The 250,769-nt window shown below is 39.4% G+C and overlaps 21 protein-coding genes and 2 non-coding genes across 47 annotated transcripts; 9 read left to right on the forward strand and 14 right to left on the reverse strand.

The window, feature by feature from the left end:
• Window positions 1-13,664: 13,664 nt before the first annotated feature.
• On the reverse strand, window positions 13,665-16,755 carry LOC141908356 (uncharacterized). The gene is made up of 4 exons (XM_074798377.1): window positions 16,390-16,755; window positions 15,938-16,050; window positions 15,392-15,469; window positions 13,665-14,360 (listed from the first exon to the last, which is right to left on the reverse strand). Exons 1-4 carry the CDS (start codon window positions 16,661-16,663, stop codon window positions 14,232-14,234), a joined length of 594 nt encoding a protein of 197 aa, XP_074654478.1. The 5' UTR covers window positions 16,664-16,755; the 3' UTR covers window positions 13,665-14,231.
• A 498-nt stretch (window positions 16,756-17,253) lies between these two features.
• LOC141908355 (DENN domain-containing protein 1A-like) lies at window positions 17,254-35,446 on the reverse strand. 5 transcript variants are annotated; one of them, XM_074798371.1, is made up of 22 exons: window positions 35,337-35,446; window positions 34,617-34,681; window positions 34,214-34,257; window positions 34,089-34,138; window positions 33,769-33,876; window positions 33,201-33,369; window positions 32,965-33,018; window positions 32,822-32,883; window positions 32,223-32,418; window positions 31,765-31,866; window positions 31,572-31,689; window positions 31,083-31,216; window positions 30,601-30,738; window positions 30,210-30,269; window positions 29,525-29,581; window positions 26,138-26,170; window positions 25,891-25,953; window positions 23,399-23,518; window positions 22,740-22,757; window positions 21,897-21,976; window positions 21,442-21,586; window positions 17,254-21,099 (listed from the first exon to the last, which is right to left on the reverse strand). In XM_074798371.1, exons 1-22 carry the CDS (start codon window positions 35,351-35,353, stop codon window positions 19,933-19,935), a joined length of 3,000 nt encoding a protein of 999 aa, XP_074654472.1. In that variant the 5' UTR covers window positions 35,354-35,446; the 3' UTR covers window positions 17,254-19,932. The 5 variants fall into 5 exon arrangements, with proteins under 5 accessions (XP_074654472.1, XP_074654475.1, XP_074654474.1 ...); XM_074798374.1 differs by lacking the exon at window positions 29,525-29,581; XM_074798373.1 differs by lacking the exon at window positions 22,740-22,757.
• Window positions 35,447-35,633: 187 nt separating this feature from the next.
• On the forward strand, window positions 35,634-36,827 carry LOC141908836 (ubiquitin-related modifier 1-like). The gene is made up of 5 exons (XM_074799059.1): window positions 35,634-35,740; window positions 35,832-35,902; window positions 35,987-36,068; window positions 36,283-36,331; window positions 36,649-36,827. Exons 1-5 carry the CDS (start codon window positions 35,706-35,708, stop codon window positions 36,715-36,717), a joined length of 306 nt encoding a protein of 101 aa, XP_074655160.1. The 5' UTR covers window positions 35,634-35,705; the 3' UTR covers window positions 36,718-36,827.
• A 135-nt stretch (window positions 36,828-36,962) lies between these two features.
• On the reverse strand, window positions 36,963-38,185 carry LOC141908468 (uncharacterized). The gene is made up of 3 exons (XM_074798530.1): window positions 38,078-38,185; window positions 37,327-37,805; window positions 36,963-37,113 (listed from the first exon to the last, which is right to left on the reverse strand). Exons 1-3 carry the CDS (start codon window positions 38,183-38,185, stop codon window positions 36,963-36,965), a joined length of 738 nt encoding a protein of 245 aa, XP_074654631.1.
• A 1,060-nt stretch (window positions 38,186-39,245) lies between these two features.
• On the forward strand, window positions 39,246-44,665 carry LOC141908120 (prostaglandin G/H synthase 2-like). Of its 4 annotated transcripts, none has more exons than XM_074797974.1 (10): window positions 39,246-39,300; window positions 41,327-41,427; window positions 41,525-41,641; window positions 41,739-41,882; window positions 42,000-42,143; window positions 42,227-42,405; window positions 42,703-43,036; window positions 43,191-43,480; window positions 43,666-43,810; window positions 44,114-44,665. In XM_074797974.1, exons 2-10 carry the CDS (start codon window positions 41,346-41,348, stop codon window positions 44,458-44,460), a joined length of 1,782 nt encoding a protein of 593 aa, XP_074654075.1. In that variant the 5' UTR covers window positions 39,246-39,300; window positions 41,327-41,345; the 3' UTR covers window positions 44,461-44,665. The 4 variants fall into 4 exon arrangements, with proteins under 4 accessions (XP_074654075.1, XP_074654072.1, XP_074654071.1 ...); XM_074797971.1 differs by lacking the exon at window positions 39,246-39,300 and adding an exon at window positions 39,328-39,364; XM_074797970.1 differs by lacking the exon at window positions 39,246-39,300 and adding an exon at window positions 40,133-40,231.
• A 1,489-nt stretch (window positions 44,666-46,154) lies between these two features.
• LOC141908210 (metabotropic glutamate receptor 2-like) lies at window positions 46,155-122,397 on the forward strand. The gene is made up of 10 exons (XM_074798128.1): window positions 46,155-46,993; window positions 101,973-102,115; window positions 108,963-109,133; window positions 110,003-110,144; window positions 111,234-111,376; window positions 115,864-116,151; window positions 116,527-116,635; window positions 116,723-116,859; window positions 117,136-118,252; window positions 121,664-122,397. The coding sequence occupies exons 1-10, from the start codon at window positions 46,552-46,554 to the stop codon at window positions 121,831-121,833; spliced, it is 2,862 nt and encodes a 953-aa protein (XP_074654229.1). The 5' UTR covers window positions 46,155-46,551; the 3' UTR covers window positions 121,834-122,397.
• Trnam-cau (transfer RNA methionine (anticodon CAU)) lies at window positions 63,979-64,050 on the reverse strand. The gene has a single exon. It is a non-coding gene; the product is annotated as a tRNA-Met (tRNA).
• Trnam-cau (transfer RNA methionine (anticodon CAU)) lies at window positions 65,603-65,674 on the reverse strand. The gene has a single exon. It is a non-coding gene; the product is annotated as a tRNA-Met (tRNA).
• Window positions 122,398-127,647: 5,250 nt separating the features above from the next.
• Window positions 127,648-134,583, reverse strand: LOC141908328 (uncharacterized). Its single transcript, XM_074798333.1, has 8 exons — window positions 134,447-134,583; window positions 132,913-133,217; window positions 130,395-132,176; window positions 130,123-130,210; window positions 129,566-129,684; window positions 129,266-129,403; window positions 128,530-129,153; window positions 127,648-128,262 (listed from the first exon to the last, which is right to left on the reverse strand). The coding sequence occupies exons 1-8, from the start codon at window positions 134,481-134,483 to the stop codon at window positions 128,203-128,205; spliced, it is 3,153 nt and encodes a 1,050-aa protein (XP_074654434.1). The 5' UTR covers window positions 134,484-134,583; the 3' UTR covers window positions 127,648-128,202.
• LOC141908329 (uncharacterized) lies at window positions 132,387-139,194 on the forward strand. 4 transcript variants are annotated; one of them, XM_074798334.1, is made up of 6 exons: window positions 132,387-132,557; window positions 134,934-135,022; window positions 135,600-135,940; window positions 136,258-136,377; window positions 136,666-136,790; window positions 137,352-139,194. In XM_074798334.1, exons 2-6 carry the CDS (start codon window positions 134,963-134,965, stop codon window positions 137,906-137,908), a joined length of 1,203 nt encoding a protein of 400 aa, XP_074654435.1. In that variant the 5' UTR covers window positions 132,387-132,557; window positions 134,934-134,962; the 3' UTR covers window positions 137,909-139,194. The 4 variants fall into 4 exon arrangements, with proteins under 4 accessions (XP_074654435.1, XP_074654437.1, XP_074654436.1 ...); XM_074798336.1 differs by lacking the exon at window positions 132,387-132,557 and adding an exon at window positions 135,120-135,247 and having other exon boundaries at window positions 134,593-135,022; XM_074798335.1 differs by lacking the exon at window positions 132,387-132,557 and adding an exon at window positions 135,106-135,247 and having other exon boundaries at window positions 134,928-135,022.
• A 3,440-nt stretch (window positions 139,195-142,634) lies between these two features.
• On the reverse strand, window positions 142,635-148,957 carry LOC141908918 (glutamine synthetase-like). Its single transcript, XM_074799205.1, has 7 exons — window positions 148,402-148,957; window positions 146,372-146,592; window positions 145,963-146,124; window positions 145,723-145,869; window positions 144,884-145,011; window positions 144,150-144,355; window positions 142,635-143,599 (listed from the first exon to the last, which is right to left on the reverse strand). The coding sequence occupies exons 2-7, from the start codon at window positions 146,544-146,546 to the stop codon at window positions 143,311-143,313; spliced, it is 1,107 nt and encodes a 368-aa protein (XP_074655306.1). The 5' UTR covers window positions 146,547-146,592; window positions 148,402-148,957; the 3' UTR covers window positions 142,635-143,310.
• On the forward strand, window positions 148,925-153,435 carry LOC141908919 (prostamide/prostaglandin F synthase-like). Of its 2 annotated transcripts, XM_074799207.1 has the most exons (6): window positions 150,356-150,539; window positions 150,881-151,056; window positions 151,248-151,452; window positions 151,931-151,982; window positions 152,065-152,128; window positions 152,441-153,435. In XM_074799207.1, the coding sequence occupies exons 3-6, from the start codon at window positions 151,386-151,388 to the stop codon at window positions 152,669-152,671; spliced, it is 414 nt and encodes a 137-aa protein (XP_074655308.1). In that variant the 5' UTR covers window positions 150,356-150,539; window positions 150,881-151,056; window positions 151,248-151,385; the 3' UTR covers window positions 152,672-153,435. The 2 variants fall into 2 exon arrangements, with proteins under 2 accessions (XP_074655307.1, XP_074655308.1); XM_074799206.1 differs by lacking the exons at window positions 150,356-150,539; window positions 150,881-151,056 and adding an exon at window positions 148,925-149,043.
• A 7-nt stretch (window positions 153,436-153,442) lies between these two features.
• Window positions 153,443-158,449, reverse strand: LOC141908917 (integrator complex subunit 11-like). Its single transcript, XM_074799204.1, has 18 exons — window positions 158,311-158,449; window positions 158,182-158,193; window positions 157,855-157,940; window positions 157,396-157,469; window positions 157,208-157,319; window positions 157,000-157,116; window positions 156,813-156,911; window positions 156,393-156,566; window positions 156,139-156,258; window positions 155,956-156,051; window positions 155,669-155,791; window positions 155,388-155,477; window positions 154,976-155,138; window positions 154,789-154,899; window positions 154,420-154,484; window positions 154,184-154,332; window positions 153,942-154,068; window positions 153,443-153,704 (listed from the first exon to the last, which is right to left on the reverse strand). Exons 1-18 carry the CDS (start codon window positions 158,336-158,338, stop codon window positions 153,645-153,647), a joined length of 1,806 nt encoding a protein of 601 aa, XP_074655305.1. The 5' UTR covers window positions 158,339-158,449; the 3' UTR covers window positions 153,443-153,644.
• A 90-nt stretch (window positions 158,450-158,539) lies between these two features.
• Window positions 158,540-162,673, forward strand: LOC141908797 (transcriptional adapter 1-like). Of its 2 annotated transcripts, none has more exons than XM_074799005.1 (10): window positions 158,540-158,684; window positions 158,828-158,864; window positions 159,084-159,138; window positions 159,312-159,377; window positions 159,485-159,588; window positions 160,088-160,166; window positions 160,469-160,599; window positions 160,945-161,093; window positions 161,678-161,834; window positions 162,225-162,673. In XM_074799005.1, exons 1-10 carry the CDS (start codon window positions 158,587-158,589, stop codon window positions 162,426-162,428), a joined length of 1,080 nt encoding a protein of 359 aa, XP_074655106.1. In that variant the 5' UTR covers window positions 158,540-158,586; the 3' UTR covers window positions 162,429-162,673. The 2 variants fall into 2 exon arrangements, with proteins under 2 accessions (XP_074655106.1, XP_074655107.1); XM_074799006.1 differs by having other exon boundaries at window positions 158,602-158,684; window positions 158,813-158,864.
• Window positions 162,674-186,795: 24,122 nt separating this feature from the next.
• On the forward strand, window positions 186,796-194,736 carry LOC141908009 (NFX1-type zinc finger-containing protein 1-like). Of its 2 annotated transcripts, none has more exons than XM_074797771.1 (5): window positions 186,796-186,904; window positions 187,467-187,627; window positions 188,717-193,908; window positions 193,997-194,203; window positions 194,281-194,736. In XM_074797771.1, the coding sequence occupies exons 2-4, from the start codon at window positions 187,479-187,481 to the stop codon at window positions 194,185-194,187; spliced, it is 5,532 nt and encodes a 1,843-aa protein (XP_074653872.1). In that variant the 5' UTR covers window positions 186,796-186,904; window positions 187,467-187,478; the 3' UTR covers window positions 194,188-194,203; window positions 194,281-194,736. The 2 variants fall into 2 exon arrangements, with proteins under 2 accessions (XP_074653872.1, XP_074653873.1); XM_074797772.1 differs by having other exon boundaries at window positions 186,898-186,998.
• A 230-nt stretch (window positions 194,737-194,966) lies between these two features.
• LOC141909276 (whirlin-like) lies at window positions 194,967-215,100 on the reverse strand. The gene is made up of 17 exons (XM_074799665.1): window positions 215,009-215,100; window positions 213,555-214,377; window positions 209,830-210,039; window positions 208,420-208,545; window positions 207,905-208,107; window positions 207,253-207,310; window positions 206,781-206,987; window positions 206,326-206,421; window positions 206,128-206,241; window positions 205,530-205,613; window positions 204,277-204,381; window positions 203,563-203,658; window positions 203,283-203,353; window positions 203,172-203,202; window positions 200,471-200,524; window positions 199,927-200,070; window positions 194,967-198,639 (listed from the first exon to the last, which is right to left on the reverse strand). Exons 2-17 carry the CDS (start codon window positions 214,305-214,307, stop codon window positions 198,445-198,447), a joined length of 2,547 nt encoding a protein of 848 aa, XP_074655766.1. The 5' UTR covers window positions 214,308-214,377; window positions 215,009-215,100; the 3' UTR covers window positions 194,967-198,444.
• A 1,341-nt stretch (window positions 215,101-216,441) lies between these two features.
• LOC141908485 (uncharacterized) lies at window positions 216,442-219,585 on the forward strand. Its single transcript, XM_074798567.1, has 12 exons — window positions 216,442-216,860; window positions 216,932-217,112; window positions 217,195-217,305; window positions 217,400-217,489; window positions 217,584-217,650; window positions 217,769-217,831; window positions 217,920-218,000; window positions 218,103-218,183; window positions 218,271-218,336; window positions 218,434-218,540; window positions 218,702-219,491; window positions 219,559-219,585. The coding sequence occupies exons 1-12, from the start codon at window positions 216,854-216,856 to the stop codon at window positions 219,583-219,585; spliced, it is 1,671 nt and encodes a 556-aa protein (XP_074654668.1). The 5' UTR covers window positions 216,442-216,853.
• A 5,823-nt stretch (window positions 219,586-225,408) lies between these two features.
• Window positions 225,409-228,226, reverse strand: LOC141908583 (protein LZIC-like). 4 transcript variants are annotated; one of them, XM_074798679.1, is made up of 6 exons: window positions 228,126-228,226; window positions 227,611-227,807; window positions 227,271-227,406; window positions 227,097-227,195; window positions 226,452-226,629; window positions 225,409-225,801 (listed from the first exon to the last, which is right to left on the reverse strand). In XM_074798679.1, the coding sequence occupies exons 2-6, from the start codon at window positions 227,709-227,711 to the stop codon at window positions 225,743-225,745; spliced, it is 573 nt and encodes a 190-aa protein (XP_074654780.1). In that variant the 5' UTR covers window positions 227,712-227,807; window positions 228,126-228,226; the 3' UTR covers window positions 225,409-225,742. The 4 variants fall into 4 exon arrangements, with proteins under 4 accessions (XP_074654780.1, XP_074654783.1, XP_074654782.1 ...); XM_074798682.1 differs by having other exon boundaries at window positions 227,611-228,021; window positions 228,126-228,194; XM_074798681.1 differs by having other exon boundaries at window positions 228,122-228,194.
• Window positions 228,227-228,428: 202 nt separating this feature from the next.
• Window positions 228,429-236,365, forward strand: LOC141908090 (cyclin-dependent kinase 11B-like). 3 transcript variants are annotated; one of them, XM_074797920.1, is made up of 13 exons: window positions 228,429-228,616; window positions 228,930-229,199; window positions 229,905-230,041; window positions 230,525-230,701; window positions 230,785-231,039; window positions 231,530-231,802; window positions 232,601-232,722; window positions 233,027-233,132; window positions 233,327-233,448; window positions 233,634-233,858; window positions 234,180-234,328; window positions 234,992-235,187; window positions 236,138-236,365. In XM_074797920.1, the coding sequence occupies exons 1-13, from the start codon at window positions 228,492-228,494 to the stop codon at window positions 236,228-236,230; spliced, it is 2,250 nt and encodes a 749-aa protein (XP_074654021.1). In that variant the 5' UTR covers window positions 228,429-228,491; the 3' UTR covers window positions 236,231-236,365. The 3 variants fall into 3 exon arrangements, with proteins under 3 accessions (XP_074654021.1, XP_074654022.1, XP_074654023.1); XM_074797921.1 differs by having other exon boundaries at window positions 230,528-230,701; XM_074797922.1 differs by having other exon boundaries at window positions 229,914-230,041.
• Window positions 236,366-236,853: 488 nt separating this feature from the next.
• LOC141908893 (uncharacterized) lies at window positions 236,854-238,898 on the reverse strand. 7 transcript variants are annotated; one of them, XM_074799159.1, is made up of 3 exons: window positions 238,806-238,898; window positions 237,611-237,661; window positions 236,854-237,527 (listed from the first exon to the last, which is right to left on the reverse strand). In XM_074799159.1, the coding sequence occupies exon 3, from the start codon at window positions 237,518-237,520 to the stop codon at window positions 236,951-236,953; it is 570 nt and encodes a 189-aa protein (XP_074655260.1). In that variant the 5' UTR covers window positions 237,521-237,527; window positions 237,611-237,661; window positions 238,806-238,898; the 3' UTR covers window positions 236,854-236,950. The 7 variants fall into 7 exon arrangements, with proteins under 7 accessions (XP_074655260.1, XP_074655264.1, XP_074655266.1 ...); XM_074799163.1 differs by having other exon boundaries at window positions 237,606-237,661; XM_074799165.1 differs by lacking the exon at window positions 238,806-238,898 and adding an exon at window positions 238,408-238,422 and having other exon boundaries at window positions 237,606-237,661.
• A 596-nt stretch (window positions 238,899-239,494) lies between these two features.
• Window positions 239,495-240,439, reverse strand: LOC141908486 (neuromedin-U receptor 2-like). The gene has a single exon (XM_074798568.1). It carries the CDS (start codon window positions 240,437-240,439, stop codon window positions 239,495-239,497), a length of 945 nt encoding a protein of 314 aa, XP_074654669.1.
• Window positions 240,440-240,972: 533 nt separating this feature from the next.
• Window positions 240,973-241,929, reverse strand: LOC141908488 (FMRFamide peptide receptor frpr-18-like). Its single transcript, XM_074798569.1, has one exon. The coding sequence runs from the start codon at window positions 241,927-241,929 to the stop codon at window positions 240,973-240,975; it is 957 nt and encodes a 318-aa protein (XP_074654670.1).
• Window positions 241,930-247,913: 5,984 nt separating this feature from the next.
• Window positions 247,914-249,014, reverse strand: LOC141908491 (uncharacterized). Its single transcript, XM_074798575.1, has one exon. It carries the CDS (start codon window positions 249,012-249,014, stop codon window positions 247,914-247,916), a length of 1,101 nt encoding a protein of 366 aa, XP_074654676.1.
• Window positions 249,015-250,769: the final 1,755 nt, after the last annotated feature.

Here is a 250,769-nt window from a genome sequence, read left to right on the forward strand (position 1 = left end):
TCGATACCATCAGGTGCGAATTCCTGCCGAGGGAGGATGAGAGCTCTTTAGAATTCGACTACTGTTAACGACAACCGGTCCAAGTTATCGATGACTCAAAAGTCTAAACTGTCACCAGTGAGTCCCACTTTCCGAGAAGTTACAAAAGAAGGCTTGGAAATATTTGAAGTTCGGTATTTTTGCGAAGTATCGATAAGTTTGAATCATCGACAATTTCGAATCGAATTTTAGCGACGATTCGGTACTACCAAGCGAGGTTATCAGGTACACCCTGATCGCCAAGTCGGTATAAACAGCCGAAACAATGTCGCACCAAAAACACTAAATACATTTCCAACTTTCAACTCATATGAGCTCCACGGGTAAAGCTAAAAATCTCATCATGTGGATAAAGTTAGAAGAATTGTTAAATTTACATCATACTTTGTATGAAATAGAAGAAAAATAATAATTTGCTAATTCGGTTTGCCTTCAGCGGTATTGCGATACATAAATGAATGCAATGTTATCAGTAACTGTGGGGATCATTTCGCGTTCAATTTTAGAAAGGTAATTCAATTATTCGAATTAACTCGAATTTATTCCGGACGTCTCCGACACACACACATACGCAACAGCCGTTAATGAGTGATGTATCTAAATCGTTGCTGCGTCCATCACTTCGTCGAGTATTAACAAATCCTTATCCACCGCAACGAAATTGCGTCAAGAATCCCAACAGAGAAGAGACCATTAACGGGTTATAAAGGAGCCCCAGCGTGAACCACGATCGAGATAATTACTGTCGAAGTTAATGGCATACATTAATATCATTGTATCTCTGGTTCCTTTGAGAGAAACGACGCGATTCTCACGAGAATCGATATGTTGAGGGGGGTCTGTATGTAGGAAAGGGTGATATATCATTATCGAAGTGATTACACCAACTCGTCGTGTTTTCAATGCGCGGGAAGTCATGAGATGTCGAAAATGAGATGGCGTTATCGGTAACTTTTTACTCACTATCCATCGATCTAGTTCGCAGGTTTGTAGCCAGGGGGAGTTCGTACATTCGAACGAACGCCATTTTTAGAAAGTGCCCTCCATGATTTCATTGGAATGAATTTTTTATTCAGATTGTGCATGTTCTGGTAAGATGACAAAACGTTTTTTCCTCGTGAAAACACGTTTTAGATGTTTTTTGTCAAGCCGTGTGCGGGGAGGCAAAACACGAGCAAAAAACGTTTTCAGAAGAACGTGTTTTCTGTTTCGGCGAAACAGAAAACACGTTCGCCGTGTGCGTTAGGCTAAAGATATTCAGTAGATGCTTCGGGAAAAGGTTTTAAAAACTATTCTGGGGGAGGCCCCCAGGGACTGGGCGCCGCAACTGTGGTGCTTGCTTTTCGAAGATACAGAACATGTCAAAAGTCTCCTTTTTCTAATTCAAGAACGCCGCTTTCAAAATCCTGGCTACGGGCTTCTGTTCCACAGTGTTTGGTTGAAATTTGATTCCAGGGTTAGAACCCGATATGAATTGATCTTTACGGAAGCGTCCTGGGGACATATCTATTTTAGAAAATTTTTTAAGGGTTAATTCCGAATTTGTAACTCGGAATAAACTAGGTTTCTCAGTTAAATGTGATTTTGGAGGTTGGAGTTTATTCCGAGTTGCAAACTCGGAATTAACCTCGAAAAACTATTTTTAATAGATATATGTCCCCAAGACGCCTCCGTAGATTTTGATGTTAACTCTGGAGAGAAAAATTGTCGAGTGAGATCCAGACCAGAGTCGTGTTATAAACTAACCCATGACTTGATAAACGAGACTATATATGCGCCACAAGCCGCGTTTACTAAAATAGTAATTAAAATACCAGATGACATAACTGTCACCGAAAGATTTTAGGGCAATTTATTATTTGTTTTCGTCCCGTTGGAATAAGTCGTAAACGCGAGAACGCGCGCTATTACGCATTCGCTCATTCTCGACTTTTTTCCGAGTGTCGATAAACGTCGTTAATCGTGTATGACTGCTAGTGATATTTTCTGCTAAGGCGAGTAATGAGTCCCGAGTCGGTGCTAAGCGAATACGTCATGTGCGCAGTCCATATACTGCCAGATCATCAAATTAACCAGATAGAAATTCAAGCTCCGAAAACGTGCGCGTGGGGCTGCGCTTCGTGCTTATTGGCGCCGAAGAATATATTAATACGTGTTCGCACATTGACTCTGGTGGCGGCAAAACTGCACCGAAATTACAGTAAACGTCATTCCTAATATCGAAATCCCCTTGCGTATGTTATATGAACGATCGGATCAAGTATTAATTTTGGCACCCGCAACTCGTCGTTTCGGTCTGTAATTTTTCATTTTAGACGTCGGCAGACGACTGTTTGATTAGATTCTCTGATTTAGATTGATCACTAACAGGACACGTGATCGCACCAGCGTTTCTCGGCTCTTTCGACAAACATCGAGATATAGATCTCACCGAATTATTGAGATATAAATCAACCGGTTCGTTATGGATTTGTGTAAGAATGATAAATCAGAAATGAAATTGTTTCATCTCTTTCTCGATCTGGTGGCGATAATATTTTCACATCCGTGCATCTCATTTTCGATCGAAGGATGATACGCATCTATATAAAGCCCGATGCTTTATTCCCATCTCACGGACCAATGTCCAATGTTGACCGTCAAATCATGACAATCATCCGGTACATTAGGTTCTGCGTGAGTAGATGTGCACTACGTCATCAATATTGGCGTTTCAAAATCACAATCACAATTGTGAATTTTGGCGTTTGTTTTGTAATCAAATAGATTTCATAATTCTTATTTCCCCAATTCATTTTTGATAAATCTTAATAATTGTTTTTGAGAGGATGTGCACTACGTCATTAATACATCGGAGCTAGACTGGAAAATGTTTTTATACCGATTTGTAGCTGAGAGCTCGATGAGGAAATTCCACCCATTTGCCGTAGATTTTTGCCAAATTTATTGCGCATCGCACACTGTCTGGATTTTATGAAATTGTTTACCCCCGGGGACCTCGAGTCTAGGAAAGTAATGGCTTTCAATTGATTCACAGCTGATTCTGAAATATATCACCAGCTTTGCATTATCACTAAGTGTATATATGTATATTATACGCCTCTGGTATTTCTAAATTTCTAAAATGGATTATTTCAGATTCCCGCTTGCCGGATTCATTAAGCATTCGGTTTCTTTACCGTAAGTTACATTAGAACATGGTAATTCGAACGAATCGATCGCTTTCCTGAACAAGACGGCGGAAGAATACACGATTGCTTAAGGGGTGATTTGTCTTCGAGAGCGTTACGAAGAATCAATACGCACACCGAACCATAAGCGCGTAATTGCCCAATGTCTACAGACTCGCTTGCCAGAGGGCACGCCGGGTTTGAAAGACGTAGCCTACGGACTTCCACGCGTAACAAGGGCAATCCAGAGAACAATATACGGCAGACCGTATATTTTATCATCATTGTTGTGTATACGATTGTAACAATATTCAGATCGGATGTGAGAATGGCCTTTACAACCCGCCTATTGTCGATTCGCCGCCTCTACGCCGTGAACCCAAACATATAATGAGCCTGCGTCGCTACGAAGCCAGACAGGAACTTATACAGAAAGCAATCAAACCGACAATTCATCTGTCATTGCCACTGATATATGTACGCATTGATCATCCAATCTAACCAATTGCCATAACTATCCAGGACAGATCAGACGAAAATCGATCGCAAAATCCGTACAGAGCAAATCAACGTTTAAATTGATTCGGAGCGTCGTGTTTTTGCCTGCGCAAACGTCATATATACACGATGTGTCGGTCGTCGTGATCTTTCGTTTTCTGCGGCGAAATCCGCCGCGGAAAAACTACGATCGAAGTGTTAAACCCGAGCCCCAAATACAGCTCGCTTTCATGTCGAATATAAATGACGTTCGGCGGAATTGAAATCGGAGAATTGTGACGGCGAGGCAATTAAAATCGGTACCGGATCGCGTGTGGATACGAGTCCGTGTTAAATATCGCTAGGACATTAAAATCAGTTAAATAATGAGAACGAAGCTCGGAAAGAGCATTACACGATATATCTGAATTTATGAGAAAGTTCGTATCTTAATGACTGGTGTACAAGCAAAGATGACTAAAGCTTTTTAGACTCATTCGTTTTATAACACCATATTCTTGCTTGGTAATTACGCATTTTTTAAATTTTTGGACGACGTAAACTTCATAACTCTTAAGCTTTTTTGATGAAATTTGATAATTGTTTTTCAGAGTACGTGCACTGCATCATCTTTGTATCGGGGCTAGACTGGTTGCCGGTCAATTAGTTTTAAAGAAAAAATGTACCGGGGTATATATTTTGTCAGACTCTGTTGTCTTTGATATATTTTTCTCGGATACGTTCTCTAACATCACATTCTTACTTATCAAAGCATTAATTGTGGATATATTTTTTGAAAGAAAAAAAAAGTATCAATTGTTACGAATTGATTTCCACTGGGATCTGAAATAGTGACACTTAAGACCACCACAAAAAGGCACGCTACGTCGGTAGTTATTCACCCCATAACGGTGTTCGAGTGAACAATTTAAGAGCATTTTTCGATGACTTTGGTTTGCAAAGACACCCATGCTCAAGACGGCTACGGTTTCATCTGCGGCTACACGCTGATAGGAAATAAACGCCAAGAACACTCGCTCGGTTTTGTATCATTCTGCCACGGCCGACAATTCGGCAAATCGGACAAAACATACCGCGACGTAGAGCAATTCAATGCTGTAATCAAGTGCAAAATTCCTTTACGCTACGCGGCGCGATAAATCGGGAAATGTATCCTAGGACAGAAAAAAAGACGCGGAAATTGTAAGCCGCCATAGAAATGAATAAAACATCTATAACTTCATCGTAACTTCATTAAATGAATTAGATTTCTCATAGTGATCATTTCGTTCAAATGTCATCGTGGATTCTTCTCGAATTTCCTACTGAAATCCTTTCAGTCAAATTCGATTATATATTCTTGCATCGAAAGCGTCTCGTATCAGTCGCCGTGTATAGAGAGGCATAATTGAAAAATCGACGTTGAAAATCGTCACGCCGTGATTTCACACGCTGAAGATGCAATTCAGTTTTAATGAGATAAAAGGAATACAACAGAAGTGGAAAAGCCCGATTCGACGACATGTTCAAAAACCATCGTCGCAGCTCTTTTAGAAAATGCTTCACAAAAGGTTTGCAAACTACGCCGAGACAGATTATATCGTAACATAGTCGGGCGTTTAGATTCAGTCGATACGTGCGGAACTCGACGCGAAGATTTGTACAAAACTGCGAGGTAATAAGCCTGCAAACTTCGTTTTCGAATAAAATGAATACCCAAAACGTTCCCGCAATTGATTATTCACGTCGAAGTACCCGGATTAAACGACGGGCAGCCGAGTAATAGAACGCACTTCCGCTTCTGGTTGCTAAACACTAGATAATAAAGGTACTTCCGGAAGTTTGCCGGAGGAGGAATGCTTTAAGACGAGGATATGAACTCGATGCGTTCGAGACACATCGGAATCCTGGCGTAAACATCCGCGAATGTTTTTTTACTCATGCAACTAATTACGTCTAGATTAGCCGTTTAGTGATATCAGGCGTTTATATCAATATTAACGGTCAGTAAGATAAAAAAAAAAACATTCGGTTTCACTTAATTCGCGTATAGTCGAGTAACTCCGATAACCGAAGTTCGCCCTTGGGTTAAGTGTGATTTTACCCATTCACCTGAATATATTGAACCTCAAAGTTGCACGTTTATTCACGGACTCTCAAAACGAAGAGTTTAGAGAAGAATGAAACTAAGAGATTAAGTTTACGAACATTGAAACTTCTTTTTGAGTCCATGTTTTTTAATGGCACGAATATTTTCATTTCCAAATGGCAAATCGATATCAAAAATTGTCTGAGCCATGAATTTTGCTCTATTTTCTTTCTCGCTTATTCAAAATATCGATCAAATAACTGATGACGATGTGTACGGCGTGAATTAGATTAGATTGTTAGAGATTCGGAACGGTGTATAGTTTGATCGACTGATTGGTTGGTGAAACCGGTGACTATCATTTTTCCAAGAGAACATACTTCCCAACACCTCGTGGGAAATCATTGAGCCGCGGCACAGCCGGATAAATAAATAAATATCTCTTTCATCGCAGATGTGACTTCGACGACAGCCACTTGCACCTGTGCCAATAAGAAATATCCTTAGCTTCCCCGGTCTTTCTGCCGCTGACAGTGACGGATTTGTAAAGAGTGCCCTGTTCAATTCAATTTTGATTTGATTCAGGGCTGACTGAGTCGCGTGTGGGTAATGGAAGTGATAATCACTTTGAATCAAATCTAATCTGGGAGGGACCATGGTCCATATAGTTGTGGTCCATATAGTCGAGACAACGAATCAAAGTAAATTTGTAGAATAGGAAACTAGAAAAAGGTGAATCCAAAAATTTATAGTCTCGTGTAAAGGCAATCCTTTTGGGAACGTAAAATTCCCTGCAATAAAACGCTTATTGAAAACCATCTTTCATCGGTCTGAAGTTAGTCTTCGTGATTTTTTTTCTAATCAAACGTATACTGATACTGCGAAACGATATATCCATCAACCAATCCCACGTGTATATGCAAGATATTTGAGAAATCAGATACAGCCACAGCTTTCACTGTGTAAAGTAATATCGTATAACTTCCTAAATCACTGGTGTTATCTAAGCCGAAACGCGATCTGAGACGCGAGCGAATTTCCAATAAAAACAGCCAGAAATATGAAAACGCTAATGAAAATATGATCAATTTACACGAAAGGAAATCTCTCAATCCGCGCGATGATGCGTCTCGTTATTTCCATTAAGATTCAAATAGAATACACGGAATAATTTACAACCATTTTTTCGGTCTTACGCTCTCGATTCCCCGGCGGGTTTTAGCGCACTCTCGTGACGTCACACACGGATGAGACTCAGGTGCGTACTGTATATTTCCGCGTCTACCTCTGCGGTGTTGACATTGATACGCGCGTAAAGGCCATGAATTTTGCATGCTCGGCACATTCATCAATCCCACGTGGACCGTCGCGCAGAGCGAAGCTCGGATATATATACCGAATAATCATATTCCAGGTTGATAGAAAGTTACATTAATATTTGTATTTGTAAATATGATATGCCATGGATTCACGATCGTGGGTGTGTGATTGATGACAGCTGCAGCTGAACACTGCATCAGTAATACGAAGCCATCCTTACATTTTTTCGCACATCTTCATCAGAAATTCTATCAAAATTCAACAAAAGTCACATTTTATAACCCTAACTCCAAACATACGCCACATGCCCCAAACTGTCCCTTTTCTCTCTGATATTGTACGCGAGCGATTGGAATGCGTTTTAGAGTTCAAAGATAAACCAATTAGAAGTTTATCAATCAATCATATGGATAAGTGGGTGTTATATAGATATAACGGGTTCGTTGTAGCGGAACGGGGGCTGCGGTGGCGACGGGCGTTGAAGCAGCTAAACTCATTACACTAATACGCGTAGAGTTGGGGGAAAAGCGTCGGTAATTATCAGATGAAATCTATTGGGTTTTATGAATAATAGATCGACTAAACTTTGTTCAAGTATTGAAGGACGTCATTTAGACCGAAATGTTCGCAAGGCGTTAAAAAGCAACCGTATCACTTCACCCTATGTATATATAGTGTTTGAGTAATTTCAAATATCGAAAATACATATACGCGTTCATATCTAAACCTGCATATCGGTATTACATTGTGTACAAAAAGGTGGTAAAACCGTGAAGAGAATCACAAGGTCGTTAGTTCACTTGGTCGTTAACTGTGACTTTAAAGGGGCGGATCTAGGAAAAGAAATTATTGGTCCAGAAAAAAAGAAAGGGGATTTTTCAGGGATTTCTGATTAATTTGATTACATACGAAAATATGCAATTTCCGAAAATTGAGTGTCAAATTTGCGGGTTTTAACGAACTTTGACGAAAAGGGCAATGTAGGAATTTATCGGTCCGTAGTGCCTTAATCTGCCCGCAATGCTTTAGTATATATGGTTCAGTCACTGTCTTGCTCGGTGGAGGCGACGGACCGGCATCGGTGAACTAAAATGATGGACTCTATTTTAGAGTCCACGCGTTGTACACGAGTTAACGATATTCCGTGTTCTGTTGCCTACGAATTTTCCGAAAATAAAATAATCAATTTTCTTATCCACATTTTGTCCACACGAAAAAAAGATCATGTTATCCCCGTCGAATTAAGGATTCATCGATATTCTATGATTTATCATATCTGAATCTGACTTGCCGAAGTCGGAGAAATATGTTATATGTATCATGATATCCTCTTGCTTACATTTTTTTCTCTCGTGACCTAGGATATTTCGTTTTTAAGCGCTAAAGGTAGGATCCTCTATTATCTGTATCTGTAAAGATGTGTATCTTGTTTCCACTGGTAATCGTGCACTTTCGACATACATCTTTTTTTTAAAGTTGGTGGCGTGTATTATGCGGTTGAATATATTATTTCAGTTTTCGTTTTTTTTTACGAGCGTACATGACGCAAGGAAACAGTGAAACATATTTTATATTTCATAGGAAAAACAAGCATCGTCCGCAACACCGCACTTCAGCTGGCTATCGTCAGCCGGGATGAGTCGTCTGCGACACCGCGGTTCGGCTGGGCCTCGTCAGCCGGGATGAGTCGTCTGCGATACCGCGGTTCGGCTGGGCCTCGTCAGTCGGGATGAGTCGTCTGCGACACCGCGGTTCGGCTGGGCCTCGTCACCCGGGTTGGGTAGTCTGAGCCACCGCAGTTTCGGTTGGGTATCGTCAGCCGGGATGAGTCGTCTGCGATACCGCGGTTCGGCTGGGCCTCGTCAGTCGGGATGAGTCATCTGCGACACCGCGGTTCGGCTGGGCCTCGTCAGCCGGGATGAGTCGTCTGCGATACCGCGGTTCGGCTGGGCCTCGTCAGTCGGGATGAGTCGTCTGCGACACCGCGGTTCGGCTGGGCCTCGTCACCCGGGTTGGGTAGTCTGAGCCACCGCAGGTTCGGTTGGGTATCGTCAGCCGGGATGAGTCGTCTGCGACACCGCGGTTCGGCTGGGCCTCGTCACCCGGGTTGGGTAGTCTGAGCCACCGCAGGTTCGGTTGGGTATCGTCAGCCGGGATGAGTCGTCTGCGACTCTGCGGCTCGGCTGGGCCTCGTCAGCCAGGATGCTAATAGCGATTTCCGATCACGTAAAACCTTTACTGAAAAACGTATATGCGCTCATAATTCTCAGTGGATATCGACGAATTGGATGTCGAATTGCTGGTGGACCTGAATACACAGTATATATATACGCATACATCATCTATACATGATATTTATTTGTATTTCGGTAACTCCACCAGGAATCTGGAACGTTGAACGCACGGCGCGGCTGAACCGCCAGAGAGCTATAAAACCAATGTTCGCTGAACGTCCAACACCGACGCAATTTACATCAATTTAGTGTTTTTAGTGTTTTTAACTCACTGTATTCTATGTATTTCTGATCATGTTAAGCTATATTGTATTAAGTTACTCGAGTCCCCTGACTCGAGTTGGACAATCGTAAAATGAACTGAGTTTTTGTCTCGAGTGTAACGGGGGTCAGGGTCTTTAGTTTCTTCCAACGCGGCCCAAACGCTCGGAAATTGAATAAAATAATTACAGGAATCTGAATTATGTGGGGAAAATATATCTTAATCGTTTATTGGAAGACAAGACGATCGCCAGGTTTGACTTAGGCCAAACGATATGAGGCAATGAAAAGCCCTCGTCTCGATCACGAATTCCGAAATTCAAATTTAGATGATAACAAGGTGTCCGTTAGTTGCTGTCATATTCCGATATGCCGCCGCTGGTGCTGTAAATGATCAAAGCCCGAATCTACCGTACACGACAGCTTAAACGCATGTCATAATGGTCCATCTTTCCACTTAATCAACGAATAAATATATTTAATGCACGAAAATTGCCTTAGTTATTATACGTACGCGCGTAAGACGTTTCGGAATGTCACCTTTATCAGCATTTTATAGGTCTTTCGAATCGAGCAGAATATTGTTTCTGCCTTAAAGATACATAGCAGAATTACGGGGGAACAGTTCGTTATCAAAAATTATCTAATCCAATCAACATGTCGTTGATTATGCGAAAGCAACTCCAAAATATATGAGCAAAAGTTGAGATTATGAAGGAATATATTCTACATCTTATCTTATCCGTTGTCAAAGAAAATCTAACGCTATGATTTACCAATATCATCATTTCAACCTTATTATAACCTTATTTGGTGCCACGTTCATTTAATCAATCACTAACCCTCGCTAACATAAAATGTATGAATCAAAAAAAATGAATTACATTGAAAATAAAAACCAACACTTTAAATTAGCACCAATGTGTATATCTTTTCTCGAACAGCGCGTTTTGGGAGACGTGGCGTGAAGCCGCTCTCTAACGCAGTGTAGGATCCGTATCTGAAACTTGTAAAATTCACGATAAGTCTTCCGAGGATACGCCTCATATTTCATTCATTAGGAAAACTTGTTGCCAGTACGAGTTTGATTGAACTGATAACAGACTAAAACTATAGCGCGCGTATCGTCTATACATCGAAGCCAAAGGCCAAGACGGTCTCGAAGGGGGATTGATGATATTTGCATCGCATAACAAATGCAATGAGGGCCAAGAGAGAGGAAAGAACATCGCGGTCGATCGTTCAAGCATGACGTCACGGCAGAATGACGTCAGCTATGCGCGGCAATCACATGGGATGAATAAAGCACCGCGCAGTGTGCCGGTATGCGCCTGTCTGGTACCAAGCACGAAACATGAATCAACAAGATTATAAACGATAAATCTTGATTAGAACTTCTCTAGATATCGAAGTTTGAGAAAAAGAACAAACGAAGTGTCTAGACATGTGCATATGACGTCATAATGGCCGTCAAGCGTTTGCTCGTCGAAATTTGGCTACCGGTGCATGTTAACACATACTGATTAGATTCTTATTATGAAATTCAACCAATCAAAACTATGAACAATTAAATCTTTTTTAATAAGAAAAGTAATAAAAAGTACCAATCACTTTGTACCAAGCACCTGCACTTTGCACCCAGTTTCCAGTGCCTAATTTTTGTAAGTACAACCTGCTGGCTTGCACCGGATCTCCCGTAACCGTATTATATAAGTAATCAAAAGTATTACTTGTTCATCTGACTGTATGCATTATGGTTTACGAAAAAATATAGGAGTGAGAAAGCTTTAATGGAAACACCGCTGTCACCTAAACCGATATCAAGCACCAAACGAGGCGGACACGAATAGATCTCTAAATATACCAGGCCTCCATCCGTACGAGGTGATGATGATACCTATACGACATCGTTATAACTAGCTAAGTATTTCAGCCAGGAAAACGGTGGAACTAAACTCAGCAGTCAATTAACGAATGCGCCGTTGATATTTCTAATAAGTGACATCCGTCTGACGGAGGAAATAAATGTTGATTTGATACATTCGGTTTGTTCGTCGTCTGGCAAATTATTTATCGGAAAAAATAACTGTGCATCATTCCCTTTCGATGAGCCCTATTCGACAGCGAAATCGATGTCGTCTATAACGAGCATGTGGAGAAAATGAGAGGAGCGAAATTGGGATAGAGGAGTGTGATAGAATATCAGATTCCAGTGTATACCACAGCGTTGTATGCGTTGTCACGACCCACGCACAACTCGAGAGCGGTCCGGACCTCGTTACCTAAGTTTTGATAATCATGCAGCTTCTATCGTATATACATATATTATTTACGTAGATACATCGAAGAAACAGAGCACGGCCGCCATTCACTTAGACTGGTTCCGGGTGTTACTAATTCATGGGTGACGTGAGATTGTTTTTACGACAACCGGTCGAGGCAAACGTCGTAATCAGGGGTACTTGAATAAACTATGCATAGAAATAGCCTCTAACGTAGGCCTACATATTTTTTGTGTTCATCATTACGCAGTAAATCAAGTCCAAGAGCAAGGGCAAGTCTTTCCCAGGGCCAACCGTTTACTATAGTTCCTTATGCGTGAGAAATATCTTTTTTAAGAGAAATATCTTTTTTCTGGTTGAGATCGGGGATTGTGATGGTGCCATGCTTATAAAATCATAAATGCCGCGATGCCTCCACTTTATTTATGGATATAAAAAGATTTTGAAGCTTATATAGAAATGATATGGACATTCATGAAATGTTATGCAATAGAATTGATATTGAAATCTATTAACTACGATCTTGGCGAAAATTAACGATTTTTTATTTGACTTACCGATTAAAACAACACGGTTCATCTTACGGGAATCCTACGTACCACGTTTGTAACATCACCACCAGCAACAGCAGTCCGCTCATAACGTCGCAATACATTTGATTTAACCACGAGAAACAGAAGAATACAAATATCGTAGCTCATTGGCTACTCGACGGGTCACGTGATCATTACCCCTCCAATAAACGAGTAGATAATTGGTTATAGATGGCGCTATTCGTCTGTCTTGGCGGATTCCATCCCGTGCGATATCCCGTTTTCAAACTCTTCCCCTGAAAAAAGTGTTCATATATATATAAACCGGTGTCTAAATCGTACTCGATCATTGGTCGTTCCTCAGTTGTCCGCGTTAGTTTTCAGCCGCTAATCCCAATTTATTGTCCGCAGTATCTATTTGGACATCGTGTATATACATAGAAAATTACTGGGACCGTACACGGTGGATGTATTTTACCGGAGCAATTCGAGCTTCATTAGCTATTCCGAAAGCGCAATTTTCCTGGACATCGTCTCTAATACAAGCCGCTCGGTTGACGGTGGCTGCTGCTGCTGCTGCTGGTTTTCATCTCTCTATTGACTGATATCACCGCCGAAGTGTTAGCTGAAAGAGCTACGGCGGTATCGGCGCCCCCGACGCTAGCAGAACTCTCTCTCTACTCTCGTCATCTACGGCGGAAAATCATAAAAGTCAATACTTGTAATTTGCTATGTAAATCTTATTATTGGCGCAGTGGGTGCAAGTGCGTCCGGAACATAATGAAATTGGGAAGTCAATTGTCTTTTTCGTCGTCAGCTGAGAGTCTTCACGATCAGACATATCATTGCCTGGTAAATTGACATTTTTTTTCTGCTATTAATTCAAGAAACTTTTCTAATTTTGAATGGTACGCTTGAATGCGATTGACAAATCTCTGCACTCGATGATCTGTTTTTCAATCTACTGAATACTTTTCTGTGGAACCGAATTAATTTCTATTGCCCCTACAACATTTACTGGAGTGCCCCTATCGCCGTTAGTTTTTGTAATCCGAAAAGACGCAATTTCCGGGAGTCGGAAATCGAAGTACAAATTTAGCGCAGGTACTGTCTTCACGAAAAGGACAAACTCAATTCGAAGGCAAGCATCCCAACACCTCAAATACCCCACCCCTAGAGCCAGTCCCTATAAAACAAAATCAAGTCGAAAATATTCTAATAATTATTTCCTTTATTATTCATTCATTTAAGAGCTCATCAAGAGAATACGTGTATACATAATATTTATGCACAATTATCAAATCGCGAATAAAATCGGTTACAAGTTAACAGTATACGATTAACTTTGTACACGTACATGACGTAGTATATATATATATATTTACAAGAGAAATGTTTAAAACACTGGACATTACATACACGATAACCATAATTCTATTGTACAAACATTTTCAACTCGAACCAACACGGTAACAAGCTTTAAATAAACACGAACAACAATGACACAATTTGACACAATTTAAGATTCATTTTCGGAGATGCATAAACAAAAAGGTATGTTCGAGGCTCTTACAGATCAGGGAATCCGATATTCCCTGGCTCTTGACCCAAAATTCCCGGATAAAATTATAAGATATTTTCAGTGGGGACTGTTTATTTTCGAGAGCCATTCGTCACCAGCAAGTACAAGAGGCCAAAAATTTAAATTCCCCGATTTTTTAGAAGAGTCAGAATTGCAGGGTTTTCTCTACCGAGAATCCATTATTCATTGATCGTTCCTAATCGCCCCGATCTGTAAGAACTCCGGTTATTTGCTGGTTTAATTCTCAGACGAATTGATACCCGCGCAGTCGGCGCGCTAGTTGTATATCACGCGGATATATTGTGACGCGTTTCGCGTGTAGAGCGCACAGTAACGAGTCTTCGAATAAATGTACCAGGTACGCTTCAGCAGCCTGCGAAATAAATCAACATTCATTACTTCCCGACTCGATACATTTTAACGAATAATTGACTCTGAACATTCTTGGAGTAATCAGTTTGATTAATCCAAGGTACAACGTGGCAGAGTCTCGCGAGGTTCAAATCTTCGCGCAATGCTATCGGGTTCTAATTCCTGCAAAGGATGAGCATGGCAAAGTCTTGGAATGGCTTGCTCTCAGCTTGGAGTAATCATTTGACTCCTCCAAGCTCTCAGGTTCGAATCCCAGACTGAAAGGATGGCGATACAGTCAACTCCCGGTTAACCACCACTACCGGCACCTACGTGATTTAGGCGGATAATCGAGGGTGGCCCATGAGTGAATTAAAAAAATTTTCATTTTCTTCAAGACACCCGAAATTAACTGAAAACATGTTCATTGTTATCATTAATAAGTTTTGTTATATTATTTAAAACATTCATCAATTTCACTCTGACAAGAGTTGAATACTGGTAGTCCTTGTAGTCCTAGTCCGTTCAAGTGGAGAAGGAGTTAAGAGGACAACATCTGGAGGTGATTAACAAACCACATTATTAGTGTTGACCAACTGTTGCTGACAAGTATATTCAATTAGTACTTCAATACTACACGTGGTTAACATATTCGTTCGTGGATAATCCAATGAAAATGAACTAATTCTAATTATTATTATAGCAAAATTGTGTGGTCGATTGCAGATATGGAATTAGGCAGAAAATTGGAAGCTGACAGCATTAGTTAATTCGGAAGTAAGCTTTTACTCGGCGACGGTCAGTAGAGTCGGATAAACGGAGGACGGATAACTGTGAGTCAACCGTATATGGTCGAGACGTTGAACTAATAAGTTATCAGCTCAAAGAAAACATTTCTGACTTTATTTTTCTTCGTTATTGCGGGATTCAGAGAATATAATCAGACTCAATTCACAGCTTAGAAATTTTCGATACAATATTTATAACGAATATCTTCGGCCAACATTATATACCTGACCGAGGATTGATATGTTAGTAGTAATTGTAACTAACCTCTTGTAGCGCAAGAAGGGCAACCGATTGCCACAATAACGGCTGGTGAGAATACAAGTTGTCCGCTATTTCTTTCACCTGCAATTGAATTTACAAAGATCGAGTCGTTTAGAATAGAATGAGATGATTCCAAGGATATCGAAATTGCACAGCGAGCAGGGCGGCCACTTTTATTTGACATGCATTTTCATGCCCATTGTTTTTACCGACTTGATCTGCAAAGAATCCATTCAATTAATGCAGTCAAATATGTAAGACACAGATGGAAACTGTTTGATTTTATGCGTGATCTCAACAAATAATCCGGATTTTTTGTTTAGCCTTTTTTACAAACTCACTAATCCCTGACTTTTTTAAGAAAAGAAAATCCCTGATTTCCAGTTAAGGGGCCACCCTGACGAGGTTTCCAAACATGATCTGATGAATGTCACTTCTCGAGTAAGACGGTAGGACATGCACATTCGCAAATATCACATAATATTTACATCGATTAAGAAAATCAATTCTGATTTAAAATGACCAGTTCAAGCTTCGGTTAAATCTTACCAGACGGGAAAACGGTAATTTACGCAGTAACAAGTCGGTGGATTTCTGAAAATGACGGATTTCCAGAAGAGCTCGTGTACCGGGCCTGTAACGTCGTTTTCTTGGTACCGGGCCTGAAATAAACAATCGTCATCAAAAAAACTACAGACTGTGCAGGCGTTTACAATTCGAAATTCTATTTTAGAACAAATCCCTCTCTCTGGCGTGGGTGACATCAGTAGTTGTAGTGTTACAGTCAACTTCGCTTAACTCATATCTTGGTGATTTTTATAAGGATTTCCTCCTAGTCCTGAGAGTGGCCGGTTCGCAGCTCCAAATAAAGTGGAATCAACTGTAGTCTAAGGATTGGGGTTTAGAAACATCTTAACGGCAGTCACTACAAACTGTTAACCCCCTACCTCCTGCTTACAATCTCCAACTCAACTGACCACTGTCACTGACTGGTGACTTACCCACTGATTTTCTGCTCGGTAATTTGCCTTTTTTCTTTGCTGGGCTTTTTGATGATTGCCGCGATCGAGATGGCTGATCCGGATCAGAGTGGGCTCCGGATGAATGACGAGAACGACGAGGGGGGCTGATACTTCCACTTAACCTATCTCGTCCCCGACCAGCACCGGATTCTCCATCATCTTTCGATGTTGACGCACCCTTGTCCAGGCGTTTTTCGGCCACTTTTTTCTTCATAGACTGCGACAGCGGAGTCTTTGACTTATGCCGCACCATGATTTATAGATCTCAAGGGAATAACGGCCCGAAAAAATATTGGAAATGAAGTAGATTTATGTTGGGAAATGTTTAAAATTTGTATATACGCGTATTCGAAAATCCCGCGATGCGCCACCTAGCGGAAATGCTATTTACCGAAATAGGTGGATTCGCGCTGGGTCGTAACTTAGTCCAGTTTCAGGATGCCAGCACCAAGCGAGCCCGTCGCAATTTTCCGTGCCCTTTTGAAAACACAATGTCGATATTTTTCAGGGAATTTTTCCAACCGCAATTTATGTAGGGCAATATTTAGCTTACATTCTCTAAATGTCCCCCAGTCCCCGCACCTAATTTCAACATGGGCCTTTTTTGGCACTGCGAGTAATAATAATTCGCGGGACGACCAAACCTAATTCAAATTCCTAAGTGCTCCAATTAGGAAATATATATCCAAATTGAATTATAATAGAGATTATTGAATTGTATGTAGGGACGGTGGGTGCTGACGACTCATGTGGCGAAAAAGTCGATCACTGATAAATGGTGATTCCGATCAATCCACAGTCACTGAATAAATTCCGATAAAAATAACGAAAAATTCTGGCATTGATAACATATTTTTAATTATCACAGTTTGAATAATTGATTTCGTATTACAGACGACCCAGTACAAATTTTACTCATCACGGCTTCACACCCGGTTAAACATAAAATACAGATCATATTCAATGATTATCATCAAATCCCACATAGTACGGATAGGCTAGATGCCAAGTTTTTACAAATTAATGATCTATTGCACAATAGTGACCGGATGTTTGATCGCAATTTTATATCGTCACAAATCATGCATGATTCAACACTTACCAGCAAATCATTTTAGACAGCGAACAGCTTCCGTGTCTTCCGCGAACAAAAAATAAAATTGTGTTTAAACCATCGATTTGTTATTCGCGCTTAATTTTGCTTCATCGTAATCAAGTGCAGAATTTTGAAGGCTGTGACCAAAACTTAACAAAACAATCCGATTGAGTGGTCATAATTATTCTAATCTAGAGATTTCAATCACTTTTGTGGAGAAAAATAATTTCTTTCTCCCTCTCTCCTGCTTCCCTGAAGTGAAACGGTTATGGTAACTACTATATACTATTTAAATATGAAATAAAAATCCGATTGCTATTGCGCTGTGTCTGAACGTGTACGCTAGTATTCACTCTTAGCTCAGTCAATGTCCACTGTATTCAAATTTAAAGCTCAACGTGCAATGTTTTATAAGTATTAACGTGAATGCTAACATTTTCATTTGAAGCAACCATTTTGAACTGTTTTGAAGTAATTTTTGAATAATTTCTTTTTAGATATTCTATATTGAAATCCAGGTACCGTATACGTACCTGAATTCGGAAACAATGCATATTCAAAACTTATAATCCCATCCAGATAAAAATGACCCTCATTGTACACCATTAGTGCCGGGTCCAGGGTGTCCACTTTATTTTAGGCCTTTTTCCAAGCCTTGCCACGATTTTGTTGCTCATATCACGCTTAATTTTTCAATTCTATTCTTCATGATAAATATTCATATCATTGAGGGACCTCAAAATTTCAAGGAGGGGTATAAACCCCCATGGACACCCCTTGGATCCAGCAAACACCGGTACGCCCCTAATGGAGGCAGTCATATCTGTAGGTCCATATACAGTAGAGTAATTCATCTAAAGCTATTTATACTGTACAAAGCTACGTACAAGTAGTTGAATATACATTGCTGCACTGGCCACATATATTTGATTATCACAATGTACAATAAGCACCATTAGCATTCACGAAGGGCTGGTTTTATAGACTACTTTTTGCGAAATTTGCCAAGAGATGTGAAAGGAATGGCGGAAATTGACAAAACCGTAAAACCAAGATTTCATCAAATCCAGGACGACATGAATGAAATTTTATATCACTACGGTTAAAGACTTTGACATATTTGATAAAAATGCAAGAAAACCTTAATTCAGTAATAATAAAAATTGAATTTAAGTCAATATATTAAAAATCCAGCCCTATATTTCAATAGTTTACAAATCCTATTGGGAACACTGAATCAATGCTTACATTGAGCGAGTGACAACATTCAGTTAGTTATTTACAATTCTATTTGGCATTTCTAAAAAATTGAATGGAATACGGAGTACCGTTAATCAACTCTCTCATGATGATCTTTTCAACAAATAAACCTATACACAGTCGGTGTAAAATTCATAAATCGAAGAAAAAAATGTCATATTTTTTACAGATAAAATATATATACATACGATTTTCTACATGTTTCTATCATACATATTCATTAAATAAAACATGAACATCGAACAAATCAATGATAACATGGGCATAGCCAGACCCAGGCCTTCACTTTTTTGCCCGAGTTAACACTCATGAGCCCAAATGGGGTCTAAACAGGCAAAACTTGCGATATGATGCAACATGTTGAACATACAATATGTAGACATACTTCATATTTTCGTGCCTGACACTTATAAAATCCTGGCTACGCCACTCGATAAGAACTCGTTAAAATATAGAATTGATAACTGGATGGAGATGGTCATCCGACCTGGTTTGAAAAATTCAAACAATGAAAATCCTAAGATTCAATTCAACTTTTTGCAGTAAACATTGGCAAACTCGGACATCGGGCTGAATTTTTCCAAATCGAGCAAGTTTTTACTGTATATCAATAATTACCTGTCCAGAGAACATTCAGTTGCAGATGGTCTGAATTCTCTACTGGAGCGTTCATTGAGCATATGCCGTACACAAGCTGCATATCAAAAGTATATGATTGGCATATATAGCTAGGTAGCTAATTTCAATTGACTTATTGTCAACATTTCTAATGATGTTGCTGAATGAAAATGAATAAGAAAATTATATGCGATGGTCTTGTCATTCATTTTATGGCATTTCAGATTGTGTGTATGTTTAAAGAGTTCATTAAGACACCAAGAAGCATCTTTAGGTTTTACCCAGATAATCATAAGATTATGCATTCATGAGAAAGGAGGTATTAGTCTCCAAATACTATGTAATGTATACACAGGACCATGTAAATTTTGTTCAGTTTTTTTGTATATGCTACGTATCGAACGGTGCAACCATTCCCTGTGCCGATATCTATGATGTCAAAAACAGATATCCGATAATTCAAAGACTCCGCCTTTAATTCAGACCCACTTTCGTCCGAAGACTTACACAAAGTTTGCCGTATACATCAATAACGACAACGACGTGAATCATTCGAACGTTTCCCATTTAGGAGACGAGCGCGAAGATGTCGTGTTCGACGAGCTCATCGGTATACTACCGAACGGATCTAAAATCGAGTCATTAACGCTGGAAGATTCTAATACAGTAGATCTAGAAGAAGAGACCTGTATAACAGGCGATTGACGAGGTTTCAGAATCGGCGTAGCAGACGGCGATGATTGTATGAATTGTTGCGACGGCGCGAATGGACTAGTACTGAATGGATTGTTGATATTTTGACCCGTTTGACCGCCTGACGCGAACTGCTGCTGACCACCGGGGATCATTGGATAGTTCATTACCGGTCGTCCGGACATACCCGCCGGATAGTTCTGGTAACCCACGGCAGACGGCGCCGCTGCGACGTTTCGCGTAAGACTCGCGTTTTTCAGAGTCGTCGAAAAGTTCAAATTCCAGTCTTTGAGAAGATTCTCTTCGTCTTCGAGTTGTTTCGACTTGTTGCTGTCGGTCGACGACGTTTCCTGTTTGTTGACGAGCAGCGGGTCGAACTCGAAGAAGTCGCTTTCGATCGAAGCTTTACGCGGCGCCGGTCGACTCTCGGCCGGTATTTTAAACGCCGGCGAACGTTTGATGGACGACTGGCGACGATGCAAACAGCCGAGCATCTCAACCTCATCCTCGTCCTCATAACCTAAATAAACCTCTTTTAATTTATGCACGTTGCCGTAGTGATCGTTCTGTTGTTGTTGTTTTGCGGCGATCTCGAGCGATGATTCTAAACTCGAACTCGATTTATCGCGTTCGTCCGAACAACCGGCGAGCGAGAACGCCTCGTTCGCCGAACCTAAGTCGAAGTTATCGAACTGCGTCCATTGTTTCGCGGTGTTTTGATTATTCTCTGAGTTATTCATGAGCGAGGCGTCTGAATCAAATTTTATCAAAGACGCCGCGTCTTTTTGCATTTGAAGCGGTTTATGAGTTCGCGGCTTCGGTAACGGAGGCGGAACTTTCACGCGCAGCTCAACTTTATCGTCTGCCGTTAACACACCCGCTGATGATTCGTTTTTGTCGACTTGCGATAGTTTTTTATGTCGGCGCGGAGGAGCAACCGGTGAAGCCGTGCTCACTACGGCAGCCGCCACTGAGGTAGAGTCTTCGCTACCGAATACACTGCTGCTGTCATCATCGTCTTCCTATAAAAACATCGATAAGACCGTTTAAAACCGTTTCATTCCGATACCCTTAAACGCTGCAGTAAGAATGCCATCAAATTCAGGGCGGCAACTTTCCACCAATTTACAAATTTCTCTTGAGTTTGCCCTGATTTTTCCATGGTATAAAACAAAATTCAAGGAAAAGATGCAACTTCGAAGGGGATGAGCATCAAATGTGAAGGTATCTACAACATCTATTACGGGTATAACAAAAAGGACAACCTCGATGAGTAGGCAGGGGTCTAGACCCCCTAAACCACCCCTGCAGTGTATAATTCCAATCAATCTGGTGCTGTTATAAATAGCTGTTACAGTACTAACCGCATCGAGCATATCCTCCATGCTGTATGATTTTTTTAGCGCTTGTTGTATATCGGGATCGTTCATTAAACCGACGCTGATTCGATTCGAGTCGGCTTTTATATCCATATCATCCATAGATATCAGTTTATACTGACGACTTTTCCTGAAACAAACAAACAAAAGTTCAATGCTGTATTTTCTTATCCCGATCTTTTTGAAATCCATTAAGTTGGATAGAAATTCGTACAATAAACTCCGTTTACCCTGGAGTCGATTGCCTTGGATTTTCGGACCCATCCGTGCACCAACTGCCCAGGAATTTGTGTACCTCAGAGAGAAGTATTGGTCCAATGGCAAGCAGGGTTTGACACACTTGTTGTATATATTCAATGCAGACTGGGGCACTTACGTACAATATCCAGGAAAAAGTGTTTTACAATTGCAAGTTGGGAGTTTGAATTCAAGGAACTTACGCTACAACATTCATAGAAGCTGAAGTCTGTGGCCCGATAAAAGCGGTTCTTGGTCGTTCTTGGGGTGGAGGTCTGGGAGGCTGCAACATAGAGAGAGAGGTACATTTCACTACTGCTACACAATAAGATTTAAGCCATCAAAAAGTCGAACGATCTGAGACCTATTATTAATACATGTTTTAATTACTTCGAATATTTCTCAAACAAATCAACATTTTGTCACGCAAGTTAGAATCTAACCTAGCACAATATCAATCGACAACTTATTTATGGTAATTAGAAATATGATAACAAAGAACGATCAAATATTAATAGGAATAAATATATATGAACGGTTCCTGCAGTGCATGAGAGATTATTGCTGTCATTTAAAAAGTAGGTTAATAGGATTAGCGATGAAATAAAAAGCACTTTTGAGAAAGAGACAATTTTGTCTTATAGATCCATACAACATTTTTGCAATGAAATCATTATGTTAAACACACAAACAAACACAATAAACAAAGACTTTTAAGCGGTGATTAATAATTTCAGAGAGTGCTATGGAGAGTGCAGAGAAAAAATAGTATACCTACGATGAAAAATTCATAAATGGCATAGTTTCTTTTAGAAAGAAAAAATACATGATACAATCATCCATTTATGAACATTTCGGAATGAATATTGAAGGTGGAACAATATGGAGGATGAATAACATATCGTGAATAAATATGATGGAGATAAAACTGCTGTGCACCGAATACAAATATGAAGATTACAGTTGCTATTCAACTACTTGATATGAAAAAGTACCATATTCACGAATACAAAATCGAATAATACTGTTTGAATCGGATGAATTACCTTGAAGAAGTCATCGAACTTAATGAAAACACAGGCATCGATGATGTTAGATAAAAATTTAGCAAAGCGAAAATACCAAGTAAAAACTGCTAATGTATAAATTCATTCACAATGATGATGATGATGAAGACAATGGGGACAATAAAATGAAGCTAAATGTGGTTTCGATATCAAGCACTTACTGCGGTAAGCGAGGAAGTGACACAAATTCAAAAGCAGCAACAGTGCTCGTAATAAGATGTAAATAATTTTGTTTATAAGTACTATGATAAAGTATAAAACATTGTACAAGTAGTAATGTAAAGTATAAAACATTGTGCAAGTACTTATGGTAAAGTATAAAACTTTCAGCAGGTACTTATGGTAAAGTATATAACCTTGTACTACAGTTAAGTATAAAACATCGTACAGGTAATATGGAATAGTGTAAAACTTTGACAAATACTTATAGTAAAGTATGAAATTTTGAACTAATGGTAAGGTATATAACATTGTTTATATGTACTTGTGACGGGTTCTATAATGGAGTTAATGAATTGTGGGTCGATTATAGGGAGGTCTGGGATCTAGAAGTGACATGAATGCAGTTTCGAACGGGACAAAGTGGCAAATATCTGATGAATGAAGTGTTTACTAGCGATGTTCATAGTTAGACTTACTCGTTGCATTTTCAGAGGCTCAGAATAAACCGTAATCGGTCGATCGAGCGTTGAACTGCGACCGAGCGGTTTATGACCGATCGAGCTGCTCGACTGAAACAAGCGAAAGTTGTCATCATCCTTTAGAAGCCATTGTGTAGTAGAAACCGGACCACGAGTGTTAGCAGCGTTAATTCAGACAGATAGAGAGAGAAACAGATAGATGTTAGAACAAGCATACTTTAATGCAACACACATTGTCAGTTTCTTTATCCAGTGGATGGTATGATTAAGCTATGGGTAATTGTTTAATCAACAAAAAATGATTTGCACCACAGATCCCAATATAAAGTATACAGCCCCCATAATGTTTTACAGTTATTTTGGGCAATTCACTGTCCATAGACCTAATCTAGCAAGACTCCACTCCCCTTTAAACCTAACAATCCTTGTGAATTGACCAAATTCAAATGAAGAGATATCAAGAATTCTGACCCTGAAAAAACAAAGTCTCTACCAGGAAAATTGACAATTTCTACAAGCTTTAAAAATTATTCGAAAATCAATTTTTTCCCTGAGAAGCGCGCAGGACAAGTGGTTAGGACACAGAGGTTAGAATAAAGTAACGATATATACGGTTAAATTTCAAATGTTAGTAGCTATCAGTAGCTATAGCTATTAGAGGTCAGGTAGCTATAAGAGGTCACTTACTCTTTCTAAATGTCTGATATGTTCAATAGATAAAGTACGTGTTCGAACTAATGGCGACTTCGGCAAACGTTCCTAGCAGATATATATATATATATATAATATTGTCTTTTAAGAAGCAGATGACGTAGAACAAGTTGAAACCATGTTGCATGAAACTCTTAAAATGCTGCTGTTGTACATCATTATCGCTGCTACCAGACAAGCATTTTTGGCTGGCACTAGATTTGGCCTGACTAAAAACGTCAGACAGGGGCCAGTTGCTCAAAACATGGTTAGAGTTAACCAGTGGATAGATGACATAGTGATTATCAAAAATTCATTGTTACTATGGTAATTATCCACTGGTTATCTTAAACCAAGTTTTGAGCAACTGGGCCCTGGCCCGTGTGGCCCAAATTTCAGTAGGGCACGAACAATGGCACAACGTTTGCCACCGTGATTTAAACAATAGGGCAAAAAATGCTCCAAATGAAATACGATAGTGACTTGGTTACAAAGACGGGAAAAAATTGAACCAGCTCTCTTACTTTGGGGACAGCCAGAAGCAATTATGTGACTTCGCATAGCAATTCATGGAAAATATCCCTCCGTAAACATCAGTTAGATCTACAAAATCTTCTCCAAGATCTTGCACCATGTGTTATTCTATCAAGTATCAAAAATCTAAGGAAATCCTCATTATTAACAAGCTTTTTCGAGTAGCATGCACTTCTAATAAAATCTCAAGTCCAATCCAATCCAAGGGTCAGGCATCAAACAAGGCAGAGCCCTCTACTTTCCGATAAACGAACTAATTCTTTGCAGTGAACAATGCAAGGGTAAAATGCATCAATATAAAAGATTCACCCAAGGTTGACTGATTTCTATGTGGAACGTTGAGTCGACTCCGATGTCCTAATAAATAATAATAGAAGAATGATCTTCATGCATGGATTAGATTACGAGTATCCTCTATTAGCAGGGATTCAAGGGAGGATGTGTTTACTAGGGTAAGGGTTTCTGGCGGAGTCTCATGATTTTAATCGCGATGAGGGAGGATGGGTCTATTAAGGCAGGGGTTCATATTCGAACCCTTTCTGAGGTAAGACAGAATAATAATTATGATATTCATCAGGCAATCCGGATATAACGACGCATGCTTGAAATAATTCATTTATTATACCGTATTCACAGCCGAGGCGTCGCTGATCGCAGGCTCCGACGCCGCTAAGAAATCTACCTATGTATTCACGATAGCACAGCAATATAGATAGAAAAACATCGTTAATGACTAATTAACTCGTTAATAACTAAACGTGTACTATGTAAATATAGCTTCGCGGTACATATTTTTTAATTTTTTTACCCCCGCAAACACATGGTAGAGATATCATTCCCAATCGTAACAATTTCTCCAGATCCATAAAAATATATATAACAAGCACGTTGAATATTTCTACAGTAGGACGTAACAGTCGGCAAAACCCGTTTCTAGTTGAAGCTGTTAAGTTCTTCTGCTCAAAAAGCCAGGATCCAGTTCCACAGTTCCGAGTTAAGATTCGACTTGAGTCAAAACATTGAAAATTTTAACTCAAGAGTTAAATCTAACTCACAACTGTGTTACGGGATCCAGTTCCACAGTTGTGAGTTAGAGTTAACTCTGAATCAAAATCGGTTCATGTTAAATGTGTCAAATCCTAACTTTTTGAACTGCTGAAATGGGTCCAGTTCTACTTAAGTATCCCCTTTAGAATTTGACCGCACAACTGTCTGAATAACTGGAAATGAATTGATACTGGTCCGGGACGGTTGAGATATTTTACCTTGCGCAGATCTTCAATTTTCAAACGCAGTCCTCTCACCGCCTTCTTTCCTTTGCTTTTCACCTTGAAATTACAACAAAAATAAAATCTTTCTATGCCACGAAAAAAAGGAAATCATTGCAGCAATATTGCTCAGTTTTAATGAATAACTAAGAAAACAGAGTCGGCTGGTACATGTGTAGTTAATAATGGCAAGTATAAAATGGGCTGGGAAAATATTAAATGAATAAACTTTGAAAATGCTTACAGTTTTTACAGCTGATTTCACGGCTGGATTCGCCTACAAAAGAGAGAACAATATCGAATGCATGCGTTTATATTTTACTTCTCATTCATTACGGGATTGAGAGAACGATTATGTAATGTTTTAGACGGCCACCAAAAAAAATCTACGATTAAAGAAAAAAATGTCCTGCGAAGATAGAAAATCGAAAATAAGAATGATTTCTAAAAATAATTAAGTATTCAATGAATTAAGTTTGCAAATATCAATTAGGTGAGGTGAGTTTGTTGGTTATTTCGTTTATTGCCCCTTGGGTTCGTTCTAGAATGAAGCCAAATGTTTTAAGTTTGTTCGATTGGTTATAGGACCAAATTGAGCTTAGGTTGGTCACATCTTACCAAGCCCAAACCCCAGCTCAGCTCTTCTTGGTTGTGCGAGACTAAACTCGAAATATAAACTGCGCGACAGGGCCAGTTGCTTGACCGATTCCAAAATGGAATTTAACTTTATCAAAGTTTCCATTCAAACTTGAAGAAATGGTGCTTTCTAAGATTTTTTAAACTCAGAAAAAACTGCAAACTCTTTGTCCCTTCTAATTAATATAGCCTGAATACAGCTTATATTACAGTTAACTCTTAAAATTAAATATTGTATCTGAAATATGCGTGTGTACAGTATAGATATATTATATCTAGGTATTAAGTACGTCTAAATACTATCATTAGTCACTACTTGTGTCTATTTGAATTTGCGAAAAGTTTGCGTATAAGAACATTAGTAGTTTAAGGGTAAATATGGCAAGTACGTTTACTTAATGACGCACAGACAAACACTATTCAAAACCGGGACAAAAATACACCCTTTATACAGATCAAATTTTCTTAAATCAACACCATGGCCGAGGCCTACTACATAACAAATAGTCATATAAAAACCGACTTTGATACAAATTTCAGATGAAGAGAATTTTCTAACAAAAAAAACATATCTAATCATCTTCATAAACTTTCAATTATAAAAAGAAATTCATTTGATTATTACTGGTAGATTAATCATTGATTTCAATACGAAAATTCTTTCATCGTACCGTGTTTCTTTTCTATAGTTGCACATAGAGGGTTTTTATTTTTCGTCTATTTTAACTATAACAACCTTTTCTTTTTATACATAATATATTTTTGGGGTATCAAAACAGAGCTTGTCCAAAACCTGTCGGTAAAACCGGGGATTTCTGATCGGAATAAATGAATGAAGGGAAGGATGATCGGACACAGTAATACAGATTCCTTCAATATAATCCAGGCAGGGAAACGTATCCTCAATAGGCGTCCCCAAGGGCGGTGCAGGGGGTAGCGGACGCACCCCCTTTTCGAGATAGCTAACTTCTCAAGATACTATGTAATCAATGTTCAAGATTTTTCTTGCCAATTTGACCAGACTTTTAACTCTAAAATGATTCATCTAGAGCCTGGAAAACGTCTCTAGCTAAAGCCTCCAATTTTCACAAAGTTTTTTGGGGAAGGCCCACCAAACACCCAACATTGTGGATAGGCCTACTGGATTGATGCTTATTCGAACCCCCTATGAAGATTTCTGGGGACGCCTATGATCCTGAGGCCAGTTTTATAGACTGGTATTGACTTAAACTCAGGGGTCAGTTGCACAGTCATCATGGCATAGATTTATGACTTGTCTTAAACAAACTAATTTCTAAAGTCATAATGACAACTTATGACCAGTCTTAGGAGGACTTTAGCCACAACTGAGCAACTGGGTTCAAGGGCTATTTTCGATTGAAATTGAATCGAGTTAGCCGGAAGTTGAATTAAGTTAACAACCAGTCTATAAAACGTTAAATGGATCCTGATAGGTAACTTGTACATAGAAGATTGGACAAGAGTGTGCTATGAAAATTCAAATTCGTATTTCAAAAGAAGACAAATTTCTAAATACATGCTTCATTTCATCACTGCTGAGACCTATAGATCATCGAAGTTGCTTACAACACGTAGGATTGAGTAACAGAGGAATTGAATTTTTCTTTTGATAATTAATTTCTATTTCTAGTTTGGGGTTTGGGTAAAAAAGAATCCAACGAAACCCTTGTTACCATTGCGAGGCTGTTAAAAGAGCGAGAATATAGAATTTCTAAAATAGTGTAAAATATCTATGAATCGGAACAGAGCAATTTGAAAATAAATCTGATTGATCTATCAAATCTGTGGAATTACTGGGTATAACTCATGCCCTGCAGCTCTTGGAGGATGGAAAGCTATTGGTCTCCTCTGCCCATCGGGTACCCTAGCAAACAGATTCTGATGGGTATGAGGCTTGTGGTTACTCCTGTGACAGGATCCTGGGCAGGGAATCCACAGTGAATCGAGCCAGGTGCTTGGATCTGAACTTTGATCACATAATCGTTTTTGACCCATGCAACATTTGCCATCCTACATCAGACCAAACCCATGCCAAATTCAAGGATTCAAATTATTCCTGTGTGAATGGTAACTGACAAGCCTCACTTGCCACAGAATTGTTTTGAGGTAATGAGTGAGTGAATTTGACTTGGGTCTGATCTGAGTCGGTGTTTGAGCAGGGCCAAAATTGTCTCAGTGTGATAGCAGTACCTTCATCGCAAAATACACCTGAATCAGTAGCAAATCAGAGATGTTTGTCTATCGCTCTGTTCTGTTCATTCTCCAGCCCAAGCTAATCATTTGACAAATGATAAAATACCGTGTTCATACCAACCAGAGGAGAGCCATAAATAACAGGTGGAATACGCATAAGTACAGAGGTATTACAGGCTGCACTGGCGTTATCAGGTTTAATTATCAATTAATGCCACCAGTAACATCTAGAACAATGTTATCAGGCATTGTTATGCATGTATGAAGCATTAGCTAAACGAAGGCAGGTTAGGTTAAGTATTCTAACTAATAACCTCATCAGGACTGGGATAGAATGCATCTAGGATATATACAGTAAATCAGTTCCTGCTGTTACAGTAACTAGAATAACCAGGTTGCGGAATAGGGCCTATATGTCCCCTTGCTGAAATGCAGAGCTCTGTTGCAGGCAAAAACTTTAAGCTAAAAAGTTAAAAGGGGCTTAATTCATAACAGTAGTGTTTAGTCGTTAACTAGACGATAGAAGCAAATGACTGATCTTAAAACTACAGATAAGCCTTCACTGCATGATTGCCTGTACAGCTAGTTGCATTGATTACTGCTGTGTAACTGGCCCCGGGTACAAAGGTCGTAGTTTGTTAGCTGTGGCTATAAAACCAAAAGACCAGTCTCGACCTTCACTGCGCAATGGCTCCGATCGGGGTCAAATCATAATCACAAAATCATCATCGGTCAAATGACCAGCTAGAGCCGGAATAAAATGGTTGCTATAAAAACTCACTACTCTTCGTCGTGGACCTGATGAACAGCCGTACGAACACGTAGCAAAACTCTTCACCTATAGGGGGCGATACATGCATTTTGTAACATTTTTCTCCGTCGAATTGCCGTGAAATGAGTAACTGAATATCTCTTAAACTAATCTACGTATGTGTGTCGAGGTTTTAAACGCAAAAAGCTGAATATTGTTGAAAATTATCGACTAATTTCACGATAAAAATGTCTCATAGAATGAATCTGATAACAAAAAAAGAAAGACATTCGTGCTACTCGAAAACATCATCAATTATGGGCCAGGGACAATTATTGAAATTTGTAGAATCTGAAGTGGCAGTAATTAGAAGGGCTGTAGTTTGTTAATAGGTACATATGTTTATAATTGAAATCATAATGATGGATCATAGAATTGGACGGAGGGGATTGGGGACGCGGAAATGGTAGCTACATGTATAAAAGGGGTGCTTTTAACTGTGATGGAATAACAGAAAAAACACAACATTGAGTAGTCATCAATACATCAAGTCATACAAAAACAAAGACATCATTTCTGAAGTTATATACATTCAGGTATGATCAAGTCATTAAGGAAGTTTAAAAATAATGAAGGAGTTTTTGAAGGCTGCAGGTTTTAAGGTCAATCAGAGATGTAGGCACTATTGATATACACAGTTATATCAGCTTCTTACCTTGCTCGTAAATTCTACCCATTTATCTTTACTTTCTTGCTTGATCTTTTTACCTTGTTTCTAAAATGAAATGTAGCAATGGCTGCTTAGTATTTAGGCCTCTTCTGTGGCATTTTATAACATGATGGCATCGTAAATACTCAAGTCACAGTACACACCCCTGCCATAGTAGACCCACCCTCCCTCAAGAAGAATTCGAATCGGATAGCATCACGAGACTCACAATAGAAAGGCAGCCCGCTGGGATTTAAACATAATGGAATCCCTGTCACACTTAAACGTCCTACCCTAATAGACACAAACCCCTGTCCTAGATGAGCCTTATCATTCATATCGCATTAACTCAAATTAGCTAGTAATCAAATGTATATTTTATATTACTGATACGTACTTTCATGTTAGTATACCAGTCTTTATACAGACTCTGCATGCTGCCACTCTTATCCTGCCACGTGTTAGCCTCGATTTCAAACTCATCTGCCGTGAAACCGTGGCCTGAATTCAGTATCGACAAACGGTCGCTGATGAACTATAAAGAGAGACCAATATTAAACAGTGGTGAATTTTCTTTTTCAATTAATGGAAATGCAAAAGTTGAGAAATCATCTAAGTAAAGATATGAGAAATTGGCTGCAGTTAGGCCTACAGCGCAGAGGAGTAATTCAATGCTGGAAAGAGTAGTTCAAATTATCTTTAGAAAAATATCTGGGGCCAGTTGCTCAAAAGATGGTTAGAGTTTACCAGTGGATAGTTGACGTAGTGACGATCAGAAGTTTATTGTTAATATGGTATTTATCGGCCGGTTATCTTTAACCAACCTTTGAACAATTGCAACCCCTGATATTTAGAACCGACAACCACCCAACTACGTACCTGTTCGAATATTTGAAGGTCGAGAATTTTCTCGAGAAACGGCTGCATACTCGGCGGACGAGATTGTAGAAACGCGTCGCGATCGAACGTGATTTCTTCGCCTTCTCGGAATTTCAACGCGTCTCGATATCCACCTGAAAGACAATAAGATGAATACATGTGCAAATCGATATCTCGAGTTATACGATATCTCGAGTTATACGATATCTCGAGTTATACGATATCTCGAGTTATACGTTATCTCGAGTTATACGATATCTCGAGTTATAAGATATCTCGAGTTATACGTTATCTCGAGTTATATGATATCTCGAGTTATACGATATCTCGAGTTATACGATATCTCGAGTTATACGATATCTCGAGTTATACGATATCTCGAGTTATACGATATCTCGAGTTATACGATATCTCGAGTTATACGATATCTCGAGTTATACGATATCTCGAGTTACACGATATCTCGAATACTAGCTTGAGTAATATTACCGATTAAAGCAACCAAAGCTCGTAGAAATGCCCTGGCAACTCCATCTCCGCACAACGTCGTCTGGTTCTTTATCTTATCGGTTTGTTGTCCTTTCAGTGACTTTTTCAACGCCGAGACCTACAATAAGAAATATAAATGGCTTACAAATTCATTCAGCAGTTAATTTTGAAAGGTTTTCGAAAATCGGCATACAATTTCCGGCGGAAGCGTCTCCAAATCGTCGTATTCAGACGTTACAGTGTTGTTATCAGCATCCAACACGACCGCGTCTCCTAACTCCATTTTACAAGCTTTCTGAAATAATTTCAAGGTAAACTTTGCATAATTTTGATCCAATTCAGACATTGCACTCATACAGGAATCAATCTGCAGCCTGTACCACTTCAATCATCATTTGATGGGAGGAAGTCCGGACGATCTGATTTTCCATATTCGAGGATAGAGTTTCTATGTCTTTGTGGGTTTTGAATAGAAATGCCAGTCCCAATAGAAGTCCCAGTCCAGGGTTCATAGTAGAAAGGCTGAGGCAAAATTAAGCACTTTCTAAGGATGTGACTCCGACAACAGATTGAATAATGTAATGCCAATTCTATAGTCTAAGACAAGTTTAAACGTTTGATCAGAAAGGACAGAAAAATACATAAACCGACCTGCATGAGAGTGGAATGAATACCGATAATGAAAGGCATCGGAGCGCTGACGTAATCAATCAGATGAACGGGAAGAACAGGGATGTATAAATGCTGCCAGTGCATCGGATAAATGAGCGCAGCGCTGCCGTGAACACAGGCCGTCAGACGACTTAATCTCTGAGACGTGATCAGTATTCTTCTCTCATACAACATACTAATAGAAATATACACACACATGAGTTTAATAATAGAGATGATATACATGGAAAACTGTTTATACACATTAAATGAATTTATACGTGAATGAATGAATGAACACGTGAAATAATAAATGCACATGTGAAATAATGAATGAGCATATGAGAATGAACATGTGAAGTAATGAATGAACATGTGAAATAATGAATGCATATGTGAATTAATGAATGAACATGTGAAATAATAAATGAACTTGTGAATCAATGAATATACAGGAAATGAATGAACATGTAGATTGTATGAATTAATGAATGAACAAGTTAATTAATGAATGAACATATGTGAGAATGAACATGTGAATCAATGAATGAACATATGAATGAATGAATGAATGAATGTTGGAAATTCGAGAGATTTACCTAGCGAATATGACCATCATGTTATAAGGGTCGACTGCTGTGTAATATTCCGTGAGATTTCTCTGAAAAATACGATGAATACAAAATTAATTCATGCGACTGATTATAATGTTTACAGTAACAGCGTTTGATCGTAAACTTACGCTATCGGGAATTTTTGGCAACTTTGTAGGATCCGGAGCGGTGAATGAAAAATGCTGAAACGACATCGACAGTTTTGAAATTTAAATCGGACAATAGCACAGGGAAAATCAAATTTCATTCAATTATCTTTCAGAGGTATAGTTTTCACCAGATATAAACCGAGCTCTTTGAGAACATGTGCTCAAATACTAAAGCTGTGTCTAGAAAGCGTCCAAAATTGATAGTTTAACGATACCTGAGTGCAACACGAAGAAATAACTTCCACTTTTCCATCATGCGATGTCGGCACAAAAAGGTCGTGGATACTTTTAAGGAGAGGCGACACGTTGTTGTGGTCGGTTTTATTGAGAATTTCAGCCAATGCGTTCAGCAGCTTGTAGAAGACTTCGTACCACGGTAGAAAACTGTGTGCGGATTAAGAAATGTGATTGATGTTAAATGATTTTACAATAATTGACTCTTATAGGCTTTTTTCACATTTCTTTTTGAAAGCAAAATACAAGGATCTTTCATATAATTTTTTCACATCAAGGTACAATAAGATAAGCGGTCACTGATCACATTCTGGGCAGATTAAAATAAAATATCTTTTTGAAGTGCATTGATTCTGAGCTCGTCTGAATACGGCATGGAAAGGGCACCACAATATTTTGACGGATATTTTTCTAGAATCTTCACACATTTTCATGATTTCTCATGTATTTTTTTTCACAATCATTTCAAGCAGATATCTATTTTTCACATTTTTCACGACATTTACTGGAAACAATAGCAGACAAATTTTGTAATTATAATAATCTTACCTGACAATACAGAGGCAAGTATTCGCACCAGTTGTGTAACGACAAAACCCGAATTTCAATTTGCTTTCGACATCCGTCAGTACGAAAGTGAAATGGTCAACATTTTGGCTGCGAAAAGACAGAATACTTTGATAAAAGTCTGTGATTGTGGGATGTAAGAGCATGACAAGCATAAAACAGGGTATCAGATAATGGTAGTTCAATTCTAATTATGCTGAAAACTTTATAAACTATCATTTGACAAGCATAAAACAAGGAATCAGGCAGTTTAGGTGAAAACCTTTTTTTAGGTAAGACTAGCCCGTGAGATTGAAGCTTACCATTCAAATGCACATGGGAACGTAAATTCCGGGATCGTTTTCAAAACAACCTGAAAAAGAAAGGGAACAATTTCTATTTATATTTAGAACTTTGACAAGGCAAATCATGAAGATAAATTACAAACCTCATCATCATATTCCTCGGGAAACTTCTGCAGAATAAAAGGCTCTGTAAAGATAAATCATACGAAGTTCAGAGATTTAGATCGAATATTGTTAGTCATCGTTTCTAAATTTCACTAACGTTAAAAGACAATCATCTGGAATATGTTTCATTGAACCACTGACCAATCAAACAGAATCATGCTGTCTCTGTAACTCATAAGTGCAATAATTTGCCAAAAAATATCCATAATATATAAAATATATAAGTTTTACATCTGCTTCAAAATCATTTTCATTCATTAAGAGTTTCATGATTAATCAATTTCTAGGATATATATAGTAAATAGCTGTGAGAATGTTTTAATGGTCAAGTGGTTTTAAATGCTGAATTTCAAATGATTTATTCTCGAATTAAGGGCTTACCTCCGTCGGGAACTGAAGGGCGACCAACCTCGGCGAAGACTTCAAAAATCTTGTCAGGATTTTCCCTAAATGAAAAACATGGGTAAGACTGACTGCAGTTGAGGTGGGTTTTCTGCACTAGTGTCATGAAACCAACTTAGTTTAGTGTCTTATTTTACAGATGTGAAGCCCGACATTCATCACACCACAAACTATTTCATTTTTGCGGAGCCCTTATAAACTCCACAAACATTTTCATTCAATGTTCCACAAATCTGCAAATCTTCAACCTCCAAATCACACCTCCCTCAATGACTGTACATGATTTGAATAGGAACAATGATTTTCGAGATTTCAGGGGCAACTTCCTTTCATCCTAATGTTTTGTATTGAACCCGCTCAGGGGATACAAATTAAGGTGTACAAAAAATGTGTCCATTCATTGCCCCAACCCTGGACCCAACCCAATTCCTTCTCTACTTAGTTAGCACCCTATTCGTGTTATTGGATACAAGAATAACAGTAATTGAAAATGAACTAATGTCTAACTATGAAGCGTTAATCCAAGGACATTAATCATATCTAACTGGTATAGACCTATCTGCTGGTGCCTGGGCGGTGGTGTTGTGTGGACTGGCTGGTTTTTTGACAGTTGTCAGTTGGTTGTCAATTACAACAGATTTCCGCAGTCAAACGACAAAAAATGTAAACGAAAATGTAACTGAATCATGCGCTAATTACTTGATTCGTGATCCCATCGTAAATCGTTAGCCCATCGTCGACGGCAGCTCCTTAATCGTCATTTAATTACCACAAAAATGTACTGACTTTTGGAGTAGGAGGAATAAATACTTCCTGCTCCACAGCCATTGGTTGTGGCTATAATGCGGAATTGGATTTAGATTCGGATACCCTCAGGGTTAGTCATGAGGAACCAGCGATCTACTGGTGAATGGATTTACACTTTTCTTCATTAAAGAAATAAGCGCCTATGTTATAAGATTTTTTTTAGAAAAAGCTTTATGTATTTTTTTGTAGAGATTTGATGATTTTCTCCGCTAAAGTTTGATTTCAAGTGTGACAGATGATTCGTAGGTGCGTTACTTCAACATGTCTGCGCCCATGGATATCACACTTGAATTCAGGTTTGCTCCTTTTTATTTGTTTTTCCTCGTTTATTATCGACGCTGAAAACCGAATAGAGTCTTTCATGAATTTATATATGCTCTTTTACAGCGGTGGAGCTGAACTATTATTTAATAAAATCAAAAAGCACGACGTTACACTTCCTTCGTCGCTAGAAAAATGTAGGTCTCAACATGAGAATTTGACAAATTAGACCTGAAGTGGAATAAACCTATTTTTCTACTGACGAATGTTTTGATTTACAGGGACAATTAAATCCTTGCTCGTGTGGATGAGAGATAACATGTTAACTGAACGACCAGAGTTGTTTATGCAAGGAGAAACTGTGTAAGTTGACCAACCAATTCTAATAGTCAGTGTCATACAGTCGTCTCTTCATTGACTTCATGCACACAGACGCCGTCTATCCGTTGGTAGTGGCATATTTAAAAGGCTCGCGCTAATCATAGCACGTTCGCTTATAGTTCTATGCGCTAATCGAGGTTAGAATTGTCTCGGATTTAGAATTTGCTAATTTCGTGAATAATTTTCTATTTTTCAGGAGACCTGGTATTCTAGTGTTAGTGAACGACGCTGACTGGGAATTAGTGGTACGTGCTTCCATTACTAATTGAAATCCAACTAATTCGAAGTATTAAATTATAGTAAAAATCAACTCCTGTTGATATCTGAAACATCGTTTCTTATGTAATCGCGATGATGAACAAATTTCGATTCCAAACTCTTAAATTTATGTAGAATGGGTTTTTATTCTATTGTCCGCTCTCCATGTTTGAGTGTGGTAATTATACAAGGCCTGTAGATCTATCTATGCACTTGTATGTTTTAAATACGTCTTGGATTTTCAAAACATGCAATATATAGATTGTGACGCTTTGACTAATTCCTTTCCAATTTTCTCTGACAGGGTGAACTGGAATACGAAATCGAAAACAAGGATAAAATCATTTTCATTTCGACCCTACACGGGGGATGAGCTGGACACCCGGGAAATCCTAAGAAAAATCATTGTCTAAATATCAATATGATGTTTATGTAAATCCTTTTATTTTATGCATTTGTACACTATTATCGTGATAAATAAATTTAAATGCAATTTTCTACAAAAATTAAAATTTCTTTGTCTGTCACACTGGGGCATATTGTAGTTGAAGTTTGAGGTGAACTGTAGCTTAGTGCTAAGCGCCCACAGTTGACCACTAACAAGTCGTCTGTCGATCTTCATCGGAAAATGCATCCGGCTGCGTTTTCACACTGCGCCGGCAAACTGAAGTCGTATTCGTCGGCTTTCATATAATCGAACGAATTGAAATCTTGGTGTCCCCAGCCTTCGTTTCCTCGGAACCAGAACGCAGCCGGTATCGACTCGCCCCTGGAAAATAGAAAATCAGACCCGATAAAAGTGATACAGTAAACCTCTCACGTTGCTCGGACTGGCCCAACTCGTATCTGTGAGTAATTCGGACAAAAATGAAAGCAAAGATGAAATCGGAATTCGCTTAAACCTCTGACTGATTTAGCCGGCCCCAGTTTGTCTGAGTTGGACGCAGGTTTGCTGTATTTACGTAAATTCGACGGAGCTTACTGTGATAGTTTTTGCCGATAGAAACCGTACCCAAACGGGGCCGGGTATCTACCACCGAGCACGAACCAGTCGACTATCTTCTCGTGGAATACCTCCGTTCTGTTGAAGGGCACGACGTGAATGAAATTCGGTCGCGGCGTATGCCACGGGTTGCCGAAAATACAACACGGCCCTAGAGGAGCCCAGTCCGGCGAGATCAGGTAAGCCGTCGTGCCGCGATTCAGGAACGTGCAAGGCCAGTGATTACGAACGGGGAAGATGGGCAGACATTCGTCGAAAAATACTTCGGCCATCGCCGGTAGAAAGTTATCGTACACCGAATATCCCCGACCCATCGAATGCGGCGCAGGCGGAGCAGTCTGGTACGGAGGCCATGGATCCTCCATCGGGTAATAATAGATAGTCCAGTTGGTCTTGAATCTGTTTGGTAATATCGGTTCATGTTGGCACGGGGCGTGATGTCTACTCCGACGTGAAATCTACAAATTCAAAATATTGTTCGTTATTTTGGCTATTTTGTTTATACACAGCAGCAAAATAATGTGCGGGTTCCCGTAAAACTCCTAACGTAGACATGTTTGGATAATGCGTGTCACCGGATCTTCGGAATTTCTCTGCGTATCATAAATCTCAATGTGATGGCATATTTTCCCTCAATAAATTTCACGTGCAGCATTTTTATGGTGGAACTTCTTGCGGTGGCATACTTTATCCTATACTTTCCCTCGATGTTGTCACCTCTAACACTTACCGTTGAATTTGAATTTGAAAATAACGTCCCGGTGATGGTCAGCAACGACGCGTAATTAGGAATAATCCATAGCGTAATGATAACTAATATAGAAGAGAAATTCAGCATTTTGCGAAATACAAGAAACATCTATCGCTGTATATATAAAAAGTCTCTAATACCATTCGATCTCATATCGGACACAGATCTATGGTCAATGGTTGGCGCTTGCACAGTCTTTCCTTATCCATCCCCGTATCTAATCTACATATTTGTTTATCGAATAAAGCAATCATTAAAGGCACAAAGGCTACTTTTTATTTTGGAGTATGTTTGAGTAGTGGTCAATGCTATCTGCATTGGTTTTTACGCCGTAATATCGCCATTTGGATGAATAACGCCATATTTTCTTGGTCAATTTACATAAGATAAAACGGGTACAGCCTTTAAAGGCATTAGAACAGACTGTACCGAGAGCGTAATAGATAAACAAACAAGTTGAGCAATTTTCACATTTCCAATGCAACGTCTCGGCGTAGGCCAATAAGGGTTGTCTCCACAAATGACATTAAAGAGATGAGAGACAGACACTGACGACTTATCCTTATAATTAAGGAGTAGAATTTATTGAAAAAAATCCTTATAGGGCACTGTTCGCGAATCTAATAGGCTCGCTGATATTTTGGGGCTCGTCGCCGACTGCCCGAAAATGTCTTTCGCCGTGCAAAAACATGATGTATTGTATCCATAGTGAACAGAATTGTACATTTTTAATTTCTGCAGGTGTTCAATGTTTCAACTTGTCTACATTATGTCTACATTATACATGCAATTTACATGAATTGATCAAACGGAGAAACTTGTTAAATTGTCATTCGATTTACATGTAGCAAGAGTTATTTTTGGACACCACAACGTTTCAGATGCCAAGTAGCAGCCGCGGTGATGATGATATAGAAACGACTGTACGACTTCCGCATTCCTTACAGGCGCCAGAATGGCGTTCTACATGTATATCACAATGAATCAAAGCTTGCTATCACGCCATGGACACCTACAATAGATGCCAATGGGTTTATCAAGTGTGGAACAATTGATCGAGTAAAAAATATCTCATTTCCTCTCACAGAAATAGACCGAAAAGCTATACATATCGCAGACGATTCACTTCCGCCGTCTGTCGTGTGTGTGCGTGTCTCGTAACAAGTTCACCCGGCCTAGGAATAGGACGTTTTTAGATCAAGGTGAGTGAAGGGCATCAAATGCTTGGAGTATAGTTCAATAGTATATAGACCTGGCAAATGAAAGGTAATCGAACATTTTTAACATCCAGGGCAAAATATTTTCCAGTGGATGAATATTTTTACTATTTCAACTGGACGATCCACAGCATCGTTCACATCGCTAGTTAAAGCCAATGTAAGATGATTCGGTAACCAATGAGATGGTTCTCCGAGTGCACTTTGATTGAACTCCCAGTTTCATCAGAACATTCAAAGATTGCTCAATAGAAGAAAAGTCCGGCTATTTTATAATCGCTCGCGGCTTCTTTAAAAACACATTGCGGTTTTACATTATTCCATTCTTCCAAAAGAAGTACATTCATAACAACGCTTCGATGTCTTGGAAAATTTCAAGGAAGCGATATTTCGTCGGTTTAATTGCGGTGTTCCGTCGTATTTTGATTGTATTTACACATAAAGGATGACTTCGTGGCCGCATATCTTGTATCTTTTGTCAGTGTTTCAAGTAGGCCATGTTCTCTGTGATGAATCACACGCGCTCATTTTTGCCTCTCCTCCCTGTGATGATAATTGTATTCACATGGCCAAATATATCCTATGCAATAATATATCGAGCTTCCCGCTTCATAAATAAAGTTTGTTTTCACGCGAGCAAGTGTGGGCGCGATCGACTCGACCGGGGTTTATATATACAACGAGGTAGTTTTTTAAGTTAACGTATTTGGCAATGAATTTTTACGACTTTTCATGTAAGAACAAAGTTTCATGGAAGAATGACTTTCAAATAAAAGCTAATGTTGAATAACAGCTCTGTATATAAGTATCTATACAGTTTACAGGTCTACACACAGTGTTATATGGTATTTATCTACCCGCCTCGGTAGTTCGGGAATTTCAAAAGTCATAGTTCCGTCTCAGATTGCAGGTGCGGGTAAGTTTCTTTGCTTGGAGAAGGAAGTATACATTTCAAAACTAGGTCGAATCTTTTACCTATATAGTATCGACTACAGATATAATTGCTTTTTTCTAATAATGGTGATTTCACCGGTAGTGCAGGCTAAAATAAATTTTATCTAATGATTACCGGGGGTATTGAAATATCATGGAACATTGTTGTTACAAGTGCCCGTGCGAATTCTACAGCGATGAAATCTCATACGCCTCGTAGCATTTCTCTCGTCATAGCCGATATTTCGACACATTCTCTTAATCGTATTACCGAAATTTGTTATTTACGAGCGAAAATTGCTGTATGAAATTGGCCGTAATTTGGATAAACAGAAAACAAGCCACGCTATATAATTTGCCTTAGCCTTTATCTCTATATGCACATATATATAAAGCTCTGCTGTGACGCTACCTTTTTTTTACTCAATGAAACATTTATCAAAAGTGTCTCGTCTAAACAAAAAAAACGAACAACGAGACGAGAATTTTTGAAACTGGTCTAGATCATGAATAACTAAGTCGCGCATGATTTCTCTACGAGAGTTCTGGCCGTCACATATGTATTGTTCGCTGATTTGTCATATTGGCCGTCAATTGGATTTTTGAACTACTGTAAACCACTTGCACTGGACGGTCAATATGACGCGCTGTGACCACCCCACGTTTATAGCGTCATTATCGCCGCCACGGTTTAGTTTGGGTCGGTTTGATAGGTTACTGCAAGAGACGACTGTGGTTACCCGGGCGTTCCGCGGAAGTCGTGCGGTTTTTGATGTACTCGGAAACTATGTCGAAAGGAACGCCCCCGAGCACCACGCCTTGTGTTCAAAGTCTAACCCAGACAAGGCCTGCCGTTTGATGTGGGAGCAGCCAGGGGTTCTAGAACCGACGATGGACGTGGATCATGGCTACCTGCGAAATATGTAAACTTTACTCGCTGCCTGACTCGGACGTGTCCACCTCGGGATTTTTGACAAACTCGGACAAAAAACTAAATCATTCTGCCGATCCCAGTTTGTCCGTGGTAGGCAAAGTTTACTGAAGATCTAAGTCAACATTGGTCTTTAAAACTTTTCAGAAAAGAGTAGAAAACAACTATGTTGGTCCGCATTGGTTTGATATTGGTTTCGCTCGTGTTAATCGAAGCATCTAATAGCGAGAAAAATGTCAAACAACAAAGTAAGTAAACCGCACCTAGCTGACTGAAAGTACAAGTTTTTAGAACTTTCGTAGAATTAGAAAAAGCTATGAATTTCGATTTTGATGTAATTTCTAGTAAATCCTTGTTGTTCGAATCCGTGTCAGAATGGTGGAATCTGCATGACGAAAGGGTTCGCGGATTATACCTGTGACTGTGGCGCTTTGCCATACTACGGAAAACATTGCGAAACTCGTAAGTGTAAATTCGGTTTTTGCGAACTGTCCTCACATCGGAATTGAGAGGTTTTAGATATTGGTCGCTATGATGCGAATGAACCTTTTCATTTTAGCCACTTGGGCTCGATGGTTAGCTTCTAAGATCCGACCTTCGCCTGATGTGATGCATCGCATCACTACGAGTTATGAGCCGCTGTGGAGATTAGTAAACGGTTGGACCTGGTTGCACGATGGTTTCATGCGATTCGTCCTAATCGGTAGGTGCTGTTTTGATAGTCGCGGGGAACTAGCTGGAAATGAAAATAATCGAAATTTGACTATCGATGCAACCTTTCTTAATTCATGTTAATTCTTAATTCTGTCCATAATTTTAGATCGATTCGGCAAAGTAGATTTACCAGCTCCGTTTTCTGCCGACAAGGCCTATACAACCGTCGACACTTATTTCAACCAATCTACATTCACCAGGGCATTGCCGCCCGTGCCCGTAAACTGCCCGACTCCTATGGGCACAAAAGGTATGTATCGGAATACTTTGATTGATGATATTTGAGTATCGTATCGACTGAGATGAGAATCTTCACCTTTCTCATGAATCCAGGTAAAGCTGTTCTGCCCGATCCTGATGAAATTGCCCGAGAGTTATTCACCAGGAAGAAATTCATTCCCGATTCGATCAATACGAACGTATTTTTCGGATTCTTCGCTCAACATTTCACGCACATGTTCTTTAAGACGGACGCGAGTAAAGGACCGGCCTATACCTGGGGTCGTCACGGGGTAAGTGATGTATCAAAATGTTCCGTCGCCTGGCGTTTGTTATACAGTCGTCTCGTCGTTCTTATTTACGTTTCATCCTATAGTTATCATATTCCGAATTAAGTACCTGTAGTTGAGATTATTGAGAATTAACATTTTTGAACTCATTTGTCAACGTTAAATAACAGATGGAACATTTAGAAATGAATCCTTGCTTTCAAAAGCTTACACGACGTTAAGGGTGAACGTTTTTTTTTTCGATTTTACCAAGATATCTTTAGTATCATATGCACTTGTATAAAATTCTATTTCTTTTAGGTGGATGTATCGAACATTTACGGACCGAATCTGGAGACGGAGAAGTTACTGCGATCGTCGGTAGGTGGCAAGTTAAAGATGCAAGAAATCAAAGGTGAAATGTGGCCTATGTTTACCAAGGATATACCCGGTATCAAAATGACCAAATGGCCGGGTCTCGAGTCGAAGTTGGACTTCGCGTTGGGACACAGTTTCTTCTCGATATTACCGGGAATGACGCTGATCAGCACGATCTGGATGCGAGAGCATAATCGAGTTGCCGGTATTCTAGAACAAGAACATCCAGAATGGGACGACGAGCAAATCTTCCAAACTGCTAAACTTATCATATTAGGTAAGACAGCGAAAAATGTTGAACCAACCTGGCTATACAAATTGGTAATTAGGCATAAAAACATATACATAGCCTGCAGTTGCAACTGCCTTTTTATTTCACATTCGTCGTATCCTCCTTCGACATAATGATCTTGCATACTCTTTCACCCTAGGCGAGACCATCAAAATCGTCATCGAAGATTACGTACAGCACCTGAGCTCTTACAAGTTCAAACTGACCTACGACCCTGCGCTGTTACACGGAGAACCGCTCCAATATCAGAATAGAATATTCGTCGAGTTCAACCATTTATACCGCTGGCATCCGCTTACTCCTGACACCTTCAAAATTACCAATACCGAATACACGATTCAAGAACTTATCAGTGATGGTACCGAGTTACTGCTGAAATACGGTCTGGCATCTTTCCTGAAATCGTTGATTGCCCAACCTGCTGGCCAGGTAAGAATATTTCATCGTAGCTTTGCTATTTCTTCAAAGCGTATTTACGTCGGTTGTATATAGGTACTGTCCACATAAACTACGCTTTTGTTCTCAAAGCAAAACCATGTTCTGTAAAATAATTAATATTACGAGTTTATTGGGAAATTTGGAAATTTTCACACCATGATTGAATGATATTTTAGATCGGTCCAAGGAACCACGGCGTGTATACTCTGGGTGTGGTGAAGTCAGTACTACACGAAGGCAGGGAACTTCGTCTGCAATCGTTCAATGAATACAGGAAGAAATATCTATTGAAACCGTATGAATCATTCCAGGAATTAACAGGTGAGGGAATTTCGAGAAATTAGCGAAACCATCAACGTAGGATATTGAGTGAGTAACTATGGCGAAACGTGTATGTCATAGCCTACTTATCTCGACCCTATGGTTACAGTATAAACTCTTTTTTTTAAAAAAAACTTAATAAGCATAATCAATTCATTTCCAGTTGCCTTACGTCGTTCTAAGAAATTCAAACTGTATAACTAGCTTTTGATCAAATACCTATGGGCAGCCAACCTTAAGTGTGGACCAGTAGTGCGTGTATAGTTGCACATTTGTACATGTGATTTATGGTATGTTTTGTAGGTGATAGTGAACTTGCCGCTAAACTAGAGCGGATGTACGGAGACATAGACGCCGTGGAATACTTCACCGGTATCATGCTAGAAAAACAGCGACCGTCAGCCCTGTTCGGCGGCACGGCCGTTGAAATGGGCGGCCCTTACTCGCTACAGGGACTGTACGCGAATCCGATAGGCTCGCCGAAATACTGGCGCCCGTCTACTTTCGGAGGTGACGTAGGATTCGATATAGTGAAAACTGCGTCGTTGGAAAAACTATTCTGTGCGAATATAAAGAAAGGCGACTGTCCGAAAATGTCTTTCGCCGTGCAGAAAGACGATGCAGCTAGTTCCGTGAAAGAAGAACTATGATTGAAGTTAAAGCACATTATCTCTTTCTGTGTCCAATGTTCGTTAATTTTCTTTCGAAAATCTTTAGATCTTTAGCAATAATAGTTCTTCTAACCTTCTAAATAGGCTTCTAACCAATCAATGCTATTCGCATTAATAATCCGAATGACAAAAACTTAATACGACGCACATTTTATATTTTTGTATTTTTTATACTTTTGAAATAAAATTCATTCCGTCAATAGAAATATAGTCATTAACATTTGGATTGCTTATTTCTTTATCTTGATAGCGGTTCTTTCAAAAATAGGAAACTCGATATAAGTCTCGTTCCGTACAACATGTTGCAAATATCCGAATAATTTGAAACCTCTAGCGAGGAATAGAAAAGATTTAAAAAAAACGTGATAAATCTATACCTTGACCGTTGAGCGATGGTTGCCTATTCTGACCACAGTAAGACGGATAGCTGTTTAGTATGCATAAAGTTACCGCCACGAATGAAACTGTGTAGATGAGCTCCGGTAATTTATTATACCATTTGACGAGCGGGTTTCCGCTGATTGTCTTCAAAGCGAAAATGCTAAAACGCGGACTCTCCTTGCATCCACAATGGCCTAGCCGTCCTCTTCGTAATGTTTTTTTTTTGCGCAGTGTATTAGTGATAGGATACGTGGATCTTGGCTTCCGGACTTTAGTTTTGTCCATTAAACGGGACTTGTAAATCTTTTAGAAAAGGGAATACAAGAATGTGTCCATATTTTAGATTAACTGAATACATAGTGAATGAATAACGTATTACTTTTTATGTTTCTATAATAAAACGGAAGGTAACGTAATGCGATGATTCTCCACAACGGGGCGCTAGCGTCGCAAAATACAAAAGAAATAATCATTCGATTTACTGGTGAACGTCAGTCTGTCAGTAGTACTACCGCTCCGGGGATGCCAGCAGTTTCAGAATCGCTAGAAAAAAATTCCGGCCAAATCCGGTGTTAAAAACGACTAGTGACAACTTCTTATTGATTAGCGGCTCACCGAGTCGAGGTGAAGAAAAACCTACGCAGCAAAGATAAAAAATAGTGGAAAAAATGACGTTGTTTAGTGTCGTGTTAACCTATCGGAAAAGTAGAGTGTGGTCGAAAGATGGTCAAACCGTCACGGTAAGGTAAACAAACGAACCTTCGCGCATATTTTTTCTCAGGACAAAAAAACGATTGAAATATCTTTAACACTGCGCACTCTTCTCCACTGGAAACCACGAGATAAAACATATGTTTTCTCGGGGTGGATTTTAAAGCGAAAATATTTCGTTCGCGCTCTCGTTCCCGGGACTCGCTATATCTGTGTATTGGTTAATCGCGTGTGAAATGTTCGGCGAAAGTTGCGCAAAAGAATGGGATTTTGTGTTAAAACTTTTCTCACGAATATGGCGTTTTTTCAAGATTGAAAATATGGAAATTCGTGTCGAGTCGAGTACATCGAACGGCGAAATCTTTCGTCGAAGATAAATTCTAGTTGTCGGTTTCGCTCTGGTTTCAGGAGATTCCGGTTGTAGGTGTTAAATGTTATTCAAGCGTTGAAGAGAGGCTTTTATTAATGATTACAGAAAAGTACGAAACTTCTTCGGTTTTCGTATTGTACACCACGTAACGTTATCATCGCCTGCGAAAATTTACGACCGTTTTTTCGTTGGCGCTGCGTCACATCGCTGCAGAAGCGAAGCTCTACGCGGATCGCGAGATTATAAAGCGGCACCGGGCGCTATTACACGGTAGATAGCGGAGAAAACTATTTCGCAACAAGATTTTTTAATCAGTCAGAGTTTCAGAAATTGCATACAGTGATCGTTGTTGAAATCGATCTATTACAACAACGGGATTCGGTTGACTATCGGGAAATTGAATAAGAACTATTATACGATTCAACCGAACAAACATGCCAATACGAATTGCGAAGGAATTCCATTCTGGCAAAACTAAAAAAATCGCTACAATAATTCTTGATACAGATAAACAGATTATTAAGCGGATGGTGAAACAGTGAGGCACGATGGCGCATTAAACGAGGGTGATATATAAACATCCCGCGTACTCGGATAAACGTCTTGAAATGGCGTACAAACTTCTCGCCGTGTTTGTTTATATTATAACTCAAGTTCTAACGGGTATAATCGGCGACGAAGCCGTCTTACAAACCGCGGTACCGGCGAAAAACGACACCACGGTGGGATTCTCCGTCGAAAAGGAGGTCCTCACTTACCAAGTAAAGTCCGGCGAGAATATCACCTGGCCCGACCGGTCTCTAGTCACCCGGCTCGAAGGTGACGTCATACTCGGCGGACTGATGATGGTCCACGAGCGAAGCCCGAAACTGATCTGCGGCCCGATCATGGCTCAAGGCGGTTTACAAGCTTTAGAAATGATGCTGTACACGATTGATTACGTTAACAGCATTCCCGGATTTTTACCCGGTATAAAACTGGGAGCCCATATCAAAGATGATTGTGATCGCGACACATATGGCTTAGAACAATCCGTCGACTTCATTAGAGGTAAGAGATACTTTTCTCTGATTATTTTTTTTCGTTTCCAGCCAGCATCAGTTCGACGTTTCTATTCGCACCTCGATGACGTATTGGGTCGATTAAGAATTCATACGACGATATTTCCCGAATACACGAAACCTTTCTCTTCTGGGAATTTCGATATGGTATATTCCTCAGGTTCCCCAAAAAGAGTTATATTTTGTTCAACAAGTAGATATCATAAGACTATAGATCCCCCTCGCAATATATCATTTGATAACACGATCGAACATATTCTCCAATGGGGCGCTTCGAATTGTTTATTCATTTTTCATTTATTAATGGAGAAAGTGTCCTACGGCTGATATAATTCTTAAGTATTCTAATTAGCTTTATAGATGTATAAACAAATACATAACGCGACTGGAGATGAGCGATTTCTGCGGTGTAGATGAAGGGCCCGACGGCGTTCTGTCGTCTGGGATTCGATGAAATTAAAATCGCCTCGAGTCGAAAATTATTGAAACCATTAAAAATCCAATTAAACTCGCGAATTATTCGGCGGTATAATATCGTAATAATTTAAATCAGCTGTAGATTGAGAGAATCGTTATGGATCGTCTGCCATTGAAATAAGCCGCGCAGTTCTCGTCTTATCAATTTGAACAGTTTGTAGCCGGCAGGGGATTTTCAGAATCATTAATACATTCGTCCTCGCGCGTCTCGTCGTCACAGTTTTCCACCGACGCCTCTATACGAGATTGTAAATATTAGTTTTAGGACATAAAATATCGATAAATAACGGCGCTATCATTATTAGCAGAGACATTATCCACAGAATCGCGTCGATAGAAAAGTTGACTTTGAACTTCATGTCGGGCGATCACACACGACTGTTCTATTCGCATTTTGTGTATAAATGATCCAGATTTAGACAGGTATTACGTACTCGATTCTTGACAGCCTCCCTGCACGGTTTCTCTGCGATTAGCTCATTAGAAGCGAGGGCAGACTTCGTTTCATAGTTGTTGACTTTGGGGTTAAATAGATTGGAAAAACTAATTTTCACTGTACGTACGTATTCAAGATTTATGGTTTGCATTCGTGTATTTAGCTTTAATTCCGATCCAGCCATTAATCTGAAACAGTCCGAGGGAGGGGGTTATCTGTTATATTTGATTTACGATAATTTCAAGAGATTCTCAATATCTCATCTTTCACCTTTTCAAGCAGAGAGGACAAAATCACACATCGCCTACGTGAAGCCGTGGTAGGTTTAACGGTCCGAATAAAACCCGCGCATTTAGGACGGATTTCTCGTCTTTACTTATGATAAATTAATTGTTTTATATCGTTAAGTACTAATTTGTCACTTATAAATACGCGCAGTCCGGATAAAGAGAAGATAGCGTGATGCCGTACCGCCGGTAACATCCTCTGACCGAGTATCAATTTATCCCTATTGACCGACCGTTTTCACGGAACATTAACCGCTCTTCGGTCAGCTTACCTCGCCGTCTATCGAACTTCCATTGTCCGCGTCTAACGTACAAGAACCGCTTCGAACGCTAGGGTCGAATTCGGTTCAATGTACCACGATGATAAATCGTCCGCGACAAAAAACAACATTAATTTCCGACAGACGTATATTATATGCATATCGTTTCAGTTCGCGATGTGCACAAATATTAGTTTTTCCTGATAGAGAACAAGATTTATGATTTCGAATACGTCGCCATAAAACAACAAAAAAAAATCATCTTTCATTCATATTCATCGCCATTTCCATTTCCGCCTTTCAAATAGGAATACTTTTTATTGATTTTCTAAAATGCTCAGGATCAAGTTCAAGAAAAATGTTTAAGACGCTTTAGTTGGAAAACTTGGCCTCATGAAGCAACATATATAGCAATTAAACCAGAAATGTGGGTTTAACTTCTTTCTGGAATTGGGCCCTGGGTGAGGTGACTTTTAATCAACAAGACAATCTTCGAATACTAATTCATAACACAATAGCAAGGCGAGCTTTTAATAATCCTGACCGTGTTGAAATCAAAGTTAATTACAATCTTGTTAGTTTCAATATTTCGACGAATGTCTCCTTTTCAATCGCAGCGGATGACAGTTCGAATCTCCGGGATGAAATTCCGACCAATCTAAATGCAGTCAAATATTGCGACGTTACTAATTAAAAAGCAATCCCGGCTTGTAACGCATTCAGGGAACACTCAAAAGTCATTCTTATTGAAATTCACGGAAATCTAATAAAATTGTATTATGAATAAAGATAAGTGAATTTGATATTATTTCCATCGTGAACGGTATAGAAAATTGGATTGCGCGCTCAGACGTACAGTACTGGGAGTTGAAAGGTTAGAAGGGCACTAAGCCTACGGCTGGTGTCGGGAGAGACTGCAAAATAACTTATGTCCTATGTTTTTCTTGTACAACGTGGTCATACGATATGAGACTTTCGTTCTACGTCTTTCGTCTCTAATGGAGCCCGTGATCAAATTGTTTTACGACTGAAATACGACTGTGAAGTATTCAAGCATAACTTCGTCGTGATTCGTTCATTTGAAGGGAAAAATTTCCATGAAAACCGGACGACTCTATAAATTTTTCAATGACGCGCAGCTGTCTGTAAATAAAAACCTTCCCATTGTAGTTATCTCTACGTATTTGCTCAGCTGCGGGCATTTTTAACTGAGGGTTTTGTTATTTTGCCGCAGCCATTGGAATTATTAAATCATGTTTATATAAAAGCGGCAGCAGCAGCAAGAGGTTAAATCTATTGCGCAAAATTTAGCACAAAACAGGTAACTTTGGGTATACACAACATTCCAGGACGACTACTCAGAAATCGAGGGCTATAGATGCACATCGTTTACATTTCATGTATCCCTGGTTTTAGAAGATCCCGAAAAGGATCCCGAATCTCATCTCTGATTATACGCCATCTTTTGAATATTAGGTTAATCTCAGTTGATAAAACCCACAGTAAGAAGAAGAGATAGTCTGACGTATCGACTCCATTCTTTGAGCCATTTCAAAAACAGATTTATTGTACAGTTATATTGGTTAATCTTTTTGACCACTTAATAGATCATACCATTTGCTTTGGAGTATTTCTTACTCAGTAAAGGCCAGTGAACTACGCTTTGCTTGTTGCGTGTTGATAAAGCTCCGTTAAGGCACCGACCTTCTTTATTTTGACGCCGTTTGATATTTTCCTCTGATGCCTTTCTTTTCTCGCATTGCCCGTTAAAAAAAGAAACCTTTAACTGAAACCTCTCTCGGCCAGCGCGTTCACGCTAATGAAACATTCTGTTTGATTCTTTGTGAAAAGTGATTGATTTATGCCCCGTGTTGTTGTGCAACTACTTCACTTCAAGGCACTTGACGCAAGCGGCAAATGATACTTTAATAATGGCTTTCAACATTCCTGACGCTAAACCACTATTGGCTTATTGACGGTGTAATGTTGTAATTAGTTCTTTATCAACTCGAAGTTGCTGCTCTGAGTGCTCGATTCGACGTTGAAAGCCATTTTTCCGGCGTGTAGTTTCGAGAAACATTGTTTAAGTCTACGACGTAACGAACAAGTACATCTTATGCGAGGGGTTGAAAACCAATGAGTAACTCTCCATTCTTAAGTCGTTCCAACCCTAACAAATTCCAGTGCGTAATTCTAGAAAAGTAATGCCTTGTTCTCGTAGCAGAAATTAATATTCTAATTGACCAAAAATGAAACAGTTCTAGACCTCAGCGCAGCTGTCGTATATTCGCATGAAAATATCAGTGGTGACGACAGCGATAGGCAAATAAGACCGCTTTGAAAACACAGCCCTAGAAGGTAGCTAGCGAGTCAAGAATGAAAACAAAAATGTGACGCAGCTGATCATACGAGGAACGTCGCCTGAAGTCGTCATTATTCTACGAATCTGCTGTAAAGGGAGATAATTATCATGCTCGTAAAATGCAGTAGGTTGTTTACACGCTCTGTTGAATTCATATATACATATATTCGACGACAGATCAATAAACTGCGTATGAACGTCACAACGTGTTTATTTCGCATGCGCCATGTCGGCCTGCCTCAATTCTGTGACTTTTTACTTCAATTAAAACTGCTCGCACTTGACGTCCAGTATTACGCAGTGGGACGTGATTCCGTTTCGACACACACACACACAGCGATCGAAACGAAAGGAAATTGGTTTTCTATTCGAAGGCGTCACTGCCCGAAGGGCCACCTTTTCTGAAAGGTGGAAATGGCGAACTGTTTGTAAAAATGATCTAAAAACCTTTTAAAGTTTCGCGCGTGAATTCTAGATTCTAATTTCTGTTTGCTTTTGATGTATAACGTTTCACACCGATTAAAATGTAGTCACAGTGGTCGACCACGGCTGCAGCTAGAAGCGGCCACAAATGATATTTTCACATCGGTTCTACAATATTTCCTATCTTATCAAAATACCCTACTTTAAATAGAATATCAGCGTTGTTATGTGCTCATTGAAAAGATTTCGCCAACTCGCCAACGAGTCTTCCCGAGGGAGGGAACTGTTCGTTAATTTCAAAGAGAAAAGCGAACATGAAACGAACGAAGTTTGTTTTTATCTGTTATTCATAAAGATGAATATCTACTTGTAAGGAAATCGCCCACGAAAGAAAGTTACGTTCGGTTTCTATAATGTTAGTTTTCGTCAGAGCGTATTCTATTCACCACATTAAGCAGTTATTATCAGAAGAACAAAAAAAAAAAATCGCCAGAGTTTAGATTATTTGCGATGCTGTCGAACGCACCTGGTACTGGTGAATTTTAAAATAATCGAATATCACAAGATGAAATACGTGTAATGTAATGATGCACGCAGTTATACGTCGACGCGTCCTTTCCGGATCGAAATTTGTAAAAGGCGTTTTGCAACATTTTTTGACGAAAAAAAAAAATGAATGAAAGTTTTCGCGCGATGGTCGAGAAACAGGCAATATCATTAGGTTATAGTAAACGTAGCGAGAATAATTCGATTAGTATTTAGTAACTCAATTGAAGCGACGGTTCGTGATTCAAGAGAAAATCTGGCATTTTCGGTAAATCTATTTCATACATGCCTACAATCAGTTTATCGACGGTGCAGTTTTGCTCGCTGTGGTGGCGCCTCGGGACAAAATGTTATCAAACCACCAGTCATTTCATTGCGTCCGTAGTAGGTACCGATATATCGTTAAAGAAGCGATGGAAAGAAGACAGCGAAGACTTTTAACCACGTCACTGGCTTATGACGACCTGCGACACCTACCGACGCAACCGATTTTATCGGTGAATGGCGGCAACTGGCGGCTTACGGTAGGGAGACATAGGCCGGCTGTTTACCACGTCAATCTAAATTCAACCCCCCGGCTCACATTGCGAGCAAATTCACTAGTACACGTATTTTGTCTGAAATTAGCATCATCGACCTTGGGAGCTAAATAAAGCAGCGCTTCATTTTAGCGACCTTGGGCTACACATCATAGAAGACTTGATCGGATTTATGAAAGATGCAGATATACCGCGTCTTATATCAATCGTCAGTTCATTAGGCTGAAAATCGTGGTATTCGTCCACGCGAAAACACAATTGCCGAAGTAGGATGCGTATCTGTGCGTTCACATAAAGACGTTCCTGGACAGTTTTCAACGGGATCAAATTTCCATCCGGTGTATACCGTTACCTCATTATCTGGCTAGGGACCTACTGCGGCCATTTCGTGTGACATCTGCCATACGATGAAACAATACAGGCCTATTCGTTTCCAATCAAGATACAGAATTAACGTATGATAGCCTCACCGGTTAGACTTTATAGCGCAAAAAGTCGGAAATCCATTATACGAAGACCCGGTTTTAAAAACAACACAATCCGACAATCCGGAGACATCTCTCCCAATTTTGCGAAACGTAATGGATACATGTTGATATGAACAGTTATCGAAAGGCTTCCACCAGAAATATAGTGATCAAAGACATCGTGTGTCTGGAGTGTTTTGGAGATTGAGATGATTCGATACGGCGAAAGTCTCTCGATGATTTTTTCACTTCATTTAAACGTTGAACATAATGCGGCCTCTGTAGGCCAGTGGGATATAAGGTGTGTCTGTCTGTCGGTACTGTAGTGAGAGTCTATCGGTACTGTAGTGAAAGCAGGTTCGAGTCCTGCTCGTTGCTTACAGTGTGTGGGCAACACTTCGAGGCTGTGGTCCCGTCGCGAGGAATCCTAAAGGTTTAGTCCTGGTCTAGACGTGAAAGCAAGATAAAGCAAAACAACCAATAGATACATGATTTTCGCATGCTTAGATAGCCTTCTATGAAGGAATTCGTATTTTGTGTCATCATGACGCAGGCCTGCAGATCAAAGCATCACTTTGATGCTGTTGATTAAATTATAATCAAAGCTATGACAAACATGTGAGGAAAAATACAAATATTCTAACAAACGCGACTTGAATAAACTTTCCATTTCCACCGAACAGAAAACTTGATTCTATTTGATTTGAAAGCGGACGCTGAAGAACGTCTCGGGACATTAAATCCATTTTCGATATATAAACTATTTGGTTATTCATCTATAGTAATGTTGTCCAAGTTCCATCAGAATACAGAAAACCGAGCGTCTTTTTTTCGTCTGGCAGCAAGAAAAAAATACATTCATCAGAAAGTCAAAACCAATAGTTTGATACTGAAAACCATCAATTTCAACTCAGATGCTGCTTCCTAGAAAAATATTTAAAAATACCCCTAATGATCCACCATTTTGAGACAAGAAAGTAGTTATATTCCGTTTTTATGGTATCTCGTTCATTCACGGCGTGGTTTGAAATAACTAGTCACAGCCACAGCCAGTGACACGTGCATACCGTTTCATAAATCAGATAGAAATCTGAATTCGTGACCGCACGTTTCCTCGTTACTGAATCTGCATGTAATAATTTATCACCAACAACAACTTGTACGACTACATCGTCACTTTCCTCATACACGACGATGGCGATATTTTATCGTAGGTTGAAAAACTGATAACTCCACACAGAGCAAGGAATCTACAATATTCGGTGACATTCGCGTCGAAGATGAAAATGCGCCAAAAGATGAATATTTCAGTTACGCTGACAATATATCCTGTTTGCGGCAAAAATATCGAAAGAGAAAGAACGGACAAGATAACGAGACAATTTAGTAATGTAACGATGACCTTTTCCTGTCAGTATCTTCGATTCCTCTAATAAAGAATAAAGAATGTCAACAAGATTGTTCTGGCCATAGAAAAAGTTTCGTATATCCAATTCTTTACACGTCATAATTTAGTGTAACCGGAGAATTTCGTCTGGCAACTATGCTCTTCTAAATCCTCGTGGTCGATCGACTCAATGTCACGATGTCTCATCTCTCCCACGAGAATCTACTTTCGAACGGATTTTTATTTCACGCGGAATCCTGTTCGTTCATCTGCGCCCCGATTTCATTTTAACTCGGCGTAATCTAATTAAGTCTCTTCTATAGAGTGACGGCGCGACTACTTTTACGTTTCACTGAAAACATGTCCACATGACGAGAGGCACGCGACTGCGTGACAATCGTTAAGGTATCGATTTTGGGCAGGAAGTACGTACTCGGCTTGTTCTAAATGTAACAGCCACTCCGATTGGCTGGCGTACGAGAGATCTAACGCCCTGCTCTCTAATTTTTCATCTATAAAAGTAGCTTCACTTCAATCGACACCAGAAACGAATCGTGTGACTTTTTTCCCTTCTAGACAAGTTACAAGGGCATCACTGTAAACCTATATATGGTTTTTATGTTTAAACGATGTACAAAAATACGAGCGTTTTTATGGCGGATTTATGTTACGATAAAAGATCATGAGAATCACAACCACATAAAAGCAAAATTCAAATGACAACATTTTATGGTGTTTTTATCGCGTTTTTATGTGTCTGCTATATTCATTTCTTCAAGCGGCTCGGCTTGCCTCGCCAGACGATCATTTGACATGGGGGAAAAACGAGAAAAAGATCACATTTTCAAAACGACACTGTCAAAACCTGCGATAACTTCTTACAAATTAATCCCCGTAGAAGAAGCCCGCACAAACATCTTAGCTGGCAAGAAGGATGTATTCGGTGACGTTCGTTCGTCGTTAGTATCGGGGCATTGTTTGCTAACACGACCGAGTTTAGCCAGCTTCGCCGAGACATTGTCGATTAAAATACCCAATCCAGTCGTCATAACCTGTCACATTTTATTGCGTTATCATGAAATATTAGTGCGTTCTTTGATATATTTGCCTCGATATGTTCACCCGGTGCACGATCTCACTAACAACGACGACCATCTTAACGCCTTCCCAACGGTTTCATTCCTCTATAACTATACCCGCCCGATCAAAGGAATCTACGATGTTACGGGTGGCTCAGCATCTTTGTCCTATTTCCTTATTTCTACGAGAACAATTTGGATTTCTGTTTGCATAAAAGTCATTTATTCATTATATAGGAGATGTTTACAGATATTTACATATTTACATATATACATAATTCAATATAATTTCACAACACTTCAATATCAATATTTCATGCAAATTGTATGCTGTAATGACTATCAAATGTCAATTAATTATTTACTCCCTAAGATGTTGTCCTTTTTAACAGTCTAAACCCTCAATATCTTGCAAGCTCGGTAGCATCTGACATGTACCATATCTTTAATGGCAAACACGATATTCACTGAATCTATATTCGGCATTTGGTGCGAACTCGATTCTACCACACGTCCCCTTAGATCGCAAAAAAATCACTGAGGCGGATATACTGAAATTAGTACCATAAATTGGTACTTTTGAAGTGATAGTAATCAGTAAGCCTGTATATACACAGATCTCGCTAGAAGATGATATGCCGATCAGTTGTCATTAAAAAACCAGTGCGAGCGGTGCATTACACGATGACAGACGACAGGTTTCAGTCATCTACTCTTATTTACTAAATGGATCACCAGTGTCGTCTGACGACGGAACCCAAAGCTTTTATCAATGATATTTCTTCTTCCTGATTAGTTTTTGATCGCAAAGATTTTTGTAACGTTTCATCTAGAGGTCCATCGCCCTGAAGGTGGTTTTTACCTTAAAAGGAGTCGAGGCTCGGAATTCAGCAGATGAAATGGTTTTGCATCTTGACATGTCATTTCCGGGATGGAATTGATTTCTGCAGGGCAAGGCCGAATGAAGGTCACACATCCGAGTCGGAAACTGTGAAAATGGACTTTGAAGGAGAGCGTAACTGCAAAATATTAGCAGACAGTTGCAAATTCGAATGGCGTAAGAGTTGATTATTTCTAGCATCTTTTCTAGCCATAACACCAGTTGATACAGCTATCTTTTTATCTAAAGATAGGGATTGACCTAGTTATTTATCAAATTGATATAGATTTCGTTTGATTTTTGTATTAGTTTTTGCTGTCCGTTACAAACCCACCAAACCTGCCGGGAACGAAACAGCGTGCAAAATCATCGGTGACATTCACGGTCTTTATTTGTTTTTTGTTTTTTTAGATATGATTTAGAATATTTGTGTTTTATATTGAATGCTGGATGTTTTGGACATGGCCAGAATCATAATATCTGGCTGGTTTCTACTTCCGGTGACGAGTAGATATCGTTTTATATATATTTAGTGTAAAGAAATAAACGATGAAATTGCTGCAGTATACTATCGACCGGAAGTGAGCGGCTAGTCGAGATAGAATCTGACACCACTTTTCCATACGATCGATTGGGGTATCATTCGGCACTGATCCGTATCCAACGCCGAGTGTCGTACCAATGGCCCCACCAATAATCTGTAATAGTTTGAATATCGAAAACGGTGCCACAAGTACAAGAAATACACTGACGACAGCGTGCAGTGTTTTATTAGATCTGACATAGTGTTTTGTGGTACTTAAATCAGCAGTTTTACCGCCGTTTGCCGCAATAACGGTTAACAATGAGAAAATGAGGATTAGAAACACTGGAATAATGTCACATACAGAAATAGTTTTAGAACGTAAAGTTTGATTTATTTTATGTAGATCGCGTAACTTAAAGCCAGGAAGCAAAAATATGGACATTGATGAGCTGGAACACGGTATTGTGGTGGAGGTTAAATAGACATATCTCTCACCACGTGTTCTATTACCCCAGGGACCAGTCCATTTATGGTCATAAAAAATAGAAGGTGTACTCTGAGAAGAAACTGTCAGAAAGTCCGGTAGTGAAATCAATACGGCCGCTAGTACTGCGGCTAAAACTACATATTTTCGGGCTTTGACAGTCACGTGTTTCATGTGGAAAAATGGCGCTCTAACGGCGACGAAGCGTTCTATAGAGATAATTACAACCGACCAGTTACACAAAAAATTAGTGGATACCTTGATTACGTGAGATAGATAACAAAACGAATAGTGCCATTGAACGATATCGAAATAACGAATATAAAACAATAGAATCCGATTAGAACAGCGCGTGGTATATTTACAGTCATCTGCCAGCAACTTCTGTATGTGTATCGGATATCTGAATATACCAGCAAACAGTACATAGATCTGATCTGAGAACGCTAGCGTTATCAAATACACGAACGTCGCCCGGATCGTAACACTGCGTCGATATTTCAACAGGAAAATTATAGTGAACGTGTTCAAAACTACTCCTATCGGGTAGATAATCGTCGGGAAATAGCGGTCGAACTCTTTGCGGAACGCTACCAAACGCAGGTAATGATACCCTGTGAGTTCTTTGTTCGCCATGGTAGTTTTCGCTCGGTTCGCCCATTATGTTTCACATGAACTTTAAAACGTTTTTAGAGTTGACGATTTCGCCCCACATCATGATTCTTCTGAACGAATTGATATACATGTATACATATGAAGCACCGTTGAAACTTAAGACATAAATTGCTTGATCGATGACTTCAAAAATGATGATGATAGAAGTTTCACTCCAACAAGCTACTTAAAGTATTGTCAAAACAAAATGCATACTTTTTTATGCCAAATAGAAATTAAGTAGAAATGCAAATATCAATATCTCTTTTCGTGGAGTTTTGGGACTCGTGATGTCGTCGTCAATAAACTATATAGTAATCAATAAGCCCCTTCCCGCCACCACCTATGTATATACACAGATCTCGCTAGAAGATTATATGCAGATCAGTTGTCATTAAAAAACCAGTGCGAGCGGTGCATTACACGATGACAGACGACAGGTTTCAGTCATCTACTCTTATTTACTAAATGGATCACCAGTGTCGTCTGACGACGGAACCCAAAGCTTTTATCAATGATATTTCTTCTTCCTGATTAGTTTTTGATCGCAAAGATTTTTGTAACGTTTCATCTAGAGGTCCATCGCCCTGAAGGTGGTTTTTACCTTAAAAGGAGTCGAGGCTCGGAATTCAGCAGATGAAATGGTTTTGCATCTTGACATGTCATTTCCGGGATGGAATTGATTTCTGCAGGGCAAGGCCGAATGAAGGTCATACATCCGACTCGGAAACTGTGAAAATTGACTTTGAAGGGGAGCGCAACTGCAAAATGTTAGCGGACAGTTGCAAATTCGAATGGCGTAAGAGTTGATTATTTCTAGCATCTTTTCTAGCCGTAACACCAGTTAATACAGCTATCTTTTTATCTTAAGATAGGGATTGACCTAGTTATTTATCAAATTGGTATAGATTTCGTTTGAATTTTGTATTAGTTTTTGCTGTCTCTTACAAACCCACAAAACCTGCCGGGAACGAAACAGCGTGCAAAATCATCGGTGACATACACGGTCTTTATTTGTTTTTTGTTTTTTTAGATATGATTTAGAATAATTGTGTTTTATATTGAATGCTGAATGTTTTGGACATGGCCAGAATCATAATATCTGGCTGGTTTCTACTTCCGGTGACGAGTAGATATCGTTTTATATATTTTTAGCGTAAAGAAATAAACGATGAAATTGCTGCAGTATACTATCGACCGGAAGTGAGCGGCGATTTGAGAGAAAATCTCACACCACTTTTCCAAACGATCCATTAGGGTATCATTCGGCACTGATCCGTATCCAACCCCGGTCGACGTACCAAAGGCCCCACCAATAATCTGTAATAGTTTGAATATCGAAAACGGTGCCACAAGTACAAGAAATACACTGACGACAGCGTGCAATGTTTTATTAGATCTGACACAGTGTTTTGTGGTACTTAAATCAGCAGTTTTACCGCCGTTTGCCGCAATAACGGTTAACAATGAGAAAATGAGGATTAGAAACACTGGAATAATGTCACATACAGAAATAGTTTTAAAACGTATACTTTGAGTCATTTTAAATATATCGCGAAACGTAAAGCCAGGAAGCCGAAAATAGGACACTGCTGCGCTTAAACACGGTATTGTGGTGGAGGTTAAATAGACATATCTCTCACCACGTGTTCTATTACCCCGGGAACCAGTCCATTTATAATGATACAAAATAAAAGGTGTACTCTGAGAAGAAACTGTCAGAAAGTCCGGTAGTGATATCAACACGGCCGCTAGTACTGCGGCTAAAACTACATATTTTCGGGCTTTGACAGTCACGTGTTTCATGTGGACAAATGGCGCTCTAACGGCGACGAAGCGTTCTATAGAGATAATTACAACCAACCAGTTACACAAAAAATTAGTGGATACCTTGATTACGTGAGATAGATAACAAAACGAATAGTGCCATTGAACGATATCGAAATAACGAATATAAAACAATAGAATCCGATTAGAGCAGCGCGTGGTATATTTACAGTCATCTGCCAGCAACTTCTGTATGTGTATCGGATATCTGAATATACCCGCAAACAGTACATAGATCTGATCTGAGAACGCTAGCGTTATCAAATACACGAACGTCGCCCGGATCGTAACACTGCGTCGATATTTCAACAGGAAAATTATAGTGAACGTATTCAAAACTACTCCTATCGGGTAGATAATCGTCGGGAAATAGCGGTCGAACTCTTTGCGGAACGCTACCAAACGCAGGTAATGATACCCTGTGAGTTCTTTGTTCGCCATGGTAGTTTTCGCTCAGTTCGCCCATTATGTTTCACATGAACTTTAAAACGTTTTTAGAGTTGACGATTTCGCCCCACATCATGATTCTTCTGAACGAATTGATATACATGTATACATATGAAGCACCGTTGAAACTTAAGACATAAATTGCTTGATCGATGACTTCAAAAATGATGATGATAGAAGTTTCACTCCAACAAGCTACTTAAAGTATTGTCAAAACAAAATGCATACTTTTTTATTTTATGCCAAATAGAAATTAAGTAGAAATGCAAATATCAATATCTCTTTTCGTGGAGTTTTGGGACTCGTGATGTCGTCGTCAATAAACTATATAGTAATCAATAAGCCCCTTCCCGCCACCACCTATGTATATACACAGATCTCGCTAGAAGATTATATGCAGATCAGTTGTCATTAAAAAACCAGTGCGAGCGGTGCATTACACGATGACAGACGACAGGTTTCAGTCATCTACTCTTATTTACTAAATGGATCACCAGTGTCGTCTGACGACGGAACCCAAAGCTTTTATCAATGATATTTCTTCTTCCTGATTAGTTTTTGATCGCAAAGATTTTTGTAACGTTTCATCTAGAGGTCCATCGCCCTGAAGGTGGTTTTTACCTTAAAAGGAGTCGAGGCTCGGAATTCAGCAGATGAAATGGTTTTGCATCTTGACATGTCATTTCCGGGATGGAATTGATTTCTGCAGGGCTAGGCCGAATGAAGGTCATACATCCGACTCGGAAACTGTGAAAATTGACTTTGAAGGGGAGCGCAACTGCAAAATGTTAGCGGACAGTTGCAAATTCGAATGGCGTAAGAGTTGATTATTTCTAGCATCTTTTCTAGCCGTAACACCAGTTAATACAGCTATCTTTTTATCTTAAGATAGGGATTGACCTAGTTATTTATCAAATTGGTATAGATTTCGTTTGAATTTTGTATTAGTTTTTGCTGTCCGTTACAAACCCACCAAACCTGCCGGGAACGAAACAGCGTGCAAAATCATCGGTGACATTCACGGTCTTTATTTGTTTTTTGTTTTTTTTAGATATGATTTAGAATAATTGTGTTTTATATTGAATGCTGAATGTTTTGGACATGACCAGAATCAAAATATCTTACTGGTTTCTACTTCCGGTGACGAGTAGATATCGTTTTATATATTTTTAGCGTAAAGAAATAAACGATGAAATTGCTGCAGTATACTATCGACCGGAAGTGAGCGGCGATTTGAGAGAAAATCTCACACCACTTTTCCAAACGATCCATTAGGGTATCATTCGGCACTGATCCGTATCCAACCCCGGTCGACGTACCAAAGGCCCCACCAATAATCTGTAATAGTTTGAATATCGAAAACGGTGCCACAAGTACAAGAAATACACTGACGACAGCGTGCAATGTTTTATTAGATCTGACACAGTGTTTTGTGGTACTTAAATCAGCAGTTTTACCGCCGTTTGCCGCAATAACGGTTAACAATGAGAAAATGAGGATTAGAAACACTGGAATAATGTCACATACAGAAATAGTTTTAAAACGTATACTTTGAGTCATTTTAAATATATCGCGAAACGTAAAGCCAGGAAGCCGAAAATAGGACACTGCTGCGCTTAAACACGGTATTGTGGTGGAGGTTAAATAGACATATCTCTCACCACGTGTTCTATTACCCCGGGAACCAGTCCATTTATAATGATACAAAATAAAAGGTGTACTCTGAGAAGAAACTGTCAGAAAGTCCGGTAGTGAAATCAACACGGCCGCTAGTACTGCGGCTAAAACTACATATTTTCGGGCTTTGACAGTCACGTGTTTCATGTGGAAAAATGGCGCTCTAACGGCGACGAAGCGTTCTATAGAGATAATTACAACCGACCAGTTACACAAAAAATTAGTGGATACCTTGATTACGTGAGATAGATAACAAAACGAATAGTGCCATTGAACGATATCGAAATAACGAATATAAAACAATAGAATCCGATTAGAGCAGCGCGTGGTGTATTGACAGTCATCTGCCAGCAACTTCTGTATGTGTATCGGATATCTGAATATACCCGCAAACAGTACATAGATCTGATCAGAGAACGCTAGCGTTATCAAATACACGAACGTCGCCCGGATCGTAACACTGCGTCGATATTTCAACAGGAAAATTATAGTGAACGTATTCAAAACTACTCCTATCGGGTAGATAATCGTCGGGAAATAATGGTCGAACTCTTTGCGGAACGCTACCAAACGCAGGTAATGATACCCTGTGATTTCGTTCGACATGGTAGTTTTTGCTCGGGTAGTTTTTGCTGAGTGCGCCCATTATATTTCACACGAACTCTAAAACGTTTTTGGAGTTGTTTAGAATTGACTGTTTCACCTCATTTATATATATATATATATATATATTGTGTATAGCCTGATTGATAACTCCAAAAGTGATGATGGTATTGGCAAACAAAATGCATACTTTTTCATCCCGAATAAAAACTAAGTAGAAATGGAAATATGAATATCTCTTTTTGTGCAGTTTTGGGACTCGGGATGTCGTCGTCAAAATACTATATTTTGTTGATTATTGAAATCATTTAGATTTGTGAGAAATAAAGATTCTTCATTCATTGGTTTGAAAAGATTTACAACAATTTGAAACTAATGTTGCGCCACTGTACGCTTCGATATAGCCAGACTAGAATCACTGACTCATCGTGAAATCTATACCAGATTTATAAACACCACGGTAAAGAAACTTTCTAAGATGCGTAAAGTCAATGTTACCACAATCATCTGGATAAACAGCTCACGTGCCGTGGTGTATTTGAATACGGGATTGTAAAACATGCAAACTTTTCACTTTATCTGCATGCAAGTCACGTAGCCAACTCGCAACTTGTCGAAGAAAGTGACATATTCAAGTCGAAACAATACGCGCGATCGGCTCTTGATCGTGGCTCTTCTAGACCTCCACGGACAAGTTGGTCTTAGCATTGTCTTGCTCGAACAAGTTGTCTAGAGTTGTCTTACTCGATACAAGTCAAACTCCCGATTTACTTTCGTGGATGAAACGTTTTTCTATTAGCAACGCGTGGTGCGTATATTTACAATGTTAGTCTAGATAATTGGATAGTGATTTAACTTCTCATACCACACGTGCCTCCCGTTGGTAAACACAAGAATAATGTATTTCTTCTTGCTCGTCGGATGAACGTAGAAAATCTCTGAACAACATAACGCGAGTTATCAACAACCAACGTTTTCGTCCCCCGTGTAATTAATTTACTGAATGTTTTCATCGGAACCTGACGTATCATTTTGCGCGGATCTCCCACATGTGCAGAACAAGCGAAAACAAAAAGTAATCTATACCTCTACAAGGTCGCGACACATCGCATTATAAACAAGTTAAGAATCGTCGGCGATCATAAGGCGTGAAAAAGATCAACATTTGTTGGCCTGTGCGCGGTTTATTTTTCTCGCGTGAGAGGAGACTGGCACCTTGAGTAAACGGTATAAGTTTATGAAGCCTATTGTAAATGGCTTTCTAATGTTTTATCGTCGCTAAAACGCGAAGCAACAGGAAATGAATGAACGACGGAGGGAAATGACACTGAGTGATTGACAACCCGTTTGTACATCATGTATATGTATTTCTATATCACAGCGCCAGGCTTTATCTCTAGCCAAACCCCTATAGGATGAGCGGCTGATTTGGCCCGTATTAACAATGTCTTTTTGCTTGAATGTATATTTAAGATAAGTTTGGACTAAGATAACACAAACTGTGACTATCGATAGTCGATATGATGATTGATATGTATCAGTTTTGGATCATTTATTCATGATCAGTCGCAAGAATATGAAGGTAAAAAAAGGTTGACAATTGAAAAAAAATTTAGCAGAGCGTAGTTTCGATCTACGGACCTCTGGGTTATGGGCCCAGCACGCTTCCACTGCGCCACTCTGCTACATGTACGAACGAACGAACGAACGAACGAACGAACGAACGAACGAACGAACGAACGAACGAACGAACGAACGAACGAACGAACGAACGAACGAACGAACGAACGAACGAACGAACGAACGAACGAACGAACGAACGAACGAACGAACGAACGAACGAACGAACGAACGAACGAACGAACGAACGAACGAACGAACGAACGAACGAACGAACGAACGAACGAACGAACGAACGAACGAACGAACGAACGAACGAACGAACGAACGAACGAACGAACGAACGAACGAACGAACGAACGAACGAACGAACGAACGAACGAACGAACGAACGAACGAACGAACGAACGAACGAACGAACGAACGAACGAACGAACGAACGAACGAACGAACGAACGAACGAACGAACGAACGAACGAACGAACGAACGAACGAACGAACGAACGAACGAACGAACGAAGTTGCAGAATTTCAACAATTCCGTTTGTAACTATACGATCGCTAATCCTCGAATCTGAGTGGCAAAACTGATCCCTAAATCAATCAGATGAATCTTGTTTTTTCGTTAACAAGAAAATATTATCGAGTCGTTCTTGGAAATCGACTGCGCGTTAACGAAACGATAAAAAACCTAATTGTATATAAGCTTTAAAGCAATCTCATTATGGAGACGATGAAATGCAGCATTTCGTTAAACCGATGAAATTAACCAACGCCTCGGAGGTAAAACAGACGCGAACCTCGCGTTTTCTTTTTGAAGATAATGAAATTAACCGCTTCATAGAGTTTCGAACGCGCCGACCGACGGTGACATTTTGTTTGAAACTTTCATAGTACAAACGCCTTTAGTTCAATTCGATCACCAGACATAAAAAAGCCGCCAAGATTAGATATTCTAGGCGGGTATTGAATTGCAAGAGAATTCCTTAATTACACCGAGGTAGGGTTTACCTACGTAGTGAATACCGTTAGTTCATAAAGAGAACGCTTTGTTCGAAATGGCGAAAACGCGCTGCGATTAGTTACTGCGGGGAATTAGACGTAAACTTTACTTATTCAATACAGTTGACTTTGATCGTCGTAGTAAATGTCGGCGAGGTACGTGTATAGGTGAATAAAGTCGAAATGTCTCAACTTCATCAGTTATGAGGAACGACGAGAATCGTAGCGCGTAACGGGAATAACGCTATATTCTGCATGAGTGTCTGATTTCACGCGTTGAACGAAGATTAAGATTATATCATTATAATCTCCAAAAAGTACATATTTATAAGCTGATTACGACGATTTGATACAAACAATACCGTAAAAAAGTTGGATTAAGCAATTAAAAATATGGCCTTGGTGGCAACCTTTGCGTACTGAACTAGATCATAATGTTATTTTTCTATCTACTGACACAACACCACGCGAAGCCAGTCATGACTACGTTTTCTTTTAAAAATGTATTTTCTAGAAATATAAATGTTTCATTTCAATTCGTCGGCGATGTGTAATTCTCTTCGAACAACTCGTTTAACTGGGAATTAAAAGTATTTGATTCAGGGCGAAAAATGTTAGCAGAGCGTAGTTTCGATCTACGGACCTCTGGGTTATGGGCCCAGCACGCTTCCACTGCGCCACTCTGCTTGATATATTCAATACATGCCAGTACTAAATAATAAATTCGTACTAGTACTTTTGAATTATCATAATCCATACAATTCCAGAGTTGAATAAGTGATGCGCATGACGTCACAGCGTCAAGCGTTAGCGGATAACCGAGTGACAGGTGATTGTCAATATGGCGCATTTTGCACGTAACATCCGAAATGTATATGCTCAAAACTGCGATGAGGTTAGAGGTCAAACCAATTCTTGCAAACAAATGAAAGCCGGTGTCTTAGAATGAAATGCCTTCCCTTAGTCATACCCCAACTCCCTTATAGTGTAGATCTCAGGATTAATGGTCAAGGTTAGGGTAGCGCCATTATGACCCTCCATCAATCTTTAGTTGGGGGCATCTGATTCTTTGACACCTGTGAAAGTTGACAACGTCTATATTTCGGTATTCTAGTCTTTGGGATTGGTTCCTCTAGCTGCGCAGGTTTAAGTATAGAAACGTATACATTTGTCATGAGAACAGTAATAGGGATTATTGTTCTAGCGATGTCGAAGGCGTCACGACACAGATATTCCACGCACGTTCCAGCGATGTAGTAATTTTCAGAATATTTCGCGGATAATCAGATGATATTCATTTCAGATACGATGTGCTGATTATCTTATTGAATCAATTTTGCACAAGATCGTACACTTCCAATTACACCACACACTTTTACGGGAACTGGAAACGACGGGAGTAAAAATCTATGATATGTTCACGATTGATTTTTGTGTGCGAGGAACGGATTTTTGGAAACTGCCGCGATAAATACGTGATAAAAATCTCGATTATTTTCCGTATGTCAGTCACGGAACCGACGGAAAATAAGGCGATGATATCGAAATGTACGTAACGCGTCTATTTAAAAATTCGAATAAACTTCGATCGTGGAAAATATCATAAGATTCGACCCGGTACTCAGGTGCTATATGTACATAGCTGCCGGAGTTGTTTTGTGGCAAGAAAATCATTTTACGACATTTTAGCATTAGTTTGCTACAGACAGCGATTTGGGCGATTGACGCACTAGTTACGAAAGGAAGTATTTGCACCCTGTTAGACCAAAGGCATAGCTTTTTCTATGTTGAAATAGTGTCTGTTTACATGATTATTTTCTTTGTGTTTAGTTATTTGGTGTACCCCTTACAAACCGACTGCACTGCTGGAAATGAAAAAGGGAAACCATGTAGTTTTAGCCAACTGATCATATTTTCTTTAATTTCTAGAATAATCTGTAATACGCGCGAATATGATCCGCGTTTTGATAACTGGAGCTGCTATTATTTCAAATATCCCACGAGATTATTGCAAACGAGAGAATATTAAACGCTACTACTACACGATTTAAAAACACCGATGATGCATTGGTTGAAATTATTGTCTGATAGTGAGGTATGTACAGCGCTGATTGGAATTTAAGAAAAAGAATAAATTTGACGCGAATATTCAGAACTTGAAATATATTACGCGTACTGCGTGGGCCTACTGTACTAGGGGATCGAGTTTCATTCTATTGAATATCGGTTGATAAAACGGCTATGATCTCTTCGTAATCACCGACTGAATGTGAGGACGTTTATACTAAATCGAAACAGAACACAACAACATAGCAGAACTCACTCGCTCTTCAGACATTATGCTTCAGTATGTGTTCAATATGTAGACAATTTGCTGATGGTCACAGAATGATAATCAATGTTTCTAATATTTTATGTATTAGAGCCCGATTGATTCTCCGAGGAATGACGAGGTGTTAAGTGTTACCCTGTTGCTACTTGTAAAGAGAAAAATCATTAAGGCTTTCACGTGAAATCTGAACCTTCGCCATGATCTCCTCGTCTGTCTAGACTACTGGTAATACGACCAGTGACGGGTCCTCTGGAATATTACATATCTCGTTAGACGAGTGGCTTATGAAGATTTTACGGGGGAAAAAAAACGCATTCTCAAATGTTTAGAGATTTGCTCAGTTGACATGGTACACATTTTGTTCTTTTTAAGTCCTTGAAAATGATAAACTTACAGCCTAAAATTGAAAAAAGTGTACTGAGAAGGTACAACAGGACAAGTTTGTGAAGTTAGTTTGGGCTTTAAAGAACGTAGTGCCATATCACACACAGTGTCCTATCATCTTTAAGATGGTAAGACTTGCGTATATAAACTATAGGCCTATCATTGTAGTATTTCGCAAAGCTGGACCAAGGACTAAGATAAGTTAGTTAAGAAAGCAGAAAGCCCAGTCAGGTCAGTGTCTTAGGTGACGCCGCGGCTCATTTCCACCCCCCCCCCTCGATTTCGGTTAATACATCTGATATTCATAGATCTATAAAATCATATACAACAGACTTATCGAAAGCCGGATGCATCGCATACGACGTAGGAATATCCAGCGCGTATGTGATTTCCCTGCGGATCGGCGACGACCTTTTTCTAGCTTGTCTCACTTGCTATTGCAGTAATACTTGCTTCGTATCGAACGAATTAATCTGACGGTCGAGGTAATAAAAATTCTCTCCACCTGGCGATTGGTTGATGCCTTTACACGCTGCTCTAACGATGGTAATATTGAAACTACGGATCTGGCCGATATTAGGTTCATTCGAGTGAGACCAAGGCCAAAGATGAGGAAATGTTGTCCATTGTGACGGTATCTCAAAACGGTCTTGCTGTGGTATGGTAGTTTGTAATGGTTATAGTATAGCCGGATTTGTCGTTTTGACATTTGACAGAGCATCATTTTACCTCATCTAATTGATTGATTACCGCGATATATTCGATTCGAGAAAATCTGAAATCGAAGTCTCGTATCGAAACGAATAGCTCAGCCGATCGATCACTTCCAGAAAATGACGTCCATTGACGCTTCTCAAAAATTTGAAAAATCCCATTATATTGACGGGAGAATGTGACAATTATTCCAGCTTATAAGATCGTGAAATTAGAAAAATTCCATCGTATCACGAATAAGCCCTAATTAGCTAAAGGATGAGTTACTTTTAGTCGAGGCAAGGCTCGAGTGACCGCTCGGAGATGACCAGATGAATGTTAGGTCTATAATCTTAATTTCCAATTAGGACTTCAGTATTGTATAACGTATTTTATATATATTAACATTATTTTTCATAAAATAAAACTTCTGTAATGAGAAAAAAAGGAAGATGAATGTTAGGAGGGCCGGCGCAGTGAAGTCCACTTCGGGCTACGAACCTTGATTTTCAAGATTCGTCGAAGTTCACGATCTTGTAAATTGCGGACCACCTTCAATAGTTACCGGTCGATGAAACGTTGCCCGAGAGAACTCATCTACGAGTAATTAGGTTAATCCTTTTTTAGCCATTTAGGCAACGCGTATATTCGCGCAGTTTTCGTGTGTTTGAGTATTTTTAAAGATGTTTTATACGTACACGGTAATTGATGGTTCGTCTCGGGGAGAAATGACACCAGGTGTTTCCGGGTGAATTAACGAACGTCCCCGCATTCGTCTCAAATCTCGCATCAATTATGTATGATTACAAGATGTCAACATTATACTGATCGCGAGTTATAGCTCTCGTGTCCGAGACAACAGAAAGCAAACAGATAAGTAAATCAGATCTTATTCGCGTCGAATAATGATTTGCTGAAGAAAGGCAGCGACGAATAAAATGCAGTCGGTTATGATTTGATTATTCGACTCGACCGCACGGATCAAGGGTTCGTGAGAAAATGAATTCAACCGACTGGCAACTATTGCATAATAATCTGATTTCGAGACTTCAAATTCGACGGATAGATACAACCAGGGATTCTTCACGATAACAACTCCGAACAGTTCCGTGTTGTTAGCTCATTTCACGATATCGTACCCCGCAGTCAGATCTTAACCCCACGGAAGCCTCTTGGTGACATACGAGATAATCTTTTCACAATTACGACTTTCGAATTTCGTCATAATAATTCGAAATTGTGAAAAGATTATCTCGTATGTCACCTAGGGGCTTCCGTAGGCTCCCGTATAACCTTCATCTGTGTTCACGATATCTTATTGAATACAACGACATGACGCTGATCTCTAGCGAGAGTTCGAAAACGTCGTGTATTTTGAATTGAATTCTTTATAACTTTAAACTTTAGTTTTAAACTTATTGTCGAGTTGAGAAGATACACAATATCCGGGTAAGATGAATGGCGAGAGAAATCCCACGATGATTCAGTCAAAGTTGAAAGAAAAAATACTTGAATAGAAGAGAATTTATTTTTAGCAACGTTTCGGCTTTACACTATTAGAGCCATCATCTGAGTAGTGTTTAGCCGAAACGTTGCTCAAAATAAATTCTCTTCTATTCAAGAATTTTCAATCTTTGACTGAATCATCGTGGGATTTCTCTCGCCAAACTTATTGTCTGTTTTCACAGCGTCAGCCAGAGTGTGGCTATTCTACGATAACAACCTGGGATTTAGATTCATTTCCAGGCGAGGATGCGGAGATTTCTGAACGCAGACACTGCGCTTGTCCGAGCGTATTCATTTTCGTGTGAATCTCCCCGGAAGTCGCAGCGCTCCGGATTTTGACATCGCTCGTCCAGACGTGATCAAACAAAAACGATCAAATGATATATTCGCAGATAAAGACCGCTTCGCACTGATAGAACCGATCAGAGCACGAGTCTGAATTCACCGCCATCTTAAGAACCTTTATAGACTAGCTCCGTGACGCGCAAAGAATCGTCAGAAAAAAGCCGTGAAAAAATACACGTAACAAAATTTACGCCACTGAAGGGTACAGTTTTTTTCAAGACAAATACAATAAATCACGATCAGTCCATCTATAATGACCAGCAGTGTTCTAGCTACACTTCTTCCCTGTGAAATGGACCGATTGATGATTGATTAGATTTCGGTGCCGGCAAGCCAAATACAGATTGCATTTCCCTTACTGAAGCAAGTGACGATGGGCGGAAACGGAAGGTATTCACACGCAGGCGACGCCGTTGTGTTGTGTACGTCATCAACTCGTGATGAAAGTACACAGTATTTAGGTGTTTACGTTTAACTTCCCATCCAACTTGGGAAAAATGTTACGAGGTATTCTGTTGGAAATTTCGTCGTTTTGTGCGAATATCTAAGAAAATTGAGGTCAGTATATTGGGAATTTGATTGGGTGGTGAGGCCTTGGTGAAACTCGAATGCCGAGGTGGCATAAATTCTTAGACGCTTTGCTTCACGTTCTCCGACGTGGCTTCATATAGCAGATTGCGGTGGTGTTATCGAAACAATGCACCCGCCTTATTGTCTGCAATTCTTCTCATTCTAAGGACGATACGCCACTACATTGTCAGATTTCTTTCCCTCAAGAGTTTGGACCAGAACACTTTATCATCAATCATATTCAGTTCATTCATCCGTCGAATGAAGGAAAACTGTCGTCTGTATGCATTGCGTATATATCATAAAGCATTGTATACTTGCTGATTTGCGTGCATTCGTCGCTGGAATCAAAGAGTTAAAAAGCCATCCTCTCGTCATCATCGTATAAAACAGGTTGAAATACACCGACGTGTTTTAAGGACGCCAGCTGTGATTTAAGTACCTTGTGTTGCCATCATTTCGTGGAATCGAAAAATAGGTGAATTCGTAATCCAGCAATCCGAGATGGGGGGGGGGGGGTTAATCTGAGCAGATAAAGTTCGAGAGCGAATTAGCCGTGCAAGTTAAACGGCTTGTGGTGTGCATCAACCAGTGCCGTCATTTAACACGGGGCGTAATTTGCATCACAACGTTACAATATAGACATCGGCAATTGCGATATTCCTCGCGGACGTTCTACCCTAGATACATCACCTCTTAAATCAATGAAGAGAACTTATTCACAAAAGATCGGTTTCGTATCTACAAGTATGCTATTTTTCTGGTACCTGAGGCTAAAACCGTGTTAGCAAATTTACGTCTTTGCTCGGGAATGTGCCCAAATAGATCATGATATTATATATCATAATTTGAATATAATTCAAATGGAATAATACAACCGTAGCGTGTGCTAAATTACGAATTCAATACTACAACGATAAAATTAGCCCCTGCGGGTTTTTTTAAAAACTTTACCATGAAGAAAAAAAACGTCGACGTCTTTGGCCCCTTCGACCCTCAGCTACATCCTTTCATCTCGCTCGGTGTACTAGATGTTGGTAGTTAGCGAGTGAGCGAGTGTGCGAGACAAGCTTCGTCATAGCGAGAACTGAAATTATACCAAATTACCCTGTGATGTTCCAGATCCTAATAAAAGGCGACCGAATGGAAAAATACAATTTGTTAACGCAATCCGCGATATCGAAATCATTAGACATCCAGAGCCACCGTCGGTAATCTGAGTTAGATAGAAAATCAAGCGCATTCGGTTATTAGTTCCGACCACTATAGTCGACTAGATACGAAAACCGAATTTGGCCCATTATGTACTGGTAAAGATAAATAATACTTGTGTTAATATAATGTGAAATGATTCGGCATTGACGCGGTTAGATCCATTGCTTTAGCCCAATGTAAACGGCGCATGGAAACACGGAAATACGGATGCAAACGTGTTTTGAAAATTTTGTTCCCGAAACCGCGTTTCTCATTTCTCGTGTTTCCCTGTGTCGTTTCTCGTAAACGCAGACGTAAATGTGTTTCTCCGTGTCGTGTGCGTTTATGAGAAACACGTTCCTGTTTCCTGCTTCCCGTACCCCCTGCGTCATCTGCGTTGGGCTTCACAAGATATAGTACACTTTCCCGGCATTTGATTATTTTCGGTATACGATCGCTGGTTACACAATCATCACTAACGTAAAATCGTTTTTTTTCTTCGGTTTTGATCGAATACATCGATCTGAGATGGCATCGTGTGCGTCGACAACATCGGGATATCATCGACACCAGAACGGCCGTTTATTTCACCGGTCTGGTCCCACACTGGAGACCATTGTTCGTCGAGGATAAGAGGAGATATTGGTAATATTCAACAGCTTGTACATCGCCTACGACCACTCGGGTCGTTATCATGCGAAATAACGTCGATACTCTGTGAAGAAACGCTAAACGCTTGGAGTCGAATACTGTTTTTCTATTTGTTGCTGTCAGTTGCGCATCAATCAATCAATAGTTATTAAATTCAGCTTTATTCCGTTTTGATCGCTAAACTTAAATTGCAAATTTTTTTTTGAATATTGTCCTATCACCGCTATCTCGCCTTATCCGACCAGATAAAATGGGGATTATTCAAATCATCGGCCGTAGATGGAATATTTTGTTCTAAAAGCCTAAAACAGCTTCGCAAAATCTGACAAAGGATTGAATATTCTATTTCGAATCCAATTCTAAACTTGATTTACAATTTTCATCAATTATCGGTAGTAGCTACAATCGGGCAATACGTCAATGTTTTCGGACTAAAATAGTCTCGGATTGGGCTTAAGGCCTTTTTAAATTACTTGAAGTACGGAAATTCTGCCGAGAATATCATACCAGAAATTTTCTTTATATTGGTCCACCATATTTTCTTTTCATATTTTCCTTCTTACTTGTTTACTCTCAGTCACTCCAAATGAGATTCAACTTACATCGCTAGAAACTAACCGAAAGTTCATCGGTTGAAACTATGAAAGAAACCGAAAATACCAACGAACAGAGAAAATGAAAACGCCTACAAACAGTGATAGGAAAATGGAAATATCAATCTCCTAATGGTGGCACTATATAAAAATCGTATATGCCGCTGAAATCCCCGAGATAAAAAATGCAAATCTATCCATCCCCCTTTCATGACAGCAACGCTATTCAATTGAAACATGTAGACAGGATATTTCCGTACAGAATTTACCGGATATCAAATACAATTCGCGCGCGAGAGCTTAAGATTTGAATACCGATGAAGATTTGACGGTTATACGGCACCAGATGGGAATTGCTTCCGATTGAAATAACGTCATTTTTCCGCAACGAAACCTCGACTGTGAATCGACGGGAATCGAATCAGTTCGATATTTACTTGTAAATTGTCAATAAACCCATCGCGCTAGTGTTGTATTACAACTGAAAATGGCGAACGAATGGCAGCCAATCAACGAAGCAAATATTACGTTTGTTTTCCGACGAAGCGTTCGATTTGTTTATTTTTTCTGAAGAGGTTTTTCTTTTACGCCGTTCTTAGCGCAAACGTAAGATGATTCTTCAACGATTATGCAACGACCGGAACACCGGAGTAATGACCGTAAAGTCAAGATATTAATTCCCTTTGAAACTTTAAAACTTTGCTCATGACCTTTCTGTAAAGTCGTTTGCCGCCCTAGAAAATGACTAAATGATTATACACTCTCCCGACTCGTTCATTTAGCTGCTTGCTATTGGCTGCCAACTTTTCGATGTTAGTGGACCAGTGGCCCCGGTCGCAATCAGGTTCGATGAGATCTCACGGTGGCCACCATCTTGGAACTAGGCAACCGTGCTCAGTTCCGTCGTTCGCTATTTTCGGACAAATAGTTCGGACTGAATGACATTAAGCTTCACGAATATTCATATAGTTCGCGAATATTTCACATCCGGCCAAAACCGGAAAAAAATATGCTCTGCATTTCTGCTTACGTAGCACTGCGTCACAACTAAATGGCATCGTTGCGGGTATGTGACGTCATATCCTGTGACGTCATATCATAAACGCTACGAACTATCGACGGAGAAAGTTCTGAATTTATAGCTTTGAAAAGTAGAATGTTAGCGCAACAGGAAAACAACGAGAGCAAAAACGCGCGACGACAGCAGATGAAATATAGCCGGCATTTAATCTGGTAAGGAACACGCGGATTGATACGGTAACCAGCGAAGCAATGTCTTGGCAAAACAATGCCTGCTTTTGGGCAGATAATAGAGCGCTATATGAACGCGCAATTAGCTCGTCGTCGCTACATCTATCAACGACAATTTCATCCGTGAATTTTGGAAAGGTCAATAGTTGCGCCATCAATCCTCGAATTAAAGGGGTCTAAATTACCAGCTTCGTTCGGTAATCGTTCGCTTTTAATTCGACGCTCGAATTATGATAAATGCGACTCTCAATTAGGATCGTCGGGAACTTTACACCGCCTCAACGCCACCACCGCCGAGTTACACGATGAAAAATTAGTCGTGTTTTTGTTGGAAATGAAAAAAAATGTCCTTCAGCCCTCAGTTAAAAAAGGAACTAACCATAATTCTACAATGTCATTAGATAGAATTGGAAATCAAAAACAAAAACACTTGAAATAATCATTGGCGAAAGATGTCCGTGTTGTGGTGAATCACACACTGATATAATGAGATAGATGAAGTCTGAAAAGTTTCCCTAAAGCTAACACGCCGAATCAATTGATCATTTTGCTTTTCGGACTTCATTTTTCTCGTTATTCTCATACTTTAAAATACTTTAAATATTTCAAATATTTCCAATACGGAACTGCATAATTGGCTACCTCTCTCCGCTCTTCAGTTTTTACTCCCACCTCTCACTTTCTTCCTCGCTCACTTGCTATCCTCCCTTACACTCACCCCCTTCATCCTCCCTACGCCCCCTCCTTTAACTCTCTAGATTGAAAGATGCTCTCAAACCCACTCGCGTCACTAATTTCGAGCAATGCAACCTCACCGACAAAACCACCCAAGAAACGACGACATCTCAGGAATTCGACGGCGGCGGCGCGTGCCATGTTTATTTCATGAATGCATTCATTCATGAAGCTAAGGCGAGTTAAAAGGGGAGGCTTCGCTGTTTGCTTTGATGTCGACGATGCGTCAAACTACTTTTATCTAATTCGCGAGCGAAACAGCGAATACACAGTTTAAAAGCTATAATATACTTCATATTCGCGAAAGAACGGATTTTCGTCGCGCTAACAACTCGAGCCCCGTTTTGTTTCCGATTTAATCCTAATTCCCTCAGGATTTTGACGATCGCAAATTCTAATTTGCTTTCGTTTCTTTTGACGATGACGAATCTACATCATTAAAAGGTATTCTTCGCTCGTCGACGAGCGCTAGGGATTAAACCTATACACGTACGTACGTTTACGCGATAATTTTCCCAATTATAGCAATTTCATCCATCATAAAATGTCATCCGGGTGAAGGAGCATAAAAATAATGTATCTGCGTTTGAAAGTTCTCGTGAAGTCATCGTTATAACGCGTCATCATTTCACGGAACATCTCTTTTCTAAAAATATATCTTGTATGTGAGATTTTTCTAATGATTTTTAAGATAATATTTTTCTTCCTTACCTATAATTCAAAACTTTCAATCCCCTAGTTCATATTTGCTTCTGCTCTTTCGTCAGTGGATACCTAGTATTACTTCCGTCTCATTCATAAAACATCTTTGCCTATATGAGAATAGATAATCTTAATCCAGAATTTCATTCAAGCGTTGATTAGGTGAAAATAAACTGATTAAAAATGAAAATGTAACGCACAAACGTGGAGCGGGTTTTCAAAACATTTTTCCAAACGGCCGGGTTTGAGATGCACCATCAACTGGAATGCATTTCGAATGCATTTTTGTAATTCACGCCCTTATCGCATTTGAATCGTCAAACACTTGAAAGAACGGCATCTTTCAAACGCGAATACCGAGCGAATTAAGTCGTTCACGCGAAGATGATCATTCGTTTTTCTAAAATGATTTACCAATCTATTTTACTCGGGCAAACATCATAAATGTCAGCGATATTAGAATAATGGGGCGAATCATTGGACCTAGTGATTTCAAGTCGAAGAGATAAAAATGTAATTGCGCTTGACGATATTACAAAATCCATTAGTGCTCGTTCTTGGATTACAGCACCGTCGACGAATTCAATCTCTCATCGATGTCGACGAGTCGCTGTATTGCAGTCAAACAAATTATACGAGATCAATTTCATTAAAAACGACCGAAAGAAACCGTCCATTTACTTCGTCGCTCTCCCACGGTTTAACGACCATTTTAAATCCTTCGTCTAAGAAGAACCTATTGCGGCTTGTATGGTACAGCGTAAAGCTCGAGGGTATGAGAAGAGTCGCTGCATAATCTTGTTACTATCTTAAAATTGGGATTGACCCGTTTATTTACTTCTATTAGTAGATTCAATTGATTCGTTTTGTTTTGTTTCCCCTTACAAACCCCCACACCTACTGGGAGCGAAACAGTCTAGAACTAGTCTAGAAGCAACTATTTTTTGGTTAATCGGTCCAGATTTTTATGAGGTCGTTAGTTCTCTGTATAATTTCCGGTCGCGAATCATCTACAGGGAGGAATAGAAGTGATATCGAATTATTTTTTAATGCTATCACCCTGGGATTCACGGGGGTGTGCGGGAATGTCTTATTCAAAGAAACACTGGCGCGTAAAATAGACACCGCTGACAATCCCCACTGGCGTCTGAGCTTAACTGGTAGACATGAATTCAGATAGATTATAGCTGCGTGACCAGTCTATCAATTGACGATTTTAGGAAATTTTATTTTTTTGCAATAAAGAGCAGGATGCAGATTTTAGGTTGATACGTCATTAAAGCTTATAGCTCGTAGTTTTCTATCGATTATTCAGGGAAAGCGTTTAATAAATCTAATAATTGTGACTTCCGTTTTTTAATGTAGTCTATAGCCTAAAGATAGAACTAAAACATCCTTAAACTGACCTCCGGCAATCGGATAACTACACAAGCTCATTTCGAGCTATTTTGCTTGGATTTATAAAACCGATGGATCTAAAATGTTTTCATATATTTACATGTAATGTCAATCTCTTTAGCTGGCTACTATTAAACTGCGATGACATTTTGAAACTAGCCTCCTAAATAGACAGGGATGGTCCTAATGGAAAATCCAAATATGAAGTACCTGTTTTACTGACTAAACTTCGAGTATCAGCAACGAGGTCCGCGAAGGAATTGTTCGCTGATAGAATTTGTCAAGCTTTTATACCAGCAAAAACATCTACAATTCGACCTCATATTCAAATGACACCAATCTTTCACAACCATCTAACTTTCAGCTTTAATTTAATTAAGAAAACTTTCACTGCTTTTGTGAAGATGGAGAAGATTAAGTTCGCTTCTTCACATCGGCTTCGTGTTGAATCAATTCATAAGAAAAGATGGCTGAAAAAGCGTCTTGGGAAATGAATTCTGTGGAATTCTTCATTTTACTCGGTTCATTCTCTTTCCCTGGTGTAACTTTGTATGTTTAATTAAGGTTCACGTGTCATAAAAAGAACGACTCAAGTGTTAACAAGTTTTCGCTCGTTAGCGGAGATGATTCTGTTTCATTCAACGCAACGCAATGTCTGGAATATGATACGTACGCGGTCCGGGAAAAAATAGGGGAGTCGTCTGTCAGGTCTCTTATAGATGCTTGAATCCATAAAAGACAAGAAAATCACTCGTTACGATGAACTGTGTCTTCGCAATACGAAATAGTTTCATTAGTGATAGTAACTCGATCGTCCTTGACGCTTTTTCAGTGCTACACATTTCCCTCAACCTTCAATAAATGCGAGCACTCGCGCCGTGAGCGGCTTCGACTGCGAAATACCTCACTAATTTCAAAGAATGAAGGTTTCACGCAATTTTACGACGATGGTTCGCGGCACCACTTCAAAATCCGCCAAGAGGTTCAAGGTGCTTTGAATTTATTCCGATTTGACGATTGACTTGAAGGAAATACCGCTATTTCTGACTAAGACTCAAACCTAGATTTATCGTGTGTGTGTAGATCAAGTGAAAGAAAAATTGAAAGTGCATCAAGACATAGCAGCTTAATAGATCATACTGAAATCAAGATGGCGGTATGAAGGTAAATCGTTTAAATACCATTCAAACGCCTCAATTGACAATTCATCGAACTGACCTACTTGATTTCATCGACTCTTCGAAAAGCCCTTGAACAGGTCAAATAGGTGATACGTAAACGCTATAGAAGGAACCAAGAGGCAAACATCTTACCTGGATTGGTCTATTAGAATTACATTGATAGATCGGGTCTTGTGCTCATTTTAGCGAAATGACAAAAGAAAAGTGGATGAAACTCATATCAGCTTAACTATTGAATTACATATATTCTTAACTGCAACATTGAAAAACCTGCAATATCGCACTAACATACGGAAAGCTCGATTCATCAAGTTAATCTCTAGACCAAAAATAGATTCAGATAATTAGATCGTGATTAGATTTTTTTTAGAGTCGAGAAAATTGATCGTATCATCCTATTGAAACTGTGTCACGCATGGCGTATTGTCTTCAATTGATTGTACGGTAAGCGTCGAGTCGATCGTGGATTCTATATTCATACAAATACCCAACAGACATGAAGATGAAATAACTGTTGTAAAAGGCTTAAAATCCTGTACCCGATGACCGCATTTACTACTGATAATCTTACTATAATGCACAGAAAGTCAGATTATCCTTCTCGAATCTGCTTTAATGATGTAAACTAACGACGAATTGTTCAATTTTCAAGTTGCACTTGACGAACCGATACGAATCTTCGCGTAGAATATTTGAGTTGACACCATAGAAAATGTTTTTAAGCATTGCTTACTAGTTTCTTATTCATTCAAGGGGTAATGTGTTAGTCTGTGTGCACAACGTCATCGATATTGGCGTTTCATAATAACAATCATGAATATAGGCGTTTTTTCAAATGAAATAAATTGGCTTCTATTTTTCTTATGTAATGGATTTTCATTTCTTTTTAATCGTTGAAATCCTAATGGCAATGAGGAGCTGCGTGAGTGGATGTGCACTACGTCATCGATATTGGGGCTAAGTCTAGTTGCCGTTTAATTCAGTTGTTGATACATTCAAATTAAAAATAACTCAATATTATATCATTCACATTCATCGTCGACAATATTAAGCAGTTATCTTTAGAGGTGTCAAAAAACTCTCTAGAACCGCTTGGCAAGGTTTCCGTATCGATGCAAGTTATAGGAGATTTAGAAATGCTAGGTCCGAATCAACTCCATCTCATTTTCTACAGCATATTCAATCAACTGGTATCGATCAATATTTGGGGAAAATCGAGTAAAAATCCCTCATCGATTCCTCTGACGTATCTACAAACGTGTGGGGAAAATTGCCGCAGGAAATTAATTAATAAAGCTAATGAGTTGATTATGTATCTTCTTTTCTATCAATTTGTCCGATGGGGGAACCTTGAATTGTAACCGGCACTCGATTAATACGCATGACGTCACAGCTATAGCGCACGTATACATGCGCGCGCGGCGAAACTGATAGAAAATATTCCGAATCGAAAAATATCTGCATAAATAAATAAATCTATCTCGGGAATGTAGGCGGAAATCGCGTTTTACCGGTGGGTTTAATGTACTCTTGCTGCTGCGATCAAATGAGAGGAAGAAAAAAGTCATTTCTCTTCCACACACAACGCCTATCCGGTACGGTAATACGCGTGTTATAAATTCTATTTGGCTTTGAAGGTTGTTACACGGCCTAATACGGTGTGTAATTAGACGACATGGATCCTACACCGGCAGTCGACTCATCGGGGGGTTCCGGTGTCCGCGCGTTGCTCAACAGCGTAACGCCGCGGTTGAGCGTATAGAGAAAATCCCTGAGGTTTTTTCGACTGACAGTACGCGTGATGATAACCCGCTAACGGCGCAACCTATCAAATACGTTGTTCTTCGCAATGACCTTTTTTTCTAAGATCAATGCCATCTTGAGACTAGACATCTATCTTTTGTCTAATGTCGTTGAAATTAGAATTCTACTAAGCAATAGTCGTGTCGTAACCAGTGTTTGCGGATTCATATTAGCCGCGATGAAACTCCGCAATTCTTTAATTCAATTTTGTACCGGTTTGCAACATGTTTGTTGTACTTGTAAATGTCAATGCGTAGTGTAAGCCTTATCATAAGCTGGCTTGTTTATCGAGATGACACGTAAATTAAGATATGCAAATTACCCAAATTACTCGATTACCGCTTCTCGGCGTTCATCTCATCATGCACGCAAGTCAAGCGTTCATGTCAGGTCCATAATCCTTGTAAAAAACAAGTATGTCTATAGTTATTTCAGCTCGAATCAATTTCGTCGAACAGGTGCGCAAATAGAGAACTGTATTCTGCCGAAGTTTTCGATACGAATTGTGATCTAGCTTCAGGGTGCATTTCACCGAGTTGACCGAGTATCGAACGAGTTTAATGAGCAGGGAAATGCCTCGAAAATGTTTTCAAATTCACCAGCTTGAGGGCTATGGCCGGAACCAAGTTGCTGATCGGCAAGGAATGCATTTTTATTTCTAGGTAGTCTGAGTGACTTCAGTTCATTTAAGTCGTCAGGCAGACATGTCACGTGGTTTATCCGCTGATAGCGGGCTATCAATCCATCGAGTGGACAATGTCGGTATCTATACTCTGCTGACCACTTCATCCGTATTTCCGTATTTTCGTTGCTAAAAGGTTAAGAATAAAATAACGACAAAAGAAGTGCGATCAGTGTCACTTTTTGTAACGATGCCGCTATAAGAAAAGGGCTCCTTTCGGGATTGAGAGTGTCCGAAATGCTTGACAACTAAATAACAGTCGAGAACACTTGTAGGTTACCGAATAAGCTCCTCCAGTGCAAGATATGCATGGCTTAATCTCAGCCACGAGAGCACTGTCTGAATACCTCTTAACGATGGTTAATCATCTTCTTATTATACCCAGATTCCGGGAATGGCGGATGCGATCGAGCCATTAGTACGCAGGACCTCCGTTAGTGCTGATACCAGCGTTACGACCTGTTAGAACTATTATAGATTTAGGCTGATGATGATATAACGGGGAAAATAATTTCGAAAATAGTTTTCTGCGCTGATTCATTATTTAGTGAAAAAAAAAATCCATTTAGTTGAAGCCAAAGCAAATAGAGTTGAGTAGTTTTGGGATGACTCCATCGGAAAATGACGGTGTATCATAAATTGGCATGTACAGTCGCTATTTGTTTTGTGAAAGCGTCTGTTTGCTGGCGAATTCACTCACTAAAACCATATCATAAGTTCGGTTAAAAAACGTTCGTGACCATTAGTACTTTCACAAAATTTGACGATATTAGACGCTTCTTTTGTCGCCTCGGTCTCTTGGCAAAGTTAGTGTTGCGCGAGAACGTTATTTTTGGAATTAGCATTATGACCGCCATGCCATGCAACATCAAGGATTATTCTTAAAGCGATAGAAAAACTTTTTGCCAACCGTTGATGCATTGAGAAAATACATATTTCACGTGATAATCCAGTTTGCAAAGTCATACATCATACATCAAATCTTCGCCCACGGGATTTTAGGAAATAATATGCGCGTAAGGAAAGAAAACGTCTGCCATCTTCTACTAGATAATTCAACACGAAAAGCGAACGACGGCGCTTCGAATAACGAAGTCAAAGCGAACTAGATTGAATTTGCATAACATCCTAACGGAGGTCTTTAATCTCGAAGCCCTGGCGTTATAGTTCGGTGTATTCAGGTCCCGGTCTTATCCACTGCCCCGCGGAAATCAACGAATGAAATGGCAACCGCGCAGAAGAAAACCTGTAAATCCGTATAACGTCTTGTTTCTTTACTCTCGTAATACTATCTTAGAATATATCATAAATAACGAGACGAGTTGTACTATTTAAGTTAAGTATTTATTTGGCTTTTGCTATTTATGTGTAGTGAATAGTAACCCATTCACCTGATGAAGCTGCTGTGCGTCAAATAAATATAGTTAACCTATAAAGTACAACTCGTCTCGGTATCTATTCTACACTCGGTTAACACCTCTCCTAATCTTAGAATATATCAGTAATCGAAGACACTTACATCGACGGTAAGTCGTACGCGATATACGACATACGGACAATCGACATTAGGCTCGGAAGAAGCTAGTTCCGTTGCTGCCGTCCCTCTGCCAGCATTCAGCGGATGTCAACGGGATTTGTGAACGTGACGTGGCCGTAATCCGTGACTGAATGGAATCCGTTGGAAGTTTCCGATTAATCGGTTATGTTCAGCGACCTGTAGTAATTGATGACCAATGATGGACGATACTCGTCTAGAAATCGACTGAGAACCATTCATATAGAAACTTCATGAAGGCGCCTCGAATAAGAACAGCCGTATTATATACAAACGCGTGATGAATATGGAAATGTAAAGAAAGTGATGGTTATTTTACTCGTTCTCATCTCGCATTGTTATTTCGCTTAGAATTCGGCTCGAGAGTTAAAACATCTTGGAAAAATTTTATTTTTTTCTTGACTATGTCACCACAGTTATCATAACCGTAACTAAATAAGGACGCTAAATGTTGCATTGAATGGGGATTTTCGAAGGGATTTAGCTGCAGTGCATTTGTACATGAATGAAGCGGCATGTTGAGGGTATTATCAACATCTTCAAAAGGATTCATTCAGCTCATCCATCCCATGTTCCATACACCGCCCTACGATGTGAATTGTCCATTTCACGATGAAATGAAAGGTTAGAAGTTGACGACGTAATTTTTTCAAATGTAAGGTACGTCGAGATGTCGGCCACGACGATGCTGATTAAATGTACGAAACTTCACTTTCAACCGTCTTCCATGCGCGGCATATAAATAGAGATCGCTGCGTCTAATTTTCTCTCGTGAACGATTTACTTCTTATCATTCTCCGCGATGATAAGATGACGAGCGATACGCCAGATATTTGTCGTTTCTGGTCGGATTCCACGCACTCGGCGCTGAATTACAATAGACTATCGAATTGATGATGAAAGCCGGCTATATTTTTCGTTCGGAAATTGTATCGACCCGAAAACGACTCGCCGCATCACGTATAGGTATCACACAGCACTCGGTGATCAATCGTTTTTTTTTGCCCGTTGCTGAGATAAAGCAGACCTTCACACGGCGGAATGGATACCCGCAAACCGACGGTATTCGCTAAATCATGGCATTCACGGTCCCTGTGGTTCTGTTCTCAGATTTCTGATAAGAAAAAAGGACGCGTGTAGCCTAATAATACATTCGCTTTGAGAATTCCTATCGGTATCGTCTGCCCCGAACAATCGAATGATATGAAAGCCCAATAAGTGATTCGCCGATCTTTAGAAATCGTACATTTTTAACATTAACCTTTCACTGCGCATTTGTAGCCTTTTTTATTGACCACACGTCACTCTGAAGCCATCCATGTGCTTGCTTATCGCTTCGTCTATATTTTATTGCTGTTGTATTTTTACAGGTAACAATAACGGTGACTTTTCAGGCTTCCTATGCATTCATATCTATTCATTCATTCTGTCATATTCCTGTAATGCTGAAACGGGCTAGAAAATAATTCAGAAAATCCCGTTAGAATGAAAAAAAACATATATGTGCCCAAAAATGAGAGAAAGTTTCGCTCGGTCTTGTAATAAAATGCGAGGACGAAACTCCGTAAAGTCAGTGAGGTTTGAGCTCGTGTTCGTATATGACAAATGAGAGTCGATACACCGCGTGTCATTTCTCTATCGAGATAAACGATTGAACAGTTGAGTTATTGGACCGTATTGACAGCCAGTACCATCCCCTGTGACCCAGGCAATCTAAGCCAAGTGCGAAGGATTCAGCGCCAATTGATGCATTAAACAGCTCTAGTAAAGCCAATGACATGCTCGTTATAAACGCCGCCTAACGTACGCCATTTTTTCGTCTGTCCGCTTTGAATGAGAAGTCTGTAAAAATAGCGCAGTTTCTAATGAACGATGATATCGTAACGGGCAAAAATCAAATGAAATCTAACAATCAAATAGATAACAAGATAACAGGGTCAATCCCTATATCAAGATTTCAATATTTAAAAAAGTAGAAACCTTCCGACCTAAAACTATACACTGAACATGACTAACCGACGTGTCAATGGAAATACGATATTCGACGCCTGATACAACACGGTCGCTGTGGTGACATTTCCAATTAATTACCGACGATTCGTCGAAACGTCTGATAATTAGTGTTTATCTTATCCGACAGTAGCGCGAAGTTTGCGATGTCGTCGTTACGTTAGGTGTCAGTCATTGTAACGAACGAGCATTTGATTGAAAACGATTTGGAATCGTCGGTAAAACCTCACGATCAATAAGAGGTCGTATTTAAACCTCAACAAACACGCTAATGGCAATGTTAGTTCAGCTAAGTCCATCACTAAAACAATACGCTAGGACTTATCAGGTTGGAGCCGATCAAATTGACTACCGTATTCTGGTCGATTATAGCTGGATATCGACATTCAACTTGGGATTTCATCTGAGAGGATGCAAATTTCAACCTGGAAAAGCGATAGCATACGTCAACACACGGTCAATGTCGCCTAAAAAACTGTTATCAATAGAATTCCCGGAATGCGACAATATCGTTTGGGAGAGCGACATCTGTGCCTCATGTTTGACCAAAGACGTAATCGGAATCTTTCCCTGTTACGTGGACAAAAACGGAAATTGACTTCTTTTGTTTCCTTGTAGCAATGTAAAAAACCAGGGTGAAGGTTTTCGATGTTATAGGCAAAACAACGCGGTTCGGAGATCAGCTGCGTCTGGATTTCGAGAATAACACATTACACGAATCCAGGGTTTTTTCGTCAAGAAATGTATGATATACAAGACAGGAGACAATGACAGTTACGTAACAGTTCGTTCGATGTTAACCGGCGTTTTATGTACCGTGTCAAGATCAGCCGAACGATGTTCATTGCGTCATAAAAAAAACATCAAACGAGCTTCGATTACTGACCGCTAAAGAGGAAAAAGTGACAATCGGCGAAGGTCATAGCGGATGAAATGAATCGGTTTTTCCTTCAATAGTTTAGACGTGATGTGTAAAAATTGATCCAATCAATTTCCAACCGCAATTAGCCAAAGCTCGCTAGCGTTTGATCCTTCGATATTTTTCGACCCGGCTCAAAGATCATACATATTAACGCATCGCGTAGGTCTCATAAATCACCAGCAATTCAGCGTTGCTCTGGTGTTAGATGGCTTCAGTCGTTGACGTTGACGAGGCAATTTTGGACAATTTTCGCGCAGTGCGGATGTGTGTACTGAGGTTTATTATTGATGAATGGATGATGACGAACTTCATTTGACTTGTAAACGATGCAGGAGTCAATCACGAAACGCGTCTCATGTTTCATCAAAGAAAAGCTCAATCAATCGCGCCCGGTATTATTTAAAGCGATTCAAATTCACTTTTCAAATGTAGTCTTGAAATTGCTGGATCAGTAAAGTCCTGGTTACGCATTGTAGTGCTCGCTTCACCGGACATGAGGCCAGTTTCACAGTTATCGTCTTAGATCATTAGTCCAAAAGTCAATCTAACTAGGTCGGTCTAATGATTTAAGGCCACACTTTTGAACTTAATTCTTGCAACTGGGCCCTGGCGTGGCTGGTTCGTAGGCCAAACTATTGTATACTCGCTTATCCGTGTCTAGGGATTCGATAGCGATTACACTTAACTCCAATTAGTGTAAAATCTAACGTAATCGAAGAATAGTGTCATTCTCTTTAACGACATAATTGTAAATAAACAAATTACGAGAACAGATCTTACGAGAAATCGTTCGCGTTAAGAAAATCTGTAATGCGAAAAGAATTCACGGAAGACTGCCTTCGTTCTAGGTCTTGATGACATTTCATGAGTCATTTGTTACAGTGTCTGCGCAAAAACTATAACGAAAAAAAAGCTCTATACACGAATTGCAAATGGCGACTTATCCCTTTACCGCAGCTGCCCGGATTTTAGGCGGCATTAGTTCCTCTTGACACGGCAAAGAATCCGAGCGTGCGAATTGATGAGAAATGATAGACCCATATACCTATATGAATGAAAGGTTTCTTCCATCTAGCCGACAGAGCAATAATCAAAAACTGGCTGGTGGAAAGATAAAAGGACATCACACTGGCAAACATTATCCCGGCGAAATATCGGGTGATTGGGCAATCTGGTGGAGCGATCAGAAAGCTTGATTAGAGCCGGAAACCTTTAGCTACAGCCACCGGCAAACTAAGGTTTCTGTTAACGCGTTACAAACGATCATTTTGCCTCGTAATCAGTTCTCGTGCATGCCGGTGTTGTCGCAGCCGCCAGACAAAAGTCGATCTAATTACGAGGCTATTTCTTTTGTTATGTCTGCTTGTAGCCCAGGTAAAAAGTGAGACAACGCGGTTATGATAAACGCGATGATTTTCTATTTTGCTGCTGACGTTGCGGAGATCGTATCGCGTATACGGCGTTTCGTACGTACGTAGTTATTATTTTACGGGAAATTGTGAATATAATTAAGTTTCGCGATCGAATATTTGCGACCCCGGGCTGAAATTTCCCCCGCGAATCAGTAACATCGTTTGACTTAATGAAATCAGTTAGTTGGAATCGGTTTCAAATTTGAAATGGCAAAACGCGTTGATTGAACCAGTGCCTATCTTTCCATTCGTTAATCACGATGGCCCCAGTTACAGCCGACGGTATGGGTCGTTTCACATGCATACAGTCCGTATATAGAAAACGTCATCCTCGCATGGCAGGGTTTAGTTGCCTCCCATTGGACCTCACGCAAATACAAACCCTGGCCGCAGTGTCTTCATTTTCCTCTATTCGAGGCATGGAAGGGTGAGAGAACGTACAGGCAACCGATGTTCTGTATTTTTTCCAGGATGATTTACGTAGTTAGAACTAAAAGAAAAGAAAGCTTAAGTCTGATTATTTTACAGCCTGATTATGTAAGACAGCCTGGGATTCGAACCCAAACACATATATATGCGCGATACCATTAGACTGGTTGCCTGCCCAATTTTGCACCACCTGCATGGGTTCGCAGTCAAGGCCCAATTCGGTTTTCGTATTTTGTCGACTAGTGGTCGGAACTAATAACCGAACGCGCTTTATTTTCGAACTATTTTCGGAATATAGTTCTGACTAACGGACATTCGGTTTCGTTTAGTTCGACTATAGTCGGCTACCTAAGGTGGCAAAGGGTAGAGACCGGCAACCAGTCTATATAATACCAGATTATCATGTACAAGGATTCGAACCCGGACAAGGACAAGTCGCTTTGCTACCGAATCAGGTGCACGCGACTTATAATGCGGAGAGAGCAATACGAGAACCGATTTCAAAGCAGATTGGCATCGATTTAGGTATTGCCTTCATAGTCTAGAGTAAAAAATCAATAGGGGTTGATTTCATGTACGACGCGCAGACGACTACGGGATTTTACTTTATTTACCAACTCGCGTTATATTACATCTCGTTTCTCGATCGTGTAAACATTAATTCCGCAAGCCATCAGTGTTCAACGACCGAAAATAACAACCGAAAAACCAACCGCGCGTTGTATATTACTTACTAACCGTCGCTTTTTGAGAGTTTTACACGAAGTTCGTCTCTCCTTAAAACATTCGTTCTTGATTAGATAAAATGAACGCAATTAAAGCTTACAGTTACTTATCGAATGATGAAGATCGCCCGAGGAGTTCATTCGAGTAGGTTTAAACGTACGCCGTATTCGTGAAACTCTTGGTAACTGTTAACCCTTTCTCTACGCATATTCCTAACGTACGTCAAACTTTCGGACTCACGAAAAATACAGAAATGAACAATACATGATCTCAAACTTTTATAGTTATTTTCAAATCTCGACGTATTGCAAGTAGCCAAAATTTATCCCAATCAGTCGCTTTCCGGTTCAGGCTAGGCGTGACATTGTTACATGCACCGGGAGCGAAATCCTCAATTATTATTATTATTATTATTATTATTATAATTATTATTATTATTATAATTATTATAATTATTATAATTATAATTATTATTATTATAATTATTATTATTATTATTATTATTATTATTATTATTATTATTATTATTATTATTATTATTATTATTATTATTATTATTATTATTATTATTATTATTATTATTATTATTATTATTATTATTATTATTATTATTATTATTATTATTATTATTATTATTATTATTATTATTATTATTATTATTATTATTATTATTATTATTATTATTATTATTATTATTATTATTATTATTATTATTATTATTATTATTATTATTATTATTAGCATTACTATTGTTATCATTACCATCAATCTTCTTTTTTTCTCTAGGGGGCCTGAACGTCCTAGTGATTGTACAGCCTTTAGGCTCTGTTCAGGTCCCTCATCATCAATCTACTTATTTGTTATACATTTTATTTGTAATTATAATTGATGATGAAATAAATTACATTACATTACATTACAATTATGGACTACAATTTAAGAAAAAAAATACATTTGTATATTGTGCCGAAAATACAAGTATTTCTGTAATTTGATTTCCGAATCAAAATCGAACCGGTTGTTTCGTTCCTGGCAGGTGTGGTGGGTTTGTGAGGGATGAAATCAATTTAAATCAAACTCGATCAATCCGTCAACTTCACACGAGGGATGATTTTCATTACCAAAAATTGGAAGTGATTTAATCATCGTTGGGGGTCGTGGCCGTTGATCTTCACGATCTTGTTCATCGCTCAGCTACTCTCCGCCTAGCTTACGAGTTATTACTGAAAAGCAATCCAAACAGACACTCGAGTGTGTCGAGAGAGAGAGCGAGAGAATGAACGGACGATAATTTAGTATTCAGATGCCACCGCGGCCGCGACCGTGATTTCTCGAAAACTCTTCTCGTCGTTTCTTCGATATCGATCGAATGGAAACATTCGTCGTCGACGTGGTATCGGAATGATGGCGACCTTTTCGCACGCGAAAACACATCAACATCGACCTTTTTATCGAGTCCTCGCCGACGGCGATAAGTCGAAAAAGTCGATGTTATTTTCCCAAACCTGATCGGAAGAGATGTTTGCGGAAAGAAAACAACATTCAGTCAGTATCATTGGCTGATCCACCGTCTGTGAATGAAAATGCCCAATAATCATTTTCAATCAGGTTTTCTTTCGAGTAGGTGTTTCCCAAGGCTGTTATTTACAGCGGTAATGACCTCAACGGACCATAAGCGTCATTACTACACAGTTAATGACGTCATTATTGACTGCTCCGTCGAAAAACCGACTTTTTGTCCATCGTATTTCGTCGTCTCAATTAGATTGACTTTGACCCCTCGAGTAACTGAGAGTCACTTCTTTAATAGATCCATCTATTTTTCCCTCGTATCTCTGTCTTTCCCTATCATTATCTATACGGGTAATATCATCACCGCGATACCGATCGACAGTTAATAACGAATATATATATATATATATATATATATATATATATATATATATATATATATATATATATATATATATATATATATATATATATATATATATATATATATATATATATATATATATCAAGATACGCGCGGTTTTACGTATACCGGTCGTATCGCCGTTAACGCCGCCCGAGCCACAAAACCAAGAGCCGTTCGCCTTCATTTTCCGACATAATGAAGCGCGAATAACGTCTAATGAGCCACTTTCGCGTGTTCTGATGAAATCCATTCATAAAAAATCCAACTCGATTTACGTCGCTGTTTGTAGCGTGATTATGAATATATAAAAATAGCGGCGGATATCGCGGCGAACTCGGCGCTAATTCACGTTATTAGCTTCATACCGTTTGCGCGTTTCCGCAAAATTGTAAGCGATATTATTTTGCTTCTACTCAGTCGAGAAAAAAATGCGCAGCTATCCAAACTTCGCGTGCTCGCGCTATTTCGGTAATTTCTTTTTCGGCAAATCCCCATCGCGCTATAGTTAACTGTATCATATCAACTCGCGTGCTGGGAATTAAGGGGGAATTTATCGGCATGACTTCTGAAACACAAGTTCGTAGTAAAATCACAAAAACTCAGACCGCGCGGACATTGATATCCTCAGCACATGCTATGTGGGCGGTTGGAGATAGGACACTTACGTTGACTTCCCACTCCTGTTTCCCTCTATCTTCATAGTTTCATCGCATCATGTGTCATTGACACCGATATTTTTCTTTTTACTTATGGCCGCACAGTAATGGAATTATTACACGGGCAAAAAGCGCCGTATCCATTATTATCTCTGACTTATACCGCCGACAATTTGCATTCGAGATGGCATGACTCCATCTCTCTGTGCGTTGGCAATACTATCTAGACGTGTATCTTTTCTTAAGTTCAATTAGAAATGGATGTTGCGCGTAGGAGGTTTATCAACGTTTCATCGCAATGCCCATCACCGAGACTTCCTCCTCGACTATTATTGAGATGGCGATGAACTACCGGAATCGCATCAGGAAAAAGGGACTTCTCGGCTAAACCGTAACGCCGAGCTCATTAATCAAATACAACTGCTATATATTAAAGTCAACGAACATGTTGACTTACATCGGAAAACATTACACGCATACGACAACGTTCTCCCAACTGAATTAACCACTTCCTTCGTATCGGTTTCCCGAACGCGGCCGCCGACAAAAGACTACGAAATTTCTATGACTTCTCGATGAGTTAATAACTCACATCAAATACAGAGATAATTCTACTGCCATAAGTTTACCAACCGATGACGTCCAGCTCTACACGTATCATCGTGTATTCCTAGTACGGCTGAGAGCTTTCAAACGGGGGTATTAATTTAAAGCGTCTTGTTCGACTATCGGTGGTCTTCGGTGGTATAATTGAAACTCTTTGTGTCGTATTCATCTCGTAGACAGGGGATCAATGAGCTAGCTGTGCTCTCATTTTTTCTGCCCGTAAAATGATGGACACTTTACAGACAGTCGGCGTCGTGACGTGTACACAGATAACGAGTAGACCCAGACGGTTCGTAGTTAAAGCAACAGCACGCACGCAAACTCGACCTATTCAGGCTCGTCCGTGTCTTCTGTGAGGCTTAATTGAAAAGGATGTGTTCACCGTTAATTGCAATAGGGACGAAGAAGACAATACTTCAAAGACAGGACTCGACGTTGACGGCGCAAACACGCGAAGTAGCTTCGATTGGGAACGATTGCGCGTAGGCCCTGCTGTCGAGTGGCTCCGTGTGCATGCCACGAAGACAAACGCTCACCAGAAAACGATTTCGCAACATTCGAAAACACGGTCGAGTTCGTGATTGGACGGAGTTTCCAAATGACATAAACAAATCGAAGACGTAGAGTTGCGGCGAAGATCAAAGACGAAACCACGAATACCTCAGCTCGGTTCATCTCCCGTCATAGTGGAGTTTACTCGAGCGCAGATTACGAAGAGTTGATGTAAATATAAAAACTAGAAACTACATCACTGACGGATAATCATCACTGTGAAATCGTGTGGTTTTTCATTGATTCAACAAAATATTTTGCTTCGATGTTTCTTTTAGTAGTTGCACGGCGGTGGAAAATATTAAGATGGGGAGACTAGAAACTAGAAACTATAAAAACTAGAAACTACATCACTGACGGATAATCATCACTGTGAAATCGTGTGGTTTTTCATTGATTCAACAAAATATTTTGCTTCGATGTTTCTTTTAGTAGTTGCACGGCGGTGGAAAATATTAAGATGGGGAGACTAGAAACTAGAAACTATAAAAACTAGAAACTACATCACTGACGGATAATCATCACTGTGAAATCGTGTGGTTTTTCATTGATTCAACAAAATATTTTGCTTCGATGTTTCTTTTAGTAGTTGCACGGCGGTGGAAAATATTAAGATGGGGAGACATCTTCGGGTCTTCCAACAGCACCACCTGGTGGGCTTCGATTGATAAAAAAACAAACTGTGACTCCTGAAACCACGATTGCAATTATGACTACAAAGTATGAAAAAACGTATCTTATGCGTCTTTATATTGACTTCGAAATATCATTCAGTATATCAAAAGAAACCTTTCGATTTTCATTTTCAATATGATTATCATTGGCGTCTATAGTTCCCGAATGCAATGTTTCTTAGATCCGTCAAAAACAACTTTTTAGAAATATATACAATTAGTTCAGATCGCATTTATAGCCCACACACACAGCAGTCGATTTCTGTAGGCATTATTTCTGCAGCACGCTCGGTGACCACATTCGCCGTTGTTCTGATATTATATTACATCATCAACTTTCATAAATACCGAATCAATTCCATAAAACAATTCACTGTCACATCTCATTCTTCACCGAGCTACTAAACTCGCAACTGCGGGATATACGACGACTTACTCTATTCATAAACCACATCAGAGCCGCCTGTACCTATACATGCACTTTATGACGAGCTACGATTTATTACGTGTTTCTTAACGGTTTCTTCTGTGCCCATAGTAAGCTACTTAATGACTACAAAAATCCTCGGAGGTGTATTTTAGCGCGGCAGTGTTACTGCGTATCAGTCAGCCCGGCTCATTATCGTTTATTTATGTAATAATAGGAAGAATCGCTGAAATGCCGACGGACTGTTTTCTTTATGATGGTCTACGGGTAGTAAAAAAAGTTATGAAAGGAATCTGATAGGGTATATTGTTATGGCTCAGACAGAAATGACCAGCACAGATCCACGGTAGAAAATACCAAAGACTGAGCTGAGCATAGTATAACAGACATTCGTGCGCAAGTTACGGAAATTGGGAGAAAATGAAAACAAGAAAAACGACTTTTTTGACATGAATAATACGTGTCGTTTTCTCTTCGTTGATAATCGATCATTGTCTGTGACCTTGAAGTATGGACGTTAAGACGGGTCGTTGTGATCTAGATAATGGTCTCAATATCGATCCACTTTTATTAAAAACTGTGTTCTCGTCTACAAGTGAAAGTGGACGACTTTGCGGCGGAGGTTTTATAGATGACCCTTATTCCTACGTCAAGGACGGCTTTATCGTTAAAAGCGTTGGAGAAAAATCGCTATTTTCTAACTGAAGCGAACGTGAAAAACACAAAGCATCGACCGAACTGAAGGACATACCCGCGTGCTTTACTTATATATATATATTTCATCTCAGCCGAAAAATAGATATATATCGAATATTCATACGGCTCGAAACGAGACGAAAATCGCTGAGATGAAGCTCCACGTATAAACTAGGTTAAACGAGTCGCGAGAAGAAGAAAATACCCGGGGGTACCGGGTAACGATCAGACTGCGGAACTCATCACGAATTAGTCTTATATCTCTCTGCAACAACGGGTTGCAGGCAAAACTCTGTCTACTGATGTCACTAGAGCGTAGAAAATCAAATTGTCCGTCTGTCTGTTTGACTTTTTCATCGCCATTCGAAGCTATAAATAGATATTGAATCCTCCGTGAGAATTGGTCATATGGTGTTTATACGTTCGACGACAGCGCCCATTGTGTAGCGTAATTTTGGTTTCCTATTAATGATGTCATAGGGGGATTTAGGCGGGGATTGCCGTGATCGAGTTAGTCGCCGATTTGCGAACTAAGTAAAACCGAATGTCAGTTAGTGAGAACTACATTCGCCGAAAATAGTGAACCACGGATTGAGTACGGTCGCTGTAGTTCGGAACTAGTTCCAAGATGGCCGACAAGGTGAAATGCGTTACGACAGAACAATAGTGCGTTCGGTTAGTATAATTCCGACCACTAGTCGACTAACTACGAAAACCGAAGTAGCCAGCGATACTTGTACCGACAGACTTGTCTTTGAAGGTTTTTGTCATGATTCCCACCGCCGATGAATAGAGATATTGAATGCGAATTTTGGAATTGATTTTCGCGCGGTGTGAAATGCGAAACAATCGGATGTGGTATATTGTAGCCCTATCCGATTCTGAAGCTTTTATATTTTTATCGGTGTCGGTTTTTCGTAACGTTAGTAATTGAAGTGGGCATAAAAGAACCCAAAGAACGGGTGGCTGTTTGTGGGAATACGAAACTATTACAAGGATACGATCGTGTTATTTTGTTTTATCGATTGTTGTATGAGAGAGGATATAAATGACGACAATTTCGACACGTTCGGAAATGATATAAACAATTATTTTATGCACTTGATTGGATCGTTAAAATAAGGAACGACCCGAAGAGCGGCTTTGTACGTGGTTTCTGAAACTAACAGTGAATCTATTATTACTAGTTGATTTAGAGGTTATATAATCATTAGCGGTATTATCTTAAGGCAATAAGTTATGCCATAAAGCTAGGGATAAATCTGTCATAACCGGAGTTCGTTTACACGCGCGGGGCGCTTATGAATTCGTCTGCTCTTGTGATAATAAAGGGATCGATGAACACTGAAAGGTGATTCGGTACGAACGCTCGAAATCTCGTCATAATCTTAGACAAAACGTGATTTTTGGCGACGTTTCTACAAAGGTGGCGTGGTCCAGTCGGAAATGATTCTATTCCATGTTCGTGATTCTAACAATCGCTCCCAGCGGTATACAGCTCCATAAACATTTTTACCGCGCACTTACTGTGTGAAAAGAAGTTTTGTACCGTTCTTTGTCATGAAAGAATCATCATTTTTCCTGTCGTCTTTCATTTCAGAGATCCAGTTCCTATAGTAGCTGATTTGGGTCGTAACGTTAAGTTCCTGCAAATCAAGATGCCAAGACGTTATAGGATGCTAACAGATAAAATAAAAGTTTAATCCCCCTCCCAAAAAAATCCATTGAAACGAAGAGTTTTCCGTTTTTCTTTGGTTCTGGTGTTCTGGCGCTTTCATCTGCAAATTTGTAAGGAATTTCACGTTCATGTCCCGAATCAGCCACATACGAATCAGCCACCATAAGTTCAATGGTTCTCTTGGGTGAAAAAAATGCCCGAGGTTTTTATCACATTGAGCGAATTCTATCTGAATTCAGCCAAACTTTACCCCGACATCAACCTGTTTGCCGGGAAGCCGTCTGATGACGCATCATCGGTAATCATTTCAGCCGATTTGAACTGGGATATTGAGTTGTACTTTCAGAACCCCCTCGAGGTTAAACAAACGCGAGAAAATTAGTTTTCATTTCTTATTAAAAGTAATTTACAGCTCGATAGCGCAAACAGAGAATGACTGTTTAACCGAAATAAACGAACCGGTGAAGGTCGTAGCGTCAGACGTCGGTTCATCTGATTTCAATATCCGGTTTAAGAGTCGGCCTCGAATCGTATATTATCATAAGCAAACGCGGCGGAGAATTGAATCCGAGCTGAAATCATCGAATCGTTAAAGAAACGGAGATTCGAAATTAAAACTGGTTTCACGCATTGATAGCTATATACAAACAACCTATGAAATTCAATAAAAATCAGCCAGCGGCAGAGCGTTGTAGGGATTGTCTGTAACACCGCTCTGAAGGGCTGATCGAGGGCCTAGAATTTTCGTAAAATCTTCGGCGTGAAATTACAGCGCAAATTGATTTCAGCGCGGTTCACTACTCGAGACAGGAATGTAGCCCGCTATCAATAGTTTACTGGTTATTAGAAGCCCCCAGAGCGCAGTCGATCAACCCACACTTACACAACACACGAATCAGCCATGAAATGCACCAATTCGGAGCTTCATAAATTGGATTTAGGAATCCGATTCAAATTTCATAAACAGGAATTGAGTTAGACGACAAAAAACCGTGACTGTCAGTAATCCGACGTTCGTTCGATGTACCCAGTTTTGAAAAAAATGTGTATAAAGCATCAGCAATAGTCGAATAAAACACTCCGATCCGTGTAAACTGTACAGGAATGAAGAAGTACCGCGAAAGGATTCTATATGATCGGGTTTATTAAAACGAAACCACAACATTCCCTTCGGCTGTTGACTAACATGTAGGTAAAATAACCAGAAACATAAGTACCGGTAACCATTCCATGCGGTAACATAGCATATAAGTGAGGCCTGTCAGTTTATATGCTATGTTACTTCAACGTCTCGTGGTTAATTCTATCGTATGGAATTTTTAATTTTGGGACCTCTTCATTTCAATACATATATTTATTTAGATTCTGGAGTCAAAAGGAGCTAATTTTTGATTACTCAACATCTAGGGCTAATTCCGAACTCATAGTTGTTGAGCTGGGTCCAGGGGCCAGTTGCATAGTCATGACTTAGACTTAAGACCAACTTAGTTCTATAGCCGATCTAACAAGTTAAGACCAGTCTTAAGATTTAAGACCACTTTTGGACTTAAGTCACGACTGTGCAACTGGGCCCAGGGTTTTTATGTACTATGACGCGAACGCGGTCGAATACAGTTCGTACTCGGTGCGCAAGAAACTTGTCATAATCGACGCGCACAATTTGCGCCGGGAACGCACGCCGCCGTCGGTGCATCGAACATTCTACATCCGTCAGAAATCAGATTTTCTGACTCGATTACGAAAGCCACGAGAAGATGGACGTTTATGATATTATCCAATCTTGTCGTAGAAAGATGCGTCGTTCCCGACAGCAGCTGCGGGAGAGTATACGCCACGGCGTTGTATTTGACAAATGACAATCACTCGCGTGTCGCGTTCCTTTGATGATTTTCCTCGAATATTCAGCAATAACCTGCGCATCATATATTCGAATAAAAGGATGTGTCGTCACGTCGTTAAGGCCACGACAATTTACGATTTCGTGCCCCCATTTATATCCAACTAGCATCGCATAGCAAATCATTCCTAATAAGTGATCGCCTCTCGAGATTGCCTGTAGCCATGTGAGGTCAGACCAGAATACAAAAATCCTTTATCTTATAGAAGGAATAAAAAGATTGAGAGTCAAATCCATATACAGTCGCGTTTTTCCGGAGATCCTGCTTTTGGCTGTAAGGCCAACATCTTCCCTGTAATACAGTGGTTATCGCCCCACTATCCGATAAACCTGTTGAAATTACCAAACCTTTAGAAGGAGGGTTACCCCCAGTACAGGCATATACCAATACTGCAGGGGATCCCCACCATGTTTGGTGCTCAACTCCAGGAAAAAGTGTTTAGTTCGAGTGTATTCTCTATTTCATTATCGATTTGATATGGCGACTCATTTGGGGGCCCTCTTTTTCACTAAGTATTATTTCATTATAAGTATTGTTATGATAAGTTTGTAGCCCTGTCCTTCGCATTTTGAGGCCTACTCGTCTAATTGTGGCCTCGTGCTATAACTTTGTTACTGCGATGATATTTTGCTTACATGAGGACGCCGAAGATGGACGTCGGGCACTCAATCAATGATTTGCATGGTAGTTCCCAGCAGTTTCTACATCCCCATTCCGGGTGTTCACATCTATCGCATCCAACATGTTCTAACTGCATTCGGATACGAGCTTCGAAATCTGATAAAATCCAAAAAAGCTTCGGTCGTGTTTATGTAGGGATTTTCATTAGCACGAATGATGAATTACGTCACTTGCGAGAGTTTTTCGTCGCAGCGTGCAAACAGCTGAAATACATCGGTGAAGTTCAGTAGCTCGCTGACGCAAGATTATAGGCGCAGATTTAAAATGATTGTATTTTCTCTTTGCGCAGAAAGTTTGCTGATGAGTTTAGCGAAAGCCGATAAAAGCAAAAAGGGGGAAGGAGACGGAGAGACAGATTCCGAGAACCCAGTTATTCGCCACGGTTCACACCCTAATTAAGCAATTTCCAGGGCATTACGAAATGAAAGGGATTTATCTTTTATACAATTGGCTGCGATGAAGATGTAAACCAAGTAATCTTTTCTATCATCAGAGCAAGTAGTCTGTCTACACGACATCAAAGCGTAATACGAGTGTAGCCAGATTTGACTTCAAACGCTGCTGGGTTGAGCCGTTTGACTCGACGTGGATTACACGAATTGTAGAAATAAACCTCGTTTTATTCGAACTAGAGCCGTTTGTAGCGAATACTTCTGTTTCGTTTATTTGACGCCGATTGAAAATTGATCGTATTAATCTATTTTTCCTACGGTTAATTTCACTTGATTCTGACTTCAATTTCTGAATAGAAACCCATTTCAATTTGAAATCATATCGAACACAATTATTAGGATCATTGTGTTGAAGGATATGAACCCTGAAAAAATAAGTTATAAGTTTTGATTATTAACGAATTTAGGCCTTTGTCGATCAACGATTTTAAGGGAACCATCCTTTATACCGTGTTATTCTGGCTATAATATCAGCAATAAACGCAGGAAACCTTTTTTTGACGGGAATATTTCATTTACTTGACTATTGAAGAATTGCATTCCCTAGAAATATTCAACCTGTACCTGACAAACCGAACGTACCCTCCCAACCATCCCCGCAATATCTACTTCAAAACTAAGATGGTCGATTTGATGTAAGTTCAAGTGTAGAATTTACGCTACATATCGAAAATTTCATGTCCATATATAGAGAATCTCACACTGATAAAAACGAAAGATGAAGTTCGTAAAGTTTCCTTTAATAACTGATAATTTAACAACACTAAATATCACTGATAATTGTTATACATATTTCATCTATATTTCGTATTTCTTTAATTGTTTTATGTCTCCATCTTATTACTCATTGTCCTCTGAGACTGTTTGTCTGTGTCAGAATGTGTTAATTGTTGTTTGTCTCACTGTCATGTCACTACTTGTCACCTTTGTTTTTGTATCATTTTCCATGTCTCAACCTGTCTGAATCTGTGTTATAAAAATAACTATGTGTAAAAATAAAGTAAGTCCAGTTTTCGTATTCCAAGCTGATAGTTCGCTCGTTACTCTTTCGCTCTGTTCCGGATTTCCGACGTCGACCATTCTTCGAGAATAGGACACAGAATAGCTTTGCTAAAATAATTCATTGATTCGACCCTTTCGACTGTAATAGTCAGCTTCAGCAATACTGAGTTGATAACAATATAAAGGTGACTATAAGGTTCTAGTTGAAAGTTTTCGGACTTCATCTGTCTCATTATATCAGTGTGGCATCTGCCACGACACGGACATGGTGTTTTGCCAATAATAATCCCAAGTTCATATTGAAAACATGGAAAAAATCCAGTCTCAAATTATACGACTTCGCGGTCAACATGCTTATCGGTAATGACCTTGACATTTCTAAATCTAATTCACAGGATGTATTTTTTTCATATTTTTCTCGATGAAAACCTAATCAACTCGAGATAGTGACAGTCGAAGTGAAACTGACTGGTTCTGTCGGTGTTTGTTGTGCTGTTATCTTTCTCTTCTCTTCACGATTAATTGGAAAACGCTGTTGATTCCGCGACTAATGCGTAATAGGTTTAAATTTCGTTCCCGTCGAGACTTCTCGCAACTCAAACCGGGATGGCGGATCAAAATATATGCGATTTAACACACAAGAAAGGATCGACGACGACAGAAACTTAATGTTGATTTCACTTCCCCCCGGCCTGTATTAATCAAACGCGCCATGATCCAGTTTAAAAAGTTGTCAGTTTATTTTTACTTTTATAACATGCTTTACTGAACAATAGTCCAATGCATTCCCTAAAAATATTCAACCTTCTGGCCTATCAATGGTTGACAGACAGCAGCAAGAAAGATAAACACTAGAATATAAGCGCTGAGCTAAAAATTTGATTGTTTCAGACATTTAAAAAATGTCGATAGTCCAAGGTACAAATCAGAATCTATAAATCTAGATATTTAAAACTGAACACGATCATATCTCTTAACTATGAAACAGTGAGCAGAATAGAACTATTCATTGATAGATCGTGTTTTCTGCATTGATTGTTTTGCAGATGCGTGAAATGGCTAATGGTTTCGGATCTCAAAATCGTTTACCATTATGAGCAGTTTTGGAGGCCACTGCGACTCTTGTCGACGGTAACATAATCGAAATCCGAAACACTGCGAATAAGATACTTATGAAGCATTTGGATGACCTTGTACTGAGTTTCCAGCATTTGAACGAAGATGATTCGTTCCCGAGACGTCTGGAAGATTGCGAGCGTGTGCCGATTTAAAGGAGATGAATGAAGTTTAATCTGCTTTTAGGTTTTTAACCGGCAGCCGATGGCGAGTTGTTCAATGAATCTTAATTAATCAAACGAATCTTACATTAAACTCTCAATCATTAATCGGGTTGAACACTATCGATTAGTGACTGACTATACGCGAGACATATAATGTGTTATCACCTACTTATCTCAAAACTGAAAACCAAAATTGCTAGATTTCAAATAAGATGTATATCTAGATTTTTATTTCGCAATCGAACTACATTTTCAAGAACAAAGGATTCTGCCGGAGTTCTTAAGACAACCACGGGGTTCTTTATGAAATTTTAAGGTTTCTCGGCAATATGGAATGTAGATTGGGATTCTTCAAACTTTTGAGGATTCATTACATAGAACCATAAACTATTACGATTGCCAAGTTATGAATCTGGTCGGTGTGGATTTGACGTTACTATACGGCACATAAAAATGTTATCGAAAATCTGAACTTGTCGAATAGGACTCGATTTGAGCTTAAATTGAATTAAAGATTCGATCAACTTAATTGATAATGTCTTGAAAGATGATATTGACGAAGATTTAAAGATTTTAGGGACGTTATTTCAGAGCCCGGAGAAAATCTGCTGGTTTCTAAATCGATGTAGATACGGCAACAAAAATATAGACATGACGCTTGTTGCAAGGTTTCATTTTTCGAGCAATTCGATGAAGATTTTCTATCCGGAATTGGGTGCAGCAAATGACTGAAAGTGTGTAGAGTTATAGTGTTCAAATAATCTCTGTAGCGCATATAGCCCTTGACGACAGAACAAAATAGATCTCGATAGTGGAATGTTTGCATCGCAGATGACTAGATTCACACACTGATCACGTTGTTATTTTCCAGCAGAGAATAACTCGTATAATTACAGAGATAATAGCGGAAAAAGATATCATCATGGGTTACGACGAAAAATGTCCTTCACCTTCTATAGCTGAGGATAGTTGAGGAGGAGCCGTGTTAACTGGGTGTCGAATCAGTAAACGATCACCAAAACTTGTAGTATCATCAAAAGACAAATAGTTCTTTTAGGTTAACTGATCTTATTAGAAATTACAAGCTTTTGCTCATAGTAGCTTCATCTAGTAAAAAAAAATAACAGTCAGAAATAAGCACTATTTGTCTTAAAGTTTACAAGCTAAGAAATGCTATATTTCATTTGACGCCTAAGAAAAACGTTGTAGACGATCGAAACAGTAAAAATAATGAAACTATCCCGCAAAGTATGATCTTCAAAGTCTACCGTTTGTTGCAGACATGAAATACGATGTTCGCTTTTCAGTTAGTGTTCGAGGTATTTTGCCGAGAACACAACGCTTCAGACAAGACATCAACTTCATCTCTGTTTTTCCGTCATATTTTTCAGGATCAATATCAAATATCGGAGGACAAGCGGATTGTAGCGACGCCGCGCAGGTTTATAAAAACATCGTAGGAGTCGTGGCTGCTGCTTCCAGCGTGACGTCAATACAAGTAGCTAATTTACTCAAATTATTCCACATACCTCAGGTAAATAATCGTTGACGTTATTTGTTTCAGCTCTAATCAAATCAAATCGAATAGAATTTGAATGAATTAAATCGACTTCAAATGAATTGATTCAGATTGAATCAAATTTTAGATAAAACTTAATTATTCTTAAAAATAGAAAATGTCTTGTGGAATGAATAGCCTATTGCGTGTTATTTGGTATGATTTAGTCATTACGATCTAACTAATCTAATTCAAGCTACAAGAACTACATATAGTAATGTAGTGTCTAGCAAAGATGTCCCATCAGCGCCTGATCTAGGGAAATTGGAAGGCGGGGTCTAAACGAAAAGAAAGGACATTCCTCGGGTAAAGCAGCCACGCCTAAGGCCACAAGCGGAGTTTTATCATCGGGGTTTGATATCGTTGACGCATTTCACCGGAAAGAATACAATTTCTAAGGGTTTGAGTGTCGGGTTTAACAATCTAGGGCAAACTCGGTGTTTGAAATTGGATGTTATATCAAAATGCTTATCGAATAAGTTATATTATAAGCTGACTGCTATAATATGAAGAGAATCCCTAACGAAAAACAAAGCCAGAAATGTTTTCCTGAGTGAAGATGGCTATTTAAATATAGTCGAAACGTCGAATTAACTATACAAGCTCTGGAAAACATTTTGGAAATTCTTTTTTCTCGTTATTATTGTGGGATTCCTTTACATTATCGTCACAACACGGATACAGTGTGGTGATACGATTTATCATTACAGCTTCATTCATTTTTCGATTCGATTTTTCTCTCCGACAATTGCGATCAACTCACAATCTCTGAGAGGAGTGTTACATTGTACAAACACTGAGACGTATATCATCTGGAGTAACACACACGCTGTGCGATAATTACTATCGTCACTATTGCATCATTTTTCGTTGTCAGTAAGTGACGCTAACTCGAAAATCGAATTTCGCTATCTCTTCTCGCTAATGGTATTTCAATGTCGACTTATAGATAGGAAAAAGTATATTACGCATTGCTCTGTCGAAATAACGACGGACAGGGAACGGTCTAATCGGCTTCTCTCCACCACCAGCGAGCGAGACATTCGTCGATAAAATAGCAGGTTAACGAGTATATAATGGCTGAATTTTTTGTCCAGTGACTCCGACGCCAGGAATGAGCAATCCAACTAACGGTTGTCATGATGGCTAAGCTAAAGCTCGCCTGCAAAATCTAACTGATTCATTGATCCAAAATTGTCTCTGATATCCGATTCTTTCTCGGACTATACGGGGTCACGGGGTCATTTGCACAGTGGCGTATGTCCAGAAGTGGTCTTAAATCTTAAGACTGGTCTTTTTGGCCATCATCTAGGCCTACAAAACAACTTAACGATAATCATGTAGAGAGCCTACGAAATATCATATTACAATCTACATTCGGAATCAACAATTTGGTGCGAACGTCTGAAAATGGCCATTTCGGACAGGAAATTACAGAAGTGTTTCGTGCCGGAGAAATACCGACAGAACAAGTAAGAACGCTTAATGTCCCCGAGATCCTGCAGCTAAATTACTGACCAGAAAACTGTTAAGGAACGATCTAACATTTTGCCGCGGGATACATTTTATATCAAGCCATGTGTAAACGGGGTATCACGTTTGTCTTGGCGCACTACTTTAGTCTTCCTTCCGGCGACCCGAGGCTGTTTCCACGTGACCCGAGAGGATGTTTGCCCTCTGTGTCATCGAGCGCGCAGATATTAAGTCGCTTGTTCCCCCCGTAATTGTTTGCTCACGAAATGGAGAAACTATTGACACGAATACCGACTACTAATCGACCATAATATCATCCGCTCCACCCGAAATAATAAAAAGAAAATCGCTGAGCGTGCTCGGCCTTGAACCGGACAAGTATCCTCGTCACCGAAAACGGGATTCAGTCCAACAGTTTATCAGTGTGAAAATGTGGCTTTTGCTTAATAATCGTTGAATGAACCAACGTGCAACATTGGACAGAGAACCAGATAGAACCCTTATTCACTAAATCCCGAAACGCAATTTCGAAATATGTATAAATCTCCTCATTACTAATCCCTCAAATCCTTTGGAAATACTGCAAAAAAAAATATTTCATGTCTCAATGTTTCTAGATTAAGTTATGTATTCCTGATTGACTCAATGTAATGTACCAAATGTCATGGAACTATTATACTTTCAATTTTAAATGTTTTGTCATGTAACTTGTCGGTATGAATGGCGTATGAATGTGAGTGAATGTGAGAGTGTGGGCGACTGGGCCCTTCAGGTGATAAGTTTATCTTAACTTCACCAGTCGTCCAGCGTCTTAAGTTATTATTATTTTGTATCTATTCCTGCTACTTCATATTGTAATTTAAATCGCGAATAAAACATACATACATACTAAAATCCTCGCAAAGATTTTTCCGACAAACTCGCCAAAATTTACACGCAATATCCGCGTGAGCTAAAGGGCACCTTCAAACTCGCATTTTCAAGCAAATCACATCAAATTTCATAATTAGGGTTTTCTGACTTTCGTCGAAAACCCTCTTGAAATTCTGTTGATTATTATTATTATATATTTTCCGCCGATTTCGTCAAATAAAATTCATCTTCATTCAGATTCGGCAACTGACAGCTTCGAAACGAAATGTATAAATTGATACTGTAATAACGGTCTCTCTGAACCAACAGATTGTCTGAATGTACTTTCCATCCTATTTGAAACTTAAAATTACTTATTAGGTTACTGTAAATAAAGAATTGAATTGAATTGTTAGACAACAAGCACCGGCGAAATAACAGTTTGTGACGTCATTTAGTAAGTAAATAAAGGAGGGCTCCGAGAATTTCCAAATCACGGGGACTTTACTGGGGTTAGACTATTCAACCAAAAAGAGGATTGCTCCGATAATATCCAAATCATCTTATTATATTTTTTCCATCGAATACCCGGTAATTAATTTTTCCTTTCGATCACATGCATCCAGAAAACCCGTTATCGCTGCTTTGCTATATTTAGATTTATTGATTAATATTTATCAAGGCGTCGAATTATTATTTGAAGAATGGTACCGTACAAACCTTTACTGGGGGCTAACTTGGATTCATTATTAGTGAATGCCGATTTAGTCGCGTACGTTCAATGGACTGAATTTAGAAGTGAAATAGGGTTACACCTAGGCCAACTCCTAAAATCAACCGAGCCACGTTCACAAACCCCCAACAGGCCGAATTCATAGTGACTGATGCCTGAACTGTATCCAAGTTGCACAAGTGTTAGCGAATCAGAATCACCCAAAATCAATGTTATAGTTTATTGCTTTGTTTGCGAGATGCTCATCCGTGTTGTTTCGAAATTCGGCTAAACGATCATAAATCAAAGCCACGCTACAACGGAGACGCTTAATACCACTATTCACTTCACAGTCTGCACTGTATATATAGCGGTAGATCCTGGGATTCGACGGTTGGTGATACACGGGGGCGTCGGCTGAAACCCGCGGGTAATCTACAGCGAGCACTCTAACCGACCAAATAGACATCATTCCGACTGCATGAAATCGTCTGACGGCGGCGCGTGTCTCATCCCGAAAAATGATTGATGGCGAATCAAGATTACTGTAATCACCGATTTGTTACTTTCGACTCGCCGTCCACACGTTCCTTATTCGGTTAAACTTTAAAGAATGAATTCGATCGAAAAATCCGGCACAATCAGCAAAGCTCCCAGGGTCAATCGAGTTCTTAAATGTTTTTCGGTGTCTAGGGTTTAGGTCTAGACACACGAAGAAAACGATATGTCGTCTTGCAGCGCAGCCTTGGATTCATAGATTTAGTAAAACAGATACATCATTTCACTTAAGGAAAGTTCAGATTGCACCAGATAGCGTGACGAGCACTCAGCCATGCGTTGTGAATATTCTTTCATTTTCAATGAACTTTGAACTGAAGTTTTAGGCTCTCGAATCACAGGACACACCAGATATTCAATGAATTAATCTTCCTCTCAGATGTCGGTATAGTTTTCATGATTAATTAATCAATTTAAGAGAGGTTCATTCGGTTTTAATCGAAATGTTGAAGAAATCGAACGCGGAAGACCGAATAACTACTAGCGACCCTGGTGGATCCTCACCTGTCATAAGTGAATTCCTCGATTGCCACAGAAGGTCGTAGGTTCCCCATCGTTGAAGATGATTATGACTTTGTTTTTGTCGATGGTTAATGAATTTTTTCATCAGCTTTGTGCCGCTAAACTTCAGATTAACTGTCTGTATTCGTCCATGTCGAGCTTAGCTAATAAAAGCAACAGTCGTTCGTTTGTTCAAGTTCTTTTAATACCTGCCTAGACAGATTGTTTCGAAAATTAAAGCTGCTTGATCAAGTCTTTATAATTTCAGTATTAATCGTTGTCTGGGGATTCATAAGCCGGAGCTAAAAACACGGCGCGAAGCATCCTGATTATCCGTTTTCAGTTCAAGCATTTCGGCGATCTAAAAGCCCGCCGTGAATAAACGAAACGAATGTAGTAGTTAAACAGTCTTTGAATATACGTTCCAGCAACTGTAAAATGCTTTATTCATAATCATATACAATTAACTAAATATAACACAATATTGATATCGTTATCATAACTGATTATCAATTATGATTATCTTGATAATTATTATTATCTTCATCATTCTCATTTCTTTATTGTTAATATCATCACTGTCATCATCATTTTTGTTAATAACGTTTCTAAGGGCAATAGACCTCCACCTAGACCTTCTAGAAAAGGAGCTGCATTAAGAAATATGATCAGTGGTTAGTGAAGCCGAGGAGGTGCGAGTGAAGTGAATCCCTGATGAAGTCAATGACGAAGCCCATGGATTTATATCATAGCTCGTCATTCCTAACATCGTCGATCTGACGCAGTTTATGAAAGCCAATAAAAATTACGGCTATCATTAATCAACGCACATCAAGTGTTTGATTGTGTTTGCTCAATGATTTGTAACATTTTCTGTCTAATCGTCCGGCTTGCTCGATAGTGCAGGGCGCCTGGGAGTAAGTGCATCGTGGATATAGCTATATCGAACGATGGTTCGAAAAAGTGTATACGGGACCAAGCTCATCCGCTATCGAGGCAGGGATTCGAACCTGATGATATCGCAGACTGCCACGGCTGAATCTAGCGATGCCATCGGGTTCGATTCAAATTCGTGCCGAGAGAGAGGATGGACCAATTTGGATGCGTAAGTTATAAACTAGAGCTTGCAAAAATCATCACATCACGTGAACGTGAAAAGCTGCAAAAATAGTCGTAAAAACCGTCTGCATTAATGAGCCGAGATGAAACGATCTCATGAAAAACGATGATTTTCTGAGCGTTACATGAGAGAGGGTCCAAAGGGTTAGAATTTATCGGCAATATATCCCACTCAAAGCAATTACAAGGTATCGCCTGCGATAGTAATTTTTGAAAAGCAGAAAGTGAAGGCAGTCGTTTGGAAAATGCGAAGAAAGTTTTGGAAACTTGGGAAAAAAATCTAGAAACTGACGTTTTTGGATGACGGCTTCTACTCATCTTCGAAGATTTATTCGAAATGAATGATAACTCACCGATATCATTGACTATCGTGCAGACAATTCATCGAAATTTCAGTAGCGCCGGAATTAAGTTAATCGTGAGATTGCGATGATCTCTGCGTTAATAGATTCGCGGAAATTGATAGCTGCCAATTTTGATCGCAATATCAATATCGAAATGACTTCTCCGGGAGCAGGTCGTGTGTGGGATGGAACGGTTTATACGAAACGTCGAAATGAAAGACAAAGAACGCAATAAGATGACATAGATAACATATACCATGTAAGCTTACACGAAAATTCAAAACCCACAATATTGATGAAATTATGACTATAAATAATTATTGTGTTGTTTTTTTTTCATAAACGTAAAGGACTTTTAGTCTATAGTCTACAGGTCACACGGATAGATTCTGGGTCAAATTGGCCAACACAAAAACCCGATTCAAATGTGGCGCGTGCTTAACTAGAGAGCGTGGCACCCTAGCACACCTCGATTGCCGCGGTACCGTCGTGTCGGGTGTCCACAGGAATCTTACCCTACGATCGAGTCATCAAAACTGTCTTCAGACTGAAGGGAAATAACTCTCCTTCATATCATCAACAACCCCTACTGTTAGATTGCTTGTTTAATTTTGTAAGAATGTAATCAGTTGGGTAGATTGAATACCTAGCGCGAGCACCTGCCCGTTTATTAGTCGCCGGAATACCACAGAGCGTAACGCGGCGTCTAAATCCAATGACGAACGTTCCTTTGTAGCGGGGAAATCACTAATACGTTTCCATTCGACGACAATTGCTTACGAAAAGTCACGTTTCCTGGTCGGCAACTCTTTATCGGTCGCGCGGGTCCCTTAACAAATCAAACCCGCGGAGAATCGATTGATAAGCAATAAAGTTTGTCGACGGTTTGGTAATCGTGGAAATGAGCTCGCAGCGGGGTTCATTCGACGGTGCATCTTTCCTGTCAGTGGCGCGCGCGGCGCTTATCGACTCAACCCACGGCTCTTTAATGGGCTTGTTATTTGTTATAATACTCAACATTCGGTGGTTTATCGCACGGAATAATTTGATATTAATGGCAATTTTCAGCAGAACGCGCGTTCTCGTGTCGAGAATAACTTCTGCTTGACTTTCACCGCCCGTACATCGTTTTATTTTTCTTCCATTATCGCTCGTTTATATTTCTTCAACGAAACTGAAATCCACATCATTGTGGCAGTCGTCTCCTTCCCATCGATTTGGCCATCGATTTTATCAAAGTTTTCATTTCGTTCGATCGTTTCAGGTTAGTTTTTTCTCGACGAGTGCAGAGTTGAGCAGTATCGAGAGGTATCCGTACTTTATGAGAACAATTCCGTCCGATGATTCGCAGGCTCGAGCGATGGTGAAATTGGTGAAACTATTCGGCTGGACGTACGTGTCGTTACTGTACGAGGAATCCAGCTACGGCGTCAAGGTACGTGGTCACACATTTTAGGCCCGATCGATAAACACGATAAAAATGATTGTCACAGGTACCCCGAACAGATACGACTTCTCTAACGCAGTTGTACAGTCAAGACTAAGATAAAATACCATCTTAGATCTATAGCCAATCTAACGGCGTAAAAGCTGTCTTAAAATTTGAGATCACTATTGGACTCAAGTCGCGACTGTGGAACTGAGTCCAGAGATGTATGATTGACAGATACTGTGCTAAAATACTCCTAAGAAGAAAGGCAAGTCGAGGATTTTTACAAATAATGTAGAAAACCCGCTCCCAAGCCGTTCCATCAGACTTGGGGTAATAAGACATAATTACTCAGATATGGCGTAGGTTCGTGGCTTGTTTGATCGGACTCTGAACCTCCACGTATAAACGCGGTAATTTCATAAGAGACGGTTTTTGTGGACGGCATCGCTAAACCCACCCTCCCCGGCAGGGATTCGAACCTGATGGCATCGAGATTGCCACGGCACGAAACCCTGCCATAATCGACCGTGTGCGCAGATACATGCGCAGTTCAGATGATGTGATTTTTAGCCAATCAGAAATCCCGTTTTATTTTAGCCCGGGTTTTCCCATTTATAGTTCTTCCTTGAAATTTGCCTCAACGATTATACAACGAGCAATCTGATTGGTGCCGCAAGTTTCGTTCGGAAAGCTGCGCATGTACCTGCGCACCCGGTCTACTGATGCAGGGGTTCGTGCCGTGGCTGAGTGTAGCGATGCCATCAGGTTCGAGTCCCTGCAGAGGGAGGATGCGCTAAACCGAGTGCATTGTGACTATTTTTCCTGATCAACAGGCTATAACGCAATAACTATACGTATAAGAATAATTGCAGGGGATACAAACGGTGGAAGAACATCTGAAGAGTAACGGTGTATGCGTAGCGGTCAGAGATGTATTGATTAAAGACTCAGGTGTGGCCGGGAAAGGAAGATACGATAAAACAGTAAAAAGTCTCCTAGAAAAACGTGCTAGAGGTAATGTATGCGTCAATACCCACTCATTCGCGGTCACTGATGATTGGTCTTTGAAGAACCCTCAAAGAACCATTTTGTTCTAAGAGTGTATAACTGGTAACGTCTATTAATTCCATAAGCTTGGAATCCTTGTGTGATGGTCGACCAGGGTAGGGTTTTGTATCGTGATAGAATCTCATGATGCCATTAGATTCAAATCCCGCATGCTGGGGAAGGCTTCATTGAGGCCGCAGTTTTGACGGATCGACGGCAGCTGCGGATGCCACTTCCCTACTTGAAAAGCGTTCGGTAAATTACACTTTGATCACGCGTTTGATATTCACTTCGACATCAAACGCGCAAAAAAATACATCCGTCGTGCCACACCGTGTCATAACGACAGCAGAAAAAAAAATTGTCGAGCCGATCGCGTTCTGATGATAACTTCACTGCAACTGGTAAAAAACTGTCAAGCATTTCGACTTTCGTTTTATCTTTCGGCATCGATTAAAAGCTTTGCATTCACTATGAACGTGAACAATTACAATGAAAAAAGCCGCTAATGGGTTTTCGTCTGCCCGTCTGCGTAATTTTGTCACAAATGCTGTAATCCGTATCCTGTATTGGAAGGTAAATCACATTATGATATCAATAGGGAACCGTAACATCAGCTATCCCGCGAGATGGCGTGACGAGCATTCAGTCTTGGAAACACTTTTTGGCAGAACGCGTAAAAATTTAGGCTGCTCCAATTTGAAGTTCGTTATTTTCAAAATAGATTTTAAATCCATCGCGATTATTAGCACTGATTCCTCGTGGAATTGAAAATGTTTCCTGCCCAGTATAAACCGTAGTTTCACGGTGTTTTCCCTCGTGAGAAGAACATTTTCATATCGAATGACATCAGAATCTAAAAACAAGAAAAAACATTCAAACATCGGCTGAATTCACAAATAGACGCAAAAAATGATTCGGTTCTGTTGACTGTGTTTTCGCGCTCTGTTTCTAGACGACTACGCGATATACCCGCGGGCTATAAACTCACCGAGTTCATACAGGTTTTCGAAAGTTGCCGATTTCACGCCATTCTCTCTCTTTCTCTCATTTCAGGTGTCATCGTCTTCGGATCAGACCAGGAGGTCGGTCAACTGATGCAAGCGATAAGAAGAAACAACGCCAGCGGCCAATTTTCATGGATCGGCTCGGATGGCTGGGGAGCACGGGAGTTGGCTTATAAAGGCAACGAGTACGCTGTGAGTATCAAATTACCAATCAAAATGTCAGGAAATCTTGAAAACTATCTCACTGTGAGACACAGGAATAAGAAAAACATTTATTTAAAGTCTCGGGTCTCCGAATATGCTATGTCGAACGGCAAATTGCCACCATTTCTAAGAAAACCAGTTATGATCATTCGAAAATGGGAATAGAATATCGAATTTATTGGAGAATTCATCTTAGAAATATGGAGACGTTTTCTTGGGTGGTCACGTTACGATTTGAGGTTCAGTGCCGCCACTCCTAATGACTCTTAGTTCTAATGTATCTTGAGACGGAGATCTGTAAATTACCCGTCTGACAGTGCGCAGCAGACGATTACCCATAATGCATTTCCCGACGGCGGATGAAAATTACGGTTTGTAAAAAAAAAAACACGTTGCGTCACGTAAAAGACAAGACGGTTTGACAAGATACGGCGTTGTTTTATAAATAGATGTCTGTCATGCTTTACGCAAGGTCACACTCGAACGACATGAATGAATGGATGATTTCATAAATTTATGAATAGATATGACATAAAAGATGACATGTTATTATGACGATAGAGGTGAGATTGTGAGAAAATGTAAAAATTCCAAATGTTAAAATTTCGATGTAACATAGCGAAAAAACGGCACAATATAGAAATGACCAGAAATGTATAACCAATGTCTACGAACGATTCCTTTTTTAGAATCAGAATTAGAGTTTCCAAACTTCGAACGGAATAGTAACTGATTTTTAATCAAACCTCTATATCTGCTGATTGGACGAAAGAATGCGACGGGAGAAATCAGGCCCAGGAATAAAAAGCCGAACGGTAAAAAAAATCACAGACTGTGATAGAAAAAAAAAAGATATTAATCGGGCTTTGAATATGATGGATTGGAAACGACCTCATTCTGGTGGTAGTGTCAAATTATGTATGAATAAACGGTTCCGTCGTGAGGTTCCAGGGCATAAAAAATGGCCGTTATTTATCACTCGTCCGGGACTGAAAAATGGTCCCTTGGCGCCGCGTATTTCATCGAAACATACAGATTAACAATTAGACACTCGTTAATGGAGACATTTAATCCCGCAGTGAGCCGAGTGACGGGCATCGTCTTATATAGAGCAACAACGCCTCGGGTTACTGCAGATTCCGTATAAATTCCCGATATCAACGTCTGGCGATGGAATGGCTCGGTATCATCTGTGATTAGTTGTCAATGATACCGCGATGCGTTTTTGCAGTCGTCGGACCGCTGATTAAGCGTTAAGAATACCGATGGTAGTTAGCTCATTACGGTGACTGCGTGTCGACGACGGTCAGGCCAGATTGATGGCAAAACGTCTGTGCATTCACAATTTATCACAGATACGTGTCCTTCGTTATGACGGCAGCATTTCACCCACATAAATAAAGATATGTCTGCTGACTCTCATGTGTCTTCATCATTCGAGAAATTCGTAATCGTCCATCTATTCAGGGATCGTGGCTTAGATTTAAGGCCAGTATCTGAGACAATCTTTCCACGCGGTAAATCTAACAACTTGAGATCAGTCTCAACAGCATTAAGAACAATGACCACTTTTGTTCATAAGTCTAAACTATGGAAACGGTCGCTGGGCCCAGTTCTATCCTGACTAGTTCGTTGTCAAACTCTAGAATCATAGTCCAACGCATAACTTTGGACTTCGATGACATTAAGGCCTATTCCACTAATATCGGTCAGTCAAGTTCAAAGGAAAGTTCATAAAGGTTCGTGATCTTGGCACTAGAACCAGACCCAGTTATATTCGTAAACAATGTTACAAGAAGTGGAAGCAAAAATAAAGACAAGAAGTCAAAACAAGTTATGGAAAACGATGCAGTCATGATTTATAGTTCCGACACGAATTTGTAGAATGAATTAGAAAACAAAACGATGGCTTTTTAAACTAAAAAAAACTTGGATTTAACAGCATAGATTTAGGGTAGGGTTAGGATCTAGATTGCCGAAGGGGTTAAGGTCTAGGTGGTCTAGAGGGCTGAGTCCAATGAAGACGACCTTGAAAACTTTCGAAATCGATATCCACGGGATTAATCTAGCGGAATAACTGTCTACAAAAATGAGCCGTGTTGTTCTCGGTGTTACCAGTTATTTCAGTTGTCGCACGTTTCAGAAAGTGCAAACCTAAAGAAGTATTCCGTGATAAACTCCGCGTAAGAGGATTTCAATCAAAGCATCTTACTGCAATAGGTTTTTCTTTCTTCTCCCTTCACGTTCTTCATGAATATTCTGTATTTTGTGTTTGCGAAAGTTGTTATCGTCGAGCGTTTTCGTAGCAAAAACGAATCACCGATATACGGGAAAGGGGAAGCGAGTCGGGGAAATCCGTTTAAATCGCATTTATCTTTTTAAAAAATCAGTGATAAACAACGTTTTTACGATGACGCGAATCAATTTCAAAGGAGTGTGTGTCCTCGCCCGATAAACCAGAATAACAGCACGATTCTGTCGTGAAATATTCACATTATTCTCATTGATAAATATGGACTCGATAATCCCAGTTCGATAAGCTATTTATGAAATTTCCGATGCCGGTATGTTCCCGAAGCCAAACGCACACGACGCAGGGAAACACGAAAAGAAACATGTTCGATCTCGGAAACATTTTCTGTGTTTCTCGTTGTTTCATCGTTAATTCACTCGACAAAGGGAAACGCTCAGAAACATCTGTGTCCCGTTTCCTTGTTTCCCTGCGTCGTGTGCGTAACGTTTACATAAAAGCGAAGCCTAATCTTTACCGTTACTCAAATACAGGTCTTTTCGTAAATGGAAAAGAAATGATACGGTTTTATATGTTGTGCATTAAATGGGTCTCTTAACAGCTCTAACGCATCGATCACATTTTCATTTCCTGTTGCACGGGTTTCAATATCGGTGAAGAATTGGTTGTGTTTTCGTTGTTGAAATTCACGGCGACGCGCGTCGTGTTTCTATTAACGGCGAGTCACATTTTCCCGTGTAGTGTAACAACAATCGATCGCTATATTGTCTAAATGTATTTGTCATGAAAAATGTTGTAGATTCGAGTTTGTCCTGATTAGAATTAATTTCCTATTTTTATCGGCGCTGTAACAATATTTTGACGGTAATCTGGCCGCCGACTTTCTGGCCATTTTTCCATTTATTCTTAGTATTTTGCGCACATTTTGCCAATTATCTTTCGCGGCGCAGATAAGAAGCCAATCAAGATCTGTGGCCATAAAAATTCGATCGTGCATTAATCACACGGTGCTAGGGCATTATCCCACGGGATGTCATGTCATTGCTGCACCGTCGTCGTTGAGAAGTTTCTCCAAAATCTGAGGTCAACGCGAACCTATTTCAGCTACCTATTGGTGAACTCCGGAATTCTTAGATATAGTCGACTGGATCTGATAACCGTGCGCACTATAGATGGATCTTACGTATTTCGCAGTGTCGGCCATCTGGGAGCTACATCCGAACTACAGCGCCCGTGCTTAGTAGCGTGGTTCAATATTTCTGGGGCCGGTTTTATAGACTGGTATTAACCTCTAACCCCGGGGCTAGCTCAGTTCATTTTCAATTGAGTTAACCCCCGGGCTAAAGATAACACCAGTTTATAAAACCGGGCCCTTGACTATAGTTCTGTCTAACTGACATTCGGTTTCACTTAGTTCGCGAATAGTCGACTAACCCCCGTAACCGAAGTTCGCCCATGTAGTCTCTGATATTCACTAAAATGGCTGGTGGTCACGTATCCCCCCATCTGCTGGCCCCCTCCCCCTCCTGTGTCTCTACAATAAAAGGGAAATCACGGACTATTCGTTGTAGCAACACCAGATTGTTTTTGCGACGCTTCATTCCTGGGGGGCGTTTCCACCCCCGCTGCGAGAGTAGGGGGAAGATTTAGTTATAGTCGCTCTACGCAGTCACATCAACCTTGAGGGAAGTCTGACACGTTCGCGCGTCGTTTCGTATTTCCATCGTCGGCAAGAAAAGAACTCACGCCGCGCTGCCGTTAGGGCTAATGGCGGTATCTTACCACGATACTGCAATCCACGAGTTCTTCTCTCGGTCGGAAGACGATTTCTTAATCATCGCAACGTTTGAGGCTGTTGCATTAGTAATTTTTACTGTGATCTACGAAGAGTTCGGAGAAAGTTTCATCGGTGCTGTTTTTTAATAAACCTCTATTGCAAGTGAATAGCAAAATAGGCAGTGTGGTGGTGTGGTGGTAGATCAGCCGATAACGAGCTGAAATGAATTTTAATGAATGAACTAATGAGTCCATTTTGCATATAAAAAAATGTATAGGGTTTTAGGAACATATCGTAAGCATGAATTTGCTTACAAGTGTAATAATGAAATACATGAACCCCAGAGAGGTCGAGGCAGTGACTAATGCAGGTCGAACTTCTTAACAGAGTTATATACTCCGTTACATGTTATTGAGAGGTATTTGAAATTGTCTGATATTTTCGCAGGTGGAAGGCGCCGTGACTGTACAACCACTAGCCCAACCGGTGCAAGGTTTCGACGAATACTTTCTGGCACTGAGGCCAGAAAATAACAGCAGAAACCCGTGGTTTATCGAATACTGGGAAGACTACTTCCAATGCAAATACCCGAATACGAGTTTCACACCTTATAACGATCGTTACACGAAACCATGCACGCCTAACATGACACAAACACTAGAAAACGGCTACAGTCCAGAACTACAACTTCAGTTCGTCAGTGACGCCGTAATGGCTTTTGCACACGCGATTCGGGTAAGATTCAGAATCCATTTCTAGACGGCCTTTTGTAGTAAAATGCGGTTAAGGTTGTTCGTAGTACAGCATCTAGCTAGCTTTTTCCAGCTGCCGCGTGGAACCGCTCGTGAAAACAAGGCTTAAGCACTTCTTCCCTTGTATTGCAATATGAGAATCATATCATGGACGTATAGACTAGAAAACTCATGTTTATCCATGATCATACTTAAACTGGTATCGTTTTGTTGTCTTATTATCATTAGCATTATCATCATAAGGTCATTGCGCAATAAGCGCACAGAGGTGCAGTTCTACAGTGGTGTACCATAAGTCGAAAATTTCCAAATGATTACGGGTGTCTGTAAGTCAATGGTGTAATCGTAATATTTGTAGAATATGCATAAAGACGCTTGTGGACGTGACTATCACGGACTATGCCCAACTATGCAACCGGTTGCTGGTAACGTTCTGAGGAATTATCTGCTCGATGTAAAATTCAAAGGTATATCTTCATTCTATCGGTAAGAGTCTTTAATTAACGTACAACCCGTACAATTAATTAGGCTAATGGTTTTCTCTTCACGCGCAGGTCTTTCAAATATGGAGTTCCGCTTTGACAAGAACGGCGACGGGCCGTCGCGATATCGGATATTGAACTTCAAACAAACGAGCCAAGGTCATTTCGAATGGCAGGAAGTTGGAAGATTCCAGGATTCGACGTTGAAGGTCACTATTAATAGGTGTCGCTTTTGCATGACGTCGACCTTGAATAACATTTTTATTGCTTATAAATAATAATATGCTTCCGTATAATCTATAACCGTAACGTACTTAAAGTTGAATCTCATTAACCAAATTATGTAAAGCTGTGTGGACCAAGAAAATAAAAATTCATCTATTCTATCTAGAACAAGCCTAATATTTGAAGTTTAAATTTTTTCCAGATTTATGTTACAAAGTCGACTTGAAACCGAGGTATTTTTTATAATCTATGTTTTGTAGGTCGATAAGAATAAGCTTCAATTTCGCGCTCTAGAACCGGTGCACCCTACATCTGTGTGCAGCACGCCTTGTCATTTCGGTCAGGCTAGAGTCTACCTGACCGGCGACGAATGTTGCTGGACGTGCGTCAACTGTAGTCGATACCAGTACCTGGCTTCAGAGGACAAATGCGTGTACTGCCAGCCCGGATCATTACCCGATAAACTGAAACAACACTGCGTGCCGATACCGGAGGAGTATATGAGGAGGGATAGCCCGATAGCGATAGCGGCGATGATTTACGCAGCTGCTGGGATTATTGTGACATTGTTCGTAATCGCCGTGTTTACGCGCCATCGCGACACCCCCGTCGTGAAAGCGTCAGGAAGAGAGCTTAGTTTCGTCCTATTAGCCGGAATTCTGATGTGTTTCGGCATGACATTCGTCATCACGACCAAGCCGAACGATTACGTTTGCGGCGCGCAGAAGTTCGGCGTAGGATTTTGTTTTTCTGTCTGCTACGCGGCTTTATTGACCAAAACGAACCGGATCGCGCGCATATTCCGCGCCGGTAAACGAACGGCTCGCAGACCGCGGTTTATCAGTCCTTTATCCCAAATGATAATATGTGTATGGATAGTAATGCTCCAGATAGTGATTGGCGTCGTTTGGCTGATATTCAGTCCTCCACAAGCCGGTCCTCACTACCCGACGCGCGACGAGCACCAACTAGTGTGTTTATCGGCCGTCGGGCCTTCCTACATGATCGGATTCTCGTATCCAATATTACTCATCGTCATCTGTACAATATACGCCATACTCACGCGAAAAATACCAGAAGCATTTAACGAATCTAAACATATAGGCTTCGCCATGTATACGACATGTATTATATGGCTGGCTTTCGTTCCTATATATTTCAGTACGGCTAATAACATCGGTATAAGACTCGGGACGATGTGTTTTTCGATCAGTCTCAGCGCCACCGTGTCGTTAGTCTGTTTATTCACGCCGAAACTGTACATAATACTATTGCACCCGGAGAGAAACGTCCGACAATCGATGATGTCATCGAAAAGCCTTTCCAAACAGAACTCGACGTCGCATAGTCGCGTAGACTCAGGTACCCAATCAGATGGTGAGAATAATGTGTTTTTAATGTGTTCTTGCACGCCGGTTTCATCGACATGTACAGCATGCCCGTCACGTAGTTAAATTCGTCCCTTCCGTTCTTTTATAGGCCTTTCCATGGCAAACGGCTGCCTCCTTAAATCACGCTGTGACATCATCAAATCACCTACTTCACTGGTTCAATCTATTCAGCTATGTTTTCTGGGAGTATCATATTCGGCCCGGATCAAACAGGCACGGGCACGCTTGGCAATCGTGTGAACGGTTGGCCCTGGCCTTATCTGGTTCGGATCAAATTTGGCCCGAGCCATAAGCGCTCGTGTGGTCGTGGCTTAGAGCAAACGAAAGTAGGTGATATGATGATGTCATAGGGTGATATAGGGGCACCCATCTTTTGGGAAAGGTTCATTCACGTCATAGTTTTGCCATCCGGTCAGCGATGATTTTGGTGTTAGCATCCTCCAGATATAGTACATTCCTTATCATCATTTTTACTGAGGAGTTAAAATGGATTTCCTAATATGTAATAGAGCTATGCATTCCCCAAAGTCGAGTAAAGGGCTGTATGTATTCGGTATACATTTGCATGGAATTTGTTTAATAAATCCATTGAATTTAGTTCATTTTGTTCATGATTAGATTAATGTGGTTGTTGTTGTTTTCATCCGTTGTTATTTTGTGTATATATTGCAGAAATTGTACTGCTTGGACCCGACACCAGACGTCGACTAGGAGTTATTGTAGACCTAAACACCTAGTGGGTATTAATGTAGCTTTCGATTTCTTAAGTTCTGCCAAAGTTGCTCGGCTTTCTCTAGGCTTTAATCGTTCCCTTGTACCGGCGCTTGTTTGTGGAGAATATTAAAGGCGAAAGACTGTCAAACTCATCCGATTCAGAACCTTCTGCGATAGATCTTAGCATTAGAAAAAATGTTACAGCGAAATTATGATTCCCTCACTGTCAGGGTATATTATATATTCATTGAATTCATCGAAATAAAGAAGCTTCAAGACGTGTTTGAATAATAGAGTGTAAAAATGTACCAGTACCACCGATTTTTGATTATCTCTCAATTCTCTTTTCATATCTAGCCTACTTTATTCCTCAGGTAGAGTGCTAGCCTCTCTCCCGGCGATCACTCGAATTTTCAAATACACGTAGTATCAGTTTGTTTGTTCTTAAGTATTGAATTGATTACCAGCCCCAGTTCCAAAGTTCTGTGTTGGTCGAAGCATTGAAAATAAACTGATCATGATTTTAGGATCAAACTAACTGATCATAATTTTAGGATCAAACTATAAACTGTATAACTGGTTCCACAGGACCCAGCTTAACAGTATCGGATCTGACCAAATGAATATGAAGTAATTTCTATGGAACTGGTAACAAAGCTGTACGTAACATGATAATGCCCACTCCATAGGCTGAACCGATATCATTTATTATGTTCAGGTATTTTGAAATGTGTATTATCGGTGGATTAACTAGATTTGTTAGCTTCCCTAAACAAGTGACTATCTGTAGATTCAATCGAAGAAAAAAACCACAATTATGAAGAAAAACAAAGAGAGTAACAACTTTTCGACTCAATTCTATGAGCCATTTTCAAACTCGAAAAAAGGAACAGTTTGGAAAATAGCTCATAGAATTTAGCTGAATTATCAATACTCTCTTAATTTCTCTCTTTACTGTTGGTTGTTTCTTTAAGCTGAAATTGCTTTGAAACACGTTGTCCTGCTTTCCAATAACCGATGTTGCTGTTAGTCGTTGGATTTAGTCAAACGAATGTCTGTCCGATCGCCATATTGCTGTAAATACCATCGCACGTGACTCGGAACATTTCCCACTCGTCACCTCAGAAAAAAAGCGCCGTTTATTCGATATATTTCATCAATCCCGTCATGATTTCAATTCACTTTGTTTTTCAAACGGCCTCGACGACGGCGTCGCGTCGACGGTCTCTCATTTTTCATCTCTCGTCTAAGAACATGACTTCCTGGCGGAAAGTGATCCGCTAGAAAATAATTTCCGTAAAGACTTAGCACGATCGCAACGGGTATGAATTCTTACATCCCAATTTGCAAATTGACAAGATCTGATGGAGTAGGAACTAATATGAAAATCAATTTCTGGTTAGAAATTGTCGAACGGACGAACGATCAACCTGCGTCGTGGCCGAACGATGCTCGGTTTTCGACGCGGAAAATGAAATATTTACATTAACGCAATCCTAGCCGCCGAATGTACAACCTATGATTATAAATTACATGTTAAGATAAACAATGAATTAATTTTCTGTAGTTTGCGTGGTTTTCAACGCGTCGGAATCAATTACCCAAGCAACAGCTTCGTGAAATATGATAAATCATTGTAGGATCAATATTAGCTCTTTGTATTCGTCGCCGAGACTACGTAGCCATTTTCAATTATATGCCCCGGTCTGGTACTATAAAGCCGCTCGAATTTGCCGAAAAAATGTTTCTGTCTGGAAGCCAATTGCTCAAGGCCAGCTTGTGACAGACAGATAAGGCGTTTTATCCCGTCTTTGCACCGAATTCACCTAATGTGTCAACCTTGGTCTCCCCGGCGAATTCAATCACAGAAAATTTACCTGATCTGTCACGGGCGTTAGAAATCTCCGAACTGCCTTTTTAAGCTACCATAGAATTACCATCGATTGCGATATTTGGAAAAAAAGTTCTTCGAAACACGAAATGAGTCGTTTGCGGCTTTCGTGTGTCTGCGGGTCTCGTCTGCGATTGCTCGGTGAGAATTGAATCCCGACAGACGATACACATCCTACGTCTACCTCCATTAAACATGTATGACTTCAATCAGTCACCTTCAAGCTGTAGAAAAAACCGGTCGGGGGTTTGACGCCGTCGTCGCTGCATGCACGACGCGTTTGAACTGCGAAATTGGTGAAATGTAATTTACTGAAAAATTTCTATTGAAACTGGAGACGAGAACGCGTGGAATTGTTCTATTAACCACACTGTGTTATACGTTTTAACTGTAACTTTATTCCGTTTCGGTTAATCATTTGATACCCTGTGTTGTCTATTTACATCTACGTTTCTCTAACAAACCTATTCTGATTACACGGAGACCTGGCGGGGGAGGGAGCCATAGCGTGTAAAATATGTATCTACTTATTCACGGTTAAAGACGAAACACAATCTAATCGTCATTAGCAACTAGACAAATCCAAGTGTGGGCTTTTCTGAGAAAGTATTTGAAAGGTTTTATCGTACTTGGTGCTGGGGTCTTCCTTGGTTATTCAAATTACAGTAAGATCTAATATCGTTCTCCGATAATAAGAGCAATTCAGTAATTCACTTAGATATTTTCCAACACACCTAATACAGTCTGGATCGTACCGGCGGATAAAATGTATCGACAATTCTATTATTTCAGCGGAAATGGAACTGCACCAAAGACTAAAGCCGTCGACTTCGATGAGCAGCGGGCTGAGTCGTTCTACATCAGTAACAGGGACACAGACTTATAGTAACGGTACAAGCATTAGTACGCAGACTCTAGACAGCGTCGGTCGTGTGTTCGACGACATGGATGTGGCTTTATAGCGTCTCCCCAGTGACGTGTCAGTCGGTGTAAAAATAAATTCAATTTCATTCGATGTGTAATAATAACGTACTGATATTCCATAGAGATTTCACAAAGATGATTAGTTTTTTACCTGTAACTATATATATATACATACATATGACAAAAATATGGTGTTCAAAACTTGAGAGAGTGTTGTTGAATAGCGGGAACTCGTAGAATCTTTATATCACTTCATTAACTCAATTAATTATGAAATAAATTATGGAATTCTTGATTCAGAACGTAAAGACTGTGGTACAGGGTTATGTAGGTTTTGCGCGTAACGTTATATTTTGTTTGCCGGTCAGTGCGGGAGATCAATATGATAATCAGGATCCAATTCCGGACCACAATGAGATGTGGGTTAAGATTCGACTCAGAGTTAGGTCATCGACTATTCCTAGTTACGAGACGTGTGTCTAAACATACCTGGGGCTAGACCAAAATTGGTCACAAATCTTAAGTCTGGTATTAAGTTGTAATATTAGCTATACAACTGAAAAAATCTTAGACCGGTCTTAAGTCCGAGCCATTGACTATATGGAACTGGCTCTTGGCTTGTTATACTTCACAGAAAGTTGGCAAAATTTGTCGTTTTCCAGTATTACAAAGTTGGAAAAGACCAGCTAGATGAGAATACAGGTCGTGGTGAACACGATCAGCCAATATATATATATAGATAGACGATATATATGTATATATATACATATATACATAGCTACTGACTTCTATAAAAGACGAGCAGAAAGAAATAAATGAATTTAATCAGAGCAGCGGCTGCAATGACGGTTATTACGAGACCACCAGATGTCGATAACGCTATCACCGCAGACGCCGATAAACTGATCAAGCGATTCGCGGCCAAACTGAACAGACGAGATCCTCCGCGAGGAGAGAAAAAAACGAATTACCGAACGATCTTAACGTATAGGAAACGTGAATAGGCGTCTGTCAGGTGCCCACGCGCTGAGATTTAATCAGTACTGTCATTCAGACCACGGCACGGCGTTCAGACCGTCGTGGGGCATAAAATAAGATATCCTTTAAAGAAATCCTTCAATCATACTTGAAAAGAATTGAAAGATTCATTCGGTAAAATCTGTCGCAATATACTCTGGAAAATTTGTATGAATAAAAGTACCGTTTGTTTGAATTTCAAATCCAACCGTATACGCCGCATAGGCCAAGTGCGCGCTTATCAAATAAACTCGGTTTTGTGAATTGTTTTTGACATCAATCTCACCCAAAGGGCAAAATCCGTGCTTTTAACGCCGTCGCGAAACCACATCGACACTAAGTAGTTCCAGAGTAAAGTAATCGTGGCGATCCTTTGGGCGATATATTTTCTCCGCGCGAACGTTGTAAAGGCTGATATAGTTAAAGCCAACCGCGTTCATTTTGTATTGAATCCCACAGCCAAAATCATTGTCTATACAAAGGTTGAACTATGATCATGAGTGTTGAGTGTAAAAGTGATATCGGATGGTGTTGAAGTTGTTAAAACAATTATCTTAACGTTAGAAAAATCACAGATTACCTTAACCAGATTTTAGCATTTCGTACCGTATTTTGGTGTTATGGGTTAATGTCCTGTTTTGATAATTATGTAAAAATTTCACGTGTACTCTCTAACCTGTAAACTGTATATATCGAAACCTTGTAGATCTTTTTATTATAAAACGACTGAATAAAATATTCAATTATTTCATTTGAAGTTTTCGCCTCGCTTTATTTGTACTGCTTCTAGTCAAGAATCTGATCTCTTCGGAAGCCCCACCTGAACAGAATACGGTTTAAAGTGACGAAACGAAGATTAATTTCGGGATGATTTTATTGTTTTTGTTCCTGGCAAATTCAAAATAAGTACAGAAAGTTTGCGAACTGGCGCAGAAATGTGATATTTCTCTAGATAGAAAGTTTCTAAAACTCGTGTATTTTAATCAGTTCTTGTCAACGAAATGTCACTATCAAAGCTCATGAGATTTCATGAGACCAACTTGTTATTGTAATCGGAAAACCAATATATAGGGCATTGGAAATTTGAGGCGTTGTTTTCAAAATTGAAAAATGACTTTCAAAATCATCTTCTGCATTCGTAGCCTGTCCGTGATATCGTCGTGGACGCAAAAGAAGACGAAAATTCTATCAGCCACATTATCGTTATTGACTGTAGAGGGAAAAACGAAGCAAGTCAAATATTTAGACTCAACTGACGTTATGTCGCTAGAACAACCCGAAAGTAATCATATCGCAGATCGAGTTTCCAGCGCGAGTAAACGAAAAATCATATTTCAAGGTAAGCAATCCGAAAACGGTTATAGTTCTCCGCGAAGAAAGGCCTCAAGGCAGACGAAAAAAGCGATATGTAAACTATTGATGTCTTCTCGGTAATAAACACCACACTAGATGAAGCTTTTGATGAATAAAGTATACACGATTATTCGACAATACATCAGCGCAACGTTGTTTGCTTTCTGCAGGTAAGAACCAAGTGTCATTGGCCTTTTAAGTGGAAAAAGCAAACGAGGAGGTTTCACTAGCAAAGGCTCACTAGCATGACTTAAATAACTCACTGATTGTATTACTGATGTCATGTTTCTTTTAAGAGAATGGGGTCGTGGATTCAGGATTGTCAGCATCCGAATTCATTCTCCTTTTTTCACACGTCTGCCTCATGACGTAATCAATATCAGACATTTCGTTCCTAACTCTTTAGAAGCTAGTAATAAAACTGCCCACCACTGGTTGCTATTTCTGGCCCCATGTCCGAAAGCCTGGTTCGATAACCGTATGGATAAAGAATGCTCCCTTATCCGATATATACTGGACAAACACGATGTTTCTCATGCCAGATGAAGGAGGCATCACATTTCCCGATAGAAACAGAATAACGCTTAGGTATGGCACTTAAATATTTGAGTGTATCGGTAGGCGAATGTCTGTACATTTTTTATTGCAGATAATGCTGTTATATCTCAGTTTTCGGTATCAGAATACGCGGGTGGGGTTATTCAATTCCAGTTTCCCCTCATGGGACTGAACGACAGATCTCTGTATTCCTGTCTTTCCCGTGTGATTTTCTGTAGTTTGTAAGCGATAATCGACGCCAGACTCAAAGTAACGACCGTCATGAGCAAAGTAGCGCCGATCAGATACCTCGACTTGGATTCTTGTTCTAATTCCAGTTTCGGGTTTAAAGCGTCAGCTGAAAGAAAATGAAAGTTTTTCCTGTCACAGGTTGTACCATTGCCCGCAGTGTCTAGACACGGGGACTGAAACATCACTAAATAAGGCTTTGTTTCTATACCGTAAGACTGGCAAAACGTACCCATTCTTTCTAACACCGATTCCAGGCAAACGCGATCGTGACCAAAACATTTCGCTATATCAGTGTCTGCGGGGTCGCAAGGTTGCGCAATTTTTGTATCATTTCGACAGTCTCGAGCCCGGGTCATAAGGCCTACTCCACATCTGTTTGAGCACTGCGTCCAGGGTCCCCAGTATCCGTGTCGCCGGTATAGTTCTGAAATAACATATTTTCATTAGGGCGTCATAGTGGCCGTACAACCCATATCTCAGTTTCAGGAATACGTACCGAGCGTTTCGAAGGTCGGGGTTCTGTTAACGGCTGGGATTGGTACGAACTCGGCCGCTAAATCTTTCGATAAACTAACATTGAATTCGTCGGTACTGTTCTCTACGCCATGAATTGTAATTTTCGTATCGGAAAAGCCGCGCAGTTGTAGTTGGTCAGTTGTGCTATTTTCGACGGCGTCATTTTTATTGGACAGGGATATATTGAATTCAGTGCGTAACTGCATGGCGTCTCCCATGCGCCGACTGTTGCCTGATTGCTGCGATGAAGAGTTAGTTATTCTGATTCGGGATTCAGCGTACAGATTATCATCAGCCAACGATGATTTTGCATTCAACACGTCGAATTCAACGTCTGCGCTGGACGTCGGTTCAGTTACCGCTGTACCGATCATTACCGTTTGGTCGTAGACCTCCGACATGCCATGATGCGGGGATGTATTCAATGGTGTCGTTGATTCGGTTCGGGGTGAAATGGTCGTCCCTTTGGCTTTTAAACTTAATTTAGCAAGCTTCGCTCTGGTTTGTGTTGTAGGATACGTTTGCATTGTAGGCACGACACTCTGGGAAAAAGTGCTTGACCTTTTTGAATTTAATTCTACAAATGTTTCTAAAGTATCACTAAACGTGACATCGTAATGGTCTTCATCAGGTATTGACGTTGAATCAACGAGTAGATCGTTGGCATAGGATGAACCCTCGTCGTGGAAATCTTCAGAACTATATTCGTCATTTCTTGATAAGTCATTTTCAGATGCGTCCGAAGTCATTTCTTCTGTGACTTCCGCGTAAGCCGTAACAGTCTCGCTGTCATCTTCCAAGGCTTGCATCAAGTTGATGAATTTATTGTGTTTTTCGACCGTTTCTTTCAGGCGGTTTTCGAGCTTCGTTACGCGGTCATGGTCGCGTAACTTCTTCGTTTTCTCGGGACAACTCCGCCGGCGACAAACCTCGAACTGAACGCGACTCGACTCGTCCGTGAAACAGGCGGAGTGCTCCGTAGACGGGCAGACGCGTGAACGCGCCTTGATGCCTTCGCCGCAACTTTTGGAGCATTCTGTCCAGCGCGACCAATGCGGCCTGATATCCGGTGCTGACAAAAAGTAAAAATAATGACTTATTGAAATCGTTAATTGTCGGTTAATTCAAAATGGGATCGCTTACCGTGTTTTCCAAATACAATGCAAAGAAGGTTAATGACCACCAAATAAACGCAACAGCTGCTTAAATTCGTCATGATAGAAAAAGATCTAGGTTTCCTCGGGTTGGATATTTTGAATTGTTTTCAGACAGAAGGGCGGCCCAAATTCGTTGACCGTGATAGGCGAGGATTAAAGCGTATATAAAGAGCAAAATGACTTGATGCGTGATGCCCTGTTCATCGCATAAAGTTATCAACTGCCATAGTAAAACAGGTACCATGATTTATCAGTTTCAAACTTGAAACAGTTCACGCGTTGCTGCGCATGTCGCATAGGAACGTCCACGTGATAAAAGGTCACTAACACTCTGAAGATGGGTATAAATAGGCCACCACCAGGCCTCCTTCCGTCCGTGAATTTGATGATGATAAAGCTTTTTGAAAATGGCTGCTCATAGACTTGAATCGAAACGATAACATCCTCTTACAATTTTTCTTCAATTGTCGGCTTTATTCGTCGACTGAATTAGACAGAGATTTATCTATGAAAAACCAAAATGGGCAGCAGAAGTACTCTGCCCGAAACGTTAGAACCATTACTTTCTTGCTGTTTCTTTTCTAATTGTTGCTTTTATCCTACTGCCGGTGCTTAATCAAAATGCTTAATGATACTATGATGCGGGATATCATGGTATGGGAGTTACTTGGAATAATACCTCTCAGGATGGGTAGACGTACTCCATGCCCGTAAACATCGGAACCATATAACATGCTTGCCGTTTGTTCTACAACCTTGAGCTTCTTCATTCTACTACCGGCTTAAGACTGATACAATCTCTTCAATTACATGGTTGAAGTAGGCTTTGGCCGAGTTACAAGAGTAAATCCTCAACCTACCCAGTCTTTCCGAAGCCTATATGTAGATGTTCCAGAGTGGTAGGAATTTATTGAATCATCCGTTCTGTAGATATTCCAATAAGTTTCGTATCGCTATACTGTTGTTAATGGGGAAAAAAATAAATACAAGAAAACATTATTTTCTGATTTAAATACGCGTTTTATAAATAATTTTATTCGCAATAGAATTCGTATATTTAAAATAACTAATGATACTCTTTACGATATTTAAATTATATCAGTTATGTACAAACATATGATATCTTTTAGATACATGTATATATAAAGCTAAATAGATCATAAATAGATAAATGATAAGCAGATAATCTCTTTTTGGAAGAGATCTAATTCGTTGAAATGAAACAGTCGAAAACGCCCTTCTTCGTTCTAAATAACCAAGAAGAAGGACCTGATGCAATTTTCATTTTACGTAATATTTCATTTTTTCAACGCTGAATGAAACTGAATGAATTAGAAGTATTTTAGGAGAGTGCCTTCCTCGAAAACTATGGATTATAGCGAAACGAAATCTTAACCAAAAGAGAAAGTTTAAGGCGTTTTGAATGTTTTATGATTGAATGAAATATTTGAGGGCGAACAATCCCTTTTCATTGGAAAGCTATATAACCCATAGTTTAGTGAAAGGTAAACGAAAAGTTATAGTCGAAAGCGTTTGACCATCGACGGCAAAAGTTCGAGCGATGGGATCTACGATTTAAACCATCACGGCGTCTCTGTGACCGGCTAACATCGACCGAGACATTTCTTCAAAATCCTGAAATATGAATTCAGATCATAATAAGAAAAAGGTGAAGAATGAATATATGAGCCGGGACTCAGTTCCACAGTTATCGGCTAAGGCTAAACGCACACGACGATGCAGGGAAACGCTCGTAGTTTCAGTGTCCTGTTTCCGCGTTTCCTGTGTCTGGTTTCCGTGATCAAACATGTTTGATTCCATGTTTATGTGTTTCCCTATGTGTCGTGTGCATTGGGCTTTGGTCTATATATGAAACCGTCCCTAAGATACGAGAATAATTACCGCTATTTGCTGTAATGTTTCAGGATTCACTGATGACGATCGTTTCTGTTTGTTAAAGTCGCTGGAGCTACGAGGCCTCGAATCAACTTTCATAGGACTAGCAGCAGCTTCGGAGCTACCGAGCGTGGCGGCGCGGCGCCGGACCGGGGTACTACTCGGTTTCTCATCTGACACCCTGTTTATATCCCGTAGACGCCTAAGGTTGGTTTCTGATAGGCTCAGTCTCAGATCTGGGGCCGTTTTAAGATGTTCGATCGTTAACCGAACTGCACCTCCATCTCCCGAGCCAGTACTGCCGATGCTTCCCTGGGATTTCCGTCGGCTTTTCACACTCGACGACGTCTTGCGGTTATGTAACGCTTCCGTGCTGGCCGACATTTCGTCCGATTTTTTCCTTATCGACTTCATATTTTCGGTTTTCTTGCATAGTTTCTCCTCGATAGAATCCAATTCTTCGGTCAGTTCTTTCAAATGCGACGCGATGTGCGTTTTCTCTTCGGCAGTTTCCTCTTTCAGACTGGGCGCTGAGACGGACGAACCTCGGGTGGCTCCGAAACGAAGAAGGTTGTTCAATTTGAACGGTTTATTTTCGGGTTTCTTTAACTTTTTATTCAACACGTCAACCTGTAATTCAAACACATATTCAACACATTTCAATGAATTAGAAATGCAAATAATCCATGGGCCCGAGCTTCTGTCGAAGCCGAACAGATATTTGAAAATTCGGTTTTCGTACCTTCAGTTGGGTGGATATACGTCGTTGTTTTAGTTGCGTTATGTCCTTCACAATCGTAGTTTCCGATTCATCGTCGGGAATTCTACCATTGAAAACTTCTTGCTCAGGATTCAGTGATAATCGATTGGAAACTTTCAACTAAAACGAACAGAGAAAAGTAACTGATAATGTTTCAGAATTAGAAATGTTTCAACTGAACGAATTTTGATATCTTTGTTTAGGTTATCGCGATTTTGCTAGATTCATTCTGTTACAATACATGAGGATTAATCAGTCAGAATTCAACTTGACCCAATATACCTTTTTCTGCAATTCCTGTTTTTGCATCAATAGTTCGTTTAGGAGTTGCTGTTTCTTTAAATGCACTAGTTCTTGTTGCCACCTTGCGTCCTGTGAACGCCGTGCATTTTCGGCGTGTTCTACAAGACAAAAAAAAATGTCAGTAATCTTACAGTCGTTTCTTCAAATTAACGCGTCGTCGGTTATCTTTTGTTTTGTGGGCTCAGGTTTGTATGCGCAATAGTTCAAATTGAATGTAGGTAAACTGACCACCAGCAAACATCCGGACAATCGATGCGAACGAACCGAAATGAACCGAAACATTACGTGGGATAAACAAAAGAACTGTAAATAAATGTACATTCACGTCCCACGTTAACCTAATAAATAGTGGCCTGTTAAAAGCAAATAAAACCATGAGAATATTGCCGATTGAAAAACCAGGTTATGTTACTAATAAAACGACAATAACTGTATATGAAAGAGTGACTCAACCAGTGGGAAGGTTACTTTACACGAATTCGATACATTTATACGTAATTGGTATTTTCTGCAGTTTATGCCCCTATGTCGGATACCTTGAGATCGGTCAAATTCCTTACTGCCGCCGTCCTCTAAATCCAGACCTTCCAAGGAAATATTACCATTTTCTCGCGGACAGTCGTCCTAGAAAAAAATGACGCAAAGTATTTCGTAATTATTATTAGTTTTAGAGATAAGCTGGCCGGACCTGGGTTCCCCGATTCTAGGGTATCCATCCACTCGTTAAGATAATGTGACGCCAAGATTTAAGTTGAGAAACCATGAATTTACAAGATTTCGATATTTAGGGTTAAGCTTATATATTCACCTCTACCCGAGCCCCGAAGTGCCCGGTCCCGAAGTGAGCTCCGAGCAGATTTGGAGTCGACGCTGAAAGCGCGTCACCGTCAATCTCGTCTGCCGTGCTTTCGGTCGATGTTTTCTTCTGCGATCGGTGACGCGGACTCAAGGTCGGTTCGTTGTCGGAAGCATCCGACCCATCGCTGCTCAGATAAATCTTCATCACCGGTCTGACGGGGGTCTCCAGTTGTTCCCCGTGTTTCGTAACGCCACCTAGCGGTAGATCGATCCCGGAATCGTGTAGAATAGCGCTCTCTGGTGGTTCGCTGGCAGAACTAGATATGCTGGAACGGTTATCCGACGGTTGGCGTTCGACTGGTTTATGCAACTGTTCATCGCCGTCTGTTTTTACCGAAATCCTCAACACGGGTGACTCGTTTGAAGGCAGTTGTTTCTGGTGAATTGAAACGTAGCCGGGGTCTGGCACGAAATCGGGCTTCAATTCTTTCAGCCATCGATTGAAATCGTATCGATCGAGAGCCGCTAACGTGAAACTGATGCTAGATCGGTCGGTTATCGTAAACTCGAATCCATGTTTATCAGTAACTTCAACTTTGGCATCAACTGTCGATATCGATTCTATATTTCCTTCATTTCCCGCCTTTGATTTGTATATATAGATGCATTTCTCATGCAGAATGCACCACAATTTCGAGTATTTACTTTTCAAGTCTTGAACACGAAGGTACGATTTAATTGTAGGCGATTTTAAAGACTCTAGTTTGACTTTGGGTTTGTCTTTAGTCTTGCGTCTGTTCGTAGACGTTCGGCCAAACGTGAGATTGAATTTTGATTTCGATTTATGTTCTTTGGCGGCGACTGATTCTAAATGTTCGAGTAAACTGTTATCGATCGAGATTTGAGATGATTTCCGTCGCGCCGTCTTCGTCATATCGTCCGTATGGTCGGTCGCCAGGACGTACGAGACGCGCCTGCGCGATAACAACATCTGTAAGTCCGGATCGATTTTCTTCTTCGATGACGTCACGGCCGTAGTAGCGGATGTGACGTCACATTCATCCGAGTGCGAATGTCGGCGGTGCTCGGTGACCAGGCCCGTCTTGCTGAAGAACGGTTTCGGATGCAGTTCTAGTGCGCTGGGAGTTTGTAATTTCAACTCGACGCGGGATGATCGTCTGTTGCTCGAGGTCGGTTCATATCCGCCGTCGATTCCGTCCAAGTCCTCCTCGCTCGTATCCGAATCTGAGTTGTCCGCGGGGTCGGGACTGAGAGCGGTAGCTCGCTGCAGTAATCGCACCCAGTGATGGTGATCTCCCAGCGAAGACGCCGTAAACGTGCGCTTTGAACCGTCTATTTTACTGGTGAGAACGACGTGGAACCGATTAACCGTCATCTTCCCTTCGTCGTCCAGAACTCGCATGCCGGTCGTATCCTCGCGACTTATCGATCGGAAACAAACCTCGTTAACGCTAAAAGTCGGCAGCACGAGAACGTGTGACGTAGTAAGCGCGTTTTGAGAACCGAAAACGCACAGAACCATATCACTCAGAACGCACCATTTTCGTTTGCCATCGCCTTGATCGACTAACCAACCGGTCTTATCTGGATTGGATATTTCATCGGCTGTAACCTGTAGAGGTCGGGTGATATCCATATTCTGAGTGTATATCCGACATCGGGTACGCAAACCGGGGGCCAGCTTCAGTCGTCGATCGCTTATAGATGGCGCTGTATAGGATTTATCTCCTGGCTCCCCGAACTCGCACCGGATGGCTTCACTTGCGGCTACCTGTAAAAATAAGGATGAGTTCAAGATATTTTTGTTTATATAATAAAACCAATTGCGGTTTGAGAGTGTTATATCCCGTGACTAAAAACAAATGTTGTGAATAAGAAAATACACGATAACAAATATGAATCATTCGATCTTATCAAACGGTTTAACAAGTTTTCATATGTACGAGTGAAATAGATTTCGATTACCGTTCAAAAACCTGTGCGAATGTCTCGGACACGAATTGGCAGCGCGACAGCGTAAATATCAATACGAACTCAGTATTGTGTACAACAACTGCGGAAATCAGTACTGGTCACGCGATTTATACAGATTTACAGAAATGAGCACCAGTTATTTCACCCCTAAAAGACGCGACGACACCACCATATCGCGGTAAAGACGTCTTTATTCTTTGGGTTAATTGATCGTGTTAAGTGCAGTGTTAAACGCACTATAAGAACGCACTCCTCTCGCGGTCAGCTCTTCCTATTTGATCATTTATTAAACTTAATCATTTTATGGAGCAACATAATAGATCCATGTTTCTACCTTTAAATTGTATGGTCATAATAATGACATTGATAAAAGTTATACATCTAATTTGAGGTCAAACGCGTGCGTGGTAATAAATAAAAGTTGAAAAATTGAGAAAAAAAGATAAGAATTTTAAGCGTCTAAAGCGATATGGTCCAGAAAAAAAATGCAATAAGCTAGATATGAATATCCTTTTGTTATTATTAATTCTCACCGTAGATTTTGTGTATTGATTCAGTTTTCTTGCCTCCAAATCGATTGATGATTTAGGCGCCATCCTAACCTCGCTAATGTAGCGCACTTCGCTCCGCTCTCGTCTTATTCCTGAACTATAGACCGTACTTTCACGGCATTCTGTTCTTTCATAAGCGTTCAGTTTTTTCGAGGCATTTAAACGCGATTCTAACGACGTAATCCACAGTTTTACATCCCATGTTAAATCTCTAGATTTCTTCGATAAATCTTCAGCTTCCAGCGAAGCCATCAGTTCGTTCACTTTAGTAACCGTCTCTTCTGCAACTGCAAGAACACATAATATATACTCGATTATTAAGAAATTAAAAATGTCTTTCGGAGTTTCTCTAACGTTCTCCTGTTATAAACGCTAAGAAAACGTCCGCTCTTGACGAATTGTGTGAATAAAATGAAATAGAATGGTTCTCAATAAACGACCGGACAAAGCCATTTGGACAAACGGGTAAAATCATTTGAACTGGCCGATTGACGTCAAAACAATTTGATATTGACAGTATTTCGGTCCGAGGGAAACTACAACTCATATATATATACAGTGTTTAAGCTATTCAAACATCGATGGGAGATCTAATCAATTCAATGAAATCCGTATTGATAGAAAAATCGTCGTAGAAATGAAAAAATATGACAATAATCACACTACCACTCATGCATGGAATATACATCAATGCAACCCTATACCCTACATCTTCAAATATACACACGAAATTATGCAGATTTGCTGATTTTCTTGTGCTGAATGAATTAGGATTAAGCCTACCTATATTAACGAGTACTAAGTCCATCGATGACTCCGTTCATGGCCAATTTATACTCAATTAGACCCCATACATTGACTATAGTAAAAGCAGCTATCCACACCGGTTCAACCGTATATTACGTCGAAAATGTAACTGAACGTTTTGGCGTGGCTCAATGTTTGAGTTCGTGGGCACGTTTCAAACGGCATTGGTGCTCGTTCAACCGTGTGGCCTGATCTTTCAAATCATTACTGGAATTTAGTTTTAATTATAACGCCTTTCACTGCGTTAAAAAGAATCGTTAATTGGACCCGTCTTTGATGTGGTATGAACAATAAAAGCCGCGGGCGTGACGGCGAGTCTCACAGTGCTCTGCGTTAACACTTTATTGCTTTCAATTTCCTCTCGTAAAAATTCCTCTAATTATCGAACACAATTCGTCGCCTCAATAGAAATTGTATTTTCAGCCTGTATTTTATTTCGTAATAGCCGGGTCTCCCCCATTTTGTCATCACCAGTTATAATACGACGGACCAAAGTTCCTCTCCGAAGTCCAGTTTCGCAGTAAGGTTTCTTTTACTCACTGGGCTTAAATCTTATTACTATAAACTGGTCTTGATATTTGAGATGGGATACGGATGTTTTTCGGATGTTATCAACTCAAAACTAAAGTCATCTGACTTGGAACTGGTCGGAAATAAATATGCGGCCGAATGTCAAAGTGTTCATCACCCAAACCCTGTAGTTTCTTACCTTTCAGCGCTGATATATCCATCTGTTTGGATTCCATGTCTAGCCGATTCGAAAGATAATTCAATAAGTGTCACTATGTGTGGGCCAAAATAGACTGTACACATCCTATAAACAAACTGTTCATCGACTGGGTTTTAATCGTCTGATTCCGGGTAGTTGTAATGTCAGCTATGAGTGGTTTCGCCGAGATTATCGACCTATTTAAGACAAAACGTTCCCTATTGTTTTTCTAGAGAAACTACATATTTCCAAGACTCGAGCTCGTAGTAAAATTAGTCTTGCGCCTGAAACAAATGTTTGTCGGTAAATGAGTCGATTGTGTACACTGAGAAGTTGTGTAAGGTTGTATCTATATATCTCGGAAAAGCCCATAAAATTAGTTTGTTACTATCGCATTAATCACTTTATGTCAAATATTGATCAACGGAATAACCTCGTGCGATAACGATCGAACAAATACCTAAATATTATTTTATGCTATTTTGAGGAGCGCGAGGACTCACTTCATCCGAAAGGATGTGCTCCAAAAATGGTCGTTTATGGATATTGGAACAAAACCATTCTAAGTATCTACATGTAAGTATCTATATGTCAGTGCGCCAGTCAGTGCCGCTTGTCGCGTCAACGGAACCAGTCAATATCCCGAATCCTCATTATAGTGTTATGAAAATAGGCCGATAAACTCGAAATTGTGTAGACCACGCTTGCCACAGCGAGAATCACATAAATTGAATTGAATTGATTTGTAAACAATATGGTGGACAACATCGACAAATTGTACGGAAATGATCGGAAATAAAGGTATTTAAGTCATTTTGATCACTAGTTCTTCGATATACGTGACTTCTTCGTTTGTCCGAATTAATTAAGTTCACATTTCACTTATTATGCATTATTCATGCTGAGTGAAGAGTGAGGCTTAAAATCTTCCGTCCGGATCGAATCAATCAAGAAATGTCAATATTGAAAAGCAAAGAAATCGAATATATATAATAGCATTGATAAGTACCGGGTTTTACTCCCAACTTGGTCCTTGCTCATGATATTCAAGTCTGATTGGGCTTTTAAGAATAAGGTGGGAGTGTCCAGAAAGTATATAGTAGGCCTAGATATTTTTGATAGCTTGATTGGTTTCATTTCCAACACGTTGTAGATATTATTGAATTTGGCCGTGAATGAATTGAGAGATATGTCTCAGATATCGACGAGCGACCGCCCGAAGACCGGCCACGGACGACGCCACCACGGAATAGAGGCGCCCCAGACGGCCCGTGATTCGTACACGCCGCATCAGCGAATAACGCCGGATAGGATCGAACCGTGGACTGAGAATGATCAGTTCATCGACTGGGGAACGATGGAGACTAATATCGATATAACGGGATGCGACGTTTTAGATTTGGACACCGGTTTCGAGTTACACACCAACAGAAACAGAGAGAATTCATCGGAAATAGACGGCCGTCCGAAAACAAGCAGAAGCATGAGAAACAGGTATTTAGAACAAACTCGCTCTGGGGCCATATATCTGAGCATCTAAATTTCAAAAGTTTTCTTCGATTTCAACCTGCTTTATAATGAACCAACCTCATACTAAGAGCCACTATATCTGACAAGGATGGATCCCAGAATGGATTCAGAGGCAAGGTCCCTGAAGCTCCTTGATTCCTTATAAACTCCTAAACGGAGTGCTTGAAACTTCTTAAATTTGACCAAAATGCCTGTAACCTGTTTTTGTCGCTTTGCATCATTCTCTATTTATTACATTGTTCTGTGATTTCCCTTGTCTATATCATACCTTATATTTCCAGAAGAAACAGTCACAATCAGCAAGGAGAAAAACAACATCAGCCGATGAAAACAGCTCGATCGATGTCAGTCGATATCAATGAACTCGGAGACCGGCCTAAAACTGGTCGCAGCAAAGAAAGGTAAAAATGAACACCAGCATACATCGTCTATATTGAACAACTAGATAGGTGTGCCACGATGATAGAACATGAATATTTGAAACATTTTTGAATATCGAATTTTCGGTTTTCAATTAAAAACCTTAATAAAGGAGCGTAATAAACTTGAATCATCAACTTATACAAAAAAACTGGTTTGAATTGATTTCAGTCAGGATAAGACTACTGTAGGCCCTACTATCATTGTATCTTCTGCTTCTTCTATTTTCCTGTGAAATTTTAGAAAAGAATTTCTTTTCATGTAATCAGGAGGTCTTATCACGAGCCACAAGTGAATCCGTCTCCTCCCCCGCATCCAGCTCCGCCGTCAACTTCGAGGACAACTTCAGCCAAAAGACGAACGGCTAAACGTCGAACGTCTCAAGAAAATACAGGTAAGCAGGTATTCAATAACCCGTAGTGGTCTGATGAATGAATCTGTGGTTCTGTGCATTTGATTCACTTGTGTTTCACCTGATGAATGGAAATCATCCTGAAAACATTTGTAACAAGCTCATTAGAAAATGAGATTTGTGTTGTTATCGCTTCTATAAATATTCAGTGTCCTGAACTCTCATCCTCCCCCGACAGGGATTCAAACCTGATGGCATCGAGATTGCCACGGTACGAAACCCTGCCACACTAGACCTAGCGCGCAGAATCATCAGCCAATCAGAAATCCCGTTTTATTTTAGCCGTGTTTTCACGTTTATAGAAAATTTACCTCGTTCCTTGGAATTTACCTCAGCGATTATACAACAAGCAATCTGATTGGTGCCGCAAGTTTTCAAGCGCCAAAGCTGCGCATGTACCTGCGCGCCCGGTCTAGTGTGGCAGGGGTTCGTGCCGTGGCTGACTGTAGCGATGCCATCAGGTTCGAATCCCTGCCGTGGGAGGATGGATGTGAACTCTTAAGATTTATTCAAAATTTCTTCATGCAATGTTTCTTCTTGCAGAGGCGAACATTATTTTCTCCGAAAACCCCGAAATTCGACCGACATCCGTGACGCTATCACGATACCGACCGCTCCCGGCTATCGGTAAATCTCAAAACCTCTCCGACGATCTCCCGGAACGCGAACCACCGACGTTCGAACGTCGCGACGACGATTTAATCAAAATCCACGACGTCCAAACTATCGAAAATCAACTCGCCGATTGCGCGATTACCGACGCCGAATTCATCGAGCGTTCGTACTCGGAGATCGCTCTGTCGAAAACCGACGCGTTGTTCTCGGAGCCGCACGTTCTTCCCGCCGAACCGGAGGGCAACGAAAACCGCGTTTTACTCGCGATCAAACTGCCGAACAGGAAACGCGTGCAACGTTTCTTCCGGCCGTACGAAAAACTGAAACTGGTGCTACAGACGGCGGAGAACGCGATGTCGCAGGATTTATCCGATTACGTGTTGGCGTGTCCGATGCCAGTGATCGAATTTAAAGACATGAATATGTTGATCGGCGAGGCCGGTTTACAAAATAGAACAATGCTGCATTTGGTTCTTCCCGATTAGTTGAAACGTATAGAGATTATTTTGAAATGTATAGAGTTTATTGGTTTCTGTAGACGTGTGACTGTTAGATTCAGTTGAAGAAAATAACTCACAATTATGAAGTAAAACTAATGGCGGATTCTTCGAGATACACAATATCCGCGTAAAATCCTAAATAGGTTCAGAAAAAGATGAAAAGTTCTGGTAGTAAATGTACAGGGCCCAGTTTTTTTACAAAAAGGTTTAACTCTTAAATCGATTTAATTTCTTCAATAATTCAGTTTACCTTAAATCGATTTAGGCCTTAATCCTTTTTGTGAAACTGGGTCCAGAGCAACATTTCAGCTGAATTACTAACAACCACGATCAGACATGAAGAGAGGATTGATGTTTCGCCTCAAATGCTATGAGCCATTTTCACAAAATTTAGAAAACGGCTCTTAGCTTTAGAATCGAAACATTAATCCTCTGTTAGTTTTTTACAATGGACCCTAAAGGTTTTACTTTGTTATTGTGGGTTTTTTCTTCACTTGAGGATTTTCTTGTTGAATCCGTCCGAACCAGGCAGGGTAGAAAATGCTTTTTTACATGCTTGACTTGACGAGTGTTTGTTAAGTTGCTCAAGATATTTTTCAGCGATAAATTGATATAAATCCGTCCAATTTTATTATTGTTATTTTATTGATAGATAAATTTTTTACCATAATGAAGAAAAATACCAACATATCATTGATTAGAGGTCGTTGTAATGAGGGTCCACGATATTCATCGTTTTGTGATAGGAAACGGATTATTTTATTAATCATAAATCTGTGATTAGAAATGTCTTTGATTTTTCTGAAATGACAACTTTGGTTAAAATTGCTGAATTATTTGAGTTTGGTGTGAAAAACTGTTACCCTAAAATGCTAGTAAAAGCTGCTCTCCAGATATTGTACATTGCTATTGAGTAGTTTGTATAAGCTTGAAATAGTTGAACATTCCCAATTTGAACACACAGCGACCAGATTTAGATGGTCGTGATTTGAAATCCAGACGTTAAGGCAATGCTACATGGACATGTACCTTAGAAATGATCAGTTACGAGGCTGCTGTTTTGTATCAGCCATTTTCAATGCTTGCATCAATGATTTGGTCACTAACTTGTTTCATGCCAGTTTATGTACAAGCCAATGCTATCATCTTCTGTGAAGGTGTTGAAATGTTGTTATTTGCGTTGTGAAAAAATGCATACTTATTTATCATTTTATTTTTTCTATTTTAACTGCCAGCGTTGACAACTCTGTGTAACAATTATATCAATAAAATTAGTCGTTTTTCTGTCATTCTTGGTTTCCGTCTCATATTTATTATTCTGTTGTTGAGAGTTTTTATTATCATACGAAATGTGTAAAAAACTGAAAAGCCGCGCTGGAAATAAGAACTACATGTATGATAGTTATGATGCAGTGATTTAGGACAGAATATTCGGTAAGACATGAATCCAGGCACAGACGCAAACTTGAATATATCGATCATATGGGACTGATTCCATTCTTTCTGATCCCCAACCGTTTTAAGATGTTCAACACCGAATAGTAAAATGTGACCGACCATGATTTCAGGCACGCGTTTTGAAGGCAATCCGTTAGATTTGAATATTCTCGATGACTTCGTTATCTTATTTTTTTATATCGGACTGGATGATATTTCTTTTATTGCGTTGAAAGGCTCGTCGGATTGGAATTGTTCAACTCTAAACCGCATGCGCGCGTGGTAAACCGTTTAGCGATAACTGATCGGTGTATAAAGGAATTATACGGGGAATCCTATGACGGGAACTCCGTGATACAAAGCATCTGCGGCCTGGCTGTCTGCTTCATTTTGTATTCACTAATTATAGTAAACAGTACTGAAATACATTCAGCAAACAAATCGGTTCTTATCTTTTCACTATTCGGAGCAGCTCTTCGCGAAATGACTTCAAATTCACGATATATATGAAAAAATTTACAGCGCTGTTTGTGATCATTAGAACGCCCCCAATAAGACGCATTAAATGTCTTATTTGATTTGGTAAATGTCTCATATAGTCGCCCGATTTGTCAACCAAATCGTATATCATATTGGGTGCGTTCAATACGAAAAAAGCTATGATTATGCAAATTAGATTGCGTACGCATCTGCGTTCCTGTTCGGAAGTGTTCATATTTTTGAAGTGGACATCTCGTCTGGCGAACTGAATGGCGATCAAAATTGTAGAAAATATAAAACCGATCCAAGGAATAATAGTCATCATTATGTACGAATAGATTATGATTAGTTGCGCTATCATTTCTGAACTTGTGCTTGTTTGGCAGTTCTTTAAGCCATGTCCGATGGTTTTGATTTGGAAAGTGACGCCCTGCGCGCTTTCTGTGATGGCGTAATAAACGAGAACTGATATAACGACATTCCGGCGTCGAGTCCGAGTTACCAGTCTCCCGACATCCAAAGGAACCAGTACCGCCATACTACGCTCCATGGCGAAACATAACAGAATCCACGAAGAGCTTTTGATTCCGAAATTGATGAGCACCATGCCCAGTTTGCACGTGACTTCATTCACGGCGTAGAACACGTAACGGCCATGGGCGTCGCCGGCCACGATGTAAATTCGTTCCAGGGACTTCAACGAAAAACTAATGACGAAAATCGAATCAGAGAAAGCTAGCGGTATGAGATACTGGAAGGTGCACGCGTCTAACGTGTGACGCAAACGAAATAGAATGACAATAGACAGTAAACTCCCCGTAACACCAGTCACCATACAGGAATAGATGTAAATATTGAACGCGTACCAAACACCATTCTGCCACACTGGATTAGCCGTGACGTTGTCATCTGTCGAGTTTCTATCAGTCATCTCCCTGAGTGTATATGAACTGCGATTCCAGTTTACGTAATTATCACTAACAGGAATTTATTTAAACCTACTACAAAAAATCCGCATTTCTTAAAATTCAGATCTAATTAGTAACCAAACCAGTTTGCATTCGAATCCGAAGCTGTGCATTCAAATTGCCGTTATAGCGCATGTAGAAATTGTAAGATATTCTAACATGTATTTCACAATCAGTTCATTACAAATTGTTTCACCTGAGGAAAAACTCTCTGTGGACACTCAGATTCCACTATGTCCACCATTTTGAACCCGTTATCGCTGCTTCGCGTCATTCTCTGTTTATTATATTGTTAATTCGGGCATGAAAGTGGAGATTTCTAACGACCAACATCATTGGTTAGAGGTCGTTATAACGAGGTTCCAATATATTAATAATTGTTTTGTGAAAGGAAAATGTAATTTAATGGACTTAGGTTAAATTTGCTGAATTATTTGAGTTTGTTTGACGTGAAAAACTGTTACTCTAAAACGCTAGTAAAAGCTGCTCTCTATAGATTGTAAATTGCTATAGAGCAGTTTGTATTAGCTTGAAATAGTTGAATATTTCCTATTTGAAAACAGGGATGGCCAGATCCGAAGGTCCAGTTCCACAGTTCTGAGTTAAGATTTGACCCTGGGTTAAAACATTGAAAATGAACTAACTTTATCTCAGAGTTAACTCTAACTCACAACTGTGGAACTGGGTCCTGAGCATTTACTTTCGTGGTAAACTGTTTAGTGTTGTAAAAACTGATCGGTTTACAAGGGAAATCCTATATGACGAGGCGCGATAGTATAAAAAAGAGTTCTATCTAATTAGCTCTCCAGGCCACCAGAAATATACCTTCTACCGCTGTGTGACTTGGGTGACATTATTCGTGTTATTTACCTAAAGTTATTACAACATCAGTTTTTAAAATACTTCACAGTATTTCTTGATATGAACTTCGCAGCATGAAGAAACCCACGAAAGATCATTCACAATCTTTTAATTCGCTGTTTCCAATTCAGACGATAACAAAGAATTTGAAAGAATTTGCTGACGATTCTTCTGCGAGACGAAAACTCAAATACTAGTACTGGGAGGTGCTGTTAACTATATTCAACGTAGAGAACTACAACATATATGCGTACGACCCTGTCGCCTGTGGGAAAAACAAGTGTTTGTGTTCACGTGATCGCAGAATGTTGTTAATCCGGTAAATGTTTTTCCATGAATCGTCACTCACGGTACATTTATCATTTAGCGTCGTCTGCAATCTGGTGCGTCTCGCTTCTGCGTTATAGTAAATCGATTCATGAAAAAATCGTTTCATGAAAAACAATTCCGTGATCATCACGCGCAATGCGTCATTGTCCATCAATGTGACCTTTACTTCAGTTAGCCTCTTAGAGCTCGAGGTCATTCATGGACGTATCTAGTTTATACGTCCATGCTACGACGCACTGGTCATAGAAAGCAGGGAAGTCTCCCTGTAGAAAGAATGCATTTGTTTCCAGTTTGTTACGTAATATGTTTACAGAACACACTATATCGCATTTTCAACGCAATTTGTGTAGGAAATAACAAAAATCGGCAATTGACCGCGGCAATCAAAAATTACTTCCAACGCGGCTGGTCAATTACTATAATCAATTCACATAATACATATAATTGTGTGAAAATGCTGGGCCTCTTTTCCAGGGTCCGTGCTGAATCAACTGGAGGTAACCAAACCCTGGAGGATGAGTAACTGACAAGGCTTACACAATATTTGGCGGTGCCTAACCTTGAAGTAGGGAATTCCACGATGAAGCGCCTCCTCTGATATAGATCAATAATTCCAGAAAAAATGAAGATTGGTATCGTTCATACTTTATTCATCTGTTAACGAGATTGTCGTATATAATATATTTCGTTAGAACCAACGACGACATATTTTGCCATCGTCCGCGTTTAACTCCGGTTAAACCAAAAATATCGAAACGAACTTCGAGGATTAAATACATTATATAAATACTATTTTTCATTTTAATTCAAACACGTTACACTGATACACGCACACAGACTTTCGAGAGAGACGATTAAACAAACAATTTAATTAAAAGAAACATTCTTCACACTTTACCATTTAGCAGATCAATTTCCGCGCAGGAATAAAGAGTATATACTTAGTATATTAACATTTCATGTAATTATATCACGTGGTTATATCCGCGATTAACTATAGCGGATTGAGCGAGAAAGAAGTAAAATAAGTACCGGTTTTTATGAAATATATGTACAATATGTAAACGTTATTTTCAAAAATAAAACTCGAATTTCAATATTTTTTCGTTAAAGGATTCAGCATTAGTGAGAAACAACGGAAAACGTGTATAAGGACGAACGCGCTATGTAGTGTGGCAAAATATAGTTTATGATCAGCCCACTAGGGGGTGCTTGTGTCAATTATTGCCATCACCCCTATCGTCACTGAAACATGACTGTTTTATCTATATTCTCGGGATGGAAGTTTAAATGCTTCGTTTTAGTTTTAGTTCACTCGTTGAGAACGCACGTTCGAACCAGCGCCTCGGTGACCGAGTACGGATCGCAGTTTGAAGACGGTCGTCTGTCCTCGAAGTATCCGAAGCCGTCTGCCATCACTTGACGCGGGATTCTGATGCTGGCTCCGCGGTTAGCGACGCCGGCCGAGAAATCGTGTATACTCGATGTTTCGTGGGCGCCAGTAAGACGACGTTCATTGTCTTTACCCTCGTTCGGGTCGTAAGCTTTTATGTGGCGCATGTGTTGCCTCGACAGGCGATCAATGGCAGTTTCGATGACACTGAAATAAATCAAAATCAACCAGCTCTATCAGTCTACAAATTCGATTTAAATGTTTTCTTTTCATAAATAAAACTTTCCGTCAAAACGAACAATCCATTCTGCTAACGTCGGAAACAAACTAAGTTTATAACTTTGATAGCCCTGGATCAGTCGTCCACGAAAGAAAGGAATATGTGTCACTGAATTACGATCAAGTGTCGATGAAGTACATAATTTTCAGGGACCGGGCTCGCGTAACGACCGAACCTTGACCCACGCTTTCATATCCAGGGTCGACCAACCCACGTAGCTAAACCCTGGAGTGCTCCCGGAACTCGTGATAATGACGAAGCCTTCCGGGAAGCAGCTAAATGATTAATTAAGTACGTACTGGGTCAAGGGTTTGTGTGTAATATCACACATGTAAGTAACAAATACACGTGTAGATAATAGATCCAGGGTCGGGTTGTGTGGGTTTATTGTGTTTACGTCACGCGGAAAGAGCGGTATATTTACGATATTTAACCATCCAGGACCCACATACGATAAATCAACGTTTCAATAATCACCTGATGCCACCGGCTTCTTTCGACCTCATTTCCAGCGTCGAGAAGTTAGTGTGAGCTCCGGCGCCGTTCCAATCACCTTCCATCGGTTTCGGGTCCAACGTGGCGCAGACGCCGAAATCTTCGGTGACTCGGTGTAACAGGAATCGTGACATCCACAGATGATCGCCCATCTCGATACCTTCGCATGGCCCAACTTGGAACTCCCACTAAACAGATAACAACAACGCATTATTTTCATTTCTTTCTCTCTTCATATGACAGATTCTTTTTTGTCTTCGGCCAACACAATATGCGTAGACCCCAAGATGTGCCCTCCCCCGCAGAGCATTCAGTTGACGCAATCCCTAGTCTCACCAGGACTGTCGTGACAGCTGTAGGGAGTGTATTCAGCACCTGGTGCAGAGCAAGTTGAATGGGTTTTTATTGCGACCAAAATTCATTCATTATTTGCAGCGGTCTATCGACCTAATTTCGTATCGCGCTCGCTAACGAAATTGTCGATCTGGGGCCAGGTGCTCTAAGCTCGTTTTAAAATGTCTAATGTTTTTAAATGATAAAATATCATTGTTTGTAATTAAATGCTTATGTTATAGCTAGGAATAACAGATGGGTCGTTAGGGCATCACGCATAGCTACGTTGAAATAGCTATATTGAAATCTTCTCAACCAAAACAATAAAAGGGGTTGCTACGTATGGGAAATATTGCAAGACGCGGATTTTTTCTCGAAATTACCTGCGCTGGCATTACTTCTGCATTAGTACCGGCGATTTTAATACCGGCGTATAAACACGCCCGGTAGTGCGCCTCGACGATGTCCCTTCCGTGCACCTTTCCAGTACCGACAGCGCAATAATAAGGCCCTGCAAATGGCAAATAAACACGATTAATTATAAATGTTTATAAATAGATGCGAATTATTGAGTGGTTACTTGTAAACGGTTGAGCACAAAGGATTGCGGAATATAAATTATTCAATTCGGGTTAATCTATATAAGTACATCCAGCATTGTTCTTGTGACAAATATAGAAATATCCCAAATTTATGAAACAGACATAATGTGACCTATGTGAAAGACCTTTCCAGGCACCAGTTACCATAAATATTCACGTTAACTACACGAATTTCGAAATGAAGTATTGTAATATCGTTCGTCGGTCCGTTTTTAAATCGGAACCAGTTTGAACGAGGTACGAACACAAAAACCAACCCCGATCACAGTTTATTTTGTTCAAAATAATGAGAAATGGACGTCGACCCAGAAACTCTATTTACAGAGTACAAAGGATAAGAGTTTATGGCACACAAAAATGTCATAAATCTTACGCACGAACAATACTAAACGTTTCTGATATTTTTGTACATGATGTTACATCATGTTAATTTATTACTGTAATACTAAGCGTCATGGATATAAACCAAGCGATTTTTTCTCAAAGGTAGGTCAAGGTCACGCGAATGACAGGAAATCGTATATCAAACTATCAACAACGAGGCCTTCAGAAGCGTATGGAATAGGAACGGTGATGGAAAAAATCTTAGTAAATCTTATTATCAAATTTCTCTGCATTACCTTGTGGCCCTGGGAAGCCATTTTTGGGCCAACCGAACGGGTGCCCATCGACGTCCATCAACGTGTATTCTTGTTCAATACCGAACCAAGGTATCGACGCCGAAGCGCGGTCCATAACCTGCTTACAGTTTCTCCTTTTATTAGTGTCTACGGAAAAAAATTAGAGAACATTATTAATAGGTTCACTTGGCGTTACATTGGCGCCAGTAAAAATACAGAGTATAAGAACACGTAGTTCACCTGTTGGTTGCCCGTTATATTTGAATGTTTCGCAGAGAATCAGTTTATTTTTGCCGCGACGGAACGGATCTTTAAATTCGGCTACAGGATGCAAGTAGACGTCCGAGTTAGAACCTTCGGCTTGGTACGTACTCGATCCATCGAAATTCCAGATGGGATAGTCTGAAAATAATCAGAACCAAGGGGTTGGCCATTGCAGGATCATTCTGTTTATGAAACAGTCACAAATTTTCGTCATTGATTGCATGATGCTTTCTCGTGCATCGCGTATGGTGAAGTAAAAGCTTTACAAAAGAAGTTTTCAAAATTAATTTTTGATCAAAAGATTTCCCCGCGTAAACCAAAATGTATATTACACCGATAGCATCTCATTTACGAAAATGCAATTACAGGGTGTTTTTGTTCTTACCGGATATCGATTTAGGTTCAAAATCTAATGTTTTCGTTTTACATCGAAGTCCTTCTCCAGTTCCGTCGATCCACACGTACATAGCCTGGATGATGTCATCGGGCTGATCTAACGTGTAATAGTGGTTCAGCGTGCTTTTATCCAATAAGGATGCTGGTCGTATTTGCAGACTCATTTTTGCGAATGTCGTCTGGCGTGTTGTTGTCAACTGTCGTTTATATCTAGCAATGAAGAACAATAGCCGACGCTTGGCTTTATATATATACGAAAAGAATCGATATTCGTGGAATAAACTGTCAACTAGAAGGAACTGGTACCACTCTGACTCAGTCGTTCAAGGTTCTAATTTACTCAGTGCCGATCGAGGGACGCAGCTCTCGTGTTTTATGATAGTAGTAAACAATGAACGGGTTATCGCGAGGTAAACTTTCACATGATGTTGTTACGGAGGGGTAGCGCGTCCTTATAGCGAAATTAGAATTGGCCGTTCGCCAACGTTGGAAAGTAAAACCATCGGGATGACTGTGTGCGCACGTGGTTTTACGATGCTAGGTCGTTTACACTATGATAATGGAGTTGGATATGTCCCTTAAAAACAATTCCACAGTTGTGTGTTAACTCAAGTAGTTCATTTTCAATGAGCTAGCAGCTCAAAACTGCGTAACTGGTCCAGGTTAAGAAGGCAGTCCGTAGAACCGGCCCGTAGATTATATTAGCAGATTTGAATAGCGTTGCTACGTCGAAAGCAATACGAGGGCCCACTTTCACAAAAAGTTAAAATGGATCGTTGACTTGTCCTCGTTGAAAACATGAAGTAACCAATAGCAATTACACCAAAAATTTTAGTTAAACTTTTCGTGAAACTGGGCCCTGGAGTCAGGTTCAGACAATGCATGACTCTCGTTTAGTTCGCGATCATGCGATGGATCGGCGTCTAGCTTTTGCAAAAAATGCACACAGTTCGGCGAGGTCCCTTCGGAAAAAGAATGACTGGGACATGAATCGATGACTCATGAGTTCCGAAATCGAGTCGCGCATATCTTATACAGGTTTCCATTGTAAAGAAAATACAATTTTGTGTAACTGATTTTTTTTTCAAAAAGAATCTAACGTATGTAACGTAGGAAGAATTATTTTTACAACGAGTTTAGGCTTAGGGAAATACAATATCCTACGCGTGCAATATAATCGTCATTTTCACCGTATTTCTATAACATTGTTCTAAGTGCACTTGAAAATGAAAAATCCATTATCGACTCAGACTGTTAGTTCACCTTTTTCGTCACGCATATGAAATATTACACAACAATATTCTAGGTACATTGCGCGAATGTGTAGGGAAAATGTCGGTTTCTTGGCATCTGCATAAACAACGATTCAGCAATGATAACACACATTAATAATATACGTTCAGAATTATTATTATCTAAATAAAACGTTCATTACATAACGAATTGTACCGGTACGCCAGACAGAACACTCAGACAGAATTTGTGCATTGTGGGATTTCCGCGGGCGGGTATCGACCGACGATTAGGTAGTTTGGAGAAATATCATATTTTGTACCTGACCGACCTCATTAGAATGCCACCTTATCAGAACGGTTTTACTGTATATGTTAGAAATAAATTCAAAAGCTATTTTGAGTCGAGAAGATACACAATATCTATAGAAAAAGCTATCATTGATTTTCTCCCTCTGACTTTCATTGTGTGATTGGGAAATCTATCGAGTCGGAGACGCAACCTGTTACAAATTTCTTGGAAAAAGAAGAATATATCTTTCATAACACGAGTTTGAAGTTGTTCATTCAATATTTCTATATCACATCTACATCCTCATCATCCGACCTCTCAAGAGGAAAACAAGATATTTAATTCAAGAATATAATTAACACTTTAATTAACTAGATCGACTCACTTGGATTGTCAATAAAAAGCACGTGTTTTATAGATTATTACAAAATAGAAATCATCTAATACGAAACAAATTAAGTTAACGAATTTGAAGGGAAGAAAATGATAGCTTACCAATCTTAGAACCGGTCCGTTGTGTTACTTGTTATCAAGTGGCACCACAGTTGTTTTCCACGCTCACAACAGCTGCAGAGTCGCCGTGTTTACGATTTGTCAAGGCCGTTCGCTAGCGATTCTGTAATTGGTTGAACACTGGTGATCATGTGCGCAGTGCGACTGACTTCGTGGAATCATTTTTAATGATTCACGTGTGCGCGTCGTTGTCAAGTGGAATGGCGTCATAAGCGGAGAATGGCATGATGATGCAATAACCCGAAGGATCGGGGTCTGTTCGTGAGAGAGGAGCCAGAGATCTTCCTCAACGAGTGATCATTGTTAGCCTTGGTACTCGGGCTCTTTGGTACCTCTATGTGGGATGTATATGACAAAAAAAGAAATAATCATTATTTGGCCATCGTCTACGCGGATGCTATCCATATCCGGCTTTTAGTGTTGCTATATCCCTATCCAGCTTTTAGTTATCTACTTTCATAAGTCCAAATCCAGATTTTACCCACTTTCATAACCGCGATTTAGTCGCAACTGTTTTGTTTACTTCCTGGTTCCGAGAAGTGTGCGTTACGTAAAGAATAGAATCTAAGAATGGAGCTGGCGGCGATCGCTAAGAGTTTACTGAGAAGTGTAGCCACTAATGAGGTGCGTATGATCGAGGGGCCATAGTATCTAGCATCCGCTGTATGACACCTTTTAAGTGTAATCTGTAGAGAATTAGAAGAGAAGCAACAAGGGAGGGAGGGTGTCAATTAGATGTTACCTAATCGTTATAGTGGTAAGCTTTTATAGTCGAATGAGCTTCTGCGATCGTTAAACTAAACCACAGACAGTTTATTGACTAATAAGGGTGTCGCTGTCGGCTTTTCTGAATCCTGTCCTGCTGCGCTGGTGTAGCCCCACCCTCTAAATTTTGTGAGGGTGTGGCCGACTTGGTCGTAATCAGTAGCCTGTTATATTTTCACAAATCACACTTTATGCACACACGTAATGTTGGTATCACAGCCCAGTATCACCATCTGATTGCTTGCTTAAACTACGACTAGGTAAAAAATATCCCTACTGTCTGTCACACATGCTCTTCGTGCGACGTTTTGGTCCGTAATTCCGTTAATAATCGGTTGATCTGTAAATATTATGCATCAATTTGTTCAGTAAGGAATTTGCATTCAGAAATAAATCATGAACTGGCAGAAATTTGTTTGTGTTTTCTTCTATCAGCGATAGTTTACCTAGCATACGCTCGCGTAATGCTGAAAAACGGCTTTTATGGCCCGTCACGTGGCGCCACCTACTGTATTTTGATATGCTAATGAGCAGGTGATGACATCACTGTAACGTTTCCGAGCGTCCGCGGAGCGGATTTTTCAGCATTACGCGAGCGTATGCTGAGCACAGGGGCTCGTCACGATAGCTGGGGGTCCAAAATCAAAGATTTGACCCAGTATCCTAGGTACCACCTATAAAAAAAGAAAAGGGAGCTAACATTTTGACATACTAGAATTGACCTTCTCATTTCAATCGCTCATAACTTCGTAACCCATCGACCGATTCGCTCGAAATTGGTTTCGTTTCATTCCTAAGAGGTTACTTTTTCGTTTGAGACCTTCCGCGACAAAATCGGATAAGAGACACCCGAGAAATCACGACTCAAATCCGAAAAAACGAGTCAAAATAGCCAAAGCCGGAATTACTAGGACGTCTCGGAGTAGTCGATTCCCGACGAAAAACGATGAGTTGACGCGGTTCCCGGACGTTAATCTTCACATATCATACATCGCTGGAAAGCTTATGAACTGACCTTATTGAAAAATGCGTTTATTTGATAATCCGTTCCGAAACCGGCGACAAGCGAGGTGAAAATACGCACCGAACCGATAAATACGCACTTTAAGCGTCACTGAACCGCCATTGAGGGTGTGACGTCACGGGCTCTGAGGACTGATAAATTCGCGATACGTGATTGGTCGACTGAATATGTCAATTATCTAGCGTTGCATGCTGGGATTTCTCATGACGTCACGCAGTTAATGGCGGCCGGAATACACTTGGAAATCGTATTTATCGCATCAATCTGGATTATCAGCTCGCCAGTCGCGGGTATCGGAACGGATTATCAAATAAACGCATCTGTCAATAAGGTCAGTTCATAAGCTTTCCAGCGATGTATGATATGTGGCGATTAACGTCCGGGAACCGCGTCAAATCATCGTTTTTCGTTGGAAATTGAGCACTTCAAGCCGTCCTAGTAATTCCGGCTTTGGATATTTTGACCCGTTTTTTCGGATTTGAGTCGTGATTTCTCGGCCGTCTCCGGTCCGATTTCATCGGGGAAGGTCTCAAACGAAAAAGTCACCTCTTGGGAATGAAACGAATCTAATTTTGTGTAAATCGGTCGATCGGTTACGAAGTTATGAGGGGTTGAAATGAGAAGGTCAATTCTAGTATGTCAAAATGTTAGCTCCCTTTTCTTTTTTTATAGGTGGTACCTAGGATACTGGGTCAAATCTTTGATTTTGGACCCCCAGCTATCGTGACGAGCCCCTGTGATGCTGAGTAAACTATCGCTCATAAATGAAAACAAAAACAACTTCAGTGAAAATTGTTGTTTATTTCTGAATGCAAATTCCTCGCTGAACAAATTGATGCATAATAAAGGTAGATAAACCGATTATTAACGAAATCACGGACCAAAACGTCGCACGGAGAGTAGGTGTGACAGACAGTAGATTGATTAGCCCTGCTGCGTTCCTGATTGACCCTGTTACAGGCTGTGACTGAATCTTTTTTCATGAAACCGTATCATACTAATTAGTATAATTGCTTTATTTCTATTTATTGAATCGCAGACTGTGGCTTTAGAATCGTTGTGGCAGAATGAAACATGCGTGATCACGTTTCTGCGGAGATTCGGGTGACAGTTGTGTCGTAACTACTCGAGGAAACTGAGCGCTCTCCGACCTCAGCTCGACGCTAACAATGTTAAAATGATCGGCGTCGGCTTAGAGGAGGAGGGCGTTCAGGAATTCGTCGATGGAAAGTTTTTCGACGGTGGTAAGTTTTAGCATTTTAAACCCTACTACAGTCAGCGGTTGTTTGTTTCCCCAAACAAACCGTATTTGTTTGCCTGGGTCCCTACGACTCATTGATTCCTTTTAGATAGAAAATGCTTTTAAAGGTGCTTGTAACTCCTTTGATTTGAGCAAAATGCTGGAACCTCCTTTAAAACTCCTTGACCTTCTTTAGAATTAGAAGTTTTTTCTGGTTAGCAGTTTTCCTGTAGACTAATCTTTTACCCAATCACATGGTTACCAAATTAGTAACCGAGTTTTTGGAGTAGGAATGATAAAGAGATTTGTAACTCCTTGAAAACTCATTATATCCTAGAATGACTGATCTGTAAGGATCGTGATCGTTCATCTATTTTCATGACAGGACCACAGCCTTTTAAGTGTTGCCTGCACACTGCATCAGGACTCAAATCCGCTTGTCACTCGGGGGCGCTGCTGATAAGATGACTCTCTAATTTCAGAACTGTATATCGACACGAAGAAAGAATGCTATAAGAAAATGGGTTTCAAAAGGTACATTGTCTACAAATGAAATTCACTAGTTACTGTGAGCGGGGAAAAGTATTCAATACTGACTTTCCTGGTTTCGTTGCAGGTTCAACTTTTTCAATGTGTTTCCTGCTGTCTTTTCAAAAAATGCAAGAGATTCAGCTAATCAGGTCGGAACAAAATCTTAAGTTTACTCGTTTCTTAAAAGGGAAAATCCACAATTATGAAGTAACACTGATAAAGGAGTTTGTTGTTTAAACTCAATGCTATAAGCCGTTTCCAAAAACTTCTTTCGAAAATGGCTCATAACATTTGAGTTGAAAGGTGAAGATTCAACCCAAATAAGTTTTACCTCCTAATTGTGGCTTTTTTCCTCAATTCAATCAGAAAATCATTGTCTCGGAAAACCTACTTGTTTCTTGATAAATAAAATTCATGGTCAGGACGCTCCGTAACAAATCCTATTCTTATCGATGTTTCAGGCGAAGGAACAAAATATATCGGGAAATTTCAAAGGCGACGGAATGCAAAATGGCGGCACGTTAGTCGTGAAGAAAGGCGGCGAATTGTTGTTGCGATGGAACCAGGAAAACCCGGCCGATCACGTGCCGTTACAAGACGTATTAAACGCATTGAATATTAAAGAATCGATTCCGACAAGCGAAAACGAGCCGGAACTCGTGTGCGATGATAATAGTTGCGAAATAGAATAGACTCGAGTCACCGAAACCGTGCATCCGTTTCCTCGATTACAGTTTAACTGTTAACATTTTTGGTGTAATTGCTTCTATATTGGTTACTTCAACCTCAGGATCCTCTTCAACTGTTTGTTAAATTTGACGCTACATGTATTATTGAAAATTAATTTCCTACCTCTATTAGTTAAATCTAGCTTTTAACTAATAAATAAATATTTGAGAGCTAGATTTCCAAGGATGAAGTTCTAGAGTTACTATGGAGCTTTATCCTTGAAAATTTGGCCAAGTAGTTCATTATTCTATTTATTGCGGTCATCCAAATATGGTTTAAATGCACGAGGTCAAGGGTCCAGAAATCAAGCAATTTCCTTCAATAGTGATAATGCTCAAGTGTGCAAGTAGATTTTGAATGCGATATGTCTAAGACCCATGAATTATTTTGACTTTCGAAGGTCATCTCATTAAATCAAAACGATTTTTCACCGGTCAATTGTTTTTTCATGACATTATATTTTGTTACTAAAGCCTGTTCTTTAATATCCTTCTCTCATACTGCCTTACTGATATGAATTGAGCCTGTTATTTAATTATTATGACGATTGAATGCGTCTTTGTGTCGGTACGTATTGTATGTTTCTACTGAATGACCGAATGACGTTCGTTAGATGCAAATCTGAAATCGACGATAATCTATCGACTGATACTTGTGAGAAATCACACGTCACGTCAGAATTAACTTACAACACGGAAGAAACAGAGCTGTTAAATGTATTTTCTATTTATATTTATAATTTACACATTTCGAATAAATGTCTAATGCACTATTTGCATATGTGAACTTCCATTCGTTTTTCAAAGACATTTTTCATATTCTTCAAGCCAGTTGTGTAGGCTGAAGTCATCACTGATACATGGATTATCGCTGACTTGTCAGTATAATTAAATGCACAGTTTGGTTTGACATCTCTCTCAAATTGACGGATTTCTTTCACGTTTGTTCACAAGACGGCTTCAACATTCTCAATAGATAGCTGCCCAGTTCTTCATCCTAAACGCAAGGAAAATAACCAGTTAGCAGAGAACCAGCTAATCCTAATCACATTTGGTACGAACATAGTATAGGTTAGGGGCTAAGAAAATAATGCGGAGATTTTTGGGAATGTAGTTTTGACCGCTCTCTTAGAGTAAGTCATCAACATATAATGTTCCTTCTACCTATGTTAAACTGTAAGAATGTTCCGTATCCCACTGTGTTGAATTCAGTGAGTTTTCCTTTTCTACGAACCTGATAAGACCACGAGACGAGAACTTCCTTTTCGTCGTCCTCGTCGCCGGAAACTTTCACCAGAACCGATTCTGAAATCGTTATCGATCCGTCGGTTGAATACTGAATATTCACATCGGGTAATTTACTGAAATATACACAATATTGTCAAACGCTCACGCTATCAGATCAAAAGGGAAAATTAGTGACAAAAACCCCATTTTGCCTTTTTCAGCGTTTAGGCAGACATTTCCTATACTCACGATTTGATAAGCTGATAAAGTTGTTCGGAGAATTTCGCCGGTGTCGTACTCGCTGGATCGTCTAAAGTCAATGTAGATGTGAACCGTATTGTGTGTTCCTGTGAGCCTAGCGTTTCTAACGCCTGCAGCGGATCAATCAACTTCATCGTCTGCGAATAAGAAATATCCGGAGATCGTTTCAAAACGTCGTCAAAATTGATTTCATTCGCTTGAATAGTTGATTTAGATATACTGACATTATCTTGTAGTAACAAAGCTCCATTCATGACTTTCGCCGATTTCGGATTAGAACCAATAGCTCCTGAAAAATTGAATAAAAATCCCTGCATGGTCGCTATAAACCAGTTAATAGAATCTCAAACTTTAAAACTCTCACCTCAAGGAAAACAAAAAATAAATGGACAAGTTTTAAAATGATCATCTAAAATACAAACTGCAGGGTGGCCACTTTTATTTATCAAAATTCGCTGACTTTTCTCAAGAAAAATTCCCTGACTCTTCCCTGATTTCCAGGTTAGTGGCCACCTTGATGTGTATCCTTAATGAAGTAGACTGCGCCTTAAAGAGGTCAGATGCATCAAGATTAAAATGGCACCCAATCTCACCTGCCAGAGATGCCTCTCTCTTGAGTAGTTTCAGAGACACATCGACCGGTATGTTTGGCGTACAGGGTATGATCACTGTTTCTCCATTCGCCGGTTTAAAACAATTTATATCTGAAACAGTGAATTTACAAATTATCTCCAAGAATTTGTGCCTATACTCAAAGACTTTTTAAGTCCTTAAACATACTGAATTCTTGCTGTATTTTTTTCTTAAGGAATTCCATCTTGACGTTTTCGCCGTGTACGAGCATCACGTTCTGCGGCTCGCATTGTCTGATCAGCTGCATTATTCCTTTAGCATCGGCGTGTGCGCTGAATGACATGTATTCCACCGCTAATTTCACCTCCAACTGTTAAAACATTCAAAACAATCACGATTTAATCAATAGAAATCTGATATCATAGAAAAAATGTTTCTATAATGATACACAGTAGACTCCACTTTAAATTAAGACATCATTCACCAGGCATCTACACATTGAATGACGTTTTAAATCTGGACTTCTCCTAATCCAGAAAAATTGCACAAGTGTCCCATGTCCGAATTAAGCAGGGACTTACGTACATCATGTTTGGAGATTTAAACTGAAATTCATTACCGTTTGTCTGTTTTCCAGTTCCAATTTTCGGACGCCACCGAGAATTTTGTGTCCCACCGTTCCAGCAACGCAATAACCGGGCATTATCACCTGAAATAAGCAACAAGCGTTTACTTCAACAGATCAAGTCCATCAATCGATGTTTATAAACTAAATCTTAAAACCTATTTGTTCGTCAAACTAGTTCCCTGTTCTGTTTGTATCACGCAAAGCTAATGCGCATATGGATTTTAGGCTCAATGAATTATTATTATCATTATTTGTGTGCATTCGGCGTTTACCATGTTGTTTTCGTTGGGCGCCCATCGTTTGAATATCTGCAGCGAGAGTCCAGCGTGCAGCATCCCCGGCGTGGCGAATACGACCATCGGTCCGGGATTATCAATAAACGAACGATCAAATGGCTGAAGTATACAAACACACACGATATCACTGAGACCTGTCCTCTCGCGGGGTTCTGAACCCGATAGCTTCACGAGTCTCTTATCCGCAGAATCGCGACGCCATCGGCTTCGAATCCGATCATGAACAACATAACAAAAGATCAATGTATAATTGATTCATTTACCTTAATGTGTTTGAAATCGAACATATTTCTTTGCACGAATGTTTTTCGTATTTTCTGATTCGTCCAAGTAATAAACAGTTTATAATAATGGTTCGCCTGAAGAATATTGGAATTCAAAAACAATAAATCTATGACACTGACGAAGATAGAGGGAGGTTTTTACGTATGTTGCGATGAAAGCACCTTTTCAGTGAGTCCCAGCGAGAAGAAAATCGGAACTTTCAGATTCATTCGATCCCAGTATGTTTCCAGTAGAATGCACAATTCTTGAGCTCTTCCCAACGCGAATACAGGAATCAACACCTAACAGTTCGAAAATGATATTTCATGAACGATTTCCGACCATGTGTCATTCAGAATAAGGATGTTGTAATAATGAAATTCATCCCTACATACAGACATCGGTCAATTCAATAAACCGTTTAACTGTAACCTACCTTACCACCTTTATCGACGCAGTCGTGAACTTTCTTTAGGAAATCGTGTTCTCGAGCTCGTTTTGAATCTCGTATCGTCGTCGCGTACGTCGATTCCGTGATCAGCAGATTCGGACGACATTTATCGATCCAAGCCGCGCCGAGATGCCGGTCCGGTGTCATATTATAGTCACCCTGAAAAGTTTTGCACAATTTTTGAGTCAAAATAAGTAGATTTCCATGAGTCACAAACCCCACAAATACTACCAAAGTCTACTTAAGACACATTAGGGCTATATCATCTCTTTGAAGTTTTGAAATCATCATCAAAAACATTTTTCTTGAAATTTGTCACTTGAGAAACAAATTATTTTATCATTATTATCATTTCAGCTTGGATACCAATCTAACAATTATGGTTAAAACTAGATCCTGACTTACCGTGTATACAACTGATTCAGAGCCTACTTTCACGTGAAACATCGCGGCTCCCAGAACATGTCCGGCATAATACGCCTTGATTTCCAATTCATCATCAACCTAGAAAACATGTTCACAAACATTCGAAAAAAACAATCTTAAGAGAAAGGACACAAAGATCTATAACATTCTTGACTCAATGAGTTACCTGTATTGTTTGGTGTAAGTTGACGGCTATTACTTTCTTCATGCAAGATTTAATCATTTCCGAAGTGAAGAAATTCTGTTCGCCTTTTCTATCGACAGTGATTTTACGATAATCCTCCTGCAAATTGATTAGAGACGATTAGAAAACGAGGTCTACTTGATTATTAGTGAATTAAGACTGATAATTATGCGTATCATTTTACACATACCAACAATATCGGACAAATAGCTTTTGTCGGATGCGTCATGTAAATCGGACCATCGAAACCGACCATTTCTGACATGTAAGGTAAAGCCCCGCAGTGATCCAAGTGGAAATGACTGAAATAAGTTCAAGAACCATTTTGAACGAAGCAGTTTAATTATCTTATTGAAAGTTAATTCTAAAGGGTCTTACGTGATGATAACGCAGTCGAGATGTTCTGTAAGTCGGCCGGTTCGAGTAATGAACGTGAAATCGGGAAACCTTCGCTGAAATTATAGAAAAATGGACCCAGTTTCACACCTTGAATTCAGTTTGAATCTATGGAATTATGAATAGTTCGTTGTCCATTGATAATGAACGATCTCGCAATTGATGACTTCTTAAGTTTTTGATTCATTAACATTTTCTTTCATTTCCATATGTTTGAATCTAGAGTCTGTTTAATCCTTACAACCCAAGAGGGTCCTGGGACCGTTTATCAGTTCAGTTACAGTCAAAATCGCATATTGGACACATCTCATACATCATTTAATGGATACAGTTTCTAGACAGTTCCCACTCGATGAGAGGATAATTGATGTCTTTATAGAGTCATGACTTCCACCTAACATTATAGAAAATGGAGTCAACCGATCTGATTTTGTTGCTCACCTCATCGTTGTAGCCCATGTGCATTCCACAATCCATCATTATATTCTTACCACCGACCGTTATCAACACACAACTGCGACCAACGTCTTTAAAACAACAGTCAACATATCAGATGAATTTAAAAGTAAGTAAAAATCAACCGGTCGAAAATAGAACGAATTTGTAGATGGTGGAAAATATAGAAATGCTTGTATTATTAGGCCTATAAGCAAACTGAATTTTTGCCAAAGTTCCAATACAAGCCAAGGGAATCTGGTATCTAGACTTGTCGAATTATTTAACATCAGCGACTAAAGTAGGCATGCAATAAACTTTTGGAAGGCTTACCTTGACCAGCACCTGAAAATGAAAAAAAAGTATAGGGTTAAAAACTCAAAAAATCAAAAGAAAAAGATCGAAAAAAGATAGCAAATTCGATGGAAACGGAGACTTCAAAATCAAATATACTGATCTTACCTAATGGTACGACACTTATTTCTGACATAGTTCAGTTTCTAGTTGATATCCTCATTCAAACCTGTGGAAAAGTGGGTTTAAAACATAAAATTTGGGCCCAAAATTTTGCGGGTCCGTCTTTCGCTCAACGACCTTGAAAACTGGAGATATCTCGAGAACGCGATGCCGCCACCGAATAACACTACAAACCGGGCCTAGACTAACAGAAATCTCCGGATTCGGACCGAAATCTGGATTGATACAGCTCTGAATTTCGCGATAAAAGAAGACAGAATTATGGCTTCTGGGTCGAGTTTCCAGCCTAATCGAGGCCCAACCGGGTTAAATGTAGCTAAGAAGAACCTACAGGATGTACTGGGAGATGACATGAAAATGTAAGTTTTATTCAGAACGAATTTTCATCATATTTTGATAATGAATCTGGCCACGGCATAAGAAGGTGTATTCACTTCCTATTTTCAATTCTCCGACCTGTCAAAAATCTGTAAATGAACCAAGATAGTCATTGATGTTTCAGGTATTTACAGTTACTGAAAGCCTGGTTCAAACAGAAGGTAAGAATCCAAATCATTTAAACTTTTAAAAAGCCAGGCATTCTCTTCCCTAGTTAGTTACCTAAATCGTTGGTGGTAAGGTTTTTATTATCGGATGGGCTTGTGAAACTATCTGATCGTGAAACTAAACCACAGACAGGTTACTGACTATCTCTTCTTGATATGCGGGTTGCACTCTCTCTCACTCTCCTCTTAAACTTTGTCTTCATATTATTTCAGTTATCAAGAACAGAATTTGATTATAAAGCGAGAAAAATGCTTCCAATGCAATCAAGTAAGTAATAGATAAATAATCATTAATCTTCTGTTCGCAAATCCTTCGAAGACTTGGTTAAAATAAGTTCATTTCAATTATTTCAACTCTTAGAATCAAATAGGCCTACTAACAGATAACTGTCATTGTCATTGTTTAACCAGGTTCTGTAGTTTTGTAATTGCAAATTTCAGTGAATCTGCACAATGAATTTCTGTTGGCTATTTTGGGAAAATGTCAAAGTCTTGGTTCTGTGGTCGGTAGGTTATCAAACAATCCTTGTACCGTACTGTGTATAATGATTTCGTTGTGAATTCTAAGAAATTCTAACTTTTGCTAAACTTTCATTTTCTTTTCTCGAACACAGCGTCGAAAGATTCTCACATGCCAGCTCACAGTATCGCTAGTCAAAGATTGTTAAAACGCGCGAAAATGAAACGAAAAACTGGAATCCCGAAAACCAGTTACCAGGTAGGAGCAACACTTCAGTAAACAGCAATACTGAAACTTCATAGCCTCAGATCCCTAGATCTTTAATACAGTTAACCTCCCCTATTATTGGACAAACTGGTGCAGGCAAAATTGTTCCGAGTTAAGAAGCAATGTCTGTATTATGTAATAATTTCGTTTGTTGAGTTAATTGAAAATTCTAAGTCGAAAAGTCAAAGTTTGCCATGTTCGATTTAGGTGAGGTTTACTGTATTCATAGATCTATTTTATAATAGATCTACTGCACTGCTCAATTCATGTCTATGATACAATTTTTCTTAGTTAACCAGGGGCCGGTTCCATAGTCGGGCTTAGACTTAAGACTGGTCTAAGACAAACTTAGCTCTATAGCCAATCTAACAACTTATGACCGGTCTTAAGGTTTAAGACCACCTTTGGTCTTAAGTCTTGACTATGGAACCGACCCCAGAATTTTCCGATAAATAATAATTTGTTGGGGGCATTGTTCTTGTTTTCGTAGCATCGTTTCGTTCCGTACGATCCTTTGAAACACGTTCCACAAGTCGCGTCGAAATCTCCCGAAGAAGAATGCGGTCTAGGTAAGCTTCTAGAATGTCTCGTCTCGATCAGGGAGTTGAAGGGTCGGCTCCATTCTTCTAGGTTCATTTTGCCTATCCTTTGGATCATCCGACACTGTTTCGACTGATGTCTTGATGGTTGGTTACTTCAATTTTTGTGACCAGGAATTCACAATTTGATCAGAAACCCAAATGTGGGATAATCGAGGGTTGGCTGTGGTTCATATTCAGTGAAATGTTCACTTATAAGTGAAAATAGATCCAGTAATTTGACTTTTTTTAAAGTTATAGTGTGAGTTATATTTGTACTTTTCGTTTCCTAGTTTTTGCGAGTCGTGAAATGACGCTTCCCGACTTATCGATCATTCACGGCAGAATGCTCGTCGCTGTTTGGGAAAACGGTATGGACGATGTACAAGACAACGCTATCAGACTGGTATCGCTTGCTATGGAGGTAAGCCTTAAAATATTCTGTCAATCACTGTATGGTAGACTCCGCCCACCAGTAACTGGGTTAGGAGATATTCAGAAAGTAAGCGTGTATCATGAAAGGGGGTCAAAATTTGGCATTTCTCCCTTTAACTATTATGCTAAAGTTTTGTCAAAATTACGTGGCCAATACAATACATTGAGTGAAATAGATTCGAAGCACAGAAACTGAAATTCTCAAGCAAGACTAGAAGTGATGTTACTGACATACTGAAACAGAATCGGAATGATTGTCCCGAAAGAAATAGAATCCGAATTATGAAATCGGTCGGTATCACTATGACTAAATATTTCTCTCTCCTTATTTTAGAATTTGTTGAAGAATATTCTAACTGTTGTTTTATCGCGGCGAAACTCGTATAAAACTCGAGAGAATCGATTTCGTTACGCTATGGGCTGTCCGCTGCCGTCTGTGTTCCTACGTAATTCCACCCTCAGCCATGATTATTCCATGGAAAGGTTAGTGTAAAGTTATTCACCCGAGTGCTGGGAATGTGAAGTCTTGCTCCAGGGGCTAGTTGTGTATGGCTTAGATTTGAAACCAGTCGAAGTTGCTACAGATCAGTCGTTCCTGGATATAAGGAGTTCTAAAGGAAATTTCAAATTTCGTGGAAGCATTTGCGCCACTTTCATATCCTTATTACTGTAGACTCCTCCTAAATCGGTACTTTTTGATTAGGTCTATGTGGTTTCATAAGCAAATTTTTATCCTTTACACTACCTAAACTCTGTTTCTAATTTGGTAAATACAAAACCTGGTCCCAACTGTATCATTTTAGGAGTAGTTTACTGTACAACTGCCAACTAGACAAAAATTTCTAATTGCCTATTTCTCAAAATTCAAGCATTTTCAAGCATTTGCTGTTTTGGAAGGAGTTTTCAAGGAGTTGTAGGGACCCTGACTATTGTTGTATAACCTATCTAACAAATAAGACAACTTGGACTTTTAAGCCATGACTTCGCTAGTGGGCAAGGTTTCAGATTGACCTCACAATCTAATCAAATACCGTTAACCCGGTCCGGTCATCAAATCGTTGTTTCAGCGAAGAGACGTCTGTCACGAGTCAAGGTCAAGTGATCCCGTCGATTAAACCGTCTGCCGAAGTGGCCGAAATAGACGCGATCACTCAAATATCCAGCCATAATAAACAACAATGTAAATATCCGGTCTCGCTGTTCGATGTGTATAAAGGCTTACAGGTACGATTTATAACGCTATTCAGGATCCAATTCCATAGTTGTGAGTTCAGATTTGACTCATTGAAAATAAACTAAATTAACTCAAAGGTTAACTCCAACTCACAGCCATTGGAAATTGTATATGCTTCTGTTATGATTCCACCATGTTGACAAAAATTGTCTGAAGGCCATGACTTGGTCACAATTTATATCAATAGGATATTGATTGTTCAATGCATCTTTACCCGCATTTCGACGACCTGACAGATTTCAAGCTAAAATTGGCACAATTATTTTGCACGTACCCGCTTAGTTTGACTCGGATAATATCCACGTCCTGGCTGATTGGAGTTGGTTTCGGCGTGCATCTTCGAAATTGCTCCGATTGTAGACATCGTTTGTATTTTGTAGGTATATAAAAGTGCTATACCGTCTCATACGGTTTACACGATGGCGATGGAGAACATCATCAGTAAAATGTGGCATCCAAGCAACGAGGACCTCGAACAGGAGACGTTGTATCATCGAGAACGTCAGATTAGAGATCAGAAAAAATACGATAACTCTTGTTTTACGAATCTCAATCAGAAGGACAAGTTATATAATACGACTTGAAGATCGCTAAAGCATTTCAGCGTTTTACGCAAGACTTTCTGTTTTCGTACTTTGATTCACAGCTGGTTTCGAAGCGGTGGGTTCAAATGGCAGCTGAAGTAGCCTGTGGTGTTTAATTCATATCTGATTCGAAGAAACCTAACTCTGCGTGGAGTTTCCGTGTAACTGCCCTGAACTGTCATGAAATAACTACCCTGAACTGTTTGATAACTGAGTTATCGAAATGAATGAAGTTAATGCATTTTTGTAGCAAAATAAATTAAGAATTCTACAATAAAATAGCTGACTCGTTTTGTCTTTGATGTGGACTTTGGACCAGGAGCTTGTTTCACAGTTTTGTAGAAATTTGACCCTTGGGTAAAATGAAATGAGAGCCATGGAACCGACGCCTGGATTTCAGTCGGTCAAACATCGGAAGTATATTGACATGACTCCATCAAAGTTGAATACAACTATTTATTAAAAAATATCTTTCCTTCAATTTTTCTGATTCTGAACTGTATCAAATTGGGTGAAATATTTTGTCCCGTCACTAGATATGTAGAACCTTAACTTCCAATCGATAGACAAAGGAATTTCTATTCACATTCTGTTAAAATGGTCCTTAGATTTGTGCTTGAGTTAAATAGATAATTCAACTTGAAAAGTATTCAAGCTAAGAAGAGCCACCTCTATACACAGGTAAGTGTACTACCCTGATATTAAGGGGGGGTCGACTCAATCTGAAATGAGCGAATCTTATACTGAAAGCAAACCCATGAAATAAACACCAAAAAGCATCCGTGTACAATATACGTAAAAAATTGTATTTTCAAATAACTAAAAACCGCGTCAAATTTTGGACGAAACACACTCTAATGAAATACTATTTTTTTCTCTTTTTACACACAAACACTTTACCGTATTACACAACAATAAAAAAATGAAACGACTTAAAAAATGCGGAACAAAAAAAAAACATCTTTTTCGATAAATCCTTATATGAAATACAATAACAACTATATCGCTTAACATGAGATAAAACACGGTTGTTTTTGTATACGTTTCTTAATTAAATGCTGAATAAAATCGCAAGAAGATTCAGATAAACATTTATGTATAGACGAACAACAATCATATAATATAGTTATTACACTTATGAAAAATATACGCGCGAACTACAGTAGAACCCGGATCACTAGGGACCATGCTCATATCAGTATTTACGAGTTTTTGTGATAAGAAGTAACAGTTTTAATGTATTTAATCTCAAATCAAATGGACTAAACTTTTTGTCTGAATTAAGCGAAAATCGAAAAAGCGAAATATAAACGTGTTAACTGGGATTGCCTGCATTTATCTGAATCGAAAGATAGATTTCCTCGAAAAATGAGATAAACCGTGGATATCAAAGGTATAAATATTCGTGCAGTTGGAGAAAATATAACCACTGAATGGTTAAACAGATCATTATTTCTTGAACCTCTCGAAATACATTTCGGCAGCATGTACGCAATATGTAATAGGTTCCAGTAAGAAAATTGACCAGGCCATAACAATATTGAAACTGGTATCCAAACAAGCCACTTATCCATGGACTATATAAAGGCTTCATCGTCTGGAAGTTAGGGTTTTTTGGTTTAAAAAGCCCTCAAGACAACATCGAGTAATAAAAGCTACTTCAATCTACCCAAAGATAGAAACCCTCGCGCGCATTCCGAAATCATTGTTTTGTATATATCAAGTTGATTATATAATAATACTATGTACAGTGAGCAAATTTTCAAAATAACTACAGAACCCAGTTCCACAGTTGCAGCTTGACATGTATAATCAACTAATCTACTGTAACCTCGCGACAGTTAGAGTACAAATTTGACTGGTAATGATTGATTAGGAACTTATTAAGACTTGAACTCACAGCTGTGGAACCGGTCCCTCTGATTTAAGTACTGAACATCGTGTTATGTTTTATCCTAATAGTTTTCTGATGTCACCGCAAACTTTTACAGGAGCCTCTGTATCGGGGGACACTTTCATTCTCTGAGGAGAACCGCTGATATCTGAAAGTATGAAAGATAAGTATATGTATAAACAGTGTAATTCAAACCCTAGGGCCAGCCAGTATCAAAGACCTAGTGAATCGAATTGAATGAAATTCAAACATTTACCGCTAAAATCCATTTCAGGGAAAGTTAATTTCAGAAGACGTTCGAATCTTGTTTGTACGAAGTTACAATTCCGAACCAGTTCAGTTTCAGGCTGAAAAAATTGATATGCACAAATAATTGAACAGTTTTCATCAAAATTATTAACTATAATTTCATTTTTGTAAAGTATCGAGAGTTGTACCTTGTTGTAAATTCGACAATTTCGGAAAATTCGCCGGAAATCGCTGACGAATTGTTGAATGAACTCGTATTTACGCTGGCGTAGTTTACCCGCTATCCAGTCCAACCACATCGGATATTTCACAACCGCGTAATAATCCACTGGAAGCTGCAATAAATAACAACAATTACCTTAATACCTAGAATTCTAATGAATGCTTAATGACATTTACGATATGTCCATTACCTCATCTTCTGACCATTCCGTTCGAAAATCTGAACTTTCTTTCAAATTCCACATATCGTCCAATATCTTCATACATTCCTGGAAAAATACAGACAGAAAATATAGAAACACAGACAAAGTTCTTCGATTGCGTTGGAAAAACCTACAGCAATTTTCAAAAACGTATATCGACAAAAATGAATTATATATAGATTTTAAGGTTTTCTATCTCAGGAAATCTTGAATTTTCCATAAGGGCATTGCTGGATCCCGCTATTTCAGCACAGTCAACTTAGCTCATCCTGTATCAACATATAATTGAATACTCTTCATGCCACTTAGTTCTTGTTCTAAATGGGAGAAGATTCTGAATATGAAGGTGCCAAGTGGTAACAATTCAAGAACAAGTTAGTTCTTAAGTTTTCAAAATTCCCTTAAGTCTCACTTACAGAAGTGTACTGGAAACCACGCTTATTCATAGGTGAAATATTCTCGGTGGTCACTCTAGGCGTCACATGTCTATGCGGAGTATTCGAACCAGATCTAAGCCGGGTAGGAGTTAATACCGGTCTCGGGGTCAGTTTTTCGAGCACATCCAGTTTAAGATCAAGATGTCCTTCTGAGAGACTGCAAAAAAAATTTCCAATTTGTTAGTTAGATAATGATCTCTTAAAGAATGCTAAGTTTATACCATACAGCAAAAATCAAGCACTTTCAACACCCCCCCAAATCAAATGGAATATATCTTTTAAGAAACTTACTGATGCAAATCGGGTGAATCAACTGACGCAGGAATTAATGGTTCATCATCTGAAGGCTGAGAGGCAGCACCATTTACTGAAAATCATTATGAATAGATGCTTAATGCTAGCAATTAGAATTTGAAAATACATGTACTCAGAATTTCAAATTCTGAGGCCAGTTGTAGGTTAGTTACAACCATCTACGCCGAATATGAGTTGAATTTACAGCGAAATATATGATTAATGCACCTAAACGTACCATCATTCGATTTCTCATTACTGTATGAATCAGACAGACATCGTTTGACTGACGTCGATAGAATCTTCGTAGAATTCTCGACCGGTGTTCGGTGCTGCCAAGGTAGAAAATAACCGATTACAACGGTCTAACCCATACTGAGAATAAATCTAATTCAGATCAACAGCACTGAAGGTTCTTCTTACCTTTACGCAGTTATTGTTATCATCCATGCGTTGTTTTACGTGCAGTCGATGGTGACCCATGCTTTTACGCGCCGTCCTTTTCCCGAACCATTTACTTCTAATCTTGTCCAAATCTTTACCGCCATTCGCGGCGTTTCTGGTCGACGAATTTTTATTTGTAGCGCTGCTGCCCCGGGATGGATTTTCACTTTGCATCGACTTTCCATTGTAATTCAGTTCAGTCGGCGCGGAAGTTTTATCGGTTATTTTCGTCTTGAACTTCTGCAACAATGTTGACCACTTTTCCTTATTGAAACTACGGTTCTGAGCTGCATCATCACTCAATGCCGAGAGAGTACCATTACCTTCAGGTACGATAGCATCGGCTCTTTTTATTGTGTTCCCAAATTTTAGTTCGTAATCCAATGCATTCAACATCTTTTCTGTAAATCTTCCACCTTCAATATCAGAATTCAGCAAATTTTGGTGAAATGAATGTATTTCTTTATAAATATCACCCATCTCATGATGTTCTTTTCTGACACTCTTTGCTTTCTCTTCATGAATCGGTTCATCGCATTGCACTCTACTTTTTGCAGACACTTCCACAGTGTTACTGCTTATTTTCACTTTCTGCGATGAACACTGATTCCTATGACTGTGAGGTTGGTTAACCTCTTTAGAAACTTTCTTCGGATGAAAGCTTTTCGTCTCGTGAGTTTCAATTAGTGCATTCTGATGGGGATTTTCATGGTTTTCCTTTTTCGTTTTGTCTCTTTCAAGATTTTTGGTGACTTCTTCAACGTCATTTCTTTTTTCCAGTAGCATAACATCTGCAAAACTTGGATCTGTCTCCCTCTGCTGAGGAAGAGTTGGTTTCGTAATAAGCTTCTTCGCTTTTGTCGTGGTTGACAAGGCCACATTACTCAATACCTGGATCGGACCGCTTGAAATGGAAAGAATTTTTGGAAAGTCGGGCGGCACCGTCCCATTAGGATGAACTTCATTGCAGATCATTAGATCAGACTGCTTATCATGGACTTTTACGATATTTTTCACCATTTTATCAACAATCTTTTTAATGACTTCATATCTGAGAGCATTCACATCAGTCTTAACTGCTTCGTCTCCTACAGAAGTAGATCTCTTGCTTTCGACATTCACCTCTATTACCGGTATGACATTTCTCTTCTCAGCATCGAAGTCGTACAATACAGATTTGCTCAACCTATCACCAGCATTAGTATTAGTCTCAGACGGTTTGCAATCATTGAAAACTCGTTCCACGTCTCCAGTATTATTTCCAGACAAACCCTTCTCAACATTTATATTTGCAGGATGTATATCATTATTTGTCGAGCACACTTCCATATTCGTATCCATCTGTTTGCCTTTCTGTGCAGCTGATTTCACAGGTGTACTAGTCAATAAAGCCTCTTTGAAAAATGATCCATTTGACGCGGATTTCAACTCTTCGGTGTTTTTAGCACCGTCTGATTTTACTCTTTTAGTAGAAGTGCTGCTAGTGACGGTATCTTCATTCATTCTGCGTTTCAAACCAGAAGGCGTGCTGACATCGATTAAAGACTGTTCTCCAAGATTTTGCGCGAGTCGTTCTGACGGTTCGTTTGTCGGCGAACCGTTCCGAGGAAGAGCCTCGACATTTTGACGTAATTTCGTAACGACCTGGATCACCGACGGCAGTGAATTTTGCACGAATAGTAGCAACGTTTGTTGTAAAGTTTCGACGTCATGAAGGCTGCCTGGTGCCGAAACCAACTGACGAGATTGTTCCAGTATCAAAGTCATCGTTTGGAATAAATGAGCGACTTGACGAAAATATTGAAGTTTTTGACCGCACGCTTCTCGACGTTCATTCAACTGCAGCAGAGCGTTGTTCAAATCACGACGTAATAAGTAAACGACATCCATCCACACGCCAGACGTCGACTGATTCGCTTGATTCGTCGTTACGTCTGCCTGTTTGTTATTATTGTTATCATGGTTAGAAACGGAAGCGATAACATCGAACGGTAAAGTCGAACCGAGCGAAGAACTGTTCCCAACCGCTTCGATAGTCGCGTCGGAATCTTGACTTTCTTGAGGAGATTTCAAAAGCGGTCGTAAATCTGAAAGCAAGTTTTCAAACCCATTTTAAAAATCTAATTCCTGTATGTCGTATCATTTAAAATGAGGACTTCATTTTCCAATAAATACCTTCATCAACGTTTTTTCCAGGTAGAAACAGTTCATCTTCGTTTACACTTACGGTTGACACGTCACTGCTGCTACCCGAATGTGCATGTTCTTTGTAATTCACATCTGTTTTAGATCCTTCAAAGAACAAGAAATCATCTAAATAGTGATAGTCATCAAGACGAAAGGACCATTTATGATATACAAGATAAATGAATATTCTGCACCACTGCCTACGTGTTGCAGTAGGCCGTATTACCGGTATATGCATTAAATAGTGCAGAAACCTGGACAGACTTTTGGCCTTTACACCTCCTTGCATACGTCCACTCATAGTCTTGGCAAAATATAGATTAATAACCACTGATACAACTCTATATCGTGTTGAGACGATGATATGTAAATAAAATATATATCGTTAAAATAAAATATAGGATTGAACTAACCTGATGAAGCATCATTTGAGTTCAGATCATCAACTTCCATCTCCGTTACTTTCTGATCTTCATCTGCAGCATCACCATCACCATCGATATCATCATTAATTGGCAGTTTTTTCTTGGCATCTTCATCGCAGTGAAAGTTAGGGATATCCGAGACTCTTTCGTTTCCGTCTGCGTCGCAATCGCAATCTTTACCGGGCCGACTTTCCCAGAATATGTAATCGTTATCGTCGTATCCATAATCGATCGGAGTGAAACCGACCGCGTTGCTGGCACTTTTTTTGGTTTCGATTAATTGTAAACCGCTGACCGATGACAAAGCGTTCAAACTCGTCGACGGGGTTACATCCAATCCAGCGAGAAGATCTTCACTTCTCGATACACTGCGCGTATGCAACGTGTAGCCTTTCAAGAAATGGTTGCCTACTGGTGCAGATAGTACCTCAGATGTACCCGAATTGCTGCAGCTGCTGCTGCAAGAGCTGATAGAGTGCGTAGATGGAGCGACTACAACTGGGATATCGGAATTGGTTAAAACTTCAGAAGCCTTCGCGTCTTTCTTTTTATCTTCGCTATCATCATCGTCCGTATCTGTAAATTTTAGCTTTCTAATTCTCGATAAAGACGGGGTGATCTCCTCGCGTGACTGCTTCGCTATACGAGGGCTTCGCCGCGGACGCCCGAATTTACGTACGAAACGAGGACTTCGTCGCGGGATATGAACATTCGTCGCGGTCGGATAAACGACGTCGCTGCTCGAGGACGGCGAAGCCGACGAAGCAGACGCCTTCCATTCGGGATCTTCTTCGTATCGATGATGAACCTCTTTAGTCATCGACGACGGTTTTTTCTCGTGGCGTTTACTATGAATTATACGTATTCTAGGAATTCCTCCCGTAGCGACGGGCACTAACTCGGCGTGCATACTGCTTTCGCGTTCTTCCAATGAAAGATTAGTCGAAACGTTATTTTGTTCTTCGACGGACTTCGTCGTCATAGTTGTAGTCGACACCTGATCGACTTCATCAGTTCGTCGAGTATCACTGCATTGAGCACTTAGGCTTTGAACCATAGAATTCGAAGGTTGAATTGGAACTGAAACTGTCTGTTTGCATTCAACTTGTCGGTTTGTCGGCGCTTTTTGGAGCCGATCTTTGTTGATTCTAGCTCCGAGTCTTTTTTTCAAAGGTTTCCGACTTAAGGTGACATTGTCAGGTATAGGTGTTTCTGGTTCAGACATTGCTACTATACCATCTCGGGACGTGGTACTTTTACAAGAAGTTTGTTGGCTGTCTTCATATTTTGGAACTATAACAACAGGCGCATTAGCTGCAGGTTGATGATATATTGCGCAAGACGGTATTGCCAGCGGGAATGCAGCTACTGAATGTGGTAGTACACAGGCCTGCTGTACCGCTGCAGAGCCGTAAACTGTACTAGGCCATCTAATTTCTTCGGATAAAGATGCACCTGACATACCATGTCCAATGATACAAACATTTGAATTTGTATCAGTAGCCGTTGACTGATCGAGCAGGGACCAATGCATTTGATCCTGGACCCAATCGGGTGTAATAGCTGATTCTATACTCGATCGATTCCTTAACGTAATCGTCGGAGTACTAGACGCGCATTCGGTAGGTACGACCACCGGTGTTTTCAACACTTCACTCTGCTTCGCCGTATGAATTTCTACACCTTCATTTGCTTGATTCGTCGATGCCGCGACCGAGGGTATGACTAAAACAGGGTCATTACCGGCGTTCTTTTGGCAGTTATTGCGACACATTTGGAAAGTATACAGCGGAGGATCACGAGAATTCAACGCGGAATTGGTGTTAGTAGCGCTGCTCGAGCTCAACATCGATAAACTTGAATTCAGCTCGAAATTCAGTTTTGGAGATACCCATCGATTTCCGGTCTCAGTTGAAGACTGATTGTTCATCATCGGAGTTGTACGTTCTTTATCAAGACTATTTGCTGTTAGTTTGACATTCTTTACACGATTCTTTCTTACATCGATGTCCTTATTGCCTTGACGTGGAACAACATCCGAAGCGCTAGTTTGATTAATTTCATTGCTTTTCACAGTAGTCGGCAGTCGAGAGCAGCCCTGGCCTGGAATCGACAACTGTTTATTCGTATTATTAGGCTCGACCAATGCTGCGTTACTCCTCGGTATAGTACCCGAGTCCATTACATTTCTAGTCGAATTCAACCGCGTGTTTAGAACGCCTTGGTGCGAAACCTTCGCATTATCTAAATTGGGAGCTAAACGTTGTATCGATTCCTTATTATTTCCGTTATCGTTATAACTCTGCATCATCATCGTAGCGTCTACGAGCGTGCCGTCCTGCGTGTTGATGTAACCGTACACGGACGGCGTCATCTTCAGGTGGAACGTTTTTTGTTTCGGCCCGACCGCGACGGGAATCGACTGGCCGTCAATCGCGCCGCAGTACAACATCAACTCGGCCAAATTCGGCTTGTAAACGTAACAACGATCGAGACACATGCAGAAACACGGCATGAACGGAATGTTATGTTTACGGTAGTAGTAGTACGAGTTGAGCATCAGAGTGCTCAGCACCGGCGGTAAAGACGATAGAATATAGTTCGGCATCGACGCGATCGGAATGTGATATTTATAGACCAATAACGGCGGGTAAATATGATCACTTGAGGCTACCTGAAATAAATTTCAGATCATTCAAATGATACCAATCGATTCAACCCTTTCAGTGCTTCTACACCGCAGTGCGGTGTATGTAATGGACTATGTAATCAGTTATGGTCTTTGCTACTAGTACACCGCTCTTCGGTGTACTAGTAATGAGTTTTTTTATCTAGTCTTTTGAAAGATGGCAGCACCTATCAAGCATAGTGAAATAGTGGTAATTAACAATACACCGCACTATAGCGGTATGCCTGTCATTCAACACACTGGGGTGGAATTTTTGAAAATTTTCAAATAACTTCCAGCACTTTTGGGTATCAATTAGTCAGCGTTTAAATATAATCCACAGAGTACCTCTAAGGCGTATAGCACACAACCAAGGAGCCAGAATCCTTACTTAGATTAAGGCCAATGAGTTGAAATCTTTTCATTTCAGTTCGCCAAATCTGGCTTTTACTGTAATTCATACAAATTAAGTTTTCTTACCTTATCAACTGAGTACGGAGCCATGTAGATCGGTTTACTATGATTCACTGAGCTGATGATTGCGTTGCTGCTGATACTCGGGGTGGTGCTGGTGCTGCTGCTATTCAGGGTGGTGCTGCTGTTACTGGTACTGATATTCGTCGTCAAACGTTTCGATGATGACATGTGACACTTTCGAATTGTTAAATCCAGCGGTTGTTCACTTTCACCGCAGCGAACACTTTCATTCGAGGGTCGTCCTTTAACGGGGTCATTTTGAGGAACGCGAAGATTGCTGCTCTCAGCAGACGACAATTTCGAAATATTGTTTCCAAGTTGCAATTGTTGCGCGATGGATTTATTTGAATTTTGCCGAATCGTAGCAGGAACTGTATCCCTGATCAAAGGTGCTGTCAATGCGGAAAGTCGAGAAATTTCACAATTTGTGTCCTTGAAACTCTGAGGTCGATGGGCATCAGTCCTGCCCTTTTGATATCTACGGGCTTCAATAATTGCACTTCTCTGAGCTTCACGGGCATAGCCACTCTGAGATCCACGGGCATCAGTTCTGCCATTCTGAGATCCACGGGTATCAGTTCTGCCATTCTGAGATCCACGGGTATCAGTTCTGCCATTCTGAGATCCACCAGCATCAGTTCTGCCACTCTGAAGTCCACCAGCATCAGTTCTGCCATTCTGAGGTCGACCAGCATCAGTTCTCTCACTGGCATGCATATAAACCGTTTTTGAGGTTAGCGGTTTATCTAATACAGCAGTAACTGTAGCGGAGGCTGCCGAAGTTTGTCGTACTGACGGTGAATACGTCGGTGGTGGCGCCACAGGTATATGCCTCCAGGTCTGCGAGGTAGACAACTTTGACGAAAGAACAATGATTTTCTTATTATCCACAAATGGCTTCTTTTCATCCTGAAAATTTGAAACGTAAAATTGAGAGGCAAACAAATAGAAATAGAAATATTTAAAATCTAGGCCCTAGCTTGCAGACCTACGTAACTGTAGTGTAGGCCTATCTAATTTTAATCATCATGCCAAGGGAAGAGAAATGGAAAGCCTAGAACATATAGAATAGGCCTACACGTAGGCTATTTGTAGTTCAACTTTTTGCCTAGCCTTTACTGAACAGTGAGGGTCAGATGGTCAGAACAGAACGACAAAACATTAGGCCTACCAAAAAAGTCAAGGTCGAAGCTGTGGACGGATGGAGTTGTTTCAGTGTGGAATGGAAGTAGAAAATGGTGCCCGGTGGGACCCGGTGGAAATTGGTCCACAGATTGTTTTTTTATTGTCCCACCACGGTCCACGGACACGGTCTTGTGTAGCTGTAGCCTGTGTAGTTAGTGTTGGGCAGTTGAAGTTGGGTTGGGGAAACTCACCATTCTACTACTATCTATGTCTCCCTCCTCATATCAATTAGCTGATCACAGATCAGTACCGGGCAGAACAGAGTGCTTGAATATCGGTATCACAAATGAATTATTCAGTATCAGATATAATAACACGAGTTTATCAACAAACAACAGCACGTGACGAAAAATCTCCAAATCGGAAAATCCAGCAATTCAAATTTTTTCGTATTTCCGGGTTAGGTGGCAGCACTGTACGGTACACTGTTTAAACTGGTGAAGCGTAGCGGCCTGCAAAAACCGAAATGTTTCCAATGTCTCCGTTTTTAACGCATGCGCATTATAGTGATTTTACAGTTCACCCCAAACTTCAAATACGAGCCCCTGTGATAAGGTCATTACTCGAGGATCGCAGCTATATCGTCATGGCACTGCGTCGTACACCCCTCCAAGTAATTAAAAATGCCTCATATATCTCCCCTCAATTGAATCGAGGAGTTTTTTGTAATGAAAATCTGTCTATTGACGGGATTCTGTGATAACAGTATGAATGATGAATAATCGTGAATACATGGTATTATGCTAGGTTCACACACACGATTTTTCGTCGAGGAATCGAGCAACTCACAGTCGAGGACAACTATTTTGAAGTGAGTCATGTGTGTGAACGAAAAAGTTGCTCGATTTTCCTCGACACAACTCTAGTCTCGACTAGTTGAGAGAAATAGAACATGTTCTATTTCTCTCAACTCAGTCGAGGAGTTGAGAGAAATCTAACCAATCAACATGCAGTATATTCGCGCGCATTTTAATAGTCTTCCTTTCTGGTAAGAGAGGGCAATATATTTCTACAATTTCTACAATAAAAGAATAAACCTTTTAAATCTCATCAATCGCATGTCTATCAGATAATTGATATATGAGACTCATGAATTCTCTTTAAAATTTCTGGAGTCAGGCGGTACCAGGATCCCCTAACACCGGGCATGATATATCCATATGGATGCTGGATAGGCCAAAGTCGTTTTATCACAATTATCTTTTTGATTTCTGCTTAAATTGCGATTTCTTGTTCATCCTTCTATGCCTTCTATGCACTGCTGCATCTACGCCCAGCTGGAGTTGTGTGAATTATGCTGTGTGTGTGAACACACATTTTGACACAACTTTGTTTATTTATCTAACCGGGTCAGAAGTTTAGAAATCGAGAAGTTGAGACAACTTCTCAATTTTCTCTTCAAAAAGTCGTGTGTGTGAACCCAGCATTAGTGGGTTTTCCCCCAGACTCAAATAGACCGCTTACTCGTGCATGTGAGGTAGTTATCTCGGGGTGCATGAACTGTCCGTGACTAATAAACTAATTTCATTAGTAAATGTTTACGCGGTTTCTATGATAGGAAGACCTGTGTTGGTGTGAATCTGAACTGGAAGTGCTATCGGTCGGTATAATTTATAAATTATTCTAGAATTTAAGAAAAATAAAACAGGCGTATGCTTATAAATTCGGAAGTAGCTGTTGGGAATCAAGTAATTTATTTCATGGCCTTATTAAAGTTCCTCCACTATATTGTTCAGCTGACTACTGGCGCGTATTCAACCCGGCGGTGGAACCTCATAATGTAAATCCAATCAACAATAGAGACACAATTGCGGGTTTTCAGAGTTGTTGATATCATTCTGACACGCGCTATTGAATACGTCACCGCTGACCACGGTGTACACAAGCATAGACCATTCACCTCAGCTTACTCACACTGTGAACATGCTACCGTGGATTCTCCTCCTGGCGATTTTCGCTGCGCTCCCGCTCCTGCTCCTGTTCCTGCTTCCTGAGGAACGACGTCTTCATGTTTTATGTGTTACTGTTCGTCTCTGTGCTGTCCTGTACTGTTCCGTGTTCATTAATCCGTTCTATTTTTCAGCAATTAACCCGTTTTGTTTTTCAGGGCCGATTTCTCTGTCGAATTTCAACGTTTGCTGGAACAAAACTAATGTCCGAAAGCGTCAGCTCTCCTTCGCCGGTCATGTGTCGAGGATGTCAGACAAAGAGTCGGTCAGGAAATTCTGCCCTCTACACGCCCTCATACGGAACACGAAAACCAGGATGACGAGGCCTCACTGCCCCCACCTATCTACAAAGTGTGCTGAGTGATGTCAATGACGGGCATATCTGCGGGATTGCGCGGGATACAAATGGAGCGGTTATACTGGATTGTCACGCTACTAGCATTCATTGTGTCCTTGTGACCGCCCGGATGAGGGATGATTCTACTGTCACGCTCTTTGTTTCTGGTATTCTGAGTCGGCTGAGGGATGATTCTACTGTCACGCTCTTTGATTTCTAGTTTGAGTGCTAGTTTTCATTGTGTCCTTGTGACAACCCCGGTCAGTGGATGAAGTCTCTTGTCGGCTTGTGAGTGCTAGTTTCATTGTGTCCTTGTGACAACCTCGGTCAGTGGATGAAGTCTCTTGTCACGCTTTTGAGTGCTAGTTGAGATCCTGAATCTCAACCCGGTCAAGCTGGTTGTACTGCGCCATTTGTGTTTCGTGCAATTTAACAGGTGTGTCAGTTACTGACGTCGCCCAGTACATCCTGCAGTTAGATGGGGAATGTAAGGCGTTGTCATTCTGGTTTCCGCGTTCAGTGTGAGGGCGTGTAGAGGGCAGTATATTCCTGGCTGGCTCATTGTCTGGTGTTCTCGGCATGTGACCAGCGACGGAGAGCTGATAGCTTTCGAACATTAGTTTTGTTCCGTACCAGGTTTTCATCGCTCTTCTCTTTTTTTTCATTTCAGGACTCCCAAGAAGTTGAAGAAGATGCTGAAGGTGACTACAACGAAGACGATGCCAAAAAAGAACACTGAACTCAGCAATATTAAAAGTTAAGTTGATACACATGTAAATTACGATGCGTGATACGGAAAGGATTGTGTAACTACAGAATATCGTTCTTTTACTCATTTCAGGTTAATCCGGAAAGGCCCATCTAAAATCTGCCCACCAGAAGTGCCCACAAAAGACTCCACCTTGAAGTACCACCAAACACCTGTCGCAAAGACCTGTTGCAACCGAACCTGGCAGTCTTGCATGGCTCATCCCGCATGGCAACAGGAATACATACATACATAAAGCTAAGTTGATTTTTCATATCTGGGGTAGAATGCATAGGCGCTGGTCAAGCTCTCCATCTCCGCACTACTTTATTGAGGCTCTGTGGCCGGTAGTAAATTGAAATATAGCTAGGCAATGATTGCTTGAATATTTACAATATTAGACGAAATGATTGAGTGAGGTCCTTGAAATATTCTTTGGTCTGATAATTAAAATGTAGATTGGTCAGTTATTGATTAAAAGATTTTGTAAGTACGTACAATTAAGGTAAATTCAATATCTTATGTGACATTTGAAATTATTCGAATGTACCGTAGATATTTCAGGCCTCATATGACTATTGTTTAACTGACAATCAAGATCTAGATAGGACAATTTTTACTAAAAGATATATCAATTAAACTTTATCGTTGGTTGATAGATATTTCTTTACAAATAATATATTGATAAATCTATTAAGATTGAGGCCATACTTTACAATATATACTGTGTGCTGCCTCACACATAACAGTTATGAATTTCATAAGATAGTGTCTAGGGCTCTATCGAGGTCTGGTGTTATATGGGGAAAACTATGGACTACAGGTCTTTATGAAACAGTGATTTGGTCTCAACACTTGATAAATCCAGAATAAACCAAAGCTTTAATTGATTTAATTCATTCCTGAAACACTGCGTCCTGTTTTGGGCGACGCATGATAATTGTTGTTCGACTGACAATTAGCATACAGCCAGGAAAAATGGCTTAGATATTCACAATTAAGATGAATTCATTATTTGATGTTAGATCAAAAACTTTTTATATCATAAATATTTATTGAAATATAGCTGAAATATACAATATATTTGAGCACATCTATAAGTGAATCAGTCTCATTGACTGATCAGTTCTGTAACGCCAACTGCCGCGCTTACGACGACTAGCCATGCTTTTCATAATTGGCAAAATTTACTCAAACCTAACTGATTCAATTAATATCTAAAAGCCATACTGTGTGTCAAGTGACGCATATTAGATATAGTTTAACTGAAAATTAGAATCTAAGATGAATTACTCATTAACGTATTACTTAGATCGATTAAGGTTAATTCAATTGTTATGTGAAATTATTTCTAATTCCATGGACATTTAAAATGTAGCTGATACATGTGTATCTAAGCACATTTATTTATCTGTATCTAAGTGAACCTAGGGTGTCTTCACACAGCTGTATTAGTTTTGATACATATTGCCAAAATCATCTAACGCAGATTTACTTCCGATCGAATCTGTGCACAAATACATTCCTGGATTTGGAAGGGGGAATATTTCAATTTCACTGTGTATATCAGATTGAAAGCCTTATTGTGACAGGATATCCTAAACTTAGGTCTTATTCCTCTTGCTAATAGCTCTCTTTTACTAACCCCTCTCCTTCAAACTATTTTCTAGCATCATGACTCGCACCGCACCAGGGAGGTCCGGTCATAACAAGGTCTTTTGGTCCTTATACACAGTGAACTATATAATAGCCATTCGGCTAAGGGAATTTCTAATTTACCACTAAAGATATGCTTTTTTATCTTTAATTTCTGATGAATTCAAATAGTGACGAATTCACCACATCTGAAATTCTACTCATGTAGATTTTCAGGCTCCATATGAATATTGTTCAACTGACTATTAAAATATAGCTAGTATGATTACTAATTAATGGTTCGCTTAGATACCTAGAATTTAATTAAAATTAATTCAATGTAATGAATATAAGTGAAACTTATTCAAAATTGCACAGTGGATGAGACGACTGTATCGCGCAATGTCATCTGCGTCTATTTGGGCCACATGTGTGTGTGGGATCTGTTGAATCAGTTAGGTTTTGGGGGATTCTAGGTTAGTTAAGCTAGGTATCAAAAGCTCTGATGCAAAATTAGCAGTTTAAATAGTGATTAATTCTTCTCGTGTAGAAATTTAAAGCCCCATATGAAATATTGTCCGAGACAATTTCAATTATAGCTAGGACATTTTCAATTAACTTATAGATTAGGTATCTAATTCAGCATCTTCATATAAGGTAAAAGTGCTCAAATCTAAACCATAGGGGTTGATAAGTATAATTCAATATTGGTTGATATATAAAGAATACTGGGTATGTTTTAACTCTGTCTCTTGTGCGTGGGATTTATTGAATCTTTAAGGCTTTGCAGAATTCTGGATTTGTCGAGTTGTGGGAATGATTCGAGGTTTCTTAAATCTGTAGAACCATGTTACTTATAGGATCAGTGTGCTCAATGCTGGCAGCGCACTCACTCTTCAGTTAGTTATATTATCATAATTACAAAATCATTGTATATATTAGGAGCAATATTTAGAATTAATGAAATGGATTAGAATACCATTCACTGGGTACAGATGTCGCCATCTGTGGGTAGAAAACATCTCTTAAGTTTATTAACTGACGATGAAGTAAATTTGATAATACGAACATGGTTTAGCTGACAATCGAAATATGTATAGGCCAATATTACTAGCAGGTTTGCACTGTATGATGGGCCTGGGTTTCAATAAAAGACACATCAAGAATTTCAAGAAGATAGAAGAGAAAACAGTTCAAAAACGATTTGATAAGATTGATTTTGCATTACTAAATTTGTTGTAACTCTGGTATTCCTAGAGATGACTATAGATGCTTTAGTTGAATTGTTGTTAAACTATAATAATCAACCATTGCTTAGATATTTAGAATATAGATGAATTACTATATGAGTTGAATTTCATAAATATCATTTAAGACTATTATTAAAATCTACGTATCGATCCACGTTGCTGATCTTATATATGAATTGACATGATAATTATGATCAGTGATATTCCAAAGGATTTTCTGCTCAAAAGGTTCTGCTCTTTTCTTCAGCTTGCCGTTTCAGACTGATTGGAAGATAGTTTGAATGAACCGGAATCAAATTTCCCAATTATGTACTTCGATTTCAGACATACTCGAGAAAAACTACAATAAACTTTTAAATATTAGACAAATTTAAACGGTGAAAATGACAAAAAAATTAAACTTAGACAAAATTCTCCCACCTTGTAAACTTTCGGACTAGTTACATGAAAAAAAGACCAAATATTGTAAAATATAGTTATTTCCAAAGTCTCGATGTATTAAATTAGGCAGAAAAAAAATAGATAAAATTATTCAACCTTGTAAACTTTCGGACTAGTTACATGAGAAAAAGACCAAATATTGTAAAATATAGTTATTTCCTAAATCTCGATGTTTTCAATTAGGCAGAAAAAAATAGATAAAATTATTCAACCTTGTAAACTTTCGGACTAGTTACATAAAAAAAAAGACCAAATATTGTAAAATATAGTTATTTCCAAAATCTCGATGTATTAAATAAGGCAGAAAAAAAATAGATAAAATTATTCAACCTTGTAAACTTTCGGACTAGTTACATGAAAACAAGACCAAATATTGAAATATATAGTTATTTCCAAAATCTCGATGTATTAAATTAGGCAGAAAAAAAGTTAACCCCAATCAGTCACTTAATATGTGCTTTGACTATTTAAACGGTGAAAACGACCAAAAAAATTGAAGTTAGACAAAATTATTAAACATTGTAAACTTTCGGACTAGTTACATTAAAAAAGACCAAATATTGTAAAATTATCTTCAACAATATAGTTATTTCCAAAATCAGAATTAGGCAGAATAAAAGATTGTTTGAATGAACCGGAACCGAATTACCAATTATGTTCTTGGACTTAAAAAAAAAGATCTGTAAGAACGACCGCCGATCACGCAACTATATCTGTACTTCGATTTCCGATTTTGAAAAAAACCGCCGTATCGCTCCCGCCAGGTGTGGTAGGTTTGTAAGGGACACCAACTCGAAAAGTCAAACGAGAGCTTGAGGTCAACAACTCATCAAAAATCTGCCAATTAGAGAAAACAGTGCACAGAAGCCAACCGACTTAGGAGATCCTCGTCGATGATGAAACCAGCAATCATAAAAGGTAACTTGATATACATGGAGTTATTACGATGATTTCTAAATATCGTGATTACAGGATATATTTATTTACTCATTGCAGCTAAGTTTCAACTATAAGAAAGAGACTAGCTTAAAATCGACTACTCATCTGAAATCTACGGATTTGAACAACCCACAGAAGAATCAAACTCATTAGATGGAAATTACCGGTATATAGAAATTTCAGGCCTCATATGAATATCATTTGATAAGTGATTATCATCGAAATCTATTTACCTGTCCACATGGCTGATCTTGGAACTTTTATCTTTACTAGTCTTGCACCTTGGAGTAATAAATTTTTCAAATGATTACTCCAAGCTTAAACATTAATGAAATAGTCCTACTACTGCAATTATTTATTGGGGTTTAAATCGGCAATTGACGTCAATGAACCTAATTCTGATTTTGGAAATAACTATATTAACTAAGTGAAAAACACGGTGGCTTGTAATTTGAAATGACATGTAAGTTATGATAAATCTGTCTAAAATGTTTTGCTTTCTTCACTTTGTTTCAGTCAAACTACATCCCGGAAATAATGGCCTGAAGAAGACACAAGTAGACAAATACCCATTGACCCATTTGCTGATGAAAACTGCAGAAGCCCAGATGAGAAGTTTAGGAGCCAGCGACGGATTAATTACTCAATGATGGAATCTTCTACAATTGGTGGTTGATGTCTATAAAACATTTTATCAGGAGCAGCAGAGATGATAGTGCATCTTATAAACACTGATTCGCGCAGCAAAGACAATGGATTATCTTATAAAATCTGATTCAGGATAAACACCGAAGCAGCAAAGACAATGGTTTATCTCATGAACACTGAGATCTAGCAGCGGCAAAGACCTCTGTAGTAAAGTTTTGATTTTTTTACTAATATCACCCTTTTTCAGACCAGTCTGATAGGTAACATAGTTTTAAAAATTTACCTGATAGCGTGGAATGGAGTATGAAAATAGTTGTTGAGTCGAATATTGAAAATAGTTAGATAATTAGTTAGATAATTAGGTTCCTTTGGCCTGAGAAAGGAACTCTACGTTTGAATATTTCAATATAGAGAAAACTATTTTATAATGAGTTTGTAAAAAGATGTGTCATGTGTTTTGCAATGTGACAGAAATATCCTTCTTAGAGTCTAATAAAAGCTAAGCTCCATTTATTCACGATATTGGTCTTTGATCTTAGGTTGATAGATAAGTCGAGTTGGTTAGTCACTAGGAGTAAATGGTCGCGTCAAGCGCCTAGTTTTGAGTCGTAGGTCTGTTGAGTTAACGCCTAAACTGAGATATAGTTTCAACATGATATTGTAAGTTTTATTGTGCTTACCATAGTTAAACAGAGTCAACACAGTGGCTTTGCCCTGTAGATAAACTTAAGTTATTGATGTTATCGATTAGTTACCGATTGTATAATTATGTTGATGTTTTCGAAAGTGGAAGAAAGAACGTCAGAATAGTTAGTATTTAATGCCAAGGTGCTTGAAAGTCGGGGCAAAGTTGGCAAAATTCTAGTTTTCAAGTCAAAGTAATGTTAACGAAAAAGAAATTAAGAATGATAAATTGATACTCCAAGATTTCTGGTGTGAATCAGTATGTTTCATCTGTAGTTTTAACGCTTTATGTTAGAGACTGTTATTGTAATACAGTTCACGTGTTTGTAAATTAGGAACTTACATGATGATTCCTCGATTAAGATATTATTGTTGTGTGAATAAAACAATGTACATTTTCATCATTCATGTTGAACCTTTTCAGTTGTTAAGTTTTATAGCAACAATTTCACTTTTATGCTTATCAGTCGTTCATAAAATACTGATTTAATTAAGGCCCTGTTGAAAATAGAGGATAACTTGTGGATGCAGTGCTAATTGGTCAATCGTCCAAGCTTTGTTTTGATTATCGGTTTAACCGCGTCTGTGTGGGGCCTGTAATGTCTGGACAAGAAGAATTTCCTTTATAATAGTTTGCAGGGTTTGATCTAAGGAATAAATGCCATTCGACCGCAGGGCAAGCATAATATGTAATATCGCCCCCTCAACGTGCCCTACATGAGCAGTCCGATTGTGACACAATCATCCCTTGCATCGAGTGGGATAAAAGCTTTGAGATATAGAATTACACAAGCCCGGTGGATGAGCGATAATGATTACCTACTTGCCCTAATGAAAATATACTTGTCCCGGGCAATTGAACTAGTGCTTAGATCAGACCCTGCTTTATTTCAAATGTAACATTTGTGAAATAAGCTAGTTGATAATGTTTGAAGAAATCTCTTAAAGACAAGGAAAATTTGGCAATGTTTTTAGTTTTCTTGTAATAAGTAAGATTAATTAGTTAACCTTACGCTCTCCAGAGTGTGAGTGAATTTGTAGGTGTAATGTATTCATGTTTTTATTCTGAACTGTTTTTAAATAACTCATTAAAAAAACGACATACATGTTCGTCATTCATGTTAAAACTTTTCAATTGTTCAGTTACGTGTATTGCAACTTTTTCACTGTGGTGCTTTTCAGTGGTTCATAAAATACTATTTTTATTAAGGTCCTTATGGAAAATGGAGGAGCAAAATAGAGGAGCATTCTCTTGATTAATGAGGATATATGAACAGTATTAATCAGTAAATTGTGCTAGCTATATATGGACTCTAAAACCATGGCTTAAATATGTCTATATGGGTCCTGAAATATCTGCACGAGAGCACCTCAAAAAATTATTGAATCTAACTTAATTGTAGATATCTAAGCAATGAGTTATTACATGTAGTAATTGACCTAGCTGTGTTAAAATTGACAGTTGAACAATATTTATATACTCGATTTATCTCGCTGAATGCATAGAAGAGAATGCCTCCAAAATACTTTGCATTAAATGTAACATTTGAGAAAATAACCAATTTGATCATGTCTGAAAATCTCTTAAAGACAAGGCAAAGGTGGCAAAACTCTAGTTATCTTTTAAAATAATGTTATTGAAAATTAAATCAAAGACTGTTTAAAATCAAAAACGAAATGTTCATGTCAATTGTTCTTCAAACGCGCTGAATTAAGGTCGTGTCGATTCTAGTTGAGCTTTTTCTTGATAATTAAATGTCATTTGAAAAGTTGACACGGTAGATTCATATTTCATGAAATATAACAAAGTGTCGGTTATATTGACCTCATGAATTGTCAAATTCATAATCTTAGACTTTCAGACTAGTCCAATTTTCTGTGTTTTATGGATAAAAGTTTATAATTCTTTGTGTATTTTTGTTATTTTCCTATTGATGCAAATTGTATAAAATCAGTAGTAGTGGAGATGTATTGTATATTAAAACTTCGAAATACTTTACATGTTACTTTTGTGGTTTAGAGTTATTACAATTTCATTCATAGTAATAGAAATAAAATTACTATTAAAATTTGAGAAAATAAGCTAAAAGTTAATAATATGATATGTGAAAATAAAATGATGTAAAAATGTAAATCAGATTGATTACTTAATCCTACGCTTTCAAGAGTATTTGGCCAGGTTTATCTCTGGTTTTAGTGCGGGGAGCCATGGACTCGAGAGTCCATGGTTGTAGGCCATAGACGTTTCTGTTTTAGATTCTATGGTTGGACCATGGATGTATAAACTCTAGTTTATAGTTTATACATCCATGGTTGTACTGTTTTTGAAATACAGTCCACGTGTTTGAGGAGCTTACGTTATAATTCCTCGAGCACAAACCTGGCATTTTGTATGATTGTTGTACACTGTATGAGAATAAATATGATTGAAATTCTTTATCTGTTTAGCTACTCTGTCTGCACTTTGTTAGTTCACCAGTCAGTGGTTTTTTGTTATCTTGCAATCCACCTCTTTTTTCAAACCAATATTCCCACCAACATTGTGCGGAGACGAGGATGTCCGGAAAACATGATAATCGAATATTGGCAATACAGCTTACCTTCAACCCGGACACACTAACACTTGTTGACCGGTTAGAAGCGAGTGTTGAGCTGCCGAAGAGTAATTACGAAATAAGCAATCTTTTTGATTGTCACTAAAGCCATCGGGGGCGGATCCAGACCGTATTGCCCAATACATTGTTCGTACGGTCTAAAATTTAAGTGCCCTTCGGCAATATTTTGTGACGGCATATATATTTCACCACCCGCTAATTTGATATTTCCACTGATGATCGGTTTGATTTTTATATACAGAAGCAGAGTCCTGAATAGTTAACTTTGCCTTTAAAAGTGGCACCCAGTATCCTTCTTTTGGTGTTAACATTACATGATTAATTACATGAGATTTGTGTTTCTCTTGTAAAAATCATTGTTTTTATTTTCTTCATGCTTTCGGTAAATATAGCCGATGACCTCCTGATCGTCTCTAAGGTTCGAACCCAGTAATTAATTTTACTGATACTGATTCAGAGTGGTCCTGATGCTGAATAGAGGATGTACAGGGATGTCCCGGGTTCAAACCCATCAATTACTGTGATTCAGAGTTGTCGTGATGGATAAAGGATGAACAGGGGTGTCCCAGGTTCGAACACAGTAATTAATGATACTGATTCAGAGTTGTCCTGACGTTGAATAGAGGATGTACAGGGGTGTCCAGACCGTACAGTGCTGCCGCTATGCTCATCGTTAGCGGGATTTTCATACACTAACTAAAGTCAACTCTGGCAATCGACGTGCTGTCTCCGTGACCTTAGCTTGCCAGAGTTGACTAACGTTAGTGTATAAAAATCCCGCTAACGATGAGCGTAGAGACAGCACCGTACGGTAAAATGTTGATATCTTAACAAAAGTAATTACTGATAACTGATTCAGGACACCCCTGTACAACCTCTATATATTCAGCATCAGGACCACTCTGAATCAGCATCAGTAATTACTGGGTTCGAACCCGGGACACCCCTGTACATCCTCAATTCAGCATCAGGACCACTCTGAATCAGTATCAGTAATTACTGGGTTTGAACCCGGGACACCCCTGTACATTCTCTATTCAGCATCAGGACCACTCTGGGTCAGTATCAGCAATTACTGGGTTTGAACGAGTGGCCCTGATGCTTAATGGAGGATGTACCGGGGTGTCCCGGGTTCGAACCCAGTAATTACTGATGCTGATTCAGAGTGGTCCTGATGCTGAATATACAGAAGATGTACAGGGGTGTCCTGATGGCGAATCCTTTCTAGTTTGACACCGTAACGTGGTACATGTATATTGTTCTCATATTCGAGAAGCATGAATTGGTCAGTGGTGGTCAGTGATGGTCAATTTATGAATTCTCAATATTTATGGCGAATCCTTTCTAGTTTGACACCATAACGCGGTATATAGTTTTCAAATTCAAGGAGTTTGAATTTGTCGGTGGTGGTCAGTGATGGTCAGTTTATGAATTTGCAATGATTCTTCAGTAGTTTGAAAACAAACATGACTTGAAAAATTTCCGAAATTCGAAGTCAAGTGGTCAGACTCGGGGATATCTCAATTGGTCAGTTTCTGACCATCATGGTGTCACCATTGTGGTCTATAGCTCAAATGAAACATGTGGAACCGACGAATGGGCCCAAAAGCGTAAGTCATTTCCTGAGTTATGTGATCCAAAAATGCCCTAACTGGAAAAGGCAGTCTCTCAATTGGACGAAACCAAATCGGACAGGACAATTAAAATTTGGGAAGGCCACAGGCAGTGGTCTTTCTACGAAGCCCACGCGGTGAGCGTATTATTATGAAATCTTTTTTAAACCACCATGTACCACGAAGTAATAAGCATCGTTGTAAGCACTTGAAACAGCCATTAACCACTTGAAACTGTCAGATCAAACATCATACCGCATCCCCGCAAAGAGGGGTAGTTCAGCAAACCGGGGTTTTCATTGGCCTCTCTAGACTACCCCGCCAGTACGGGTAGCCGGAGAGCAAACCGGAAAACTCATAATGCATCAGAGTCGTGAGCCTCGGGGTGCCCCAGAAACATAGGAAAAGTGCCCATTTTGTAAATGCCAAGCCTTTTTCTGCCTCCAATTCAAACGCTAACCTGGCCCTGCGCCTTTTGGCAGATGCGGGCGCTGTTATGCCTTGGTCTCGTCACACGTTAGTCTTGAAAACCAGTCCGCTTGTTACGGGTTCCCTACCGCTTTTTGGGGAACGACGGCTAAAAAAGCCTAGTATTGAAATGAATAATGAACTTAATGTGTTGCCCTTTGCACCGCACGTAAGAGATTGGACGAAAAAACAGCTTAAATGACATTTATCTCACTACACACGATAACCAGCCACGATTCAATCATTTTTAAAATTTGACCTAAAATCTGCGAACATTGCACAACGATTTAGAGGTTGAATGTGTAGCAATGATCTATAAATACAACACGGCTAAAATAAACAATACGCCGATGTTATGCTATACCGGGTAGCGGGAAAATCCCGACGATCGATTCAATGCACTGACTAATAGAACTACACAGTCGCTAAAAAATACTGAAAGGTTTAACGCTTGTGATCTGAATGTGAGTAAAATAAGCCTTGAATATTGTGTTCATTTGCTGTTTTGTAATAGGTAAAATAGATTGACTTATTGCGTAGAGGTAGATCGAGATTGAGGTAGGCTACTTTCCTTTTTGAAAACGTAGTTCTTTTCCCTTTTTCAGTTAACGCCTTGTAACGAAATGAATAAATTATGTATATTCGTAATACGATGTAGCTGAAACGAGGTCTAATTAGGAGCTCTTCATTTAAAATGCCCATCCTGTATTTTCAGATTGAAAGCTAATAATATTTTTGACACCCGTCTTATCAAAATCAAATTTAGAAGCCAGGCCTAGAGGGGAGAATGTTTGTTGACCATTTCCTCTTTGACTTTTTGTCCAGATCTTCGCCTAAGGCATTCTTTAATCACAAATTTACTTGTGTTTACTTACAAATGTAATTCTGGACTAACAAACACGGGGCATTGATTTGAAATTTCAAAAATGATCGTCTTGCCTTCACGTTGGTGAAAATGAAAATGGAAAATCGATCCTGATGATTGATACCTGATGACTGAATCTCTTGGTATTTCATACTTTAAAGGAGCGTGAACCAATGAATCAAAGGAGAAATGATAGGGGTAACCGAAGGGGAGGTGGAGCGAGGCCTAGGGTGAGAGACAATGGAGATGATCTACAAAGAGACCACGGAATGAGAGGCAGAAGACAAGACCAAGGCCGTGGAGGAAGAGGTGGCAGGCAAAAGTACGTGATAACCATCAGGCTCAATTTCACACAGTTAAAACCTAATGAAAATTAACTTATTCTAGATATCTCAGTTGTATGTTGGCTGATAAGGGCCACGAAAATGTTTCTTAATAGAAAATAATTTGTCGATTTGAAAAAATGAAATTCCATCAAATTCAAAGCGAAAATAATTTCGTCTAAACTGAATTTTTCGAAAAATGTTCAGAAATGAAAATAACTCCGCCATTAAGAATAAATCACATTCAAAAATATATGTACCTATAGATATAATTTCGTTATGTTAAATAATCGCCTTCGAAATATATTTGTGAGTAAAAACAATTCCATCTCAATCGAGATATTTACCCGTCTGAGATATGTTTGCTGTAAAAATAGTTTCGGGGTTTCCCATTTATGCGCGCTTATTGATTGTGCTACAACTGGGGCAGGTCTGTTTGTAGCATATATCATAAGGTACAATTGATGCAAAATACAATTAAACTGCACAATATTTTGTGAAGGGAGACACTACCAAAAATAGTTTCAACTATTATATTGATGTAAACTGCAATGGAAAATTCCAGGAGGATTTTTTTAAATCAATGGGAGCAGCTTCATTCACAGTGGTTTAAGCAATAGTTTGGGCTTTAAATCAATTAAAGAAGGGAGGGCTAATTTGGAATTCCTTGATATTCGTGTCTTGGAGCAGAACCAGATGGGAGCACAAGGAGTATGTGTTGCGTCACAATTGTTTCCCTTTTCACGAAAAAATGTCACCTTTCTGCAGCTAAAGAGAGTTTTGGCCCAATATCCTCTTCAACTATTTCTGTGTCACTCAGGTAAGTGGAAATATCACTGATATTTCGCAATTTTCCAGACCCCAATTTAAGCTTAGCGCCTACAGCACTTGCTTGGTGTGGATACTTGCCCTTTTTAACAGTATGCTCTTTTCATTTCTTTGTGCTCCTGTCAAAGTCTGCCTCTGGACCCGCCCCTTTTTTGAACAACATTGTCTGGCTATACAGCAGGCAGGCTGTACTTAGGACATCGGTAGCACACTGCGTTGTCCAGATCTAATTTCTCTTTATAAATGACCTGTTGTTTCAGTGTTAGAAGACGTGATGATGTGCAGGATGATGAGGATGTGATCGACTTGGATCAGCGCGAGCCTGCTTTTCATCAACCGCCACTGAATAAACAATCAAGATTTCGAATTGGATGGAAGAAACTTATGGAATTGAAAGTAGCCGACCCTCAAGAGATTGTTATTTATTTGAATGGCAATAAAAAAGTATTCACCGAAGATGTTTTAAAGAAAGAGTTGTATAAAGATAAGCCGGACTGGATACCATTGGTGTTGTCGATTTCACTTAGAGTGTGTGAGGCAACAGCAATACCTGAGAGTGTAATCGAATATCTGACCACTTTGGCCAACTCTGATTTCATCAGCAAGAATATGGGCATGCATCTGATGAATATGACAATGGAGAAAAGTGTCGATAGACAAGAAAAGAACAAAGAGACATTGATACTGGCCATCAGACTCTTTCAGGAGTTGTTAACACGCGTACCGACCCAAGCTTTTCAAGCTATGTTTGCGATGTCTGCTATGCTCAGTCACATCCTGACATTTCTGCGTATGAAAACGAATATAGTCGATGAGGAAATTGAATCAGGCGTTGAGCTAGTGCAGAAAATGGTCGAAGATCTTCACCAGAAGGAAGCCGAAGTTGTAAATGAAAATATGAGCAAATGCCGAGTCAGTAATCAACAAAGTGACACTCCACCCGATGACTTTCGCACGGTTTCATTGATTCCACAGCCAAAAGACCTAGATCTGTATGAAAAACCATTCCTAAGGGCAAATATAGCCCGTGGTCGTTACGATGACGTGGATCATTATCTCGATGTCAACTTTCGTTTATTACGTGAAGATTTTGTCCGGCCGTTACGTGAAGGTATAAACGATTATTTGAACCCGAGAAGAAATCGTCGCCAGCAACACATCAGAATTTATGAAAATGTACAAATTCTTAATCCAGTCTGTGGTACTTCTGGATTGAATTATAATATTCGCTTCAAGGCTGACCGATACAAAAATGTAAAATGGGAAACGAGCAAGCGGCTGTTATTTGGCTCATTAGTTTGTTTGTCGAGGGATAGATTCAAGACTATCGTCTTTGGAACTATTTCAAATCGGGATGTCAAAAAAGGTTTGCCGAAAGGAGAAATTGAGGTTCGATTTGAGGATTTTCATGATGAAATAACAAAGGCCATTCGGAATGCGGAGTACATATACACCATGGTGGAAACGTCAGCATACTATGAGGCCTACCGCCATGTCCTAATGGGACTTCAACGTATTGAGAATCTGCCTTTCGAAAAGCATATTGTAAGATGTGAGCCCGATATTAAGCCACCGAGGTACATGAATAGAAATACCGAATATGACATGACAAGTCTATTGACGGAAGATAATAAAGCTCATATGGTTTCTATGTATACTGGGCAGTATAACATTAGACCTCTTGATGATAGAAATTGGCCTACACCTGAAAAGATTGGATTAGATCAGTCTCAATGGGATGCCTTGAAGCTTGCACTTACAAAGGAGATTGCAATTATACAAGGCCCACCTGGTACTGGAAAAACATACATTGGCTTAGAACTGGTTAAAGTTTTACTTGATAATGCAAACGTGTGGCGGAACAACGTCGAGAATGAAACCATAAAACATCCAATACTTATTGTGTGTTACACAAACCACGCACTAGATCAGTTCCTTGAAGGAATTCAAAAATTCAACAACACGGGTATAGTGCGTGTTGGTGGACGGTGCAACAGTCCTTCATTGGAAAAATATTTGCTGAAGAACTTGAAACACCGTCTCCGCGAAAATAGAGAGGTTCCCCGTGCTGTTTTTGTTGGACAGCAACAGGTTGTTGAAGACATGCGTTTTCTAGAAGATGAAATTGCAGATGCTGCTAAGAAAATAGCGCTAGTTGAGGAAGGAATACTTCACGAAAAGGTGCTTGAACACTGTGTACCTCCAATGTTGTACGAGCAGTTACTAGATGGGCCTGATAACGACGTTGACCTAGAGGCCTGCATGATGAAAGAATGGCTAGGCTATGGGACAGTGCCAATCTTTGACCAAAGGAGAGATGGTGTGGTTGAAATGGAAGTTGACGAAGAACAAATTGATGATAACGAGGAGGAAGGTGTAGATATTGATGATGAAGCTAATATGCTCGAGAGACAACGGATTATAGACGAACTTAGAGCTGAAGACTTTTTCCCCGTCCAAGAGAGACATACAGAAAGAACAGTCGACACAAGTATCCTGGGTCTGAAAATGGATGAAATCCAGAATCAGCAACGAGCCGACAATGGGTGGCAAGTCCAAGGTAAATCAAGATCGCAAATTCAACATCATTTGAAACGACAGTTGCAATCACAGGATATTATGACTGATGCTCAAGTAAATCGTGTTCGATCTCTCTGGCGGCTCCCAATCGCAGAAAGGTGGAGGATGTATCGGTCATTTGTGCAGAAATTCATTAAAGCAAGCAATGATCAATCCAATGAATTACAACTGAAGTACAGCCAAGCGGCAGAGAGAATGAAAGAAATTACATCTAGAACAGACTTGATGATCCTTCAAAATTCTAAGATTATTGGTATGACAACGACTGGCGCTGCTCGTTGTCAAAGACTTCTTCAAGAGATAAAGCCAAAAATTGTTATCGTTGAAGAAGCTGCAGAGGTTCTGGAGTCACACATCATAACGTCGTTAAGTGAGGGCTGTGAGCACCTAGTATTGATAGGCGATCATAAACAGCTTCGTCCATCTGCAACTGTTTTTAAACTTGCAAAGAACTACAACCTTGAGATATCGTTCTTCGAACGAATGATCAACAACGAAGTTGAATATAAATGTCTGTCATATCAGCATCGAATGCGACCTTCCATAGCAGCGATGATGTCGTTCATCTACCCAGAGCTACGCAATCACATTGAAGTTCAATCCTATGAAAATATAAAAGGCATTGTTTCAAACGTGTTCTTTATAAATCATAAACAACTTGAGGCTACTGAAGATGAACTTCAAAGTCACTACAATGTCCACGAAGCTGAATATATCTCCAAGCTATGTCGGTACCTGATAATGCAAGGATACAATAGTAATCAAATAACAGTGTTAACTCCATACAGCGGTCAGCTTCACCAACTCAAACGATTCATGCCCAAACGAGAATTCGAGGGCGTACGAGTTACATTGGTTGACAATTACCAAGGCGAAGAAAACGACATTATTCTTTTGTCGCTGGTAAGATCAAACAAAAATGGCTCGATCGGATTTTTGAAAATAGAGAATCGAGTCTGTGTTGCACTGTCTCGTGCGAAAAAAGGATTGTACGTCATCGGAAATATTGACCATCTGGCACTTCACAGTGAACTATGGAGTAAGATATATAACCATGTTCAAAAAGAGCGCATATGTGGGCCGGCATTGGAATTATATTGTCAAGTCCATCCGGAAGAAGCCCACATCATGGCTAAAGATCCAAGTGACTTCTTTAAGGCACCTGAAGGTGGATGTATGAGGCCTTGTGACTTTCGTTTACAGTGTGGTCACCAATGCCCAAAGCCATGCCACATAAGGGACAAAGACCACACAAAATATATTTGTCGAAAACCTTGCCAGAAGGTCATATGCGACAGAGGTCACAGGTGTACAGGAACTTGTGCTGAAAACTGTAAACCATGCAAGAAACCTGTGGAAAAACAACTTCTGTGTGGCCACAAAAAAGTTGCTGAATGCAATCTAGAACCGAAATTTGTAAAATGCTCAGAATTCTGTAGAAGAAAACTCGATTGTGGGCATGAATGCCAGAAATTCTGTAGTCAACCATGTTCAGATACTAGAGAATGTACAAAAAAAGTTGCTAAAACATGGCCATGTGGACACAAACACAGCGTACCATGTAATACGAATGTGCTCAACAAACCTTGTCCTACAAAATGCAAAGCTGGTCTTCAGTGCGAACACCAATGCGATGGAACCTGTGGCACTTGTTGGCAAAGTAGAATCCATATCCCCTGTAAGAGTAAATGCCAACGGTCACTTGTATGCGGACATTTATGCAAGGTTTCCTGTACAAAGCATTGTCCTCCTTGTACTGATAAATGCAGAAACAGGTGTATGCATAGCAAGTGTCAGAAGTTATGTGGAGCCAAATGCGTGCCATGTAATGAACCATGTACCTGGTTTTGCAAGCATTACAAATGTACAAAATTGTGCCACGAATTGTGCAATAGACCGCAGTGCAACGAACCTTGCAAGAAGCGGTTGAGAAAGTGCGGCCATCCGTGCATTGGACTATGCGGAGAGCCATGTCCAAAGCTCTGCAGGATTTGTAATAAGGATGAAGTGCAGGAGATTTTCTTTGGCTCAGAAGATGAACCGGATACAAGATTCGTTCAACTGGATGATTGCGGTCATGTATTGGAAGTGGAAGGATTGGATAGGTGGATCAGTCAAGGTGGCTCAACTGAGGCTAACAGCCGAGTAATTCAATTACCATCGTGCCCAAAATGTAAAACTCCCATACAGCAACACCTTAGGTATGGAAATATCATCAAGGAAAAGGTTTCTCTGATTGAACGAGTGAAGGAAAGGATTTTGGGTGCAGAGGCCGAGAAACAACAAACTGTTAATCGATTGCTCCGTGAATTGAATACAGTTGACTTCAAAAGGTTTGCCGATCGAGAAAACATGAAGGACGTTTTGAATGGTGAGATGATTACCTTGCATCAAATCAATGTTATTCACAACCAATTGAACATAATGAAAGCGCTGAAGAAAATGACAAAGCAAGTGACTGACAATCTGAAAGCTTCACGGAATGAATCGGCAGACATTATATCCAACTTATCGACTATAGAAGAAAAGCTTCTTCAAGTTCGTGATCAAATAAGTGATCAACAATTGGAAGATTTTAGCATCGAAACAACTCGTTGGCAGTTGTACATACGTGTTTGTGAGTTGGCGCAGAAGAAAAACGAATTGAGGTTCCAGTTAAGCGTTGAACTGGGTGACGAATTAGTTAGAACTGAAAATACTTTGACCGGTAACAGAAGAATAACCGAACAGGAGGAAACAGACATAGAGACATTCTTGAAGAAATTGAAGAAAGCGATTCCGAATAGTGGTCTTGGAATAAGTGAAGCTGAACGGGTTCAAATTGTTCAGGCAATCGGTTTGGCAAGAGGACACTGGTACGCGTGTCCAAACGGTAACTATATTGAATGTAAAATTTTGCATAAAAACAGTATACATGTGTATAATGTGAGCTTTTTTCGCTCCTTTATTTACTCAAACAGGCCATGTGTATGCTATTGGTGAATGTGGTGGTGCCTCACAACTCGGTAAATGCCCAGAGTGTGGCTCTGCAATTGGAGGTACTCGACACACGTTAACTGCTGGAAATCGACATTATGGTCTAATGGATGGTTCTAGTTACGCCGCATGGTCTGATCAGGCTAACATGGCGAATTATGAATTGAATTTCTAACATGAAGCTTGAATAGGTAGGTCCATATTCATTCGTTTTTTCCAAACACTTTCGAAATTAAAAAAATTAAGTGTATGTCCTTTTTATATTTAGCTGTTCGGGGGAACGTAATTCAACAAGGTGATTGAATATTCTGTCGTGTGTAGCTCACTGGAGGATCATGATTCTACGCGTTTTAAAAGAACTTGAGCTAGTGTTCGACATTTCGATGATTTTAAATAGAATACATGATATTGGTTCTTCTCTATTTATTCAATTAGTATTATATGTTAATCTTATTATTATCATTATGCTTAATCAAATAAATATACGGTGGAACCTCGTTATATCGACCTCAGATATAACATCGGTTATTACCAACCTAGAATGTTGTCCCAAATAGGACAATTATTATTCGCACTGCACATATAACGAGCAGATTTTCTGGTCTCCTGAAGTTCGTTGTAACGAGGTTTCACTGTATATCCATGTACGTGTACTTTATTGGAATAAATGTGGATTGTGATCAGTGTGAGATTTTTATTCTTATGTACATGGTTTGGGAATTTTCACATTGTCCTTTGGTTTTGGGGCCGATTGCATTCGGTAAGCATTTATTTTAGAAAATGAAGAAGCGCATAACACGAACAGTTTGAGGGGTCCTTGGAGCTCGGCTACATGTAGTCCCATTGATCGTCGGTGTGTAATGATAATGATTTCAATCTATTCTCGGGATCGTTATGCCAGTTTGTGAAGGAAAAATAAACGCACACCAAGCATAATTATGAAATATCGTTTATTGCAACAAGACTGACCATCAATAGTGAATAATAAAATATACACGACAGGTACATAGTTTATCATGGCAACTGGTGGTCAATATGGCCGAATATACTTGAGGCAAAAAAACGAGTCAACATATTACAATAAACTCTTAAATATAGAGAGCAAAACAGATCTATAGTTCCCAAACATTAACAAAATGAATTATTCACTGGTTCGTAAAAATGTACATGATCCAAGTTAAATCGTGGATAAGATTATTTCATAGCTCCGAATAACTATTGTTTCCTTTCATAAATACATGTCAGAAATACAACAATTCCTATGATAAACTTCGGACTACATGTAATTCAAAATGTGTGCAATTTAAACTATGTAACAGCAGAGTGCAGATGGATTTTCTGATATCCCAGATTCCATTAGGTTTAAAAGATTGAGGATAGGACTATACGGTTATGTACGTCGGCGCAGAAAAGAAATATCATTGTAATCTTCGGTATATTCAATGGTTATAGGCTACCTTAATTTTTTTCTGGATCAGATCTTATTGACAAACGAAGGGTAATCATTTATCGGATATACTGAGGTTGTAAAGATAAGCTTGACTAGTCAAATTAAGACTGGGAAAATTTCCATTTACTGCTTTCATGGATGTATTTTATATTCTAACGTCCGTGAATTCATAAATGCGCGGGAAACAGTGACAAAATTAACAATTAAACAGGTGACTAGTGAATACCTCAGTGACTAAAGAATAACGAACACATATATATCTAGTGAACAGCTTTTCGTAAATGCTTGCAAGTAGTAAAGATACCGATAACGTATAGTACACGTAACGTACATATACTGTATATGCAATTTAACCCGGGTATATTATTATTATTATTATACATGTACGATGGAAAAAATATTGAAAACTATTTTCGCGACAGTTGGAGAAAACGAATGCATACGAGTTTTAAGCACGGGACGGATATACATGTATAGTATCACAAAGTTTGGCGATGTTTATATAGTTTCATGGGTGTTACTGAAGCGATGCTGGCCCCCAGTCCAGCGAAAGATAGCTTCACATAGTTCGGTACCGTTGGTCCCCATTCAGTGCATTGCTTCTCAACGTTAGGCGTAACTAGTCTCACTAGTTACCGAAGGATGGCAAAGCGGGTAGCACAGGCCCCACCCAGTCCAACCATGGACTCTTCGTTTTAGACCTCAAGGTCCAACGAAGGATGGCTTTGGAAAATCCAAACAGATAATTCACTAATTCTCTAGGTATTGAGTACCCATTGAAAGATTTGGAATGGTAAAATATCGACCAATTTTGTTTAGAGAACTGCGGTTTTAATACATGTATACTTATAAGTGGCAGCAGCTAAATTCAAACATGGTTTTAGTAATTCTTTCTCGATATTTCTCTCCTGGAAAAATGACTAGGACCGATAAATATATATATATATATATATATTAAATCGTATAAGAAAAATATACAACAATTCTAACAATATCGATTGCTTGCAGTAAATGAATCATCGAGAAAAACTGAGTTTGATAAATACTGCGTATTATATATATGTGTATATAAAACCTTATCATTCACGTAGATATACAAGTCTTATTGTAAGGACAGAGTTCCTATAATTCGTATTTCGAGATCAAATTATGATATCAACCGGTTTTATGGATTGGTTTTTAATAGATAAGAATTATAGGACACAGGACGTCTAGACATACACGCAAGAACACTGAAAATAAAGTCGTCTGCTTAATGTATAGACTTCGTATATGTTTACACAGATTTCCGAGGTCGTTCAGGTACCCCAACCATTAACCTGAGTGACCGACTAGACCCAGGAGATTGATTTTAATTCCCCATGATAAGCTTGACACGATCTAGACCGCTCTATTCTTTACACATTACCGATCATTTTGGCTGAAATTTCGGTTCCTTGTCGGTTTCACTAGCTACGACACCAACCACCCCGTAGCAAATAATGAAATGACTGATCGTCTTCCTGAACATCGACAATGAACTTAATTTTGGCTTTTGGTAATTCAAAATTTTGGCGGAAACTGAGTTTGGCAGATAATTGACGGTCGACATGTAGGGCCTAGTCTATTTCACAGTTAACTTGGCAACAAACAACAATTCTGAATCGGGTTTGAGTTAAATCTATCTCACTTGAATACAATTATTTACACGAATTCTGATATATCATTGACAATGGTACATTTTTAGAAATTGGAAAGTACAAACTTTACAAAGACATTCAAATCACGTAGATAAACACATGCATTTACATTCAAACGTAGGAGTCAATTCTGCAGCTGTTAGTTAAGAATTCACTGTTTACAAAAAATATTCAATCATCATTCAGTTTAAACGTAAATACAATGCTCGTTACACGTATTTGAACATGTATACTTGAAATTCGAACTGAAAATAACCTCACAACTGCGGAACTCTTACATAGAAACCGATAGTCTGTCCTAGACGATCTCACAGACGAATCAAGTTTCCTATTTGGGATGATAAAAAGCTGACTGGAAGAAGAAAATTACTTTTTATAAACCCTTCAACCGCGAGTTACAAAATGTTGTCGGAATCTACGGGTTTTTAGACTGCGAATAATTATGATGATGAACGTGTGTTTTAATTTACAAATGAACGATGAAAATAATAATGAGTCACCAGGTTTACGCAGATCGGCAGAAAAGTACAAACCAGACGACCCGGTTCAAAAGTTCCGACACTCAAGATTCTTAAATTCGACTCTTAAGAGAGTTAACTTATTGAAATGGACTCAGTTGTGTGATTTGCCCACGGAAATGAACCACAGTCGAACTCGCTTAAGTTGTCATAGGGTAGAACCTCGTTATAACAATTATGGATATAGCGATTTATCGGTTATTACAAACCTAGGTCCGGTTTTATAGACTGGTATTACCTTTAACCCGGGGGCTAACTCAGTTGAATATGAATTGAGTTAGCCCCAGGATTAAAGGTAATATCCGACTATAGAACCAGCCCCTAGAATTTTGTCCCGAAATATCACAATTTCAGTTAATCCATACTGGATATAACGAACTATCAGGTAAAACAAATAGTTTTTTAGTCCCCTGAAGTTCGTTGTAACGAGGTTCCGCTGTAGTTGGGAAGATTATTATGATTTCGACTTATCCAAATTCCGACGTACACTTATAGTCGATTGAATTGAAAATAAAAATTAAGACTCATAAATCAGCCATGTGACGACTTTAAAGCAAGTTTTGCTGTAATATCAAATGTAGTGTCTTTACAAAAACTGTTGAACTGGGGCCTGGAGCCCGTTCTAGAGTCATGGCTTTGTCTTAAGACATCAACTTAGTATTATAGTCGATTTAACAACTTCAGATTTAAGACCACTTTGGTAAGTCTTGACTGGAACAGGCCCCTGGGTCGTTGTTTAGCTGCTCGGATGACTGTTGTATAATATACGGTGTAGAAGGCTTGTTTTATTTAACGACTGCTAGCGATGATTTCGCGTCGGCGACGAGAAGTTCCATGCTGTCGGTGTCTCGACGTTTGAACGCTTCCGCGATCACTCGAGCCGCGTCGCGATGTTCGAGGTTCTTCAACGATTTACCGTTGACCTCCAGAAGAACGTGGCCGACTTTCAATCCGCCGGACTCGTGCGCCGATCCGCCGGGCTACAAGAGAAAAATAGATTACTCGGTTTAAAATGAAATCTCGGTAATCGCGATATCGTTTAACTAAACACTACCATTTTCACTTCATGTTTTACATCCAATATTTACGTCCAAAGTAAATCTACCTCCAAAAATATTACACCAAAGATAACGTTCCAAAATTGTTGTGCTTTGAAATTTTATTTTAATTTTTGAATATCGACAAATTTTGAATTACAATTTTTTTTATAAAATCTCCTCACTCGACGCTACGATTTAAATCTCAAAAACCTGTCCAAGGTGTACCTTTAACCATAAGAAGATAAGTATGTCGAGAGAAGATGAAAGAAACTGAAAACAAGATGTACGTAGAACAACCGAGGAACATCGTGGGGACACAATACGTAACATTAAAGGAAAGCTATAACGCCCCAGAGAACACGAAAAGCTCTTCCCAGTAAAAACACATCATCAATAAAAGGAGGTCATTCATTTGAAACGATTGATCATGGATTGATCATGGATTGATCATGGATTGATCATGGATTGATCATGGATGCAGGAATGTTATACTTGAATGGTGGGTTTTGCCATCCCCTCCTAAATTCATGATCCACTCTGTTTTTGCCTCATAAATGAATGACCTCGAGTTAGGAATGACTTTCGAAGGAATCTTTTCCAGAAGGGGTCGACATGAACCATTCACCAAAACGAAGCAGCCTGTTGTCACCTGAACACTATACGTATACCGGCACCGCAGTTTATTAGCGTGCGAATATATACCTCGATTTCGACCACTTTAGGAATGGGCTCGCGAGATTTAGCACCTCCGGTTATCGCGATGCCCAACGTCGTTCGACATTTTTTAATGATAACTTTCTGCGAAATAAATATATATTTCATAATTCAAAGAAGAACAGAAATCAACTTTTTTCGGCGCAGTGGAAAGTAATGATTGATATAAATAGAGTTGCTGAGAGATGCGAATGTCTGAATCGGAGATGCATAGAAGAACGTACATAGAGGAGGAGGTCCCAAATGCTTTTACTAATAGGCAACAACTGACTAATATCAAGAGGAACTAAGCAATATAATGTTTCATGGACCTTGATGATAATTTCTAACGTCATGAGAAATAATCAGGGTCTGAGATTCTGACTTTCCATATCAGACTTCGCGTACGAACAATCAGCAACTCTGGATTCAGTTTTTTATATAATATACCGAGTCTTGTCAGAACAAGCCAGACAGATATACTACTAGAGAATAGAGAATGCGCCCGTGGCGTCTGCGCGAGTTTAATGTTACCTGTATGTTGATAATTCTGGGAAGCGGTTGACGAGTGTTAGCTCCACCTTCGATCGCGATTCCCAGCGTCGGCTTAGTTTTATACACGTTGACGATGCTACCCTCGTCCGTCTGACAGCTATCATCCACCGTGTTTAATGGTTGCTGCAATAATCATTGTTAGTAATGATAATAATAATAATAATAATAATAATAATAATAATAATAGTAATAGTAATAGATTTCATTATATAGTGCAGATTTAGTAAGATAATCGCTGCACTTCACCTTCACAATAAAAAACAGTATAGAGAAAATGTTAAAATTACCAATCAGGCATTATGAAATATTCTAAAAGTAGGTTTGGCTAAAAAGATATGTCTTAAGATAACGTTTGAAAATATGAATGGATGTTCTCTTAGAGATTATGGCAGTTTGTTCTAGAGGATTGGACTAAAAAAATATTTTGCTAACAATCAATCAATTAGCTCAGACTTGATCCCAATGAAGTTTAATGGCTTGTACAGTGTTGATTCAGTACTATCAGGATTGAAACATATTTTACCTGTGACGCCTGTTGTTTTTTCTCCTCTTCAGGAATAATAGGATTGAAATTTGGCTGAAAATAGAGAACGAAATGTTACATAAAGCATAGTAATACTATCTTAACTTACGAGACAATGTTCATAATGTAAGGGGCGGCAAAACACATTATTAAATCAGACAATAAATCCAAACTAAATTTGGAAAAAAAATAACGTCTGCGTTTAACCCATCCCTGTGCTAGGTAACTTCAGATTCTAATGCGCTCAATAAAACTGACTCAGTTCTTAATGATTAACGAATCCATTGATGACAATCCCAGTTTTGATAACTTAATTCAGATAAATTTCAATCGAAAAGATTTAACACTATATATACAACACTAGCAACAAATAAACGAGTTGAACAACACTTATTCTGATTCTATTCGGAGAGATAAGATACGGCGCCGCTTTCTCTGAGAGTCTAACATTTCAGAATTATTAAAAATGACAGAATCGAGGACAGAAACAACTCAAGTGCTCATATGGAATATTCATCGGAAAGACACAGAAATAGAGACAGATTTCCAATAAAAGTCTGAGAGGTTTTGTTTTTGCTTTATGAGTGTTCGATTGCGCTGAATAACTTCATCATCTGCGTAGAGAAATATTGCGTAATATGAATCATGACCACGTGTTGATTCAGATTGTAGATTCTTACAGATCAGAGAATCCATAATTCCCTGACATTTCCCTGATTTGTCCTGACCTTTGACCAAAAATCCCTCCGATTAAATTTGAAAATATCCTCAGTGGGGACTGTTTCTATTCAAGAAGTTCCTTGTGCTACTCGTCACCAGCAAGAACAACAAAACTACAAAATTCAATTTCCCTGACTTTTTCTTGATTCTCAAGAAACTGATTCCCTGATTTTCCTACACAGGTAAAAAATAAAATCTGAAATTCCATGAATTCCCCTGATCTGTAAGAACCCTGGACACAAGACGATGAAAAGTGATTTTCACAAGAATTCTAGAGCGACACGTTTGTGCATATTTACACCAAATACTCTGACGGGAGACAAACCTACATCGGTCTCACGGATAACCGATATTTCGCCGTCGGGGTACACCAGGGGGCGTGGTATTCGAAACGGAGTGTTCGATAAAACGCTATCCATCGCCTCGGCGGAAGAGCTATGAACGATGAGGAAATAAAATAGAAATTTTACCCGAAAACCAAAAAAAAGGTGATCTAAAACACAACAATTTGAATTTACATAAACGATCTTCAAAAAAAAATCGCACTCTAGTGAAAAAGTTTGAAATAAATTCTTTTCATGAAATCGCTACCAAACATACGTGTTTGACATGCTGGTACCCTAACGAAAATTTTACAAGAAAAAATTTCGTAAATTTCAAAATTCAACTGAAAATTTCATCACCAATAAGATAACTGCTATTATGTTCCTAGAAATTTCGAGTCTAAATGTTTTGAAAAATATTGCAATGAAAATATTCCGAGTAAACTTCGAGGTTAACAACTGAAAACGAATGTCAAATATTCAACATAGACAAAATGAATAAAAGTAAAAAAAACGCACAATTAGGAAACTGTACAAACTATGAACACACAGAGTCGACAAATCCTCTTATATCTCTGTCTCTCGTATGATTTGAAGTGTTTGACATCAATTGCCGATGATAATACGCTGCAAGTTTTATAGGTTACAGCAACTGATGAGAGAGGGTGGAGTACCATGTTGCTAGGCAACGTATGTAAGTTAATGGATGCTTCGATTGCATTCTCTAACGTAGATCAGTAGAGCTATTCGCGCGACTAATGCAAGGCTCGATTTATTTCATTTGTAGAAAGTATCCTTCATTTTCGGTTTGAAATTATGTTTCTAATCGAGGAAACGCGGGAAACAACTGAATCAAACATCTTTTAATTGTGAAACCAGAAATTTCTTTTATCAGAGTGCCGCCACTTTCTGCCCATTTACAAATTCCCATGATTTTTCCATGTTACAACAAAAATTTCCCTGAGTGAATCAGAGGAATTTGTAGGTTTAAAATATTACTATTTATTCAATTTTTATGAATCCTGTATTACTGAAGAGATAAGTGGTCGATAACGTTATCTCTGAAAAATTCCCGGTTAAATTCCCTGAATTTTCCCTGATTTTTTAGGTTTTCTAATTGCCAGAGTTTTCCAGGTTTTCTAGGTCAGTGATCAACCTGTCTATCGTGTCAAGATATTTTCATTCCAATTATCGGTATCCCAACAAGAAATCGACAACCCTCAGGATACAGAAATTACGCCAAAATTGAGTTATGATACAGAAAACTCACTCAGCTAAGCGCGTTCATGTACATGCATTCTCAATTCAATTACCAGGGTAGTAACTAATTAGTAACAAATATAGTATAGTTAATAATTAACAAATGGGTTTAATTTACCATAATTGATATTGGATATTTGATGATAACTGAGTGGATCGTCAATAGCGCTGGGAATACAACAACTTAAAAGTTTCATTAGCATAATTGCAAACGATGAAATGGAAACAGACTTGACGAGGGAAGAACCTGGTTATAGTAAGAATGGTTAAGTTGAAAGGATCCAAGTTGAGTGGAGTCTTCTGTACTTACAAGTACAGGGCTTAGGGTATGTTTTGTCAGTGAGTTCAATAGTCATCCTACAATATTATAACTTTGGAAAGAAATTCATATCTCTTACCTGGACCTTGTTGTAGTTACGAATTTCATTGCTGAAAAAAAAGGAGAAAAGTTATGAAATCGAAATTGAAAACGAGAATTTTCATTGAAACGCTTGAATGCGATGTTTTACCTCGGTAAATGTTTATCAGAGTTACCGTTTAACTCAACCCCACTATCTTCACTCGGGCTCCTACCCTGACCCTACAAATAAAACATACATATACGATGTTCAATTTGGAGCCGGGCTTATAGCGCATCAAATACAGTCGACTCTGATAGGCCACTCCTGTACACCGAGACAGTCATGTTGAGAATCACGGAAAGAGTAGTTTATCTTTTCAAGTTGACTGGTACAAAGTCAAGGAGATATTCATCAGTTAACTCAGGTAACACATTTAATCGTTATTTACCTTCGGTTGAGCCTGTGATTGAGAATGCACCTCAGCAGCGACCAACACATTTTCGCCGGGTTGACTTTTTCTACCCGCGCCACCGTTTATGTGTCGCTGAAACAGTTAGTAACAATCTAATGTACTAGATGTCGATCAAGGGGCAATCCTTTAGTAAGTAGCCGGCCTTGAAGGGTCGGAATGCTGGCTTCAAATAAGGGATAAATTAGACAGATAATCTGATGTATACCCAGTGTGGAAGATAATGAATGATCTTACAAATGATGATATCAAAAGTTTATTTTTCTGACAGTTAGTGTTTCTATGAAAACCGTCAGTTTAATAAACTCAGGTTTTGTACCATTTGTAGTCATCGATTTTCAATACCTTTTCCAGTGGTAAATATCTAAATACCCATAGCTACTGAATGTGATATGAGTTTATATTTACTACGACAGAATTGAAAGTTTACGTAGACAAATACTAGAACCACAGTTAATTGAATCCACAAGAAAATTAATCCAAACCAAATCCCGAGCCTTGAAAAAATAACTTCTAATATCCATAACTGTTCCAGGATTATAAGGACTCGCGCGAACCCGTAAAGTTTTATGATCATCGTTCTTAGGGGTTTTTCATTAACTGATGAATTTGTCTGTTAATGCGCGAGAAAAATATACATCGGATTCCTCGGCAAATTGATCTGGATCATTAGGACGAGCAGTTTTGACTTACCATCGGTTCACCACCGAAATAATCGGGTACCCCGTCTGTATCGTCGTATATATGATCAATAGCTACCTTCAACGGGTCAGATCTAACATTATGATGACGAGGACCCTGCAAAATATACACGTACACCCATTAGACAGTTCGCTGATATTATTGGATTACCACGTCGCCTAACTTAGAAACGCTCGGGTGAAAATAGCGTAAGCAACCACGCCTCAGACAGGATCAAGGTCGAGTGGACACTTTCTAACTGAAATATTGATCGTAAATAATTTGTATTCGGGTCAACTTTCCTTATATGCGTCAGCTGCGATGATAAATATATTGAGTATTGTCTGTACGTGCTGCAATTTGACAATTAGCGTAAATACATTCACGACACAGGCTACATATTTATGATCAGGCTAGGTATTTATGATCAGCCTACGTATCTATGACCAGGCTATGTATTTATGACCAGGCTATGTATTTATGACCAGGCTATGTATTTATGACCAGGCTATGTATTTATGACCAGGCTACGTATTTATGATCAGGCTACGTATCTATGACCAGGCTATGTATTTATGACCAGGCTATGTATTTATGACCAGGCTATGTATTTATGACCAGGCTATGTATTTATGATCAGCCTACGTATCTATGACCAGGCTATGTATTTATGACCAGGCTATGTATCTATAATCAGGCAAATTATTGTCATTCGGAAGATGCGTCAGTATCAATGGGATAATGAAATGTGAATCATAAAACTCAACTACCAACACCCTGATCCAAGTCTAATCCTGCACCCAGTGTTCTCTGCCTTCTGCCAAATCGAGCTTAATTCAATAGAATTTATTACTTAAGAACCACAGGGACCAGTGCACATTTACCAGCGACATTCAGTGCCTATGCCGATAACTGATCTAACTTCGATTTCGGAACTTGTCGGGTGACTGAGTTTACAAACAGTAACTGTGGAATCGGTGGCCCAATATCTGATCGTGTAATATTGAATAATTTCGCTGAAAAGGAATGACCTGTCAACAAGTGACCAAAAACCTGAAAATCAAGCCACCACAATCTGTGCAAAAACTAAATCAGAATCCAGTTCCAACGAGTTAGATTAAATTCCTAAGTCGAATTAAGTGCATTTTCAAATACATCCAACTACAGACTGGAACCGGCTCTTTCGTGTTCAGAAATCTATCGAAAAACCTTTCACCCTCGTGGCTAAAACAAACTATGAATCCGTGAGAGGAGCCGAAACTAACCTTCTTCGAATGCGGGGGTAATGACTGATTCATATTAGTCATCATATTGAATTTCAGATTGAAATCATCGAGAGACTCAGAATCCTGTAAGTATGTAAACAGATTCTGCAGTCACCTAAATCACTTCTTCATTACAATTGTACTGTCAAAACCTCGTGCCTAACATGACATTTATGAGATTACTGGGGTCAAATTGATGAATTCAGGTATTAAACATCTTTGTAACATCCTTACAATGGCTTCTTTTCACATTTTTTACAACAAAATACCAAGATTTTTCTAGATTATTCACATTTTTCTACATCAAGGTACAATATCATAAGTCATAAGTGACCACGATCTGGAGGGATTAAAATATAATTTCTTTAACCTTAACACAGCTTGTGCATACATTTTGAGCTCCACAGTTAAAGGTACAAAAAGAGGATCAAAATATTCGGACAGACATTTTTCTTGAATTTTTCACACATTTTCATGATTTTTCACTGATTTTTCAATTTTTCATTTTGCAAGCAGACATCCATTTTTTAACAATTTTTCACATCAGTCTCACCCCCTGACTGATTAACATTTTCATAGAAGTGGTTGTATACGGTACCTGATCGTGTGAACTGCCGCTGCCGGTAGCGCGACTAGCCGCCGAACCGTGACTGTCAAACGATAAATCAGAAATATTGTCCGGAAAATAGGTCACATACTGCGTCTGCCTGGCCTGTAAATATAACAACAACGATGACAATGAAGCAATTCGCGACCGATATCGAGAAATTTAATCCGAACAAATCGTTAATCGTACCTTCATAGTTTCCACGTCACGTTTCAAAACGAGAGAATCGAATTTATCCAGATCTTTCGGCATGATAACAGTACGAACTTCTGAGAACAACGACGACTTTAATCATAAAACAAACAGAGAATCTGAACTCATAACTGTGAAATAGGTCCTGAATATTAGATTATTAGTCAAATATTTTTTGACTTGAGTGGGTACCGGTAAGTGCATTCCGGACTGAGCTCAAATCGGATCTTTTGGTACCGTCAAAATTTGTCGTAATAGAGACTGTGAGAACCGAGTTTCATGGTAAGTAGACTCCATTCGGAGTAGCTGATCGTTTATTTTATTCACTGTTGGATATTTGCACTCTGGCAATTGGAACTGACTTCATAATAACTCTATATTTGCCAACTACTGATAGTAGCAACTGGGAAGAAACATGTCAACCCCTGATTGAAAACTGTTTGAATATTTACCTTCGCGTGTGTATTTAAAAGTTCGAACAGCGCTAACATTAACGAATCAATTGTAACGTGTTCTCTTTGATATTCGGTTAAATAGTAACGCAGCGTATCGCGTTCCGTCTCGTTCAGAAGCTGCTGAGCCTGCGCGTCGATCATCGCCCATTGGCTACTCTTCGCGTTGTACACCAACTGGGAACCGGCCCCTTTGGTAAATACGGGCTGGAAATATACGAAGCACGAATGAAATAATGTCCCCCAATTAAAAATGAACAAAATCCTGGTTTTGGAAACTTTAAATCTGTGAATAATATTTCATTCATCTGTAAATTGAGACTGCAATGTCTTGTCAGCAATTACTAGTATTGGTTATTTACTATTTCCTAAGTCCCTCAGTCATAAATATTAGGACCTTGTTCAACTTCCATCGGGCTACTACGAACAGATACATCTATTATTCATAACCAGAAACGAAACTCTGTCTCACCTCAGGAGCCATACTCTTTACATGATTCCTATCCAGGGAGCTATAACCATTCAGCCACCTATAAAACAGCCAACACATTTCATTTATTACCACTAAATTACTGACATCTCAGAACTTACTACCATGAACCCTGGTAGCCCCAGTAGTAAGGCCAAGGCAAAGTCAGCACTTTAATGTACTTGAAGATGACTATTAGGATATACATGTAGTTGAAACGTCGAATTGATAAATTATTAGCTTGAAGGAAACTTTTCGGACTTCATCTTTCTCGTTTTATTAGTGTGGGATTCTCTATATATTCTAAAGCACTTTTTGATAGTAATAGTAAACACTTTTTAAGCACTTATGTAAGGCAAAAGTGACACTTTTCTCATCATTTAAGACCATGGTGGTCCTGGTCCTAATTGACCTCGTCCATAGCGCATTTGTTTTGAGCAGGACTCAAACCCACTTGCCACTCAGCACTGATAGTGGATGCTACAGCATCACACTATATCTCACTGAACTACGGCGGCATTAAGCACTTCAGAAACTCACTATGAACCCTGTTGGGGTAATTATCTTGGCAATTACCCCAAGTTATTGGTAAACTCAATGAGTCGCAAGAAAAAGTAAGATGCTCTATTTCTCAAACCTTAGCTCTCCGACTTACATAGCTTTGCCGGCAGTTTTCACGGGTAGCTGCTCTTTCGGAATCCACTGAGTTTGATCGTACGTCGTACGAGCGTATGGCAGACGACCGACGTCTTTAATCGTCAGCATCATGTGTTTCGACGATTTGAGAACTTGCACGGCTTCGCTGTGGGAAATATCGAGAAAACTGCGACCGTTTACATCCAATATCTGATCACCGACCTACAACAAATGCAAATATATACCATTATCCAGCATTTATAAAAGTACAGGGTACGGAATAAGTACAGTGAAATATTAAGGGACTCAAATTTTTTTGTTTAAATGAAATTTCTAGATTCAACAACATTTCTCGATTTTCAAATTTTTCAAATTTCGTTTGAAATCACAAGATCAAAAAGTAAAATTCCAACAAAAAGTTTTCCTCACAAAATTTATAATCTTTCTTTTTTAATTGGTGCAATTTTCATGTCAAAATTACAAGAAAATTTTTTTCTGGATATTGGATCAGATTTTCTGGGATTTTCAACTAACCTTTAATCCGGCATTTTCCGTCACCGAAAACGGATCAACGCCGGTGATGTAAACGCCTAAACCAAACTCATTACCGCCTCGGATCATCAGACCCAAACTATACCCATCTTTAACTACCACATTCACCTAGAAACGATATCGAAATATCACGCTACGATTTTCAGACACACGCAGAGACCGAAAAAGAACGAGATAATCAGGAATTTGTCACGAAAAAATCAACCATTTAAAAAACGATCGCAGACATTTCGCAGATGTTGCTGATATGAATGAAAGATCGATTACCCTGGATATGAGTGGACAGGTAATCAATACACAGATAGCTATAAACTGTATCTCAATTATATCTCAATATACCATCAGTAAGGTGAAGCAAGTTTCATTTTCAAAATCTGACATTCTAAGATCTTCATTATTCGCACTCATGGGTCGTTATAACGTAATTCTTAATGAAACCAACGTTTTCCTGGGAAAATACATCATTAAAACACCGTGTTGTCTATTCTTGGGAACCCAACAGCGGTGATATCAGACTTGGAGTTTGACTGTACATAGAACCTTGCAGGGGCAGATTTAGGGTCTGCTTTAGGGAGGGGTGCATCCCCAAATAAAAAAGGGCCTTTCATATAATTAAAAGGGCACCAGGAAAAAAAAACTCAGCAGAATACATTTTTTGGAAATATAGAGAACAAAGAATTTAAACTTTTTTGGTATCAGTTTGATATTTCTTACTTTTCCCGTAAAATTTCTGGGCAACTTGACATTTCTAGGAGGTGCACATCCCCTGCACTGTCCCTTGGATACACGCCTGCCTTACATAGGCTACTTAAAGGTTTCAAAAGTCACCTAAATATTAGTTGTTTTAGTAGCTCTTCATAGCAACCGCCATGAATAGAACAAGTAAGAGATATCAGGACTCAAGAGCCAACTTGAATAGTGGGCAATTGGGGTCTACCCAGATTATGAATTTTCCATACCCCTAAGTTACACTTATCGCAAATCTAGAACAGGCCAATGTAGGCCTGTTCAAAGTAAGTAAATGCCTATTATCAAAAGTTTCCAGGGTCTGCAAAAAATATTCCCATTTTCAAAGACTTTCCCAAGACCCACAAGAACCCTGTTATCCCGATTGTAACTGACTGCGGCAGATATAGGGTCTGATTTTGGGAGGGGTGCATCCTCAAAAATAGGGCATATATAATATATAAAAACAACTCATTTTCACAACACATTAATCGCAATTAAACACATCGCAAACTTTGAACAGGCCAATGTAGGCCCATTCAAAGTAAAGTAAATGCCTATTCAATAGCTTTTCCAGTACGGGCAAAAAATGTTCACATTTTCAAAAACTTTCCCAAGACCCACAAGAACCCTGTTATCCTGATCTGTAACTGACCGCGGCGTTACCTTTCGTTCGTCGCTGTCTTTCAGCAGCATTAAACCACTTTTACGTTCGCCCTTCGATTCGTATCGCGACGTCTTATCGATTTCGGGCGGCGGCGGCACCGCGCGACCTTGAGGGTCGACCCACGTGTACGTCTGGTGTACGGTGAACGAACCGGGAATTCGACCGACGCTTTTCACGACCAAATCCAAACGATTCGCCGATTTTATTATCTGTGTAGAAAAATGAGAAATATGATTCGCTTCAGCGGGCGAATTTCACGAAGTTTTAGCCTCGGATCTCGAAGCGGTGCTTGAAGGGGCTGCATTCATTGTGAAGTATATGACATATGACATCGTTGCTGCTGAAGTGCTTATATAAGAGTATATTTTGGTGTTATCTTCTATTGCTACATTAGCTCGATATATTTCAAAGCAATTATCGGCATTCATAGAATAGCCACACCGGTAGGGGGAGATTTTTTATAAGGGGTGGTTGATTTTCTGAGGGCGTGGACATAAAAATGAAAGGGGTAGTAGCCCCTCGAAAACCCCTCGTGGAGAACACTGACTTGAACCCGTAAATTTTCCTGGAAGGAAGCCTTGATTCTGGGGCAGATAGAGGCCTGATCATGGCAGTATCTCAGTATTCTGAATTTGGTCGATTTTTTGCCGAGATAGGCCTATCAAAAATTGAAAAATGAAACTATCCCCGATTTATGAAAGAAATTGTTTAATTCATTTCTTTCTTGATGTTTCTTGATTAGAAACTTAAATCAAAGGTAAACTAATCGACGAACAACTGTTCAGTCGATAGAATGGATATCAGTACACAATACAAAAATCACTTGAAATGAAATCTATTGTTTATCGGTAAAATATACCGCGATAATTCACAATGATATTTCCTTGTTCTTGTTTCTTTTTAATTGCACGCGGCAGCACTTTAAATAATTCATCCTAATTCAAATAGCTATGAATTCAATTCTTTCGAATATGTACCGGTAATTGCATCGCACGGAAGTAGCGTGTCACAGGCTAAAACCAGTTCTCATCAATTATTCATTAATGTATTATAACTCATGAAATAGCTTGAGATATATGTACATATATATGTTCGTATTTCGTATTTCCAAGGCCGCAGATATAGTGTTCAGCGAAAAAATAATATTAACAAAAAAAAATCTTTTGAAAAAATGTATCATAAACAGAAACGAAACCCCCCAAAAAATAATTTTAACACATGAAAACTATGATTTAACTTCATTCTATAAAATTTTTCCCAAACTTCTCCCCGACTTTTTATTTAGCTTGTTTTACAAAATTCACCGCCTTTTAAATAAAAAGAAGAGAAATTCTCTGATTTTCACCCTGGCTAGTGTCACGGAGAGCGGTTTAGAAATTGAATTTAATCAGAAATTCAAACATATGAATATAATCATAATCACAGGCAAAGGTATCAGCTGGTGTCTTTGACCTATCAGCCTAAATTCATCGCTCAATTCAAATTGATTTATCGCAGCACCGGTTTAGACCTCTCTATATCGGATCAAACCAGGTGGCAATTTAAACTGCATTTATACCGAACAAATTACTCAATAAAAAGGAATTTTAATTTGTAATTTAAATTTTTCAAGAGTGCACCATATTTTTAGCTTATATCATCAAAGTGTACGTGATTTATTTAGCATATATATGATTTTAGAAATGAATTTCAAATACTCTAATATGCTAAACTATGACATACTTCATAAGATGGCCTCAGGCCTATGCAAAATTCCTATTCATTTATTCTATCTATTTTAACTACTGCCACACTGCTATAGTTTTAACGCCTTTCGCGACTGAAATAATGTTGACAAATTTTCAAGGACGTTTACGTAGAGCTTCGAAATATTTCCGAGGAGCCATCTATAACCGGACTGCCGTTCAAATAAATGTGTCGATAACAATTGATTCGTAATTGACTCCGTATAAAAATGTGGCTCAAACTACGACAACAAGGTATACACAGAGAATCCCTAGTGCGTGCCTGTGTATCACATCTGCTCCACGCGAAAATATGCCAGAGAGATCGATACAAGATATATTATAAATATATGTGTCGAGGCAGATGGTGAAATATTTTGCTTTGTGCGCGGAGTCGTGAGAATAATTCATTTTTCGAAAACAAAATATACATAAAACACGCGTTAGGAATTGGGAGTTAGCATTCGACGAAGGAACCAAAAAAAATAGAAAATTGCTTTTCAGTTTCACTGTCCCAATATTCAATATGGTGAAAATTAAAATAACTTAAAAACTGCCTTTCACTTTCACTGTCCCAATATTCAATAACGTGAAAATCAAAATAACTTTAAAATTGCCTTTCACTTTCACTGTCCCTATATTCAATATCGCGAAAATCAAAATATCTTTGTGATATGGTGTCTTTTGTTTATAGTTTTTATTGTACGTTTTATTGAAACGCAGTGAATTGCAGTATCAAGAATGAAACGTGTTTAAGCGAAACTCTAAATTCAGATAACACCAAAATCAAAATAACTTTCCTCTAAACACGGCATCTAAATGCAGTCCAGTTTCATAAGAATGGGCCAATATTGTTCATCATCATCAGAGTAGCTACTTTTCCTGACTATTTCCTGACATGCACACGTTGTTTTCCCCGACTTGACCTGCTAAGAATCCAATCAATTACCACTAGTCAAATACGTAAGACAGACGGATACTGTCTGATTTTATGCACGATCTTATCTAGCAACTCAACAAATTTCCCTGACTTTACAGCTTTACAACAGCTTTTGCCTGAATTGACAAAATTCCCTGGCTATTTCCTGACTTTTTTTAAGAAAAGAAAATCCAACACTTTTCCCTGATTTCTAGGTATTAGTGGCCACCCTGGTCATTATTATGATTAGTTTGACATCGATCTGAAAATATTTCAAATCGAATTATCAATTCATCCGCTGATGACAGTTAATCTCTATAGATGTAGAATCCACTGGCTAACTGCCAATTACTGTGAAGTGTGTGAACTGGGCGTTGGAGGCATTATTGCGTATTATAGTATGAACAATATTTAATCAGAAGTAAACACAGAGAGAATGGAAATTAAATTGTCGAGTGTGGATTTTATATCATTTGCACCTGTTATCATCGCACAGTACATCTAGCATTCGTTAACGCAATCGTATTCATATATATCCTAGACCTATAGGCCTTTACATAGGCAACAAGAACATCTTCATTCTACAAGTGAACATTCGAAAATATGCCAAAATATGCCAAACGCCCTTAAAACATTTTGTCATCTCAATGATTATTTTTTTTTGAAGTTCGTTCTTCAATATTTCTTCTAGAATTCTAACGTTGAAAATGAATTATTTTCACAGCTCGATCGGCCGAACATTTTTTCAACATAAGTTTTCCTTTTTTTTCTACAGTAGACTCCTCCTAAATCGGTAATGTTTTAAACCATCGATTCAGTGGTTTTGTTTAAACGAATTTTTATCGTTTACGAAACCAAATGCGGATTCGAATTCGAAAACCACCAAAATTTAAAGGAAAAACCTGGTCCCAACTGTATTGATTTAGGTGTCGTGTACTGTACAACTAAAAACTGCCTATTTCTCATTGAAAGAGTTTGAAAGGAGTTTTGGGCATTTTGCTAAAATCAAAGGGAATTTCATTCATTTTGAAGGAGTTTTTAAGGAATGAAGGAGTCGTAGGGACTCCGTAGATTGACTCACCTTAGCGGCTTCATCATGCGTGATATTATCGAATGGAATATCGTTTAAAACGATAATTTGATCACCGGACGCGAGTCCTTGTCGATACGCTAAACCGTCCGTATCGACGATTGATACGTAGATACCGATACCGTGTTCGGCGCCGCCGCGGATACTGAACCCTAACGACTCTGACTTTTTCGGTCGAATTTCGACGCACTTGATTTCGGCGTCCTCGGCGCCCTGTAAACTGGGTGGGTGTTGTTTCGGTTTTTGTCGCGCGCGGTATTTCGACGGCAGCGTGCGCGAGTGGTTGTTCGGCGCGGGTCGCGCGCGCCCGCGCGTCGGTAACGTCGACGCACCGCCGCCGCGAGGTGGCGCCGCCTGCTTGCGCGGTAACGACTGGTATAAATCGTCGTATAAATCCTCATCGACGACGTGTTTATCGAACGAGGCGATGTCGCCGGTCGGGATGACTTTCCTCAATAACGCGATCAGACGTTTTTTCGCCGGCGTGTCCAGTAAAATCTTCAACATTTGCACGAACTCGTAAACGTTGCGTCGCGCGCGATACTCGTTTAACGAATCGATGAAATCCAATCGATCGCGTTCGTTGAATAGATTATTAACGGCTTCCTGTAGCTGTTGGACGTTCGACGACAGACCACGCGGCGATGATTTCTGTCCCGCGCTGCGAGAACCGCTAGTCCCCGCGCCGCCGGAGTTACTCCCGCCGTAAGATGAAGATAGATGAGACATTTCTATCCGATCCATATTATCATTCTGAGCGTTGGATGAAAATGTCCTGGCATTCTTTAAGCGGCCGTCCTAAATACTTATACACCTAAAATAATAAGAAAACTTCTTTTAGTTTCAGCAGGCAAAGCTCATAACCTGGCTGTCTACAATAGAACTAGTTCTCTGAATCCCGCATCATAGCTTAAGACTTATTATCCTGGTTTTTATATAGGCCTACCAATCCTATGGCGTGGTTCGTGAAAATACTGGTTATTTAAATCTGGTCATTATTGTCTAATGTCTATTTCACCTTTGCTCGGTTAAAAAATCAATGCGTTAGCTCAACTGCCCATCTGTACTGGTCCTTTTTAGACGGAACCTATTTAGGTACGTACTAATACTAAGACTGAGGAGCCAGCGTCCAGGGAGGCCACCCGATGTCCTCTCAAAAGCATTGTTGAAATAAACATCAGTCGTTAGTACTAAAAGTACCATATAAGATCATCTAGCTCATCTTGAATTCAAATAACCTTGGATTAAAGCAACTGAAAATATAGGATCGCTAAAAATCCAATCAGGTCAGCGGTTACATCGTTTTCTTTCGGTACTTAGTACAATCGAGAGAAATGTCAAGTTGAGTTGTTCTCAGTTTGAGACCCGATTCACTCGTATCTCAATGGTTTTAAATCGTGATCCTAAATATATCGGATAGAAAATAACACGAATCTTACACTCACTCGTAGAAACAGTTCGAATAGGTGAATTCCGGGTCGTAAAAACGATTCCACAAATAATGCTGTCATTGCAAAAGGTTGAAAGCCTGTTTTGGTCGATGGCTAGTGACGTCATCAAGATCGCCTTTTTGTTACTCCCACAGCTAAACAACTCACTTTTAACGGTTAACCGCTGAATTTGAATTTGCTGTCAAGTGTATTCTTGCTGGCTGTCGATTAAAAGATTGTGAATCATGTTTTCCGAACGTGTTAAGCTTGTCTCCGGACCAGTTGGTGGGAATATTGGTTTGAAAAAAGAGGTAGATTGCAAGATTATAAAAAACTCACTGGGTAACACTGGTGAACGCCGCGAGCATCGTGCACGGTGGTGCAGGCGAGGCGTCGCGACCGCGCGGCGGCAGGGCTTTTTAATTTTGGCTTTTGCCAGTTTTGGAGTCTTGTTATTGCCACCACGGCCACGTTACCACCACACTCACATTGTCGCTAGGCCTACTGTACTGCCACTACTTTACTTGCTACTTACTCGGCTAAATTAATTTGTCTTCATCCACGCTTACTTCCCCCCTCCCCCCCCCCATGTTAACAAGTAATTTCTGCCAACCGAACCACCAGTCGCAGTAGCCGTAGGCAGTATACTATAGTGCAGTAGTGGGTACCCAGTGGCATGCCATTGCCATGCCACTGGGTATAGGCCTATGTTGCCCGTACACAGTCACCACCTAGTACTAGGCCTTAAATATTCCAACAACCATTCCAAATCCAGCAACAAAAAATAAACAATAAATTTTAAGGCCTCGAAACAGAAGAATGGTAGTTCCCTGTATTCAGAGTCAATGAAAATGTATTTCTTGTTGCAGATAGATAGCCTAACCAATTTCAGGATAAGTACTTTTCATTCCTTTATTTATATACGTAGCCTAACTGTTTAATCCTGGCCCTGGCCACTGAGGGTGTATGCATTAGGTCTGGTCCCAGTTTCACTGAGCTAGTTAGCCAACAATTAAGCTGAGAAATTTTGTTAAGTGGCAATTCAGGGGCAGATCAGGAGAGTATACAGGGGTGTACACCCCTTAAAACTTTTAAGTTGCACTGAAATTTAAAGGGAAAATTAAAAATATCAACAAGTATTTTTAAAAAGCTTATATTCCAAAACATGTTCTCTGTAGGCCTACTTCCAAAATATAGGTATTATGTTTTCTGATGATCTGGTGCCCTTTTGATTTTTAATTATATATGATACTGATACCTATGCCCTATTTTGGGCTGCACCCCTCCCTGAATCAGTCTGCCTGCAATTAAGAGGATGTTTATAGATAATTTGATTTAGAGGAATCTTTTAATTTAGTGCCTGATGTTAGGCCTTCCACAGCCTGGTAGAGGTGGTTTAGGTGAACAAGTTAGTCTTTACACTGCAGGACTTTTAGGTGAAGGTGAAACTGGCCCTTGTTTATGCATAGGCTACTGTGTGTGCACGCTTATCTTTATGCTTATTCAATTAGAATACCCATGTAGCTACCAAATAAGCACCGCTTCAGAGGATTTTAGAAATTTTCACTTCAATAACACTGTGTTCTATTTTTGGGCACTAGCTACTATTATGCACAATTTTTTCAATCAATTCTATCACATTGATATACATATATGTGTCACTTCTTTTGCATATAGTAGGGTCTTACCAGTGTGCTCTCTCACACCTCCCTGTGATATTGGCCTGAGACTGACAAATAATCTTTTTTGTAGCGTATTGGTCTCGTAGCAGACAGCATTTTAAAGTATGCTGGGCTAGATGGTGTAGGCTTATTTGAATGGACAAGGATCGTGTGCCCCGGAGGAACCATTGAAACATTGATGGAAGGTAATTTCTCGGTTCAGTACTGATTTATATTGTTCATTTTCATTGGGTTACTGATTAGTTGTATATTACAGAATTGAAAAAGGTGAAGATGCTGAATGTGGAACAACTAATCGTCCATGTTGGAACAAATAATATGACGCGTGATGTCCCGCTTGAGATTGTTCTGCGAAGACACGTTGAATTAATTCGATTGTTGCTCTATAAATGTACTGGGACCATCATTGTACCAGCTCTTTTTCCTCGATGTGATGAGTAAGTATCAAGAATAGATTTTTCTTGAAGTACTATATTTATGATCGATGTAATGATTTTTAAATTTCTTTCTTTTTTAAAGTTTCGATGCTGACACAAAGATATTTCATTACAATGAAATGCTGCACCGCGAATGCTTTACACTTGGTGTAAAGTTCGTTGATTTTCACTTCTCAAGAGATCTCCTTTCACCGTAAGTAATCGTTTAATTTTAATAAGCCCAGTAGGTTATGTGCATTTTTTCGCGATTTAAACTAACTTGTTTTTTTCTAAATTTTGTGATCTAGGACTGACTTGTTACACCCCAGCCGTAAGGGAAATCAGTTCATAAATAACAGGATAATGGAACTACTGCTATTGAAAAATGAAGATGAAATGTACGTAGAATTGCATTATTTTATCCAATTACCAGGTATGCAAACTACATAAATTTTATGATTGTACTGGAAATAATGAATGATTCTTAATCAGGTGCCCTCAATACTTTCCATATGAGATTGAAAAGATGCAAAGAAGTAGAGCAGTCCATCGACGAAAGGTAATCATTTAGCATTGATATCCTAGAAAATGAATGATTTGCAATTAGTTTTTATAACTTGAATACGAAACCACTTTATTCAAAATCCTTGCATTGAATTAATGAATCATATTGATAGCTGATAGCAAAAAACAAATTGAAGGATGATCAAGCAAGAGCATGGGATGATTCAACAATAGTGGTAAAGTTGTTTTCCTAAGTGATTTGTACGTGATTTATCTTTATAAAGTTAGATATATTTTAACAGTTTTTTGTATCCTTCAATCCAGTATAGCAGTTTTGACGTTGCACATCATACGAGGAAACAATTCTGTTGTGAAGATCAAAGAGCCTTTTTCACATTCGACCAGGTACATATCATCTCAAGAACTTATGATTTAATATTAGTTTGGTCACTTTTATTTCACAATTACCTAAAGGCTGTGCATGCACAAATCTGTCTTTTTTTCCAGTACATGACTAAAATTGATGTGGCTGGTGTTGCTATTTGTTTAAAGCCTAAATTATTTACTCCTTTTTATCAGACTAAGAACGTGAGTAATATGTTTCTCGAAATGAAATTATAGAAATTCATTGGTATTGGTATGATTTATGCTGTAAAGCTTTGTTTTTATATTCAGGGATGCTACAATAGAAGTTGTCACAATACTAAAAGATTTAACAGAAAAAGGAAGTCAGTGGAACATGTAAGTTTGATGCCCTTTCTGCGAGACGCGGGTTCATTTTTGTTATTTTTGCTTAGATGTTGAAGCAAAAACAGATTAATGTGCTCTTCCACATTAGGTTATTCATCCACAGACGGATCCTGCTGACTCGACATGTTTTTGCGGAGTTGAATTCACCAATTGGAAAGATCTTCTAGACCATGTTAGTTTAAACCATACTGAAATGTAAGTACAACATAATTCAATTATTTTAGTACCTACAAATCTAAATGACTTAATGCAAATGACTCAGAGATACCCATGTTTTATGTTAGGCCTATATGGGTAATTTCATACTCTATCTATTGATATGTCTAAAAAAAGTGAGTTGATAATGTGTATTTCAGGCGGACAATGGAGGAAGAAGGAAAGGACGCGGCTTGTGACAATTTCTCGGAAGGAACGATAGAGGAAGCAGAAAAGATGCAGGAAGATAGTTCGAAAGAAAGGATAGAAAGATTAAAGATGCAGGAAGATAGCTGGATGGAAAACAAAAAACAGCTAAGTATCACAGGTGGTGGAGGTATCGAACCAATCATAATTGATGATAGTGATGAGAATGATTCTGATGATGAACATGTATGTAGAAGAAATTTTAGTTACAATCCAACAGAAATGTGCCTCAATGACTATCAGTTTTTGAAAATTCCTCCTGTTATGCCATCAAAGGTCACGTCATTCAGAATTTGTGACATGTCTAATTCATGTCATTTGGCTGATGATGCCCCCACTATGCCCCACAAAAATCAGTTGGAGGACATAAAAGCACAGATGCAGTCAAGGATTGTCCGTGACCCTTCCATTAATATCCATGTGAGACTCGATACAGGCTGCTATTCTATTGATCAGATTAATAGGTTTCTTTTCTTACATTATGCTAAAACCAAACAACAAGATCTTTTTGCCATGAATCTTTGGGTAAATAGTAAGCCTTTAAGCCCCACTGATTCAGTCGATTGGGAACAGATTCAAGCATTTTCAAATATGCTCTTTTCCTTAAAACCCTCTCAACAATTTCCAGTTGGTAATAATAATAGCGTATCTGTATCAGAACTTCAGACGATGACTAATCAAAAATGGTTTGAAGGATCTGTGTTAAATGCTTTTGCATCTATGATAAATGATCCAATACACCATGTAAAGACGAAAAATGTAATCATCCATCTGAATTCTATATATTTAATGATGGCAATGGTTTTTTCAGAATCAAGCCATGTTCATCAACATCTAGATTTTGTCCTTTTGTACAACATGATAAAGATGCAAGTCTAAAGCAAGGAGCATCTGACAATAATCTTAAATCAGTACTATGTAATTTTCATGTCCTGCAGTGTATTCGTCGCTTCATGAATGAAAATCAAGAACTTCGCTTATTTTGCAAGCCTCTAGAAACTGGTTTCAAATGCATTATGAGATCATGGGATGCTTCCTCTAGAACTGATATAGCCAATTCATTTATTAGTTTTATTGAGAATGATATTTCTTTGGACCTTATGTCGCAAGATACAAAAACATTATTTATTGATTACCTAAAGAAGAATTGGTTTAATTCCCAAATTTGGTCTGATGCATTCAATGCTGAATCAATTTATCAGTCAGACCAATCTAACAGAAATAACCCTTTGCTATTAACTGATAATATTACTGAGCGCAAATTCAAACAAATAGATGATGTCTACTTAAGTGGACACCTAAATAAACTGATATCATCTTTTGTACGATTACTGTTTGAAAATGTTTTTAATGATGAGATCAAAGCGACAAATATGAACAATCTCCAATTTAAGCAACTTGACCAACGAGTTAAGAATATACGTCACCTTGAAAAGATAGAAAAGTGTTGCAAAAGAGCCTTTGATTTATTACAGAATAATGAGATTTTAAAATATGATGAAGAAACTAATTGGTTTGTTGTGAAGAGTTCTTCACGAAAGAACTTAAATAGGTTAGAAGATAATGATAATTTTTTCAATGGTGATACTCAATATACATTCAATCAGCTTGATGTTTTAGAAGAAAGATTCCCCGATAAAGTATCAATATCCGAGGAACATTCATATGACATTTCAAAAAAATGCCGAAGGTACATAGGAAATTTAGATTCAATATCCAGTCGTATCTTATTCAATTACGTTATTACAATCGTTCCTGAAAATTGTCTTTCATACGTAGATGGTAATTGCCATTTAATCAATTTGAAACTAGGTATATGTACTTGTGAAGCTTTTATAATGATTGGACAACCATATTTTTGCAAACATCTTTTTGCCTGTTTTGCCCAAAAAAACAATATAACCACAACGAAGGCTTTAATTGATGCATATAAATTCCACATTGTGGAGCCTCTGCCAACTTACAATTTTACTCGACAAAATAGTTCTGTTTCATCTACCCTCATTGATAAGTTAAAAGATCATTCCCACATTGCTAGCTCGAATGATATCAATGCTGCTCGGAAAGGGCACATTCTAAGTATTTTACATAATGAAAGCCACTGTGGAATTAAGTTAATAAGCGGACGACCTGCCAAACGACAACCTCACAATATGGCTCATAGGCGTGCTGAGGGTCCAATCAAGGACAATCAGGTTGCCATAAACCTTCCTGAACTTGAAGTGATAGACCCTTACTGCCCTAAGGTTACAATGCCTAAAGATGCTGAGAATGCAAGACACGGAGGGCGAAAGATAATTAGACCTGCTAACAGAGGTGTATCCTTTTCTGCTATGGTTGAAAATGCTGCTATCAAACTAGGTAAACAAGCTAAAATATCAGAAATTGAAACCATAGACTCCACTGATCCAGATCCTGGCAATGATATCGAATTTTCAGCAGATATTTTAAGTCAGAATAAATCATCCTTACCGAAAAAATCAAAAGATACCAAACCAAAAGATATTAAGTCAATACCAGTTGTTAAAAATGACTCGAAGTCTGTTTTATTTGAAAAAAGTATTGTCTGTTCCTTTTGTATTAAAGACAAAATAAATCCTCCATATCTTTGTTCATGTCGCAGGGAACTAGATAGGCACATATCCACTTCTCATTCATCTTTGAAACCTATCTCATGTGCTATTTGTTGGGCAGATGGGGTTATTAATTCATATGCAAGTGAAACATTCCTTCAAAAGCACATTCGTATTGAACATAATCATCATAAGAAAAAATCTATTGTAATCGATTATAATAATAGAGATGATTATCTCAACAGTTCTCCTATTACAGAAATCAATAATTCCAAATCTGAAAAAGAATTAGAAATTCTTATAGATCAACCTGGAAATGCAGGCCTCCAAAACCTAGCAAAATTGAAACTAGATAATCTTTTGCCATCAAAAGTTGAAAAAACCCCTTCTCAGTTAGTTGCTGAAACCTGCCCTGTCTGCCACAAAAACTGCAATGCTAATCCTAAGAAAAAGTCCACATTCTCAATTGAATGTGATAATTGCCATAGATGGTATCATTGGAAATGTGCTCCAATCAATGAGGCTCCTCCTGAACATATCAGGTGGTTTTGTTTTCATTGTGACCCGATTTCCTAAATAGTTTGTATTGAATATTATTGATCGGGTTTCGAATGAATCCCTGACGTTAGAAATATTTTCATTTCCCATGGTGAACGTAGAAGCCTATAATGACCGTCACTTAGTCACCTATATATTTACTCGATTATATATAAGGTTAAGAAGCGATGTATATGCACTGGTGTTTATAGTGCTCTATTTCAGGTTTTTTCTTTCAGGAAAATATATTTTGTGAATAGATTACCGCTTGATTTTTTATGTTACAGGTTACTGCAAAATCATCAGTTATTGTGATGCGTGCCGATGTCTCTGGATGATTCTGACCATGTCTAGAACTTCAACATCCTTGACTTATCATCAATTGGCAGCAGTATACATACATGCATGTTCAGAGAGTGTATGAAGAGAGTGTATGGACACATCAACCTCGGTTCAAGGCTGTCCCTGATTAAATTGTATAATCCATATATAATATATATAGATTGGTCCCATTTTAACTTACTCAACTGCTTGAATGTCTTGTTTGTTATTCGTAAATTTTCACTTATTCATTGATTGTTTCTGTAGAATTTTATATGTGATATATAAACGTGGAAACCAGGGCCCATTGCACTATGAAAGACACTTGACATTTTTTTGGGACAGATCTTTCTATATGTTTATGTCCTCGAGGCATCTGAACTTAAGAAAATTCCCTTTGAAAACTGGAAATGACATAATGAAATAAGTTGTGGAATGTTTAAATTCGACAAAATGAATGTATTTTGCATTCCTAAGGCCCTATATATTTACTGCAGTTAGTCCTGTATGTCTTTTTTATCGCAATTTACTGTGGTTTATTCCTGTTTGTCCTGTATGTCTTTGTGATCGCGATCGCAATTCATTGGTTGCATTGTTTACTGTTAATTCTGTATGTCTATCGCAATTAAGTTAGTCCTGTATGTCCTGTATGTCTTAGTTAATCGCAATTCATTGGTTGAATTGTCTACTGTTGGTCCTGTATGTCCTGTATGTCTTAGTTAATCGCAATTCATTGATTGAATTGTCTACTGTTAGTCCTGTATGTCTATCGCAATTAAGTTAGTCCTGTATGTCCTGTATGTCTTAGTTAATCGCAATTCATTGGTTGAATTGTCTACTGTTAGTCCTGTATGTCTATCGCAATTAAGTTAGTCCTGTATGTCCTGTATGTCTTAGTTAATCGCAATTCATTGGTTGAATTGTCTACTGTTAGTCCTGTATATTCTGTATGTCTATCGCAATTAAGTTAGTCCTGTATGTCCTGTGGTTTAGTCCTGTATGTCTTAGTTAATCGCAATTCATCGGTTGAATTGTCTACTGTTAGTCCTGTATGTCCTGTGGTTTTATCCTGTATGTCTTTGTGATCGCGATCGCAATTCATTGGTTGCACTGTTTACTGTTAGTCCTGTATGTCTATCGCAATTAAGTTAGTCCTGTATGTCCTGTATGTCTTAGTTAATCGCAATTCATTGGTTGTTGAATTGTCTACTGTTAGTCCTGTATGTCCTGTGGTTTAGTCCTGTATGTCTTAGTTAATCGCAATTCGTTGGTTGAATTGTCTACTGTTAATCCTGTATGTCCTGTATGTCTATCGCAATTAAGTTAGTCCTGTTTGTCCTGTATGTCTTAGCTACGAGCAATTATCAAACTTGATAATTGCCTTGTAGGTCTTAGTTAATCGCAATTCATTGGTTGCATTGTTTACTGTTAAAGCTGTATGTTCTGTATCTCTATCGCAATTTCATTGGTTGCATTGTTTACTGTTAAAGCTGTATGTTCTGTATCTCTATCGCAATTTCATTGGTTGAATTGTTAACAGTCCTCTGTATGTACATGTAAAAATAAATAAGGTTCTGACAACAGGTTTGTAAAGTAATCAGCTATCTGTTTTGTCTATCGTTGCTTAAATTGTTAACTGTTGTTTTAGAGTTCTGTATGTCTTTGTCGATCATTTTGTCTGCACTCAGGGGCGGATCCAGCATTTTGAAGGGGGGGGGGGGGCAAATGAAAGCAACAACAGATGGCTGTAAGCCATTCCAGAGCAAGCACCGATAACGCGAAGACCCTCCCTAAAAGATTTTTGGAAAAATAGATGCAAGCAGGTGCATTCTGAGCATTACTTAATAGAAAGATTTCATTCGGTTTTTACTCAGTAACGCATAGATTTGCGGCTACATCGGTAAAAATAGAGGGGTGGATCCGCCACTGAATAGCTATTGTTTTGTGTAGGATTGTATCTGTGAATTAAGTAAAGTTACTTACTCCAGTCTGATGTTATGACTTATTGCTCGTATTTTATTGTTTTAAGTGTGCGAATACTTTTCTTAGATTTATGGAGATCAGGATGACGAGGGTTCGATTTGAACCAACAAATAAACAAAAACATTCAAACCTCAAATTAATCCGTTTACTTGTCTTTATTTTTGGGGAACATTTTTTTACCTAGTTCAGATTTGATAACACAGTAGTCGCTTGTTCCAAAGCGATGTGCCGTTGAAGACAGACCTGAAGGTCTTTGCCGATAGCGATGCTATCCAGGATTTCAAAGGATGTGAAGAAGGTGCATCTTCGACAACCATAGTTTGCAGTTTTAACAATTTAAAACAATAATAGTTTCATTAAACAACTTAAAATTTAAAGATTTAGTGGACTTACTGTTTAACCAGGGCAGGGATTTCTCGCAACCGTACATGATATATACATACACTAGCAGTAAATACAATGTACTTCTAACCCTTATAAAACTTAAACTATTATTAGTTATTTTACAATTATTGAACGGCAACGTTGAAATGCGATGTGCGCTCAGAGCGGCCGTAGTGATTTTGGCGTATTGTGGGATTCGAACCGCTCGGAATTTGTACTAGTGACGTCACTCGCCATCGACCAAAACAGGCTTTCAACCTTTTGCGCTGTCATTGGCAGCTGCAATAACTTCCGCGTTTATCCTGCTAATTACCAAAATAACCTCACTTGCCAGTGGAAGTGTAAACTAACTATTATCGGTAAAATCACATCCTCGTTTGCCCGTTTGCCAGGGGTCCGGTATCACTCCCGAACTAGCTTTAGCGTAGTGGGTTCGAATCCCTTGACGGGTGAAGATGGTAAAATCATAGCGGACCTTAAGATTTATAGTGAAATATACGAAAAGCCGTGAAAATAATTTTAAATAAGAAGGTTTATAGATAAGACATTATAATATAATCTGTGTCGTGTCCCAGTACTTATGACTATTTCATTTCAACCGTGCAGTTTCAGTGGCCTAGGCTACTCGAAGGGACCAGCACAGATTTTTGATCCATGGAATTGAAGGAGAGCCAAAAAACCTTCTTTGAATGAGGTTGAATTAGAGAAAAACCAAGTTAAACAGTAATAATTGTGAAATCATTTGACCTATATGATGTCATTTTTCAGAACAGAAAACCTTGTCTTTCCATTTTCACTATAAAAACATTTGCATCGTGAATTAATGAATGAAAGATTATTTAGATGTATTTTTTCATTTATTGGCACATATATTACATTGATCTCTTCTTTAAATCATAAAAATCATTTATTACTAGGCCTCCAATTCTAGGAAGCTATTATTACATGATATTATAACATATAATAGTTCAAGACTTATAAATAAATCATTCTTTGCATTTATAGTAAACATAACATCAGTTTGGAATTCACAATTCCGAGGGCCATCCTTAGCTATCAGACTAAATCTCTTGATAATTGATATCAATTAGACATCAGCAGCTGATAAACCCTCAATTTTGGATGCATTCAAAATCAACCGCAATCATCACAGTTTCTTAATTTCTATTATCCGTCTTCGGTAAGTAAACCGCTTTCTCATTTACTGGCTTCCTGGACCTGTGAACTAGCCATAGCTAAAACATTGTCAGTTGATTCTGAAAATAAGATAAAAAGTTATATGATCAAATCATCGAACCATTTACTATGGTAAAAGGATCAAATAGCAAAGACTAACAAATTTCTTTCCCTAAAGATCAGGACCCATTCTATTTGACTATAGGATCGAAGAAATAGGTTCGCAATCTGTATTTGTAATTCAATTTACTAAGCAACATAATGATTGTCGCTACTACGACGACCCAAGCCAGTTTGAATGTACCAGAATATCGGTGAACTGTTAACCTGGATCCAAGGAAATTAAAAAATATTTTTCATACTTTTATAAAAATCAATCATTCACAGCATTGATGGTGTTTCCAAAAAAAGTAAAATCTAAATCATGAGATTGACAAGAAATAGATATATCTAACAAATATAACAAGTCTCTTGCTCTGGACCTGGTTTCAAAAGTGCTGATTGAATTCAGCTGAAATAAGTACATTTTCAAACTTTTAACCCTGGGCCCAGTGTCACAAAAAAGTTGAACTCAAATTTTTGGTCTAGAGGCTGTAGTATTGGTTACTTCAAATCTACAATGATGACAACAATTTAAACTTAACCATTCTGAGCTTAAACTTTTTCATGAAAGCAGACCCTCTAGTAAAATTGTTACTATTCAACCGGGTCGAGGGCTGCATGGACTCACTTAAATCTTTCGTGACTCTTTCGAATTGTTTCAGACTCGTGTTCGAATTCGATTGTAGGAATTCCTGTTCCGCCGGCGTCAGTTTTTCATCAAGTTTTTTCAACGCGGTCAATATCTCGACCATTTGTTGTGTAGCGAGCTCCGATGCTAATTTACCCACTTTGACGTCTCGGTTTACCTGAAAAAAGCAGGGTGGCAACTTTGCTTTGAATAAATGTTGTTTTCCCTGACTTGATCTGCTAAGATTCCAAGGGATCATTCATTTATTACGTTCGTATAAAATTCGAATTTTTCAACCCCCCTGTAAGCAAAATCGGCCATTTTTTCATATACATTAAGCATTACAGTACGCAATTGCACTTACCCCTCCCCCTCCCCTAATGCATACGTAATAAATGAATGACCCCCAACAGTCAAATACGTAAAATACATTGTAGACGGAAACTGCTTGATTTTACATGTGATATAGTGATTTCAACAAATATCCCTGACTTTTCCTGATTTTTAGGGTTGTACAGTCATGGCACAGATTTAAGACCAGTCTAACACCATCTTAATTCTATAGCTAATACAACAACTTAAGACTGGTCTAACCAAGATCAGTTAAAATTCAACTATTGCATCAAACTGGTCCCCGATACTTACCTCGGCTAATCTCTGTCGTAATTGACCGGGCTGTTTTTTTGCGAATAATCGAATAACTTCTGGTGTTTTGAAAGCATCACTAATCGCAGCTTGGATTGCCTGAAATAGAATTCCTTAGAAACCTCAGAAAAATTAAACGACTAAAGAACCTGCATTTTCAAGAGACCTACATACCAGTTGCATCGCATTCAAGTTGTCAATCAAACTCAAGTCTCCGCCCTTCATTCGATTTAACGAATCACTGAATTCTTTCAGTTGTTCCATTGTGTCTTTTTTAGTTTCTTCATATTCATCTTCATCCAAGTCTTCTCTGAACCAGAGAACAAAATATCGTTACTACGTTTTGTATTTCAAAGCCTTCAATGTTTACACTTAATTTACGTATATATTAATTTAAATTGTAGATTTCAAATTGGGAAATTTTTAACACGTGCTTATCTTGAATTTTTGAGAATTGGGCCAAATGCAAAATTAGCTATTAAAAGTTTTACAATTACCCTACTACACAGTTTACCTGCATTCTTCTAAGTCCGTTAACTGTTGCATAAGTCTATCCAGTTGTTCGCCCAGGTTCTGCTGTAATTTGCTCGTCTCGGATTGCCCCCTTGATGCCATTTTATCTTTTAGTCTTAATTCGCTGTTGCCGTTGGAACTGCTGTCAAATCGCTGATTGCTGTCAAATCGTTATGCTGCTGTCAAATTACTATAGGCCTAAATGTTGGATGACTTTAGTACACACTATACACTTGAACTCCCTACTTGTTTCTTCTGGCGGGGAGGTAGCTTATATAGCAGAAGCATAGACAGTTATCTCTAGCTACCGGCTCTCTCTCTCTGAGCCGAGGAAATTGTCACAACAGGGGCTTGTCACCACAATTTGATGGAGGATGGATGATACCAGTAGCCCTATTCTTTTACTGGGACGCTGTGGATATTGTAAATGGGTTAATTATTTGTGTCAAGGAATTATATTACGAGTTCGCAAATTAGTTTTTTTCATTTAAATCAAGTCAATCTCTAATTACCTACCACCTTCCAAACTTTTTCGATTTTGTATGCGATATTCACAAAAAGCACCGCCTAGTGCCCAAAAAAATGGGATTCGAACCCGGTGACCTTTATCCAAAACATTGTCGTGTTATTGTTATTCGCATTTAAGTCTTCCTACTCTTTAATTTATCATGAAATGTACGAAAAGATGTTATTTCGTTAAAATATCTGTTTGAATCTTTTGCCATTCTGCAAAATGACGAGTTGAAATTATCGAAAATATTAGCATTGAATTGAATTGAAATTCAAGCAATATACGCCATTTAGCATTTACGACTTCCGGGCGATGTTTCCGATTTTTTGATCGAGAATAGAATAGTATTTTTGTTAAAGATTACGACTGTAATGTCAGATTATGACGGATCAAGTCAATCCCCGATGGAGCATGGAGAATTAGACCCCAGTCCGCGTCGTTTTATCAATGATGTTGAAGAAGACCCGATCACAATAGACGACAGCAGCCCAGAAAAGTAAGTTCACTTTTGCATCCCTTCTTTCCTCTTGCTTTGATCATGATCTCATCGCTTCTCATTCATTCAATCCAGTACATAATCACTCTGGAAAGTAGGCTACTTCTTTCTGAGTCCAAAAGACCCGCCTTTTGGGTCTAAAATTTGCCGAAAAGTCCTTAGTACTTCTTTTAACCCTGCTGGGCTGGCGCTTACACCATTGCAAAAATTCCAATAAGATTTAAAATCTATAATTTTTGGATAATAAACATTTATCTATAGATGAAACGAGCGTTTTTATTTGATAACTATTATTTTATGTTTTTTTTTCCAGAATCGAAGACGCTTTGAATATTCAGCCGCCTCCGGCCGGTCACACGAGTCGCAAAGATAAAAAACATAAACGCCATCGAGACAACGAGCGCCACCGCGCGGGAGTAATAATGGAGGCGGGCGGGCGTTACCACGACGACCACCGAGGCGAAAACCACCGCGGCGCGAATAAACGAGACGCTCGCGAGGTGATACGCGAGAGGGAACGCGAACGCAGAATGAGAGACGAGGATCGCGAGGCGAAGAGAAGAGAACAGTCTCGTATGGAGAGGTATGAAAATCACTCGAGTCTGTCGGTCTGTTTTACAGCGTGGCCATTGACCTGGAAAATTCAGGGAATCAGAAAAGTCGGGCAGAAATCAGGGAAAACTTTAAGATTTTGACTGATAGATTTCACCCAAAACCTGGAAAACTCTGGATACTGCTATCGACCACGCGTTTCTTTTACAAGTTTCAATGAAAAATGAATGAATTGTAACATTTTAAACCTAGAAATTTCTTATGATTCACTTCATTTTGTGTAATCACATGGAAAAATCAAGAGCCAGTTCAACGGTTGTGAGTTAGGGTTAACTCTTGAGTTAAAATCCGTTCATTTTCAATTAGTTAACTTTGAGTCAAATCTTAACACAGAACTGTGGAATAGGGTCCAGGGGATTTATAATTGGGTGGAAAGTTGTCACCCTGCCGACGCCCCCGGCCATGACCTGACCAATGGTTTCCCCGTTATCATTTCTGGGATGAATGTGCTGAGTAAACTGTGACGATTCTCAAATACAGTCAACCCCCGCTGTACAACCCTCCCATATACCGTCATCCCTGCCCGGTTTTCTGAATGTACACCTAAATACAAATACATAGTAAAACACCACCGATAAACCGCCATACTCTCTGCACGGATGTGGGTGATATATCAGGGGTTGACTATTTCAGTAATTTCAATCTATTGGTAACAGAGTATACTGAGTTTTGGTAGTGTTTTTAGGGAGAGACTCGAACGTCTGGAAAGAGAAACTCATAAAGAACGATATTCACAACAACACGACGATCAATCGACGAGACATAAACAAAAACAGGACGAACGCAAACGACGCGTCGAAAATTGGAGAGCAAGTACGTGATACCCCCCTGTCAATCTCGGAAAGTCTAGTCAGAGAATTTGAATTTATTCACATTTTTTCCTATTGTAATGTGTGTAGCACAAGGGATCTCTTGATAAGAGAAGTTGATATCTAATGATATAATCGGGAAATTTCGAATTCTTTGAAATCTATTAGAACCCTTAGTTACCTGCGTGGTATCGTCTTAACCTCTTCGCTACCATGCGCGATGTATATTTACTTCGCAAATATATTCATTTACTACAATTGCTGGTGTGGTGAGTCACTACGCCGCTAGTGTATAGACGTACTAAATGATCATCTGTTTCAATTTAATTACACTATTTACTCATAGATGGCGAATCAGTGCCTCAAATACTGAAAATATATATGAATATGGGAAAATGCTCTGGTGCGGGGCGTTACATTACATATGGTAGCGAAGAGATTAACAGTAACAGATTTAATGCGCTGATAATTTATTTGTGTTTTTAAGCAGCTCATGAACCGGCTCCGAAAAGAGAACGGTTCGACGTCGACGGTGGCGAAAGTTCGCAGCGACGCAGAAGCGCGAGTCCTCGTCACCAGGCGGCGCCGCACAGCAATGGTCGCGATCGTAAACGAAGGCACAGGAGGTCGCCAGCCGGTCCGAAGACTCCGCCTTCTCCTAAAAGTATGAACGATTCTGCGATGATATTCGTTTATGATGGTTGCATATTTTTCGGTTTAGTGTGATTTCCGTTGATTTTGATGTAGGTGAAGTAAAATTGCCGCAAACGCCCCCTGGTGAGCCTATTGAACATCACTCCGATGATGAACACGAGGAGGAAGAGAAGGAGAACGTATACGTGGATGATCGTCATAGCGACTCGGCCTCGGAGGCGGATGACGCTAGCGAGGCGAGTGAGGAAGGCTCCGGTACGAGTAGTGAGGATAGTGATAGCGATTCCGAGTCGGAGTCCGGAAGCAGCAGCGCCGGTTCGGCTGAAGGGAACACTGATCAGAAACAAGGTAATTATGCCATCTTGTCTCGGCACGGATTGCAATTTAAACATGATGGCATCATGAGACTGTCACTCACTGGATTAACCCCTATCCTAGTAAACCCCAGCCCTAGTAGACCATTCATACTCAACACGGATAGCACTCTGTCATGATACAAATCCCCGCCCTAGTAGACACATCTCTCTCAGTAGCGATTTTGTAACCTGATGGCGCCAAGAGACTCTGTCATGGTACAAACCCCTGCGCTAGTAGACAGTGACTAAAATCATGGGACTCCTAAACCCCTGCCCTGATAAACGATCAAGCGCACATTTGCTCTTGCAGCTTTTCCATATTGCAAAATGTGTAGATCCAACCAGATTTCAGGTTATATAGGCCCACTTACTCTGCTGTAGAAAAGTCGTGCAATTTCTGTCTGTCATTATGATCAGTGAATTCAATAATTAAGACTCGTCTATCGTCAAATCGTTTGTTCATGAATCGCCTTCTATTTCAGCGCATAAAGTGAAATCTAAATTCGACGATCAAAGCGAAAACGAATCGCTTCACGAAGGTGAAATAGTCGCGACGCCGGAACAAAGCGACGACGATCACAACGAGTACGACGTTCAGGAAACTCCGCCGCAATCACCCGTCGAACTCGAGGATCAACTGCCTCCGTATTTCCCGGCTATACAGGGCTGTCGCAGCGTCGAAGAGTTTCACTGTTTGAATCGAATCGAAGAGGGAACGTACGGCGTTGTTTACCGAGCCAGGGATAAAAAAACAGGTACTCTGTTATTACATGTTCCGTGTAACTTTTTAATTCCTTAAAAATTCCTTCTAAACAGAAAATATTTATAGACGAGGCGCTTGAAATTTTTTTGATTTTAGCAAAATACCCAAAACTCCTTTAAAACTTCTTGAATTTTAAGAAATAGGCAATTAGAAATTGGAAATTTGTCTAGTTAGTAGTTGTATAGTAGACTACACCTAAATCGGTAAAGTTGGGACCTGGATTTTTTTTTAAAACAAATTAGGCGGTTATTGAATTATAAATCCAAGTCTAGATAGTCACTACACTACTAGTGTAAGGATGATTTGTTAACAATACAACTGATTGGGATAAACCGTACCAATTTACGCGGACGGGGAGTCTAAAATAATTGGGATATGAAAGCGATGCTTACACTTTCTCGAAATTTGAAATTCTCTCCTTGAAATCTCCTTATATCCAGGAATGACTGATCAGTGGGAACCTCGTATTAATTCTGATGGATAATATTTATCAGACTGCACTTGAGTCAAATATATATTAAACCATTAAGATTTAATAGCTTGAAAGTGAAATTTAGAATTGATTGAAATTGACTGTTTCGATAGAATATTCAGTGATCCTTGAAATGTGTAGGCGGTACCGGTATTTTCATTTAGAATTAATCGACAAATTTTTTCCAAAACTTCTGGCTTTGTCCGACACTCGTTGACTCATTCTGATTATTTCCCATTTGAGCGACATTTAAAAAATAGATGTGGTTGAACATTGCTATGAGTGATATTAAAGCATTGAGATTGTATGCGTTTGCAGATGAAATAGTCGCGCTGAAAAGGTTAAAGATGGAAAAAGAGAAAGAAGGTTTTCCGATTACGTCTCTTCGAGAAATCAACACGCTTTTAAAAGCCCAACATCCGAATATAGTCACTGTCAGGGTACGACTATAAATATTTGTTAACTGTCTGTGTATTTCAATGGATAGGGTTAGATATTTAGTGCCAGGACAATTCGAAAATATATCATTACTACTATAATATTTATCTTTCAACAGAAAAAGTTTTACGTGTATTTCATGTAAAAATGTATTACATGAACTTACTGAAAAATTAATGAAAAATTTGAAGGTTCCAAAATTGTTTAGCTTCAAATGTTCACCAATTTTGATGCAGTCTCAAGTGAATTCGAGAAGATTTTTCAATGATAACCGGATTTTAAATCTAAACATTTTTTCCGTTGCAGGAAATTGTTGTTGGTAGTAACATGGATAAGATATATATCGTAATGGACTATGTTGAACACGATTTGAAAGCTTTAATGGAGACGATGAAACAACCGTTTTTAGTCGGTAAAGTAGTATAACATGTGTTTCATTTCACAATTCATTCTTCGCGTTTAAAACCTGGGCTCATTCGAAGCCTAAAAATTAATTATTGAATTGTACCTTAAAAAATGGCTTAAAATCGTTTTGAAAAACCTAAACTGTACATTCTATTTAGGCAGATTTTGTGTTGGTTTTTTGATATTGTCTGTTTTTCCCAGGTGAAGTAAAAACGTTAATGATTCAGTTGGTTCGCGCGGTTCAACACCTTCACGATAACTGGATTTTACACCGCGACTTAAAAACATCGAATCTGCTTCTCAGCCATAAAGGAATATTGAAGGCAAGTTTTGATTTCATGTTTTCATTTGTTCAGCGATCATTCCTTCATTATTCATTGCTGGTACAGCTGAAATGCGACCCCAACGTGATCGAGTAATAAGGAATATACTGTTCATGTATGGAGCACGTAAATTTGCATGGCACGTCGTAATTCTTGATATCTTTTTTTAAAAATGCCAAACGAAGGTGGGAGATTTCGGACTAGCGCGTGAGTACGGGTCACCGTTGAAGCACTATACGCCGGTAGTCGTCACGTTGTGGTACAGAGCGCCGGAACTCCTGCTCGGAACGAAGGAATACTCGACACCCGTCGATCTCTGGTCGGTCGGTTGTATATTCGCCGAGTTCCTCACGATGAAACCGCTGTTCCCCGGACAATCGGAAATCGACGAGCTCAATCGCATTTTTAAGGTAATGGCAATATTTGTAGGATCTCGTGAGGAAATGATCAAACCTCAACAGTAAGGGATTTAAGGGTCATTTTGATAGCCTATGGAGGGGCAGGCTATTCATTTACTCTACTTACCATCCCTGGATTGTTTTTTGGAACAATTTCCCTGTCGACTTAGTTACCTAATCGTTGCTGGTTAGCTTTCATGATCGAATGGTTTAAACTATGAAAATTTCTTGTTGTGTGGTAGCGAACTTTCTGAAATCATCTGAAGCAGATTCTACGTCACTCATTTTTCACGTCTCTTTCATTCTATTTGATTTCTCGCGACTGTATTGTAGGATCTCGGCACGCCGAGCGAGAAGATCTGGCCCGGAGTGACAGAATTATCCGGCTGGAAGAAATGCACGTTCACGGAATATCCGTACAACACGCTGCGAAACAGATTCGGTCCCTATCTGACCGACGCCGGATTCGAAATGCTGAATAGGTAAATAACAAGCAGCCACTCACTGTCATCTTCACCCGTCAAGGGATTCGAACCCACTACGCTAAAGCTGTTCCCCGAACCCCTTGACCTCACGAGTCGTTGGAGTCGTTACTAGCCGACCAGAATCCGGTCGTACCAATCACAGCGCTTGTAACAAACCGACAGTAGACTTCTGTTGGTTTTCCCGTTAAATGGACCAATCAGCGAACGTTTTACCGAACAAGGAAGTATTTCGCAAATCGATATATGACGTCACGCGCAACAGCGCCAGTAATGAAATCACGCTTCGTGAGGCCAGGGGGCTGGTGGAAGCGAGTTCGGGAGTGATACTGGACCCCTGGCAAGCGAGGATGCTCACTGTAGGCTAATAACTGTATACCTTGAAACTGCGAAGTCTTTATGATGCAAATTTAGATGATGCAAAGTTTGGCCGATTTATGTACCTATGGAGAAGTGGCCCTTTCCGTTTTCCTGAGCAAAACTAAGAAACTCTGCAGCCACTAGGATTCAAACTCATACCAGAAAGATATTCTAAGTTTCTATTATACCTGCAGGAAGGGATTTAGGGGGTGGTCTCAGGGGTCCGGACTGCCTTCCGATTTTTCTGCAAATTTGATACTCATCATCTGGTAAATTATGAGCTATTCTTTTGCGTGTTCGCAGGTTTTTGACGTACAACCCTAAAAAGCGTATCACAAGCGAGGAAGCGTTGAAACACGAGTATTTCACCGAGGCTCCGCTGCCCGTCGACCCGTCGATGTTCCCGACGTGGCCCGCGAAAAGTGAGATGTCATCGACGCGAAAACACATCAGCAGTCCGAAACCGCCATCTGGTGGCAAAGCATATGCAAAATTACTGGTGAGTCTTTAGTTTATCTGATCACGGAAGGTTTTATAAACCGTAGATGGATATCAGTTTGATCCCGGATGTACCAGCACCCACATTGTAGACATCGTGCATCTCTCGTGTTGAAAATTCTTGTTTCAGCCATACCTGCTTAATCCGCCTGATTATGATCTTATCCGGGCATTATTCATAGTCTACCTATAAAAAAATCTATGTGAACGCTGTTATGTCTAGAATTCTCTAAAACTGGGTTAAGTACAATTTTGAAGCTAGTCTACCTAACTACGTTCATGAGTTACCATTGCCTATTACGAGATACCTGCTGTGTCATGTTTCTTGTGTCTGCTATCATTGCCACTATGAGATACCCGCTGTCTCATGTTTCTTGCGTCTGCTATCATTGCCACTATGAGATACCCGCTGTCTCATGTTTCTTGTGTCTGCTATCATTGCCACTACGAGATACCCGCTGTCTCATGTTTCTTGCGTCTGCTATCATTGCCACTACGAGATACCCGCTGTCTCATGTTTCTTGCGTCTGCTATCATTGCCACTATGAGATACCCGCTATCTCATGTTTCTTGCGTCTGCTATCATTGCCACTATGAGATACCCGCTATCTCATGTTTCTTGCGTCTGCTATCATTACCGCTATGAGATATCTCGTAGTTCCAGTTCTGCCGTCAGTTTTCTCATAGCCGATCCTTCTTATTCACTGTTTGATATTTGCTCTCACTCTCGCAATTTGAATGACACAGTTCCTGATACCCATCGCTTAGTCGGTTCATTTTGAACAATGGCTATAGCTCCAATGCCAACTTAGGATATAACTCGTAGTAGCTGCCGGGGACAGCACTGTTTTATCATGGTTGCATCAAACGTGTCAAAGCATGTATAGAATTTGCTATTTTTCTAATTCTGTTGGAAATTAAACGGCAGATTTCATTTTGATCTATTTTTAGGGAGATGATGATGTTTTCGGTGGTTTCCACATGAGTAACGCTGCTCGTCAGGGCGTGTCTGCATCCGGTCCGGGATTTAGTTTGAAGTTCTAGGCTGCTCATAAACGAATAATTTTTCTGAACTTTCTTGTACCATACGTTAGAAATTCCCACAGCAAAGTAGAAGTGCGTTCTACGTATATTATGTACAATGGCTTTGTATTATTTGTATGAAAAAATCATGTGAAAACTGCATTTCTGTAAATAAAAAATATGTATTATATTTTAATCATGCAATCTCTGGTTTTTCTGGATGATCTTTGAATTGAAAAATTCTATTGGCACAGTTTGTGGTTCTTTTCTTTAACGTATCACTCGTTTCGCGCGTCACGTCTAAAACACTGTTATTTACGCTTGGAGAAGATTAGGTCATCCATGGACGAGATAAATTGCTCGCTACGTCGTAAGATCGGTCGACTGTGACGTTTTTCAGGTAGCCGCTCGATGACGACATAACATATCGCAGCGGTCTCCTCTCGATCAAAGCCACCATTTCGACCAAGCCCCCTGGGGCTTAGATATTTAGAATATGTAAGAAAATATACCATTATATTTATCATTCTTCGAGGATTTTGTACGCGTTCAAGTTAATATCGAATTCTAAGAAATATTCTGATTTTGAAACACAGCAAAATTAATGCTGAAATCGAGTAATGAGTTCCGCGAGATAATTTTGGACGAAAAGTTCATTTTATTTATCAATATTTTTACAAGAAATGGTCTTTATGACTAAATGCTATTTTTCACTTGGATGCATTTAGTCTGAGGACTTCCCTACACGTAACATTCAATGCAGCCCTTGTCCTGACAGGACCGCACCGCGCTTTGTCGCAATACGTCTGCCGGATTGACCGTGTGTTGACCTTGGAAACACAATCCCGCGTAGTAAGAATTCACGTTTTCGTCGTAGAAAAACATTTGTGGCAGTTTGAATTTCGTATTGCACGCTTCGCACATGAAAATCGCCTCGGAATCGGTGGATAGAACTTTAACGACTTTTTCATTCGGGTGCATCAGAACGCAATTCGATTTCAGTTTCGGGTTGAACTGTTTATGACAGCGGACGCAATGAGCGGCATCGTCTGCCGGGAACTTCTGTCTGGGAAGGATTGTGCTCATGGCCACGATCAGTTTCGGATCTTTCGTCTGTAAACGCAGAAGTAACGTCTCTTTCAACGCACCGGCGTCGAAGGTTTCTAAAATGCGCAATAGTCTGACGAATTCATTGCTCAAATGCGCGAATTTGATGAAGTTCCTCTCCTCGGATTGTCCACCGAAAGTTGCCGCGAGAGAACTTTGACTGGTGCCGCTGCTTTGACTGCTCAGATCCGACGAAGCCGACATGCTTAAACTAGAAAATTGAGATATTGCATTAATGGATAGACAGAAATTGGAATTTTTTTATTATTATAAACTAACCGGTACTTACCGTACCTAACTTTGAATGATCCTTTTCCGCGGACTCAGACACCCGTTTGATAAACCCTAGAGAAGAATGCGCATTGAATACGTAACTAATAAGTGAAATTTACATATAATGAATGGAAGGTTATCGCTTAATCGAGGCCTGCCACTAGTTTGTCAATTATATAGGACTAATTGGTAGCTTGGTAATCTTTATCCGAAAAATGGCAGTTATACATTTTACATCTAAGTTTCTAGATATCATAATGGTATATGATATGTATGTAGGCTGCGCAGGACACTTAGAAACCCACAGCAATACAATTTGAGCATTGAACCCGATCTTTTCTTCTACCTGGAGTCACATTCAATATATACATGAAAACGTTTTGTCGAGTTACGCGCGGTATCTTTTAAAAGTTCTATTCGAATTAAACGGAGGCATTATAGAATAGAATACACGATTATATCAAACCGACGCTTTCTAATTATATGATCTAACCCCGAGACTCGTCGTCGTTTGAATAGTTGAACAAGACTGACAACATTTTGAATAAAAATCACATATTGTAAACGCTTCATTGAAAATAGGCTGTGGTCGAATACAACAGTCGTTCTGGTACAGATAGATCATTGAACAGAATAATAGAATGGGGGCATCTATACCCATATACCTTATTGTCGTAGACCTGAAGCCTCTACCTAATACAATCCGTAAAACATAGATATATTAAAGATATGAATGAAATACTGAAATTCTACACAGGCAGCATACACACCGTTATAATATGATCGATTATCATGCAACCCAATTATTTATAACATACCTATCTGTAATTTATAAAAGCAGCTTAATACAATTAATAAGAATCTCAGATGAGTTGATATCCTAGAAATTTACTCGTATTACCGAAAATTCCCTCGATATAACGCGATGCACACCTCGAACTCCCCCGCGCAGCTACTATCGCCGTACTGAGTCGTAACCCTAAATGCTGCTACATGCAGCGTATGACTTTCAGCATCGATCCAACACCTGACTGCCATTCAATTAAATATACTGATTACAAAGCTAAACCTAAGCGAAAAACCGATATTCCATTCAACCCCGTATGAAAGTAAAACATCCCGCGTGAATCGCTAGTTCTTGGAGGCGAAATCCTCTCTGCGTAGAAACGCATTTTCGTATATTACACGTATATATTTTTGAATATGCTCGAAATACCTGTTCAGTCCGTCTGCGTCGACTTCGAATGCCATAAAGAGGCTCGAAAATTTCATGAACAAAAAAATGTAACAATACAAAACAATAACGAACGCCATTCGCAGATGATCACGATGACCCTTGAACACGGGCAACGTGCGGGAGAGTTGTGGAATTTTTTCCGACAACGAACGAGAAGTCAAACACAAAGAATAACTTAATTTGTTACACGTACCACAACATTATGATACATATATTTTTAACGAATGTATATTCATTGAAATATTTCTCGAAATGAAAATACCGACTTTCCGGTGGTACAACATGAATAGAGTAATGTTTTTTTTTTTCATGAAGGAATTTCCGACACAATCACTAACATTTAATTTCATTTTATACGACGAATAGAATATGTAACAATGTTAAGGCTAAAAAAAATTGATACCTTGTTTCTCCGCTCTGCTGAGCTTAAATGTTGACCCGGCCGGCCGCCTATCTACCCTATACATTACTTTTTTTAAAAATCGTGATCAATTTTACCATAACAGACCCGGCCGCTATAGAAATGAACTGTTTACAAATTTTATAATATTTTACAAAAATGACCCGGCCGCTGTGGAGAAACAAGGTATCATTTTTGTTTAGCCTAACTTTTCATTATTATTTTAGCATCAAGAGTGTAAAGAACGTTTTTAAAATCATATAATTACTCATGATTCCCGACTTATTGTGCTAGGTCCTTGTTCCTTTCGTAAGCAACAGCCGCACACGGCGATCAGCTCTCCTCTGAACATCCGTCCGGTAAGACAGTACAGCCAGAAATTGATGGCATAATTTACGTACATCAACATGGCTGAAATAGCGTGGACCAGAATCGAAATCTGTTCGCCTAATTGTAGCGATACGCTGAACGGAAATGACGTCACAAAGAAAGTAAAATTTGTCATCACGAGCATTAACGTGATGCTGTTGGTGACTGGTTTTTTCGAGGTGTTGTTGACGGCTGATGTCTGGGTTTGTCTGCGAGATTCGGCTCGTTTTAGAAAGTAAATGATGACGGCGTTACAGATGAGAAGTACCGCGAATGGCGCTGCACTGGCTATAACTAGATCTATATTCAACCAATACCGGCTCCAGAAAACTGAATAGACTCCTTCACGTTCGCGGCAGAAGCCATCTTGGGTGGTACGTATTCCATAAAGAATATGCGAGTTGATGGCGAATACTAGAAAAATGACCAATAAAGAAGCGTAGATCATTCGTTTTCGGGAGCAGATTATTTTAGCGCGCATCGGAGCGACGACCGATACGCATCTTTCGATCGTGATCAAAACCAACATCCAAGGCGAAGCGTGCGCGAAGAAATGAGTAATAAATGTGTGCGCCACGCACACTATCGAGTTCCCATCACGAAAGTCGAATCTCAAACAATAATAGAAGATGGTCCAATGCCTCGCCAGACCAGTAGTTAGAAGTCCTGAGTCTGAAACTGATAAACAAATGAACAACCAAGCGTAGCTTTTATAACGAAGCCGTTTACCGCTGAATGTTATGATTATCAACGTATTTCCAACTAAACCGAATAAAAACACAAACGGCGCCCCATAAACTACGATCATCCTACCAATCTCATCAACTGCAGTTAATCCGTACATTCTTTGCGCGGTTGATATTCGTCGCTGCGTAGATTTTAATCGGACGATAACAAAATTGATATTTCAAATCGAATAAGACTAAGACGAAGGTCCTGCTCTTTCTGATCGTCTGTCGATGTGACAATCTCGTATAAACTTTCGATGCAATAACACTGTCATTGCCCTTTGACGACGCCCTTTGTGATGATATATCACTCCCATGTCTCCAGTTCATGAAGCTTTTTCGAAGTTTGTTTTTGTATATATGAATTTATGATCGTCATCGATGCAATATGATTAATTGATTTACCGTTAAATTCTTGTCAACGAATAAACATTGGTCCCAGAAAATCGGGCGGTAATTCTAATCTCCGGTATACATCTGCTGAAAAGTAATCATTTTCACAATTTCCATGTTTTATTCATCGAAGACGAATCTCCGAAAGGTCGAGATATCTACGTGTGTTGTTATATTCAACTTTTGTCTATTTCATCGTTGTATCCGAAAAAGCACATAATCATGTGTTTCATTCATAATCGTTCGTTGAATTCTGCTAGTTCTGGGGACTTGTAGTATTGTAAGCAGTGGGCTCCTCCTGATCCTTTCGGTGGCGACAGTCGCAACATGGACGTCTACGGCAATCACTGCACAATTCGATCAACTCTTCTCTGAACATTCTTCCGGTGAAACAGTACAGCCAGAAATTGATGGCATAATTTACGTACATCAACATGGCTGAAATAACGTGGACCAGAATCGAAGCAGGTCTTAGTATTATGACTACGGTAAACGGGAATGACGTAACAAAGAATGTGAAATTCGTCGTCACGAGCATTAACGTGATGTTGTTGGTGACGGCTGATGTCTGGGTTTGTCTGCGAGATTCGGCTCGTTTTAGAAAGTAGATGATGACGGCGTTACAGATGAGAAGTACCGCGAATGGCGCTGCACTGGCTATTACTAGATGGATGGTCAACCAATACCGGCTCCAGAAATCTAAATAAACCCCTTCACGTTCGCGACAGAAGCCATCTTGGGTGATACGCATTCCATAAAACATATGCGAGTTGATGGCAAATACTAGAAAAATGACCAATAAAGAAGCGTAGATCATTCGTTTTCGGGAGCAGATTATTTTAGCGCGCATCGGAGCGACGACCGATACGCATCTTTCCATCGTGATCAAAACCAACATCCAAGGCGAAGCGTGCGCGAAGAAATGAGCAAGGAATAGAAACGCCACGCACAATACCGAGTTTCCACCGCGGAAATCGTATTCAGAACGGTAATAGTAGTTGGTCCATCGAACAACTAAATCAATGGATAAAAGTCCTGAGTCTGAAACTGATAAACAAATGAACAACCAAGCGTAGCTTTTATAACGAAGTCGTTTACCGCTGAATGTTGTGATTATCAACGTATTTCCAACTAAACCGAATAATAACACAAACGGCGCTCCATAAACTACGATCATCCTACCAATCTCATCAGCTGCAGTTGAATTGGTCATTTTCTCCAAGCGGTTGATATTCGTACCTTCGTGGGTGTTTAATACAACACGTTATTCACACTTTTAAAGGTCCTACTTGTTCTGAAGTCACACTCTCGTCTGTCGATTTACTGCAATCCCGTATAAACTTTCAATGAAATAATCAAGTTATAGTCTTTCGATGACATAGTATTCCCAGTCCTCCATTTGAAAATGAATTTTCACTTTTAATTTTGTATATATCTGTACGTTTTCAAATATATCTGACTTTATTTTAGTTCTTAGTTCAATAGTATTCCCAGTCCTCCATTTGATATAATGAATTTTCAAGAATTTTTTTTATAGAGTTTTTGATCGTTAATGTAACAACATGAAACTAATTTTCATTTTGTACATCTTAACCTATTCGAATATAACCGAATTTTATTTAGTTTATAGCTCACCATGTTTACGAAAAATAAGACATTTAATCAAGTGTTTTTACATAATGTTTTAAAATCGTAGATTGGATTTTACTAGTTCTGAAATCACGACATTATAAACAGTGGTCTCCTCCCGCTCCTTTCAGTGGCAACAGTCGCAACATGGGCGTCTGACGTGCACGGCCGCGCAATTCGATCAACTCTTCTCTGAACTTCCGTCCGGAAAGACAGTACAGCCAGAAATTGATGGCATAATTTACGTACACCAACATTGCTAAAATAGCGTAGACCAGAATCGGAACCTGTACACTTAATTGTAGACCCACAGTAAACAGGACGACGTGACGAAGAACATGAAATTTGTCGTCACAAGCATTAATGTAATGCTGTTGGTGACTAGTTTTCTGGATGTGCTTGTGACGGCTGATGTCTCTGTTTGTCTGTGAGACTCGGCTCGTTTTAGAAAGTAAATGATGGCGGTGTTACAGATGAGAAGCACCGCGAATGGCGCTGCACTGGCTATAACTAGATCTATATTCAACCAATACCGGGTACAGAAAACGGAATAGCCGCTTTGCGTAACACGTATATAAATATATGTGAGTTGATGGCAAATACTAGAAAAATGACCAATAAAGAAGCGTAGATCATTCGTTTTCGGGAACAGATTATTTTAGCGCGCATCGGAGCGACGACCGATACGCATCTTTCGATCGTGATCAAAACCAGCATCCAGGGTGAAGCGTGCGCGAGACCAAAAAAATGTGAGCTCCACGCACACTATCGAGTTCTCGCCGCGAAAATCGTATTTCCAACGATGATAGAATGCGGCCCATCGAGCAACTAGATCAGTAGATAAAATTCCTGAGTTTTAAACTGATAAACAAATGAACAACCAAGCGTAGCTTTTATAACGAAGTCGTTTACCGCTGAATGTTACGATTATCAACGTATTTCCAACTAAACCGAATAATAACACAAACGGTGCCCCATAAACTACGACCATTATCCCTATTTCATCAACTGCATTTAATTCGGACATTTTACTTCTAGCGGTTTGATATTCGTGGATTAATGAGTGTTTAATACGACACGTCATTCACTGATGTCTCACTCGTGTCTGCCGATTCCCGCAATCCCATGTAAACAGTTGCTGAAATAATAACTTCATAGTTATTCGATGACGGCCTCTATTCCCAGTCCCCCATTTGATAATGAATATTCAAGTTTTTTTGTAGAGTTATAATAGCTAGTGTAGCAACCTAAAAATAATTCATTGATCGTAAAATTGTTGTCAACGTGATTGGTCCCATAGAAAAGCAGGAATTCTAAGTTCCGGTACGAAACATAATTTGTTTCACAAATCATTCATCATTAATCGACGTTCATTCTCCGGATCGAGAAATAAAATATATCATAGTTTATACGATTCTTACGGATGAAAATATACCGGATATTGATGTAGTCTGTCCGAAAAAGGCATAGATCACGTGTGTTAAGGATGTTTTAGAATCGTACGGAGGATTCTCCTAGTTCTAGACTTGTAGTATTGTAAGCAGACGGTCCCCGATCTTTTTGGAAGCAACAGCCGCATAAAACGATCAGCTCTTCTCTGAACATTTTTCCGGTGAAACAGTACAGCCAGAAATTGATTGCGTAATTCACGTACATTAACATGGCTAGAATAGCGTGGACCAGAATCGGAACCTCTTCATCATCTAGTTGCAGGCACACGCTGAACGGAAATGACGTCACGAAGAAAATGAAATTCGTCGTCACGAGCATTAACGTGATGCTGTTGGTGACTGGTTTTTTCGAGGTGTTGTTGACGGCTGATGTCTCTGTTTGTCTGAGAGACTCGGCTCGTTTTAGAAAGTAAATGATGACGGCGTTACAGATGAGAAGTACCGCGAATGGCGCTGCACTGGCTATAACTAGATCTATATTCAACCAATACCGGGTCCAGAAAACTGAATAGACTCCTTCACGTTCGTGGCAGAAGCCATCTTGGGTGATACGTATTCCATAAAACATATGCGAGTTGACGGCAAATACTAGAAAAATGACCAATGAAGAAGCGTAGATCATTCGTTTTCGGGAGCAGATTATTTTAGCGCGCATCGGAGCGACGACCGATACGCATCTTTCCATCGTGATCAAAACCAGCATCCAGGGTGAAGCGTGCGCGAAGAAATGAGTAAGGAATGTGTGCGCCACGCACACTATCGAGTTCTCGCCGCGAAATTCGTAGTTCAAACGATAATAGAAAAAGGTCCATCGCCTCACAAGACTGGTGGCCATAAATCCCGAGTCAGAAACTGATAAACAAATGAACAACCAAGCGTAGCTTTTATAACGAAGTCGTTTACCGCTGAATGTTATGATTATCAACGTATTTCCAACTAAACCGAATAAAAACACAAACGGCGCCCCATAAACTACGACCATTATCCCTATTTCTTCGGTTGAGTTTTTCATTTCGAGTATTTCCAGGACTAAATCTGACTCTTAAGGTGTTCAATTCAATGAATTTTTAGTCTATTACGTCGATAGATATTTCCAAGCCGTTCACTGAATATCAAACTCCGCACTTTTCCCGTTTTTTTTTCGTTGATTATTATCACGAGTCGCACTCTCGTTTCAGCTGTGGTCTCATCGAACAATATGACAACTCATCGCCGGAAAGCTCGGTTAAAAGCGCCGATGAAAATGTTTTTTTCTGATGCGCTTTCATTTGATAAACAAAGTAAAAACTCTCTCTTCTTGGTAACAACTTCTGATGACGCATTTTCAGTTTTTGCCAAAATCATATTCTATATGATTCGTTTTACAAATTGATTCATCGTCAAATCGTTTTTATCGCGAGCAAACAAGCGAATTATGAATACACGAATATTTGATTTGCGATGAAAATTGTTTTCATAAATAACTAAATCACCGCATTCGTTATTCCCCTTTGACGAATCTCCGCAACAAAGATAAACAAAAAAATGAAACATTATTTTGATATTATGATTGAACGTCTAACGTGTTATTGTCGATGATAACAAATACAAAGGAGCAAAAATGGAGTAAAATGAGAGAAAATGATAAACGACTATAATAATAGACTCACGGAGCGGTGCATATATGGTAATCCGAGAGATTGGACTGAAAAATATGATGTAAAAGTACCGTAAACATTGACCAGTCCTTATGACAAGGCGATTGAACAATTAGTTACAACTATTTAGAATTACTGATTATAATTGAATAGAGAATCCCACGGACTGAAATGATGAAAGATGAATTCCAAAACGTTTCCTCATAGCTAATAATTTATTGATTCGACGTTTCCACTATAACCTATAATTCATCTTCAGAAATAAATTCTTATTCATTAATTAATAGTTTAAAGGAATATTTTCGGACTTCATCTTTCTCGTTAAAAGCGCGGATTCTCTATTTCTCGCCACAGCACGGACATACTGTTTCTTCAATGGTTACTGATTATAATCGTTTACAGATTTCACTTCTGCTCGTCTATGTCCTCCATGGGGCAGCACACATTATTCAGTTCCTTGCGGAATTTCCGCCCCGTTAAACAATACAGCCAGAAATTTACGGCATAATTTGAAACCGCCAACAACGTCAAAAACGAGTCCGCGATGACGTCATCGGTAACGGGTAGAAGCAGATAGATAGCCAACGGAAATGACGTCACGAGAAACACGAAATTTGTCGTCAGCAACATTCGCGTAATGCTGGTCAGTTGCTGCTTCCGGTTATCAGTCGCGCTCGCGGCCATCTTAGATTGGCTGCTTTGTGAACGGCGAATGAAGATTATAATGACAATATTGCAGACGAACAGCGCCAGAAATGGGACAATGGAGGCGATAGCGAGGTCAACGTGTACCCAATAGTTATACCAGAAATTCTCGTACGATTCGTCCCGTTCCCGACATCGGTACGTTATTCGCAGGCCGTAAAGAATATGCGAGTTAGCCAATAGAATTAGGCCGATGGTCAGCAGAGAAGCGTAGATCATTCGTTTTCGGGAACAGATTATTTTAGCGCGCATCGGAGCGACGACCGATACGCATCTTTCGAACGTGATCAGAATCAACATCCAAGGCGACAGTTGCGAGAAAACGCTGGTCAAATACGAATATAAAGCGCAGATGAACCAATGTTCTACTAGGAAATCGTAGCGATAGTCGTAGAAATAGATCACCCATCTTCTGAGGAGTCCCGTACAGAGATATCCCGAATCGCTGACCGCTAAACAGGTGAACAACCACGAGTAGGATGTATTACGTAAACCCTTACGGTTGAAGACGACAATCGTTAAAGTATTCCCGATTACTCCCAGTATGATGACGAACGGCGCTCCGTAAATAATTATTTGATGTGAAATGATTTCGCGTAGGGTTCCATTCACGCTCATCGGTGGACCCGTGACGATGTTCTCCCTTTCAAAATCACCCGATGTTTGGGATTCCGAGAGGGTTGTATCGTTTCCGCTTTGCATCTTGTGTATTCGCCTATACGTGAAATAAAGATATCAAATCAGTATACAATACTCAATTTCTCTCCCTCAATCTATGGAAACATGTCAGAATAAGATCCATTTCTCCTGGGTACAGCGTCACAAAAATGATTCAAGCCTAAATCGATTCAAGACGATCTGAATTGATAAAGATATTTGATCGTATTAAGAATCAATCCTCTTGTGAAACTGAACCCTGAAGTAAACGGCTGCATTATCGAACTTACCTGTATTGTCAGTGTTTTCCTGATTTTTGTTACTGTTTATCGTGGACTATCAACAACTGATCAACGCCTCTTGAACGTTTCATTCTTTTATACTATTTCCCATGTTTAACGCGACTCTCAAACGATAGATTCTAATTCATTTACTCGGTATAAAACGATTAAGTTTCGATTGGTTACGAGCATCTTATTACACTATCAATTTAATCATAACTGAAAATGATGACGATTGTTTCCGATGTAGTTCGTTTTCGGTGATTTAGAATAATAAATTACCCGACTATAAGTTATTACTTCACAATAATATTTCATTCAATCCCTACATTTGCTATTTGCTTTCGTCGTGCATTATTCACGGTTGGTTTTTTTTAACCAAAGACAATCATTTCATTGTATCTCTAACTGCGTCTAATGTAATACAAATTAAGATAAACAACCGCTCTTGATACGGATGGGTATATATGAACGTTTAAAAGATGTTAAAAAGCGTTTTTTTCAAATACAAAATTATTGCAACCATTAGTAAAACACTCAGTCCGTGCTGCGATGATAATATAGAGAATCCCACACCATAATTAAAAGGATAAAGTCCGAAATGTTTCCTTTGAGCTAATAGTTTTTTCATTTCGACCACATATCTCCTAATAATCATCTCCAGGAATACTGACTTTATTTTCATCTGGGATTCTCTATTGACATATGTAATTATGTAAGTATTTTTAGAACAAATTTTAGAATGAGCATAATAATCTAGAATGGTTACACTACAACAACGTTTATCGATGTTTGAGATTGGAAAATATTTCGACGCATCGAGTCGCCTGAACGGATTCAGAAACGACATTCGCTGTTAGAAGATGACGTTGCCACCGATGTAGCGATCGACTGCGACGACAAGCTTCGTCGTTGCTGAGTCGCCGTTTTCTTCGGGCGACATCGGCACAATTCGTACAACTCCGTACGGAAACGCCGACCGGTGAAACAGTACAGCCAGAAATTGATGGCGTAATTCACGTAGGACAACAAACTGAAGCAGGCGTCGACCAGTTTATGTTCGAACGTCGGTAACAGTAGATAAACGCTGAACGGAAGGCTGGTGAACACGAACATGAAATTCGTCGCTACCAACATTACAGTGATGCTTTCCGTTTGATTTTGCTTTCTCGTTTTAGTAGAAGCGCCGCCGCCGCTGCTGCCCGAGCTCGTGGCGGTGTTGGTCATCGCCGCCTGCCGCATTTGAGATCGCTTGATCGATATAATGATGACCGCGTTGCACAATAGGAGTATCATAAACGGTCCGAGAGTGGTTAGAAACAGCTCGACGTGAACCCAATAATCGAACCAAAAATCGCTGTAGTCGTCGTCTTTTTCTTCGCAGCCGAACGGCAAAACGATTCGAATTCCGTAAAGCATGTGTGAATTGGCTAATAAGATTATCAGGGTCATCAAGATCGAAGCGTAGATCATTCGTTTTCGGGAACAGATTATTTTAGCGCGCATCGGAGCGACGACCGATACACATCTTTCGATCGTGATCAGAATCAACATCCAAGGCGACAGTTGCGAGAAAACGTACGTCAGGAAATAATGCAAAGTGCAGACGAACCAATGCCACATGCGGAAGTCGTAATTACGGTAGAACACGACCCATCTTCTGACGAGTCCCGTACAGAGATATCCCGAATCGCTGACCGCTAAACAAGTGAACAACCACGAGTAGGATGTATTACGTAAACTCTTACGGTTGAAGATGACAACCGTTAAAGTATTCCCGATTATTCCGAGTAACAAGATGAACGGCGCTCCGTAAACGAATACCGACTTGGCGATCAGGGTGTATCTGATAACCTCGCGTGGAAGTACCGAATCGTCGCTAAAATTTGATTCGAAATTGTCGAGGATGGTCGACTGTAGGCTTGACGGCGTGGGCATCGCAGTGACCGAGCTAAAGGAAGAAATCTTCAATTAGAATACGAATGTTTCAAATTTACCGAATATCTATTTGAAATACTCAATGGGTCCTGATTGATGTATCCATTATAACGGGTGTGTTTCGAAAAGATGGAAATTATATTGCGCCCTCTCCCCGACCCTACTGGTTAAACCCTTTCAGGAAAAAAATTGAGGTTGATCTCAAAAATTCGAACGAACATACCTTCTATTTGAAATATATCAAAGAATTTCTTACGCAGCATTTAGTTTCGTTCTCATCCAGTCGTGATACTGAATTAGCGCGGTGAAGTAACCAACTGATATCATGAACAAGAAAGGAAACAAAAGCTCTGGAAACTGGTGCTCGATGATTGATGGGGCACCGCATTGACATATTGAGAGAGTGATTAACCGGACACTTGTCGGCGGTGGTGTGGTAATTGTTTTCCCTGCGTTCGCGGTACTAATTCAATAAAAAAAACAAACCATACATCATTTTCCAATTGTGAAAACGACAAATCTGACGCAACGCCCTGTTTTGTTTTTGGTTTCAATATTGGCAATAATTCGTTGATGAATTACATCCGCTCTGATGTTTCAACTTCTGATTTAGACTGGGTGTGGTTCCCGTGCAGAGTTTTGTATCAGATAAAGTCGAAATTGTTAACATCTAGTCCGTTGATCGGAAAATCTCGCGTGGAAGCGCCAAATCGTCGCTTAAATTTGAATTGAAGTTGTCGATGATGGTCGACTGTAGGCTTGATGGTGGGTGGACATCGCAGTGACCGAACTCAACAAGTGAAAATACAAAAAGCGATCTTACCCAGAGACATATTGATTCATATAGGCCTGCAGATGTATGAAGATATGGAAGATGATTTTTGATTCAAACAGAATAATTCATTTGTGAAGAAATGTTCAGCCAGCTGATTTGCTTGAAATCAATATCGTCGTCGGCTTCGACATTTTTTCACATCGAACACGCGCCGTTTTGACATCCTAACACTTCTTCGTGATATCAATATTTTTTTAAATCATACTTAAGCACCTGCACCGCTTTCTGCGTGTTGGTACCACACCTGTCTGCCCTATCATTAATCGTCTGAACATTATTCCTACAACATCATAACCCTCTTTCTCGCTTGACGATGGAGGTATCTTCGACGAAAATCGTGTTTGCCGTTTTACGGTCGCTTGCGCTTTTCGCAATTCTCGGAATACAAGGTAAGTAGTACACTTTCCGAAGACTTGCCGTCTTCGCAAATGCAAGTCCACCAGAGAGAATTCCTACCCATAATTAACGCAAGTTAAGTCAAATTCACAATTTCTTACATTTATTCATTTATTCATATATAGTTTTGTTTACTGCTTATTGTTTATCTTGCTTCGCGTCGTATTTTGTAGTTTCGAGAGGTTGCAGCAGTCACGAGGAGATAAAAAAGAATCTCACGGTTGTGAAGGCAGCTTTTAAAACGGGAGCTGAGATATGTAAGACAGATGGGGAAGAGAATTTCAATTGTACTGTTTCTACAACAGCGTGTGTATCTGCTCGGAAAGTGGGACTCACTGGTGACAGTTTAGCCACATGTAAACGTACCTACATCGAAGTGTATTCCAGAATTTCCAATTGTTCGCAGAGCGAAAAATGTGAGAAGTGGAATTGCGTAAATAATATTTCCTTCGAGAAAAAAAGTGAATTCGGTGAGTTACTTTCAAGCCAAACCATCAATTCTGTGCCGGCTTAACACCCATAAC

Source organism: Tubulanus polymorphus, chromosome 7, assembly GCF_964204645.1.
Source record: "Tubulanus polymorphus chromosome 7, tnTubPoly1.2, whole genome shotgun sequence".
Lineage (NCBI taxonomy): Eukaryota > Metazoa > Nemertea > Palaeonemertea > Tubulaniformes > Tubulanidae > Tubulanus > Tubulanus polymorphus.

Bases quoted from the DNA above. Each gene is read 5' to 3' on its own strand.
- LOC141908797 (XM_074799005.1), top strand. From the start codon at position 158,587: ATGGCTTCTGGGTCGAGTTTCCAGCCTAATCGAGGCCCAACCGGGTTA. The intron at 159,139-159,311 runs GTAAGTAATAGA...TGCAAATTTCAG, and splicing joins AATGCTTCCAATGCAATCAA to TGAATCTGCACAATGAATTT. The intron at 159,589-160,087 runs GTAGGAGCAACA...TTGTTTTCGTAG, and splicing joins TCCCGAAAACCAGTTACCAG to CATCGTTTCGTTCCGTACGA.
- LOC141908918 (XM_074799205.1), bottom strand. From the start codon at position 146,546: ATGAGTCTGCAAATACGACCAGCATCCTTATTGGATAAAAGCACGCTG. The intron at 146,125-146,371 runs GTAAGAACAAAA...GATTATTTTCAG, and splicing joins TGAACCTAAATCGATATCCG to ACTATCCCATCTGGAATTTC. The intron at 144,356-144,883 runs GTAATTTCGAGA...TTATCTGTTTAG, and splicing joins CAGAAGTAATGCCAGCGCAG to TGGGAGTTCCAAGTTGGGCC.
- LOC141908486 (XM_074798568.1), bottom strand. From the start codon at position 240,439: ATGTACGGATTAACTGCAGTTGATGAGATTGGTAGGATGATCGTAGTT.
- LOC141908355 (XM_074798371.1), bottom strand. The intron at 34,139-34,213 runs GTTTGTAATTTA...TTTCTTTTTCAG, and splicing joins CCGAGGAATATGATGATGAG to GTTGTTTTGAAAACGATCCC. The intron at 30,270-30,600 runs GTACGTATCAGT...ATTTCATTTTAG, and splicing joins ACTGGTATACTAACATGAAA to AAACAAGGTAAAAAGATCAA.
- LOC141908329 (XM_074798334.1), top strand. From the start codon at position 134,963: ATGTGCTCCAAAAATGGTCGTTTATGGATATTGGAACAAAACCATTCT. The intron at 135,023-135,599 runs GTAAGTATCTAT...AACACGTTGTAG, and splicing joins ACCATTCTAAGTATCTACAT to ATATTATTGAATTTGGCCGT. The intron at 136,791-137,351 runs GTAAGCAGGTAT...TTCTTCTTGCAG, and splicing joins AACGTCTCAAGAAAATACAG to AGGCGAACATTATTTTCTCC.
- LOC141908919 (XM_074799206.1), top strand. From the start codon at position 151,386: ATGATCGGCGTCGGCTTAGAGGAGGAGGGCGTTCAGGAATTCGTCGAT. The intron at 151,453-151,930 runs GTAAGTTTTAGC...CTCTAATTTCAG, and splicing joins TGGAAAGTTTTTCGACGGTG to AACTGTATATCGACACGAAG. The intron at 151,983-152,064 runs GTACATTGTCTA...GTTTCGTTGCAG, and splicing joins AAGAAAATGGGTTTCAAAAG to GTTCAACTTTTTCAATGTGT.
- LOC141908488 (XM_074798569.1), bottom strand. From the start codon at position 241,929: ATGACCAATTCAACTGCAGCTGATGAGATTGGTAGGATGATCGTAGTT.
- LOC141908491 (XM_074798575.1), bottom strand. From the start codon at position 249,014: ATGCCCACGCCGTCAAGCCTACAGTCGACCATCCTCGACAATTTCGAA.
- LOC141908893 (XM_074799159.1), bottom strand. From the start codon at position 237,520: ATGTCGGCTTCGTCGGATCTGAGCAGTCAAAGCAGCGGCACCAGTCAA.
- LOC141908009 (XM_074797771.1), top strand. From the start codon at position 187,479: ATGAATCAAAGGAGAAATGATAGGGGTAACCGAAGGGGAGGTGGAGCG. The intron at 187,628-188,716 runs GTACGTGATAAC...CTGTTGTTTCAG, and splicing joins GGAAGAGGTGGCAGGCAAAA to TGTTAGAAGACGTGATGATG. The intron at 193,909-193,996 runs GTAACTATATTG...TTACTCAAACAG, and splicing joins CTGGTACGCGTGTCCAAACG to GCCATGTGTATGCTATTGGT.
- LOC141908356 (XM_074798377.1), bottom strand. From the start codon at position 16,663: ATGGTGCGGCATAAGTCAAAGACTCCGCTGTCGCAGTCTATGAAGAAA. The intron at 15,470-15,937 runs GTAAGATTTAAC...ATTCAATTGCAG, and splicing joins AATTACCGTTTTCCCGTCTG to GTGAAAGAAATAGCGGACAA. The intron at 14,361-15,391 runs GTTAGTTACAAT...TTTATTTCGCAG, and splicing joins CCCTTCTTGCGCTACAAGAG to GCTGCTGAAGCGTACCTGGT.
- LOC141908485 (XM_074798567.1), top strand. The intron at 218,541-218,701 runs GTAAGTACAACA...TGTGTATTTCAG, and splicing joins AGTTTAAACCATACTGAAAT to GCGGACAATGGAGGAAGAAG. The intron at 219,492-219,558 runs GTAAAGACGAAA...TGGTTTTTTCAG, and splicing joins TAAATGATCCAATACACCAT to AATCAAGCCATGTTCATCAA.
- LOC141908917 (XM_074799204.1), bottom strand. From the start codon at position 158,338: ATGTCAGAAATAAGTGTCGTACCATTAG. The intron at 154,900-154,975 runs GTATGTTTAAGG...TCACTGTTTCAG, and splicing joins AAAAATACAGCAAGAATTCA to ATATAAATTGTTTTAAACCG. The intron at 154,333-154,419 runs GTCAGTATATCT...TCTTATTCGCAG, and splicing joins CTTTGTTACTACAAGATAAT to ACGATGAAGTTGATTGATCC.
- LOC141908120 (XM_074797974.1), top strand. From the start codon at position 41,346: ATGTTGGTCCGCATTGGTTTGATATTGGTTTCGCTCGTGTTAATCGAA. The intron at 41,642-41,738 runs GTAAGTGTAAAT...TTTTCATTTTAG, and splicing joins CGGAAAACATTGCGAAACTC to CCACTTGGGCTCGATGGTTA. The intron at 41,883-41,999 runs GTAGGTGCTGTT...CCATAATTTTAG, and splicing joins CATGCGATTCGTCCTAATCG to ATCGATTCGGCAAAGTAGAT.
- LOC141908210 (XM_074798128.1), top strand. From the start codon at position 46,552: ATGGCGTACAAACTTCTCGCCGTGTTTGTTTATATTATAACTCAAGTT. The intron at 46,994-101,972 runs GTAAGAGATACT...CATATTTTTCAG, and splicing joins ATCCGTCGACTTCATTAGAG to GATCAATATCAAATATCGGA. The intron at 116,152-116,526 runs GTAAGATTCAGA...TAATATTTGTAG, and splicing joins CTTTTGCACACGCGATTCGG to AATATGCATAAAGACGCTTG.
- LOC141908836 (XM_074799059.1), top strand. From the start codon at position 35,706: ATGTCTGCGCCCATGGATATCACACTTGAATTCAG. The intron at 36,069-36,282 runs GTAAGTTGACCA...TCTATTTTTCAG, and splicing joins TTTATGCAAGGAGAAACTGT to GAGACCTGGTATTCTAGTGT. The intron at 36,332-36,648 runs GTACGTGCTTCC...TTTCTCTGACAG, and splicing joins ACGCTGACTGGGAATTAGTG to GGTGAACTGGAATACGAAAT.
- LOC141908328 (XM_074798333.1), bottom strand. From the start codon at position 134,483: ATGGAATCCAAACAGATGGATATATCAGCGCTGAAAG. The intron at 129,154-129,265 runs GTACGAAAACCG...TTTGAATTACAG, and splicing joins GTATATCCACCCAACTGAAG to GTTGACGTGTTGAATAAAAA. The intron at 128,263-128,529 runs GTAATTATTCTC...TTCATATTTCAG, and splicing joins AAACATTACAGCAAATAGCG to GATTTTGAAGAAATGTCTCG.
- LOC141908090 (XM_074797920.1), top strand. From the start codon at position 228,492: ATGTCAGATTATGACGGATCAAGTCAATCCCCGATGGAGCATGGAGAA. The intron at 230,702-230,784 runs GTATGAACGATT...ATTTTGATGTAG, and splicing joins GACTCCGCCTTCTCCTAAAA to GTGAAGTAAAATTGCCGCAA. The intron at 231,803-232,600 runs GTACTCTGTTAT...ATGCGTTTGCAG, and splicing joins AGCCAGGGATAAAAAAACAG to ATGAAATAGTCGCGCTGAAA.
- LOC141908583 (XM_074798679.1), bottom strand. From the start codon at position 227,711: ATGGCATCAAGGGGGCAATCCGAGACGAGCAAATTACAGCAGAACCTG. The intron at 227,407-227,610 runs GTAAACTGTGTA...TCTCTGGTTCAG, and splicing joins ACGGACTTAGAAGAATGCAG to AGAAGACTTGGATGAAGATG. The intron at 225,802-226,451 runs GTGAGTCCATGC...TCTTATTTTCAG, and splicing joins AAGAGTCACGAAAGATTTAA to AATCAACTGACAATGTTTTA.
- LOC141909276 (XM_074799665.1), bottom strand. From the start codon at position 214,307: ATGGATCGGATAGAAATGTCTCATCTATCTTCATCTTACGGCGGGAGT. The intron at 206,422-206,780 runs GTAAATATTCAA...TTATGATTAAAG, and splicing joins TTTTAAATACACACGCGAAG to TCGTCGTTGTTCTCAGAAGT. The intron at 198,640-199,926 runs GTAACATTAAAC...TTTCTCTTGTAG, and splicing joins CCAGAATTATCAACATACAG to CCCGGCGGATCGGCGCACGA.
- LOC141908468 (XM_074798530.1), bottom strand. From the start codon at position 38,185: ATGCTGAATTTCTCTTCTATATTAGTTATCATTACGCTATGGATTATT. The intron at 37,806-38,077 runs GTAAGTGTTAGA...TTGAATTTGTAG, and splicing joins TTTCAAATTCAAATTCAACG to ATTTCACGTCGGAGTAGACA. The intron at 37,114-37,326 runs GTAAGCTCCGTC...TCTATTTTCCAG, and splicing joins TATCGGCAAAAACTATCACA to GGGCGAGTCGATACCGGCTG.